This window comes from Sus scrofa, chromosome 14 (genome assembly GCF_054392235.1).
Source record: "Sus scrofa isolate SSC_HxYL_T2T_F1_AM1 chromosome 14, Sscrofa_HxYL_maternal_Yorkshire_Landrace_v2.0, whole genome shotgun sequence".
Taxonomy (NCBI): domain Eukaryota; kingdom Metazoa; phylum Chordata; class Mammalia; order Artiodactyla; family Suidae; genus Sus; species Sus scrofa.
Genome location: NC_139396.1, coordinates 69483141 through 69693684, shown reverse-complemented (window position 1 = coordinate 69693684; position 210544 = coordinate 69483141). Strand labels below are relative to the sequence as shown.

Below are 210544 nucleotides of genomic sequence, written 5' to 3'. Positions count from 1 at the left end.
GAGATGGAGTAGGGGAATGGCATGATCTGAAACACTGATTCCAAGTATAAAATGATCTCTTGGGATGCCAAGGGAGAAGCCGGGAGGGCCCTGGAGTTGCAGTCATTCGGGCCGGAAAAAGGGACTGGATCACGGCGGTAACAGTGGAATCAGACGCTGACCCTGAGCTCAGCAGGAGCAGAGTTAAAAGGTGTGTTTCCCTTTAACAGTCCAGGCCTCAGGGGCGGGGCAGAGGGCGGCACAAGCTAACAGAGGGAGGGAGGTCCCACGCAGGAAGAGCCGTCCTTAGGAGTGCGCGCCCGCGCGCGCGCGGTGCGAAGGCGGGACTTGGGCGAGCCCGCATGGCTGGCCCGGGCCCGGATGAGGAAGTGCGGGGGGACCATAGAGACGAAGAGGCGGCGGCGGCCGGAGCGCCTCCGGGCTCGCGGGGCTCCGCAGGCTCAGGTAGACTTGGAGGCGTCGGGGCTGCGGCTGCAGAGGCTGGGCTGGCGGGGCGAGCGCGGGCCGCGGAGCAGGCCTCAGGGTAAGAAGCTGGGGAAGCGAAGGCTTCGGGCATATCCGCCCCGCCCCACTCCAGCTTGAGTCGACCCTCCGCCGGGCGGTGCAGGCTGAAGGGAGCCCGGGCCCCCCGCCTTCTCAGGGCGCTGAAGGGAACGCAGGCTGTGCTGAGGACGCGGAGCGACCCGGGGAGAGGGAGGAGACCGGGCCCCGCGTTGCGAGAGGAAAACGGCTTCTCTGAGTCATGGCTCCGCGGGGAATGAGAGACTCCTGTTCGACCTCGATATGGCGAGGGACCCCCCAACTTCTCTCCTCCGGGAGGGCGACGCCCCTTGTCGTGGGCAAACGTGCTTCTCCTGCTCCAGTGCGCTTGTCAGCAAAGGGGGATCCGCTCCCGTGTGCGAGAGGGTGATTCCTAACTTATTTTAGGGGGGTGGGGTGGGGATCTCTCTTTTGGTCAGCGACTCCCAGGTGAGGAGACTCAACTTGCCTAAAAGTGACAGAAGGTTTTTTTTTTTACCCCCTGTAAGAGGGTGACCTACCTTTCCTCCTTATTTTTCGCCTTTACCCCGAGATACAGAGAAGACGACCCTGAATTTACTTTGTGGTGGTGGAAGTCAGCCTTTCTCCCCTCCCCCAGTCCCATCCACAGAGGGAGCCTCGCTTCTCTGCTCCCGAGTCTCTTGGTGTGTCTTGAGCTCTCTTCCCTTGCACAATGAAGAGCCCTGCGTTTGGAGTGTGATGGATGCCAGCCTGTGTCTCCCAGTTCCCATCTTTGTGACCTTGACTAATTGCTTCACCTTTTCTCAGTCACCCCATCTCTAATTTGGGTACTCTTTTCCGAGAATTGTCCTAATGGCTAAAGGAAATTTTGTGTGAGTGTGCTTAGTACGTTGTAACTTTTTGGCACATTGTTGCTATTACTGTTACTTATTTGTTTTTTAAAAAAGGTAACTAGTATCTTCCACAGAGAAACATTTTTCCATGCAGGCTCCTTCTATTCCCCTCCCCTCGCCCCCCGCCATCACTTTCTCTCAAGAGAGAAGGCTTTTCACCTGGGGCAGAGAAAGAGGCACTCCTTCTCTCTTACCTACCTTATTTCCCAAATTAACAAAGAAGGTCTCAATTAGAATAATGGCGGTGGCGGTGGGGAGAGGAGAATGTTTTTGGAAGCAGGTCTGTACTCCTAGAGGGAGATCTGTTACCAGAAGCCAGCCTTTCCTTTGTCCACAGAAACTACCATTCTTCGCTACTGGTCGGAGATGCCCTCTCTGTCTCCCTACTTGTTCTAGCAACAAAATAGCTTCCTTCTATCTCATCTGCACGGCCCCCTCTTCCAAAGACTCATCTTCCAACTACTTTCTCTTGCTTTCCCAGGAAAAATAAGACTCTATACCTTTGAGGGGAGGACTCTTTCCTGCTGTATATTTAGAGTGGCACAGATGGTTTCTTTTCTCCCCTTCTTTTGAAAAAGGAATGAAAATCTTTTATGCAGTCTTTGTCAGTAGAAGTCAGGAGCATTTTCACTGTTTCACTCCCCATGTGGAGACAGAGGGATCCTTTCCCTGCATGCTAATAAAGGGAAGAACAGGGAAGCAGTGCTTAGTGTTGTCGAGATTTCCTGTGGACTCCGTGTGGGAGAGCTGGGCCCTGTGTAGGATACCGATGTCCCTGCCCCACTTTCAGTTTGTCTAGAAATCTTGTTAAAAGAGTCTTCTTTCTCTGCTCAAGAAGAGGCCCCCTTCTCCGAATTCCCTCAGGGAGGGATTGGCTACAGTGTCCGAATCTTTGCAAAAGAAAGCCCCTTTCTCAAGGTGAAAGGAGTGTGAACTTCTGAAGGCCTGACCATTATTGTGAGTATTGTCCCTTGACACAAGTGGGGCAGTGCCTGGTGTTGTTATGCTGCCTTTCATTAAGAGCAGCCCCTTAGCTTTGGAATTAAAGGGAAGGGAGACCTCCACACTTGGGATTATTGAGGCATATGGTTTTTTGTTCTGCTGATTTCTTTGATTTTTTTTTCTTTTTTTGCTTACTGCTGTAAACTTTGTACTCTCAGAACTTGGGGGGTTCAGAGTCTTGGGGAGTGTTAAATTGACTAAAGTAGAAGTTGCCCCTTTGTCAGGTTTTTAGTATTAGAAAATGTATTATAATGAGGCTGAAAGCTGCAATGTTAATCTTTCACTGGTAGTTTCCCCCACCCTCCTCTTGGCTTTTGTTATTCACTGGGATAGGAATTAACACTTCCAAATTGCCCCAAGACACACTAAAGAATAGCTTTCTATCCTTTTCGTATTTAAAGTGTTCTTAAATTACCTCATTTGCCCCTGAGTACTTGCGGTGGGGATTAGTCTGAGCTCTGTGCTGCTGTTGGTGTTAGTAGGTGTGTTTTGCTGAAACAAAGTGAAGTAGGAAAGTTATTTAGACTCTGGGGATTTTTATGGGTAGCAGGATGCTTTGAGATTATTTTGTTTAATTTATCTGTTTTACATGTGAAAAACAAGCCCAAGAAAGTTCAATGACACTTGCAAGGCTGTGACGCTATTGAGAAGCAGGATAGGGACCCTGGTCTCCCAGCACGGATTCTGCACCTGAAATAGAAGATTGGGAGGTGATTGTTCTCAATTCAAAAGGAATTTTTCTTTTATTGGAATAATTGCACTGCATACTCTCTATAAATGTTAGCCTTCCCCCCCCCCAGGGACATATCCATCCCCTACACAATCTAGTTCATATTTGTGTCAATGGAAGAGATAACAAGCCAGTAACAGCTGGGAAGAGCTTGTGAATCTATGGGTTGTTTTTTGCTTATACCTCAAACTAGGTAATTATCTGGTATCCTCATCCAGTAGATCATTAGTAAGGATTAAGCCATAAATCCCTGTCTACATTTTATAAGCACGTGTTACTCACTTTTCCCTCTTACTTCATGTTTAACATTTTAATATAAAAACTTCAGTTTTTTAAATCATTTAAAATTGCTCTGTTATGTTCAGAAATTTAATTTTTCTTTTTGTTTTTTTAATGGCTGCACCTGCCACATATGGACGTTCCTGGGCAGGGATTAAATCTGAGTCACAGCTGCAGCAATGCCGTATCCTTTAACCCACTGCACTGGGCCAGGGATCAAACCCACACTTCCTCAGCAACCCAAGCCGCTGTAGTCAGCTTCTTAACCTTCTCTTCCGCGGTGGGGATGCCTCAGAAATTTAGTTTTAAAGAACTCGAATGGTAAAACTCTATCCTGTTTCTGAGGTCTTCTGGCATTACTTGTATCTCCATGGTGAAAATGGAGTGGAGAGTTTATGATTCGAGCTAGTGAGCTGAGAATAATTGCAAACTGCTACTCCAGGCCTGCATCTAAATATTACTTCATCTCTAAGGGTTCCAGCTGAGGCACTTGGCTGTTCTTGGTGACTCAACTGCACATACTGCTGAGAAAGTTAAGCACCCAGAATTGGGTTGGGAGGAAAAGGAGACAGTGTGCCCAGTTGTTTTCACATGTTGAAAAGTTGGAATTATGTCTCTGCCAAATAAAATTTTCAAGATATGGTGGCTTTCTGGTGATAGGCTTTTGTAAATTGGGAGTGTTATCTTTTGGTGGCCAAAGCTTTTGGTGACAATTCCATTTTGGTCAATGCCAATTTACAGCATAGATGGAGGCATAGGAAAGGTAGCAGCACTGTTTTCCCTGAGGAAAATTTTGAGCTGTTTTTTGTGATTATCAGTATTGCCTCTTTGGTTTTTTTTTTTTAATTTTTAAATTTTTTTTGTCTTTTTGCCTTTTCTAGGGCCGCTCCCACGGCATATTGAGGTTCCCAGGCTAGGGTTCTAATCGGAGCTGTAGCCGCCGGCCTATGCCAGAGCCACAGCAACTCGGGAATCGAGCCATGTCTGCAACCTACACCACAGCTCATGGCAACGCTGGATACTTAACCCACTGAGCCAAGGCCAGGGATCGAACCTGCAACCTCATCGTTCCTAGTCGGATTCATTAACCACTGCGCCACGACAGGAACTCCGGTATTGCCTCTTCGTGATAAAGATCTGTTTAGTAAGGGTGTCTTTGTGCATGATCCTACATTTCAAAAAAATCTTGAGTTAGGACCATGGAGATGGAAGGGAGTGAGGTTTGCTAGAGACATGGCTGGCATTGGGTCCATGGGTGTGTTAGTTGAGTGACTTGTGGACAGTCAGATACAGTTACCTTTGAGAATTCAAGCCTGAGCTCTGGGGTGATGGGGGTGCCATTTCTAAGAGGCAGTGGGGTGAAAAATAAGCATGTAAGTTTATTGAGTGCATCTTACTCATCCTTGTCTCTCATAGCTGTTTGTGTATAGCAGTAAATCACTTATTTGCTGGGTTGAATGGGTTCTATTTTAGGCACGTTAAGTTTGGAGGGGTGCCATCCTTGTGAGTGAAACATAGGTCACAACTGAAACAAGGTTGGGACTAGGGACTGGTTTCTTTCTTTTTTAAAATCAGCTTTATATTACAGTTCACCAACTTAAATTGTACAATTCAGCAGTGTTTGGCATAGTCACAGGGTTGCATAGCCATCACCGCATCAATTTTAGAACATTTTTATCGCCCCTAAAAGAAATTCTGTCAGCAGCCACTCCCTGTTTCTCTAACTCACCCAGCAGTAAGAGACCGCTAAGCCACTCACTGACTCTAGATTTGCCTACCTTGGACATTTCAGGTAAATGAGATTTTCTAATATGTGGTCTTCTGTGACTGGCCTCTTTTACTTATATAACGTTTTGGGGCTGCATCCGCATTGCATCATAAAGCTGCACCTTATTTCTTTTCATGGTTAAGTAATACTCCATTGTGTGGACAGACCACATTTGCGTGATTGATTCATCAGTTGATGGACATTTTGAGTTGTTTCCACATTTTGGCTCTTGTGGAAAGTGCTACACTGAACATCCGTGCACAGTTTTTTTGTGGTTTCTGCACATATTCCTCCAAGTGGAGTCACTGGGCCCTGTGGTTACTCTGTGCTTAAAGGGACAGTTTTGAGTCATCTTCAGAGCAGAGAGGCTGCATGATAAGATGAGGTCATCAAAAAAAGGTGAAGCTCACCCAGGCAGGAAGGTGTGAACTTGAGAACATGGAGGATCTGAGGGGCCAGGAGATCCAGAGAGCCCATCTCCATCCACATACCTGCTCTTACACACAGCCCTTCCCACACAAGGCCTTTCAGTCTGTATGCAGAGTGACAGCCAAAGCTGGATTGTGTCTGCCGATGGGAAAGGGAAACTGTACCAAATTAAATTGAGCACTTCCTGTCTTTTTGTTGTTGTTGTTATTATTGTCTTTTTAGGGCCGCACCCTTGGGATATGGAAGTTCCCAGGCTAAAGGTTGAATTTGAGCTGCAGCTGCTGGCCTACACCACAGCAGTGCGAATCTGAGCTGCGTCTGCCACCTACTACACAGCTTGTAGCAATTTCGGATCCTTAACCCACTGAGTGAAGCCAGGGATCAAACTCACATCCTCACAGATACTAGTCGGATTCTTTTTTTTTTTTGTCTTTTTTCCTCTTTTAGGGCCACACCCATGGCATATGGAGGTTCCCAGGCTAGGGGTCTCATTGGAGCTGTAGCCGCTGGCCTACACCAGCTGCATCTGCAACCTACACTATAGCTCACGGCAACGCCGGACCCTTAACCCGCTGAGCAAGGTCAGGGATCAAACCTGCAACCTCATGGTTCCTAGTCAGATTTGTTAACCACTGAGCCACTACGGGAACTCCACTAGTCACTCCACTAGTCGGATTCTTAACCCCCCCCCCCCCCCTGCAAGCCACAACAGGAATTCCTTCCTGCCCTTTTTTGGGGGGTGGGGAGGCATCAAATAACAATTCCATTTATGCCTTAACACCCCCCACCACACACACACCCTTAAAATCTAAAGTATCCCTGGAGGAATTCCCTGATGGCTCAGAAGGTTGTTTTTTTGTTTTTTAGATTATTTTATTTTTTCCATCGTGGCATGGGTTGGATCCCTGCCCTAGGAACTTCCATATGCCGCAGGTGTGGCCAAGATAAAATTTTTTTTTTTTTTCGTCTTTTTGCCATTTCTTGGGCCGCCTCCGCGGCATATGGAGGTTCCCAGGCTAGGGGTCGAATCAGAACTGTAGCTGCCAGCCTACGCCAGAGCCACAGCAATGCAGGATCCGAGCTGCGTCTGCAACCTACACCACAGCTCACGGCAACACCAGATCGTTAACCCACTGAGCAAGGGCAGGGACCGAACCTGCAACCTCATGGTTCCTAGTCAGATTCATTAACCACTGCGCCACAACGGGAACTCCAGATTATTATTATTATTATTATTATTTTTGTCTAAAATAATTTTTAAATACCACTAGAAATAATGGAGCTGGAGGGGAAAGGGGGAGACTAGCTCCAAAGAGAATGCTTCTGTCAGCACTGTTTCTGAGAGCCTCCTCAATTCTCACTGCACTCCTGTGCACACCAGTGTGTCTCTGCCTGCTTCTCTGGGATTCATGTTTCTCCACTAGCCTTCCTGTGTTACCTCAGACTTCTGGACTAGTCATCTGCTTTCCTGTAATTTCTAGTATTTACGTTAGTAGTGTTGCATTGTATCCTTGGACCTTTGAGTACTGTTCCTTGAATGATGCTGAGTGGATGAGGGCATTGGGACATAAGGGAACCATCACCACAGGTTGGAAAACCAGGAGGAAGCAGAGCAGTCCAAAATGAGAGGACCTGTCACTTGCCCTTCCTCAGCCCCCAGCTCCAGTCCAGGCTGCATGGGTCAGTGTAGGGGATCTTCTATCAAGGAGGAACGGTTGTCAACCGAAGGCGACTCAAGGAGCTGGCACCTTTGCATAAGTGGCCTCTGTGGGCTCCCCCAGATGGTCAGGGTATGAATAGAGACCAAGGGCGCTGAGCAGTAAGGAGTTCCAAGGAGTGTCGGTGAGTTCCTGATGCTCAAAACCTGATGTAGCTGGTGGAGAAGGTGATACAGCTCAGCAGACAGAATGGTTCACAGCTGGCACTGGGTTGTACTTAAATGTAATATATTTGTTTGGGGGAAAGATGGATGTGAGGAGGAGAAATTGGCTGGCTTTTGGAAACATCCTGTCCTATGTGCTTTTTGCCCAAAGGGATTTATTGTCAGTACCTCTGATAAATCCTTGTTATGAACTCTGAGCTGCCAAATACTCTCACTTTCCCCCTCCTCCTGTTTAGGGTTAGGGAAAACATCAAGAATGAAAGTGGGCAGTATTTCATTTGGTTAACCATTTCCACCACGATCAGTTCCAGTGGATTTTGTGGTGGAAACTGCATGCGTTCAGTAAACTAAAACAGAAAAGTTACTAGCCAGGAAACCCTGGTTTTGGGTGTATCATTCCCTATCTGTGTATGTGTGTGTGTGTGTGTGTGTTGATTAATAATGTAGTATCATGAACTACTTAGTTATACATATTGTAGCAAGTAACCCATGTTTCCATTACCCAGTGCAATAACCGAAACCTTTCCAATATTGTGGAAGCCCCCAGCAAGCCCCCTTGGTTAACCATGCAATTTTCAGGCAGGTCACCCTTCTATTCTTGAGGTGTGGTGTTAGAGCCTACAGCAGGAAGGTGATGGCTGCTCTGCCAACTTACAGGGCTGTTGTGAGAATCACCTGAGTAACATCTGTGAGGGTACTTGGGAAATCTCAAGATGCTGGGTAGAAGTCAGGATGGATTCTGCCCAAGAGTTGGTTTAGTCACGTCTGGTGCCAGCCTGTGTAGACATGGCTTGATTGTTCACTCAGCAGTAAAGGAGTGGAATTCTGTTTTCTCTCTTTTTCCAAAGAGAATTCTTAATGAAAAAATGTCAGTGAATCACATTCGTTATAGTCTCTCGGTATATATTAATTCAGTAAGTATTTTCTGAGCACCTACTATGTGTGAAGCAACTATTCCAGGCAGTGAGGATATAGCAGTGAACCAAATAGGCAAGATTCACAACCTGAAACAAATAGAAAACTATCTTTTTTGTTGTTTTAATGGCCTCACCCACGGCATCTGGAAATTCCCAGGCCAGGGATTGAATCTGAGCCACAGCTGCAGCAATGCCAGATCCTTTAACTGACTGAGCTGGGCCAGGTATCAAACCCATGCCTCCTCAGCAATCTGAGTCACTGCAGATTCTTAACCCATTGCACCACAGCGGGAACACCAGAAAATCATCTTTATCTTCTAGTTTCTGTCAGGTCTGTCCTTGAATGCTTAGACTTGTCCCATTCTCATCTACATTTGAATCCAGATTAAAAATAAGAATTGTTCATAAGGCAGCATTTGAATTGAGATTAGACAGATGTCTATTAAAGGTTTAAGGTAGTTCTTTTTCTTCAAATTCGCAGTCTGTTAAGGAGGGTTTTTTGGCGCCAGATAATGCTGGCATTTGAGGTGGAATTTTTTGCCTTTATTTTAGCTGGTTTGATCTGAGACAGTGTCCTTCTACCCTGCAAAGTTTTAAACTTTTATCCCTTCCTTTGATTTGTGTCAGGGTGAGCCGTTTGATGTAAAAGACTTGACTCCATAATCTGCATCTGCCCTAATGCTGTCATCCGGAGTAGAGACTCAGCCCATCCCGCTTGATTCCTCCATGTCTGCCGTGGTACAGGAATTATACTCTGAACTCCCAGTAAGTGTCTCCAAAGAGCTTCATGCTGACCCTGAGCCGAGTGTGATTCCAGATGTAAAACTCGGAGCCTGCAGCTCTCATGTAAGTCAGAGTAGGGCAGCGCCCTTGGAATTGCAGAGGACCCCCACGGAACATTGTTGTGAAGAACCCCCTGTGACCTTGGACCACAGGGGTGAGCCTGGGCGGTGTGGGCTGGTGGACTCCAGAGCAGAAGGTTCTGTGGCCTCTGGGATCTTGGATAGGGAAGAGAAAGCCAAGAGCCTGGAGCTAAAGGTCTTCAGAGATGGAGGGGACCAGGCGGAGATTGTCAGAGACCCCTGTGAGGGAGCAGAGGAAGACCCACATCAGTGTCCCACAGCTGCCGAAGAAAAGCCCAGCCCCAGCCAGGTAAGAGCCGAGATCTGGATGCAGATGAGTTGAGTGTGAACGGCAGCTTTCCAGCTGGAGAAACACTTCACAGGATGAAGTACAGATGCTGACAGGTAGCTTATGGTTCATTTTTGAAACATTTCCAAAATGTTGATTTTGACATTTACTTTCTTTTGGTGATCTTTAAAAACCAATTGTGTCACATCAGACACTTGAAGAGAGAAAGTGCTTATCTCTTAAAGTCTCAGTCCTCTGAAGCAGCCACTGCACATAGAATGTTGAATCTCTGTGATTGTCCTATGGAATTTCAGGTAGTTGTCGGATGTTAAGGAACGATGGGTTGTGGGTACCATTCCTTGAGTTTTGGTAGCATCAGGTTTAAGATGGAGTGAGGTGTCACAGAGATATCTTTGAGGGAGATTGTTCACCCACGTAGGCCTTCGTAAGATGGATACCCTTGAGGAGTCTCCACATTTCAGACGTAAGTCCTAAGTTTTGCAGGTCCAAAAACTGGACTTAAATTTTTTTGTACAGTAGAGGTGATGGTCTCCAAAGGACTGATCCAAGCTAACCAACTTCAGGAGAGGCTGAAGCATAAATCAGAAAGCTGGTTCTTTTGCTAATACACTACTGCTTGGTAGGGCATGGAAAATCAAATCTCTGTGAGTTTGAAATTAGAATAAGGGGGATTAGTTAAGTGAGACTAATGGTTAGTAGGCTAGGATAGCCTGATGGACCCCAATTCCTAAAGGAATTTTACCTGCCAAGTGGACTAGAAAACTTACTTTCAGAGGAGTTCTTGTTGTGGCTCAGTGTTAACAAACCCAACTAGTATCCATGAGGATGCAGGTTTGATCCCTGGTCCCGCTCAGTGGATTAAGGATCCGGCATTGCCATGAGCTGTGGTGTAGGTTGCACATGCTGCTTGGATCTGGCATTTACTGTGGCTGTGGCATAGACTGACAATTGCAGCTTCATTTCAACCCCTAGCCTGGGAACCTATGTGCCGTGGGTACAACCCTTAAAAAAGACAAGGGAAAAAAAAAAAGCTTACTTTCTCCCCCGGATGGTGCCTTAGACCAGGAGTTAGTAAGCTTTTTTGTGTAAAAGACCAAATAGTAAATATTTTAAGCTTTATACGCCACATGGCTTCTGTTGAAACTGCTCGGTTCTACCGTTGTTGCTTGCAAGCAGGCCTAGACGATACTTAGAAATATGAGTGGCTGATTACAGTAAGGTGTTGTACATAAAAGCACAGGCTGTAGTTTGCCAACCCCTGCTCTAAATCCACTAATAAATTCGTATTTTCTGGGCTTCCTGGGCTAGGCTTCATTCCCCACCTGATAAGTATATCATTTCTTTACACAGTTTATGGGGCAATTGATTGTCATTAGTAAGCTGCATATATTAACCATAATTAGGAATAGATAAAGCATTAAGTAACAGTTGAATATAGTATCAGTTTTTATGCTGTCATGACATATCCTTAAAAATATAGTTTAATGAGTAACAGATCTGAAACTTCCTTACTTGATATGGTGGGTTGCATCTAATAAGATGAAAAATTTCTTAATGTAATATTTGATATAAAAGGAAAGTATGTATATTTTAATGAACACCGTACTTCTATCTATACATGCACATACAGACATATTTACACACCACACAGCCTGAGAACTAGAAGATGGCTCTTTTTGTTCCTTTTTTATTTTTTGATCTTTTTTCAGGGCCATACCACAGCACATGGAGGTTCCCAGGCTTGGGGTCCAATCAGAGCTGTAGCTGCCAGCCTATACCACAGCCACAGCAACACAGGATCCAAGGCGCATCTGCAACCTACACCATGGCTCACGGCAACGCCGGATCCTTAACCCACTGAGCAAGGCCATAGATCGAACCGGCAACCTCATGGTTCCTAGTCGGATTCGTTGCCACGTCGGGAACTCCTTTTTGTTCCTTTTTTAAACCTCTCCTTTTTAACTCCACCAGTGGTAGATTCTGTTTTGAATTGTGTAAAGCAAAATGAAATTTAATAGGCATAAATGCAAGATTTTGTACTTGATTTCATAAAGAGAACTACACAAGGGTAAAATAGAAGACCTACGGGTTTTAACTGATTAGGTAGAGTTGACTTTGTAGTGTGCCTGCCAAGAAAAGCCAATTTGCTCTTAGTGTGTATTATCAGGGAAGTTCCTGCTGTGGCACAGTGGGTTAAGGATCCAGCACTGCTGCAGCTGTAGTGTAGGTCGCAGCTGTGACTTGGACTTGATCCCTGGCCTGGGAACTTCCATATGCTGTGGGTGTGGCCAATAATATGTACACATTATCAGAATATGACAGGTGGAGAGTGTTCTTGAGTGTTGGTTAGCCAGTAGCTAGAGTATCAGGCTCACAGTCCTCTCCCCACCTCCCCCTGCACTCAGATGAGCTAAGATACAGGGGGTGCATGAGGGAGCAGAGGAGAAGCAAGGAATGAGTCAATTTTGGGGTTTCTGGCCCAAGTAGGTCCTCCCCTTCTTTCCACACTGAACCTGGTGTCATGTGGGAGGAAGATATAAAACCAGGAATGTATTCATGGATAAGAATTCACACTGGTGACACAACCCGAAAATGCCCCATTGGAGGCCAAGTCACTAGGTCTTCCTCTAAAAGAGGAGAATTGGGAAATGAGAGAAGCCTTCAGGACTATGGAGGGTCCAGTGGAATGGTTTTGTTGGGCACAGTTAAGCTCAACGGAAGCTTTAGGGCAGTGGTAGCTCCTGACATTCTCAGGTCACAGCACCTTTAGAAATCTGGATGAATGCTGCAGGTCTTTGAAAAACAGACACACCATCCCAGAAGGTCTGCAGACCCCAGACATCCTGGACCCCAGGATTAGAATTCTTGCTAGATTGGCAGAACACCACAGACACAGTGAAAAGACGACTGACAAATTGGGAGGACATATTTACAACATATATCATGGATAATGGGCTTATATCTCTAATATGTAAAGAACTGTTAAGGGATGAAAAAGCCCATAGTGGCTCAGTGGTTAATGAATCCGACTAGGAACCATGAGGTTGCAGGTTCAATCCCTGGCCTTGTTCAGTGGGTTAGGGATCCGGCATTGCTGTGGGCTGTGGTGTAGGTTGCATATGCGACTCGGATCCCACATTGCTCTGTCTCTAGCATAGGCTGGTGGCTACAGCTCCGATTAGACCCCTAGCCTGGGAACCTCCATATGCCTCAGGTGCAGCCCTAGGAAAGACAAAAAAAAAAAAAAAAGAAAAAAGAAAAAGCCCAGTAGAAAAATAGAGGAAAGATTTCAGTAGGTAAGTCATTGTGTGTGTGTGTTGTGTTGTGCTTAAACACATAAAAATGGTCAACCTCACTCACAATTAGAGATGCAAATTTAAATAACCTGTGATAGCACTTTTTTTTTTTTTTCTTTCTTTTTAAGGGCCGTACCCAAGGCACATGGAGGCTAGGGGTTGAATCCAAGTTATAGCCGCTGGCCTATAGCACAGCCACAGCAATGCCAGATTTGAGCCATATCTTCAACCTACACCACAGCTCATGGCAATGCCAGACCCTTAACACATTAAGCGAGGCCAGGGGTGGAACCTGTGTCCTCATGGATACTAGTCAGATTTGTTTCCGCTGAGCCACGACGGGAATTCCTGTGATACCGTTTTTATGAAACCTACCAGATGGGCGAAAATGAAAAATTGTGACAACACACCTTGTGGGCAAGACCGTGAGGAAAAAGGTGTTCTCACACATGATTGGTGGGAGTGTATCCTAATACAACCTTGCAGAAGAGGAATTGGGCTGCACTTGCCAAATCTACTGTGCCCTGACATGTTGACCCAGTACATAGCATTTCTAGGTGTCTGCCTTGAAGATACACCTGTAGCACGTGTATCCGTATATAAAAATACGTATACACAAAGTTATTCTTTGAAGCATTATTTATTATTGCAAAATGTTTGAAGCAAACTAAATGTCCACAGATAGGAGAGGGGTTGAATAAACTATGGTATATAAACCTCCTTACTTGGAGCGCTGTGCAACTGTAATAAAGAATGAAGATCTCCATGTATAGATAGGGGGCGATTTCCAGATGCGTGGTCCCCAAGACCATTTCTAGGTTTGGTGATTCATTAGAACTCACAGGATACTGCACATGTCAGATCACGGCTACAGTTAATTACAGTGAGAAGATAGAAAGCAGTCAGCAGAGGGAAGAGGGCCATGGGGGCAAAGTCTAGAGGAAATGGCGAACAAGCTTCCAGGAGTCCTGTCTGAGTGTGTCACACACACCTAACTTCCTTTGGGAACAAACTGATAATATTTGTGAAATGTCTGTGGGGGCTTATTGGAGCCTGGGGTTTTTAATGTGAGCTGGTCACATGGACATGACTGGCGAGCACATATCAGAACCCCAGACTTCCCAGGAAGAGAGCAGGGAGGGTCATTATAACCACATCGTTGCACAGATGCCCTGAGCCACTCTTATCACTTAGGGAATGGAGGAAACTCCCAAAATCAGAAAGAGATCCAGGTGCTGGCTGAGGCCTCCCTTGTAAGCAGGCCTTTCTAAGAATAACAGGGAGTTCTCTTGTGGCTCAGCAGGTTAAGATTTGGGTCACTGCTGTGGCACAAGTTCTGTCCCTTTCCTGGGAACTTACCTGTGTCATGGGCATGGCCTAAATAAATAAATAAATAAATAAGAATAACAGGCCCGCTACTGTTAATTCCTTTGCAAACTAGGATATATTGTTAAGTTTTGGCTTTTTTTTTTTTTTTTTTTGTCTTCTCTAGGGCCACACTTTGGGCATATGGAGGTTCCCAGGCTAGGGGTCAAATCGGAGCTGTAGCCGCCAGCCTACACCAGAGCCACAGCAACGCCAGATCTGAGCCGCATCTGCGACCTACACCACAGCTCACAGCAATGACGTTTCCTTGGCCCGCTCCTTGGCCCGCGGATCGAGCCCAATCCTCATGGTTCCTAGTTGGATTGTCTCTGCTGCACTGCAACCGGGAACTCCTATTGTTATGAAAATAGCAAACTGGGAGTGAATATAGTAGCCTCCTTTTCATGCAAAAAAAAGGGGAAATCAGTATACAAATATCTGCTCATTTATATAAAACAACACTGTGTACACACGGGAGGGGTGAACCAGAATCTGATGAGTGTGGTTACCTATAGGGGCAGGTGGGAACGAGGGGGAAAGAAAATGTGAATGGCTTAACAGAAATGAATCTGACTAGTATCCATGAAGGTGCAGGTTTGATCCCTGGCCATGAATAGTGAAACCACACTAAGGTTGGGGCGGGGGAGAAAAGTAGCCCAAGTAACTTTGGGAAACAATATTTTGACTATGTAAGACTAAAATAAAATTTTTAAAAGTTTTTTATAAATTTGTTTTTCATGGGACTGTGGCTTAGTAATTCCTAAACTACTTTATATATATTCTAAGATTGAGCAAATAGATAAATATTGTGGATACAAGAGCCAGGTTTCTCACTGACGGAGAAAGAAATTACAAATGTGTGGGTGTTCTGGTTATGGCTCAGTGGTAATGGATCTGACTAGTATCCATGAGGATGCAGGTTCAGTCCTTGGCCTTGCTCAGTGGGTTAAGGATCCAGCATTGCTGTGAGCTGTGGCAGACATGGCTCGGATGCTGAGTTGCTGTGGCTGTGGTGTAGGCTGGCAGCTAGCTCAGATTCAGCCCCTAGCCTGGGAGTTTCCATAAGCCAGAGGCGCGGCCTTAGAAAGCAATAACGAACAAACAAAAAACCCAAATATATATGTATGGGTGTGAGATGGGCAGCTGGGACACCTCTACAGTGAGCACACCCAGCACCCAGGTCTTTTTCCAAATAACATTTTCCAGTGAAAGGAATCAAGGCTCTGGAGAAATGCTGTTCCAGGCCTGGGATAGGATAAAATAGAAGATGAGCCTGGAACTGTTTCTGGTGTATTGCTCAAAAAATTATGGGGTCATATCAAAAAGATACAGGAGCCAGTATAAGAGGACAAAGGAACTCTTCAGTGGTCAAGACTACAGTCATGATATGAGCTTCAGATAAATAATAATAATGAATTGTAACTCCTAGAATAAAATATCATGACCTTATGCTAATATACTAACTGAATGAATAACTAAATGAAAAAAGAAAGCTCTTAAAGAACTCCCAAGTAACAGATACAGAGTGGATGATGAAAATTTAAAAATCACCTTTTGGCAACCATCACAGTAATAATTATTTATCTCAAGCAAGAATCATAACAGATGTTAAAACTAGCAGCCAAGGGATTCCTGGCGTGGCTCAGAGGTTAATGAATCCGACTAGCATCCATGAGGACACAGGTTTGATCCCTGGCCTCTCTCAGTGGGCTAAGGATCCAGCATTGCCATGAGCTGTGGTATAGGTTACAGACACGGCTTGGATCCTGCTTTGCTGTGGCTGTGGTGTAGGCCAGCGGCTATAGTTCCAATTAGACTCCTAGCCTGGGAACCTCCCTATGCCACAGGTGCGGCCCTAAAAAAAAAAAAACAAAAACAAAAAACTAGCAGCCAAGGAGTTCCCATTGTGGCTCAGTGGGTTAAGATAGGAGAAGGGTGGTTCCCGGTGGCTGTGGGCAGGGGAAATGGAGAGTTTCTGTTTAATGGGGATAGAGTTTTGGTTTGGGAAAATAAAAAGTTCTGCTTTTTTTTTTTTTTTTTTTTTTTTTTAATTTTTTTAGGGCCGCACCTTCGACATATGGAAGTTCCCAGGGTAGGGGTTGAATCGGAGCTACAGCCACCAACCTAGACCACAGCCACAGCAACGTGGGATCCATGCTGTGTCTGCAACCTACACCATAGCTCAGAGCAACGCTGGGTCCTTAACCCACTGATTGAGGACAGGGATCAAACCTGCATCCTCAGGGATCCTAGTCAGATTTCATTACCCACCAAGCCACAAAGGGAACTCCAAAAAGTATTCTGGAGATGTATGGTAGGGATGGTTACAAAACAGTGTGAATGTATAATGCCACTGAAATGTATACTTATCAATGATAAAAATGGTAAATATTATGATTTGTGTATTTTATCAAATTTTAAAAAACTATTTAAAAATAAGTTACTTGGGAGTTCCCGTCATGGCTCAGTGGTTAACGACTCCAACTAGGAACCATAAAGTTGCGGGTTCGATCCCTGGCCTTGCTCAGTGGGTTAAGGATCTGGCGTTGCTGTGAGCTGTGGTGTAGGTCACAGATGCGGCTCGGATCCCAAGTTGCTGTGGCTGTGGTATAGGCCAGTGGCTACAGCTCTGATTCGACCTCTAGCCTGGGAACCTCCATATGCCATGGGAGCAGGTCAAGAAATGGCAAAAAGACAAAAAAAAAAAAAAAAGTTATTTGGAGTTCCCATTGTAGATCGAAGACACGGCTTGGACGTTGCATCGCTTTGGCTGTGGTGTAGGCCTGCTACTGCAGCTCTGATTCAGCCCCTAACCTGGGAACTTCCATATGCCGCAGATATGGCTGTAAAAAGAAAAAAGTGAAAAATACTAGTGGCTGGAACTTTGAGAAATAGAAATATTCACATAGTCTCAAAATATTTCTCCCCAAGATACTTAATAATTACAAAGAGGAAAAATATTATCTTCACAGTGGAGGAGCCTAGCAGATCTCACCTGAGCCAGATGATGGAAGTTGCCCTGCCCAGGAATGAGGAGCCCCAACACCAGGCACCTCCTGGGAGGATGCACAGAGAACCACATCACTTCTGTACCCCAAATGCACAACCAGAATCTAATGAGGAAACATCAGACAACCCAAACTGAGGGACTTTCTTTCCAAAAGTTATGAAAGAGGAATATTTACAGAGCTCCTCAGTTAAAAGGATACTGAGGAGGCACTTGGACTAAATGCATCCTAGGAGCTTAGATTGGATCCTGATCCCAAAAAAGGGTGTCACAGAGCCATTAACAAGACTTGTGTAAAGTCTATAGATTAGTTAGTATTTATTAGTATTAATAACTGTACTGATGGTTACATAAGATATTAACAGGGAAAGCTGGATGAAGACTATATAAGAAAAATCTTTGAACAATATTTGCAATTTTTCTTTTTGGTACATCTGAAAGATTATTTCTAAGTCAAATGTTTTGAGACATTTAAAGTTTTAAAATGTAATTTTTTTTTTTTTTTTGTCTTTTTGTCTTTCCTAGGGCTGCACTTGCGGCATATGGGGATTCCCAGGCTGGGGTCTAATTGGAGCTACAGCTGCCAGCCTACGCCAGAGCCACAGCAACGCGGGGTCTGAGCCACATACGCGACCTACACCGTAGCTCACGGCAACCCTGGATCCCTAACCCACTGAGCAAGGCCAGAGACCGAACCCGAAACCTCATGGTTCCTAGCTGGATTCGTTAACCACTGAGCCACGATGGGAACTCCATAAAATGTAATAATTTTTTAAAAGACGTCTTGCTAGAGGGAGACAGAATTAAAGTCCATGTGAGAGGTACTTTTCAACAGCTAGACCAGTCTAAAAATGAATGAGGTTACTCAGGGAAGTTGTGTTTATGAAGAGCCTCAGTGACTGTCAGGCATATAGCAAAGGGAATACCAGTTTGGACAAGCAGCCTCAGAGGTGTTCTTTTCCATACTGAGATTCAGTGACTCTGTTCTAATAGTTGATTTGCCTTTAGCAGCATTCCACAAAAGTTTTTTCCTTCAGCTCATCTCAGACTATTGAGAGGCCAGCAGTCACACACTGGCTCGGATTTGGGGACCAGTTCTCGGGTTCTGTCTTACCTACTCCTCTCTGTTCCCTCTGGACCAAAGTCAGTCAAGATGGAAAGGGAAGTGCCTTCAACAGAGCTTGGCTCCAAGAATAAGAACTTGCTGTGGTTGTGAAGGAAGGCCACCCACACTTTGCAGGCATGGATTACATGAACTTAATGAAGTTAAGTCTGCTTGGTCAATTTCCTAGTTCATAGAGAAGAACGACACCAATATTTAGAAGTTTACACTTTTTTATATTTTGGGCTCTGATGAAGCTTCAACTGGTTTTGTTAAATATTCATCTTATTTACTCATTTAAGCTCTCTTAAGGTCATTATAGAGGTTTTCTTTGGTGCTTATTAAAAGGAAAACAGGAGTTCCTGTCGTGGCTCAGTGGTTAACAAATCTGACTAGGAACCATGAGGTTGCGGGTTAAATCCCTGGCCTTGCTCAGTGGGTTAAGGATCCGGCGTTGCTGTGAGCTGTGGTGTAGGTCACAGATGCAGCTTGGATCCTGAGTTGCTGGGGCTCTGATGTAGGCCGGCAGCTACAGCTCCGATTCAACTCCTAGCCTGGGCACCTCCATATGCCGTGGGAGTGGCCCTAGAAAAGGCAAAAAGGCAAAAAATTAAAAAAAAAAATAATTAAAAAAAAGGAAAACAACAAAGTACATGTTATTTTACAAAGCAGCTTATTAAATGTTGGTCTTAATTTTTTTCCCCCCAGTCTAGGGGTCCAATTGGAGCTATAGCCACCAGCATATACCATAGCCACAGCAACTCGGGATCCAAACCAAGTCTGTGACCTGTATCGCAGCTCACAGCAATGCCAGATACTTAACCCACTGATCAAGGCCAAGGATCGAACCCACATCCTCATGGATACTCAGATTGATTTTTGCTGAGCCACGACGGGAACTGCCTTTTTTGCTTTTTTTACTGTGGTAAAATACACATAACATAGAATATACCATTTTTATCATTTGTGAGTATACACTTAGTGGCATTATACATTCACATTGTTTTGTAACCATCCTCACCATCCATCTCCAGAACCCTTTATTTTCCCAAACTGAAACTCTGTCCCCATTGAATAATAACTCCCCATTTTTCATGCCGTCTCTCTCCCTTCCCCATAACCACCATTGTCCTGTCTTTCTCTGCAAAAGTGACTACTCTAGGGACCTCATGTTAAGTATAGTCATAGAGTCTTTGTCCTTTTGCATCTGTACTTGACATTGTCTTTAAAGATCCACTTAAAAAGTGAAAATAAATATTCCAGTCATGAAGTATTTCAATCATGAAAAGGTAAGCCAACAAAAATTAATTCTTTCCTGCCTTATGATTGTGTCAAAAAGGTATAAAGACTTCTAGTTAATACTTTTGTGCTTTGATCAGAGATACCTTGTTATTGGGACAGGAAGGAATCTAGGAACAGGGGCATGGGAGGGACAGCTGTGGAGAGCCACACAGAGCAGTGAGAGAACTTGGAGAAGAAAGGGCCAGAACTATGGTGCAGGCAGAGGTTACAAGCAGGAGGAGGAAAAGATTGATCTCATTTAAGAATAAGATAGAAAGGTGGGTATCAGGCATCCCATGCAGATGATTTGACGTGGAAAATTTTCCCTCATAAGAACAACCAACCTTATCTTTTTTTAATTGAAGTGTGGTTGATTTACAACGTTATGTTAGTTTCAGTTGTATAACACAGTGATTCTGATAGTTTTATAGATTGTATTTATTTAAGGTTATTATAATATATTGGTTGTATCCTCTGTGCTGTACATTCTGTCCTCATATCTGTGAAACCTCTTTAAATTGTGCTTGGTTTTTGTTTTTCTTGGTGCTTAGATATAAGCTGTATGGTGTTTGCTCTCCACCCCCCTTAACACACCCCCACCCCACCTCTTAGTGGTAGATCCATCAGGGTTGAATGTCTTGTAAAAGATTTGGTTTCAAGATATGTGTTCATGTTCAACACACAGAAAAAACTCTGAGTTGTCTGTTAGCCGTAACACACAAAGGTTCAGTATACATCCTTTGACAGGTATTTGAAGGTGTATGGACAGGGGACTTCAGGTAAGAAAGCACGATGGTTATAATCACTTGAAGCCTTTTAAGCTGCTTGAGAGACTTGTTATTTAATGACATGTTCATAAAAGACCCAGTCTTGTGCACTTTGTATGACTTAAGTGAAAGGCTGCTGCACAAAATGCCCACTAAACTTCCTTCCTGGTCCCTGCAGAGTCTCTGATCCTAAGGGAAATTTCCAGTAGTGGAAAGGAGCTTGCTGTTTGCTTAAAAGGAAATCTTGTTGGAAATAATTTATTTTCAATGATTTAAAGGTGAAAAAATCTGAACTTCACACTTTCAGTGGTATAAGTGGTGGCGGTGAGCTGTTCTCTGCGTCTGCCAGGGCCCTGCGGTCCCCACAGTGATGGTTTCCTGTGGTTCTCAGCTCATGTTGTAGAAGGTGTGTGACAAAGAGGTGCCCAAAAAAAGCACCATTTGCTTATTGCTGACACTTGAGGTAGAGTTTGCTTCCACCTGTTTTAGCAGTTCTCTTAGATAAATCCTTGTTGGGGGGCTGTTATTAAATGCCTGACACAGCTAACTTGGTCAGTGCCTTATTTAAGGTTTCTCTGAATATAGATACATGGAGGAAATTTCCTTTTTAAGCTCTATAAAGTTGATTTAAAGTTACTGTCCTAAAAAAATAAAATAAAGTTACTGTCCTACAGCTGTTCCTTCCTAGATATGCAAGTGTGGGACATGGGAAGGGACCCAGACGCCTCATCTGTGTTCACTATTCTTCACTGCGAATGTGGTCATGGCTGTTCCCTCAAGTTGCAGAAAGTTGGAGGAATCTGCTTTGCTCCGTGCTGTGGCCCATTGTTGTGTGTTCTGTGTCCTGAGTATAGGCATTCCCAACTGAGATGGGGCCACCCTGCCTCCAGCTCAGAAAGCTCGGGCTTGGAGGCAGTCAGTGGGGTCTGGCTACAACTGGGGCCCAGGGCTCAGAGATACATCAGGCCATGAAGAATATATAACTGCCCTGCTCATAAAAGCTGAAGAGCCTGATGTACGTTCATTTTCCTGCTAAAGATATTCGTGGGGTTATTTTCCAAAAATAAACTAGCCTTACAGGAATGAATCAGTATTACATCTTTTCCAGATTACAGATGAAGGAGTTCCTGCTGTGATTCAGTAGGTTAAGGATCTGACGTTATTTCTGAAGCATTGCGGGTTCAATCCCTGGCCTGGCACATTGGGTTAAAGATCTGGTGTGCAGCAGCTGTGGTGTAGGTTACAGCCATAGCTCTGATTTGATCCTTGTCCTGAGAACTTCCATAAGCCACCAGTACAACTGGAAAAGGAAAAAAAAAGATTATAGATGAACAGTAAGAATGGTTTTCAAGACACTCCTAAAATCTTTCTAAACTTTAGAGAAGTATTGAAAGTTGATTTTGATTCCAAGCAGTGGGCAGGAGGATGACGTGTTGCATGTGCAAGGCAGAGAATTTTTTTGCTATCAGTTTGAAAAACAAGTTCCACTGTTATGTGGCATTTCTTATTTTTATTCTTTTCAATGCTACATAAGCAGATTATTTTTTTGCCTTTCCAAAAGGCATGTGGAAGTTCCTAGGTTATAGATCAAATCCACATCACAGTAGTGACCCAAACCGTTGCAGTAAGAATGCCAAATCCTTAACCCACTGAGCCACTCCAGTGGCGTTTCTTATTTTACATAGTTTAAATAATGTTATAGATTGTTGCAATGATTTCACTTGATTTTTTTTTTTTTTTTTTTTTTTTTTTTTTTTTACTTTCCAGGGCCACACCTGCAACATATGGAAGTTCCCAGGCTAGGAGATGAATCAGAGCTGCAGCTACCCGCCTACACCACAGCCACAGCAATGCCGGATCCTTAACCCACTGAGCGAGGCCAGGAATCAAACCCTTATCCTTGGAGTTCCCATCGTGGTGCAGTGGAAATGAATCTAACTAGTATCCATGAGAACTCGGGTTCGATACCTGGCCTTGCTCAGCGGGTTAAGGATCTGGCGTTGCCTTGAGCTGTGGTGTAGGTCGCAGACATGTCTCGGATCCCAAGTTGCTGTGGCTGTGATGTAGGCTGGCAGTTGTAGCTCCAATTGACCCCTAGCTTGGGAAATTCCATATGACCTGGGATGCGGCCCTAAAAAGTGCCCCCCGCCAAAAAAAAAGCCCTCATGGATACTAGCTGGGTTCATTTCCACTGAGCCACACATCACTTGATTTTGAAAGAGGAATCCACATGAACTTTTATCTTGAAGTCGATTCCTTCAAAACAGATTTTGCAAAGAATATTAGGATATTAATGATCAAGTGTTGAGATTTAGCAAAACCTTACTGGTAGAGAGAAACTCTATCTCTAGGAATCCTGAAAGTTAGAACATTTAGCTGATAAAATATTGTAGGAAGAGGATGTTGTAACTGATAAATTTCTGCAGGTGTTTTGGAGTTCCTTCTGTGGCACAAAGGGATCAGTGGCATCTTTGCAGCACCGAGGACGCTGGTTTGATCCCCAGCCCGGCACAGTGGGTTTAAGGATCTGGTGTTGCCACAGCTGCAGCACAGGTCATTACTGTGGCTTGGATCTGATCCCTGGCCTTGGAACTCTGTATGCCCCTGGCCAGCCAAAAAATAAATAAATAAATTCTGCAGATGTTTATTATAGCTGACCTTGAGGGGGTTATATGCAGGATAATTCTGCTACATGGCCATCACTAGAAAGTGGCCTGTTCTGTTCCTTCACCTGTACTTGGGACCAAGACTGAGGGAGCTCCCACCTGATCTGGAGATCTCCCAGCACTCTGGGGCGGGGGCGGGAGGGGAGAGTGGCTCACATCTGACCTCAGCCTCACGTGCTGTTTCTTTTTCAATCCTGACAATTCTGGATCATATCTGAGACTTAAACCTTTGTAGAGTCTTCAACCAGCTGTGAGAAAAACTTGTTTTTCTTTCTTTCTTTTTTTGATTTTTAGGGCCACACCCTTGGCATATAGACATTCCCAGGCTAGGGGTCGAATCAGAGCTGCAGCTGCCAGCCTACGCCACAGCCACAGCAATACTGGATCCTTAACCCAGTGAGCAAGGCCAGGGATTGAACCCGCAAGCTCATGGTTCCTAGTCAGATTCGATTCCTCTGAGCCACGATGGGAACTCCCAAAACTTGTTTTTCTTAACTGAGAACCTTTCAGGAGAAGACAGCAGGGCAGGAGAGAGAATAGTCTCTTTTGGTTTCTGCTCCCCTTCCCTGTTAGGAATCATGGTATCCAAGGGAAAGGGGAAAGGCAGGTGGCTGGGCACTCCACCAGGGTCTGCTCAGGCCCCCAGCTAAAGACACCCCTTTAGAGTAGCAGGTGGGGCAGAACTAAAATCCCAGCAGCCCCTCCAGGGCCCAGAACCATTAGGGTTTATTCTGTAAGCTCACCAGGGTCCTTTGGAATCTGAGAGCATCATACACAACTGGCGGGAGGTCAGCTCACTGCCTGCAGAGGCTCTTTAGGGCAGTCATTGCAGATGACACACTGGATCTGCTGGTGATGGTCCTATTGGTTTTTCTCACAGGAAGGGATGACAAGTGTCTGAGGCCTAATGGGTGGTGAGAGCTTCTGCTCCTGGAGCGCCCATCCTGAAAGGTATCTGTCCCTCACCCCCATTTGTTCTCACAACAACCTGTGAGTTGGTCTCAGCTGCTTGAAGTAAGCATGCAGGAGTCCTGCTGTCCCTGACACCTCACCCCCTTGGTTTTGCTCAGCACTCAGCCTTTTCCATAAAGTATTAGCCTGAAGAAATACTCTAAATAGCATCTAATCTCACTGCCTGAGAACTGGAGCGTGGAGGGTAGTACCATTTTGAAGAAAGGATCAAGGGTAGCGCCACAAATAAAGATGTTTTTCTTAACCTCTTATTTTGAAATAATTTGAGAGTTACAGAAAAGTTGCAGCAATAGTATGAAAAATTTCCATATACCCTTCATGCAGATTCCTTACTTGTTAAGATTTTACCACATTTGCTTTTATCCCCCCTCCCAGATGAGAGTATAGCTGCAAAAATGATGCCTAAGTATTTGTGTATTTCCCACAAAACAAGGACATTTTGTTAAGTGACCACACTGCATTAATCAAAATCAAGAAATTAACACTGATTGAGTACTTTTTTTTTTTTTTTTTTTTTTTGCTCTTTTTTGCTTTTTCTAGGGCCGCTTATGCGGCAAATGGAAGTTCCCAGGCTAGGGGTCTAATCAGAGCTGTCGCCGCCAGCCTACAGTGGAGCCACAGCAATGCAGGATCCCAGCCACATCTGCAACCTACCCCATAGCTCACAGCAACGCCAGATCCTTAACCCACTGAGCAAGGCCAGGGATCGAACCCGCATGCGCCACGACGGGAACTCCATGATTGAGTACTTTTATCTAAAGACCGTAGTCATATTTGGCCAGTCATCCCACTGATGTATTGGTAACAAACGAAAAATTTTATTTTCTAGGAAAAATCCAAGATCCCTTGTGTCATTCAGTGGTCATGTCTCTTTAGTCTCCTCTAATCTGTAACATCTCCTCAGCCCGTGACCTTGACCCTTTTGAGGAGGACTGGCTGCTCATTTTGTAGAATTTTCCTCAGTTTAGTTTTGTCTGATGTTTCCTCATGGTCAGGTCCTGGTTGTGAATTCTAGGGCTCGGGGGTCCCACAGAAGTGATGTGGTTCTCTCTGCATCCCCTTAGGAGTCACCTGGCATTGGGGCACCTGATTCCTGGGCAGGGGGGCTTCTGCTACCTGCTTCAGGTGGGGTCTGCAAGCCTCCTCCACTGTGAGGGTATCTTCTTCCCCTCCCTGATTAAAAGTATCTTGTGGGGAGATATTTTGAGACTGAGGGTTTCTGTTCCTTATTCATACTTTTAGCCACTGGTTTTAATATCCATTAATGATTTTTCTTAAGGTTGTGTTCCCCCCTCCTTGGTCTTTTTGTCTTTTTAGGGCTGCACCCATGGCATATGGAGGTTCCCAGGCTAGGGGCCCAGTCGGAGCTATAGCCGCTGACCTACACTACAACCACACCAACTCAGGATCCAAGCCGCGTCTGCGACCTACACCATAGCTCACAGCAACACTGGATCCTTAACCCACTGAGCAAGGCCAGGGATCGAACCTCATCGGTGCTGGTTGGGTGCTAGTTCAATCATGTCCTCATGGTGCTAGTTGGGTTTGCTAACCACTGAGCCATGACGGGAATTCCCTTCTTGAGGTAATTATCACTGTGATGGTTGCCAAGTGGTGGTTTTCTAATTCCATCATTCCTTCTGCAATAAGAGCTTTCTCTTCTCATTTACAAATAAATTTGATGCTAGAATTCATACTTTTTTGCCAAACATGGATACACATAAGTTATGTGGCAGGTAGTTGTTTTAAGTTCATGTTTTGCAAAAACGTCCCCACAAAAGTTTCAGTAGAAAATGAAGGGAGTTCCCATCGTGGCTCAGCAGAAACGAATCTGACTAGTATCCATGAGGATGTAGGTTTGATCCCTGACCTTGCTCACTGGGTTAAGGATCCGGCGTTGCTGTGAGCTGTGGTGTAGGTCACAGATGCAGCTCGGATCTAGTATTGCTGTGGAGTAGGCCAGCACCTACAGCTCCGATTCAACCCCTAGCCTGGGAACCTCCGTATGCCGCAAGTGTGGCCCTAAAATGACACACTCGCAAAGAAAATGAAGAACAGTTATGCCTTGTACATGACAGTCCATGCCAGGCCTCTTCCCTCCATTCCAGTGATGGTGCTTAATTTCCGACACATCCACCTTTACCTGCCATCTCATATCTCTTTCCAGCACAGAGCTTTGCTTGGAGATGAAATGGTTTTGCTTGCTTGTTGTTTTAAGTGCTGTAAAAATTATCAAAAGTTATAGCAATGATTTCAGCATCTGTGGATTTAGGTGAGTGCTATGTCAGAATCTTGAACTTATCAATTAAATCAATGTGTAAACAGAATAGTACTTGTAATCTTTGGGCAGAGAAAAAGAGATAACCCAGAGGGAAAGTTTGGTATGATTAGCCATTGTTGGCTGGCGAGTGTCTCCCAGCTTGTCAGCCTGGTCAGACCCTTTTGTCATGGGGCTCCACACTACACATGTGCTGCTGCCACCCGTTCCCACTTCTCTGAATTCCCTCTGTGGGAGGAAACGGTTGTCATAGATGGTGTCCGCCTTACCCCCTCCTCCAGTGAATGGGTAAGAAAAGGAAAAATAGCTCTTCTAGGAAATCTGAGAAGAAAATGAGAATTCAGGAGTTCCCTGGTGGCTCATTGGGTTAAGGATCTGGCATTGTCATTGCAGTGGCTCAGGTTCAGTCACTGACCAGGGAATTTCCACATGCCAAAGGCATGGCCAAAAAAAAAAAGAAGAAGAAGAAGAAAAAAGATCACATTGTATCATTGTTTCTTTTATTTTTATTTTTGTATCGTTTCTTGATCGAAAGATACAGCCAAATATCCTAAACCTCTGTTGTCCAGAGCTTGGGAAACTTGGCTTTTCAATCTCAAATTCTAGAGAAGTGAGGCTTTACTGATTTTTTTTTTTTTTTTTGTCTTTTGCCTTTTTGGTTGTTGTTGTTGTTATTGTTGCTATTTCTTGGGCCGCTCCCGCGGCATATGGAGGTTCCCAGGCTAGGGGTTGAATCGGAGCTGTAGCCACCGGCCTACGCCAGAGCCATAGCAACGCGGGATCCGAGCCGCGTCTGCAACCTACACCACAGCTCACGGCAACGCCGGATCGTTAACCCACTGAGCAAGGCCAGGGATCGAACCTGCAAACTCATGGTTCCTAGTCGGATTTGTTAACCACTGCACCATGACGGGAACTCCAACTCCATTATATTTTTTGAAGTTTCCTTCAGTTCCCAAACCCTGTAACCACAGGCACATTTCCAGGACTTGTAAAGACATCTCTCAGGATCATTGGCATTGGTGAGCTCAGGTGTTTCTGCATCCTCGCTGACTACTGGGTTTTCTTACCGCAGGAGGACCTCCTGATGCAGGCGAGCCAAGAACTTTTATGCACGGACCTCCCTGAAGGTTGTCTGAGGAGCAAAGGTATTTATTCCTCTCAGATCTTTTCCTTTTTCCACTTCCTACACACACCATCTTAGTCCACTCTGGGAGGGAGGATTGCACATCCTACCTCGCCAGATGGCCATCGCTGTAGAAAGTCTTGGTATTAGTGCACACGGACGTACTTGAAGTCCCCTTGTGATCCAGCAGGTGTCTCATTTGAACAAGAATATGCTTCTCACTTTTTCTGTGAGTCCTTGTTGACTGTGTTGAACCTTAATTTCTGGCATAAAGTCTTTCATTTGATTTTATCCAGCCCCACTACTGTCTGGAAGGGTCCACATGGACAGGGAGGGACCACCTAGGCACACAGTGCATCCCACTGTACCCTCTTAGGTGGTGGTTCTGGGAAGACGAGTTCACTCCCGGTCACCTTGAGGGTTTGCAAAGAAGTTTCATTTCCATTACCTCTTTTTGCTCCTTAAAATCATGATTGGAAATAGGCATCTGAGATGTTGCTTTAGTTTGATTGATTAAGGAAGGAGCTGAGGCCCAAAGAGAGCCAAGATTCTTCTTCCCCTGCTCCAGGCTGAAAAAACCTTAGGTAACTAAAGAGGACCATTTGTGTCTATTATACAGTGAAAATTAACAATGTAGAATAATCGGAACTGGAAAAAAAAAAAGTATGTTTAATTATATGAGCATTTTGTTACTGCAGTGCAACCTCGGATTTGATTCTGCTTCTTGGCAGCCTGGGCAGGAAAGGAAGCACAGACTGTCCCTCTGAGAAAGGACACTTGTCCCAGTTTATCCCCCTGCTTCCTGCTGCTAGAGATTATCTGTGGCTCACAGGCTTGGCCATCTAGTACAGAGAAAGGCTCTGAAGATGAGAAATGTCACTTCGTGTGTGGGTCTCATCTGAGCCTTATGGTGAAGCTGTCACCCATCCCTGCCAGGGGCTTTGCGGTGGCTCTGGTACTGGTATATTGAGTCTTCAGTGTGTTGGTGTATTTTCATCCATATCTTAACACAGAATTCACTGTGTATGTATTGAACTACACTATCATTTAACCACGGAATGGGCCTTTTTAAAAATTTCATTTTATTTTTGGACCACCCTGTGGCATTTGGAAGTTCCCGGGCCAGGGGTCAAACACAAGGCACAGCAATGACCCAGGCCACTGCAGTGACAATGCTGGATACTTAACCCACTGTGCTACAAGGGAACTCCTGAACAGACCTTTAAACTGGAGAAGCAGAGTTATTTTGTACAAGGAAATCTTCCTTCTCAGACTTAACCTGGTTACTCTCCACCTAAAAAGCCAGTCCCCACTGGAGGAGGTGAGTTTTTCTGAATGGTATCCTCAAATAAACTACTCAGTGGCAATATTCTTCCCTGTCCTAATACCATTCTTCTTTAATGACTTAAATTGGTAAAATGAAAATCCCCCCTAAGCTACAGGGAAGGTTCTCAGTTTGATGAAACAAACTGGAAATAGCAACTCTGCCTAAGTTTTAGCAGCAACAGCCTAGTGCCCGACTCTGACATATTCTTCTGTCCATCTCGAGAACCTTGCAAAGTATGCCATGTTACACATGAGGGACCCAGCTCAGCTGTCCATTGTCCTCACCAGGCATAGCCAGGCAGAAAATGAAGTTTCCAAGGAGGCAGGTCTCTGTAGGACTTGAGCCCTGGCAGTACAAGCAGGACTTGCAGCTGCTGCTACGGATTTGAGTTAAATAGATGCGTATGCTCTACTGTGGTGTGTCCAGTATTGCAGCTTGCTTTACTGAGGTCAAGGTCAAGCACCTACTCATTTATCATTTATTACAGAATTGAGGAGTAAATGATGTTTCTGGAAATCTGGTTGTACTGTCTCTCCAGGGACCCCAGCTGCCAAAACATTCACTCTGCCCCAAAGCATAGCTCCTAGCCCTGAGAGTATTAGATTTAAGTTTTCCTCACAGAAATCTAATGGATCCTTATAACCTTTGTTGTGAGTGTTTGCACTGTTGAGCACTATACAAATTACTATACTTAGTTTTGTTTTAGATATTCCTAATGGGTCCACCTCTAAAGTCAATGTTCTCTAATATTTTATAAGTTTGCTGAGAAGTGGATTTGAATCCCCTGAACTGAACTGTGTAATAAGTGACTCTAGACTGCTACATTCCTCTGTCTGTGTGGTTTTTCCTTGTCTGTGTAATTGTCCTATTCACAGCAGTTCCAAGTTAGTGTGGGATTCCAGGTTTTTGAGACTTTACATACAGTTGTTCCTTCTACTGTGGCTCAAGTAGGTAAAATAGAACACGATTGACTTCTTTTTTTTTTTTTTTTTTTTGGCTGCACCTGAGGCGTATATGCAGAAGTTCCAGGGCCAGGGACCGAACATCTGTCATAGGATTGGCAATGCTGGATCCTTAACCTGCTGAGCCACCAGGGAATTCTCCTTTTTTTGACGTGGAGGGGTAGGGGATTGACTTTTTAAGGGGACCTTTATGTTAACCAAAATAAGTCTTTAATTGGTAAGATGCTATTTTGCATATCATTCTCCATTTTTGGAGTATAGTTGATGTATGATGTTAATTTCTACTGTGTTAATTTCTTCTATACAGAAAAGTGATTGTTTCTTTTTCATATTATTTTCTTTTATGGTTTATCACAGGGTATTGAATATAGTTCGTTATGCTATATAGTAGGATCATTCTTTATATAATAGTTTGCATCTGCTAATCCCAAACTCCCAGTCCATCCCCCCTCCTTCCCCCTTGGCAACCACAAGTCTGTTCTTTATGTCTTTGGGTCTATTTCTGTTTCTCAGATAAGTTCATTTGTGTCGTATTTTAGATTTGACAAAATGTCTTTTTGACTGGCTTCTTTCACTTGACATAAAGATTTTATGGTTTATCCATGTTGTAGCATGTAAAGTATTTAATTCATTTTAATGGGATAATATTTCATATTATCCATTTATAAGTTGATGGACATTTGGGTTATTTTCTATTCCCTTGAGTAGGTACTGAGGAGTAGAATTGCTGGGTTATGTGGTAATTCTGTGTTTACCATTTCAAGGAACTTCCAGCTGTCTTCCAAAGCAGCTTCACCATTTTTCAGTTACACCAGCTACATATGAAGGTTCCAGTTTCTCCACTTCCTTTCTGTTATCTTTTGTTTCATTTTGTTCTGTTTTGAATTATAGCTATTTTAATGGAATTTTATTTTTAGGAGCAGTTTAGGATTTACAGAGAGACTGAGCAGATAGCACTGAGTTTCCATCCCACCCTTTGCCCTCTGACCCCACCCCAGTTTCCTCCATTGTTAACACATTAGTGCATATATATTTATTGTACATTTGTTACAGTTAATGAACCAATATTAATACATAGTTCAAGATCTCATCCAGGATCCTACGTTACATTTAGGTCCCTTAACTCCTTGGACTCCTCTTGACCATGACAGTTTCTCACACTTCCCTTATTTTTGGCACCCCTGCAGGTTTCGAAGAGTACTGGTCAGGTATATTGTAGTATGCCTATCCACTGGTGTTTGTCTGTTTTTCTCATGAGACAAGGGTTTTTTTTGGCTTTGAGGGAGGAATTCACACAGGCAGGTACCATAAGTGTCAGGTATCTCTGTAGCGTTATTCCCCTTCCCCTTGCCATACTGTGCCCTTTGGAAAGAAGTTTCTGTGTACACATGACACTTAGGAAATGGGGAGTTCTCGCTCTGTTTTTATTTTTTTATTTTTATTTAAAAAACATTTTTTTTATTACTCAAATGAATTTATCACATCTGTAGTTGTATAATGATCATAACAATCCAATTGTCTGTTTTTAAATTAGGCTTTTTGTCTTTTTTTGTTGTTTGTCTTTTTAGGGCTGTACCCACAGCATATAGAGGTTCCCAGGCTAGGGATCAAATTGGAGCTGCAGTTGCCAGCCTATACCACAGCCACAGCAATTCGAGATCCGAGCTGTGTCTGCAACCTCACCACAGCTCATGGCAATACCGGATCCTTAACCCACTGAGCGAGGCCAGGGATTGAATCCACATCCTCATGGATACTGGTTGGGTTCATTAGCCATTGAGCCACAATGGGAACTCCTTTTTTTTTTTTTTTTTTAAATGGCCATACCTGGAGCACATGGAAATTCTTGGGCCAGGGGTCGAATCGGAGCTGTAGCTGCCGGCCTCCACTACTGCCATGGCAGTACTAGATCCAAGTTGCATCTGTGACCTATGACATATCCTGCACAACTCTGGATGCTTTACCCACTGAGTGAGGCCAGGGATTGAACCCTCATCCTCACAGATACTAGTTGGGTTCTTAACCTGCTTTGCCATAATGGGAGCTCCAGTTTGTTTGTTTGTTTTTTCTAACTGATAAATTTAACTTTTAGAAAGTTCCGGTATAGTTGACTTACAATATTATTTTAGTTTCAGGTGTAAGAAGTTTTTCATTTTGAAGGAGTCAAATTTATCAGTCTTCCTTATTTTTTATCACTTGTGCTTTTGGTTTCCTAGCTAAGAAATCACCTAAGTTCATGAACATTTACTCTTATGTTTTCTTCTAAGAGTTTTATAGTTTCAGCTCTTAAGTTTCTCATCAACTTTGAGTCGATTATTTTGTGTGATATGAGTTAGGGTTCAGATTTATCCTTTTGCATGTGGATATCCACTTTTCCCAGGAACATTTGTTGGAAAGGTATTCTTCTTGGTCTTCCAGCAGGCAGGGGCCCTGAGCACGAACCTTGTCTTAAGTGCCTTGCACGTTAAATAGTTTCTGGGTGGATAAAGAATTTTAGGGTTTTCCTGAGCAGATGTAATGAGGGGTAGGACTAGTACAGTGCTAGAACAGAGGAGGAAGGCTCAGGATAGTAGACACAAATGGTTTCACAAATCAGCATCCAGCAAGACGCACAGTAAAACCATTTGGAGTGTTCATACTTAGACATTCATGAATAGGGTAGGGTTGTCGGCTGATATGGAAAGTGGGCCAGCTTCAAAAATGAGCTCTCTGTGGACATTAGAATTTCTAGCTTCCTTGTGTCTGATTAGTAACTTTGCACACTGTGTGTGTGTGTAGTCTTTGCACACTGGAGTGTGGTATACGTTTATCCATCTAGTATTGGCTGACACTAAATATTTTTAAATGCCGTGTCCTAGCCTAGTTAATTGTTATTTTTGTTGTTGTTATTTTATGGCCACACCCATTGCATATGGAAGTTCCTGGGCCAGGGATTGAATGTGAACCACAGCTGCAACCTACAGCTGTAGCTATGCTGGCTCCTTTAACCCATTGTGCTGGGCCAGGGATCAAACCAGTGCCTATGCAGTGACCCAAGCTGCTGCACCACAGCGGGAATTTCTTAGCCTAGTTATTAAGTTTATCATTTTAACTATTCTCAGATCCAGTAAAATAAGAATCAGAGAGAGCACAGCAAAGGAAAAACACTGTTTCTTTATATGACAGGCCCTGTACTGGGTGGTGTTTTATATGTATTATTTAATTTAATCTCAGAATAGCACTGAGGTAAGTATACTTTCTATCTTTTTGCAAAGGAGACTCAGGTAAGTGACGTCACAGAGCCTAGCTGGCTTACCTTTTGAGTCGCTGCCATTTCTCTCAAAATTACTGCTCTCAGTACCAATTGAGAAATGGCTAGGGAAGCCCTAGGATGATGTTATTAATAACATTTGTTGATTTTACCCAACTATATTCATTTATTAATATATCCATAATTTTTTTTTTTTTTTTTTTTTGTCTTTTTGCCATTTCTTGGGCTGCTCCCGCGGCGTATGGAGGTTCCCAGGCTAGGGGTCTAATGGGAGCTGTAGCTGCTAGCCTACACCAGAGCCACAGCAACGCGGGATCTGAGCCTTGTCTGCGACCTACACCACAGCTCGCAGCAATGCTGGTTCCTTAACCCGCTGAGCAAGGGCAAGGATTGAACCCGCAACCTCATAGTTCCTAGTCGGATTCATTAACCACTGCACCATGAGGGAACTCCTCCATGAATATTTTTTGAGTGCTGTTATATACCAAGTATAATGCTAGACTATAGGGAGAGGGAAAACCAAAACAAACATGATCCTTACCCTTAAGGAGTTTATGTTCTAGTGAGAATTGGATCTTTAGGTTGATTTGCATTTTGCTTTATATGTTTAGTGCAAATGTCCTGATATATGTACATATGCACATATTTACATTTACCTGCATACTTTGGGTGTGTTTTCTTTTTTCTTTTTTCTTTTTAGGGTCACAGGTGTCCAGTATGGAAGTTCCAGGGCTAGGGGTCTATTTGGAGCTACAGCTGCCAGTCTGCACCACAGCCACAGCCACACAGTATCCGAGCTGCATCTGTAACCTATACCACAGCTCACGGCAACACTGGATCCTTAGCCCACTGAGTGAGGCCAGGGATCAAACCCGCATCCTCATGGATCTTAGTCGGTTTCGTGAACCGCTGAGCCATGAAGGGAACTCCTGGGTGTGTTTTCAATAAAAGGAAAGGGATATTTTTTTGTAGATTAATAAGTTTGGGGAACTTCTCTCTAATGCCTAGAATTTCAGAGAAATTCTGTTCAGTAAAATTCCTTTATGAATTGTGTTTACATTCTGCTGAGAAAGGTTTTTGTTTGTTTGTTTTTTAATGGTTCATAATGGAAAATTTCACATTTATTCAGAAGTGGAAAGGAGAATATACTAAATCCCCGTGTACCTATCACTCACCTTCAGTAATTACCAACTCATGGCCAATCCTGTGGAGAGCCACCCAGGTAATTGGGTTCATGACTTATATTCAACTTACAGATTAATCTCTTTTACATAAGGGTTTTTTTTCTTTCTTTCTTTTTCTTTTTCTTTTCTTTTCTTTTTTTGCTTTTTAGGGCTGCGCCCAAGGCACATGAAAGTTCCCAGGCTAGGGGCGAATCAGAGCTACAGCCGCCAGCCTACACCATAGCCACAGCCACAGCAACTCAGGATCTGAGCTGTGTCTGCGACCTACACCACAGCTCATGGCAATGCCACATCCCCGACCCACTGGAACAAGGCCAGAATTGGAAACCAAATCTTCATGGATACTAGTCAGATTCATTTCCGCTCCGCCACAACAGGAACCCCATATAAGGTTTTTTTCTTTTCTTTTTGGCCACATCTGCAACATGAAAAATTCCCCGGGCCAGGGATCCAACCCAAGCTACAGCAGTGACAACGCCAAATCCTTAGCTGCTAGACCACCAGAGAACTACACAAAGTTTTATGTCTAACTGTTCTTTTTCAAAGAGATAATTTTATCCATTATTTATTCAGGTATTAGAAAGATAGTCATTTAATGACTTTTAATAGCTATTTTATTGTGAGACTTTTTGGTTAATGCCTTGAGATGGAAGCTTCCTAAGACTCTGAATTAGGCATATGTCTTCTCATTATATTCATTTATCCAGCTAAGTAAGTGCATTTAAGAAAGCTACATTTAGAGAGTCCCCTGGTGGTCTAGTAGTTAGGACTCAATGTTTCCCTGCTGCAGCCTAGGTTTGGTCCCTGGTCTGGGAACTAAGATCCCACATCAAGCCATTGCACACCTGGGCTAAAAAAACAAAAAAAAAAGGTGACATTTAAAGAAAAGCATTTGTTCAAAATAACCTGTTTCTTCCAGGTACTTTCTTGGCCCTCTGTCGTATTTTGCAGAAAAGAACAAGCCAATGGTCTTATACCACCAACATGGCAATTCCCTCCTTGAGTTGGTTTTCTTATTGTTTCTTGTTACTTCTGTTTGTTGCATGATTGAATTTATGAAGGTAGAGCAAAGGGTTTGTTTTAATGCTTACGTACTGATTTGGATTTATTTCTCTTGTGCAGAAGGAAATGTACAAATTTCAACTGGCACTCTGCTGAAATCCACGGAAGAAGTTCAAGGTATGAAGGTCAGTGGGCCTGAGATGAATAATAGTGAAGGACACAACAACAGCCATGTGAGTAAAGGTCTCTCGGATGGGTGCAGCAGCTGCCCTGAAGCAGACAAAATCATGACCAGTGCTGAGATTTCTTTAGAACCTTTAAACTTTGTGGACCCTGGATTAATGGAAGCAACTCCTACAGAAAAAGAATGTGAAGAATTAAAAACCTGTCCTTCTTGGTTGCCATTATTACCAGGAAATATTGCCATTTCCACAGTGGACCATGGGAAGGAAGAGTTGTGTAGATTAAATCTTGTCTGTGAAGCAGATGACAATCACCAACAGAATCTTGGCCACCATAACGAGAGATACAGTTCTGTCCATGGCAGTCCCAAAACCACGAAAAGTGTGGTTATTTTAGAACCCTTAGAAGAAAATCCCGAAGTTTCACATTTCACGTCAAGTTTGTCTGGTCCAGAATCCAGAACAGAATCTTCAGACAAGTGTGATTTAGAAGGCGACAGCTTGCCAAAGGGATCTGCTGAAAAGACAGACAAGTCCTGTTTTAATGGGGATGATCAAAGCAAGAATGTGGCTTCTAGAGAAGAAAATGAACAGCCTTTGAGCCCCAGGAGTGAAAGAGAGGAACTCTTTCTTGTTAATGCCAAGCAACTGGAAGAGGATGCTAGCAGTCACTGTTTAGGAAAAAAAGAGACTGTTAACTTCCCCAAAGGCAATATCCATGATAACTGCTGCCCTTTAGGCAGTGTCCATAAAGACTCCTCTAATTCTTTAATGCCTAATTCTTTCACTGAGGCCACAGAAGTAATGTCTAAAAAAAATGATCTTAAAATGACTTTAGACATTCACGGTAGCTTGGCAAACCAAGAGGACCAAGGAGGAACTTTTAGTAACATGAGCCATCCAGGCACAGGCCCTGAAGAGAGCCATTCTTCCTCTTTGATACAGATCGAAGAGCCAGAACACACAGCCACTGCAGAGCCCCATGTGTTAAGAGAAAAAATTTATAGTAAAGACTGTCACTCCATCAGCACCCAGAGAAACCTGGAAGGCAGCACCCAGTCAAACGAAGCATCCCATAATGGATTTCAGATTGAAAGAAAATCCCCTATGAGTCTAACACCAGAGGACCAGATGAGTTCTACAAATGAGGTGTCAAAACCTGAGAAAGACATTGCTCTATCACCGCCATCCCTAGAATGTGATAACAGATCTGAGTCAGAAATGGCTCTACGGAACTCCCAGGATGATAGTTCACAATTAGATAAACAGAGCACTGCCTGGGAGGTGAATGAACTTCTTTGTACCAAAATGGGAAGTGAATGTCTTTTAAATCAAGTGTTCCTTAATTCTCCAAACCACACGAAGTTGCCAACTGACAAAGAGATGCCTGTAGCAGTGAGCAAGGGCTGCCAACAGAGTCAGCGTGCTCCATTAGAGGATTGCGCAGATGTCACTGCTGGTACCCAGACCATTCCTGGGAAGACAAAAATGAAAGACATCTCTCCACCAGGTGACCAAACCTGTGGTACCTCTTCAAACAATTCCACCTTAAATGGCATACCAGGAAGCCTGGAAAGAAAAAGCAAAACAGCTGATTCCAGAGCTACAAATCTATCTTCCAGACTGCTCTCAAATGAGAATGAAGCAGTAGGCTTGCCTCAAGAGGGATCTGCTGTGGAATGTCAAAGTGCTCAATCTCAGGCTCTCTCTAGTTGCCTTTGTGTAAGAAAGCACGTCCCTGATGAGATGTGTTCTGCCTATGTCCTGGAGTCCAGCACAGCCCTGGTGGGAGTTGAGAACTTGCTAACAACCATGTATGAAAATGTATTTCAGTATAGTGACCACCACCCCCAAGGGAAAGAAGGCTCTGTACCCCATAAAGTGAGCTGTACCTTGTTGGAAGGTGAACCGGATGGGGGAGGAACCAAAGGCAGCCTTCCAGGAAGTAAGAACAGAAATGAAATGACTGCAGGCATGTTAAATAGCGAAGCTTCAAACAAAACCATCCCCACCATCCAGCCCAGTGAGAAAGGGCTAGAAGAAAAAGAACAGGATATACCCAAAGAGGCTATGTTTTGTAAACATAACATTTCTGACTGGGCCATACAAGAACCAAACCAACCTTCCAACATTCCAAGTCCTGAAAAATTGTTGGACCAGTTTCCTACTCTTAGGTTCTCCAATGTTAAAATCATGAACCCAACAGCTGACACTCTTGAGCAGAAGGCAGATGGAGCCCTCGACTGCCAGGGCAATCCACACAGACCAGATGAATGCAGAGGTGAGGACAGCCCAGCTAGGGAAACCCTAGGTCGTGACCAGAGAGAGACGGTCACAGAGCCTACCAGAGAGGGGAGCCACCCCCAGAAGGATCTTCCAGTCAGTCCCGGCAGTAATAGCTGCGTGTCTGGTGGAATCGCAAAGAAGGGGGCCTTAAAAAGGATTCCTGGTTGTGAGGCATCCACAGATGGTATGGTGGACGTGTTCCCCCCAGTCTGTAGTAACAAGCCCCCAGAAGGCATTCTGGATGCCACAGCTTCTAGCACACTTACTGGTGGCGCCAGGCGAGATGGACCGATGTCATGTGAGCCTTCAAGGAGCCCATTGCCCCAGACAGGAGAGCTGACCACCATGGTTATGGAAATGATCAACCAGGATTCAGATCACCAGGAGGCCACTTCCTCTACAGCAGAATCTTTCAATGCTGAAAAATCATGTGAAGAGAAAGTATGCAGATCATTAAAAGATTGTGATCTAGAAGTATGTCCAGACTCTTGTGACCATGAGGTGGAGTCTGTTGCGGATCATGAACCAAATGTAAGGATGTTGAGGGGAGTAAATGTGTCTTTAAATTATACTCTTGGTGAACAGCAAGTTAAAGAAGCATCTCTGACAGAAACACAAGGAATGATCGAAGGATCAAGACTAGAAATAAATGCTGAGTGTGGCAAGGAAAATACCACTGGACTTTGCTCAGAAGAGCTGTTACCTTCTCATTGTCCAGATGAGAACTCTGTTCCCCTGGGAAGCCTGAAATTCACCAAGATAATAATGCCTTTGCATCTGTCGTCATTTCAAGAAAAACAAACTTTTATGCATGGTGAAGAAACTGACTCGAAAAACCTTTTTAAACCAAAAGATGGTGAGATGCTTTGTGAAAAGGTCAAGGATTACACAGTCCTGCATGAGATGAAGGAAGGGGCACCTGGGGACAGGAGTAATCCGGGCAACCCAGCCATCAGTGTGAAAGGTCTGCCTTTGACAGTGGCAACAGAAGTGGAAGTGAAAGGAGAGGACACTGGACACCAGAGGGGACCATGGGGTCACTTACCTGTGGAGGAGGAGTCAGTTATCAGACAGAGTGGTCATGGGGAAGATGGGCGTGAGGTTTCTCAGCCCCACCTCACGTCCCTGGGAATGCCAGGGGATACCCAGGAACAGCAAAGCCAGGAGGCTCTGGACTACAGGGAAGAGGAGCAGATGCATCAGGAAAAAGCACACCCCACATTGGAATTGTGCACGGCAGCTAACGCATTGTCACATGAGGTGCCAAGGAAGAGCCAACCCGAGGGCTGTGGAGATGAGCCCTCCACCCTGAGAGAAGTAGCCCTGGCAGAGCCAGCCACAGGCAATACCACTGCCAGGCTTTGGAAGTCCAGAGACCTGATGGAGGAAAGCTTGTGTCACCCATTCAAAAAGGATGTGGAGTCGTGCACAGGTCCTTGCCTCCGTGGTGTCCCCCTGAAAGCACATGACCCCACCTCTGCTGGGTGCCAGGGACTGCAAGGTGCCTTTGGGGATACTTCACGTCGGAAGGGAGCACTGCTGGTGAAGAAGCAGCCCCACCGGACATGCAAGAAAATTTCCTATCGGGAGCAAGTCAGTGTGGGGAGGAAAATAAGTAAAATCAGAAGTTCTGCCTTTTTAAAGAGCTCCTCTGAAACGATCTCCACAAAAGCACACAGATCTCTCAGTTCCTGCACAACACCTGTGCCCACGCCACCCGGACCTGAAACAGCCCCAGCCAGGAGCCTCGTTAGCCCCATACCAAAGCCGATGGCCCTTCCGGACCAGTCCCCGGGGGCCCTGAATGTCAGGAAGCCAACCAAAGAATCAGCCTTACTCAGCAAGCTCTCTGTCCTTGCCTCCAGGCTGGCCCTGGCCACGGGGACCCAGAAGCCCAGGTCGCGGTGGTGTTCCTCGGACCTTCTCCCAGTGGCCAAAAGCTACAAGCGGCTCAGATATAAAAGGCTCCTGGATGGGTTTTCCCACAGCACCACACAGCTGAGTCCATGCTTGGCAGTTAGTGGTTGGGACAAGAGGCCTAACAGTACACCCTTGACACTTTACTCGCTGGAAGCCATCAAAATGAGCTTCACTGATTTGAGCGACAAGATGCCAACGCTGCTGTTTGGTTCCGAAATCTTCCCAGTGTCCTTTCACGTGAAGCCAGGCTCCCAGCATGGGACGGAGCCCCCAAGGGCTTTTCCTGAGCACTGTGCACCTGCCAGGCTCACCTTAGGAGAGGCCCCCAGGTGCCCACCTCAACCCCCCAAGTGGACCTTTTCTTTCTTCCTGGCCCACGGATGCCCCGGGGTGGCCACGTTCAAGGAAGATACCGGGCTGCACAGCCAGGCAGGCGCCCAGCCTCCAGCTCCTCTCCAAGACCACAGAGCCACTGCCATCGTCCAGACCAGAGCAGGCTGCTCTATCCTTGGCCTTCACACACTCCTAGCACTTTGTTCCCCTGGATGTTATCGGATCTGGACCAAAAAACGTAGCTGCTCCAGCCACATGCCCACCATGCAGAGGCTCTTCATGACCCAGTTTACCCAGGGCTTGAAGGGGCTGCGGTCTCCAGCCTCCATAGCAGACAAGGTCTTCTGTTCTCTGCCCTACTCGGTGGGCCGAGTGCTGTCCCTGTGGAGCCAGCATGGGCCTTCTGCCTACCCCTTGGAGGTCTCTGTGCTTCATCCCACTCACAGCAAGCTGCAGCCCTCTCTGGGCACCACAAGCAGGTAAAATCCGTCCCCTATTTTTTGCATCTTACCCCTGGGAAGTGGAGAAGGCACTTCTGAAAATGCATAGCTTGGAGACTCTGTGTCTGCATTTTCTGTTTATTGCCAAATCTCTGCTAAGAAAATGCAGCAGTAACTCTTAAGCCTAGAGTCATCTAATTTTCCTGTAGGATGGATCTGGATTTCCTGCAAGAACCCTTTGTTTTGTACCTTCCTTTATTCTGTCCATTTTATCCTGCTAACCATTAAATCTTGAATCTCTTTTCTCCTCCTGCCCTCTACCTTGCAAAGAACAAATCCCATTATAAGACTAAGTAGTGACAAATAATGACTCATAACTATAACTTGTTCACAAAGTATTATACAGCCTGCACCTAACTCAGCATTTGAGGTTTAAAGAATACAGGAGAATTTTTTTTTTTTTCTTTTATGGCTATGCCTGTGGCATATGGAAGTTCCCAGGTCAGGGGTTGAGCCCATGCCACAGCAGCAACCTGAACCTTGCTGCATTGACAATGCTGGATACTTAACTGGCTGTGCCACAAGGGAACTCCCAGAAATACCTTTTATTTTTAAATTTTTATGTATTTATTTTTTTTGCCTTTTCTAGGGCCACTCCTGCAGCATATGGAGGTTCCCAGGCTAGGGGTCTAATTGGAGCTGTAGCCGCCAGCCTTACACCACAGGCACAGCAACTCGGGATCTGAGCTGCGTCTGTGACCTACACCACAGCTCAGGGCCACGCCAGATCCTCAACCCACTGAGCTATCGAACCTGCGTCCTCATGGTTCCTAGTCGGATTCGTTAACCACTTCGCCATGACGGGAATTCCAGAAATACCTTTTAAATAAACAAATTATGTAGGCATCACCAAATCTAGTTTATAAACCTCTGTGTTTCTTTCTGTAGCAGAGAGGCTTCAAGGATTGGCATTTTATAGTTTGCCTTTACCATTGCTGTAGTTTAAAACTTCAACAACAAAAAAGCTTTAACAGCCTGGGCTTGGCCTTTTTGTTTGTGAGTCTGTTCTGTGGTGTCATTCTATGTCACTGAAAAGCTTCTGGGGTATATTGTGAAGTTAGCCAGCACCTTAGCAGAAAACTAATGAAAGTGCTTCAGAAAGACACCCCCAGAACCTGAATATGGCTCATGGCCAGTACTTGTCCTAGAGTTAAGCAAGAAAATGTTTGCTTCTTATCAGGCAGCTGTAAAAATACAAGAGGATGAATCTAGTTGTTTAAATGGTTTTATGCTGCCTCTACTGCCTGGAATGTTGGCCTCTCCAGTCTCATAACTGCTCTCTACCTGTGTCTGACACACAGATTTAAATTAGGCCAACTCCCGAGATTTGCTGTTGATTTCATCCTATGAGGATGAATGACCCTTTGGCCCTTTTTCCCCTTCCAGAACGCTTCCTCACCTGATATTTCTGTTTTCTGGTGGGGTAATATTTTCTTTATTCCTTAGTTCCTGTGTCTGGCATTTTATTATTATCTTTTAATTTAATTTCATGTATTATTCCATTTATTATATATCTCTTATATGTATAAAATAATTGAAGTGGAAATTAGGGGGTGTTTGGAGTTAGCTTCACGGCTCAGTGGTTAACGAATCTGACTAGGAACCATGAGGTTGCAGGTTCAATCTCTGGCCTCACTCAGTGGGTTAAGGATCCAGCATTACTGTGAGCTGTGGTGTAGGTCGCAGACGTGGCTCAGATCCCGCGTTGTTGTGGTTCTGGCGTAGGCCGGTGGCTACAGCTCCGATTTGACCCTAGCCTGGGAACCTCCATATGCCGCGGGAGCAGCCCTAGAAAAGGCAAAAAGACAAAAAAAAAAAAAAAAAAAAGGAAAGAAATTAGGGGGTGTTTGTGGGAATTTTTTTCTTCTCCTTGGCTCTGAAAGTGACTTAACATTGTACGTATACTTGGCTTAAGTTTAGAAGTTTGCTGTTTTTCTAGATGCACTTAGAAATGTTAAACATGATAAATTGAATAACCCCAGAAAGCAAGAATTAACAAAGATTAAATTAAGCTATGTTTTGGGAATTCCCTGATGGCCTAGTGATAAAGGGTCTGGCATTGTCATTGCTATGGCTCAAGTTCCATCTCTGGCCCAGGAACTTCCACATGCCATAGGCATAGCCAAAATAAATAAATATATAAAGGATAAGTTTTTAAAAAGTTGGGAGTTCCTATTGTGGTTCAGCAGGTTAAGAACCTGACTAGCATCCATGAGAAGTCGGATGTGATCCTTGGCCCCACTCAGTGGGTTAAAGTTCCGGTGTTGCTGAAAGCTTCAGTATAGGTCGCAGATGCGGCTCGGATCTGGAGTTGCTGTGATATAGGCTGGCAGCTGCAGCTCCAATTTGACCCCTAGCCCAGGAACTTCCATATGCCACAGGTGTAGCTGTAAAAAGAAAGGAATAAATAAAAAGTTAATCTTTGTTTCCATAGGATTTTCTCATTTGACCCCACTCTGTAATATAGGCTGAACAGTCTATATTTTTGCCTGTTTTTATAGATGAGAAGACTAAGGTTCATGGTCTTTTCTAGTTCAGGTCACTCAGCTTGTTAATGTGTTGGCTGAGCTAGACCCGGAAGGAGGTCTCCTGATTCATTTGGACAGCTCCTTTCCAGTGTTCTAAATTGTACTGGACTTTAGAACAGTCTGAATCATCTGTGTTTTAGCCATTGAACAAATTCTCTAACTTCCCAGAGGAGAGAGACTATATATATGGTCCTCATATACACATCTTATTAATTAAATGTACTGTGATGAAACTGATACAGGTTTTACTTTGAGGGGTATCAAAAGCTCTCCAACAGCACATATTCATATATCTGTGCATGATTAATACCACTGTTTCATCTATAAAAATAAAACCTTACTTATAAAGGAACCAGCCCTATGAACAATTTTCATCTACATGGCCATGTTTGACATGCAACTCAGCTTTAAAGAAAATAAGGTTTCTTAGCAATTTTTTGTAAGGTTATAGAAATTAGCAGGTTTTATTTTAAAGTACTTTTAAGTCTTTAACACATGTTCCACAACTTGGTGAGACAGTATAAGGCTTAAAATCATTCCTGTTCCCCTCCGTTACGTTTACCTCTCTCTTCTTTCCATTTAAGTCAGAATGTAATCTCCTGTCAGCCTGCTTCCCCTTCCAGTGGAGGGCACGTAAATGTGATTCTCCTGACTGGGAGAGAGGGAAGGCACTTCTCATCTTCCTCAGGCTCTGGTTGACCATCATGTGCCAAACTCACCCTGCTGTACCTCCCTGACCTGCTGCCCTTGTGCTTTTGCTCTACCTCAGCCACACCATGTTACCGTACGTGCCTCTTCCGGGCCTGGAAGCTGCTTACAGCACCGGCAGCAGTCACATGAGGTGAGCCTCCAATAGCACCTGGCACATGAGGGGGTGTGTGTGTGTGTGTGTGTGTTGGCGTATGGAAGGGAAGGAGGGAGGAGAGTGCACTAGCAGCTAGTGTGGGTCAGGTAAGGTGTGATTCTGACCTGTTGTTCTCCTAAACCTGATTTGCATCTCTCAGATGAACAATCTGAGCTCAACCTTAAGGCTGTGTAACTAAGTATGTGTAATCAATACCATTTATTGAAAAGAAAGAATCACTAGGCAACTCATACCACAAGTCTCCTCTCATGCTCTTTTTGGTTCTTTTTTTTTTTTTTGTCTTTTTTTTGTTGTTGTTGTTGTTGCTATTTCTTGGGCCGCTCCCGCGGCATATGGAGGTTCCCAGGCTAGGGGTTGAATCGGAGCTGTAGCCACTGGCCTACGCCAGAGCCACAGCAACTCGGGATCCGAGCCGCGTCTGCAACCTACACCACAGCTCACAGCAACGCCGGATCGTTGACCCACTGAGCAAGGGCAGGGACCGAACCCGCAACCTCATGGTTCCTAGTCAAATTCGTTAACCACTGCGCCACGACGGGAACGCCTCTTTTTGGTTCTTTAGCCAATTCCAGTGTCTGGATGGGATTGATCTCATCTGAGCACAGTTTACTAAATGTCCTCTCCCCCCAAAAGACCTGTTCCTTTTTGCTTCTTTCCTTATTCACTGTGTTTTCCTCACTTCATTGTTTCATACCAGGGGCTTGGATTGACCACATTCCTATAGTTTTTGACAGAAGCATGCCCAGAATTGACAAGAGGACAGGTTGACTGGGAGTGTCACTCAACCCTTGTCTGGGTATGAAGACAAAGGTGCCGACTTAGAGAGTGAACCTGTTCCATGTCTTTCTCCTCTGTTCTTCTCTCCATGGTGCTAGGCTAGAGCCTCCATTCCCTGCCTTGGTACCAAAGTCTTGCTTGGTAACAGACCCAGCTGTCAGCCAGCTCCTGCTTTCAGCCTCCGAGTTCCCCGTTCCCGGATTTGATGAGCTGGATGGTGTGACACCATCGTGCCCCCGACCCCAGAGCAGCCCTCCAGAACAGAAAGAGGTAAATGCAAAGTGCCAGGTGGGTCCAGGTGGCAGTTACCCCGCAGATCACATGACAGGGATAGATGGGCCCCTGAGTATCTTCACACCCACTAGCTTCAGGTGAATACTGGAGACGACCAAGATAGGACTTCTGTTTGGCCACTAAAGGATACTCTGCATCTCTTCATTGTGTTCCACACCCTTCTTTTGTGGTGACACGTTTAACAGTGTTTAGAGAATTGGACCACAGAGAGAGTGACGTCACACACTCAAAAATGAGTCAGTGATGAATGGTGTTCTTCAGTTTTGCAGTATCTGCTGTCTTCAACAGTGGCAGACTTTCATATTGATAATCTCACCTCTGAACTGTACGTACAACAGCATAAAGGGGGCAGTGGCTGAAAACAGTGAGTGGAGTAGGAGAGAGCTTTGTCATAAAATACTTATTGAAGTCATCTAGAAACTGAGGAAGCAGTGTCTTCAGTGTTAGGAAAAGGGACTTTGTATATTTAAATTGCCTTACAACATGACCATCTGTCTTCTTACTACTTAAAAATAGGCTGAGCCAGAGAAGAGGCCAAAGAAAGTCTCACAGATTCGCATCCGGAAAACTATACCCAAGCCAGACCCTAACCTTACCCCCATGGGCCTTCCTCGACCCAAAAGGTGAGTGCTTTCTCTAACACACATGGGTGCACTTTTTTGGAAATTGTCTGGCAAATACAGTGACCTTTTGAATGATCATATACTCTGAGCTTTTGTTACACTTGTAGGAATTTATCCAAAAGAGTTCGTTGGTACTGTGGCCAGAGATTTATGTGCAGTGATATTTGAATGCCTTCTTGATCACCGTTACTGAGCTCTCTGTGCCAGATGCTGCCCCTTCGTGTCCATAATCCCAGTGGTGCTTGCAGGTAGGCACTGTCGTCGTCTCCAAGGCTCCGGGGCTAAGAAACCTGTGTTTGTCCATAGCATCTGTCAAGGCACAGGTTTAACCCAATCCCACGGCCCAGGCTCACAATTCTGTGGACAAAACTGGGAAGGGACCCAAATGTCATGAGGGAAAGAAGTTTATTTTATATTTAAGAAAATGCTTTTTCCATGTTACAGTCTATCTATTATAGCCTTTAAAAATTTGGATTCCGAAGATTTTTTTCATGACAGAGCTGATTGCTAATTTTGTATTGGGCATGATTCCAAATTGTGGATTTGGCAGGATTCCAGCTTTGGAATGATATATATTACAGACACTATGGAAATGTAAAGACTTTTAAGAAGAGTTATGTTTTCTTGTGGCAAAAACAATTCATTTCTCAACAGCAAATGGAAGCCCTTGCCCCTTAGGTAACCCAAGGTAAGTTATTTAACCTTCCTGGGCTTCAAGGACTTACTGGTAAAATGCGAATAAGAATCCCTAACACTTCAGATTGCTGTATAGTCCAGTTGAGGAAAAAATGCACTGTATTTACTTTATTGCTTCACACAACACAAATGCAATCAGTAGTTAACTATGATTGATGTTCCATTTTCCCCATGTGGTTCTTATCTTAACATGTTGTATTTTTACTCTGTTTTTCTTTTATGGATCATCCTACCATGTCTTTTCAAGAGAAATTTTTTTTTTTTAATTTTTTTTTATTTTATTTATTTATTTTGTCTTTTGTCTTTTGTTGTTGTTGAGGTTGCTATTTCCTGGGCCGCTCCCGCGGCATATGGAGGTTCCCAGGCTAGGGGTCCAATCGGAGCTGTAGCCACTGGCCTACGCCAGAGCCACAGCAACGCGGGATCTGAGCCGCGTCTGCAACCTACACCACAGCTCACGGCAATGCCGGATCGTTGACCCACTGAGCAAGGGCAGGGACCGAACCCGCAACCTCATGGTTCCTAGTCAGATTCGTTAACCACTGCGCCACGACGGGAACTCCTCAAGAGAAATTTTAAAAGCATTTCAGGGAGTTCCCATCGTGGCTCAATGGCTAACAAATCTGACTAGGAACCATGAGGTTGCGGGTTCGGTCCCTGGCCTTGCTCAGTAGGTTAAGGATCCGGCATTGCCATGAGCTGTGGTATAGGCTGAAGACGTGGCTCGGATCCTGTATTGTGTGGCTCTGGTGAAGGCCAGTAGCTACAGCTCTGATTAGACCCTAGCCTGGGAACCTCCATATGCCTTGGGTGCGGCCCTAAAAAGACCAAAAAAAAAAAGCATTTCAGATAAACTGGGTTAAATAAGTGCTTATTACTAGAATGAAATAGGGTTCAGAATCAATGTATTCTATCTTGAATTTGTACATAGACATAAGTTCTAGAAAACCTTATTTATAAAGATAAGTAGGTGGAAGTGGAGAGAATTTTTGTGTAGCAATAACATTCAGTCCTTTCAACTTCTTTCAAGTCATGCCCCCCAAAAAATCACAGATTGATCTATTGTCAAGCTGCGTTTAATGGTTTTTTTTTTTTTTTTTTTTTTTGAAAGCAAAGAATTGAAAAGTGCTGACTCACTTGGGTTCTGTTGCCTGGGTATTATTGGAAGCAGGCAGTGTCTTAGTGTGGGAGGTGCACCAAGAGGATCTGATCAGCATCAGATACCTAACGAATTATGTGTTACTCTTTCACTTAGAGGCATTTTATTTAATCCTGTATGATGAAAGTGGCTGAAAAAGTAAGACATTCATTAAATCTTTGCCTAAGACATTTTGGTAAAATGCATTTTATTACTTAAATATACTTTTGTACAAAAACCTTGAAGGTGCTGATTTGTGCATCAAATGTATGGAAAATTTTTGACATACAGCTTAATTAGCAAAGGCAGTTTTTATTATTATTCAAGCCCATCAGCCAAATCATTCTTAACTTCCTGACTTTTCAGTTTCCCACTTAACATACAGTCATCTCAGTATCCTTGGGAAACTGGTTCCAGGAGGCCCTACAGAGGCTCAGATCTCTCTTTTTTTGTAAGATTTTTATTTTTCCTATTATAGTTGATTCACAGTGTTCTGCCCATTTCTGCTATAAAGTGACCCAGTCATCTATATATATTATCATTCTTTTTCTCACATTATCCTCCATCATGTTCTATCACAAGTGATTAGATACAGTTCCCTGTGTTGTGCAGCAGGTTCTCATTGGCTTATCCACTCCAGATGGAATAGTTTGCATCTACTAACCCCAAACTCCCAGTCAGTCCCTCTCCCTCCCCCTCAGCAAACATAAGTCTGTTCTCCAAAACAAGGAGTTTGTTTCTTTTCTATAGATAGGTTCATTTGTGCCATTTATTAGATTCCAAATATAATAAGTGACATCATATGGGTATTTGTTTTTTCCTTTCTGACTTACTTCACTTAGTATGAGAGTCTCTAGTTCCATTCATGTTGTTGCAAATGGCATTATTTTGTTCTTTTTTACGGCAGAGTAGTATTCCATTGTGTATAATATTACCACATCTTCTTGATCCATTCATCTGTCAAAGGACATTTAGGTTATTTCCATGTCTTAGCTATTGTGAATAGTGCTGCAATGAACATAGGCATGCATGTATCTTTTTCAACAAAGGTTTTGTCTGGATATTGGAGCAGGAGTGGGATTGCTAGGTCATATGGTAGTTCTCCATTTAGTTTTCTGAGGTACCTCCATACTGTTTTCCATAGTGGTTGTACCAGTTGACATTCCCACCACCAGTGAAGGAGGGTACTCTTTTCTCCACACCCTTTCCAGCATTTGTTATTTGTTGACTTATTAATGATGGCCATTCTGACTGGTGTGAGGTGGTACCTCATGGTAGTTTTGATTTGCATTCTCTAATAATCAGTGATGTTGAGCATTTTTACATGTGCTTGTTGGCCACCTGTATATCTTCTTTAGAGAAATGTTTACTCAGGTCTTTTGCCCATTTTTCCATTGGGTTGTTGGCTTTTTTGCTGTTGAGTTGTATAAGTTGTTTGTGTATTTTGGAGATTAAGCCCTTGTCACTTGCATCATTTGAAATTATTTTCTCCCATTCTGTATGTTGTCTTTTTATTTTTCAAGATTTCCTTTGCTGTGCAAAAGCTTGCCAGTTTGATTAGGTCTCATTGGTTTATTTTTGTTTTTATTTCTGTTGCCTTGGGAGACTGACCTAAGAACACATTTGTGTGGTTGATGTCAGAGAATGTTTTGCCTATGTTCTTTTCTAGGAGTTTTATGGTGTCTTGTCTTATGTTTAAGTCTTTAAGCTGTTTTCGAGTTTATTTTTGTGTGTGCTGTGAGGGTGTGTTCTAGTTTCATTGATTTACATACAGCTGTCCAGTTCTGCCAGCACCATTTGCTGAAGAGACTGTCTTTTTCCCATCTTATATTCTTGTCTCCTTTGTTGAAGATTAATTGACCTAGGTGTCTGGGTTTATTTCTGGGTTCTCTATTCTGTTCCATTGGTCTGTATGTCTGTTTTTGAACCAGTACCATACCGTCTTTTTTTTTTTTTGTCTTTTTGCTATTTCTTGGGCCGCTCCCGCGGCATATGGAGGTTCCCAGGCTAGGGGTCTAATCAGAGCTGTAGCCGCCAGCCTACGCTAGAGCCACAGCAACGGGGGATCCGGGCCGCATCTGCAACCTACACTACAGCTCACAGCAACGCCAGATCGTTAACCCACTGAGCAAGGGCAGGGACCGAACCTGCCCTTGCTCAGTGGTTCCTAGTCGGATTCGTTAACCACTGCGCCACGACAAGAACTCCCATACTGTCTTGATTACTGTAGGTAGCTTCGTAATATTGTCTGAAGTCTGGAAGAGTTATGCCTCCTGCTTGGTTTTGGTTCCTCAGAATTGCTTTGGCAATTCTGGGTCTTTTGTGGTTCCATATAAATTTTTGGATTATTTCTTCTAATTTTGTGAAAAATGTCATGGGAAATATGATAAGGATTGCATTGAATCTGTAGGTTGCTTTGGGTAGTATGGCCATTTTAACAATATTAATTCTTCCAATTCTGAAGCATGGAATATCTTTGAATTCTTTGAATCCTCTTTAATTTCCTGGATTAATGTTTTATAGTTCTCAGCATATAAATCTTTCAAGTCAGCTTTATTCCTAGGTATTTAATTTTGTGAGGTACAATCTTTAAAGTTACTGTTTTTCTGTTTGTTTGTTTTGTTCTTTGTCTTTTTGCCTTTTCTAGGGCTGCACCCACAGCATATGTAGGTTCCCAGGCTGGGGGTCTAATCAGAGTTGTAGCTCCCAACCTTCACCAGAGCCACAGCAAGGCGGGATCTGAGCCATGTCTGCAACCTACGCCACAGCTCACGGCAATGCCAGATCCTTGACCCACTGAGCAAGGCCAGGGATCGAATCCGCAACCTCATGATTCCTAGTCGGATTCGTTAGCCACTGAGCCAAGATGGGAACTCCTAAAAGGTACTGTATTTTTATATTCCTTTTCTATTATTTCATTGTTAGTGTACAGAAATGCAACCAATTTCTGAATGTTAATCTTATATCCTGCTACTTTGCTGAATTCGTTGATCAGTTTGAGTAGTTTTTGTTTGGAGTCCTTACAGTTTTCTGTATATTGTATCATGTCACCTGCATAGAGTGATAATTTTACCTCTTCTCTTCTGATTTGGATACCTTTTGTTTCTTTTGTTTGTCTGAGGACTTCCAATACTAGGTTGAATAAAAGTAGTGAGAGTGGGCATTCTGGTCTTGTTCCAGACATTAGCAGGAAGGCATTCAGCTTTTCTCCATTGAGTATTATATTGGCTATGGGTTTGCCATAAATGGCTTTTATTATGTTAAGGTATGTTCCCTCTATAGCCACTTTGTTAAGACTTTTTATCATGAATGGATGTTGGATTTTGTGAAATGCTTTTTCTGAATCTATTGAGATGATCATGTGGTTTTGACTTTTGTTAATGTGGTGTATGATATTGATTGATTTGTGTATTTTGAACCATCCTTGTGAACTTGGGGTGAATCCCACTTGGTTGTGGTGTATGATCTTTTTTACATGCTGCTGGATTTGGTTGGCTAAATTTTTGTTGAGAATTTTTACATCTATATTCATTGAAGATATTGACCTGTAATTTTCTTTTTTGGTAATATCATTGGTTTTGGTATTAGGGTGATGGTGGCTTCATAGAATGCCTTTAGAAGTGTTCCTTCTTCAACCATTTGGAAAAGTTTAAAAAGGATGGGTAGGAGTTCCCATTGTGGTGCAGCGGAAATGAATCCGACTAGGAACCATGTGGTTGCGGGTTTGATCCCTGGCCTCGCTCAGTGGGTTAAGGATCTGGTGTTGCCGTGAGCTTTGGTGTAGGTTGCAGATGCGGCTCAGATCCCATGTTGCTGTGGCTGTGGTGTAGACTGGCAGCTGTAGCTCCAAATAGACCCTTGCCTGGGAACCTCCATATGCCACAGGTGTGGCCCTGAAAAGACAAAAAAACAAAAACAAAAAAACCAAAAAACAAAAATCAAAGAAGGATGGGTATAAGAATTTGCCTGTGAAGGCATTTTGTCCTGGACTTTCGTTTGTAGGGAGTGTTTTTATGACACATTCAATTTCATTTTTAATGATCGGTCTGTTCAGTTGATCTATTTCTTCTTGATTCAGTTTTGGTGGACTATAAGTCTCTGAAAAGTTGTCCATTTCTTCTTGGTTGTCAATTTGTTAGCATACAATTGTTCATAGGATTCTATTATGGCTTTTCATATTTCTGCAGCATCTGTTGAGATTTCTCCTTTTTCCTTTATTTTATTTTATTTTATTTATTTTGCCATTTCTTGGGCCGCTCCTGCAGCATATGGAAGTTCCCAGGCTAGGGGTCGAATCGGAGCTGTAGCCACCAGCCTACGCCAGAGCCACAGCAACTCGGGATCTGAGCTGCGTCTGCAACCCACAGCTCACGGCAACACCAGATCCTTAACCCCCCCGAGCAAGGCCAGGGATCGAACCCTCAACCTCATGGTTCCTAGTTGGATTCGTTAACCACTGAGCCATGACGGGAACTCTCCTTTTTTCCTTATTTTGTTTGAGTTCTTTCTTTCCTCTTCTTGGTGAGTGTGGCCAGTGGTTTGTCAATTTTGTTTACCCTTTCAAAGAACCAGCTCTTGGTTTTATTGATTTTTGAATCTCTATTGTATTGATTTCCTCTCTGATCTTTATGATTTCCTTCCTTCTGCTGACTTTAGGTTTTGTTTGTTCTTCTTTTTCTAATTCCTTTAGGTGGTAGGTTGTCAATTGGAGATTTATCTTCTTTTTTGAGGAAGTCCTGTATCAGTGTGAACTTCCTCTAAGAATTGCTTTGCTTCATCCCATAGATATTGAATGGTTGTGTAATTTAATGTGTTTTATATGTTTAAGGAAATAAAAATGGATTGAAAAGTGTAAATAAAGGGTCAAAAGACTTGAAACTGACCAAGTAGACTTGAAGTATAACCAGATAGAATTCTAAAAGATGTAAAATAGGGTAATCAAAATAAAACCATAATAGATGAATTTAACAGCAGATTAAATAGAGCTAGGTAGAATAAATGGAAATGGAAAACACACCTGAACAAATTTTCATAATGAAGCACAGTAACAGATGCAAAATATGATAGAAAAGGGAGACGAGAGCTATGGATAGAATTTAGAAGATCTCAGGAGTTCCCCTCGTGGCGCAGTGGTTAACGAATCCGACTAGGAACCATGAGGTTGCGGGTTCGGTCCCTGCCCTTGCTCAGTGGGTTAACGATCCAGCGTTGCCGTGAGCTGTGGTGTAGGTTGCAGACGTGGCTCGGATCCCGCGTTGCTGTGGCTCTGGCATAGGCCAGTGGCTACAGCTCCAATTCCACCCTAGTCTGGGGAACCTCCATATGCCACGGGAGCAGCCCTAGAAAAGGCAAAAAGACAAAAAAAAAAAAAAAGAATTTAGCAGATCTCACAGACGTCTAATCTGAGTTCCAGAAAGAAGAACAAGAGAATAGGGAGAAAGGTGGTATTTGGAAAGATAAAGGCCGACAAAAGATACTAACCCCAAGCAGGATCAGTTAAAAGAATTTCATATCTAATTGCATCATAAGAAAACTGCAGAGTTCCAAGGACAAAGCGATAATCTTAAAAGAAAAAAAAAAAAAAAAAAGCCAGGGAACCTTTGGCGTCTATTTTGAAGAAAATATATTGGAGATATTTTGAAGAAAATAGACACCAAAATCTTCAAATTACTAGCGAAACTAATTAAACCAGCAATATATTAAACATCATTGTATATGTGACCAAGCGGGGTTTATCCCAAGAATGCAAGGTTGGTTGAACACAAGAGATTAAGGTGGATACCATACTAATAGAATAAAGGAGGAAGAATATGTGATTCTCATTAGATGCAGAAAAAGCATTTTATAGAATCAAATACCTTTTCATGATAAAAACATTTAAGAATAAGTAAGAACTTCTTAGAGTTCCTGTCATGGCTCAGTGGTTAACAAATCCTACTGGGAACCATGGATTTGCGGGTTTGATCCCTGGCCTTGCTCAATGGGTTAAGGATCCAGCGTGGTGTAGGTTGCAGACATGGCTTGGATCATGGTTGCTGTGGCTCTGGCGTAGACTGGCGATTACAGCTCTAATTAGACCCCTAGCCTGGGAACCTCCATATGCCGCGCGGGAGCAGCCCTAGATAAGTCAAAAAGACCAAAAAAAAAAAAAAAAAGAATAAGTAAGAACTTCTTAAGGGAGTTCCTTTTGTGGCACAGCAGAAATGAATCCAACTACTGTCTATGAGGATGTGGGTTTAATCTCCAACCTGGCTCAGTGGTTCAGGGATCTGGCGTTGCCATGAGCTGTGGTGTAGGTTGCAGACATGGCTTGGGTCCTGTGTTGCTGTGGCTGTGGTGTAGGCTGGCAGCTGTAACTGATTTGACCCCTAGTCTGGGAACCTCCATATGCCACTGGTGCGGCCCTAAAAAGTAAAACAAAACAAAACAAAAAAACTTCCTCAAATGAATAAAAGGCATCTACCAAAAAACCCAAAGCAGAAATCATACACGATAATAAAAGACTAAAAGTTTTCCCCTGAGATTGTGAACAAGGCAAGGGTGTTCACTCTAGTCGTTTCTGTTTAACATTCTACTAGAGGTTCTAGACAGGGCAGTTAAGTGAGAAAATGAAATAGCCCTCAGATTAGAAAAGAGGTAAAACTATTTCTTTAGTATCTTGTATATAGAAAACCCCAAGAATCCACTCTTAGAGCTAGTGAGTGAATTCAGCAAGTATGCAGGATATAAAATCAAGATATAAGAAAAAGGAAGTCAGTTGTATGTATACACTAGCAATGAGCTATTTGAAAATGAAATTAAAAAAACAACTTCCAGAGTTCCCGTTGTGGCATAGTGGAAATGAATCTGACTAGGAACCATGAGGTTGCGGTTCGATCCCTGGCCACCCTTAACTAGCTCTGGGATCCAGCATTGCTGTGGCTGTGGTGTAGGCTGGTAGCTGTAGCTCTGGTTCATCCCCTAGCCTGGGAATCTCCATATGCTGTGGGTGTGGCCCTCAAAAGACAAAAAAACAAAAACAACAACAACAAAAAAAGTATAAACAATTCCCTTTATAGTAGCATCAAAAAAACAGAAAAAAAACCTTGGGATAAATTTAGCAAAAGAAGCATAAGACTTGTTCAGTAAAACCTACAGATTATTGTTGAAAGACATTAAAGACCTGAATAAATAGAAAGACATCTGTTCATAGATTGGTCTACTTAATGCTGTTGAGAGGTCAGTACTACCCAAAGTAATCTTCAGGTTTACTGACATTCTGTTATAAAATGTCAACTACCTTCTTTGCAGAGAGTGACAAGCTGATGTTCAAAGTCATGAAAATTCAAGTGACCTTGAAAGAGGAACATAGTAGAAGATTCACTATACTACATGCATAGTTAAAAATGATTAAGATGCTAAATTTTATGTCTTGCATACTTTACTACAACGAAAAAAAAACATACGAACTTGGTACAAAGCTTTAGTAATCAAGACAGCGTGATAATGGGAGTTCCACTGATGGTACAGGGGCTTAAGGATCTGGCACTGTCACTGCTGTGGCTTGGGTTCGATACCTGGCCTGGGAACTTCCATATGCTGTGGGTGTGGCAAAAAAAAAGTGTGATAATGGCATAAAGAGTGATATATAAACCAACAAAATAGAACTGAGAGTTCAGAGATAAGCCCAGGCATATAAGGTGATTCTCACCAAATGTGCCAAGACCATTCATTCAGTGGGGTAGTCTTTCCAAAAAATGGTGCTGGGACAACTGGATATCAACATGCAGAACTGGATATCTGTGTACAAAAAAATAACTCAGTCAAAGACCAAAGCGTAAGGGCTAAAACTATAAAACACTTAGAAGAAAGCAGAAGTCTAAACCTGCATGACCTTAGATTAGGCAACACCTTCATGGAAATTATACCAAATGCATGAGCAACAAAAGGAAAGAAAAAAAATGTGTTTTTACTTCATCAAAGTGAAAACTTTTGTTCCGTCAGTGGATTATCAAGAAAATGAAGAGATACCCCATTAAGAGAATGTGAAGCCAGGCCACAGAGTGGTAGAAAATAGTTGCAATAGACATACTTGATTAAGGACTGTTATTCAAAATATACGAAGGGCTTTTGGGAGTTCCCATTGTGGCTCAGTGGTAACAAACCCAGCTAGGATTAATGAGGCTACAGGTTTGATCCCTGACCTTGCTCAGTGGGTTAAGGATCCAGCACTGCCCTGAGTTATGGTGCAGGTTGCAGACATGGCTCTGATCCCCCTTTGCTGTCGCCATGGCGTAGGCCAACAGCTGCAGCTCTGATTTGACCCCTAGCTTGGGAACTTCCATATGCCATGGGTGTGGCCCTAAAAAGACAAAAGGAAAAATGCTTTGCATCCAGTGTAATTAGGGAATTGCAAGCTAAAACAATGAGGTGCCACTGTTCACCTACTAGAATGGCCAGAATCCATAACACACTGCACCACATACCAGCGAGGCTATACAGCAATAAGAACTTTGATCCCCTGCTGGTAGGAAAGCAGAATGGTGTGGCCACTGTGGAAAAGACAGTTTTTTCTGTTACAAAGCTAAACATACTCTTACATACAATCCAGCAGTAATGCTCCTTAGTATTTATGCTAGTGATTTGAAAACTTAGACATTTCTCAGAGGAGACACGAATGGCTAAAAGATGATGCAACATCATTAGTCGTTAGGGAACTGCAAATCAAAACCACAGATGGCTCTCACCCACTAGGATGACTGTAATTTTTAAAAAATAAAAATAGCAATTGTTTGCATTGAGGATGATTGAGGATGGATAGACATTGGAACCTTCATACATTGCTTGTGGGAATGTAAAATGATGTAGCCACTGTGGGAAATAGTTTGGCAGTTCTTCAAAATGTTAGAGTTACTGCTCCCAGGTATATATCCAAGGGAAATTGAAAACATGTTCACATGGAATCTTACACAGGAATGTTCATAGCAGCAAAAAGTAGAAACAATCCAAATGTCCATCAGTTATTGAATAGATAGAGGAATGGTTGTATATCCATAGAATATTATATTATTCAGCCATTAAAAGGAGTGAATTCCTGACATGAATGAACCATGTAAACAGTGCACTCAGTGAAAGAAGATAGACTCAAAAGGGCTCATACTGCATGATTCCATGTGTGTTGAATGTCCAGACTTGGCAGAACCATAGAGGCAGAAGGTAGATAAGTAGTTGCCAGGTGCTGGAATTAGGGATGGTGGTGGGGTTTCCTTAAGAATATGCTAAAATCCTTTGAACTATACACTTTAAGAGGGTGAATTTTAGGCCCACTGTTGCCTGCATGCAAGAAGAGCCTGCAGGTGCTCCAGCACAGGACCAGGGGTGTTGTACCTACTGGCCACCAGGCCCTACCACATCTTCCAGGTGCCAGACCTGCCATGGCCAGGCAGATGCAGCAACTTGCTCTGGGGACCACAGGGGCATGGTCCTCACAGGAGACACTGGGGACTGGGGCTTAATCTCTGAGCAAGCCCCTTGGAGCTGCAGGGGTTTTTTCTTTTTTCTTTCTTTCTTTCTTTCTTTTTTTTTTTTTTTGCACCATATGGAAGTTCCTGGGATAGGGGTCGAATCAGAGCTACACCTGAGGCCTTTGCCACAGCCACAGCAACACAGGCTTCTTTACCCATTGAACGAGACCAGGGAATAAACCCATGTCCTCATGGAGACAACGTCAGGTCCTTAACCCACTGAGCCACAATGGGAACTCCAGAGTTGCAGTTTTGTTAGGACAAGAATAGCAGTCTTACTTCTGCATTGTCTCAAGATGCTTCTTACTCCCCCCCCACACACACACTTTTTTTAAGTTTTATTGAATTACAGTTGATTTGCAGTGTTGTTCACTTCATGGCTCAACAGTTAATGAGCCCGACTAGAATCCACAAGGATGGGGGTTCAATCCCTGTCCTCACTCAGTGAGTTAAGGATCTAGTGTTGCCGTGAGCTGTGGTGTAAATTGCAGACATGGCTCAAATCTGGCATTGATGTGGCAGTGGCGTAGGCTGGCAGCTATAGCTCTGATTTGACCCCTAGCTTGGGAATCTCCATATGCTGTGGATGTGGCCCTAAAAAGACCAAAAAAAAAAAAAAAAAAAAGCCCAATAAGCAAAGTAGCTGTCATTTATTGGAAATCACTGTGAAAAATCTTATCCTTGTTATTATTTATGTATGTGTCTATAAGCATCGTCTTTGCTAAATTGAACTAAACTAAATCTCAATTAAAATTTTCAAAAAGGGAGTTCCTGTCATGGTGCAGCAGAAGCAAATCCAGCTAGGAGCCATGAGGTTACGGGTTCAATCCCTACCCTGCTGAGCAGGTTAAGGATCCGGTGTTGTTGTGAGCTTTGGCGTAGGTCGCAGATGGAGCTCAGATCTGACGTTGCTGTGGCTGTGGTATAGGCTGGCAGCTGTAGCTCTGATTCGACCCCTACCTAGCCTGGGAGCCTCCATATGCTGTGGGTGTGGCCCTAAAAAGTTAAAAAAAAAAAATTTTTTTTTTTTTTCAGAAAGTCAAGAAGAAGAAACTAAAACAATACCAAAATGTTAATTGCTATGCTCTACAGTCTCTCCTTTTCTTATCTGAAACAGGTTTAAAGCACAGAAACTTTGCAGTGATTTTTTTTTATGATAAAGTTTTTATGCTCCCTGAAAATAAGTTTCTACTGAAATAAATGTGGTGACCTAAGGATTAAAGCTGTTATCTTTTGCATAGTACCAAAAATTGACAATGAAAAATGAATTGAGTACACGTAAAAACAAGTAATAAGGTGACTTTCATGATATGTGAACCAAGGCTCCTTGAAGACTGGTCTGGGACAGGAGATGTACAAAATGAATGTAGACTTTTTTTTTTTTTTTTTTTTTGGTCTTTTTGCCTTTTCTAGAGCCGCTCCCGCAGCATATGGAAGTTCCTAGGCTAGGGGTCTAATCTGAGCTGTAGCCGCCGGCCTACACCAGAGGCACAGCAAGGCAGGATCCGAGCCGCGTCTGCAACCTACACCACAGCTCACGGCAACACCGGATCCTTAACCCACTGAGCCAAGGCCAGGGACCAAACCCGCAACCTCATGGTTCCTAGTCGGATTCATTAACCACTGCGCCACAATGGGAACTCCCGAATGTAGACTGTCTTATATCAGAAAGTGATGAAGACCTCAAAGCTGGCTAGGGTCATGTCGAAGAGAGGCAGGAACCAATTTGAAGACACCCCTACTGGCCACAGATGAGGCAGTCTGAGCATCAAAGGAATAATAACTGCATAGATTAAAGCACGTCAAATATGTTTTGGTCCAATAGTTCACAATAATGCTTTTTTAAAAATACTACTCACTGGGAGTTCCTTCTGTGGTGCAATATGATCAGTGGCATCTTTGCAGCGCCAGGATGCAGGTTCAATCCCCAGCCCAGCACAGTGGGTTAAAAGATTCAGTATTGCTGCAAGTGCAGCTTAGATCTGATCCCTGACCCAGGAACTCCATACACCACAGGGGACCAAAAAAGAAAAAATAAACAACTCACTGGCTATGTTTAGACAATACTGGGGAAACGGTTCATTGCTTTGGAAACTGGTAAATAAAGGAAAAGAACCAAGCATACAATCTGTTTTTTCCAATGCTAACTGTATTTCAGGGTTACTAAGTCATGGACAAGCATGAAATTTCTTTAGGTAGAAGAATTCTATCAAAAGAATGGTAGATTGTCACCATTTACAGCCCTAAAGAACTAATATTTATATTCTATGTTTACCAGTGGCTCCTAGGACATAAAAAGGGTGACAGCCAAGTATCACCGTCTAGAAGTCTTTCTTTCAGAAAACACAATCAACTATACTTTAATAAGAAAAAATATGTGCACCAAAAAAAAAAAGTTTCTGTTGTAGCTCAATAGTAATGAACCTGACTAGCATCCATGAGGACATGGGTTCGATCCCTGGCCTTACTTGGTGGGTTAAGGATCCAACGTTGCCATGAGCTGTGGTGTAGGTCACAGACATGTCTCAGATCCCGAGTTGCTGTGGCTATGGTATAGGCTAGCAGCTACAGTTCTGATTTGACCCCTGGCCTGGGAACTTCCATATGCTGAAGGTGCAGCCCTAAAAAAGACGAGAAAAGAAAAAAGAAAACCTGGAACACCTAATCTGATTATATGTCTGTATCTAATAATCAGTCCATAGGAAGTACTATAGTAATTTCTCATGTTTGGATCAGAGGAACAAGTTAAATGATGCCATCGGGATGTAGTTAAGAAGGTCTAGACTAGGAGAACCATAGACCAAGTGGCCTGGTTTCTTAAGTTAAAAAATTACAAAATAAAAAGGCAAAATAGAACACTACTAACATATAAACTAGGATAGTATTTATCAGATCTAGAAGTTCCAGGGACCTTGTATTGTTTGGGAGAAGAGTAAAAATATCAATGCACTTGGGTGTCTAAGTTATATATGCTCACTAAAATTCTTTCCAATTGCTAAGAGAACAGAATAGCGTATACTTTTCAACCCATGAAAGGAGGCTAAATTAATGAGAAGAAAAGGAACATTGAAGAAATAGGACAAAAAGAAGCTGTAATTTAAGATAATAGGTACAAATCAAGTTTTATCACTCCCTGTAAATATAACTGGAGTAAATTTCACAAAGGTGAAGATTGGCAGCCTGTAAAGGAAAATCCAATCCTCTTGTTCTCCTGAGATAATCTAAAGTCACAGGAAGGTTGAAAATAAAAGAATGGAAAGGCTAGAGCTGGGAAAAGAATCTTTTGTCTTTCTTAACAGAGCATGAATTTTTTTTCTCTTTTTAGGTTAAAGAAAAAGGAGTTTAGTTTAGAAGAAATATATACCAACAAGAATTATAAATCTCCTCCTGCAAACAGGTAGGTACATAAGTAGGAGACAGGAGGTTGGGAGGGCAGAGGGCTTCTGAAATGATCGATGTAAATCTGTCTCTCTCTCTCTCTTTTTTTTTTTTTTTTGCTTTTTTATGGCTGCACCTGCAACATATGAAAGTCTCCAGGCTAGGGGTTGAATCAGAGCTGCAGCTACCAGTCTACTCCACAGCCACAGCAACACCAGATCTAAGCAGTGTCATTGACCTACACCACAGCTCACAGCAGCACTGGACCCTTAACCTCCTGAGCGAGGCCAGAGATCGAACCTGCATCCTCATGGATACTAGTCAGGTTCTTAACCCACTGTGCCACAACAGAAACTCCATGTCTTTTTGCTTCAGAAAGGGTTTTATGTTCAGTTCTTCCAATATCCGGTCTTGAAAATAACTGGAATTAGTATTTTTAGTTCCTGGCATTTGAACTGGTGGTAGAGTGGGAACAAAATGTGTCAGGTTATTTTGCGTTTTAGTTTGTACTTGGATTTTTAGCAAATAAGCCACAGTCCTCAGGACTGATCATCACTGATCTTCAAATATGACTCCAAACCAAAAGCATTTCACGTGGCTACCTTTTGGTCTCAATTCAGCTTCAGTCATCGAACGTTTATTAAATTCCTGTCTTGTCCAGGATGTAGACAGAGAGTTCTATCTCACAAGATGAACATTTGCTCTAAGACATTTGTACAAGACTGTTCATTGCAGCATTGCTAAATAATAGGAAAGGATTGGAAACAACTTAAAGTATCCATTAATAGGGTTCTGCTTAAGTTCTGATCCATCCTAATAATGGGATATACTGCATAGCCTTTTTTTTTTTTTTTTTTTTTTTGTCTTTTGTCTTTTTTTAGGGCCACACCCGAAGCATATGGAGATTCCCAGGCTAGGGATCTAATCCAAGCTGTTGCTGCCAGCCATAGCCACAGCCACACCAGCGGTGCCAGACCTGAGCCGCGTCTGCGACCTACACCACAGCTCATGGCAATGCCAGATCCTTAATGCACTGAGCGAGGCCAGGGATCGAACCCACAACCTCATGGTTCCTAGTCAGATTCACTTCTGCTGAGCCACCACGGGAACTCCTACATAGCCATTTAAAAGAATGAATCAGATGCCTGTGTACCCAGTTGGGGCAATCTTAAAGGTTATTGATTGGTCAGAGAAGCACAGTACAAAAGACAGTGCAGGTAGTTTGCTGCCATTTGAGTGAGGGAAAAACCAAAGTGTTGGGTAGATGCCATGGGTCAGCGAACTACAGACCAGATTCAGCCAGCAACCCATTTCCTTCTCTTTGTCCTTCCTTCCTCCCTCCTTTCCTTTCTTCCTTGCCTGTGAAGTAAGAATGGTTTCTATGCTTTTAAAGGATTGTTTAAAACACCAAAAAGAATATGTAGCAGGGACCTTTGTGGCTTGTTAATTTTAATATAATATGTTTACCATCTGGCCCTCTGCACAAAAGCGTGGCCTCTGATGCTCTGTGTGTACATATGGGCATCTGGACATTGAATGACTGGGAGGGCGCACCAAGCTTGATTACTGGTGTTGCGCATGGGGGTGGGAGGTCTCTTACTTTTGTTCTTTACCCCTCTGTCCAATTTTAATTTTTTCACTGTATGCTCTAATACATATTCCTATCTCTCGTGTGTGTATGTCAAAAAAATATGCAGGCAGAGGAAATAGCTGCGTCAGGAGCTGTTAAGCCTCAGCAGCCACTGACTGGAAGGACTGGTGGCCACATGTTGGTGATTATTCTGTGCTTCACCCTTAGGTGTTTAGAGACCATCTTTGAGGAACCTAAGGAACGGAATGGAACGCTTATCTCAATCAGCCAACAGAAGAGGAAGCGAGTTCTGGAATTCCAGGATTTCACAGTCCCACGGAAGAGGCGGGCTCGTGGTAAGGTCAAGGTGGCAGGCAGCTTTACCCGGGCCCAGAAGGCGGCGCTGCAGAGTCGAGAGCTGGATGCTCTTCTGCTGCAGAAACTAATGGAACTGGAGACCTTCTTTGCCAAGGAAGAGGAGCAGGAGCAATCGTCTGGTTGTTGAGAAGCTCTTCAGATTGGGGGTTTGATTTTAGACTTTCCAGGCCTCCTTGGAAGAGGTTGCCTAACTTTGCCCTACCGCCCAAACCACTCAAAATGCAGTCTGTGGGTTTTTACCTATTTCAAGGTGCAGCCTTTTTAGGAACTGGTGAAGGAAGGTCCTCTAACTTGTACTGCTGAGAATAGAACCTCAGGAATGCTCCCTTTCTCCTGGAAATGGTCCTGAATGATGTCGGCCTCTTCCCCCCACTCTGCCATCCACGGAGGAGGACACAACGTCCCTTCAGTAACACTAGGATTCCAAGGACTCACAACATTTGCACGTCCATGTGAAAGTTCCACGTTTACAGTGGTGCTAGACCAAGATTATTTAGAGACGTCGTGGCCTAGGGAGTGGACCTGGCAAGCTGTCCTGCGTGGTCTCACCAGCTCATTTCAGTGGTTGAGGAAAGATGAGCTGTTGTGTTTTCTAATCCTTTGAGTCTGTCCAGAAACAGGTGTGTGTGTGTGCGTGTGTGTGTGTGGCTTCTTCCCATCATTTCCTCCCCTCTGTGACTGGGTCACTAGTGCCAGAGGAGCCCGTCCAGGCCCCATTCAAAGTAAGTTGCACTTTTTAATGTTGTGGTGTTATTTTCATTTTTTAATTTCCTTTTTTTTTTTAATTGCTGCATGTTTGGAGCCTTTAAATGTGATTTTAAAACAATATTTTTAAGACATTAAGGAGAAAGACAATACATGTCTTCAGAACCCACAATAGGCATTTACCCCAGCATGTCTGTGTGTGCTGTGGGATGGCCAAGAGCCACTTTCCCAGTCCTGCCTTCAAGTGGCTCCCTCCCCACCTCTGACCCCTAGTGTGACTCATTAGATGGAGCCCTTTTCTCATCTGGGTTCTCTTCCTAGCCCACTAAGTAGGTGTATTTATTTTAATGATGGAAGTAAGAACAGGTTTCTCTCCCAGTCATTTAAAAAGTGCAAAGGTGGGGTGTGGTCTTAATGGGTTTTATCTGTAGTGGTGGCCCTTGACAGAGGTGGGCATGACAGCCCTGGTGGTGATGGAGGTGGACCCAGAGCGTTCGCAGCTGCCAGAGCAGCCTGTTCCAGTGTGGGGGTGGGGGGACGCTGGGCCAGGGTCCAGGGTTCTGGCCCAGCAATGTGTTCTTTTTTTTTTTTTTTTTGTCTTTTTGCCATTTTTCTTGGGCCGCTCCCGCGGCATATGGAGGTTCCCAGGCTAGGGGTTGAATCGGAGCTGTAGCCACCGGCCTACACCAGAGCCATAGCAACGCGGGATCCGAGCCGCGTCTGCAACCTACACCACAGCTCACGGCAACGCTGGATCGTTAACCCACTGAATAAGGGCAGGGACCAAACCCGCAACCTCATGGTTCCTAGTCGGATTCATTAACCACTGCACCATGACGGGAACTCCAGCAATGTGTTCTTGAGACTGGATCACAAAGTTCTTGGCCAGCCCTCTGAGGGCACCTCACTATACCCGGGCTCCTATGTCAGACCTGCTGGAAGTTGTGTAGAAGGCCAGACCATTCACTGAGTTTCCCCATTTGTGCCTGTGGGAGTCTGTGGGCAGAAAGATGGGAAGGATGCTGTGAGTTGGCATGCCTGGAGCTTTCATTCCTCCCCACTCTCAGCCTGTGTGCCCTCGCCCTGCCTGCCCTCTTCACCTTCCTGGTGTTTTATCTTGTGCGCTGTCCCCAAATAAGAGTGCAGAGACTTCACGTTCCTTGGCTGGTGAGTGGGATGCGAAGCCCAGCTTTGGGACACTGGTCACCTCTCCCATCCTCCTAGGAGCCACTGCAGCAGGCAGAGACATTTTTGAGTCAGTCTGTCAGAGGAGTGAGCAAGTGCCGTTCTAGAGTGTCCCCTGGGTTCCTTTTGTTCCCCTGTTTGTCAGAGGGTTGGGGGATGGGGTGGGGTGGGGGTCTCTATGTGCCTTTCCTTTGCAGGTTGACAGTCTGCCACACCGGGGCAGAAAAGCTGACAGTGCAAGAAAAAGTGCCATGTCTGTCTTGTAGGCCCACTGCCTCAGACACAGCATTTAGTAAGGGAAGTCCACACCTGGTCATCGTGGAGGCCTCTATGGCCACAGCCACGTAGCATTAGAGGAGAGCCACATTTCTACACCAGCTCTAAATGATGCTGCCATTGCATCCACGCTATTCAGACTGTATAGATTCGGCCTGTTTCACCTTGATACCACTCCCTTCCTGGGACAGGGTCCTTAGACATGAATGGCTGGCTTTTTGCTTATGGGAGTGGAATGAATTTGTGCCCTTTTACAAACATCTCTAGGGAGCTCCTGCCTGAAGCTTGCAGACTCCCAATGAATCAGCAGAGCCCTGTTTGCCAGCTCCATCGCCAGTGTAGATGTGGCATTAACGTGGAAAACCTTGTTATCCTGCAGAGTAAAGTTGAGGCGGGCGCAGCTGTGGTATCACCAACATTTTGGCAATGCAGTTCAGGTTTGCCCCATTGCAGGCATGGCAAAGGAGGGCCAGGAGTGGTGATTTGGAACATTGGCATCTGGAAAGGGAAGCTTGGAGGAAGCGGAGGCCTGGGTTTCTTCCTTGTCCTGGGGAGTGTAGGAGAAAGCTCCTCTGAGGCCAGCCTTCTCCCTGTAAGTCTTCATCTGCCTCTGGCTACAGCCCTTCCTCCAGAGTTAAGAAGGGGCCCCTGCTGCAAACTTGAAGTTGCTACATCAGGTTCTAGTCCTGCTCAACCACACCTGTCTTAAGTCCACTTATCACCGGCCTAGCTAGCTGTAGCGCCGTCTGTGGACCTGGAAACCGAGCTGCTGCCTACCTCGGGAGACAGCTGCTGGGCTGCCGCCTGCCTAGAGCTACAGCAAGTCTGCGTCTGGGGTGGGAGTTGGTATAATTTCCGAGTATGGGAGCTTCCCACCTCAAGTGGTAGGGAGTTGTGGTTAACTGTAACTTCTTCAGTGCTTACTCTCAACTCCAGAGATTAAGTGTTTTAACATGGGAAAGAGAGGAGAAATCTCAGGTCAATCAGGGTTCTGCCTGTCGGCTTTTCACTGAAACTTTGAACCATGGTTTTTTTCCATCTGTCAGTTTTTATATTTGCCTCCTCATCCATTCCCACCTTCCCCTTCCTCCTTGTGTCTTTTGGTTTCCATTTCCACTTCATTTCTCTCTTAGTTTAAATGTACCTCATCATTTGTTAAAGCAGATTATGTCCCCCTTTTCTTACTGACCTTACTCTAAGAGCTGCAGCTGGGGGGAGGTACAGTGGAGAGACGTGTAGCGTTTGCCTTACCTGGAGCCTGAAGAGCTCAGAAACTTATGCTGTGAATCCCAAAACGCAGCGCTCCTCCAAGAGCTGTGAAAATCATGATACTTTGTCACAATTTTGCCTGAGAAGGTCTTTTGCGCAGGCGCCAGAGCCAACCTGAGGTAAATTCCAGGTCCCACCCTCTGGGCTTCCCCCTGGGGCTCATTCCCAGCCCACTGGCCTAGAGTAACACAGTGCGTGCTGAGCTGGGCAGCTGGTCCCAGGCTGGTGTGGCCTAATGGGGCACAGAGCCGGTGCTCCACATCCAGGCTGGGATCTCATCTCACAATCAATACTGTGTACGTTAAGATCCGCGAAAGACCAACTTTTAGGCCAAGGTACTTTTCTCCCATTCCCTGGGGGGAGAGTGTGCAGTTGGTGCTTTCTTTAATTCCCTCGTTGTGTTTTGCTTCTGTTGGCTTCGCCCCCGGGATCATGGAAAGGGCCTCCGAAGCACCACACTGGGGCTGGCTATATCCCAGGTCAAAGGAACTGGCGGAGGTGTGGAGTGTCCTCTCCCAGATTCAAGCAAGGGGAGGGCTCCTGACCACAACTGAACTTACTATATAAAAAACTGGCTGGGGAGGAAGGCTTAATTCTACTAAAATCAAAGTTAATACCACCATCTTGCCACAAATTGAGCCGCAAGGGCTATATATTTTGACTATGAAGGGAGCACCCCCGAGTAGCCCATCTAGCACAGCGCACTCTCAGATCAGGTGCCTGTTCATTGTGTGTCTTCACGAGCCCCTCTCTGGTGCTGAATTGGATTTTACTTCTTGGTGAGAAGCCTCAGCACCTCCTTGGGCTGGTCTGGGCCAGTAAATAGCTGCCTGAAGTGTTTATATTTTATCATGGTCAATAGTTCAGTGAAATGTGTACATTTTTGGTAACATGGGCATACATAATGCCCCTGCAATTCCTTTTCTGTTTGGTAGTTTGTGACTCTAAAATTCCCACTGTTATGTGTGTTAATTTATGAAAATAAAAAAAAAAATTGGGGGGGACCTTTCAAATAACTCTCAAGGCTGTTATTTTATTCTCACGGCTTCGTAATAAGTTAACATTTTATCTGTAAGATCGCGAAGTTGTTTTTTTGTTTTTTGTTTTTTGGTTTTTTTTTTTTTTTTTTTTTTTTTGTCTTTTTGCTATTTCTTTGGGCCGCTCCCGCGGCATATGGAGGTTCCCAGGCTAGGGGTCTAATCAGAGCTGTAGCCACTGGCCTACGCCAGAGCCACAGCTCACAGCAACGCCAGATCGTTAACCCACTGAGCAAGGGCAGGGACCGAACCCGCAACCTCATGGTTCCTAGTCGGATTCGTTAACCACTGCGCCACGACGGGAACTCCAGCGAAGTTGTTTTTTTAATAGTCATTCCGAAGTTATCTATCACAAGCTTTATCCCTTTCATAGTGGTACCATTCCTGAGGACTGTCTTGAGCTCAGAACGTGTGTAGAATTCCACCTTTAGGGGCCCTTTTGAGCCTGTAGTGGAGCTTTTTAAATTTTCTTAGAGATGACAGATCATCTCTTGTGAGGGAATCTGGTATTTGGAAACAGCCAAGACTCATCCAGATTCAAGTCACAGCCAATTAAGTTGGGTAGTACTGCGAGCAAGTACTTTAGTGTGACTTAAAAAAAATTTTTTTTTCTAATTTTTATGGCCACACCTGCAGCATATGGAAATTCCTGTGCCAGGGGTTGAATCAAAACTGCAGCTTCTGGCCTACATCACCCCCCAGCAGCACTGGGTCCGAGCTGCATCTGTGACCTGTGCCCCCAGCTTGCAGCAGTGCCAGAGCCTTAGCCCACTGAGTGAGGCCAGGGATCAAACAGTCCTCATGGGTACTAGGTGGGTTTGTTACCACTGAGCCACAATGGGAACTCCCCTAGTGTGATTTTTTTTTTTTTTTTTTTTTTTTTTTTTTTTTTTGTCTTTTTGTCTTTTTGCTATTTCTTTGGGCCGCTCCCGCGGCATATGGAGGTTCCCAGGCTAGGGGTCCAATCGGAGCTGTAGCCACCGGCCTATGCCAGAGCCACAGCAACGCGGGATCCGAGCCACGTCTGCAACCTACACCACAGCTCACGGCAACACCGGATCGTTAACCCACTGAGCAAGGGCAGGGACCGAACCCGCAACCTCATGGTTCCTAGTTGGATTCGTTAACCACTGCGCCACGACGGGAACTCCTCCAAACCCGCATCTTCATGGATACTAGTCGGATTCGTTTCTGCTGTGCCACAACAGGAAATTCTATTTTTAGGTTCTTTGTATACATTTATTCAGCATCATGATCAGACTATTACATTTAGCAATCAATACCATGGATGCCCAAAAAGATTTATATTAAAACACTTCGTTGGAATGCTTTACACTTAAACACAGAACAGAAACTAAACTGTTATACAATTAGTCACAAATACAGTCCTCACATTTTTTTTACCCATTTACATAATATTGTCTAAAACATGTTTTCTTTGTAGCCACTGTCCCTGCCACCTCTGGCTGAGTTCACAGATCTGTTGCAACCTGTATCTTTCCTGTCACTCTTCTAGCTCTCCTCTCTTGGCAATAATTTAAAAAATTCTGGAGTTCCCTGTGGTGCAGTAGGTTGAGGATTTGGCATTGTCACTGCGGAAGCTCAGGTCATTCCTGTAGCGAAGGTTCAATCCCTAGCCCAGGCACTTCTACATGCCACAGGTTCAGCTAAGGTGAAAAGAAAAATGTGTCATTGGCATACTTACTGCTGGAACTGCCATAGCCACCCTGATGTCATGTTTTGGCAAAGTACTGGCTTCCAACACTGCAGGGGCCAGAACTTCTGTCTCCAAAGTTTCCTCTTTTCATGGGTCCAGAATTTGAAGGTTGATCATTATAACTGCCAAAATCATCCACACTTCTGCCATCTCCAAAACGGCCAGAACTTCTGTCTCCAAAGTTTCCTCTTTTCATGGGTCCAGAATTTGAAGGTTGATCATTATAACTGCCAAAATCATCCACACTTCTGCCATCTCCAAAACGGCTAAATCATTACCAAATCCCTCCCTACTGTCGTTGTATCCACCACCAGCGTCACCTCAACCACTGAAGTTTTCCTCAACACCAAAGTTGTCATTCCCACCAAAATCACCTCCACAAGCACCACCAAAGTTTCCAAAACCACTTTGCGCTCTGGCTGGCTGAAGCACTGGCCATTTCTTATAGGGCTTTCCTTTCTTCTCCCTGGTGGTCCTTCACAGTATAGTATTTCTAGTTTGTGGAGTCAGTCATAAAAGGTCACAAAGGCAAAGCCTTTTCTTATCAGTTATGATTTCAGTCACTTCGGTTCTCCCACACTGTCCAAAATAATCTCATGGGTGATGTTCCTCGATGTCATCTTTAATGCCACCACCAGAAATCTTTTTCACAGTGAAATGGGCACCCAGTCCTTGAAAGTCTCCTCTGGAGACAGCCTTCTTTGGTTCTACAACTCTTCCATCCATCTGATGTGGCCTTGCATTCCCGGCTGCACCTACTTTTTCCACGGTGACGTATGTGAGAAACCCAGAGCCCCGAGAGCATTTGGTGGCCAGATCTCTCACCACCACCTGGGCCATGAGTGTTCTGCATGGCTCAAAATCCATCCTCAGGCTTTTCCATGAAGAGCTTCTGCAGCTGCTCCAGCTCTTTGGGAGACTGACTTAGACATAGTAGCAGAAGGGGAGACTGAACAGTGCTTACTCTCCAGCACCCATGGGCAGAAAGGATTTGTGTGTGTGTATGTATGTGTATATATATATATATACACAAGTCCCATACTTAGCATGTACTCTTTAGCATTTTCGTTACTTCAGTCAACATTTTTTGAGATTTTCTCAAGTGGATGTACAGAGAAGTGGGTCTTGTCTTTTCATTGCTATAGAGTAGATCATCATAGAAAGATAGTTGGGAAATGTCTCCACCAGTAAGGACTTGGAGAGACATTTCAGTCCATTGGAAGAGACCTGGAATTGTCTGGAGACCTCTGTATCAGGAAAGCAAAGGTCAAATTGGGTTCTTTAGAAAAGGACTTTCCAATTAAGTATAATGAACATAAGCACATAATTACAGCAAAAATGTCAAAGTCTTGGTATCTCCTCTTGGCCTCAGAAGAAAAAGAATCTTAGAAGTAGGAGGCTAGGAGCTCCCGTTGTGGCGCAGTGGTTAACGAATCCGACTAGGAACCATGAGGTTGCGGGTTCGGTCCCTGCCCTTGCTCAGTGGGTTAACGATCCGGCGTTGCCGTGAGCTGTGGTGTAGGTCGCAGACGAGGCTCGGATCCCACGTTGCTGTGGCTCTGGCGTAGGCCGGTGGCTACAGCTCCAATTCAACCCCTAGCCTGGGAACCTCCATATGCCACGGGAGCGGCCCAAGAAATAGCAACAACAACAACAACAAAAGACAAAAAGACAAAAAAAAAAAAAAAAAAAAGAAGTAGGAGGCTTACATTATTCTCATTTGGCAAATTGCCTCATTTCCCTGTGATGTTCCAGGTGGGTATGATGAGATAAGTGATACATTTGTCAACTCCAAAACTCAGGAAACTTTTCTTTCTTTTTTTTTTTTTTTTTTTTGCTTTTAGAGCCGCACTTGTGGCATATGGAGGTTCCCAGCCTAGGGGTTGGATTGGAGCTACAGCTGCCAACCTATACCATAGCCACAGAAATGCCAGATCCTGTAACCCACTGAGCAAGTCCAAGGATCAAACCCACATCTTCATGGATACTAGTCGGGTTCATAACCGCTGAACCACAACGGGAACTACCGAGCAAGATTTTTTAAATTATACATTTTTAAGGAATTCCTGGAGTTCATGTTGTGACTCAGCCGGTTAAGAGCCCCACTAGTATCCATGAGGATACAGGTTCAATCCCTAGCTTCACTCAGTGGGCTAGGGATCCAGTGTTGGCACAAGCTGCAGCATAGGTCACAGATGTGACCTGAGTCCTGCGTTGCTGTGGCTGTGGCATAGGCATCAACTGCAGCTTCTATCTGACCCCTGGCCCAGGAACTTCTGTACTCAGTAGGTGTGTCCATAAAAAGAAAAAAGAAACTGTCTAGAATATATAAAGAAATCTTACAACTCAATAATAATGAGACAGATAACCCAATTCAAAAATAGGCAAAGTATCTAAATATTTCTCTAAGGAAGATGTGCAAATGACCAATGGGCACATGAAAAGTTTCTCAGCATCATTGGTCATCAGAGAAATGCAAATCAAAACCACCGTGAAATATCACTTCACACCCATTAGGTTGGGTATGATGATAGTAATTTTTTTTTTTTTTTTTTTTTTTTTTTTGCCACCCTACAGCATACGGAGTTCCCAGTCCAGGGATCAGATCAAAACTGTAGTTGCAATGCCAGATCCTTTAACCAACTGCTCTGGGCTGGAGATTGAACCTGCATCCTGGTGCTGTAGAGATGCCATCGATCCTGATGTGCCACATCAGGAACTCCTGATAGTAATTTTGAAAGGACAGAAAATAACAAGTGTTGGTGAGGATGTGGAGAAATTGAAAAATTCATACTCTGCTGATGGGAATGTAAAATGGTGCTGCCACTTTGGAAAACCATGTGTCAATTCCTCAAACAAACTGTACAACCCAGCTATTCCACTCCAAGGTATATACACAAGAGAAGTGAAACTGTTAAGTCCCTACAATGAACTGTATATGAATGTCTATAGCAACATTTTTCATAATTGCTAAAAGGTAGAAATGACCCATATGTCTACAGTTATGAATGGGTAAAGAAATGTGATATACCATACGCTGGAATACCATTCAGTCATAAAAAGGAAGAAGTACTGAGACATGTTACAAAAGCCAGTTACAAAAGTCTACATATTGGGAGTTCCTATTGTGGCTCAGTGGTAACGAACCTGACTTGGATGCATTAGGTTGCAGGTTTGATCCCTGACCTCAGTGGGTTAAGGACCTGGAGTTGCCTTGAGCTGTGGTGGCAGTCATGACTTGGATCAGGCCAGCAGGTGTAGCTCTGATTCAACCCCTAGTCTAGGAACTTCCATATGCTATTTTAATTAAAAAAATAAATTAAAAATTTTAAAAGTCTACATATTATATAAAATGCTGAATAGGGAAATCTATACAGGCAGAAAGTAGAATCATTGTTTAGGACTGAGGTGAAAATGGGTGATGACAGGATGGCTAAAGGGTATGGAGTTTCTTTTGAGGGTGATGAAAATATTCTATAATTCATTCTGGTGATGTTTGCAACAATATCTGTAAATATACTAAAAACCATTGTATTGTACACCTAAAGTGGGTCAGTTGTAGTAGTTCCCTGATGACTCAGTGGGCTAAGGGTCTGGCATTATCACTGCTATGGTGTGGGTTCAGTCCCTGGACCAGGAACTTCCACATGCCATGGGCATGGCCAAATAAATAAGATAAAATAAAATGGGTCAATTTATTGTATGTGAATTATATCTCAGTAAAGTTGTTTTTAAAAAGAACATTAAGGTAAATCACCACATTAACATAATTAAGGAGAGAGAAAACAACATATGCTCATCCTAATACATGCCGAAACATACTTTTGATACAACTCACTTATAAAAATTTTTGTAGTGTACAAATAAAAGGGAATTTTTTTTTTTTTTGTCTTTTTGCTATTCCTTTGGGCCGCTCCCGCGGCATATGGAGGTACCCAGGCTAGGGGTTGAATCGGAGCTGTGGCCACTGGCCAACGCCAGAGCCATAGCAAGCAGGATCTGAGCCGTGTCTGCAACCTACACCACAGCTCACAGCAACGCCGGATCATTAACCCACTGAGCAAGGGCAGGGACCAAACCCGCAACCTCATGGTTCCTAGTCGGATTCATTAACCACTGCGCCACGACGGGAACTCCAGGGAAATTTTTTAATCAGATAAAGGATATCTGCTATAAATACCTATAAATTTCTATCAGGCTCAGATAGAAATACTAAAAAAACTTAAAATGACAAATATAATTTTTTTTTTTTTTTTTTTTGCTTTTTTAGGGCCCACACTCACGGCACATGGAGGTTCCCACGCTAGGGGTTGAATCTGAGCTGTAGCCGCTGGCCTACACCACAGCCACAGCAACGCAGGATCTGAGCTGCATCTGTGACCTACACCACAGCTCATGGCAATGCCAGATCCTTAACCCATTGAGCAAGGCCAGGGACCGAACCTGTGTCCTTATGGATGCTAGTTAGATTCGTTAACCACTGAGCCATGACGGGAATTCCAACAAATATCAAATATTAAAAAAAAATTGGGGACCAGGGAACTCCAAAAAATGTATTTCTGAATTCCAGCAACAAATAGAATGAAAAAATTTTAACAGATTTATTGAGAAATAGTTCACATACCATACAGTTAATTTTAGAGCATTTTCATCATCCGCAAAAGAAATCCCATACCATTTAGTTATCATCCCCCTCATTCCCTCTTTCTCAGCCCTAGATAACTACTAATCTGCTTTCTGTCTCTGTAGATTTCTCTGTTCTGAATGTTTCATATGAATGGAGTTACACATACATAGTTTTTTGTGACTGGTTCCTTTCACTTAGTATGTTTTCAAAGTTAATCAATGCTGTATCAGGTATAGCTACATTTTACAGAACTTAATCATCATTCCAAAGAGAAACTCTGTACCCATCCCTCATTCCCTGTCCTCCCAGTCTCTGGTAACCTTTATTCTAATTTTTTTGTGTTTATGAACTTACCTGTTCTAGGCACTTCATATAAATGGAATTAAACAATATGTTTTTGTGTCTGGCTAATTTTTATGTACCATAATGTTTTCAAAGTTTATTCCTATTTTGGCATGTATCAGTACTTCACTCCTTTTTAGACCTGAATAATGTTGTATTATATGGACGTGTCACATTTTGTTTATTACTCATCTACTCAACCACACCTGCAGTATATGGAAATTCCTGGGCCAGGGATGGAATCTAAGCCACATCTGCCATAGCTATGGCAAAGCCAGATCCTTACTTAACCCACTGTGCAGGATTGGGGATCAAGCCAGCACCACCCCAGAGACAAGCTTCATCATTAACCCACTGTGCCACAGCCAGAACTCCTATTCTACCACTTTTTGGCTATTGTGAATAATGTTGCTATGAACAATGGAGTACAAGTTTCTCTCTGAGTCTCTGCTTTTAATTCTTTTAACTTATACCTCGAGGTGAAATTGTGGGATCATATGACAAGTCTATGCTTAACTTTTTGTGTAACCACCAAATTGTTTTGCACAGCAGCTGCACTATTTTACATTTGTACCATCAATGCACAAGGGTTCCTATTTTTCCAAATCCTTACCAACACTTATTCTTTTTTTTTTTTATTATAGCCATCCTAATGAGTGTGAAGTTGAATTGTCGTGATTTTGACATGTATTTCCCTGATGACTATTCATGCTGAGCATCTTTTAGTGGTTATTTGTATATATTCTTTGGAGAAATATCTCTTCAAGTCCTTTGTTTTGTTTTGTTTTGGTTTTGTTTTTTTTGGGTCTTTTTAGGGCCGAACCCGCTGCATATGGAAGTTCTCAGGCCAGGAGCTGAATTGGAGCTGCAGCTGCCGGCCTATGCCACATCAACACCAGATCCAAGCCATGTCTATAACCTACACCACAGCTCACTGCAACACTGGATCCTTAACCCAATGAGTGAGGCCAGGGATTGAACCTGTGTCCTTGTCGATATTAGTAGTGTTCTTAACCCACTGAGCCACAACAGGAACTCCCCTTTGCCTCTTTTTGAATTGGGTTATTTGTGTTTTTGTTGTTGAGTTTTAGGAATTCTTTATATATTCTGGATACTAGACTTATCAGATATTTGATTTTTAAATATCTTCTGTTCTGTGGATTGTCTTTTCAGTTTATTGACAGTGTCCTTTGATGCATAAAACTTTAAAAATTTTGATGAAATCCAATTTATCTTTTGTTATTGTTGCCTGTGCTTTTGGTGTAAAATCCAAGAAATCATTGCTGAATTCAATGTCATGAAAATTGCCCTTATTTTTTCTTTTATGAGTTTTTAGTTTTAGTCCTTAGTTTTAAGTCTTTGATCAATTTTGAGTTCATTTTTGTATATGATGTAAAGTTTCATTTCTTTTTTTGCATGTGAATATTGTTTTCCCAAGGGCACTTTTTTTTTTTTTTTTTTTTTTTTTTTTTTTTTTTGGTCTTTTCAGGGCCACACCCGCAGCACATGGAAATTCCCAGGCTAGGGGTCTAATCGGAGCTACAGCTTCCAGCCTACACCGGAGCCACAGCAACGCCAGATCTGAGCCACATCTGCAAACTACACTACAGCTCACGGCAACACCGGATCGTTAACCCACTGAGCGAGGCCAGGGATCGAACCTGCAACCTCATGGTTCCTAGTTGGATTCATTTCCACTGCATCACGACAGTAACTTCTTTTTTTTTTTTTTTTTTTGTCTTTTTGTTGTTGTTGTTGTTGCTATTTCTTGGGGCCGCTCCCGCGGCATATGGAGGTTCCCAGGCTAGGGGTCCAATCAGAGCTGTAGCCGCTGGCCTACGCCAGAGCCACAGCAACGCGGGATCCGAGCCGCGTCTGCAACCTACACCACAGCTCACGGCAATGCCGGATCGTTAACCCACTGAGCAAGGGCAGGGACCGAACCCTCAACCTCATGGTTCCTAGTCGGATTCGTTAACCACTGCACCACGACGGGAACTCCACGACAGTAACTTCTAACTTTTGAAAACCATAGATGGAAGTGTCTCCTCTCCAGTGGGAAACCTGATGTCTCTGTTAGGCTTCCTGTAGGGCTGGTTATGCCCCAGTTAAGCTTAAATAACCTCACAGAAAAAACTGCAGACACTAGGCAACATAGCCCTTCTCCCATGTCAAATGTCTGGTGAAAACAAGTGTTATTAGTAGCTCAGGGGAGGGGAAAATGGAGCTATGATTCCTTAAGTTTGGGGACTCATGTTCAGCCAGATTCCAGGCAAAGGGCTTGAAAGGAAAAATGGGAGTTCCCGTCGTGGCGCAGTGGTTAACGAATCCGACTAGGAACCATGAGGTTGAGGGTTCGGTCCCTGCCCTTGCTCAGTGGGTTAACGATCCGGTGTTGCCGTGAGCTGTGGTGTAGGTTGCAGACTCGTCTCTGATTCTGCGATGCTGTGGCTCTGGCGTAGGCTGGCAGCTACAGCTCCAATTCGACCCCTAGCCTGGGAACCTCCACATGCCGCAGGAGCGGCCCAAGAAATGGCAAAAAGACAAAATAAATAAAAGGAAAAATGTTTAGATCATGGGTTTTGGAGATGTATGCTCGGGAGTTCCCTGGTGGCTCAGCAGGTTAAGGACCTGGAGTTTTCACTGCTGTGGCACGGGTTTAATCCCTAGATTGGGAGCTTCTGCCTGCTGAAAGATGCAGCCATAAAGAGAAAAATGTGTTCAAATTTTAGCTTTTTTCCTTTATAGCTGTGTGCCCTTCAGCATTCTAATGATTAGCTTTCCTGAGCTCCAATTTCTCTGTCTTTAAAATAGGAAAAAATTCTCAGGGCTAGCTCCTGGTCTCTAGTCTCTGCCTATCAAAAAAAAAAAAAAAAAAAAAAAAAAGATGCTGCTGAAAACTATTCTCCCTTAAGCCTGAAGATCAGGAATCTTTGCTGGAGCTTGCGGCATCACACCAAACACCTTGTTTGACAACTAATTGCATTTCCAGGTGATGCAAGACCTCTGGTCTCTGGTCTGACTGATAGCACAGCTATGGGAGTTCAGAATGAGACACCATGCACGCAAAGTGATCAGCACAGTGCCTTGGCACTTAGGAAGCGCTCAGTCAATGGCAGCTGAGTTGTGCATGCTCTCAGTTTCTCCATCTGTAAAATGAGCGAATTAGCTCAACTGATCCATTCTCCGGCCTTGGGTGAGTCAGATTTTCCGGGCACATGCGGAAACGCACGTCAGAGGGATGGAGGAGGACTGACAACGCTGCGCCCAGATTCAGGTTTAGCACCATAGGAACAGAAACCGGCCCCACCAGTCCAATCCCCTCGGCAGGTGCCGGAAGCACCAGGCTGATTTACCAGGAGCAGCCGGGGGAGGGGCTTAACCCGCAACACCCGCGTTCTTCACTGGCCTGGTGAGTTTGAGGCTTTTGACGTCACACGCGTGCGCCTCGTGTGTAAAGGGGGGGCGTGTCCCTCAAAGAAGGAGACAAGATGGCGGCGTCCGTGAGGCTGGGTGCTTTGAGGTTGCTGCACGGTGTCACGCCTTGGCGGAGCAGGTACAGGTGCTTGGGGAAACTGCCTTAGGGCTCGGGGTGGCCCAGGCCGAACTGGGGTCTCTATCGCGGGCTCGCCCTGAGGATAGTTCGATTGGAGAGAGAGCCACTCACCTTCACCTCGAGCTCGGGAGCAGGTGCGACTGCCGCCGCCGCTTAGGGCGGACCAAGTTTAGAGGGTGGCCTAAGTGTTTTCTCTTTGCTCTTTCACAAGGGAAAAAAACAAAAATATAAACAAAAAGCTCCTCCCAAACAGGATGAAATGGGCTGTGTGCCTGCCACTAGAACCGAGGTAAGTCTGGACGCCTCTTAGGGATTCCTGTTGCTGGGAGCGAAGGCCTGATTTGGTAATAGCCCTGGACTGGGCGTCGGGCGGCTTTCATTCGGATTCTTCGTCTCTGAAGCGAAGGGGTTGGATTTGGTAACCTCAGAATAGTTCGTGAGGGAATTGGGGCCTTAGTTGCTCTGGTGACTTCCGACTCTTAGGTTTTTAGAGGGGTCATCTAAATCCAGTTCTTAATTTTTGGAGTTGGCGAAATCGAGGCACTGAGAGAGGGAGTTGCTCAGTTTCACCCAGCTAGTTAGTCAGGAGCTGAGCCGGGACCCCTGCACGGGTACCTCTCTTCCAACGCAAAGACCTTTCCCTCAGGCTGCCCCCTGTGAGCTCTTTAATTACTCGAAATAACTTGGGAACATTTAGACTTTCGGAAAATGAAAGCTATGGTAGCTATGATTCAGAGCTTGCTGCTTGATGTCATTTCAAAGAGCTAAGATACTTTTGTGTTTCAGGCAGGCTTCATTTTGTCAGCTTTGACCAAAGTTTGTGCTCTAATTTTGCGAAGTAAGGACACTGGATTTGGACTGAGAGGGAACAGAAACTGCCATTGCCCTAGCTATGAAACCTTCACTTCTTCATTATTAACTATTCAGAAATGGTGTAGCTCTCTTGCGGGGGCACTCTGCACTGTGATGGTAATGGTAACTGTTTAGGATGTGGACTGGAGGGTCTCAAGTTTCAATGTTAGTACCAGGTGTGGTGTTTATGAGTCAGCCATGAAATCATCTGAACTGTGTCATAAGTTGGAAAGACTAAATAATGACACTATTGGGAGTTTTCATGGTGGCGCAGCAGAAGTGAATCTGACTAGTATGGTTCAATCTCTGGCCTTGCTCTGTGGGTTAAGGATCCATGGTTGTCGTGAGCTGTGGTGTAGGTACTCGGCTTGGATCCCGAGTTGCTGTGGCTTAGGCCAGCAGCTGTAGCTCCAATTTGACCCCTGGCCTGGTAAGCCTGGGAACTTCCATATGCCTCGGGTGCAGCCCTTAAAAAAAAAAAAAAAGACACCCCTAAAAAATACATATGTTTAATGATGGTGAGGAGGATGTACTTCACTCACTGTCACTAAAAAAGGCAAGGAAAAAAAGTCATACTTTAGTACCAGTGTAGGTAGTTAAGACTGGATTTAGCTGCAGTGGGTGGAAGAGTTAAGGATTTGGTACAATTACAACTCTTAATTTTCAAAGGAATTATTTATCAAGATGTTATATTGAGATGCAGAAAACCCCAAAAGATAACATTTTCATGATTTTTTTAGTAAAGCCTGTCTGTGAGACATACATTTGAAAGCCTCATATTGCAGGGAAGTTTTTCGGTAACTAAGTGGTATATAACAGGTGATAGAACAAAAAGTAATTATGGGTGATAATTTAGGGCCATATTTTCCAGACTTGTTTGATTTTTAAAAAAAATGAGATGGGTGATTCCCATGTGGTTAAGGATCTGTCATTGCCCCAGCAATTACAACTGAGGCACAGTGTGGATCCCTGTCCTGGGAGTTTCCACATGCCATGGGTGTGGCCAAAAAAATACATACAAATTTAAAAATGAGGTGGATGTTTATTAGAAAAAGAGATTCCTGGATATACCTCACCCTGCTACCAAATTCAGATTCAGTAAGATGTAGATTGGGTCTCTGGCAACTGTATTGTTTACAGGTGCCTTGGATGGTTCTGAGGTTCAGGCAGGTGTGGAAATAGTACCCAGGGAGTGGTTGCCTGTGCAAGACTTTCCTTCGGGAATATTTATGACATCTCTACCATTCCCAGCTGCAATGCCAGAGGTTGGGGGGAAAAGAGAGGAATTAAAAGATATGTCAAGGGAGTTCCCTTCGTGGTGCAGCAGAAACGAATCTGACTAGAATTCATGAGGATGTGGGTTTGATCCCTGGCCACGCTCAGGTGGTCGAGGATCCAGCGTTGCCGTGAGCTGTATAGTGTGTGTAGGTTGCAGATGTGGCTTGGATCCCACTGTTGTGGCTGTGGTATAGGCCAGCAGCTGTAGCTCCAGTTCAACGCCTAGCCTGGGAACTTCCATATACTGTGGGGTATGTCCCTAAAAAAGCAAAAAAAAAAATATATATATATATATATATATATATTGAAACAGACATTGTATTTAAAGAACTTTACAGTTTAGTAGAAGAGAGAGGAAACACTACTAAATACTCTAATACAAGATAGAACGTGAAATAAGGCCTTCAAGAGGTCTGCCTGTTCATTTTCAGGGGAACCTTCACAGCTCTAGAAAGCAGGAGAGTGTGGCATAAATTAACACATTGTAAATCAGCTGTGCTTCTGTTAAAAAAAAAAAAAAGCAGAAGAGACATAAGGACTATAGCTAAAGTGTTACCATGAGGGGTGATTTTAAAAATACAGTTGTGACAGTATGGGCACAGACAGTTGATGTGGCCATCCCTGTGTGCCAGCTATCAACTGTTTTGCTCTTAATAATATTAATATGTAACTAGGTGCCTAGGCTTAAGGTTTTATGTGTTTGTCTCACTCAATTCTAGTGAGGTAGGTTCTGTTTTTACAGCTGGAGAAACTGGGGCTTAGAATTAGTTGAGATGCCTTAAGCTGATAGGTGTCAGGATGGAGATTTGAGCCATGCAGTCAGACTTGAGTACTTAATTGTGGGCTTTCATTGCCTCCCTGCAGGATGCCCACGTGAGTTCACTATGTAGAAGGGACCTGTGATTGAACCTAGCCATTTCTCTGGAGCTTAATCCCACTGTTGAAGACAGACAGACCCCTGCATTCATGGAGGAGTACAGACAGTAAATAAATAAGAGAATGTATAGAAGATCTGTTCATTTCAGGTGGTGAGAAGTGCTACGAAGGAAAATACAAGAAGGAGTTTCCCTCATGGCTTAGTGATTAACGAACCCAACTAGTATTCATGAGAACACAGGTTTGATCCCTGGCCTTGCTCAGTGGGTTAAGGATCCGGCATTGCCATGACCTGTGGTATGGGTTGTAGATGTGGCTCAGATGCTGAGTTGCTATGGCTGTGGCATAGGCCAGCAGCTGTAACTCCCATTCGACCCCTAGCCTGGGAATTTCCATATGCCACGGTGGGGCCCTAAAAAGCAGAAAAGAAAGAAAGAAAGAAAAATTTAGAAAGGTAATTCAGGGGTTAGACAGTGCTCCAGAGGGGCAGCTCTTGGGCTTAGAGTCAAGAGAAACCACCGAGGAGGAAGCATTTGAGCAGAGAATTACATGAGGAAGGAGTGAGCCACTTGCAGGGACATGCCCACTGGCAAACAGCATATGCAAAGGTGTGGATGGGGCAGAGGTGTGGGTGTGCAAGGAGTCAGGGAGGATAAATGAGGAGAGAGGAAGCAGCAGGATGTCTGAGAGCTCAGTGAGCACCGCTCATGTAGGGGCTGGCCTTATTTTCTGTTTTGAGAAGGTCACTTTGGCTGTTCTATGGTGAATAGGACATAGAGGCCAAGCAGGGAGAACAGGCCATTGCAGTCATGTGGTGAGAGATCCCGTGGCTTGGGCTAGAGTGAGAGTGGTGGTGGAGAAGAAAAATAGGCCATTAAGGGTAGATCTTGAAGGTAGAGCCTTCGTGCCTTATCAGTGGATCGAACGTGGATAATGAGAAAGAAAGTACTTAAAAAGAAGTCCTAGGGTTTTGACCTGTTCAGCTCGGTGAGTGGTGGTGCCTTTTTTTCTGAGATGGTGTTTTAATTCTAGCAATGCTGCTACAGTAACAGGTAAAGTCCACTATCTTAGGGACTTAACACAGTAAAAGTTTATATCTCGATCATGTGAAGTCCCAACAGGTACTCTGGATGGACAGTGCAGCAGAGATTTGAGGAACATCTGTCATCTCTAACATGGCTTCCCAAAGTCTGGATGTTTGGGGGAAAAGGGGACAGTGTGGGAAGCCTGAATGGTTCTTACATTGGTTAGAAATCAGTTTGATGGCCATACCCTACTGCAAGAGAGGCTGGGAAATGTAGTCTGTTGGGTAGAGGAAGTAGGTTTGGTAAACATCTGGCTAGTCTCTGCCACAGATAGACAACTCTGGGGTTGGAGCAGGTGGAAGGAGAGCGAGGGAGGGTCAGGAATTCAGTTTGGGACAAACTTAGTTTGAAATAATATTGGGTAGCCAGTTGGAAATGTGATCTGGAGGTCTCTGAAGGAGCATTGGGGAATCCTCAGTATCTAGCTATTTAAAGGACATCTCTAGAGAGAGAGTCATAAATATAAAAGAGGTCTGAACCCTGGGCATGGCAGCAGGTGGAAGTTAGGAAGAGACTAGAGAGGTAGGAAGAAAATCAGGGTCCTAGAAGCTAAATGTGTTGCAAGGAGAAAGTGTGAATGAAGGCAGTCAAAAGAGAAAAACTTCAGTTATAAAATATATAAGTCCCAGGGATGTAATATGGTGACTAGTTACTAATATTGTATTGCATATTTGACAGTTGCTAAAAGAGTAGGTCTTTCTCATCACAAGAAAAAAATTGTGTAACTATGTATGGTAAGGGATGTTAACTAGATTATTGTGATCCTTTCACAATATATATAGATAGGGAATAATGTACACCTGAAACTAATGTAATGTTACATGTTTTTAGACTTCAATGGAATAAAAGGAGGAGGAAGGGATCACTAGAAGCACATGCTGCTGAGAAGTCAAATAACATGAGGTCTAAGAAATGAGCTGTGGGATTGGCAGCATGGAAATGGTGACCTTGCAAGAGGTGACCTGGTAGAAACGGAAGCCTGGTTGAGTGGGATTAAGAGAGAGGAAGGCGAGGAAATGATGACAATGAATGTAGCCCTTTTTTTTTTTTTTCCTTTTTATGACCATACCTGTGGCATATGGAAGTTCCTGGGCCAGGGGTTGAATTGGAGCTGCAGCTGCCTGCCTACACCACAGCCACTGGGACACTGGATCTGAGCTGCGTCTGCATCCTATGTTGTAGCTCTTGGCAACACCAGATCCTTAACCCACTAAGTGAGGCTGGGGATTGAACCCACATCCTCACAGAGACCAAGTCTTGTCCCCAACCTGCAGAGCCACAAAGGGAACTCCAAACATAGTTCTGTTTAGGAACCTTCACTGGGTTGGACGGTATTTGTGTAAGATCAGAGGAAGTACAACATTTATACAAGGATAGAAGTGATTCAGGAATGAAAGACAAAATATGTAATGGGGCATTTGCCTGGCACTGTTGCAGGAGGTGGGGATACAGCAGTGGATGAGACACCTCTTGGGAAGATCCATATGCAGAACCAGCCACCTGGGAAGTTTTCTTTGTGGCTCAGTGGAAATGAATCTGACTAGCATCCATGAGGATGCAGGTTTGATCCCTGGCCTCGATCAGTGGGTTAAGGATACAGCGTTGCCGTGAGCTGTGGTGTAGGCTGCAAATGAGGCTCAGATCTGGTGTTGCTGTGGCTGTGGCGTAGGCCAGCAGCTATAGCTCCAGTTAGAACCCCTAGCCTGGGAATCTCTGTATGCGGCAGGTACGGCCCAAAAAAAGAACCAGCCACCTGAGTACTGTCCTTTGGGTTATGGTAAAAACGAGTTATTTCCCACCTGTACCTCCCCCAATCCATACCCCTTCCCCCAAAAAAGCCTTATTCAACAGACTGCAAACATTCTTTCAGCAGCAGTTCTGGAAGACACAATGCAGCAGTGTACACAACACAATATAGCCTTGAGTCCGATTTTATACCTCTTGTTCTCATTGCACTTGGAAAGCAGGGTTTTAGGCATTTAGCTTTTGTAGTGGGAGTATCCAGTATAAGAGATAAACATTGTTCCCTGCTGAAAGAACACTGACATGCCACAACACATCCTCCTTTGTGTTAACACTTGTCCATCCATCTGGCCTTAGAGGGGGTGGTGATTTTCAAGGTCCCAGGCTTATTCTCCATACAAACCTTGCTTGCCTGTAGGAGAATTAGAGTTGTCATGTTAGCACCATGCTATGAGAGTGTTTTTAAGTCAAGGAAATTTCATGAGAAAAAAATTAAGGTGTTTATTTATTTATTTATTTGTCTTTTTTTTTTTTTTTTTTTTGCCATTTCTAGGGCCGCTCCCACGGCATATGGAGGTTCTCAGGCTAGGGGTTGGATCGGAGTTGTAGCCACTGGCCTACGCCAGAGCCACAGCAACACGGGATCCGAGCCGAGTCTGCAACCACACAGCTCACGGCAACGCCGGGTCCTTAACCCACTGAGCAAGGCCAGGGATTGAACCCACAACCTCATGGTTCCTAGTCGGATTTGTTAACCACTAAGCCACGACGGGAACTCCAGGACTAACTTTTAAGTTTAAAATTTCAGCCACATTATTAGGTTCTTTTTTTTCTTTCTTTCTTTTTTTTTTTTTTGTCTTTTGTCTTTTTAGGGTCGCACCTACGGCATATGGAGGTTTCCAGGCTAGGGGGTCTAATCAGAGCTGTAGCCACCAGCCTACACCACAGCCACTGCAACATGGGATCCGAGCTGTGTCTGCAGCCTACACCACAGCTCATGGCTATGCCAGATCCTTAACCCACTGAAGGATGCCAAGGCTCGAACCTGTGTCCTCATGGGTACTGGTTGGGCTCATTAACCACTCACCCATGACGGACCCACCTCCTATTAGGTTCTTTAATAAGTAGGGATTAGAGGTTACGAGGTTGTGTACAGCTCTTCTTTTGTGGTGATGAAACATATGGCTTTGTGTAAATGCTGGCTTTACTGTTGATTATGATCTTATACTTAATTAAGAAAAAAGTAACTTTTTATTGTGAAATGGTTTTAGACTTGGAGAAAAGTTATAAAAATAGTACTGAGAGGGTTTCCCTGGTGGCCAAGTGGTTAATGATTTGGTGTTGTCACTGCTATGGGTCAGGTCACTACTATAGCTCAGGTTTGAGGCCTGGCATGAGAATGTCCACATTCCACAGGTGTGGCCAAAAATTAAAAAAAATTCCATATAATTCCCAAATATCCTGTACTCTAATTTTGCATATGTCAGCTATATTTGGTTTATCATCCTCTCTCCCTTCCTCTTCCTTCCTTCTCTCTTTGTGAGAGAGAGAGAGAGAGAATTTTTTTCTGAAGCTCTTATTTGTTTTTTTCTCCCCTTTTTTGGCTGCTCTGCAACATACGGAGTTTCCGGGCCAGGTATCAGATCCTGACCTAAGCTGTAGCTGCAGCAACACTAGATCCTTAACCCACTGTGCTGGGCTGGGGATTGAACCCACATCCCAGTGCTCCCAAAACACCACCAATCCCATTGTCCCAGAGTGGGAGCTCTTTCTGAATTTCTTGATGCCCCTTTACTTTTAAATATTTGAGCCCTTTTCCCATAAGGATATTTTCTTACATAACCCACAATTCAGTGGTCAAAACGAGGAAATTAACATAAATAAAATACTGTTATTGAACCTCTAGATTATATTCGTATTTTGGCAGTTGATCCACTAATTTCTTTTTATTAAAAAAAAAATGTTTATTTGGAGTTCCCATCGTGGCTCAGTGGTTAACAAATCCGACTAGGAACCATGAGGTTGCGGGTTCAATCCCTGGCCTTGCTCAGTGGGTTAACAATCTGGCGTTGCTGTGAGCTGTGGTGTAGGTTGCAGACATGGCTTAGATCCCGTGTTGCTGTGGCTCTGGCTTAGGCCAGTGGCTACAGCTCCAATTAGACCCGTAGCCTGTGAATCTCCATATGCTGTGGGTGCAGCCCTAGAAAAGACCAAAAAAAAAAAAAAAACCACGCAAAGTTTATTGGCCTATTTTTGCTTGATTATAGGCGTCCTCACTGTGAAGACATTGCCCTGAGCCATCTCCTACAGTCCTTAAGGAAGCTGCCTTTCAGAACCTTTTCTACAAGTAAGTAGCAGTTAGAGGCAATGCCAGCCTCTCTGTGCTTCAGTTTGCTTGTCTGTAAATTGGGGTAAACACAGCACCTATTTCCTAGGATTACTGTAGGAATTAGAAGAAATTGTACCTGTGAAGTGCTTTGAGTACCTGACATGTAGTTACCATTGAAACATTAGCTGCTATTGTCTCATTGTTTTTACTGGCTGCATAGTATTCCACTATAGGACTGTACTGTTTGGTGTTGGACATTTAAGTTGCTTCTAATCTTTCTATTACACCCAGTTCTATAGTAACATATCTTTGTATATCCTCAGGATGAATTTGTAGGTTCTAGGTAGAATTGCTGGATCAAAAGATTTGTTTATTTTTTTTTCATTTTATGGCTACTCCCTTGGCATATGTAAGTTCCTAGGCCAAGGGGTGAATCAGAGCTGTAGCTGCCTACCTATGCCATAACCACAGCAATGCTGGATCCTTAACCCACTGGGTGGGGCCAGGGATCAAACTTGCATCCTCACAGAGATCATGTTGGGTTCTTAACCTGCTGAGCCATAGCAGGAACTTCAGGTTTATGTATTTTTAAACAACAAGGTTCTACTGTATAGCACAGGGAACTATATCCAGTCTCCTGGGATAGACCGTGATGGAAAAGACTATTAAAAAAGAATGTACATATGTATATAACTGAGTTGCTTTATTGTATAACAGAAATTGGCACAACATTGTGAATCATCTATACTTTTATTATCTAATAATAAAAAGGGAGTTCCCATTGTCGCCCAGCAATAACATACCCGACTAGTATCCATGATGATATGGGTTCGATCCCTAGCCTTGCCCAATGGGTTAATGATCCAGCATTGCTGTGAGTTTTGGTGTAGGTTGAAAGTGTGGCTTGGATCCTGCCTTGCTATGGTGTAGGCCAGCAACCACAGCTCTGATTTGACCTGTAGCCTCGGAACTTCCATATGCCATGGATATGGCTATAAAAAGCAAAAAATGGTAATAAGAAAAATAAATAGGTTGTGTTTATTTTATAATTTGGTGTTTAGGTCAAATTGCTCTTCAGTGAGCATTGTCCCATTTTACACTAATTTGAGCAGGAAGTGTTCATGAGTATATCAGTTCCCCACACCTTTGACAACACTGGATTATGAACTTTTTGCAACTTGTAAGCAGCTATTCGAACCCATACAAAAATGTGTATTGTCTTGGAGTTCCCTGGTGGCACAGGAGGTTAAGGATATGGCCTTGTCACTGCTGTGGTGTGGGTTTGATCCCTGACCCAGAAGCTTCTGCATGCCCTGGGCACAGCCTAAAGAAATATAAAAAATTGTGTTTACTATCTAAATATTCTTTTTATTCTGTCATACCAAAAACTATGTGTAAGTACCCAGTAAGAGTACCTTGGGAATAAAATGAGATGGTTAATGAGAATTTTAAAAAAAAGGATTATTATGGTAGTTAATGCAGAACAGCTGCATATTACTTTTTTAATTAGGACTTGCATGCTGGAGTTCCCATTGCGGCTCAATGGTAACAAATCTGACTAGTATCCATGAAGATATGGGTTCAATCCCTGGCGTCACTCAGTGGGTTAAGGATCTGGTGTTGCCATGAGCTGTGGTGTAGATCACAGACACGGCTCAGATCCTGCATTGCTGTGGCTATGGTGTAGGACAGCAGCTGTAGCTCTGATTGGACCCCAGCCTGGGAACCTCCATATGCCATGCATGCGGCCCTAAAAAGACAAAAAAAAGGGGGGGGGGACTTGCATGCTGGAGCATGTTGGAATTACTTGAAGATTTGGAGGGGGCGCCTCCCTCACTTAAAGGATGGAAACTGAGCCATAATCTTGGACCTGAAGAAAAGCAGTGCTTTTATAAAGTGACACATCCAATGGAGAGCTGGTCAGGGCACTCTCTGCTGAATACTTCCTTTTGGAGGAGTAAAGTAAGCCTTTGGAAGGGAAGAGAAAGAGACCTATAATTGAAGAAAGGACCAGGGTAGCCGAAGCAATCAGTCTAGGATGCTGGCGAAGTGCGGGGAGGGACAGCAGCTCTCTTGGTAACAGCAGTCATCAAATTTTTCAGAAAGAGGAAAAAAATGTTTCTTGCTTTTTGACAAGTTTTTCTGGTCAGAGGTAGACTATTTAGTTATTAAGTAGTAAGGATTCATTAGGAATAATCAGAAGATTAAAGAGATTATTGATGTCCGTATGTGCTCATTAGAACAAAGAAACAGCAACAACCAAAGGGTGGTGGAGGAACAGTGACATAGGGACAGGATGATTTTCTCCCATTGGGAGCCTCAGGCAGTACAGAGAATGTGTGCTTTGGTTTTGCACAGGCTACTGAGAATTCTGCTCTTGAGATTTTGTTTTAATAACAATTTTATTGAGATATAATTCACATACCATAAAATTCACCCTTTTAAGTGTACAATTCAGTGTTCTTCCGTATAGTTGCAGGGTTGTGCATCCATCACCACCATCTAGTTTTATTTATTTATTCACATTTGTATTTCTTTTTGTCTTTTTTGGGCTGCACCCAAGGCATATGGAGGTTCCCACGCCAGGGGTCGAATCAGAGCTGTAGCTGCCGGCCTATGCCACAGCCACAGCAGCGCCATATCTGAGCCACATCTATGACCTACACCACAGTTCATGGCAATGCCAGATCCTTAACCCGTTGAGCGCGGCCAGGGATTGAACCCACATCCTCATAGATACTAGTTGGGTTCGTTAACTGCTGAGCCACGAAGAGAACTCCCAGTGTTTTCATCTTAAATTCTGTAACTGTGGTGGCAGTCAAGGTGTGTTGTAGTTTCTCAGCAAAGATGCTTGTCCTTCGCTGGGGAGAATTTTGAGGCAGAGGGGTCTTTGTAGTGACTCAAAGCTACACCTGTCTGTCAGATCCCTTCAGGGTCCAGTCAGCTTTGCTGAGAGCTTTTTCTGGCCCTCTTGTTGGTGCTGTGCTTGCATGACTCATCCCTGCCCCTTCTCAAAAATTTTCCTGTTTTTTGTTGCAGATGCCAGAAAAGTCCATACAGCCCCTGCCCGAACCTTGTCACTGCTGCGCCCTCTGCCTGTGCTGGTTGCGACGGGCGGCGGGTATGCAGGTTACCGGCAGTATGAGAAGTACCGGGAGCGGGAGTTGGAGAAGTTGGGATTGGAGATTCCACCCAAACTTGCTGGCCACTGGGAGGTAGGAGTAGGGTGGAACCACCTTGAGTTCTCTTGTACCACAGGTGTCTGTCACTTTGTGAACTGCCCCAAAGTTAAACTGTTTGAGAAAGTGAAATATGCCTTCTTGGAGCTCATGTCTCCAGTGGGTTTGGGCCGATGCAGAAAGTTATACCTTCAGTATTATGTCAAGTTTCTGTCTGTCTCCAGACCCACCCCTGGCCTCTTCAAGGGCTCTGAGTGGAAATTTTCTGCTGCTGAAATCCTGAATTCATGCCTTATCTTGGGGCTGGTGTCCTGGCCATTCATGCCTTCTCATCTGCGAATGAGCTGAAATGGTTGGGCTTTTCGTGATGTGGATAAGTTCTCACCAGGAACCAGACTGAAATCAAATTTGTTTATCATTATTGATCAGAATGTTCCCCCTGTGGTAGGGCTGCGCAGGAGGGGTGGGCCTCCATGTCATTGAGCCACTAGTGTTGCATCATGAACTGTCTTACTCATCTGTGCCACCCTGGCCCAGGACGACACCTGATTCTGAGCAGACCTTCAGTAAATACTGAAATTGAATATAAAGGTATAAATTTAAAAATTGCTTTCTCTCAGCCATAATTTAAGAAATGAAATATCTGAAGTATCAGTAGACCCTTACAGCCTGGGCAAAAGAGGAAGTGAAAGCAGAGATGTTATGTGTTCGGGATGATGTGTTTGGATTTCCTCATGAACTGCTCCCTATCAGTGATCTAGCTCAGCGGAATCCAACGTCCAGGCCCTGAAGGCAGGTTCCAGCCTTGCTCCTCAGTAGCTGTGTGGACTTGGACATGGCACTTTTGAAGTTTTCTGTTAGTATGTTACAGACCCTTTCAATGAAGGTAACTGTGCAGTATGTGAGTCAGGCTTTTGAAGTATGCTGAATGCTGTTTATTTCTAGTGACATCGCTGGTTTCCTCTGTAAATATATCCTTCTCCTTCAGACTAGTGATGGACTTGTAAGACTGTGATCCATGACTCACTCAAGTATTAGACCCAGACTGGCTTCCTGCTGACCCAGCCATCTGTCAGGCTGACCCGCCCTGTGACAAGCTCACATACTTTCAGGAATTTCCCACTCATTTCAAAGGAAATTTGCCAGTTCTACATTCATGAAAGACCAATGTCAGTGCTTTTTTTTTTTTTTTAGCATCTGCTGTTTGTATAATTTGGATTACTGCCATATCTGAATCAATACCTAAAAGACGGTTGTTTGTAAAGAGGACAGGGTTGATTAGTTCACAAGTTCTAGGCTCTGGAGAGTGACAGGACATGGCAGTGGAGTGGCCTAGTGCAGTGAGAAGTCTGAAGCCCCTGTTAGTAAAGAATTGGGCTTACATTAGATCCTGTTCTTTTGGTTGAGTAAGATGGTTCCTGGATTTGCGAGTTGGGCAACATTTCATTTTATGAAGGAGAAATGGTCTGGGCTCAGAGTAGATGCTCTAAGATTTTAGGAGAGGTAGCAGGTTGTGAAAAGGGGGCTTCTGAACTGGCAGTCAGGGGCTGGATCTTAGTTCCACCCCTGCCTCCACCTGGTCACTATCATATGAAAAATGAGAGAGTACAATCTAGCTGATCCTTAGAATTGTTCGGGGGGGCTTTAAAAATTTTGGATCCGTTGGGCTCACCCTTGGAGATGTAGAAAGTCTGGGCAAAGCTCAAGAACTTCGTTTTTTAAAAGCCCCACAGGTGATACTGGTGACAAGCCAGGTTTAGGAACCATGGACAGATTAGCTCTAAGGTTCCCTTCAGGGCTCCATTTTTATTGGGCAGATGAAAATTCCTGGTGGTGATTTTGCTGGAATATAACCCCTTCCTGTACCTTAGGTCAAGTCTGGGGTTTCCAGAGCTGAGAGAGAAGACAGCCTGGAAGTTATTGCTGAGATGAGCCTCTGGGGTCAGTGGCACAGTCGAGGTGACAGGATAATTTTGTTTTACCAAATAGCATTTTCTGGATTTCCAGGAGACAGATGTGGGCAGTGTAGCCATCCCCACACAGGGAGCATTCCTGTTAGCCCCTTTTGGTCAGAGTGCCAGCATGAAGCCTTTGTTCCCCCTTCCTATCTTGTAAATTAATACCTTATATTGAACACGTCAGTTTTTCTGCCCCCTTTTTAGTTACAACAGCTCCCTCAGATCAAAGGGCAGATGTTAGAGCTGTTTTACAAATGGAAAAACGAGTTGGTAGCAGAGTAGCTTTCCCACTGGAGGTCTGTTGATGCCAAATCCTATACTTCTGGAACAATACCATGTCAGTAGGAGGAGGTGCTCTTAGTACAGAAGCTTGACCCTGAGAGATGGACATGAGGATGTGCTGTGCCCTTGAGCCTACATTCTTTGGGGCTCTGACTGAAGTGTGACTGAATTTGAGTGTCCTGACTTGAAAAGTTGTCTGCGATGTTGTAGATGAGATTCACAATAGGCTGCCCACCCCGCCCCCAGCATAGTGCTCTTAAAGAATTCTTACCCACCCCTTCCTTTTATTTAAATAGAATTTCTTTCCTTCTTTCCTCTCTCCCTCCTTTCTTTCTTTCTTTCATTTTAGAAGAAACCATAATTCCAGAATCTGCCCCCCTCACAGGCTGCAGGCTGTCCTTTAGGATAGGATTGGACGCAGCTCTCACAGAGGGGCAGGGGCATTGGGGTGTGTTGGACAGGGTGTCAGCAGACTTGAGATCTGGGCACTGTCTGCTCTGTGACCTTGGGCGTGTTGTTTCAACTTTCTGAGTTCTGTTTTCACACATTTAAGAAAATGTTTCTAAGAAATTTGCCTGTGTAAGATTCATGATCTTTTTATGGTAGAAAAGGAAAAAGCTCCTGCAGTTGGCTGTGGAAGTTAATCGTATGTGTTTGCTGCTGTGTAATTAAGGGATTCTGTAACTAACAACAAAGTAACCTGTCAAGGGGTGTGTTTGAAGCCTCTGGAAACTTTCAGAAGCATCCAGATTGCAGCAGCTCAACTCTTTCTCTTTCTGGAATCACTTTTCCCAATGTGGAAATAGCTTTATCCTTTAATTATGAAGAAAAAAAAAAAAGATGTTGCAAATTATGAAGACGAAAGAGTTGATGACTGGAGTTCCCTGGTGGCCTAGTGGGTTAAGAGTCCAACATCGTGTGGCTCAGGTACCTGCTGTGGCTCGGGTTTGATCCCAGGTCTGGGAACTTTTGCATGCCACAGGTACAGCCAAGAAAAAATAAAGTCGATGACCTTTATAATCCTAATCCTACAGGCTGTAGGAAACCAGTTAACACTTTGGTGAACATAGCCTTTCTAGGCTATTGGCTATGTTTAGGAATATGTATTGCTTGTTTAATTTTTATTTAATTTATTTATTTTCTTCATAACTTTAATACTAAAATTTTCACACAAAAAGCTGAAAGAACTATATATTCTTTTATAAAAATATATATTAATTTTCATCATAGTCTAACCCAGGAGATTGGATATAGTTCCCTGTGCTATACAGTAGGACCTTATTGTCTATCCATATTAAATGTAATAGTTTTTATCCACTAACCCCAAACTCCCAGTCCATCCTACTCCCTCTTCCCTCCTCCCTTGGCAACCATAAGTATGTTCTCTATGTCTGTGAGTCTTTTTCCATTTTGTAGATAGGTTGGTTTGTGCTGTGTTTTAGATTCCACATATAAGTGATGTCATATGGTGTTTGTCTTTCTCTTTCTGACTCAATTCATTTAGTCCAATAATCTCTAGTTGCATCCATGTTGGTGCAAATGGCATTATTTCATTCTTTTTTATGGCTGAGTAGTATTCTACTGTATATATGTACATCTTCTTAATCTGTTCATTGACAGATGAACATTTAGCTTGTTTCCATGTCTTGGCTATTGTGAATAGTGCTGGGTCTTAGGAGTGCATGTATCTTTTTGAATTACATTTCAAAATTGAAATGGGATTGCTGGATCATAGGGTAGTTCTACATTTATTTTCTGAGGAATGTCTGTACTGTTTTCAACTGTAGTTGTACCAGTTTACATTCCCAGCAGCAGTGTATGAGGGTTTCCTTTTCTCTACACTTTCTCTGGCATTAGTTATTTGTAGACTTATTAATGATGGCCAGTGAGGTGGTACCTCATTGTAGTTTTGATTTGCATTTCCCTAATAATGGTGATGTTGAGCATCTTTTCATGTGCCTACGTATGTATGCTGTCTTTGGAGAAATGTCCAAGTCTTCTGCCCATTTTTCAATTGGGTTGGTTTTTTGTTGTTGAGTTGTTTACATATTTTGGAGATTAAGCCCTCATTGGTTGCATTGTTTGCAACTATTTTCTCCCATTCTGTAGATTGTTCCCCCCCCTTTTTTTTTGGCCACCCTGCAGCATATGAAGTTCCTGGGCCAGGGATCAAATCTGAGCTACAGTTGTGACTTATGCCACAGCTGTGGCAACACCAGATCCTTAACCCACTGTGCCAGGCCAGGAATGGAACCTGCATCCCAGTGCTGCAGAGACATTGTGGATCCTGTTGTGCCACAGTAGATATTCCTGTCTTTTCATTTTTATGGTTTCCTTTGTTATACAAAAGTACAAATTTAATGAGGTCCTATTTGTTTATTTTTGCTTTTATTTCTGTTGTCTTTGGAAACTGACCTAAGAAAACATTTGTGTGGTTGATGTCAGAGACTGTTTTGCCTGTGTTCTTTTCTAGGAGTTTTATGGTGTCATGTCTTATGTTTAAGTCTTTAAGCCATTTTGAGTTTATTTTTGTGTATGGTGTGAGCGTGTGTTCTAACTTCACTGATTTATATGCCAGCAGTCCAGTTTTCCCAGCATCACTTGTTGAGGAGACTTTTTCCCATTTTATGTTTTTGTCTTTTTTGTTGAAGTTTTTTTGTTTGGTTGATTTTGATTTTGTTTTTTGCTTTGCTTTTTAGGGCTGCACCTGAGATATATGGAGGTTCCCAGGCTAGGAGTCTAATCAGAGCTACAGCTGCTGGCCTACACCACAGCCACAGCAATGCCAGATCCAAGCCGTGTCTGCAACCTACACCACAGCTCATGGCAATACCAGATCCTTAACCCACTGAGCGAGGCCAGAGATTGAACCTGCAACCTCATGGTTCCTAGTCGGATTCGTTAACCACTGAGCCATGACAGGAACTCCACTTTCCATTTATTTGAATCCTCTTTAATTTCCTTGATTAATGTTTTATAAAAGTTCTCAGCACATAAGTCTTTCACCTCCTTGGTCAGGTTTATTCCTAGGTATTTTTTTTTTTTGGGGGGGGTGTGATTTTAAAAAGTATTATTTTTTTACATTCCTTTTCATTGTTAGCGTATAAAATATTTCATTGTTAGTATCCAAAAATGCAACCGATTTCTGAGTATTAATCTTATGTCTTGCTATTTTGCTGAATTTGTTTATCAGATGGAGTAATTTTTGTGTGGAGTCTTTAGGGTTTTCTATATCTTGTATCATGTTGTCTATATGTAGTGACAGTTCTATCTCTTCCCTTCCAATTTTGATACCTTTTATTTCTTTCTCTTGTCTGATTTCTGTGGCCAGGACTTGCAATACTTTGTTGAATGAAAGTGGTGAGAGTGGGCATCCTTGTCTTGTTCTAGATTTTAGCAGGAAGTCTTTCAGCTTTTCTCTGTTGAGTATTATATTGGCTGTGGGTTTATCATAAATGGCTTTGATTATGTTAAGGTATGTTCCGTCTGTACCCACTTTGATAAGAGTTTTGATCTTGAATCAAATGGATGTTGAATTTTGTCAGATGTTTTTTCTGCATCTAGTTAAGATGATAATGTGGTTTTTTACTTTTGTTAATGTGACATATTACATTGATTTTCATATATTGAACCATCCTCTATACTTGGGGTGAATCCCACTTGGTCATTGTGTATGATGTTTTTTATGTGTTGTTTAATTTGGTTTGTTAAAATTTTGTTGAGAATTTTTGTATCTCTATTCATCAGAGTTACTGGCCTGTGATTTTCTTTTTCAGTAGTATCTTTGTCTGGTTTTGCTTTAAGGGTGATGGTAGCTTCAAGGAATGCCTTTGGGAGTGTTCCTTCTTCATTTTTTCTTTTTTTTTTTTTTTTTGTCTTTTTTTTTGCCATTTCTTGGGTCGCTCCTGCGGCGGCATATGGAAGTTCCCAGGCTAGGGGTCGAATCAGAGCTGTAGCCACTGGCCTATGCCAGAGACACAGCAATGCGGGATCCAAACTGCATCTGCAACCTACACCACAGCTCATGGCAACGCCGGATCCTTAACCCACTGAGCAAGGCCAGGGATCGAACCCTCAACCTCATGGTTCCTAGTTGGATTTGTTAACCACTGAACCATGACGGGAACTCCAGTCCTTCTTCATTCTTTTGGAAGAGTTTAAGAGGGATGAGTGTAAAAGTTCTTTGTATGTTTGGTAGAATTCGCCTGTGAAGACGTCTGGTCCTGAACTTTCATTTCTAGGGATTTTTTTTTTTTTTAATGTATTCAGTTTCACTTCTAGTGATCTGTCTGTTCAGACGATCTATTTCTTCTTTTTTTTTTTTTTTTTTTGTCTTTTGTCTTTTTGTTGTTGTTGTTGTTTTTATTGTTGCTATTTCTTGGGCCGCTCCCGCGGCATATGGAGGTTCCCAGGCTAGGGGTCTAATCGGAGCTGTAGCCACCGGCCTACGCCAGAGCCACAGCAACGCGGGATCCGAGCCGTGTCTGCAACCTACACCACAGCTCACGGCAACGCCGGATTGTTAACCCACTGAGCAAGGGCAGGGATCGAACCCGCAACCTCATGGTTCCTAGTCGGATTCGTTAACCACTGCGCCACGACGGGAACTCCTATTTCTTCTTGATTCAGTGTTGGTAGGCTTTATATTTCTAGAAAGTTGTCCATTTCGCCTAGGTTTTCAAATTTGTTGGCATGGAATTGTTCATAGTATTTCTTACAGTGTTTTGTATTTCTGCAGTATTCATTGAGATTTCTCCTTTTGAATTTTTTATTTTATTTGGGTTATCTCTCTTTTCTTCTTGGTGAGCCTGACCAGAGGTTTGCCAACTTTGTTTTACCCTTTCAAAGAACCAGCTCTTGGTTTTATTGACTTTTTTCTATTGCTCTTCCCCCCCCCCCCCGCTTTTGGATGCCCTGAAGCACATGGAGTTCCCAGGCCAGGGCTCAGATCCAAGCCACAGTTGTGGCCTACTCTGCAGCTGCAGCAATGCCAGATCCTTTTAACCCACTCTGCCGGACTGGAGATCAAACCTGTGTACTGGCACTGCAGAGATGCTGCCAATCCTGTTGTGCCACAGTGAGAACTCCTTCTGTTGTTTTTTTAATCTCTATTTTATTTATTTCCCCTTTGATCTTTATTATTTCCTTCCTTCTGATGACTTAGGTTTTGTTTGTTCTTCCTTTTATTATTTTTTTAGGTTGTAGGTTAGTTTGTTGATTTGACCTTTTCCTTGTTTTTTAAGGAAGGCCTGTATTGCTATGAACTTCCCTCTAAGAACTGCTTTTGTGCCATCCCATAGATTTTGTTTGGTTGTGTTTTCATTGTTGTTTGTCTCAAGTTTTTGTTGTTGTTGTTGTTGTTGTTGTTACTGTTTAATTTTATGCCTGTACCTGTGGCATATGGAAATTCCCAGGCTAGGGATTGAATCTGAGCCATAGCTGCAACCTGTGTCACAGCTGCAGCAATGCCAGATCCTCTAACCCTCTGCACCGAGCCAGGGATTGAATCCATACCTCTATAGCAACCTGAGCCACTGCAGTCAGATTCTTTTTTGAGGGGGGGGCAGGGGCTACCCTGCAGGTTACCCTGTCCACCCTACAGCCTAAGGAGCTGCAGCTACAGCAATGTCAGATTTTTAAATCACTGTGATGGGCCAGGGATTGAACCTGTGTCCCAGTGCTCTTAAGACACTGCCGATCCCATTGTGCCACAGTGGGAACTCCTCAAGGTATATTTTAATTTCCTTTTTTTTTTTTTTTGTCTTTTTGTCTTTTCTGGAGCCACGCCCACCACACATGGAGGTTCCCAGGCTAGGGGTCTAATCACAGCCATAGCCGCCAGCCTACGCCAGAGCCACAGCAACACAGGATCTGAGCCGCATCTGCAACCTACACCACAGCTCACACCGGATCCTCAACCCAGTCAGCAAGGCCAAGGATTGACCTGCAACCTCATGGTTCCTAGTTGGATTAGTTAACCACTGAGCCACGACAGGAACTCCTTAATTTCCTTTTTGATTTCCTCATTGACCTATTGTTTTTTTAATAGCATGATGTTTAGTCTCCATGCAGTTCTTTTTTTTTTTTTTTTCTTTTTCTCTTTTCTCATTTTCAGTGTGGTCGATTTCTAGTTTCATGCCATCGTGCTCAGAGAAGATGCTTGAAATATATTTCTGTATTCTTGAATATGTTGAGGTTAGTTTTGTGCCCTAATATGTGGTCAGTCCTAGAGAATGTTCCATGTGCACTTAAAAAGAATGTATATTCTGGGTTTTTTGATGTGTCCTGAAAATATCAATTATGTCTAACTTTTCTATTATGTCATTTAAGATCTCTGTTGCTTTATTGATTTTTCATGTAGAAGATCTGTCCATTGAGAAGTTCCCAACGTGGCGAAGTGGTTAATGAATCCAACTAGGAACTATGAGGTTGAGGGTTTGATCCCTGGCCTTGCTCAGTGGGTTAAGGATCTGGCATTGCCATGAGCTGTGGTGTAGGTTGCAGACACGGCTCAAATCCTGCATTGCTGTGTCTCTGGCGTAGGCCAGTGGCTACAGCTCCAATTCGACCCCTAGCCTGGGAACCTCAATATGCCGTGGGGAGTGACCCTAGAAAAGGAAAAAAAAAAAGATCTGTCCATTGATGTGAGTGTGGTGTTAAATTCTCCTGCTTTTATTATATTCCCATTAACTTCTCCCTTCTCCTTTTAAGTCTGTTACTATTTTATGTTTTTGAGTGTTCCTATATTAGGTGCATATTATTGAAGTTTTGATTTTCATTTCCTCATGAATAATGATATTGAGCATCTTTTCATGTGCTCATTGGCTATTTATATCTTTTTTGGAGAAGGTCTGTTCAAGCCTTTTGCCCATTTTTTAATTGGGTGGCTTTTTTGTTTGTTTTGTCTTTTTTTTTTAGGGCTATGCCTGTGGCATATGGAGGTTCCCAGGCTAGGGGTCTAATCAGAGCTGTAGCTGCTGGCCTGCATCAGAGTCACAGCAACGCCAGATCCAAGCCGTGTCTGCAACCTATACCACAGCTCATGGCAATGCCAGATCCTTAATCCACTGAGTGGAGGCCAGGGATCAGACTCACAACTTCACGGTTCCTAGTCGGATTCATTTCTGCTGTGCCATGACGGGAACTCCAGGAGTTCTTTATTTTTCTGGATACTAGACACTTATCTGGTGTATGTATTTGCAAATATTTTTCTCCCATTCAGACAAGGAGTGATTGTATTTTCACTCTCTTGATCATGTCTTTTGATGAAGTCTAGTTCATCTATTTTTACTTAATTTTCCTGTGTTTTTGGTGTCATAGCCAAGAAATCATTTCTGAATCTAATGTTGTGAAGATTTTCTGTTTTCTTCTAAGAACTGTATAGTTATTATGTTTAGGCCTTTGATCCATTTTGAGTTATTTTTTGTATTATATAAGGTAGGGTCTGACTTCATTCATGTGGACATCAAGTTTTCCCAGCATCATTCATTGAAGAGGCTGTCCTTTTCTCGTTGAATGGTCTTAGCCCCCTTGTGCAAATCAGTCTCATTCTCTTGTAAAAGACAGAGGTGGCATAATGGTCAACGAATCCGACTAGGAACCATGAGGTTGCGGGTTCAATCCCTGGCCTTGCTCAGTGGGTTAAGGATCCGGCGTTGCCGTGAGCTTTGGTGTAGGTTGCAGACGCGGCTCGGTTCCTGTGTTGCTGTGGTTCTGGCGTAGGCTGGCGGCTACAGCTCCAATTGGACCCCTAGCCTGGGAACTTCCATATGCTGTGGGAAGCAGCCCTAGAAAAGGCAAAAAAAAAAGAGAAAAGACAGAGGTCATATAACACTTGGACAGAATGTTGAAAAAACTAGGAGGACAATCATAATTCCCACCCCTTCTCACCAGATGACTGGTTGCATAATAATGGGCTTTATTTATTTATGCGTTCATTTCCTGTCTGTCTCTGCTTTATTTTATTTTATTTTGTATTTTTAGGGCCATACCCACAGCATATAGAGGTTCCCAGGCTAGGGGTCCAATTGAAGCTGTAGCCACTGGCCTATACCACAGCCACAGCAACTCAGGATCTGCAACCTACACCAGAGCTCACGGCAATGCCAGATCCTTAACTCACTGAGTAAGGCCAGGGCTCGAACCCGAGTCCTCATGGATATTAGTTGGGTTCGTTAACCACTGAGCCACAGTGGGAACTCCAGTGTCTCTGTTTTAAAATGGATATACAGGAGTTCCCATCGTGGCACAGTGGAAACGATTCTGACGAGGAACTCTGAGGTTGCGGGTTCTATGTAGTATGTATTTATTGAAATAAAATTCCACCTATAAATGGACCTGCACGGTTCAAGGCTGTGTTATACAAGAGTCAGCTATTCCTGTTTTGTATCTTGCCTTTTTTAACCTTGTATGTATTGCTATCTATGATGATTCTATTAAGACTTCAGGAAAGTACACACTTTAAGTGGCTCTACTATAATAGGTGATTCTACAAGTGGTTTTTACTGTCATAAATGATGCTGTAGAGAACATCTTTGCACATGGACCGTATCCTCAGGCTGAATGCCTGGTTGCGGAATTGCTGTCTGAAAGGGTCTGGACATCTGTATAGTTTGTGCTTTGCCTTTGGCGTCTAAACCTATTGTACCAGTTTGTGGTTGGCATTATTTGGTACAGGAACCACATTGGGTATTCGCAAAACAGTTCTCATAGATGAACATGATTCCTCTCTATTTTATTTTATTTTATTTTATTTTATTTTGTCTTTTGTTGTTGTTGTTGTTGTTGTTGTTGTTGTTGTTGTTATTTCTTGGGCCGCTCCCACGGCATATGGAGGTTCCCAGGCTAGGGGTTGAATCGGAGCTGTAGCCACCGGCCTACGCCAGAGGCACAGCAACGCAGGATCCGAGCCGTGTCTGCAACCTACACCACAGCTCACGGCAACGCCGGATCGTTAACCCACTGAGCAAGGGCAGGGACCGAACCCGCAACCTCATGGTTCCTAGTCGGATTCGTTAACCACTGCGCCACGACGGGAACTCCTCTATTTTATTTTTAAGATTTTAATTTTTTTCTATTATAGTTGATTTACAGTTTTCTGTCCATTTCTGCTATACAGCGAAGTGACCCAGTCATTCATATGCGCGCGCACACACATACATTCTTTTTCTCACGTTATCCTCCATCTTGTTCTATCACAAGTGATTGAATATAGTTCCCTGGGCTATACAGCAGGACCTCATTTTTTTAAATTACTTAATGAATTTTATTACATTTGTAGGTGTACAACAATCATCACAACCAAATTTTTACAGCATCTCCCTCCCAAACCCTCAGTGCATCCCCCCACCCCCCAACCTGTCTCATTTGGAAACCTTAAGTTTTTCAAAGTCTGTGAGGGATCTCGTTGCTTATCTACTCCAAATCCAATAGTTTGCATCCACTAACCCCAGGCTCCCCGTCCATTCCACTCCCTCCGCCTCCCCCTTGGCAATCACAAGTGTGTTCTCCAAGCCATGAGTTTGTCTTTTCTGTAGATGGGTTCTTTTGTGATATCATATGGTATTTGGCTTTCTCTTTCTGACTTCACTTAGTATGAGAGTCTCTAGTTCCACCCATTTTGCTGTGATTCCTCTCTTCTTGAATTCATTCCTTCATTCAACAAACCTTTGAGCTCCTTCCATATGCCAGGCCATGCTGGGATGCTGGGGAATCCACTAGTGAATAGAACCAGAGTTCCTGTCCTCAGGGAGCTTCCCTTATTAGCGGGTGAGACACATAAGAAACAAACAGACACATGGGCATGTTGAGTGGTTAAAATGCCATGGCAAAAACTTACGTAAAGGGCAGAGTCATGGGCTGGGGCAGAGTCGGCTGGGACCGAGGCAGGGAGGGGAGGAAAGAAGGCCCTGCTCAGCACCATGTGGGCTGAGTGGCATCTGAGGGGAGAGGGAGTGGTCCAGGCAGAGGCTTGAGAGAGACAGAGAATGCTTGTCACTGTTGAGGGAGAACAGAGGGCCCCTGTGGCTGGAGGCTCAGAGGGCAGAAAGGTAGGAGGGCGGGAGGACCCCATGGCACCAGTTCAGCCTGTCCCCTGAATGAGGGGAGGGCTGAGTGCTGTGGGTTCTGATGGAATAGTCCTAGCTGCTCTGCACACACATTAGGAGGCTGCTGAGAGGCTCTGACAGGATCCCAGCAGGAGAAGGTGGTGGCTTGGATCAGGGTGGGAGTGGTGGAGGTGGGGAGGAGGGATTTGATTCTGGATGTGTGTGTTTTAATTAGAGTATAGTTGGTGTACAATACTATATGTTATGGGTGTACAATATAGAGATTCACAATTTTTAAAAGTTATACTCTGTTTATAAACGATTGGCTATATTTCCTGTGTTTTACAAAATAGTCTTTTTTTTTTTTTCATGACCACACCTGCGGCATATGGAAGTTCCCAGGCTAGGGGTCTAATTGGAGTTGCAGCTGCCAGCCTACACCACAGCCATGACATCACTGGATCCGAGCCACATCTGTGACCTACACCACAGCTTATGGCAACACCAAATCCTTAACCCATAATGGGATTGAGCCTGCATCCTCAGACAGTGTTGGGTCCTTCACCCACTGAGCCACAGTAGGAACTCCCAGTTTGTTGTATTTTTTTAGATTCCACATTCGATTCTGCGTGTTTGGAGGGGGAGAGAGGATGCACTGGTGGATTGGATGGGAAAGGGGAAGAGAACTGGAGAGGGACTGGTGATTTTTTGCCTTGAGCAGATGGAGGGTGGAGTAGCTCTTACTGAGAGCTATGGAGGAAATAGGAACATTGAGACTCATCCCTTAACACAGTTTGTCATTTGCTTCCTGTAAATGTGAATCCACTTCAGCATTTTTCGCATATTTATTCTCTGTTTATATTGACTCGGAGTGTTTGTAAATTTTACTTTTCCTCCAAATGGCATAGAGCAAGGAACCCACACTCCTCCAGCCCTCAAAGTGGGAGCCAGGGGGTGGGAGTAGAGGAGACACTTCTGCAAGTCTCTTCAGGAACTCATGATGGCCTTCCTGAAAAAGCTCTGGCCTCATGGTCAGAGCAGTTCACTGGGGCTGCCTGGGCCTGGCATTGCACCTTGGGGAGGGGGCAGTTGATGTAGGGCCTCCTGCGGAGTGCTGGCTTGGATGAACAGCTACCAGGTGTGCCCAGAGTCACACAGTCTGCACTCGTGTGGCAGCTATGACTTCAGATATGTCGTTCCTTCTGTCCCGTAAGTCAAAAAGGAGGAACAAACCTTCATAAGTGCTTATTAATGAGAGGGGTGGCAGGTGTGTGGTAACTGTAAGCCCAGGGTCGGCAGGTGACATCTGATGGCAGGTGTGGGGGTGCACAGGTGTGCTGACCTCGAGGTTTCCTGTTCCACGCAGAGTGGCATCTGGTGGCAGACTGCCTTCTCTCTCTGGCTTCTCCAAGGTGTCCTTTCTGCCTTGACTGGACCTGAAGAGAGAGGTACAGGTAGTGGGGAAGCTGGCCTGTGGAAGGGTCCCCTTGGGGAAGACATGGGCTGTGTCCTCCTTTTGCCAGCCTTGGAGCTGACTCTGAGGAGGTGGTGCCTAAGGCTGCAGAGGTATCATGAGTGGCGGCTGGCCTGTCCCATCAGGCCTAAGGGCTGCCAAGCAGACAGAAGTGAGGGGTTTGGTCCTGCGTTTCCCCTGTGAAGCAGCAGTAGGGGTTAGGGGCACCCCAAGAGTGGGCCTACCTGTCCTCCTCACTTCAGAGCAGGAGACACATGGTGGAGAATTCTCTCTTGGTTTTTTTCTCCCCAACAGTAGAATTTAGAGGTTTTTCTGTAACTTAAATCTTCCTTTTTTTTTTTTTTTTTTTTTTTTTTTTTTTTTTTTTTTTATTGTGAACACTTTTGAACAGAGAAGAAAAGTTGAGAGAAGAGTTACCTACACACAGCACCACTTGACTGACCAGGTGGTTACTCTTTTAGCATATCTGCTTTGTCTTCTGTATATATGTACTTTTTCTCTGAGCCGTTTGTAAGTACATTGCAGACATTATGAAACTTCACCCTGGAACACTTCATTCTGTACCTGACCTGACTGAGGAACACTTGTCTGGGCCCTGCCGTGGGCCTGGGCGAGGTCGGGTTTGAGAAGCAGCAGTGTGGACAGCAGGCCCCAGGCAGGAGCCCTACCTACTTTAGCACCGCTTCCTTGTTTCTGGCCTCAGTTTAGTATTTTTTTAAATGTATGGTGCAGCCTTCCAGCCATGGAAAGGAGTAAAACCATATCAGCCTGTTCCATCACTGTGTTATTGCCCATGTCGCCCATCCATGGGCCTGTACTCAGCATCCTTCTCTGCTCCATGGTCCACGACCCTGGACAGTGTTGAACACATTTACATGTTTTTAAACTTCCTGTAATTATTATAGCTTTATTGTTCCCCTCTGTAAACATGCTGCTGCCAAATCCCTCATGAAGTTGTGAAATGAGAATGATGTATGTGTAAATACTTAGTCCCATGTGGCAGGGGGTAGAGAGTCAATAAGTTCTATTTTACTTCTTACCCAACAGGTGTTGAGAAAACAATTACAGTTCTTAAAATCAGCAGTCAGTCAGTTGGCGGGCAGTAGACCCTCCCACCTGCCCAGCTCTGCCCTCAGAGAATCCTAGGCTCATTCTGGGGTAGGAGGACATCTCAGGGCCTTCCTTCAAGGTACCTGCCAGGAATGGTGGCAGCTACTCCAGCCTTTCCTCTCCCCGGGCTCTGCCAGCCCAGGGGCTGCTCTGTGTCTGGACCACTTGGGAGCACAGCGGAGGGCTCAGGGCCAGAGGCTTATTCCACCTCGAGCACTTTGTCTTCCTGTCTTGCTGCACCCTCCTCGCTGCCTGGGAAAAGTCCCGGGCAGCTCAGAAACATTGACAAATGCAAAGGGAGAATTTGGCAGGGCTATAAGAAGCCTTTGGATTAAAAAATCACCTGAGGGTGCTTCTTGCTCTTCTGGGCTCCTTACTCAGGCTTCTGTGAGGCTGATAACCTGGCTCTTCGTTCTAGCCATCACCTGTCTTCCTCAAGGGGCCTCAGCTGCCGCCCCCCAGGGAATGCAAACTAGTAGGGAGCACCTGCCACCCTGTCCCGCTGCTACCTTCCAACCCCTGGCACAGTGGGACATGGAGTTCACACTGCAGGGAGCGGCAGTGGGTTGCCCTGAGGGGAGAGGCCTGTCCACAGGTGCTGGGGGCCAGGTGACCTGGGGCCTGCAGAGCCTTGCAGTAGCGCTAGGGGGCACTCCCGCTTAGGGGAGTCCAAATCAAATGGGAGGACGGAGTGTGGCTGGCTGCCCAGAGAGTCTTTATTTGAGGTTTGAAATAAACCTGCCAAATGGTTTTTTGTTTTCCCCAGAAATCCTGTGAAGTATGGTCTGGAATCCAAAAAGCATTTCCCTACTGAGAAATATATGGTGGAGAACAGGTTAGAAGGTGGTGAGAGCTAGTCTCAGGGCATGCCCATGGGCTGATTTATGAGTTTGCTAAACACCAATCAGCCGGAGAGGCTTTAAGAGGTTACTGAGGAGTTCTGATAGGCATGGAATGGCCCGTTGGTCATTTTACAGTAGAGAGCATCAGCACTCCAGAGGCTGCTCAGCAAATGAGAATCCGAGCTTTAGATCCATAGACTCGTTTTTCCCCTGAGGTATAACATGGGCTGGGTCTGTTCTGGATGCACTGCAGCCTTAGGGGAAGTCAGAATGGTCTTCCCAGATTTCTGGTTGTTGCTAGGATTCTGTGTCAGCATCTTCCTGTGCTTTCAATCCCTTTATCCCCTCTCATGAGGTATTTGGTTGGAGCTCTGAGGTGAGAGGGGTCTGAAGTCTCACTGGGAGCTGAGAATGCTGCAGGCCAGGGCAAGGAGACTGAAGTGTAGGTAAGGTATTTGTCAGCCCTGTGCACCCTGCTGCCTCCGTGTTCCTACTGGCGCATTGTAGGTGTTGAATGTCATGGAAGTCCATGAGGTAGGACCCTACCCATCTTCTCCCCCTTTCCCCCCTGTGGTGTCCCAGGTTGAACAATTGGTTGGGCTGGATCTTGATGAGGCGTCGGGTATGTGGGGCTGTGTCTGCATGCCACTTTGTCCTCTCTTAGGCTTCCTTGGCTCAGCTGCCCATCTCGTCACAAGCCCTGTAGGCTCTCTTCCCTGTTCTAATGTTGCTCTAGAAACTAAATTCCCAGTGGTCAGAAGAAGCTGAGGTTGTACCTTTGTTCAACAAATCAGGGCCCTGGATTCCACATCCTTTTGGGGGTAGAGTAGTGGTGGTTTTCCTGGCCAGATCCTACTCCTCCCCTAAAAAGTGTTAAGTTGGTTCATTCCATTCGTGTTGACTGAGTGCTTCTGGTGGGTATGAGGGTAGGGTTCTTACCCCACAGGCTGGAGCCCTATCACCTAACGGGGTAGAAAGATAAGTCGAGAATCACCCCACAGGTTTTGATCCCAGAGAGGAAGCCTGCGTGCAGGGCGGGTCTGGACCTTGCCCACTGGGTCTTCTTTGCTGTTCTGCACTGGGGGATTTTTTGTGTCTGGTGTGACTTCCTGGAGCAGAGGAGGCGGAATAGGAAGCAGCCTCATGTTCTGTGTGGAGTGTGGAGAGGAGCGAGGGCTTAGACACCTGCTGTGCAGCTGGTGGGGGGGTAGAAAAGGTGGCTGGAGGTGGCTTTTTGCTGTCTCGAGCAGCTGGCCCTCGGTGTAGTCAGCAGCACGTGGAGGCCCTCGCGTGGGCTGGAGGGGCGCGTGGGAGTAGGGTCGGCTGCCCAGTCCCCAGCCCGTGGAGATGGCCCCGGGAAACCCTGTGACCCCGGCAGCCGGTTGCATGTTCCCGCCGTTCCCCTCGCCTCGCCCCTCCCCTTAAAGGGACCCCGTGCTGAGGGGCGGGGCGCGGCTGACGAGCTTGGTGGCAGGCCTCCTGCCCCCGCCCCCTAGCGGCCTGAGTGGCTGGAGCCCGAGCCCTCGCTCGCCGCCCGCAGCCCGGCTTCCGCGGAGCGGCACCTCCCTGCGAGTCGAGTCGGAAACCGAGTAGGCAGCAGGCGGCGCGGAAGCTGAGCCGAGCCGCGGACTACCTGCCGGTGAGTGAGCCTCCTTGCCCCGCGCAGCTGGTAGACCTGCTAAAGGATCCTGGAGGCCGTCCGGGTCCCGGGGTACGGGTCTCCTGTTACTTCTTAGGGACGGAGGAGCCCGCCCCACTGCCCCGGTCGAGCTGTGGCTTCCCGGGCCCCACACGGTGGGTCATGGGGCCGGCCCGATGAGCTCACTTCCTCCGCATCCTGTAGCATCTCCTCGCCCCACGCTCAGAAAAGGGAAATGCTGGCCTTGCCGGCAGCTCTGTGTCCTGCGCCCAGAGCTCCAGGCCCATTTCCTGTCCGAGGGGCCTGGGGTGGGCGCCGGAGGAGGGAGAGCAGCATAGTACCTCAGTGGGACCCATACGTGCTGTGATTGTCACCTGGTACCTCCCGAGGGGGGGGAGGGTGTGACAGAACCCCATTCCCACCAGTGCCAAGGATTGCCGCAGAGAAGGTTCCTTTCCTTGGGGGAATTTAAGAAGGACCCCTGCCAAGTTCTGTCCCCACCTCTACCACCCTTGAAAGAGGCACCTCTGGACCCTGGTCTTTGCTTCTTCTTCTCTCACCCAAGGTTTCCCCAAGATGGCTCACCCGTTTTGCCAGGGAGAATCCATTTTCCTGGTTCTCTATTTCTGACATTTTGTCTGCTTCTAGCCCTGAAACTTGGGGGAGGAATGATTCGTGGTCCCACCAGGACACAGATGCCTGGCAGCCCTGCCCTACAGAGTGGGAGTGTGCCCAGCAAGTAAGGCCTGGGCCTCTGGATTTGGGGACACTGGGGGTTTCAGTCGAGGCTTCAGGCCAGGTAGCTGGCACCCATTGAGCTTTCTACTCAGGGAGTGGGAGCACATTCTTGTGTTTTTGCAGGCTGCACATGTGCAGGGCTGCAAGGCCTTCGTCCTGGACAGTGAGGGGTGGGCGGGGATGTTGCAGTACTGCTCACATGTGAATCCCCAGAGCAGCCTGTCCCCCTAACACGGTCCTATTGTGCCATCGCTTCCTGTTCTGTTGCTGCTCCTTTGGTTTCGGCTCCTCTCAGAACTGCTGCCCCTGCCCTGTTCCTTCCATCTTCCCAGTGGTAGCAAACTTCTGCCCTCCCAGAGCATGGGTTTTGAGGGGGACAGAAGGTGTCGGGAACCATATCTGCACTAAGCTCTTGGGTGAGAGAGAGGCGTGAAGTTTCTGAGCAGAGTTGTGGGTGAGCAAGAGGAAGGACCCTTCGCATTTCCAGAAGACGAGGAAACTGAGACCCAGAGAGCACCTGTGACTTGCAAGACCTTTTCCAGCTCTCAGGCCGAGGGTTGGGGGAGGACGGCCAGGATCGAGTAACCAGATTGTTCTTGTCTCCCACCAAAGCCACTCTGAGTTCTCATGTTCCGCATGGCTGGCCCTTAGGCCAGGTAATGACTTTAAAGTCCTACTGGTCACAGCTCCAAACTTGCCTCCACAGAGTATCCTTGAGACTCTCGGGGGAGAGGGAATGTGTCTGTACCTTAGGGCACCCTCCTTGCAGGCTCCTCATACAAGCCTGAGCCCCACAAGTTGCATCCAGGGAACCAGAGAGGGAGAAAGCTCTGGGTTGGCCTCCAGAGGCCATCGCAGGTACAGAGGGCAAGTGGGGCTCTGAGATGGGGATGCTGGGAGCTCTGTTGGCTGAGGAAATGGCTCTGCCCTTGCGTATTGAGGAAGGGTGACCTCTTGGGACCCCCTTCCCACTGTCCTGCAAGTACTGGCCCATTTTCTGAGGGACGACTGAATTATCTGCTTCCTGGGAAACTTTTGGGACCCAAATCCAATGGTAATTTGGAAGAAGCTTAACATCGTGGTCTCAGTGTTCCGTTTTAGAAGAAGAGATAGAGTGGTGACCAAGACAGGACTCGGGTGTGAGGACTTCCTGCCTGGACCCTCATGGCAGTTGCTGGAGTCTCTCCAGAATAGTAGCTCCTTGAGTTGCTCCCTACCCACTGCTGTCTCCTCCACTGTGAAAGGGGGCGAGGGCCTGCTCTGCCCTGGTGGGCTGTCTGGCCTGGCCAGGCCCCTGCACTGGAGGCCCTGGGGTAGAATGAAATGCAGAGTGAAATGCAGAGGCACACGTGGGAACCTGAAATTTTGGGCCAGGCAAGGTTTGTCTGTGGGCTCCTGAACATGCCTTTCTTGACTGCATGCTGCAGTTGTCACCATCCCACCCATAGGACAGCGAGGAAAACTGGCAGGAGGAGACCTTACTAGCCCCAACTGTGAACCCTGGATGTGCATGTAGCCCAAGCTTTTTGGAGTTTCCAAAGTCTCATCTGGAGCTCAGCACCAGGCTTACCCTCCACTGCATATCACCCATCACCAGACTGGGCGGGGTTTCCCTGGAGAGTGGGCAGGGTTGTGCTCACAAGGTGGGCGGGGCTATGCTCAGGTGGGCGGTATGATGGGACCTAGCTAAACCTCAGCAGGGGCCTTGGGCCTAGCCCTGAAGCAGGAGGCCTGGGTGGGCCCCCTTCTGCCATTTACCTGCCACTCAGCGACGTAGGTGGCCTGGGGAGATGAGCTTGCCTTGGGGTCCTGATCTGAGGTGGGCTGGGCCTCAGCAGGGATGGAAATCCATGATAACATCCAAACCTTAGTTGGCCCCTCAGCCATGCACACCCAGGGCAGGTGCCAGGCTGGCCTCTCCTTGGCTGAAGTGGGTTTCCTGGGGCATTAGACTCAGCCTTTGCAGGTTGTGTCATGTCCGAATTGAGGCCTATTGCTCTTTCCCCGCTCGTAGGGACCTGCATTATCTTCATCTAAAGATGGCTTCAGGACACGGGATTGGGGCTGTGCCAGGTGGGGGATTTATCTGCGGGCACTGGGCCTTGTGGAGGCGCAAAGGAAGCCGAGTGGCTGTGGCCAAAGTGCTGTTTCACCCAGAGAGGTGGGAGGGCAGATGGCCAGTTTCCCTGAAGTCCCTGAAGTACTCCTGTCCTGAACAGGCAAGCTGCGAGGAGAGGGCTGAGCAGGCCGGACCCCAGGATCTTCCTGCCAAGTGTCTCCTGCCTTTCCTGGCTCTCATCCCTCAGATGCTGTTTTGCCACCTGAAAGGAAAATGGGTCAGGTCCTGGCAAGGGAGGGGCCGCCTGGTCGCAGACAGGCCGACGCTGGGCACCTGCCTGGAGCACAGGGCTCAGATTCCTGATTGTCCTCCAGGGGCCTGGAAGCACCCCATCCCCTTCCTGCCATGAGTACGAAAGGGCAGGCGGAGGATGGGGCTGCCTGAGCAGGTGTGTGACCAGCGCCTGTCTCTGCAACAGCCCTGATCTCTCACCTGAGCCCTTGGACCAACTGTGCCTGGGAGGCCAAGCAGAGGAGCGGTGACAGCAGGAGCTCCTCTGGGGGGAAGGGAGGAAGGAGGAGAGACAAAGGGAGTGAGCCTGGCGCCGCCTCCCTGCGCCGCCCACCATGTGTCAGTCTGAGGCGCGGCGAGGACCGGAGCTCCGCGCTGCGAAATGGTGAGATGCTGCCAGCCACGGCTCGGTCCTAACCCCACTGTGCCCCGCCTTGACCTCCGGAAGGTCAGGGTTCATGTCCAACGGCCCCGTGGTGGAGGTGGCAGCAGCAGCAGGGGGCCAGGGGACCAGCCCCCACGGCTGGAGGGGCCTGGCCTGGGGACCCTGAGCCGCAGAGCCCGCTTCAGGTACTGGGGGTGGAGGTGGGGGGCTTGCAGCCTAGTGTCTGTGCTGCCCCGCTGCCCCGCTCAGGGCTCAGCTTCTCTGAAACTGGTCCCCCTTCTTCTGCAGAGGGCAGGGCGAGTGGGGGGAGCCCTGGGGGAGAGTGATGATGTGTCGGGTTTCACTTGGGTCCTACCCGCTTACCCGATCTTTTTGAAACTCTGTGGTGGGGGTGGGGAGCAGCGGGAGAGAGAAGGGACGCAGGGACCTGATGAGCAGTGCAGACGCTGCACCTTCCCGTGCCACCATTGAGCTGCAGGGCCCCATGGCAGACTCCATTCTCCATTTTTTTTCTGCTTTTAATATCAGCTGAGATGCCTCTTTGTTCCTTGGTTTGTTGAGCAACTGGGGCCAGAGGACAGCTGCTCTGGGAGCACACAGGCACAGATGGGAGCCTTATTTTCCAGTTGAATATAGTGTTTTTGTGGATGAGGAAACTGAGGGCTGGGGACTTTCTTAGAGTGAGTGTCGGTGTGGCCTCCTGATGGTCACACTTGGGCCTCAGGAGCACTTTCTAGGTCCTAGGCATGTGGCAAGGCAGCTTGGGCTTCATTGTTATGCCTCAGGAGTCCATTGTTGAGTGGAAAGGCTCATTCCAGACTACAACTCCCTCTAGGCCAAGCCTGTGCTGAAGGCCTCGAATTTGGGCTGGTGGGGTCGGGGAAGGCCCATCTGCCTTTACTAAAAGGAGGGGCCTAGGTCAGGTGTGTGGTCCCAGCAAACCTGGGAGGTGGCCTGAGGGCTGGCGGGGAGCTTCCCCCCACCAACCTCTGACCTGATGTAAAAAGACCACGGGTCTGGTGGAGCAGCAGCTGGTGTGTGTGCGCGCGCATCTGTATGCACACACACTTGTGTACATTCATGTGTGTTTTCCTTTGTGAACATGTCAGGCCCGATCCCTTAATTTATCAGATGAGGAAGTAAGAGGCCTAGAGCCATAAAGAGATTTCCCCAGATCCTGTGCCACAAGGAGCTGGGGAAGATCAGAGCCCTTGTGGGCAGTGCTGGCCTCAGGCAGATGGGGGGCCGAGAAGCAGGCTGTGCACCGTCTTTCCAGTGAGCTTAGCCTCAAACGTCTGTGCTGGGGCCCCTGCCAGCTTCAGAAACTGCTCGGAGATGTGCCAGGAGCTAGGCCTGGCCTCACCTCCTGTGTCTCAGTGGACAGGCATGTAGAGAGACGGGGAAGTGAGTCTGCTGACCAGAGGCAGCCAAGCCCCCAACTCGAATGGGGTTGGGATGAAGGGCTGGCTGGTGCCACCTGACTCCATGGAGAGGCGAGATTGCTAAGGGTGGGGTGGGTGGATACAGTGGGGCTCCTGGTCCTCTGCTGACCCAGCCGTATGCGGACATGTGCCCTGCAGGTTGTACTTTCCCCAGCTGGCCCTGAGGCGGAGGCTGGGACAGCTGAGCTGCATGTCCAAACCCGCCCTGAAACTGCGCTCCTGGCCCCTGACAGTCCTCTACTACCTCCTGCCCTTTGGTGCCCTCAGGCCACTCAGCCGGGTGGGATGGAGGCCTGTGAGCAGGGTAAGTGTGGAGGTTGCTGGCCTTGGGCAGGCCTTAGGTTGGGGCCCAGGAGATGGAGATGAGAGGTGGTGCTGTGGCTCAGCCCTTGGGCAGGGTCTGGATGGAAGATGAGTTGGTTGAGGGTGGGCTTGTCAGTGGCTGTGTGGGCTGCAGAAAGGTGACTAAGCGGCCTGCTGTCCACTGCCTGCCCTCTGCCTGCATGTGTGCCATGGGGGCTCTGCTTCTGAAAGAACTCACATTGGGCATTCAGAAAATGATGTCTGGCTGATTTCCTGTATTTAGCCTAAAAGAGCTCATAGGTAACTTGAGAAGAATCCAAGTTCATATCTGATGCTAGAGGGCGGCTCAGGGAGGCTGGAGCCTGCCTGGCCCCTTGGGGTGAGGGTGCCTTTGAGGAACCCAGGAGCCCTAGGCCGGACTGGGCGAGGGAGCGGCCTGGCTGTGCCTGGCTCTTGGGCAGGCTGACCCCATGGAGAAAGCCCTATTCTCAGGCCCTTGGATAGCCCAGGTGGGTGTTGCAAGGGCTTGAAAGCTCAAGGGCACCTAAGCGGCACTGGTACCCTGGGCCACTCGTAGACAGGCATCAGCTAGGATCACCCAAACTGCTAACTCAGTACCTAGAGGTATTTAAAGTTGGATGGAATTGCTTTCACACCTTGGGGACTGGGTGTTTTGGTCGTGTTCAGCAAGCAGCAGCCACCAGTTAGAAGGCAGGTCCCACAATGGCAGTGGCACCTAAGGTTTAAGAGGCTGCTCTTCCAGGTTGTCTGGCCCCAGTGTGGCTGAAGAGGCCGACCCCTCCTCTGTTTCCTGGAGGAGCTCTTGCCTGTCGGGTACAGGCCCTCTGAGCACTGGGTGCTGGTGCCTTTCCCAGGAGTTGCTGGCCCCCCGGGGAGGGGGTATCGAATGCCCAGGGCCACTACCTTCTGTGTGGGTCTGGTTGTGCTGGTGTCAGATCCGTCCCCCAACCTTGAGTGGTCTCCCCCGAGGCCCGGGGCAGCTGCTGTGGGAACTGTGCAATGGCTGACACACCTGAGTTGTGAGTCACTGTGTCCCAGCCCCAGCTCATCCTATCTGAGAGAGATTTGGAGGCTTGGTCTGGTTCCTGATGAGAAAACAACCACATCACGAAGTCCTTGTGGGGTGGAAAATGGCGCCTGCGGTGGTGGAGGCGGGGGCGGGGGGGTGGTCAGCTGATAGGTGAGGGTGAGCCTGGTGTGACCCACTCACCTGCCTGTGGCCTGCAGGTGGCCCTGTACAAGTCGGTGCCCACGCGCTTGCTGTCGCGGGCCTGGGGCCGCCTCAACCAAGTGGAGCTGCCGCACTGGCTGCGCAGGCCCGTCTATAGCCTGTACATTTGGACCTTCGGGGTGAACATGAAGGAGGCCGCCGTGGAGGACCTGCACCACTACCGCAACCTCAGCGAGTTCTTCCGGCGCAAGCTCAAGCCGCAGGCCCGGCCTGTCTGCGGCCTGCACAGTGTGGTGAGGCCTGCACCCCCCGTGGTTCTCAACTGTGCCCTTGGGAACGGGTGCCCAGGTAGGCGGCCCTGCCCTCTGTCCTCTTCCCCTGTCCGTCCCAACAGTGAGCCTCTCCTGGCTGTTCCAGATCAGCCCATCCGATGGAAAGATCCTCAACTTTGGGCAGGTGAAGAACTGCGAGGTGGAGCAGGTGAAGGGGGTCACCTACTCGCTGGAATCATTCCTGGGCCCACGAAACTCCACAGACGACCTGGCCTTCCCACCAGGTGGGTCCTTGCCCCGTCACCCTGCACCGTGAAGCTGTGCCAGACATCAGAGGGTGGGGAGGGAGGCCCGTGGGCTAGGAGTCACTTTGCCCAGTTTCAGGCTTCCCTGGAGCTGGTGTCCAGGCTGCACACAGGCTGTGTGCTAAGTGGCATCAAGGACTTGTCTGAGAGCCTGTCCGTGTCTGCCCCCACAGCCACCTCCCATGGCTCCTTCAGGAGCCAGCTGGTCACACGAGAAGGGAACGAGCTCTACCACTGCGTCATCTACTTAGCACCTGGAGACTATCACTGCTTCCACTCCCCCACTGACTGGACTGTCTCCCACCGGCGCCACTTCCCAGGTAGGCAGGGCCAGCACGTGGGTGGGAGCTGCCCCCTGGGGCCTTGGACAGAGGTCCTCAGCTTCTTGGTGTCAGGACACGGGCTCCGAAGCTGGGAGTGACTGTGCTAGTCCTGCTGGGAGGCTGGGGCCCAGCACACTCTGCATTTGGAATGACAGAGGGTGACACTGGGTCTTGGGCCTTCCCAGAGTAGACAGTGGGCTCTGGAAAGCTTGTCTTCCTACTGGGCAGGGAGTGGCACATCCCCATCCCCACAGGCTCCCTGATGTCTGTGAACCCTGGTATGGCCCGCTGGATCAAAGAGCTCTTCTGCCACAACGAGCGGGTGGTTCTGACAGGGGATTGGAAACACGGCTTCTTCTCGCTTACGGCCGTGGGAGCCACCAACGTGGGCTCCATCCGGATCTACTTCGACCAGGTAAGCAGAGACCAGGTCCTGCTGAAGCCCTAGGACTGGGCCACTCAGGGTGCCCTCACATCTTCTGAGCAGCCAGCTCCATTGGGACTGTAGGTTCTAGGAGTACAGACCCCACCAGGCCTGGTATGCAGAGGAGCTGGGCCCTGAGCTCCTGCTCTCTGTACCCCCAGCCACTCATGTAGCAGTGGCAGGAAAGGAGGGCCTTAACCTTGCTGCCTGGCACTTAACTACTTCCAGGAACCCAAGGGAAGCTTGGGGTGGGCCATGCTGATGGAGGCCATGTTTGTGAGGGGCGCCAATGCCCACCCTGCCTGCGGGGCTTCTTTTCTTGGTGTCATTTTGCCCTTCAGTCCCCTGGGTGCTGGTTTTAATCACCATTCCTGCTGGTGAACAATTGGGTCTGATTCTTCCATGTCCCTCCGGCCCCAGTTCACAGCCGGTCAGGGGCTCTCTGGTTGGACCTGAGCTACTGTCCCTCCCTCCCTTTCCAAGCAGACTTGGGGACAGGGTTTGGGATGGCAGCGGAGGTATGTTTAAGGTCCACACACTCTGCCTCAACTTCCCCCAGGACCTGCACACCAACAGCCCACGCTACAGCAAGGGCTCCTACAACGACTTCAGCTTCGTGACACACACCAACAAGGAGGGCATCCCCATGCGCAAGGGCGAGCACCTGGGCGAGTTCAACCTGGGCTCCACCATCGTGCTCATCTTTGAGGCCCCCAAGGACTTCAACTTCAAGCTGAAAGCAGGACAGAAAATCCGATTTGGGGAGGCTCTGGGCTCCCTCTAGAGCCTCTTTTGTGGCCATTGCTGCTGAGGGATCTTTTCCAGAGAAATGTGAAGGTCTTTTCAAGGGGAACCTCTGAGGCTGTCTGGGGAGGGGACCATTGGGTCTGGCCAGGCAGGACCTGGGTGACTTCTGTCCCCACTGTTGGGACAAAGTGGTCAGCATCCCGTCACGCCCTTGCCCTACGTCGTCCCCTTTCCCACCTGAGATAAGGTGCACACAAGGATGATGGAGTCCCTCTTGGAGACTTTCTCATGTGCTGTATAAACTGGAGACCCTGGCCAAGCGTTCACTTGGTCTCAATTTCCATTTTAAGTGGTAGTAAAGTACCTTCTTGCTGCTCTCTTATCCCTGCTTTTTGGTCTCCCTTGCACAGGGTGAGGTGCCTACCAGCACTGACTGTGGGCCTGCACGGCCCGAGACCAGGGCCATTGAGCCTTTAATGCAACTGCTTTCTGTTTCCAGATTTGCCCCACCCTGCTTGTTGGGAAAAGCCGTCTTTCCTCTTTGCACACATGGCTGAACACCTCACCCGCAACCCTGCTAGCAGCTTCTGAGGGTGGCCATCCAATGGCTTGGTGCTTTGCATGCCCAGATGAGTGACCTTCCAGAGCGGACAAGTCCTCTTTCCAGTAGGCAGGGCCCATTACCAAACCTCCTTCAGTGGTGTCTAAAGCAAGTGGGGCAGGCAGCTGGGGCAAGGGGGAGCTTGTTGTCTCACCCCATATCCAGACCTACATAAAATAGGGAAACATTGCTGCTATTGATCAGGGGCTTGTGTTGGAGGCAGAGGAACCTTGGTGTATTTGGTGGGGGGGAGAGGGGGAGGGTGTCAGTGCCTAGAAAACCTGTTCCCAGGTAACAACAGGTACGTAGCCTTGGGGAGCCACTGAGGGGGACAGAGCCAGGTTTCATGTTTCCTGGGGACACTGTGAATTTCTCCTGCAGGAGAAGCCATTTGAACTTTTTCAACTGTATCAGTAGCACAGTATTTTTGTATGAAAAGTGGGAGACTTCTGAACAGTGATTCATTTAATTGCAACATTTTGGAATAAAAACTCATTGCAGCTTTGCGTTCTGTTCCTGGATGTGGGGCCGTGACTAGCACAGAGTCTGCCGCAGGGCCTGGACACGGGCGATGCAGGCACGAATGGGCTGGCGCTGGGCCTGCAGCTCAGAACTCAGCTGCTGGATCTGCATTTCCAGCTGGGAGGAAAGGAAGCGGCTGAGAGGAAGCACAGGCCAGGAGCGGTCCCAGGGCCCCCTGGGGCCTTACCTCCTGCAGCTCTTGCTGCACCTGCCGCTCTGCTTCCTGGTCCTCTGGCCTGGGCTCCTCCCGGCTCAGCTCTAGCCACCGACGCAGGCTGCTTGCTTGCCGCTGGCAGGACCTGTGGGAGTGACACACCTGCTGCCTGGGGACAAGCACACCCGCTGCTTCTGGTGTGGGTGGAGGGAGAAGGGCTCCCATTCCTCCACAGTCCTCTTCCTCGCACAGAGCTGGCCACCTGGGACCCGCCTGCTTCCCTCCCATCAAGGCTGCTGCGCAGAGTCAACCACTGGCTTCCATGCAGCAGTTAAGGTTTAAAATTTAGCTCAGCTTTTCTCACAGGTAAGGCCTTCCTGAGGGAGAAATGGAGTACCCCCTGCTCTACCCTTGAATGGGGCAGAAGGTGTGTTTCTGAGTCTTACCTAAGGTTCTGCTTCATGGTCTGGTAGTCCTGCAGTTGCTGCTGGATGCCCTCAAGCTCAGCCACCAGGGTGGTGTGGCCAGTGGCAGCAGAAAATTGAGCTTGGTCTTGACCTTCCTCCTGGCTGGGCCCAGGCTGAACCCAGGGGTCCCGGATGCCAGGAGTAGCCTGAACCCTCGAGGCACTAACTGACCCCAGGTACACACCCACAGTGTCAGGGCCAGGACCAGCCTGTGAAGTGCCCATGAAGTTCCCAGGAAGGAGCAGGTGGGGGTTGGGGGTGCTGTCCGGGGATGATGGGGCCTGGGGCCAAAGCCCAGAGGTTGTCGGCTGGGATGGCGCCTATAAAGGAAAGGTGAGCATGAGCAAGGAAGTTGGAGGCAAGTGGGGCCACAGCTAGGTCACCCAGAGTCTGGCCCTGCCCCTTCCTTCAGCACTTGACACCCATGGAAAGAGCCTGCAGCCACCCAAGCAGCTCTTTTCAACCTCACTGACCTTTTACCACCCCCCCTTACCCTCTCCAGCTATGACTTTGCAATAAGAAAAAAACTGTTGGGCCATCATTCTTGTCCAACCACAGCTGCAGCCCTCCTCCCTTCACTCCTGGTGGCAATGTTCTCTGGTAGGAATGGACCCTCTCCCATCCCCACCCTCTCAGGTCACAGCACTTTTTTTTTTCATCTTTTTAGGGCTGCACCTATAGCATATGGAGGTTCCCAGGCTAGGGGTCGAATTGCAGCTGCAGCCGCTGGCCTGCACCACAGCCGTGTGGGATCTGAGCCACGTCTGTGACCTACATCACAGCTCATGGCAACACTGAATCCTTGACCCACTGAGCAAGGCCTGGGATCAAACCTGTGTCCTCATGGATACTAGTCAGATTCATTTCCACTGAGCCATGATGGGAACTCCCGAAGCACTTCATGAACCAGCTGCTTGGGAAGCACCAGCCCCCTCTGTGACCGCACACCGTGTTCTCACCTCCCTCCTCCCTGTGACCCCTTCAACCTGTGCTGCAAATTCTTAGTTTTTTTTGTTTTTTTTTGTCTTTTTTCCATTTCTTGGGCCACTCCCGTGGCACATGGAGGTTCCCAGGCTAGGGGTCCAATCGGAGCTGTAGCCACCAGCCTACGCCAGAGCCACAGCAACACGGGATCCGAGCCGCGTCTGCAACCTACACCACAGCTCACGGCAACGCCGGATCGTTAACCCACTGAGCAAGGGCAGGGACCGAACCCGCAACCTCATGGTTCCTAGTCGGATTCGTTAACCACTGCGCCACGACAGGAACTCCGTTAGTTTTGTTTTGATCTCCAGCCCTGACCTTGTCTCTGAAGGCCAGGCTCAGTCTGCTGTTTGATTGCAAACCTGACAGGTTGAAGACATACTCTTCATGCTTCACCCAGTGGGTCCCCACCCCCAGTCTTCCCTCATGCAGTAAAAGAACTTATTATTCCCTGAGTTATTCAGGCCAGAAATCAGGAGCCATCCTGGATTCCTTCTTTCACTCTTATCAAATCCATTAGAGCGAGTCCTGCCTAGTCTGCCTCCCACAACACCCATAGCCACCAGCCCCTTCCTGCTGGACCAGAGCTCAGCAGCCAACCATCCTCCACAAATTCCTGTCCTTACAGTCCAGACTTCTCACTGTAGGGCCTGCATGACCATGATCTGCAGCCTCTTGATGCATGGTCTGCAGCATCTTGCATGAGGGGTTTTCTTTTTGTCTCTACCACTGTGTTGTAAGCAGGGCCCTTGGGCGGTTCCCTGCTGTGTCTCTAGGAAGTGGCCTCTGCACTTGGTTAATGAATGAGTGGCCTCCCTGTATCTTCCTGAGCTAGGAGTGTTCCAGAAACAATGAATACAGCTGTGGCTACAGCACCAAGCATGCAAAAATGATCTGGTGCTAAAACCAGACCGAAGAGCAGAACCCTAGGTGGCCAAGGGGACTTACCCTGGCCCCACATGGTGTGAAGGAGGAAGGGGGCAGCAGCTCTGGGCCTGGACCCACTGAGGGGGGTGGCTTCAGGCCAGGGGCACTTGGCAGAGGGCTGCTTGGATCCAGGGCTGCCCAGGCCTTTGCCTTTGCCAGAAAGGGTGTCACCAGGGCAGGGTCACGTCCCCACAGAGCCTCAGGCCTGAGTGGAGGGAAAGCAAGAGCCAGTCCGTCTACCGAGGCACAGGAAGGAAAGGGGGCCACCCACCCTAAGGCACCAGAACCACATCACCTACCCCTGCCCCCCCAGGGGTGTCTGGCTCGCCTCTGGCTCCAGCAGGAAGTCTGGGCATCGCGGCTGCTTCCGTGCCCAGCGGGCAGCATTGCTGGGAAGAGAAAGGCTGCCCAGGGGCTGCTTGGAGCCCAAGGACTGTAGGGTGGGTTATCCAGTCCAACCCCCTAATCTTACACTAAAGGTCCAGGAAGAACAGGCACCTGCCCCAGGCACCCTACTGAGCTTCTAGTAATTCCAGGGAAGTGAGCTTGATGCCCCACCCCTGCTGTCTCATTTGACCCAGGCAAGAGGCTGGGGCCCTTGTCAGCTATGTCAGCACAGCTGCAGGGATGGGGCAGGGGCCAGGTCACAAAAAAATGAGGTTTCCAAGAGGGTACCTGTTCTGGTAACAGGACAAGTGGGGAGAACCAACAGGTCTGGGGGGAGGAGGAGGCTGCCCAACAACCTATTCCTTTGCTAACAAGATGAATGTCTTTGCCTGCACCCTGAAGGGACAGAAGCTGTGGTCCCTTAGGTTAGGGCCCAACAGTATGGAAGGCACAGGACCCTGTACCATCCAAGCTCTGCCCCGGGAGGAGGAAGAGGAGACCATGGACTACTCACAGCTCCAGGAGTTGGGGTTCTCCAGCGGCCGACACCGGGCTGCCCAGAGCTCCCCAAAGCCCACGAGGAGCTGGTGGCCTCTTGGTCTCCAGGGAGGCATCGCCAGTCCCAGCAGCAACACTGCTGAGAGGGGGATCCTCGAACGTCACTCTCCTGCTGAGAACGGCAGATGTGGGAGGCTGAGGCCCCCTGCCTGGGCCCAGCGCCTTCTGTTTCCAGAGTGTGGCACAGCGACGGACAGTGCGCTGGAGACTGTGGGCTGCCTGCAAGGAGCCTCTGGTCAGGTTGTGCTGTGCCTGGCTGCTCCCATGGAAGTGGGGGGACCAGGGGCCTACCTGCACCTGCTGCTGTGCGTGTAGCCGCTGCCGGAAGGCCTTCGTGCCCGCTGCGAACCGCAGGAGACGCGTGACACCCTCCCGGAGGAGCTGCTGGTGGTAGGCCTGCACTGCCCGCTCCTGCCGTGCCTTCTTCCTCCTCCTCTCCAGCACGAAGCCCAGCCAAGCAGCCCACACCTCCAGGGAGCAGGGAAGTGAGGCCAGAGCCTTGGCCTAGGCCTCCCCGAGGCTGGGCCAGCAAGGTCCTCTCCTGGACAGGGAGCCCCGTTACCTTTGCCTGTAGCGAGAAGGCCCAGAACCACAGGGCACGTGCTGTTTCCTGCCGCTCCCGCCTCCTGTCCTCCAGCTGCGGGCCAGAGAGGAAATGTCCCCTTCAGGGAGGCCACCCAGGTCACTCTCAGACCCCTCTCGAGTCAGGCACTGCCTTCCTGGAGGGCTCAGGAAGGGCTCAGCCCGGCCTGCCCTGAGGTGGGGGTAGAGGTGGCTCCTCTGGAAACAACAAAGGAAGGAGCTCTGGGGTCTGGAGCCGTCGGGCGGCGCCAGGCTCCAGCGAGAAAAGCCGGAGCCACGCAGCAGGGCTGGGGGTGAGAGGAGCCAGAAGGTTCGTTAAGTAGGACACCAAGGGCATTTCATCGAAGCCTCAGCAGACCTAAAATGCATTTCCTACTATTTTATGGGTATCACCCCGATCTGTTTTTGTGACTGTAGAAACATGGCCCTGAAGTGGCGTGGCCTTAAACAGGTCACCAGGGGTCAAAGCTGGTAATGCTGGGAGTGACTGGGTGTGGGGGAGCCTGGGAAGGCGTGGTTTGAGGAATCGTGAACTGGGGGCAGGTTAGGAGGTGGTGGAAGGAGGGAGAGGGGAAGGGGCTTCTCCTCAGCACCCACCTGTCGTCTCCACTGGTGGAAGCAGGCCTGGCAGAGCGTCTGGGCCAGGAGCCGGGCGGCCTGCCTCTGCAGGAGCTGGGGAGAGAGCGCACAGGGGCTGTGGGCGAAGCAGGTGCCCAGGCCCGGGGCCTGAGCCATTTCCACCTGGTGGACGGGGTCCCAAGGTTGGCTTCCCCCAGCCTTGAGCCCGCAGTACCCCAACCACCCAGCCTCCGCACTGGCTGCTTCAGGAAAGACCTTCCCCTCGGGAACTTGGGGGGTTGCCACCTGCCTCACCCTCTTCCTGATGCAGCCCAGATGGTGTGCCTTCCACTGGGCCACGGCCTGTAGCAGCAGCCGCCGGCGGTAGTGCTGCGCCGCCCTCTCTAGCTGGACCCTCTGCCAAGCGGCCCTCTGGCTGTGGTCCCACCAGCGCCAAAACCAGGTCCTGAGGTGGCCTAAGGCAGATCTGAGTCAGCCTGCTCCTTTGCAGGATGCACAGGGATGACCATGCAATGGTGACAGGGTGGGGACAGGGCCTGGCATCAGCCTCCACACGATGGGACTACATGTGAACAGCAGCCACTCTGTGAGGACAGCTCTGGCCACCTGCAGCAACTACATGATCCTGACTGGAGCCAGTTGCGCTGTTTACCACCATGCCCTCCAAAGGCCCCAACCCAGAAGCCTGTCCTCTGTGATCACAGACATGTCAGGGACACTGCGGGGCTGCCTGCATGGTGCTCCTGGGCTTTCGAATGAGAAGCCTCTAGGCCCGAGGGGGTGGGATGTGGCAGCCCCGTTCTGCCAGGGAGGAAACTGAGGCTCAGAGGCCTGGGTAGCCCAAGCCAAGACAGGGACAGAGTGTCTGCTGGCCGTGACCTCTGATGGCCCGGGCTCTGCAGGGAGATGGGGACACATCCTGGGCTATGACCGCATCACCAGATTCTCTCTTGAGGGAGCAAGAAAAAAACTGATTCTTTTTTTTTTCACTTATAGTTGATTTACAACATTGTATCAATTTCTGCGGAATCTTCTGATTTTTTTCCTTCTGAATTTTTTCCTTTTCTTGAACCCTCAGAGAAGTTTCTCTTAGAGACAATGGAAGGGGGCTGACCCCAAGGCACTGAGACCAAGATGGGGTGTCCCCCAGGGGCAAGAAAGGCCACATTCACAGGCCTAGAGGCCAGGCACCAATACTAAGCTGACATTCCTGCTACTGCTCAAGTGCAGGTACACAGTCTCACCGACCTCAGGACCACCCCTAAGAGGCAGGTACCATGATCCCCATTTATGAATGGCGACATGGAGGCTGAGAGGAGGCCGTGCCAGAGGTTGCACAGCCAGCATGTGCCCCCCACCTCCACACCATACAGGCTGAGTGTCCATGACTCCTTGCCCTGCTCTGTCCTACTGCAGCACCAGCCCAGCCTGATGCCAAGCTGTGTCTGGGGTTCAGAGGCCTTAATTCAGCCAAAAAATGGTTCCACGGATCCAGACTGCACACCTGCTATGCGCTGAGAGCACATCATAACACAGTCTCCCGAGCCCTTTGTAGGAGCCCTGACAGACACTGCCAGCCCAGGGTGGCCACATGCCACCACCCCTTATGAGGAAAGCTGCCACCTGTGGGGCCACCGAGGGAAGCAGCTTTGGCTTCCTGTCGTCTCTAACTCCCCACCGTGGCCACCTGGCCCAAGTGGAAGGCCCTGCAGTGCCCAGTGTCCAAGCGGAGACCAGGGACAGACTGCACCCCTTGGCGACTCTGCTGGAATGACTAGAAACCCAGCACTGGCTTCTGGGCTGGGGCAGCCTGAGGGCACAGGGAAGCACCTGAGGGCGGGAGCATGTGCAGAGACAGGGTTCCTGTTCATCTGCTCAAGAACTAGGCAGCAACAGAGCAAAGCAGATTAGCTTTTGTCCTGGAGCAAACGCTATTCAGCCAATTTTAAAACTGGATGTTTTCTCTATAGTCCAGATTTAAACAATTTGTTTTCATTTGCAATTGCACTTTCATTTATTCTAAGAGCTGCCTCCTCAGAGTATCAGACCCCACGCTGCAGGGCCAAGGGCCTCTGTTTCCATGGGTCTCTCAAGCAGAGGCTCCTGACTGGACCGTCTCCCCAGGCTGTTCGTACAGCAGGTCATGGAACTACCTGAGGCCAAGTGGGCAAGTCCCTGCTCCATAAACATGCAAGGAAGCAGGACATGCAGCAGCCACTGGAAGGACTTTCCCATCAAACTGCCCACCCCAACCACCTCCAGCTACTCCATTCCAGTTGGGAACAGGACGCTAAGATGTACAAATTCACATCCATCCCAGAACCTCAGGACTGATACTATTTGTAAAGAGGGTTGGTAGGGCATAACTGACATCTGACTTGAGTAGCCTGGGCCCTTAACCCAGTATGACTGGGGTGCTTCTCAGAAGAGACACAGGTACTAGAAGAGACACGTGACAATGGGGCCAGGGCTGGGGTGGCCTGTGCATGAGCCGAGGAACAGCAGGGCTGCTGGGAGCTGCAGGAGGCGGGGAAAGTTCCTCCCCTGGGGCCTTCAGAGGGAGCATGGCCCTGCAGGCACCTTGATATTGGATGTGGCCTCCAGAACCCTGAATTTCTGTCTTAAAATCTGTGGTGCTTTGTCACCTCAGCAATAGAAAACCAATGCACGTGAGGAAACAGAGGCTGAGGGAAGCAGCTTGGGAGCACGAAAGGAGCCGTGTCTTCCAGAGGCTCTCAGCTTCAGGGACTCCGCTTACCCCGGCTCAGCACAACCTGCGCTTCCCTGACTGCGTCGTCTTCCTGCTGTCGATAGTACACCTGCACCGACGCGGCCTCCCGCCACTCCATCAAGACCTACGGGGTGGGCGAAGAACAGAGGGGTGGTCACGGCACGTCCCAACTTCCTCGGTCACGCTCACTCTGCGGGCGGCTCCTTGTGGACTGAGGCCCAGTGGAGGACAGTCGGTGCTCACAGACGCTTGGAAAGCACCTGCCATCCATGCAGACAACAGGCAACCATCCCCAGTCCCCTTGAAGGAAGCCCAGTATCTCAAGTGATGGGACCAGAGGAACTAGATTCATCCTGTGCCATAAAACAGCCCCGTCCTTGCGTGAGCTTTCATTCTTTAAGCAGAAGCTATACACTAGTTATATACATCTTCATATGCGAGACATACAGGAAGTCACGGTAACAGAACTCAGGGGACACCTGGTGCCTGCACCCCAGTCATGACCTCTACCGGGGGCCCTGAGCCCAAGCAGAATCCTGAGCATCCTTCTGGGGTAGGGGACACATGGGCTGGCCTCAAACTTTTCCTGAAAGCAGCTGGGCCCTGACCGGAGGGAATGGCCGCTCCTCTGCTGAAGCGGTGACATGGTCAGGACCAGCCACAGCCCGCCAGTTGAGGGCTCCAAGCAAACTGCTTTCTTCTACGACCCCAGAGTTCTGGGAATACCTCTGTCATGTCATTTTTATTTTTCTTTTTTTAGGGCCGCATCTGTGGCATATGGAAGTTCCCCGGCTAGGAGTCACATTGGAGCTGCAACTGTTGACCTACACCACAGCCACAGCAATGCCAGATCTGAGCTGCATCTTCGACCTACACCACAGCTCACAGCAACGCTGGGTCCTTAACCCACTGAGCAAGGCCAGGGATCGAACCTGCGTCCTCATGGATACTAGTTGGGTTCTTAATGGGCTGAGCTACAACGGGAACTCCTGTCATGGCATCTGTTTGAATCCCCGTCTTGTGACATGTCTTCTTCCTGCAGCCACATCCCTTCTCCAACTTGTGGGACCAGGCCCACCAAGTGGCATTTTCGGGGTTATTTCCCACCAACGATGGCCCATGACCTCACACTGCTGGATGGTCTCTGGAAAGCCCTCTCAGACACGAATCCTCACAGGCATCCAAGCATTCCATGCCAAAATGAGGAGGCAGTGTGGTGACTTACACGGTTTGTCCCCATGGAAAATTCCATGGGTATAGGAAACACTGGTTCTATTAAGAGCTGGTTCATATCACTACCTGCTGTGTTTTTGTTTTAATGGATATCAATTCATAATTCAGTAAAATAAACAAATAAACCCACCTGCTGGTATGGCTGTGTGAGCACTGCCAAAGGAGTTATCCTGTTTTCTAGGCTCCTCCTTGAGTTCAAACCCCTGGAACCACCCCCATGCTACCCCCTCGCAGGAAGAGGACCCAACCCCTGGGCGAGCAGCTGCCCTTGTCTCACCTTGAAGCACAGGGTCCTTCTGTAGTGATGTGCTGCCTGAGAGGTCTTCTTAGCTTTGTCTGCTTGGGCCACGGCATTCTCTCTCCACTGACGGAACGCAGCCCTACAGGCACATGGTGGGGACAGTGCGAGGCTCTTAAGCCCCATCCTGAGTCCCCACACTCAAGCGTATCTGTCGCGCTGACAGCCACATTTACGCTGACCACACACCCACAAGCAGTTCTGGGCAGGTGCCACATTCACAGGGCACACAGAGCTGTGCCCAGGCAAGACACAGGTGATTCATCTGTGATGAGAGCTGGAGCCAGAGAAGCTGGGGGAAGGGCAGGCGCAGCCTGGAAGGGCATGTGCTGAACACACAGAGGCAGGGAAAGAAAGAGTGGGAGGTGAAAGGCCATGCAGGATGGGCTCAGGAGGGAGGAGCTGAGGGACACGGGCGAGTCCACAAGCCTGAGAGGCACAGATGGTCCCAGAAGCTGGAAGGCCTGTGGTGGGGTGGGGGGATGAACAGGGCCATGAAAGGCACCCAGAGGAGTGAGACACGTGGGAGAGACGGCAGGTGCACCTTGGGGCCCCGCTCTGCATGAGACGTGGGCTCAAGACGTGAGGGTCCCCAGGGAAGGGCACTTACTATGGAAAAGTCCACGCCAGGCTCTGGGCAGCAAGGCAGTGGCCTGTCCGTCCAGCCCTGTCAGAGCTCCCCATCCCACTCCCCGTTCCTTGGGCAGAGCTGGGTGACTCACCGCAGCCGCTGCCTCCTGTGCCAGGCCTCCCTGGCTGCCACCTCCTGCAGGACACTCCGCACATGGCTCTGGTGGATCTGCAGATGACCCGATCTCAGGCAGCCTCAGGGGCGTGACCTCGGCCGGGCCTCACCCAGAGAGCTCACCAGAGAGGGTGGGGACAGGCCAGGTGCCCACCTGACGACAGGAGAGGACTTGCCCAGCCCTCACCTGCCAAGTCCATGACCAGACGCCTGGACAAGGAGCCCCTTGGATTGGGGGGCTGGCACCCGGGGAGGGATGGGAGAGCCTGCTCTGTAGTCTAAGAACCACTGGCCAGGCACTTGCTCTGTCTGGGGAGCAACAGGAGGAATAGGAAGGGACATGAAGCCTTGGGAAGCCCCTCCTCGCAAGGCAAGGAGGGCTAGGGGAAGTGGCATCTCCTACCCTCCAGGTCTGCAGCACCCTGTGCAGCAAGATGTGCTGGCGATGCAGGTCGGCTCGCATCAGCTGTTGCCGCTCGGCACTGCGCAGGGCCAGGCCCTGTGGACAGGACAGTGTCAGCCACCATGGGCCCAGGGGGCTCAGCCATGCCTCTGTCTACACTTGGGCTGGGGGAGCCAGTTACGGTGCTTGTTAACCCTGAGCCCCTCGTCCTCATCTATAAACAGCACCCCTCAGGGTTTGTGAGGACCAGACGGGTAAACATTAATCAGTATCAACTTAAACACGTTTCACTCTGAAGAGGATGCCTGTGGCCAGGCAGATCAGGAAACTTAGATTCAATGTGTTCAGGGAAGAACAGCCCAGCACCTAACAGAACACGAAACGTGAACCCGTCATTCAGGAAACCAGCCCAGTGCTCTCCCTGCCGCCCAGCCTCCATCTCACACTCAGAGGCAGGTGGCTTCTGAGGGACTGTGGAGGGGACCATATGTCCACCCAGAATCACCTGACACACGGCGCCACCTGCCCACAGCCCCACGCGTATGGAACCCGTGCCAAAGCCTCACCTCCCTCCACCTGGTCCAGGCCCAACGCAGGAGCCGGGTTGAGTGGAACCGTGCAGCCCATGATCTGCCCATTCTCCTGTCGGGAGAGAGTCAGCGCTCAGCTCGGACCTCGCCAAGGCCCTCTCGAGGGGCAGCCCCTGAACCGCGCCCAGTGGTTCTTAAACTTGGAAGGGAATCAAGACCCCTCCAGAAGAGCTGCCAAATGGATTTGGGTTGTCTGTCAGAAAAGAGCACATAGAATCAATTTTTTGCAGACAACCTCAAGGGGCTCTGTATTCAAGTGGTGACACGCATGTAATGGAGGCAGAGGTTAAACGTGGCCTGAGTCTGAGAGGTGAGAGATCTAGAAAGACAGCAAGGCAGGACGATGGCTGCAGGAACCGTGGGCATCTGCTGGAGCCCTAACCACGTGGTGGGGTGAACACTGCCACGACCTGCCCCTGGCCACGGCTGCTTCCAACAGGCCTAACCGGCAAGCAGGATACAGCGGGTGGACAGGACCTCAGGTCTGCAGGCACTTGTGACCGGCCCAGTTCCTGAGCACGGAGCCCCTCGCTACAGCCCCGGTTTTGCTTAGACTATTTCAGGTTGATTTTTCGGAACTTGTGACCAGAGTCTAGGCTAACACGAGCCCCATCCCCACCCCGCCACGACAGACGTGTGAACTGACAACACTACGACTACAGTCAAGGCCGACCCAAGGCAGAGGTGGCCACTCACTCTGTTCTGAGTCCTTGGGTGCGCTCCCTCCACACACAGAAGGCCTTCCTGAGCCGCTCCAGGCGGTGGTGGGCACGGGCCACTGCTTGCCACAGCTGCTCCAGACAACATGCCGCTGCCTGCTGGCACCACGTGGACCAGTGCCTCCGCAGAAGCTGCCGCTCTGCGTGGAGGATGGCCTGCAGCAGAGAGAGACTGGAACTGGTCAAGGAGAAGAGAAGCTGGGGAGTCTGCAGACCACGAACGCTGCCCAGGGCAGAAATGGATGATCGGGAGCTGCCCAGGCCCGGGAGCCATGTAGACTCCTCTGACTAAGGAAACGGGTGCCCCAGACCCTGCCCTGCCTCTTGGGGCCTGCTCACAGGTTGGATGCCCCTCAGGGCAGCGTCCTGAGGAGGGGAGGCCATGAGTGCAAAGGCTTGAGGCAGGTCCTGCTGGTCCTGGCACCTCCTCAGGGAGAACCACTTACCATTCTCTCTGCCAAGCGGTAATCTCGACGCTGAGACATCTTCTGACACCAAACTGCAAACACTTGCTTCTCTAACATCTCTCTAAAGGAACCCAAATGAGTAACGGTGAAGTACTTAAAATCAAACAAACAACTCGAAAAGAATGAGAAGTTCCAAAAAACTGGACTTGTTTCTCATGCTGTGCCATGAAGAGTCAAGTAAGCCCCGGTGGTGGGAAGGAAAGCAGACAATAGCCGACAAACCCACAAACGACCCAACACTGTCTACGTCACTTCTGGCCTCACCCAAGTGGTACAAAAAGGACTCAGACTCTGAGACTATCTTCAGCCACCCCTGGCAGAATTGCCAACGGTGCTCCACGACCCCAGTAAGAGCCTTTCCAGTTCATGCCAAGCAGCCAGGCTGCTGCCACACAAATCCTTGGGGGACGTGGTTAAAAACAGATGCCAGGGAGTTCCCGTCGTGGCGCAGTGGTTAGCGAATCCGACTAGGAACCATGAGGTTGTGGGTTCGATCCCTGCCCTTGCTCGGTGGGTCAAGGTTCCGGCGTTGCTGTGAGATATGGTGTAGGTTGCAGACGCGGCTTGGATCCCGCCTTGCTGTGGCTCTGGTGTAGGCCGGCAGCTACAGCTCGGATTAGACCTCTAGCCTGGGAACCTCCATATGCCGTGGGAGTGGCCCAAGAAATGGCAAAAAGACAAAAAAAAAAAAAAAAAAAGATGCCAGACCCCAAAGCGGAGCTGGGCCTCAGGAAGCGGCATTTTATTTCATTTTATATATATTTTTAATTACTCAAATGAATTTATCACATCTGTAGTTGTATAATGATCATAACACTCCAATTTCACAGGAGGAAGCAGCATTTTAAACAAGTGTTCCCGGTGAGGTGATGGAGACACAGGTCTGTCACCTCTGCACAGCCCTACCTGCTCCTGTAACGAGGACGAAATCTGCAAAGGCAGCACAGGGACAACCGGCCAAAAGCTATGCTGTGGCAAGGCCGTCAGGACCAATGCTGGGGGCAGAGGGAGATGCTCCCCTGGCATTTAACTCATCAGACACAGCATCCAAAACAAAGAGCTCTGGGATTTCCCACTTCGGCACACTGGGACTGGTGGTATTCCCAGAACGCAGGTTCAATCCCAGGCCTGGCACAGTGGGTTAAGGATCTGGCAGCTTAGGTTGCAACTGTGGCTCAGATCCGATCCCTGGCCCAGGAACTCCAATATGCAGGGGGGTAAGGGTGGGCCAGCCAAAAAGGAAAATAACAACAACAAACAGAAAACAAAGAGCTCTACTTGCAGCCTTGACATGGCCACTGGGCCTGGGTCTGCCCTCCAGCTGTGCATTACAAAATGGAACAAGACATGAAGCAAACTCTTCTAGGTACTGGACCACAGGTAATGCCGACGGGATCCTTGAGAGATAAGAAACAAGAGCCCCTTGACCATCCAGATTTCACGTGGGGGCACTTTCTAGACACTGGGGGCAGAGGAAGGGAGACCAAGCAGAGCACGAAGTCTCACCGAGTTGAGGCAGAGACTGGAGTTCAAGACCTCAGGGGAGGGACTGTGTGGATATGCGTGGCCCCACCCCACCCCCAGGCATGCTCATGGACAGCCTATACCCTCCACAGATGAGGGCAGGCTCCACAAGCCCAAGCAGAGGGGTGCTGCAGGGCTAAGTGCCGAATGGAGATACCAGAGGTTGGACAGAACTTGGGGATGGAGTTCTGGCCTAGTCTTAGTGAAGAGACCTTGCTGGGAACCTCAGTACTCCGAGAGGCTAAGCCTTGGCGGTAAGACTCATGCCCTCAGCCTGAAGACAAAAGCAAAATACATCCACACAAAGGACAAATAAAACCACACTGTACAGGATCAAAAGGAACTACTAGAACACCCAGGAACCATCACCTGCCACAATAAAACGCAATACTCTTTAAGAATCAGCAAACAGTTAAAAACAGCTACTATATGTAACTTTAATAAAAAATTAACAGGAGTTCCCGTCGTGGCGCAGTGGTTAACGAATCCGACTAGGAACCATGAGGTTGCGGGTTCAGTCCCTGCCCTTGCTCAGTGGGTGAACGATCTGGCGTTGCCATGAGCTGTGGTGTAGGTTGCAGACGCGGCTCGGATCCCGCGTTGCTGTGGCTCTGGCGTAGGCCGGTGGCTACAGCTCAGACTCGACCCCTAGCCTGGGAACCTCCATATGCCGCGGGAGCGGCCCAGGAAATAGCAGCAACAACAACAACAACAACAAAAAATTAACAAAATTAGTGATCAGACAGGGAACCTTGGCAGAGAAACAAACTACAAAAACAAACAAGGAGTTCCCACTGTGGCACCACAGGATCAGTAGCATCTCTTCAGGGCCAGGACAGAGGTTCAAACCTCAGCCCTGCACAATGGGCTGAAGGGTCTGGTGTTGTCACAGCCGTGGCATGGGTCACAACTGCAGCTCAGATCTGATCCCTAGCCCAGGAACTCCATATGCTTCAGGGTGGCCAAACATGAAAAAAACAAAACAAAACAAAAAACAACCAAATCCTAAATGGTTTGGCAGTTCCTCAAAACATTAACTAGAATTACCCTACTGATCCAGTAATTCTACTCCTAAGTAAAAAGTAAAAGCAGAGACTCAAATAGGTGTGTATAACCAACACTCATAACAGCATTATTTATAACAGCAAAAGGTAGAAACAACCCAAGTGTACATCAACATATGGGTGGATAAACAAACTGTGGTATATCCACACAGTGGAATACTGTTAAGCCATAAAAAGGAATGAAATTCCTATATATGTTACAATATGCATAAACTTTGAAAACATACTAAGTGAACTTGTGCTAAGCAAGGCACAAAGAATATATGATTCCACTTATGTAAGGTACCTAGAATAGGCAAATTCAGAGACAGAAGGTAGGTTATAGGTTACCAGGGGCTGAAAGTAGATGGGAATGAAAAGCTATTATTTAACAGGTAGAAAGATTCTGTTTGGGATGAGAAAAAAGTTTTGGAAGTGGATACTGGTGATGACTATATAGTATAGTGAATGTACTTAATGTCACTGAATTGTGTATGTGAAAAAGGCTGAAATGATAAGTTTTTAAAAAATTAATGATTCAGTTTACTTCAGTGGAACATTAAAGCTAAAATTATATGCATATGTATATATACCTGTTACAATTACCTTTAAAGAAAACTTGCCACTTTATACCAAAATACTTAAAAATCACATTCTTCATACCAAAATAAAACTAGTTTTTTTGCAATTTTTTTTTTTAGGGCCACACACACAGCATATGGAGGTTCCCAGGCCAGGGGTTGAATTGGAGTTATAGCTGCAGGCCTATGCAACAGCCACAGCAATGCGGGATCCGAGCCGCATCTACAATCTACATGACAGCTCAGGGCAATGCTGGATCCTTAACCCACTGAGCAAGACCAGGGATTGAACCCAAGTCCTCATGGATACTAGTCAGGTCCAACACCACTGAGCCATGATGGGAACTCTCTAATTTTATTTTTAAAATAAACAGTTATTGAAGTTCCCATCATGGCTCAGCAGAAACGAATCTGACTAGCATCCATGAGGGTGCAGTTCGATCCTGGCCTTGCTCAAGTAGGTTAAGGATCTGGCATTGCCGTGAGCTTTGTGGTATAGGTCACAGACACAACTTGGATCTGGTGTTGCTGTGGCATAGACCAGTAGCTACAGCTGTGATTTGACCCCTGGCCTGAGAACCTCCATATGTCACAGGTGTGCCAAAAAAAAAAAGACCAAAATAAACAGTTATAATTCCTCTTTGGTTGTTTCTTTTGCGATTGTAATAAGTACATAAAACACTGAACAACCTTTCCGTCTTGTAAAATATAAAACAGCAAGTTTACGTTACATATGTTTTACTATAATTAAAAAAAAAAGAATTAAATGAAATTCTAGAACTGATAAGTACCATATCTGAAGTGGAAGAGTCACTGGATGGGCTACAAATTAGAATCTGAAGAAGAAAGATTACTGAACTCGAAGACAGATCAAGAGAAAGCATCCAATCTGAAAACCAGAGAGAAAAGGGGTAGGGAAAAAAATGACCCTACGAGTGACCCTTGGGATAATATTAAGTGGTCTAACATAGTATCACTTGAGCTTCAGAAAGAGAGAAGATATAGGGTGGATAAAGTATTTGAAGAAATAAGGGTAAAAAGACTGTCCAAATTTCACTGGAGTCGGGGTGGAGAAGACAGCTCAGATCCAAGCAGCTCAATGGACCCGAAGCAGGATAAACACAAAAAAAACTACACCTAAATACTTTACACTCTAAATACTGAAAAACCAAAGACTGACAAGAACATCTTAAAAGAAAAAGAGAGACAACTTACATTCAGGAGAACAACACAAATGATGGATGACTTTTCATCAGAAATAATGGAGGCCAGAAGACAATGCAACAATGTCTTAAAAATGCTTGGGAGTGAAAGGATGGAGAAATCAACTCATTATTTCATATCCAGGGAAAGGTCCTTTAAAAAGGAGAGTGAGGTGAGAGAGTGAAATCTCCATAAAACAAAAGCTGAGATGGTTCATCCCCAACTGACCTCTATAAAAATGCCAAAGGACCTTCTTCAAACTGAAGGAAAATGATACAGATAAAAATCTCAAACAAAGAACACTGGATAGGGAAAATATGTGGTTAAAGATAAAAGATTATATTTTTTCTTAATTTTTAAAAAAGAATTCAGATTTCTTCAAGGAAAAACAATAACATTATTGGGGAAAACATATTGTAGATATAAAACATATAACAAATGTCATCCAGGATAGAAAGGAAAGAAATTTTATTATAATTTTTAAAAAATTTTACTATTTTTATATTCTTATATTTAACATCAAGTGGTACAACAGTAATTCTAAATAGAGCTGTAAGAAAATGATAAGCATACTATAATTCATATAACTACCATTTTAAAAATATGGAATGGGGAGGGATAAATTAGGAGTTTGAGATTGACATATACACATTACTATATATAAAATAACCAACAAGGACCTACTGTATAGCATAGGGAGCTATACCAATATTCTGTAATAACCCATAAAGGAAAAGAATCATAAAGAGTTCCCATCATGGCTCAGTGGTAACAAACCCAACTAGTATCCATGAGGATGCAGGTTCGATCCCCAGCCTTGCTCAGTGGGTTAAAGATCTGGCGTTGCCATGAGCTGTGGTGTAGGTCGCAGACACAGCTGGGATCCCACGTTGCTGTGGCTGTGGTGTAGGCCAACAGCTATAGCTCCAGTTCTACCCACAGACTGGGTACTTCCATATGCTGCTGGTGCAGCCCCAAAAAGACCAAAAAAAAAAAAAATCATAAAAAGAATATTATATATATAAAACTTTTTTTTTTCTTTTTAGGGCTGCACCTGCAGCATATGGAACTTCCCAGGCTTGGGGTCAAATCAAAGCTGCAGGTGCTGGCCTACACCACAGCTCATGACAATGCCAGATCCTTTAACCCACTGAGCAAGGCCAGGGATCAAACTCACATCCTCATGGATACTAGTTGGGTTTGTTACCACTGAGCCACATGGGAACTCATATATACATATCTGAATCACTATGTTGTATACCTGAAACTAATACAATATTGTAAATTAACTATACTTCAATTAAATAAATAGAAAAAATACAAAAGGTAGGCCCCAAATAGCCAATGCAAACCCGAGGAAAATGAACAAAGCTGGAGGTACCACACTCCCTGATTTCAAGTCATATTATAAAGCTTTATTAATCAAAACAGGATGGTATTGGCAGAGAAAAAAGACACACAGATCAATGGAATAGGACTGAGAGCCCAAATAAACCCACACATATATGGTTAATGATTTACAACAAAGGAGCAAAGATTTACAAGGGAGAAATGACAGTCTCCTCAAAAAGTAATTGTTGAGAAAACTGGACAGGCACAGGCAAAAGAATAAAACTGGACCACTATTTTACAGCATATACAAAAATTAACTCAAAATAGATTAAAGTCTTGAATGTAAGACCTAAAACCATAAAACTCCTAGAAGAAAACATAGGCAGTACGATCTTTGACACTGATCTTAGCAATACCTTTCCTGGTATGTCTCCTCAGGCAAAAGAAACAAAAGCAAAAATACACAAATGTGACTACCTCCAATTAAAAATCTAAAGTAGGTAGAAAGAACAAAATAAAGAGCTTAAGTCAATTAAAGAAAAATAAGAGAATTAGCAAAGTAAAAGTCAGCTTTTTTAAAAAACTGATAAAATCTTAGCAAGATTCTCCAAGAAGAAAAGAGAAAATGGAGTTCCTGCTATAGCACAGCAGGTTAAAGATCCAGAAATGCCACAGGTGTGGTATAGGTTGAAGCCAAAAAAGAAAAAAAAAAGATAGACAAAATACACAAATTACCAAAATTAGGAATGAAAGAGGTGGTATTATGATTCCAGATTCTGAAAAAATATAAGGCACTTTTTTCTTTTAAGGATCTGGCATTGTTGCAGCTGTGGCTCTGTCACTGCTGTGGTGCAATTTAGGTTCCCTGGTCTGGGAACTTCTGCAGGCTGAGGGTACAGCCAAAAAAAAAAAAAAAAAAAACCCCAAACCGAAAAACAAACAAACAAAAAAACAAACTGCTTTGGTTTTCCTGCTAAGATTTGGAAAAAGACAAGTATATAACCTCTCAGCACTTCCATTTAATACTTTATTGGAGATCTGAGCCAGTGCAATAAGGACCAAAAAAAATAGAAAAAGCATACAGCCTGGGAAGGATAAAGTAGGTGACATTTGTTTACATCAGACATGAGTATGCAGAAAATCTATGCAATTTTTTTAAAAAGAAAGAATGAACTAAATAGTAAGTGAATTTAAAATTCAGAAAGATAATGGAACACAAGGTATTGATTGTATAGTCAATATACTAGGATAAACAACTGGAAAATGAATTTAAAAAGTAATTCCAGTTATAACAGCATGAAAAAAAGAAGATATTTACGGATACATTTAACAACGTACATACATAACGTCAATGCAAAGTTACAAAACACTGTAGAGAAAAATTAAAGAAAACCTATATAAATGGGGAGATTTACCAAGCCCTTTTATGGGAAGTCTCTGCATGGTTAAGTGATCCAATCCTCCCCAAATTAATCTATACAGATTCAATGTGATCCCAAACAAAATCTTAGGAGGAATAAACTGACTTCAAAAGTTGCTATAAAGAGGAGTTCCCATCGTGGCGCAGTGGTTAACGAATCCGACTAGGAACCATGAGGTTGAGGGTTCGGTCCCTGCCCTTGCTCAGTGGGTTAACGATCCGGCGTTGCCGTGAGCTGTGGTGTAGGTTACGGACGCGGCTCGGATCCCGCGTTGCTGTGGCTCTGGCGTAGGCCAGTGGCTACAGCTCCGATTCAACTCCTAGCCTGGGAACCTCCATATGCCGCGGGCGTGGCCCAAGAAATAGCAACAACAACAACAACAACGAAAAGACAAAAGACAAAAAAAAAAAAAAAAAAAACCGTTAATTCATTTCAGTATATAACTGCCTGCTTTGCTCTGAATTAAAAAAAAAAACAGTTAGAAAATTAAAAAGCAAATCATATACGACAAGAAAATATTTTCAGGGAGTTCCCATTGTGGCTCAGTGGTTAACAAAGCTGACCAGGAACCATGAGATTGCAGGTTCGATCCCTGGCCTCCCTCAGTGGGTTAAGGATCCAGTGTTGCCGTGAGCTGCAGTGTAGGTCACAGACACGGCTTGGATCTGGCATTGCTGTGGCTCTGGTGTAGGCCGGCAGAAACAGCTCCGATTGGACCCCTAGCCTAGGAACCTCCATATGCTGTGGTTGAGGCCCTAGAAAAAGAAAAAAAAAAAAATTCAATACACATTTGAATAAAGGACTTGTATCCAGAATACATATTTTTTAGATTTTTTATTTTTTATGATTATTATTTCTATTTTTATTTACTTTTTAGTTTTTATTTTTTCTATTAGTTGTTCTATTAGTTGATTTACATGTTCTGTCAATTTCTTCTGTACAGCAAAGTGAACTAGTCATTCATATATATACACACACACACACACACACACACACACACACACACACACACACATTCTTTTTCTCACATTATCCTCTATCATGTTCCATCACAAGGGAAGAAAGAATATCTTCCCAGTGGGTTAAAAACTTTTACAAATGAATAGTAATTTTAAAAAGACATATAACCCAATTTTGTAAAAAGTTCAGAAAAACACTGTTGAACAGATATGTCACAAAAGATATAAAATGGTCAACAGGCACACAGTAAAGGCTGAAAGGGTCAAAACCTGTCTGGTATTCAAAGAATGAAAATCAGCTCAGACTCAAAAGAGTAAACAGCTCTACCTTTCATCAAATCTAGAGGACAGACAGATAAAGCCAACTGCAAGGAAAGAGTCTTTCCCAAGGTCATGCACACTTGTATATGTCACATGTAACCCCTCTTTGAGCATCACTGCTTCCTCATCGAGGCCCCAGACAAGCTTTGCCATTTCCATTCACTCCTGAGGTGCTATGACAGCACTCCCTAGGGAACCCCCACTTCTCATCCCTCCTCATCTTGCACTCAATCCAAAACCGACCCTTGCTTCTCTCAGAATCCTTCCATGGGAGCCCAAAGGTTACACATTCCCTTCACTTAGGTAGAGTAGCATGCCAGAGTTCCTCTGAATTCTGACCTGGCCAAACTATGCAGGCTCTTGTTCCTGGCTGGTTTGGCTTTAAAGAAATGCTGGACATCATTAGCTGTCAGGAAAATGAGACGGCACTCCACACTCACCAAAATGGCTAATTAAAAAGATGGTCAACTGTACACCTGAAACTAACACAACACTGTAAAAGACTGTCAAGGAGTTCTCGTCGTAGCACAGTGGTTAACAAATCCGACTAGGAACCATGAGGTTGAGGGTTCGATCCCTGGCCTCGCTCAGTGGGTTAAGGATCCCCTGTTGCCATGAGCTGTGGTGTAGACTGAAGACGCAGCTTGGATCCCGTGTTGCTGTGGCTCTGGCGTAGGCAAACATTGTCAAAAACACATGTTGGTGAGGATGTGGAGCAACTAGAATTCTCAGATTTGCTGGCGGGAGCATAAAATGATGCAACAGCCCGTAAGATTAAGCAGATGCCCACCCTCTGATGCGGAAGTCTACTTCCAGGTGTCTACCCAAGAGACACCACTATTCCACTAAAACAAATGTTCACAGTGGCTTTATGCATAAGGGCCTCCAACTGGAACCAACTCCTATTGTTAAAATGGATCAAAATACTGTCTTAGAGGGAGTCCTATTAGGGCTCAGCGGTAACAAACCTGACTAGTATCCATGAGAATGCCGGTCTGATCCCTGACCTTGTTCAGTGGGTTAAGGATCCAGCATTGCTTGAGCTGTGGTGTGAGTTGCAAGCACGGCTCAGATCCCGAGCTGTTGTGGCTGTGGTGTCGGCCGGCAGCTGCAGCTCTGATTTGACCCCAAGCCTGGGAACTTCCATATGCTGCAAGTGTGGCCCTAAAAAAAAAAAACAGTAATAATACTGTCTTAGATTCATACAATAGAATACAACCTAGCAAATAAAAAATAGCAACTGATACAAGTGACAACCTGGCTCAATCTCAAAAACACTATGCTGAACTTTAAAAGACTCACAGACACAACGGATCTTGTACAGCATGATCCCACTGAACCAAGTTCATAAACACGCAAAATTAACCAAGAATGGCAAAAATCAGAACAGAGGCTGTTTATGGGAGATAGGAACTTTTTAGGTGATGGAAATGTTCTCTGTCTTGACTGAGGTGTTGATTACCCAGGGATATAATTTGTAAAAACTCACCAAACTGTTTACTTAACATTTGTACCTTTCACTGTATGTAAATTTTACCTCAATTTTTTGTAAAGAAAAGGCAAATCAGTCTTGTCTCATTCTCAGTATAATATTTCATTGGTGGTTTAATAAACTGCCATTTTTAGTCATAATTTATGAGATTCCACCATAAATTCTATCCATACTCCTATTTTTTCTGACCATGCCCATGGCATATGGAAATTCCTAGGCCAGTGATCAAGCCTGAGTCACAGATTGACAATGCCAAACCTTTAACCCACTAGGCCACCAGGAAACACCTTGCTTTTTTTTGTTTTGCATACATATTTTTAATTTTAAAAAAACTTTTTTTTTTTTTTTTTTGGTCTTTTTAGGGCTGCACCCATGGCATATGGAGGTTCCCAGGCTAGGGGTCGAATCAGAGCTGTAGCCAGCTGGCCTACATCACAGCCACAGCAATACCAACACCAGATCCAAGCCACATCTGTGACCTACACCACAGCTCACAGCAATGTCATATCCTTAATCCACTGAGTGAGGCCAGGGATTGAACCTGAGTCCTCACGGATGCTAGCAGATTCATTTCCGCTGAGCCACCATGGGAACTCCCTGTATTCCTATTTTTTAAAAAGTCCCTAAGAATTAAGGAAAGATAGAGCATACGCATTTATTCAGAACTCTGATTTACTAAACCCCAAACTAAATCTATAGATATTAATTTACTCTAAGAGTCACAAATCAATTCTAGGGGTCCAGGGACAGTTAATATTTTGTGCTGGGCTTTTGTGCTCTGACTGTACTTTACATGGATTATCCCACTTAGTTTTCATGACAACCCTGGGAGATGCTATTGTCAAGTCATCTCCATTTTACACTTGAGGAAACTGAGGCTCAGAGAGACCTGGGTCAGAGCTGGCAGGTACAGAGCAAGGATCTGAACTCTGGGCCCATCTGCTTCTCAGCCAGGTTCTCAATCACTCTACCTTCTTGTGAACCAGGAAGGTGGGAACCTGAAAAACTAAGTTTTCTAAAAAGACCCAGCTACACACGAGCAGGGAAATATCCACAGTCCAGGACTTCGCTAGTCTTCACATCTTCATGCCCTGGTGCTACCACTCCCTGTTCTGAAACCACCCAAGCCTTCCCCCCGACAAAAGCCCCTTCGGGAGCTCCTCTTGGCTACTTTGAAGATATCCCCAATTTCTGGTCCCCACAACATGCCAAAACACAAAAAAGCAACAGAAACAGCATGACCTCATTTGTAATGAAGGAAGGTGTACATATGTGTTTTCAGTAGTGAAGCTGTTTTTCAATGAGTCTCACACTAGCCTTGGATATAGGAATGGAGGAAAGGGAGCCGCTCTCTGCAGGGGAAGGGGCAGAGGTAAGTGCTGGCCCCACGTCTGCCTCTTTTCCTCCTGGCTGCCCCCTAAAAACATCTTCTGGTCTCTGTGCTAAGGAACTGAGTTCCGATCCTCTCAAACAAGCATCCAGAGCCTTCCAAAGCCAGGATCACTGCAACTTCTTCTCCCAAAGCACATCCCTCTTCCATGTTTCTCTGTCCTACGTTACTATACATTGTCCTCAGGGAAATCTGCGAAACTATGTCACTTTACTAGTTCCAGACACCTACCGAGACACCTGTCTATTATCTTCTCTTAGGAGAGAGCAGCCCTGGGTCTGGCCCTCCTCATTCCACCCCCTCCCGTCATCCACACTTGGCCCCCTAGGTGCTTCCACCAGCTGTGAGCTCTAGAAGAACCTGTGCTGACACCACTGGGGACACAGGGGTCTATTTTCTTCAGTTGCTCCCTGTCTATCAGTACTTCTCACAAAGACATAAAGTTAATATCAAATCATCAAAAAGAGCTTCCTCTTAGTCCAGGAGCAAGCACCTGGACTCTGGAATCAGGGAGGCCCAAGTGAACCCTGGCTGTGACACGGGTGAGTCATTTATGCTTTTGAACCTGTTTTCTTAGGACTGCTGCAAGAAGGGAACTATTAGTGAAGATGATGTCACAGGTGAATGAGTGTCTAATAGTTCCTTTCTGCCATCATACCACACCCACCGCAGTGGCTGACAGAGAGTCAGTCATTAATAATCTCTTCATGATGTTCCACCAACAGGTAGCAAGGACCTGCTATGGGCAACTTTGCTCCTGTGGGAGCTAGAAGGATGGAGCTCTGCCCTCTACCTATCCTGACCTTGTTGACAATGATCATTACAAGACTTCAAAAAGCCAGGTCTGGCAGAATAGGAACCCGGCACTTCGGGGAAATCACACTCATGAAAGCCTGCCAAGGCGATACGAGGTCCAACCGCACTCTGATCCAGAAAGCTAATGGGCGGCTGTAACGCAGCTGACTGCGGTTTACCCTGGGGGAAGGGGCACAAAGCCCGGGTTCAGCTGAAAGCACTTGCTAGACAAATGGACAAACGGCTTCCCAGGGGAAAGGCTGGCTGTCTTTTCCCGCTAGGTGAGATCAATGAACCCACATTACCGAAAATCCAGGAAGAACCAGGGCCCAAGGGACTTGCAGGCTGAGAAACAAATGCAAATGGCTGCGTGGGCAGCAGAATTAGAAAAATTAGACCTGAGATGCTGGCCCAGCACAGAGAAGAGCCACCCAGCCTACCTGTGGAAGCACATGGCTCTTGCACTGAGGACTTGCTCCTGCTGGCGCCACTGCCAGAGTCTCCTCCATGCCTGGAAGGCTGCAGGCAGGGCTCTCTGCTGGAAGTGACTGTCAGCTCGGGCCTGCAACAGCTAAAGCAAAATAATGAATGACCTTTATTTGTATTTTATATTAAAAAAAAAAAAGACCTTTCATCAGGGTCATACCCTTGAAGGAGAGTTGCTTCCTACACAAAAATTTTTTTAAAAATAAAAATCATTATTTTAAATGTTTGCCAATATAAGTGAAAAATGAAATATGACAGGTGAAAAAATTTTCACTTTAGTTAAAATTGGAGTTGGAGGAGTTCCCTTTGTGGCTCAGCAGTAATGAACCTAATATCCATGAGGATGTGGGTTCAATTCCTGGCCTTGCTCAGTGGGTTAAGGATCTGGCATTGCCACACAAAGCTATGGTGTAGGTCTCAGATGTGGCTTGGATTCCACGTTGCTGTGGCTGTGGTGTAGGCCAGCAGCTGCGGCTCCGATTAAACTCCTAGCTTGGGTCTTTTCTTTTTTTTTTTTTTTTTTGTCTTTTTGCTATTTCTTGGGCCGCTCCCACGGCATTTGGAGGTTCCCAGGCTAGGGGTCGAATCGGAGCTGTAGCCACCGGCCTATGCCAGAGCCACAGCAACACAGAATCCGAGCTGCATCTGCAACCTACACCACAGCTCACAGCAACGCCGGATCGTTAACCCACTGAGCAAGGGCAGGGACCGAGCCCTCAACCTCATGGTTCCTAGTCGGATTCGTTAACCACTGCGCCATGACGGGAACTCCTGGGTCTTTTCTTTTTTATGTCTTTCAATTGAACCTCAAATTTATTCTTCATCATGTGTGTTATCAATATTTTTCCTATCGTGGAATATATCTTCTGATTTTGTTTTTAATGTTTACTTGTAATACAGAGTCTTTAACTTTTTATGCAATTATAAACGGCTACTATTATTTCACCGATACATCAGTAGAAAGACAGATAACTGATCAAAGAATATATATACCTCCATGATCTAAAACTTTCGGGGGAAGCAATAAAGATGTGTGGTTTTTTAAACAGGACTGCATATTTGTTGCTTCTGCTTCCCTTGAATCTGGGTGGGCAGTGACTACTCTGACTGTGAGAGTATGGTGAAAGCGACTCTAAGTGACTCCCAGGCTGGATCATGAAGGGCCATATGAGTCTGTCTTGTTTACTGAAACACTCGCTTTTGGAGCCTAGGGCTGCAACCCGTGTGGCCGGACGACATGGAGGCCGCCATAATGCAAGGAAGCCCATGCCTCCTGGAGAGGTCCTAAGGGGACCCGGTCAACAGTGGAGCCCAGTCTTTAAGCCACGCCAGCCCAGGAACCAGACATGTGATGAAGAAACCTCTAGAAGATGCCAATCCTCTGCCATCAGAATCTTCCCAGCAGAGGCCCCAGTAATCACAAAGCAGAGACCAGCCATCCTTGCTATGTCCTGTATCAGTCTGACCCATAGAATCCTTAAGCATAATAAAATTGTGGGGTTTTTTTTGGCCACACGCACAGCATGTGGAAGTTCCCAGGCCAGGGATAGAACCTGTCGCCACAGCAGCAACCTGAGTCACTGCAGTCACAATGCCAGATCCTTAACCTGTTAGAGGATCAGGGAACTCCAAATGGTGGTTGTTGTAATAAGTCACCAAGCTTGGGAGGATTTTCTATGGAGCAATAGAAAACTAAACAGCTTGCCTCTGTAGTGTGTGAGTGTGTGTGTGTGTGTGAGGTATATGGGTGCACACATTCCTACCCACACAGAGGGGAAAAATATACCAGGTTTACTCATCAAATGTCATCTTAAGAGGCAGAATTATGGGTGTTTTAACGTTTTTCTTTTTTATGTCTTCCTAGAGTTTTCAAATTTTCTATGATGTCTACATATTGCTTATGGGCATTTTCAAATCTAAACAAGAGGAGAAGTAGCAGCATAATCAATTCCCACAAACTTATCCAGCTTCAACAATTGGCAAACATTTTTGCCATTCTTTATATACTGCTTTTTAAAAAGAAAGAAACCCACAATAAATCATATTTTTATCTTTTCCTGAAATAGAAAGAATGCATGTGCTCCTTGGATATCTAAACAAAAGACATTCAGATTGTTAGCTAAAGATTAAAAAAAAAACCAGCAACTAAACAGGGCTCTTATTATTTTTTAGCCCCTCCACTGTGCTACAGCCTGAGAGATAAGGACTCTGACCTCTGACCTTCTACCAGTGCTGGGCCCCAGGGTCAAGGAGCACCCTTTTTACAGGGAGGACCAAAAAGATACCCTTTGCTTCTCTTCCACCTTGAATAAATACAACCTTTCAACTCAGGCGCTCACAAAACAGCTCTTTCTTTACATTCTGTTGAGCTTGCGTTAAATGAACTTGAGAGACCCAGTGGCAATGTCCTTTCTCAAACAGCCACATAATCAAAAGGTAGACACCAATTCTAAGCATTTTCTAGGTGTGGAAGGCAAAGGTGACACACACACAAAAAGGCATCCCCAGGTGAGTGCAGTCTAAACACCAAGACCTGAGGCGATCCTGAGGGAAACTCCAAAGCAATTCCCAGTAGCTCATGTTTGCTCATTCACTCGTCCAAACCTGAGTCAGCACCCACCCTCTGCCAACAGCTCAGGACTGGAGACAGGCGGGAGGCTGTGCCCTCAAGGAGCCCACAGCTGGCAGAGTGGAGACCAGCAAACAACATGAGATGGACAGGCTGAGAGGGCTGCATGCAGGGTAGGGCAGCCAGAAGGGGTAACACCTGAGCTGAAGGGCCACTGGGCACAGGAGCATGTCCAGGAAAGGCCTGGCTAGCATGCAGCACTGAAGGGGCAGAATGGGAACAGGAACGGGGAGAGGAGTAGACAGGACCAGCCCCCCCAAGGAGTTTGTATGCCTCCCCAAACTATGAGGAACCCAACAAACTCTTTAGGTTCCAGGTGTTAAGACTCCAGCAAGCGGCAGATAGAGGAGGGGTGCAGGGGCAGCACAAAACACGGGGCAGGAGCTGGGTTTGTTTCACCACAGGGATGGCCAGAGGCCATGCAGCACCACTGCCACTGCCAGCCAGCCCTTGCAGACAACATCAGCCATCATTCATTCCTGAGCCTGAACGGGGCCTGACATCCTGGGCTCAGGACTCTAGGCAAGTACCCCTCATCATCAGAGCCACCCTGGAGCTAAACTACATGCCCTGTGAGAGAAGGAATTTCATTTGCTTGCGTCACAGCTGTCTCCTCAGTGCTTAGCATGGGGTCTGAGGCAAAAGTGGCTAAGTTTCTCAAATGGAGTTGAATCCATCTTTCTCAACCTGCCCTCACTAATCTGCCAGCCTGACCCCACCTCCTCCTGCCACTGTGGGCACCCACGTCTCACACTGTTTAGCCCTGGGACACAGCACTAAAGCTCTGCACCTTCCCCAACATCTCCCGAAGGTCCCACTGGGTGACAGGCTGGCTGAGTGATATAAGCAATGATTTGGGCAAAGATGTGAATGGAATGGCTGATAGGCTCACCACCTGCAGAGAGAAGCCGCATTTTCAAAACAGATGAAGGAATAGGAGTTATGGAGACTGACATCACTGGAGGGGGCTGGGAGACATATCTGAGCTTTTCACAGCATCCTCTCTTCCAAATCAGAACACCAGACCCCTTGGCACAGGCCTTTTCCAAGCATCTTTCTTTTTTTTTTGTCTTTTTGCTATTTCTTGGGCCACTCCCGTAGCACATGGAGGTTCCCAGGCCAGGGGTCCAATCGGAGCTGTAGCCACCGGCCTACACCAGAGCCACAGCAACGCAGGATCCGAGCCGCGTCTGCAACCTACACCACAGCTCACGGCAACGCCGGATCCTTAACCCACTGAGCAAGGGCAGGGACCGAACCCGAAACCTCATGGTTCCTAGTCGAATTTGTTAACCACTGCACCACGACGGGAACTCCCCAAGCATCTTTCTAAAGCAGGTGGATCCAAGAGTGCAAGGCAGCAGAGCTCCCTCCTCTGAAGAACCCCATACCTGCTGGGACCGCCGCTTCCGGGTGTACTGTAACCATGACTTGAAACACTGGCGCAGCAATGTTACTCTGAAATGAAACATGCAACAAGGTAACTGCCTCTCACTTACAGGTTTCAGGTTTTTAAAATTTCATTTTGACTTTCAGGCAGGTCAATATGGGTGTAGGTACATCCTGAGTGTTAATGGTGCCCCCACGGGTTTCATTCTAGGAGAGAGGGAAATAAGAACCTCATGTCTAACATGAAATCTGCCAACCCTTGATTTTGGACTGTGGCTTGCCCCCTCGATCCAACACATGTGACAACTTTCTTGTAAACCTAAATAGACCACCAAATACGGTGTCTTTGGGACTCAGGTAGCATGTATGCAATCCCCCAAATATCCTGAAATTTCTGGTTTTATGGCCGAACTCTGGGGCCTGTTGAGGACCACCTGGGTCTGTGACAGACTTTCACACAGTGATACTGAGAATGAGAACCACAGCCAACTTTATAAATCAGGATTTAGAATAACGATGTACCCTGACAACTCCAAACTGAGTCAGTTAAATATTGGGATTCTCACTGATGCATTAAAAAGTGCTCCAAAATTGAACCTATAACTACACAAACTGAGTTAAATATGCTATTAGGGGAGGACACAGCGAACATTTCTTTTTTCTTTTCTTTCTTTTTTTTTTTTTTTGGTCTTTTTGCCTTTTCTAGGGCCGCACCCGTGGCACGTGGAGGTTCCCAGGCTAGGGGTCCAATCGGAGCTGTAGCTGCTGGCCTACACCAGAGCCACAGCAACACCAGATCCGAGCTGCATCTGCGACCTACACCACAGTTCACGGCAATGCCGGATCCTTAACCCACTGAGCAAGGCCAGGGATTGAACCCACAACCTCATGGTTCCTAGTCGGATTCGTTAACCACTGTGCCACAATGGGAACTCCCAACAGCGAACATTTCTTGTAGCAAGAAAGCAACAGTGGGTGGTTCTTTTGGAAACGTTAAGGACTAAAGGGTTGGAGGAAGGGGTCCAGGTAGCCTTTATTTTTCACTTTCTTCTTTCCTATATTTCTCAGGGACCTGTGGTGCTTTTATTTATCTATACTAACTGAATGATTAAAGAATTGAGGATACTCTCTATACCCTCCAAGACCAAGCCACAAACACCCACCTGCCTGGGCCATCTCTCTAACACCAATGATACATAAATTCCAAGATGGAATGTCACGGATGCCTGAAAACCGAGGTGGTGGTAGCCGAGCACCAGTACAAACATCCTCATTCTACCTCCCATCTCACAACCAAAAGGAAAACTCAGGCTCAGGGACCACTGCTTTATAGCAGGGCCTTTCTGAATCTGCATTATGGCATGGAAGGGTGAGTAAGGGCTTCTGGAGACCAACAGGTCTGTCACCACAGGCCCGTGCAGAGCCTGAGGAGGCCGCAGTCCCCACCTGTAGTGGTCCCAGGCAGCACACAGGGAGGGGAGGTGCTCTCTTTCCTCCCTCTGCTCGATCCGAGACTGCCAGACGTTCCAGAACCTGCGCAGTAGCTAAAGCAAAACAAGAAGGAAATGGAAGCTGATGAAAGCAAAAGGTAAAACGCTCTCTCCTGACCCATTAGTTTGGAAATCCTTAACTCCAAAGACAGTAAGCACCCCCCAAGCAGGAATTACCTCAACTTGGAGCACCCGACCTATGGCAGGCTTGCAAAATAATTACGGCTAAGCTATGTGGAACTAATCAGGGCCAACATAAGAGGCAAAAAACTGGACCTTCCACATCAATGGAAATCAGAGATAAGAAGCTATTCTTAATCTGAGCCTAATGGAAGACAATGCCATTTTAGAAATTAAAACTGACCTTCTTATACATTATTGCCTATGAAGTAGTCTTGCCAAAAAATGTTTAACTTCAATCTAATCAAACCCTTAGATCTAATTTCTAGTTTATAAGAGCTACAAAGGAAAAAGGAAAATCAAATGACATCAAAAGGAAAGAGGAGTTCCTGTTGTGGCTCAGTGGTAACGAACCCAACTAGGATCTATGAGGACTTGGGTTTGATCCTTGGCCTCACTTATTGGGTTAAGAATTCAGCTTTGGGAGTTCCCGTGGTGGCGCAGTGGTTAACGAATCCGACTAGGAACCATGAGGTTGCGGGTTCGGTCCCTGCCCTTGCTCAGTGGGTTAAGGATCCGGCGTTGCCGTGAGCTGTGGTGTAGGTTGCAGACGCAGCTTGGATCCCGCATTGCTGTGGCTCTGGCGTAGGCTGGCAGCTACAGCTCCGATTCAACCCCTAGCCTGGGAACCTCCATATACCGCGGGAGCGGCCCAAGAAATAGCAACAACAACAACAAAAAAAAAAAAAGACAAAAGACAAAAAAAAAAAAAAAAAAAAAAGAATTCAGCTTTGCTGCAAGTTGTGACAAAGGTCACAGAGGTGGCTTGGATCCTGCGTTGCTGTGGCTATGCCATAGGTCTGTAGCTGTAGCTCCGATTCAACCCCTAGCAGAGGAACTTCCATATGCTGCAGGTGTGGCCATGACTGGAAAAAAAAAAAAAAGTGTACATTATGCTAAGTGAAACAAGCCAGTCACAAAAGGGCAAACACTGTAAATCTGAGGTACCTAGAAGAGTAAAATTCACAGAGACAGAAAGGAGAATGGTGGCTGCTGGGGGCTGAAGGAGGAGGAAGATAATAGGAGTTACTGTTTAATGCACAGTGCTTCAGTTTTGCAAGATGAAAAAAAAGTTCTTTTTTTTTTTTTTGGCTTTTTTTTTTTTAGGGCTGCACTCACGGCATATGGAGGTTCCTAGGCTAGGGGTTGAATCGGAGCTGTAGCCGCTGGCCTACGCCACAGCCACAGCAAAACTCAGGATCAGAGTCATGTCTGCAACCTACAACACAGCTCATGGCAACGATGAGCGAGGCCAGGGATCGAACCCAAAACCTCATGATTACTAGTCAGGTTCGTTAACCACTGAGCCACGACGGGAACTCTGAAAAAATCTTCTTGAGCTAGATGGCAGTGATAGCTGCACAGTAATGTGAAATGCCATTAACTGTATACATAAAAATGGTTAAGATGATAAGTTTTGTTATGAGTATTTTACCACAATTAAAAAATAAGTATGTTAAACAAAAGAAGTGGGAGGGGGAAGGGAACTGTTATTAAGAGTCTTAAGAGACAAAACCAAATGTGGTGAGTAATAATTCTTAACTGGGTCCTGGTTTGAAAAAAGAAACAGCTATCAAGACATGTTGGGGGGCAACTGTGGAAATTTGCATATGGGCTGGATATTGGATAATATTAGAGAATTACTGTTCATTTTTTTAGATGATAAAGATACTGTGGTGATAGAGGGAGACGGTCTTCCTTTTGGGTAACGTATACTGCAAAGTTTAGGTGTACAGTGTCATAATGTAATTTACTTTGAAAAAAAAAGAAGCAAACATTAACAACTGTTGATTTAGATGGTAAGGTAGGTAGACATTTACTATACTATTTTGTACATTTTTCTGTATGTTTTCACAATTAGAACCTCATTCTCCTACACCCAGAAGCACGATCTATAAGTAGAGATAGGATGTTTGCTGTCCTCAGGTAAATTAACCACTGAAGACATCACACTCCCAGTGCAAACACAGCCAAGCCCTCCTGGAACACAAGACTTAAAAAGTATACTCCCGAGGTCAAGGATGGAATGCACGGTCCCTGAGCTCTGGTTCAACTATCAGTTTTCTTAGCAAACTGATAAAAAACTGGGATTAAACAAGAGAAAAACAAAAGTTTCTCTATCCTCTGACATGGATTACTAAAGAAAACGGAGACTAAGAGGAGTCTAAAGGTCTGAACAAGTGTCAAAGCACGCTTGTTAAAAAAGAAAGAGAGGGTGTTCCCATTGTGGCTTAGGGGGTTAAAAACCTGACCACTATCCATGAGGATGTGGGTTCAATCCCTGGCCTTGCTTAGCAGTTTCAGGGTCCGGCATTGCTGTGAGCTGTGGCATAGGTTGCAGATGCGGCTCAGTTCTGGTGTTGCTGTGGCTGTGGCTGCCAGTTCCCACTCAACCCCTAGCCTGGGAATTTCCATATGCTGAACTGTGGCCATAAAAAGCAAAAATAAATACGCAAATAGATAAGAAAAGGAATGGCCATCAGGAGAGGTGCCGTAGTACAGAAGAAGACCCTCACCATGACATGATGCTGCTGGTGAGCGAGATTCCTCCTCATTCGCTGGAGGTGGGCACGGGTCACGTTGTCTTTCAAGGCTCTAAAGCAAAAATGCTGTGAAAAGAAGAACAGACACAACCAGTTACCAATCAGCGGTATTTGTGAAAACAAGGACAGTGCCCGAGAAGCTGGCAAGAGGCTTAGCCGTGGCTGCTCACAGCTGCTCCATGTTCTTGGGAGCCTTTCTCTGCTTGGACAGTCAACTGGGAGCCTGATAGGAGTCGGCCCACACAGTAGGCACTTAATAAACAGCTGTGGGACCACTCCTGGTGTCCACAGATACTGCACGGGAACAAACATACCTCACCTCTGACCATGAGAGGTCTGTGACCCAGACGGGAACACTAAACCTTTGATGTTGAAGGTCAGAACATCAACTCTGCCTCTCAGAAAAAAGACAGACTTTTAGCCTACGGATTTTTTAACCATGTGAGATCAACATGTACATTACACAACTATAGATGCAGTTTTGCAAGAGCAGAACAGAAGAGAGGACTCTTTGGTGGGGTGGGGGGAGGATAAGTACGGGTGGGACATGCTGGTTCCAGGCACATCAGAAATGCCTCCCGTGTGCCTAAGCAAAGCCTGTTCCCCCACAGCTTGGGCTTGTTTTCTGAGACAGGAACAATAAGGGGCTTGCATATCGTACTCTGTGGGCCCCCGAAGATTCCTGAATGTGCCTGATGGCCACCTGGTGTGGTGAGGGTGGGGAGAGCAGGGATGACTCCCCAGACCTGGCTTCACCCACAGCTCCTCCTTGTTGGTGGACTCAAAGACTAGGCTTCCACCATTAACAAGGGGGTCTGCCATGCAGAAAATCCCGAGACTAGATTATCTCTAAGGATTCTCTGCCGCCCCAAACCCCTTGAACCTCACACCAGTACCATCTCTGATCCAAAATGAGAACAGAGACCCGACAATTAAGGAGGGCTTCATGGAGGAAGCTAACCACATAACCAGATGCAGTTGAAGAGCACGATGTGGGCTGGGCCCCCAGGAGCTCTTACCAGCAAGCAGCGCCTGCGGTGCTCCTCAGCCCCCTTCCTCCAGATGACAGCTTCTGCACACAGTAGCACATCTGCTGAGTTAAGGCCTCTCGTCTCAACAAGTGACCCACCCAAAGGGTCCCGGCTGCAGGAAGTAAGGGGCATGCCAGGCAGGCTGGTGTCCGCTCCCATCACCTCCTGATGACCCAGGGAAGTACAGCTGAAGGGGAACCATGTTATTCATCAAACAGCTGGCCTGCCTTTCTACCCTCTGAGGCCCATTTCAAGAGAGGCAAAAATGGGAGTTCCCGTCGTGGTGCAGTGGTTAACGAATCCGACCAGGAACCATGAGGTTGCGGGTTCGGTCCCTGCCCTTGCTCAGTGGGTTAACGATCTGGCGTTGCCGTGAGCTGAGGTGTAGGTTGCAGATGCGGCTCGGATCCTGTGTTGCTGTGGCTCTGGCGTAGGCCGGGGGCTACAGCTCCAATTCGACCCCTAGCCTGGGAACCTCCATATGCTGCAGGAGCAGCCCAAAGAAATAGCAAAAAGACAAAAAAAAAAAAAAAAAAAAAAAAGAGAGAGAGAGAGAGGCAAAAATGGGTGGGATGAATTGCCATCAATCTGAGTAAACATTTCAAAATCTAAGCAGAACCTGCTCCTCCTTCTGCTTTCTCTGTTTTGGCATCACAATCCAGTCAGATGTTTGAGTTAACAAACCCTTGGAGTTGCTTTTCCTCCTTTTTTGGCTTCCAAGTCCATCTGCTCCCCTCCTGGGTCACCCCTACTCTGTCCCACCCCACGTGGTCCCTCTGTGCCAGCTTTGCTCCCATCACTATGCTGTCTCCTTTCTAGGTACAGCTCTGCTGCATCACTTCTCTTCTGAAAAAACCTGCAGAGGCTCCGCAGTGCCAGTGGGACTAAGGGATTCCTGACCACCGCACCCAAGGGCCCTAAGAGCCAGTCCCCATCCTGAACCTACCCGCCCTTCTCTGCTGCCCTCCATGCCTCATAACTCACTGCAGACTCCCAGCGCCACCCCTGGATGCGCTCCCTCACCTACGCTGGTGTAAATGCCCCTCCTGACTTCCCTACCGGGAAAGTGCGTCCTCCCTAAAGTTTAAATTCAGCTTAAGCATCACCTCCCTGGTTACATCTCCACAATAGCTTCGGCAGAACGTGCTATAAACCTTTATGATCACACTTACCGCACCACATTACAAAGACTGATTTTCACATCTACTTTCCCCACTAGACCAGGAGCAACTCTTAGTATCTAAGTTTTCCTATATTCCAGGACTCAGGGAGGAGTTTTAAAAAGAGCAAGAATTCAATGAACATGAGCTCCCATTGTGGCTCAGTGGGTTAAGAACCCAACATAGTATCCATGAGGATGTAGGTTCAATCCTGGGGCCCGCTCAGTGGGATAAGGATCTGGCACTGTCATGAGCTGTGGCCGAGGTCACAGATGTGGTTCGGCTGCAGCATTGCAGTGGCTGTGGCCTAGGCTGGCAGCTGCAGCTCCACAGGACCCCTGGCCTGGGAACTTCCATATGCTGCAGGTGCGGCCCTTAAAAAGATAAAACATTAAAAAAAAATTTTTTTTTAGGTTTGATGAACAAATAAACATGTGGGTGAACAGCCAAGGTTATTCAAATCCTGCACCTGGGCACATACTGTGGTGGGGCAGGGATTAGGAAGATGCACGGGAGTCAAAGGCCTGGGATAAAAAATCCTGGCTCAGCCAATGAGGCTGAAAATCACTTAGCCTCCGGATCTGTTTTCTCACCTGTCATACAGAGATGGTGATACCCACTCCAAAGGGTTGCTCTGAGGGTTAAAGAGATAATGCATAGTGTCTGCACACAGTAACAGCTCAGTGGAACAGAAGCTAGGATACTCATGGGAGGGCCATTTCTAAAACAGAAATAAAATGAAACACATTCCCAAAGCAGAAATGGCCATGGCCATTTCCACCATCTAATGGGTAGAAAAAAGCAATAAAATGATAACAAAATCAGGATGGAGGGAATGACCCTGAGGGGGAGGAAAGGGACTGCTGTCAGGGAGGAGCAGACCGCAGTGTGAGCAATGTGCTATTTTCTGAGTTGTGTTCATTTTACTACTATTCTTTATAAATGTATGTTACGTGCACTTTTCTGCATGAATATTCCCAATGAAACAGAAAGCTTTAAAAAGGAGTCAACAAAAATCAGGGCTGTCTTAAGCTATTGGCTAACTCTTCCCCATGTATCTCCTGCCCCTTGTCGTACAGGCTGCTGGGTTCTTGCTGCTCTGGCTGAGGTGATGGACAGGGCTGGCTGGTGAAAAGGATACAGTGTTTCCAGTGCGTAAAGGCCCTGCGCAGCGCCATCCTCCTGGCCAGCCCCTTCACCCGAGCCTGGTGGGCGTACAAGCTCTGCCTCCGCTCCCAGGCCCACTGCCAATCACAGAAGTGCGCCTGGAGCACAGTGACGTAGTGAAATCGCTCAGCCATCGCTGCAACAGAGAAAATGGCTTAAGTGCTGCCCACTCTGGGCTGGGCAACAAGATGGAAGCATCTTTCGTACAGGCTGAAACCCACTACTGGCAGGCAGCAGGGATTTGAGGACACAAGAATGTTAGAAGAACAGATTTTTAAACACAGGAGGGTTATTAGGAATCCCTTAGCTATATCTCTTCTCTCCTAGGAAAGAGAAAAGGGTTCTATCAAAGGGCTGAGGCTCTGAGTCAAGTACTGATGAACAGGAATGGGGACTGCTATTGTTTTTTTTTTCCGTGTGTGTGTGTCTGTCTGTCTGTCTGTCTGTCTAAGGCCACACCTGTGGCATATGGAGATTCCCAGGCTGGGGGTCAAAGTGGAGCTGTAGCCATCAGCCTATGCCAGAGACACAGCAACGCAGGATCTGAGCCGCTTCTGTGACCTACACCACAGCTCATGGCAACGCTGAATCCTTAACCCACTGAGCAATGCCAGGGATCGAACCCACCACCTCATGGTTCCTAGTTGGATTTGTTAACCACTGTGCCACGACGGAAACTCCAGACTACTGTTTTTAAAGAAGACTCCATTGTACTTCTGCCTCTTCACCAATGTTTCCCGGATGGGACATGAGGGACCAACAACTAGGTTAACATGCTGGCAAAAGCCTGTTTGAGCTTTTAGCCAGGCTGTTACGGGCTGCCAGCTCCATCTCCTTTCCAGACTAATTAGCTGATGGCCTGATGAGCTTAAGTCTAGGAAGTGGAAGGGAACTGACCCTGGAATTAGATGCTACAATCAGAGGCATGTCAGTCTATAGCTCATCATGAAACAGCTTCTTGCTTCACCTTCCAGGCTGGGGCAACCAGACAGTTGGGCCCTTATACTATTCTTGAACAGACACATCCACTCTCCCACGAGACTGCTAGGCAGCCCAGGAGACCCTGCAGGGAGGCCTTGGGGACATCGGTGAGCCTAACCCCATGGCCAGTGCAGTGCTCAGCCCACTTCTGCGTAGGCTCAAGAAACACCAAAGTACAAAAAGTACCAATGACCATGACCTATTGAACCATTACTTATGAACTCTTGAGGGGAAACTAAACCATTAGAACAGTGTTCAGAAAACTTGACATCATAAATCACATGCATCTGCATAACTGGGGACAAACAGAAACAATCCAGATATCTATTATTAGAAGAATGGCTAAATAGATTAAAGTAAGCCACCCTATAAAATACAGTTATTAAAGAAAAAAATGGGAGTTCCCGTCGTGGCTCAGTGGTTAATGAATCCAACTAGGAACCATGAGGTTGAGGGTTCGATCCCTGGCCTTGATCAGTGGGTTAAGGATCCGGCGTTGCTGTGAGCTCTGGTATAGGTTACAGACGCGGCTCAGATCCTGTGTTGCTGTAGCTCTGGTGTAGGCTGGCAGCTACAGCTCCGATTGGACCCCTGGCCTGGAAACCTCCATTTGCCACTGGAGCAGCCCTAGAAAAGGCAAAAAGGCAAAAAAAAAAAAAAAAGTATGAAGAACACTTAAAGACACAGGAAAGTATCAATCAGTTGTGTGGGGAAAAAAGCAAGGTACAAAATTTTATGTGTATCACATTAATCACAGTAATCACATTAAATTAGCACCACTGGCGGCAGGAGAATGGGAATTGTGACTGACCCTCTGTCCCCAGAGCCCAGGACTTCCCACTCACTGTTCCGCTGTCTCTTCACTCTGCGCACATGCAGGTACTCAAGCCAGGCCTTCAGGAATCTCCACTTCTGCCGGCACTGGTGGTGTTGAACTGCAGAGACCACCTTCTGTCTCTCCCTCCAGACATGAAGGAGCTGTTCCCGCCACCGTGACCATGCCTGGAAAGCACAGCAAAGACAATGATTAAGAGCAGCAGGAAAGCAGAGGGGAAGTACAGGTGAGGGAGGAGAGAAATGGAGGCACACTGGAAAAGCTACAATTAGAAACAAGGAAGTGGTGAGCCCCAGGTGGCACCGTTAAGTGATGAGGATTGGGGTGAAAGGGTCTTGAAGAAAGGCATTCTGTTTCCAGAAATAATTTCTTTCCTGGATTAAGAAGGAGGTCTCTGGTGGCCTAGCAGTTAAGGATGCAGTGTTGTCACTGCTGTGGGTCAGGTTTGATCTCTGGCCCGGGAACTTCTGCATGTTGGAAGCACAGCTTCCCCATCCCCACCCCACCCCCAAAAAAAAGAAGAAAAAAGAGGAATAACAAATAAAATCAATGAGTAGACAAGATGCAGGGACAACCCAAGGGGTGCTAATCATTAATTCAGATTTGGGACAGGTGAGGGTTTGCTTTTTCTTCCAAAGTGGGAGGAAGCATATTGTCAAGAGGCCCTTTCTCAGGCATGCAAATTGCCAGGAAGTGCACCTACGGAAATTGAGGGTCTGCAAAAGGATTCCCTTAAGACAATCCACAAATACGCACCCTTGAGAAAGTCTTTGTACACGCCCAGTAATACGCATGGCTGTCACAGATGACTTCACACCTTCTTTTCTTACACCTATAATACCTCTTTCCTTCCTCTCTCTTCCTATTGCACCAAGAAAATAAGAGCATCTAAAGACAATTTTCCCCAGATCCATATTTATCCACCTGCCCACAGGCTCTGCCTTCTCTCCTACTGCTCTGGATAAACGGTCCATGCCCCCATCAAAGGTCACCCTTGCTATGGATACAGCCCATCTTCTCTCACCACCTCAAGTCTATCACTCTGGCAAGTCCCCCCACTCCTTTGTGCATCATCAGTTCTCACTCTCTGGTAGATTTTTTAAAAATCAGTATTCAAATGTGCTATTATTTCTCTTGCTCACTTTTTTCCTTTTTGAGTTTGGGTCTAATACTGTTTTTTTTGTTGTTGTTGTTTGTTTTACTCAATGAATTTTATTACATTTATAGTTGTACAACAATCATCACAACCCTATTTCTCTTATCCCCCCCCCCCAAATCCCTTTGGGGTGTGGCAACCAAAAGCAATGGGTGACGTCTGACTGGACCATAGACCTGTGACTAAAAGAGCAACAATACACAGCTGAAATATGAACTGTATTTCAGGCATTACTATATCAATATAAATTTCTTAGATATGACAGTGATATTATAGCTACATAGGAGAACATCCTTATTTTTAGGAGATATGAGCTAAAGTATTGAGGGTAAATTTTATGTCTGCAACTTTATTTTTTGGCCGTGCCCTTGTCATGCAGAAGTTTCCAGGCCAGGGATTGAATCGGAGCCACTGCAGTGACAATGCCAGAGCCTTAGCCCACTATACCAAAAGAGAACTCCAGTGTTTGCAACTTTAAAGCAACTCAGAAAATATAAGAAATACACTGATATACTTGAGAGAAAGCAAATGTAGCAAGCTGTTAACAATGAGTTAAACTAGTGAAAAGAACCCAGTATCCACATTTTCCATGATTTGGTACTTGCCAAAATTAAAAAGGTGGGGTTGGGGGGGGGAGTTCCCATCGTGGTGCAGCGGAAACAAATCCGATTAGGAATGATGAGACTGTGGGTTCCATTCCTGGCCTCGCTCAATGGGTTAAGGATCTGGCGTTGCCGTGAGCTGTGGTGTAGGTGGAAGACTCGGCTTGGATCCTGTGTTGCTATGGCTGTGGTGTAGGCCAGCAGCTGTAGCTCCAATTTGACCCCTAGCCTGGGAACCTCCATATGCTGGGGGTGCAGCCCTAAAAAGCAAAAAAAAAAAAAAAAAAAAAAAAAGTTGGGGGTAAAAGATCATTGTCACACAAATACTTCCTAAAGAGAATAAAATCAGCGATCCTCAAACCAACAACTCTAGACCACACTTTGACACCCAGCTAACATTCAAGTGCTTTCCTTTTCTTTCCAAACTCCTCCAAAGAGCTGCTTCCTAATTTTTCTTCTCCCAAGCAGGTTTTCTTAAACCCTCTCCCCACTGCACTCACTGAACGAGCTCTTATCGAGGGCATCTAGGACTTCCACGTTGCTCAATCCAAAGGTCAGATCTCAGTCCTCACCTTCCCAGGCCTGCCAGAAGCATCTGACGCAGCCCATCACGCCTGCCTTATCTTGCCCCCAGGACACCTGGCCCTCCCCTCTGTTCCTGTTGTGTTCCCATGTTTTCACCTGGCAGGCGCAGCTCCAGGCATCTTTAACACCTCCCTCTGATCCCCATATTTCCAATGAACTGATGGATTCATGTTAGGCTTGGTTGGAGTCATGTTCAAATTTGAGGCAAGAACACATTTCAAGTGCACCTCCTGTTACCTCACATAGTGCTTGGCTTGGCTGCCATAGTGGTAGTGACATCAAGCCTATTCAGTGGCTTCAGATAGCATCAGTCTGATCCCTCCCTTACATTTATTTCCCCATAGTCTTTCCAATGGGAAATTGCTGCCCTGGTCCATTTCTTCTGGGGTGGCAAAACAGTGATTTTCTAATTCTAAAACTCTTGCACTGGAATTCCCGTCGTGGCGCAGCAGAAACAAATCCAACTAGGAACCACGAGGTTGTGGGTTTGATCCCTGGCCTCGCTCAGTGGGTTAAGTATCTGGCGCTGCTGTGGCTGTGGTATAGGCCGGTGGCTACAGCTCTGATTCTACCCCTAGCCGGGGAACCTCCATATGCTGCGGGTACAGCCCTAAAAAGACAAAAAAAAAAAAATATAAAGTTATGTGAAGTAATTGCTTTCTCTGTGTGGTCACTGCTACGAACTTGATGTAAGTTTGTTATGGGGTACTTTAAAATTATAGGAATTTTTAAAATATAAGTTTTTCAATTATATAAGATATTTATATAGTTCCAAATTTAAAACTATGTAACAAACTAAATTCACAGAAGTACTTTGTATCCACACTGTCCCTTCCCTTCCCCCTATAGGTAACCAATTTTCATTAGTTTTTGGTTTTTCTTTCCTTTTTCTATTTAGGGCCACACTGGTGGCATATGGAAGTTCCCAGGCTAGGGGTCAAATCAGAGCTACAGCTGCTGGCCTACACCACAGCCATGTCAACGCTGGATTTAAGCTGCATTTGTGGCCCACACCACAGCTCATAGCAATGCTGGATTCTTAACCCACTGAGCGAGGCCGGGGATCAAACCCACATCCTCATGGAGACTATGTTGGGTTCTTGACACACTGAGCTACAACAGGAACTCCTGGTTTATTTTTCTACTGTTTCTTCTTGAAAATATAAGAACACACACACTCCTATCTCTCCATCCCTTTCTTCGGCAAAAGGCAGCACACAATGAACCAGAGGAATCCTGTCAGGAGGAAGGTGTGACTGACCACATCACCCTCCACTCAAAGCCAGGATCTTCCCCCTCCCCTGGAACAAGAGCCAAAGCCTTTACAGGCTACAACTGCCTGTTACTTCAGGGCCTACTCCTTCCTGCCCTCCCTTTCACATTCATCAGTATATCACGAGCTACATCAAGTCCATGGATGGGATGACTCAGTATCATAAACATGACAGTTTTCTCCAATCTAGTGTAAAAAGTGTTAGAAATATATTATAATAAAAACTCTAGTAGGCTTTGTTATAGAACTCGACAAGTTGATCCTAAAATTAATAAGAAGGAGTAAAGAAGAATAGCCAAGACAAAAAAAAGAAGAAAAAGATGTCTTTCCATAATGAAGACTTAAGAGCTATATAGTAAGATCAAGAGCAGTAATAAACGTCTACTGAGTATTTCCGTACTCCAAGCACTGCTCTAAGCATATTATATGTGTCATTGCTCAATCATCAACAATCCTATGAGGTAGGTACCACTTATCTTACAGATAAGACATCTAAGATACAGGGAGATTACATAACTTATTCAGAGGCACAAAGCTAGTAGGTGATGGTGCAGAACTTCCACTTGGGCAGCCTGACTAGAGAACCTTTGCTATTTCTTACCTCCTTCATCAAATCATAATTAAAACAGTATGGTTTTGGCTCAGAGACAGACAAGCAGACTAATGAAACAGAGAGCCCAGAATGGACCCATGAACAAATGGGATCTTGCTCTGTAACAGAGGTATACTAACACTCGATAGAAAAAAGATAGAGGTTTGACTAATCAGTAAACAGGGCTGCAGTAATTAATTAATCATAAGGAAAAGGACAAACTAAGACCCTGTTTCACACAATTTATAAAACTAAACCCAAGATGGATTAAAGACCAAACCATAAAATAAAAGATTAGGCTACACTGAAATTAACAGCATGCTATATTTTTTAAAGGTACCATAAACAAAGCAAAAAAACAAACAAAAAAACCTGTAGGCTGAAAGTACCTGCAACATACACTAACAATCAAAAAGTTAGTAAGCAGAATCTACAGCAATGTCCACAGAGCAGTAAGAAAAAGCCTAATAACCCAATAGAAAAAAGAGTGAGGGATGCAATAAACAAGCTCAAAAAACAGAAACCCCACAGGCAAACAAGCATCTGAAAAGAGGCTGGGCTTCACTAGGAATCAGTGAACAACGAATGACCTCAGCAACAATTACCACTTTACACCTTTCAAACTGGTGAAAAATGACCAAGTCTGGCAATGCAAAGCGCTGATGAGGCCAAAAGAAATACGAACTGAAATCTTAACATGTAATTTGGTACAGCACTGGAGAGCAAATGGGCTATGCTGTTAAGGATGAGATAAATACCCAAAGATCCAACAGCTTTACTTACAGAAACCAGACCAGAGAAACCCTTAAATTTTTGCACAAGGATGGGTGTTTAAGAATGCTTTCTGGAAATTCCCATTATGGCACAGTGGAAATGAATCCAACTAGTATCCATGAGGATGTGGGTTCGATCCCTGGCCTTGCTCAGTGGGCTGGGGATCCAGCATTGCCCTGAGCTGTGGTGCAGGTCACAGGTGCAGCTCGGCTCCCGAGTTGCTGTGGCTACTGTGGCCAGCAGCTACAGCTTTGATTTGATCCCTTGCCCGGGGAACTTTCATATGCTGTGAGTGTGCCCCTAAAAAACAAACAAACAAAAAATGCTTTCTGCAACATTGTTTCTAACTGCACAAAAGTAGCAAGAACAGTTCAGTAGCAGGAAGCAGATAAACTAATCCTTACTAATACACATTATACAGTTAATAGATCTCTATGTATCAACATGGATAAACCTCAAAAATACATTGTTGTATTTAAAAAAGAAAAAAGAAGAAGCTCTAAAGTAAATATGCAGTGTTGAGGTAGGAGGTAGAGAGAGACCTGGGCTACGAATAGCTGGGACTTGTTAGGCCAAGTAAACTGGGTCTAGATTCTCTGACACTTCAAGGAAAAGGTTAGTAGAAGGAAGTGAGCTCAGCTGGAGTAGAGAGATAAGATTGTAAGAATGGTGGGGAAGAAGGAGGAAGAGAATGGAGCAAGGAGATTGCAAGTGGAGTTTGTTGACCAACAGAGTAGTCGGTAGCTCTGTGCAGGTGAGACTTGGGTTCCCCCACCACAAGGAAGTGCTTGGTTTTTTTTTTAATAGAGACAGGGGTCATTTTGCTGAGCCATGTAGTCTGTGGCCTTGGGGCTACCTTTGTCTTTGGGAACTCATCCATGACGTGGGCTTGTTATGGATGAGCCCTGTGTCCTTTTAGGCCTTGTTTCATTTTCCACCTAAGAAAGATGACCATTCAATCACTCCTGGGGTCAAGGAGAGCTCCCCAATTACACATGCGAGTAAGATTCCTGGGGTCGGAAAGGGAGGGGGCACCAGGCCATAAGTCCTGATACCTTTGCGGCACCCTTTGCTTTGGAATCCATCTTTGTCAAAAGATGGGGCATGCATGTTGGGGAGGGTCCCATGTCCAGGCAGGTGTGAGAATTAAAACAAGGTAATTGGCTAAAGGTAAACAGAAACCTTGAAAAACTGTCCTATATAAGTGATTTAAATCACTCCCCTGACACCCACCTCATTTGAGTGGTAAGCCCGAACCTGCACTCCTCTTTAGGGTGTGTCTTACTTCTTTGCTTCTGACTTAAATAAACTACTACTCTGTGTGCTCTCCCACATGTTGTACTGGGACTCTAATACCTGTTTTTATAATCTTTGCCTCCTTGAAACATGCTTGCTTTCAACAGAGGGCAAAAATCAGGGCAATTCTACTTTTAGCCTCTAGCTTATCTAGTAGCTAGGACTCCTGGTTTTCATCCAGGCTGCCCAGGTTCAATTCCTGAGCAGAAAATTAAGCTCTCTCTCCAAGCCATCACTCACTGCTGTCTCTCCGAGATCAGCATGACACCCTAAATTTCCCAACAGACACAAAGCCAGAACATTGATTCTTTACGTGTATGTATCTGCACACATTTTTAAAGTGAAAATGAATACAAGAGAAGGATGCCTTCGGTATCAGGGCTGGGTTTATCTTTAAGGAGGAGAAGTGGTGGAAGGAAGGGGAGGGCTTGATCAGTGAATTACATTAAATTACATTACATTCTAGGGCAAGGATGGAAAATGCTAGTAGCACTTTTAAGTCTGCATGCTGAGAACTTGGATATCTGCTAGTATTTGTAATAAATGTTTCATATGTAATATTTGTTTTCAGTATTTACATTTAACTGTTTTTTCTTTTTCAGGCCCAAACCTGTGGCATATGCAAGTTCCCTGGGCTAGGGGTTAATTAGCTGCAGCTGTGGGCCTATACCATAGTTTGTGGCAATGCTGGATAGTTAACCCACTGAGTGAGGCCAGGGATCAAAACAGCATCCTCACACTATGTTGGGCTCTTTACCCACTGAGCCACAACGGGAAGTCCCATAAATTTATTTATTTATTTATTTTTGTCTTTTTAGGGCCGCACCTGCGGCACATGGAGGTTCCCAGGCTAGGGGTTGAGTTGGAGCTGTACCTGCCAGCTTATACCACAGCCACAGCAATGCAAGATCCGAGCTGCATCTGCAACCTATACCACAGCTCACGGCAACGCCAGATCCTTAACCCAGTGAGCAAGGCAGGGGTCAAAGCTGTGTTTTCATGGATGCTAGTCAGATTCGTTTCTACTGATCCATGAAGGTAACTCCTATAAATTTAACTTTAAAAAATTTCTCATATCTCATGATATCTGCCTTGCCTGGATTAAGAGAAATGACTTAAAATTTAAGTTCTTGTAGTTCCCACTGTGTCTCAGTAGTAATGAAACTGACCAATATTCATGTGGACTCGGTTCGATTCATGGTCTTGCTCAATGGGTTAAGGATCTGGCGTTGCTGTGGTGTAGGTCACAGTCATGTCTCAGATCCTGTGTGGCTGTGGCTGTGATGCAGGCCAGCAGCTACAGCTCTGATTCTACCCCTAGCCTGGGAACTCCCATATGCCATGAGTATGGCTCTATAAGACAAAAAAAAAAAAAAAACCCAAAAATTTAAGTTCTTAGTAAATTATATGGTACTTATCAGATACAAGGATTATTATTATTATTTTTTTTGCCATTGCATACAGTGGCTTGAGGTGGAATCCCAGTTCCCAGACCAGGGACTGAACCAGGCTGCAGCAGTGAAACTGTTGAATCCTAACCATTAGACCACCAGGGAACTCCCAACACGAGGATCTTATTTATAATCTTCACCTTACTTGAAATCTGCGAGTTTCAAAACATATAGCTTTTGGTCATGTCAATATCATACTGACTGCTCACATTTTTCATTGGATTGGATTCTGAACAACTTTTGGCTGTCTTCTAAGTTAAATCCAACCTCGAACCATGAAAACCTGCCATCACTAAAAATATTCAATCAAATCTGTTGTTAAAGGCTTCAAAGGCAACTGTTAGGAACTCTAAAAGTGTTCTGAGCAATGGCAGCATCAGTAGAAGGAGTTCATAGGCTCTCAAAGTGACTCTCTGAAAGAGAAGGGTGCTTACAAAGCTGGAGTCCATCAGTGACAGGAAACCAGCCTCATCATGTTTATATCCTTCAGGCATTTTCACACTCATCGGTTCCTTCCTCCTCCTGAGAGTAAAGTCTATTGAGGACAAGACAGCATGACAGTTAAAAGAATGGCTCTGCATGTTTCAGGCTGCTTGGGTTTAAATACTGGCTCCGCCCTTTGCTAGATGCATGACACTTGATTGAATTATTTCACCTATAACAATATGGGATTTAAAAAAAATGAAGAGGTCCTGCTGTGGCACAATGGGATTGGCAGCATCTCTGCAACATCAGGATGCAGGTTTGATCCCCAGCCTGGCACCATGGGTTAAAGGATTCAGTGTTGCCATAGCTGTGGAATAGGTCACAACTACAGCTCAGAGCTGATCCCTGGCCTGGGAACTCCATATGCCATGGGGCGGCCAAAAAAAAGAAAAAAAAAATCTGAAAATTTATTGAGATGACACATGTAAAGCACTTAGTGCAGCACCTAGGATGGTCAGTAAGACCACAGTAAGTACTACTGCTGCTCTTGCTGTTCCTGTTATTATCACTGACAAGAACTATGTCTACTTCCTGGCCATTGCTTCAGAAAACCTCATGAGTTCAGAGCTCAGTAAATTTTTTCTTAGATTGTCAGATAACTGTTTTAGGCTTTGCAGGCCATATGGTCTCTGTTGCAACTATTCAACTCTGCCGTTGTAACCTGACTGCAGCTTAGACAATATGTAAATGAATGGGTGTAATTGTGTCCTAATAAGATTTTATTTACAATAGGCAGCTGGCCAAATCTGACCTGTGGGCAAGTCTGCCGACTCTTGAGCTATACTGTTTGTATGTGACCTCTATGTATTGCATATAGTTCCATGGACGATGCAAAATATCACATTACTCCTACATATGGTAACAGGCACTTCTTTTTCTCTTCTTCGTTTTACCCTCTATAACTAACTTGGCAGCCCTATAAGTACCCAGGAGCCACTAAAAAGATATAGAAATCCAGAGTCTACCAAAGGCTATAAGAGAGCTTCACCGCAGCATACTTTTGGTACAGATATTAGGCCTTTATAACTGACTGAAAGCTATCAGCTTTCCCAAAAGGAACTCTTAAGAGATAAAATTAGAGTTTCCTGATGGCTCAGTAGGTTAACGATCTGGCATGGTCACTGCTGTGGCATGCACTTGATCCTTGGCCTGGAAACTTCCACATGCCACTGGTGTGGCCAAACAAACAATTAAAAAAGAGAGATAACCAAAACTGTATAAAAAAGCCAGACTTTCCTTTCAGTCTTAGTTTCTTTTCTACCCTCATTATCTTCTAAATTGCTGTAGGAAAGTATAATGAGGAAATAAAGAACGTACCACTATTTCTTTAAACCTACTTATAATTAATTCATAAATCCCTTTTGAGCTCCACATTTAGCAGAAGCTCTCTGAAAACCTCTGGCAATCAGAGCTAACATATTCCTACCAGTGGCCTCTGTCTGCTGAAGAGTCCAGTTTTCCATGTTGCTTCTGCCTCCCACCCCTCTTCAGCCCCTTGAGCTGGAGGGAGGGCCCAGCAGACAGGCTAGAGCAGATAGTCAGCCTTCTGCTTGGGAGTCCAGCTCCACCCTCTGTGGGTGTGGCACCCGAGGACAGAGGACACCAACACTTTAGTCTGCTGGACTCACCTGCAGTTGGAGGCTCTGAACTCTGTGCTTCACAGCCGAGGCCTGGAGTGCATGGCCCAGGCGAACCTGTCCCAGTTGCCGCCTCCACTCACTCCACCACACCCTGTCAAAGAGCAAATCCAACATGGAACCAGTCAGAACAAGGCCAACCAGAAGAGAAGACAATGAGGGCCAAACCTCAGACCCTCAGCTCCAGTCCTTCTCCCCATTGTGCCACCTGCAGAATGACATCAGTTAGATCCACTGCTGGAAAAGACAACCAAGAAACAGCCATAGAGCTGCCATTTAAGGGTTGGAAACTGATGGTTCCTTAGGTCAGACCCAGCCTCCAACACTATATACATGATTTCCTTGGCCTATGCAGGTTTTTGCTTTTTTCCTTTTTTTTTTCTTGGTCCACCCCATGGCATATATAGCTCCCAGACCAGGGATCAGATCTGTCAAAGTTACAACCTATGTGGCAGCTGCAGCAAGACCAGATCCTTAACCCACTGTGCCAGATCAGGGATTGGGAACCTGTGTCCCAGTGCTCCAAAGACGCCATGATCTTGTTGCGTCATAGTAGGAACTCCTTCTATTTTAATTTTTTAAAATAAAAAAAAATTGGGGAGTTCCCGTAGTGGCTCAGTCGTTAACAAATCCGACTAGGAACCATGAGGTTGCAGGTTCGATCCTCGGCCTTGCTCAGTGGGTTAAGGATCCAGCATTGCCACGAGCTGTGGTGTAGGCTGCAGACTTGGCTCGGATGCCAAGTTGCTGTGGCTCTGGCATAGGCCAGCAGCTACAGCTCCGATTTGACCCCTAGCCTGGGAACCTCCATATGCCACGGGGAGCGGCCCAAGAAATGGCAAAAAGACCAAAAAAAAAAAAAAAAATTGGCCACACCCATGACATGCAGAAATTCCCAGGCCAGGGGTTGAACCTGTGACCTATGCAGGTTTTGTGTTGTTGTTTTTTTTTTTTTTTAAAAAAAGGAGTTCCCGGAGTTCCTGTCATGGCGCAGTAGTTAACAAATCAGACTAGGAACTATGAGGTTGGAGGTTCGATCCCTGGTCTTGCTCAGTGGGTTAAGGATCCAGTGTTGCAGTGAGCTGTGGTGTAGGTTGCACACGCAGCTCGGATCTGATGTGGCTGTCACATAGGCTGGCAGCTGTAGCTTCAATTTGACCCCCAGCTTGGGAACCTCCATATGCCACAGGTTGGCCCTAAAAAAAAAGGGGGGGGGGTTCCCATTGTGGCTCAGTGGGTTAAGAACCTGACTAGTATTCATGACGATGCAGGGTTGATCCCTGGCCTTGCTCAGTGAGTTAAGGATCTGGCGTTGCTGGTATAGGCTGACTGCTGCAGCTCCAATTCAACCCTGAACCCAGGAATTTCCATATGCCGCAGGTATGGCCTTAAAAAGACCGGGGGTGGGGGGGAGGAATCATTGCCGACATTGAAAAAATCAGAAAATTTCACAGAATAAACTGCAAAAACAGTAGCTTTTAGATTTCCAGTCATGATGGGCCCCTTCCCTTCCTTCTGTCTTGGCCAGGTTTCATTCCAATCTTGGTTTCCTTCCTATTTTCTAATTTGCTGCAGGAAAGCAGTAATGTGGAAATAAGAGTTTGCTTTACAGAAAGATTCACTATCCCTGGTCATTTTAACTCACTAAAATTCCTCTTTTCTGGGAGTTCCCGTCGTGGCGCAGTGGTTAACGAATCCGACTAGGAACCATGAGGTTGAGGGTTCGGTCCCTGCCCTTGCTCAGTGGGTTAACGATCCGGCGTTGCCGTGAGCTGTGGTGTAGGTTGCAGACGCGGCTTGGACCCCGCGTTGCTGTGGCTCTGGTGTAGGCCGGTGGCTACAGCTCCGATTCGACCACTAGCCTGGGAACCTCCATATGCCGCGGGAGCGGCCCAAGAAATAGCAACAACAACAACAACAACAAAAAAAAAAAAAACAAGTAAAATTCCTCTTTTCTCCTAACTTAAGCCATACTGAGTTGTATCACTCCAAAATCTGTCTATCTGGCATTATTATCTTTTCAAGCACTTAGGGAATTGCAAGTTCCCTGAATGTACCCCAATATCCAAAATAGAACCTAAGAACACTTTAAGCCCTCAATAACTGTACAATGAATAAATAAAATTATGTAGAAATATCTACATAGTCTCCAATAGAACTGCATACTTACTAAGCATTTAAAAATATTTGCTCGATAAATTTTAAATAACTTAAAATGTTTTATTTTTTTTGGCTGCACCCCTGGCACATGGAAATTCCTGGGCCAGGGGTCAAACTCATGCTATGGCAGTAACCAGAGCAGCTGTAGTGACAACACTGGATCCTTAACCTACTGAGCCACCAGGGAATTCCAAAACCTTTTTTTTTTTTTTTTTTTTTTTTTTTTGTCTTTTTGCCATTTCTAGGACCACTCCCACGGCATATGGAGGTTTCCAGACTAGGGGTCGAATCGGAGCTGTAGCCACCGGCCTACACCAGAGCCACAGAAATGCGGGATCCAAGCCACATCTGTAACCTACCTACACCACAGCTCACAGTAATGCCGGATCCTTAACCCACTGAGCAAGGCCAGGGATCGAACCCACAACCTCATGGTTCCTTGTCAGATTCGTTAACCATTGCGCCACGACGGGAACTCCCTAAAACTTTTATTTTAAGTAACTTCTTTATGTCCACTGATGTTCTAGATTTAGACATTACCTTATTAATTTCCCATGACAACCCTGAAAAGATACTTAATGGTGTGCCTATTTCACAGATGAGGGAAAGGAGGTTTGGAGGTGAAATAACCCAATAATACTTTTTGGAACAGGTCAGTCCAGCTGCAAAGCCTTTGCTCTTACCCATGTTGTATACAAGGCCCAGCCCTTCCAGGCAGAAAATGATCTTTTAATATGCTGCCATTCACAACACCAGAGGACCACAGGGGACAGCGCACAGTGGAATCAGTCCTATCATAAAGCAGTTCACCATTACACGCATCTGGCTTTCAAAGTGAACTGACTCAAGTCCTGCCAATGTGTGGACAATGCTGCTGAGATGCATCACAGGACAGCAGTTAACAGCATGAGCTTTGGCAGCAGGAAGATGGGTAGGTGAGTCCTAGTTTTGCTAGTTACAACTTATACAGTAAGTCTCAGAAAGGTTGAGTAACTTGCCTGAGCTCATATATCTTAATCTGTACAATAATGGTACTTATTTTATAGTATATGGTAAGGATTAGGTGAGACACTTTACATTAAAAAATTAACACACATGGGAGTTCCCTAGTGGCACAGCAGGTTAAGGACCCAGCACTGTCCTTGCAGTAGTTCGGGTTTGACTCTGGCCTGGAAACTTCACATGCCTCAGGCACGGTCAAAAATAAATTAATTAATTAACACACAGAAACTTAACACAGGGTTTAAAACATAATAAGTACTCAGTTACTTATGATTTTGTGAAAACCAGATTTTAATGTTGAATGAGTTACCAATAAAGATTTACTGGGTATCAATTAAATTCAAAACATGGTTTTAAGGTGGATTTTTATGGTGGCTTTACAGCAGCATGAAGCAATGCTAAGGCAGAATGAATGCTGCTAATCTATAGGGCATGCACTCACCAGAGAACACGGTGCTGCCTAAATTCGAGGGCAGTGGTCTGCATCTGAAGTTTGGTCTTACGAAAAACCAAGTAGATCAACCAGGACTTCCAGGCCCGTCGCATCTTATGCTTTGCATCTGGATGCACCAAAGAGATTTTCAAAAAGGGGTTGGGGGAGGTGGAGTATTATAAAAGCTCAAAGGCTGTCAGCCTCAGCCCTCCTTTGAATATCTACATTCTTCTGGTCTTCAAGTGCCCTCTGTTGGAAAAGTTGTGAAGCTCTACAAAGCTAATGAGGCAAGATGTGAAGAACGGTTATGTAAGTGATGACATTTAAAAAAACATTTAAAAGAAAATCAATAGACTGCACTACTCAGAAATCCTTCATTTTAAAAAACACTTTTCTTATTTTGCAATATTTACACATGAATTAACACAGAAAGCAGAGAAATGAATGGGGATATGGATATAACTAGACTAGTGTGAGTCAGTTATTGCTGGAAGGTGGGTGATGGGTACAAGGAAGTTCATTATTCTTTCAATTTTGTAGATATTTTAAATTTCCATAACATAAAGAAGTCATGTTGTAGAAATTGCTGTTTGAAATAATTATAATAAAGTAGAATAGTGAGGCAAAAGGATACTATCTGTATCTGTTTCAGAAACAGAATAAAAAGGATGAGTAATGACTCCAGAGGAAAGAGAATTTTCTAGATATAGGAGGTGCAAAGGTCCACAGGTCTCCCTTTATGGTGAATTGATTTTCATTATGAAAGTCATCACTGACAAAGTACATTTCTTTTTTTTTTTTTTTAGAACACAAATGAGAAAATAAAATCATGTAAAATGTTATTAGGATATTCTCCAAAATGTGGTCAGGAGGACTAAACCCATACTTTGTATTTCGTAGTTACTGACAAGACAAAATATGAAAAAGAGGCGTTCCCACTGTGGTGCAACGGGATCATCAGAGTCTCAGCAGCACTAGAACACAGGTTCGATCCCCAGCCCAGCACAATGGGTTAAAGGATTCGATGTTGGCACCAGTGTGATTCGGATCTGATCCCTGGCCAGGAAACTCCATCTGCCATAGGGTGGCCAAAAACAGAAAAAAATATGAAAAAGAATTTACTATGTAGCTCCTTGGGCTCCCCCCAGATCTCAGAAATCAGTACATCTCAGGCAACAAGGACGAGTAGTATGGTGGCGTGGTTTAGAGTTGTCTCCTGAATAAGACAATATTGCCCCTGTCACTGAGCTGAGTAACCTCACACAAATTCCCCATCTACAAAGTGGTGCCTCCCTTAGAGGTCCATGTGCAAAGAGTAAATGAGATTATCTATGAAAAGGGGAAAATAAATGTAAGATGAAAGAAGAGGTACTTATAACACTCTGGGGAAAAGATGAGGCTTAATCTCAGGCAGTGGCAAAGAAAAGACAAATGCAAGCCATAATGCAGAGATCCATAAGATAAGATAGCTGAATGCCAGGAGGCATGATGTTATTCCAAGTAAGGCTTCTGGCTTTTCGCTTAGTGGGGAAAGTAGGAGGAGCAGGTCTAATTGATGGTAGCTGACAAGCTGTACTACTTGTGAGGTGCCTGCAGGGCATTCATGCGGAATGGCTGCGAGGCAGCCGCTATGTCAGACTGCCTTGTCATTTTGAAACTCAGTGCCTTTTTCCCTTAAGACTCCCACGGGGTTTCTGGGTTCAACTGGCAGAGAAACCAGACATGGGCCAGAACTAAAGGGAAACCTGGACAAAAAAGATTGGAAGTAAGCACTATGACCAGACACACGGAGACAGACGACAGCCCTTAGTGCTGGGAGAAACAGAGCCAGCACACTGCACCAGCAGGGCGGGAACAGCAGGTTCACATAAACCAGGTTTAAGTGAGATACAGGAGCCGAACCCTCACCACATGGAGAAAACCACAGGCGTGTGATCATATAGAAGTTCCTGCTCAGAGGGGACTTCCCATTGTGGTTCAGTGGTTAACGAATCTGACAAGGAACCATGAGGTTGTGGGTTCGATCCCTGGCCTTGCTCAGTGGGTTAAGGATCTGGCATTGCCGTGAGCTGTGGTGTAGGTCGCAGACGCAGCTCGGATCCCGCATTGCTGTGTCTCTGGCATAGGCCGGTGGCTATAGCTCTGATTAGACCCCTAGCCTGGGAACCTCCATATGCTGCAGGAGCGGCCCTAGAAATGGCAAAAAGACAAAAAAAAAAAAGTTCCTGCTCAGAGATCGCAAGTTCCAGGAATCAGAAAAGGGAATTGAACATCTTCCCTTTGACTTAGCATTACTTTCTCTCAAGAGACAATGTACTCATCCTTCACAAAAATTTCCACAAAGCTAAATGTGGGTTCTTAATAAACTAGAAGTGGGGATCTTCCTCAACTTGATAAAAAGAGTATCTACAAAAAGCCAGCATCATACTTAATGGTGAGAAACTCAAAGCTTTCCCACTGAAATCAAAGACAAGGCAAGGATGACCCCTCTCACCACTCCTTTTCAACATTATGTTAGAAATTCTAGCTAAGACAAGACAAAAGCAATAAAAGCTATACATGTTACAAGTTCCCGCTGTGGTGCAAAAGAATTGGTGGCATCTCTGCAGCACAAGTATGCAGGTTTGATCCCTGGTCCAGCATAGTGGATTAAGGATCTGGTGTTGCTGTGAGCTGTGGTGTAGGTCGCAGACGCAGCTCAGATCCAGTGTTGCTGTGGTTGTGGCGTGGGCCAGCAGCTATAGCTCCGAGTCAACCCCAAGCCTGAGAACTTCCAAATGCCACAGATGTGGCCCTAAAAAGCAAGCAAACAAACAAACAAACAAAACTCAAAACAGATCACACACCTAAATGTTAAACCCAAAACCATAAAACCCCTAGACGATAACATAAGAGAAAACCGAGACGACCATGGTGATAACCTTTTAGACAAAACACCAAAGGCAGCATTCATGAAATTAGAAAATTAATCAGCTAGACTATTAAAATTAAAAATGTTTGCATTAGGGGAGTTCCTGCCATGGCATGGCAAGAAACGAATCTGACTAGGAACCATGAGGTTGCAGGTTTGATCCCTGGCCTTGCTCAGTGCGTTAAGGATCTGGCACTGCCATGAGCTGTGGCATAGGTTGCAGATGCAGCTTGGATCTGGCATTGCTGTGGCTGTGGTGTAGGCTGGCAGCTGTAGCTCCAATTCAACCCCAGCCTGGGAACTTCCATATGCTGTGGGTGTGACCCTGAAAAGCAAAAAAAAAAAAAAAAAAAGTTTGTTCTAGGAGTTCCCATTATAGCTCAGCAGAAATAGACCTGACTAGTATCCATGAGGATGCGGGTCCGATCCCTGGCCTCACTCAGTGGGTTAAGGAACCAACGTTGCTGAAAGCTTCAGTGTAGGTCACAAATACAGCTCAGTTCTGGCTTTCTGTGACCATGGCGTAGGCTTGCAGCTACAGCTCCGATTTGACTCCTAGGCTGGGAACTTCCATATGCCACAGGTGTGGCCATGAAAAGGAAAACAAAAAGAAAAAAGACCCTAATGTCAACTATGGTTCTGCAGTGATGACCACGTGTCAATGTAGGTTCATCCGAGAGTTCCCGTTGTGGCTAGTGTGTTAAGGACCCAACATTTTATCTGTGAGGATATATATTCGATCCCTGGCCTCATTCATGGGTTAAAGATCCATCATTGCCGCAAGCTACAGTGTAGGCCTCAGCTGCAGCTCCAATTTCACCCCTGGCCTGGGCACTTCCATATGCTGCAGGTACAGCTGTAAAAAGAAAAAAAAAGTAGGTTCATCGGCTGTAACAAACACACCACTCTGATGGGGGATATTAACAGCAGAGAGGCTGTGTATGTAGGGGCTAGGTGGTACATGGGCAATTGCTGTGAGACTACAACTGCTCTAAAAAAATAAGGCCTCAATAAAGGAACAAAATAAATGGAAGCATTCTCTTTGGAGAAAACTTCCTTTTCTCACCATGATCCTCAGCTCTCATGTACTTGTTTCTCATCTCCTGCTGCTGATGCACATAGGCCTTCCAGGTCTGGAACGTCAAGTTGTAGAGGTAATATCTAAGGAGCCAAAAAGGAAAAAGCATTTCTTTAAAAGAAAACACCTAACTCGACAGACCCAGACCCTTTAGTACTCGGGAGACATTGACATGGATGCTTCTAACACAAATAAAGCCAACCTATATCCTACGCTAAAACCTTATTTACTACAATGACAGTGAAACCTATCCTCCCTGACAGAGAGTCACGCTCCACACCTTGTATTACCTCTAAGGAAAAAACAGTGTGAATTATCTAAGAATAAGTTCACCTTCAGCATCCACAAAGCTGTGACAAAGCAGATTTACAATCATATCTTAATCATCCACCCTCTGTAAAACAAGACTTCTGCTTTGCACTAAAACATGGTCAATGTTCTCCTTTGTCTTTTCCTTCTCAATACAGACCTTATACACATTAAAACTGTCAGTCCCTCCATATCTTCACTATCCCATTTCTGAAGACCTGATTTCATACTCTTCCAGCTTATTAGAACAATTCAATGTTGTCTACATTTTATCTGAAATACTCATGAATCAGAAATCCTGCCCCAAAGAACCTAAATAAAGATGTGATTATAATGAGAGTGAATACCATTTGAAAAAGACAATGTGAGAGCTCCTGTCATGGCTCAGCAGAAATGAATCTGACTAGTATCCATGAGGATGAAGGTTCGATCCCTGGCCTTGTTCAGTGGGTTAAGGATCTGGCATTTCTGTGAGCTGTGATGTAGGCCAGCGGCCACAGCTCCAATTTGACCCCTAGCCTGGGAACCTCCACATGCCGTGGGTGCGGCCCTAAAAAGAGAAAACAAAAGACAATATATAAGACATATTAAGTTTTACTTTTAAAGGTATAAAAATGTGTACTTGATATAATTTCCAATTTTTACTCCTTCCTCCATTTATCCCTGGGAATATAAATGTCAAAGATTAAGAATTTTTTCTATTTTCCTAGTGTTCTACATTGGACATATATTTTCTCTCATAATCAATATAAATTTAAACAACTTTATTATTTTAAAAAACAAAATGAGAAATTATATATAAGTGAGAGTCAACAAGGAGTTCCTGTCGTGCCGCAGTGGTTAATGAATCCAACTAGGAACCATGAGGTTGCGGGTTTGATCCCTGGCCTTGCTCAGTGGGTTAAGGGTCCAGTGTTGCCGAGAGCTGTGGTGTAGGTCGCAGACGCGGCTCGGATTCCGCATTGCTGTGGCTGTGGTGTAGGCCAGCAGCTACAGCTCCCATTAGACCCCTAGCCTGGGAACCTCCACATGCCGAGTGAACGGCCCTAGAAAAGGCAAAAAGACCAAAAAAAAAAAAAAAAAAAAAAAAAAAAAGTGAGAGTCAACAAGAAAAATCTATTCAAATCATGACCATGATCAATACATAACGGTTATCTGTGTAAGAGGGGTGTCTCTGTGTATAAGTGCTCATGTGCATATTGTGTGCCTGGCTGTAACTCAGGACTTTGATCTTGCTTACTCTAAGAATTTGAAGAAAAACAGAAAATGATTCAAAACTCTTCCTGCAAGGATGGTTCAATATTCACAAATTCAATCAATGTGATGCATCACATTAATGGAATGAAAGGAAATTATTGTATGACCATCAGTATTTCAGTATAATAAAGGCCATATATGATGAGCCCATAGCTAACATTATGAGCAATGAAGAAAGGCTGAAAGCTTTTCCTCTAAGGTCGGGGTGAGACAAGAGCACCCATTCTCACCACTCCTCTTCAACATAGTACTGGAAATTCTAGTCTCAGCAATTGGGCAAGAAAAAGAAATAAAAGGCATTAGAATCAGAAAAAGTAAAACTGTCTCTATTTGCAAATGCAATGATTTTACACAGAAAATCCTAAAGACTCAACCAAAAAACCATTAGATCTAATCAATGAATTCAGTAAAACTGTAGGATAGAAAATACAAAAAATGAGAAGCATGTCTATACACTAACAACAAATCATCTGGAAAAAAAAAAAAGAGAGCAATCCCATTCACAACAGCATCAAAAACAATAAAATACTTAGGAATAAATTCAACCAAGGATTGAAAGGTCTCTATTCTGAAAACTGCAAGACATTAATGAAAGAAATAAAAGAAGACACAAATAAATGGAAAGGTATTCCATGTTCATGGACTGGAAAAAATAATGTTGTTAAAATGTCAATATTATCAAAATTCATCTACAGGTTCAATGCAATCCCTATCAAGATTCCAATGGCATTTTTTACAGAAGTAGAAAAAACAATCCTATAATTTATGTGGAATCACAGAAGACCACAAATAGCCAAAGCAATCCTGATAAAAAAACAAGAGGCATCACACTTCCAGACTTTGAGCTATACTATAAAGCTACAGTAATAAAAATTGTATGGCATTGGTATAAAAACAGACTAACAGACCAATGGAACAGAATCAAGAGTCCCCAAAACAAATCCAAGTATATACAGTCAACAAATATTTGACAAGGGAGCCAAGAATATTCAGTGGAGAAAAGACAGTCTCTTCAATAAACAGTGCTGGGAAATTGGATACACACATGTAAAAGAATGAAACTAGACCCATATCTAATAACACTCACAAAAATTAACTAGAAATGGAGTTTCCATCATGGCTCAGTGGAAACAAATCTGATTAACATTCATGAGGATGCGGGTTTGATCCCTGGCCTCACTCAGTAGGTTAAGGATCTGGTGTTGCTATGAGCTGTGGTATAGGCTGCAGACATGGCTCAAATTTAACACTGTTCCAATTCGAATCCTAGCCTGGGAACCTCCATATGCTGTCGGTGCAGCCCTAAAAATGCAAAAAAAAAGTGCAGAGTTCCCACTGTGGTGCAGTGGTTTAAGGACCCAATGTTGTCTCTGAGGCAGCACAGGTTTGACCCCCATACTGGCACAGTGGGTTAAGGATCTGGTGTAGCTGCAGCTATGGTTTAGGTTGCAGCTGCAGTGCAGATTCAAACCCTGGCCCGGGAATTTCCATATGCTTCGGGTGCAGCCGAAAAAAAAAAAAGGACTGAAATGCAAGACCTGAAATTATGAAATTCCTAAAAGAAAATATAGGTAAAAAGCTCCTTCACAGAGGGGTTGGCAATAATTTTTTGGAGTATGACACCTAAAGCACAAGCAACAAAACAGAAAATAAGTGAGACTAAAAATCAAAAAGCTTCTGCAAAGCAAAAAATACAATCAATATTGTGAAAAAAGACAAACTAGAAATTGGGAAAAAATATTTGCAAACCATATATCTGATGGGGGGTTAATGTCTAAAATATATAAAGTACTCATACAACTCAACAACAAAACCCCAAATAACCCAATTTAAAAATGGGCAAAGGACCTAATTAGCCATTTTTCCAAAAAAGATGCACAAATAACCAACCGGTACATGAAAAGATGTTCAACATACTAGTCGTTAGGAAAATAAAAATCAAAATCACTATCACACCTGTTAGAATAGCCATCATCAAAAAGGCAAGACAGAATTATAAACTGTGCATTTGAAATTAATACCATGTTATATATCAGTTTTACTTCAATTTTTAAAAAAGGAGGAAATTAGGTTTCCAAAAAATGAGAGATAAAAAAGAAGAGGAGTTCCCAATGTGGCTCAGTGGGTTAAGAACCTAGCATAGTAGTGTCCGTGAGGAACTGGGTTTGATCCCTGGCCTTGCTTAGTGGGTTAAGGATACCATATTACCACAAGCTGTGATTTGTAGGTCATAAATGAGGGAGGCCTTGATCTGGCCTTGCTGTGTCTGTGGCATAGGCCATCAGCTGTGATTCTGATTTGACACCTCGCCTGGGAACTTCTATATACCACAGGTGCAGCCATAAAAAAAAAAAAGCCAAAAAAAAAAGCCAAAAAAAAAAAAAGAGAGAGAGACATAGACAACATATGCCTATGAGGATGTGGAGAAAAGCAAACCCTTAAGCGTTGTTGGTTAGATTGTAAACTGGCGCAAACACTAAGGAAAACAGTATGAAGGATCTTCCAAAAATTGAAAATAGAGAGTTCTCTGGTGGCCTAGCAGTTAAGGATCTGGCACTGTCACCGCTGTGGCTCAGGTTTGATCCCGGACCTGGAAACCTCCACATGCTGCAGGTAAGGCCAAAACAACAACAAAAAAAAAGATCAGACTTGAGGTTACCAGAGGCACGGGGTGGGGAGAGCAGTCAATAGATACAAATGTCCAGTAACAATATGAGTATTAAGGATATAATACACAATATGATGACTAAGTTACCACTGCTGTGTGGTATATATGAAAGTTGAGAGTAAATTCTAAAAGTTCTCATTACAAGGAGAAATTTTTTTCTTTTTCTTTCCCTCCATTTCGTTTTATTGGATCTATATGAGGTGACGAATGTCAACAAAACGTATTGTGGTAATCATTTCACAATATCTAAGTCAAACCTTTATTCTGGAGTTCCCATTGTAGCTCAGTAGTAACAAAACCGACAAGTATCCATGGATGCAGGTTCGATCCCTGACCTTGCTCAGTGGCTTAAGAATCCTGTGTTGCTGTGGCTGTGGCATAGGCTGGCAGCTGCAGCTCCAATTTGACCCCTAGCCTGGGAACTTCCATATGTTGAGGGTGCTGCCCTTAAAAACAACAACAGCAACAACAAAAACCTTTATTCTGTACACCTGAAACTCATATAATGTTATATGTCAAATATATCTCAATAAAACTGGGGGAAAAAACTTTTCTCCTTTTTTTTCTTTTGGCCTTGCTCAGGCATGTGGAAATTCCTAGGCCAGGGATGGATCCTTCACCATAGCAGCAACCTAAGCTGCTGCCGTGACAACAACAGATCCTTAACCCACTGCATCATAAGAGAACTCCCAAAACTTTTCTCCTTTTGACAAGAAACATGCCAACAAGTAATTATTTGATATTGTGTTATCAGTAAAATTAAAGTAACATAACATGGAGTTCCCGTCGTGGCGCAGTGGTTGACGAATCCGACTAGGAACCATGAGGTCGCGGGTTCGGTCCCTGCCCTTGCTCAGTGGGTTAAGGATCCGGTGTTGCCGTGAGCTGTGGTGTAGGTTGCAGACGTGGCTCGGATCCCGCGTTGCTGTGGCTCTGGCGTAGGCTGGCGGCTACAGCTCCGATTCGACCCCTAGCCTGGGAACCTCCATATGCCGCAGGAGCGGCCCAAGAAATAGCAAAAAAAAAAAAAAAAAAAAAAAAGCCATAAAGTAACATAACATGAAATCTGACCTGTAGTGACAGTCGGCTCGAACACAGAGTTTCCACTCTCGATGAGAAACCCACCACTCTTCTTTCCATTCTTCAAAGACCTTGCGTAGAATTCTCTGCTCATAGTAAAACCTAGGGCAATGACAAAATTCAGACACACAATGACATTAGAACTGCTATCTATTCCCAAAACAGTTTCATACGGGCGTTGTTTCCTCATAGAAAAGGGTGGCTCATTACTTGATAATATCAAAATAGATTAAAAATAGGCTAACTTGTTCAGATAAAAACTTCAGAACTATTTAAACTAGAAATGAGACGGAAAAAAAAATTATGCTCTAGAGCTTACCAAAGAGGTGACAGTAAAAAAATTCTGACGTTTCAAATACCGTGACTTGAAGATTAACATTCTCAGTTTTTTTTGTCACCAGATTGAAAAATATCTTACATTTCTTATTTACATACATAGCAGATTAAAGGTTACAAAATAAGCAAATGCCTAATGGTATTCCTAGGACTTAACAGAAATAGAGCATATTAGTTTAACCGAAACCTGGCCAGGGGAGTTATAACAACAGCAGAAGAAAAGTAAGAAAAGATAGGAAGGGAAAAAGAAAGCAGGAGAGGAGATCTCCCTGTGGTGTAATGGGATTGGCAGCATCTTGGGAGCACCGGAATGCAGATTCAATCCCTGGTCCGGCACAGAGGGTTAAGGATCTGGTGTTGCTGCATCTGAGGCTTGGATATGATCCCCAGCCCAGGGGATCCATGTGCATCAGGGTGGCCAAAAATGGAAGAAAAAAAAAAGACAGAAAACAGCAGGACAGTGATAGATTGTTGATGCTAACAAGGCAGAGTCAAGGTGACTGGTAACTCAGGAACTCTGGACCATCAGTCACTCTGATTTTTTTTTTTTTTTTTTTTTTTTTTTTGCCACAACATGCAGCAGCTTGATGTGGGATCTCAGTTTCCAGACCAGGTACTGAACCCGGGCCACAGCAGTGAACATGCCAAATCCTAAATGACTAGACCGCCAGGGAACTCCCTGAATTTCTTTTTATGGTTCTGCAGGTTACTAACACGTCCTCCTCCTCTCCCACTGACAGGTTTTAAAAGACTGGCAAGCAAAAATATACACAGGGAAATTCACCTCACTGTTGTGCATAATAATAAATAAAAAGAAAAAAATCACAAATATCCATCAAAGGGGGATAGGTTCAATGCCACCCAGTCATTTTTTTACAAGTGAAATAGAGCTGAAGATAACTGAAATGGAAGTGCTCCCAGATGAAAAGATGAAACTACTTCGTGGAATGTATATGATACGGTTTTTAAACTTTTTCTAGGAGTTAATTTTTTTATACTTCCAGTACCCATCTGTTGGAATTAATATACACCAAATATATATGTATAAAATGTACACACACATATCTGTATGCATGAATGTATGCGTACATATAAATTATTATAGTATATGTATTAAAAGCCTGAAAAGATCTCCAGAATACCAACTATTACCAGCGGTTCACTTTGAAGGCGGGATTATAGGAGGCTAGTGTCTCCTATAATACATATTTCTTCAGTTTGAGGACATTTTTTGTTTTTTGTTTTTTTGCTTTTTAAGGCCACAGTTGAGGCATATGGAGGTCCCCAGGCTAGGGGTTGAATTGGAGCTATAATTGCCAGCCTACGCCACAGCCACAGCAATGCCAGATCCGAGCCGTGTCTGCAACCCACACCACAGCTCACGGCATAACCAGATCCTTAACCCACTGAACAAGGCCAGAGATCGAACCTGTGGCCACATGGATGCTAGTCAGATTCACTAATTACTGAGCCACAATGGGAAATCCTGAGAAAATTTTTGAATAGCAGCTTTGTGTATAATGAAAAAAAATTATTTTTCTGGGAGTTCCCATCGTGGCTCAGTGGTTAATGAATCAGACTAGGAACCATGAGGTTGCGGGTTTGATCCCTGGCCTCGCTCAGTGGGTTAAGGATGTGGCGCTGCCATGAGCTGTGGTGTAGGTCAAAAACACGGCTTGGATCTGGCGTTGCTATGGCTCTGGCATAGGTCGGCAGCTACAGCTCCAATTAGACCCCTAGTCTGGGAACCTCCATATGCTGGGGTGCGGCCCTGAAAAGACAGAAAAAAAAAAATTTTTTTTGGCCATGCTTGCAGCATGCAAAAGTTCCTAGGCCAAGGATCGGATCTGAGCCAGAGCAGTGATAGTGCTGGCCACCAGGAACTCCTATAATTTTTAAAACTTTTAATGGAAAAGAATCACATCCACTTGCACATGTACTTCTACCATCCACTATCTACTTCCTTCCTTCCCCAAAACCTCACTAAAATAACAGCAAATTTTTTCAAAAGGTGTGAGTCCACAAGGAAGAGGATTAACAAAACGTTGTAAATCAACTATACTTCAATAAAATTTTTTAAAATGAAAAAAAAAAAAAAAAGAGGATGTTCCCGATGTGGCACAATGGGATTGGCGGCGTCTCTGCAGTGCCAGGACACAGGTTTGATCCCTAGCCGGGCACAATGAGTTAAAGGATCCAGGACTGTGGTCACAATTGTGGTTCGGATCTCACCCCTGGCCTGGTAACTCCATATGCTGAGGGGCAGCCACCAAAAAAAAAAAAAGGAAGAAGAAGAAGAAAGACAACAGTAGCAACAATGTCAGGCAAGAGATGCCAACACATTTTAGATGACAAAAAGCAGGCAGGTGAACAGTAGCTAAATCAACAGGTGGGAAAGCGGAGAACTAAGTGTCCTGTTGGGGGAGAGTCAAGAGGCAAGACCCCAGAAAAGGGGTGGGAACAAGAGGCAACAGGAAGAGGGGAGCCCTGGGTGGAGATGAAAACAGGACTGTCTGTAAGTCTGTGCAAAAGGTCCCATTATTCACTGGGGCAGGGAACCCAGGCTCATCTCTGGAGAGGCTGAACAGCACTTGATCCTCCAACCCCATGCAGAGCTCGGGAGATAGTCCTAAACAGAGAGCTTTGCAACTGAGCAGTGAGACCCTCATGTCCTCTCCACTGCTGGCCGCCAGGTTAATAATCACCACCACTGGCTTCCACCCATCCCAGGAAGAGTTTGGAGAATTCCTCTCCTCTGGAGAAAAGTGACCAACCTAAGAGGAAAGGCATTTAGATACTGACAGATGGAAGACCCCCATGAAGCTGCCTGGTCTCTGCCTCAAAAACCTACAGGGAAACTCTCAATTTACAAGTCCCTATCCATACATTTTATGTGTATATATAACTTCAAAATTAGCATTTTAGTGCCTAAGTCTTAAATATGAGCAGACAACAAAAAGATCTCTCAACAGGAGAGGCTCCAACATGAGACAGTGAACAAAAGCACACAGAAAATGTCTGGAAGAAATGAGAGCAGACAAAAATCTTAAAAACAAATCATTATGCTAACCTCAAAAACTTAAGAGACTCCAGGAAGGAGTTTTTTAAAAAAAGGAACAGTAATTCTCTGGTGGCCTAGCAGTTAAGGATCCAGCATTGTCACTGCTATGGCTTAGGTCACTGTTGCGGCAAGGGTGCAGTCTCTGGCCCAGGAACTTCTACAGGCAATGGGTGCAGCCAAAAAAAATTTTTTTTAATTAATTAACTTTTTAAAAAAGGAGTATCAGGAATTCCTATTGTGATTCAGCAGTTAACGAACCCAGCTAGCATCCATGAGGATGTGGGTTTGATCCCTGGCCTTGCTCAGTGGGTTAAGGATCCAGCGTTGCCGTGAGCTCTGGTGTAGGTCACAGATGTTGCTCAGATCCTGCACTGCTATGGCTCTGGCATAGGCCGGTGGCTACAACTCCGATCAGACCCCTAGCCTGGGAACCTCCATATACCACAGGTGCGGCCCTAAAAAGAAAAAAAAAAAAATTAAATTTACAAAAGGAGTATCAGGAGTTCCCATGCGGCACAGTGGTTAACAAACCTGACTAGCATCCATGAAGATGAGGGTTCGATTCCTGGCCTCACTCAATAGGTTAAGGATCTGGTGTTGAAGTGACTGTGGTGTAGGTCCTAGATGCAGCCTGGATCCCGAATTGCTGTGGCTGTGGTGTAGGTTGGCAGCTACAGCTCTGACTGGACCCCTAGCCTTGGGAATCTCCATATGCCATGGGCGCAGCTCTGAAAAGACCAAAAAAAAAAAAAAAAAAAAAAAAACAATTAAAATAAAAAAGGAATATTATTTTATTTTATATTTTGCCTTTTGTCTTTTTAGGGCCGCACTTGCAGCATATGGAGAGTCCCAGGCTAGGGGTTGAATAGGAGCTGTAGCTCCCAGCCTACGCCACAGCAACTCCAGATCGCAGGCTCGTCTGTGACCTACACCACAGCTCATGGCAACACCAGATCCTTAACCCACTGATTGAGGCCAGGGATCGAACTCACAACCTCATCGTTCCTAGTTAGATTCGTTTCCACCATGCCAGGACGGGAACTCCCAAAAAAGGAATATTAGAGAGAGTTCGTGTTGTGGCTCAGTGGAAACATATCTGACTAGTATCCATGAGGATGCAGGTTCAATCACTGACCTCACTCAGTGGGTTGGGGATCTGGCATTACCATGAACAGTGGTTGAAGTTGCAGACACGGCTCAGGATCCCACATTGCTCTGACTGTGGTGTAGGCCAGCACCTGCAGTTCCAATTCAACCCCTAGCCTGGGATCGTCCATATGCCACAAAAAGCAAAAAAAAAAAAAAAAAAAAAAAAGAACTTCAGAGAAAAAGAGCTCCTGCAAATCAAAAACATGACAGCAGAAATGAAAAGATCCATGGATAGATAAAAGAAAAAGTTGACTAGCTTTGAAGACCACAGTAAGGACTCTGGCTTTGTTTTTTTTCCCCCTTTTTTAATCTCTTTTTCCTCCTTTACCTTTTTTTTTCAAATGAGGTAAAATAGTATATAACATTATATAAATTTCAGGTGCATAGTTTTATAATTCTATCTTTTTCGTTTTGTTTTTTGTTTCTATCTTTTTCATTTTGTTTTTTGTTTCTATCTTTTTCGTTTTTTTGTTTTTTTTTGTCCACACCTGCCACATGTGGACATTCCTGCACCAGGTATCGAGCCCAAGCCGCTTCAGTGACAACCCCAGATCCTTAACCTGCTGAGCCACAAGGGAACTCCAGGACCCCGCCTTTTTCCCTCAGCAGGGTGGGAAGCTGCCTAAGGTCTGAGCAGAAGTGTGATGTGACTGGATTAAGCCTCCCTGTGTAAAGAGGCTGGCTGTGGACAGGGCTGGAAGCAGGATTCCAGGGAGGCAGTCCCTGGAGTCACACTGATGGCCTGGTTCAGGGTGGCAGCAATTGGGAAGGGAAGACTCAGCAGGGAGGTCTGCGGGAAGATCTAGATTTTGGTTTTGGACATAATGAGTTGTGACGTCTGCTAGGCCCAGAATGGCACTGTCACACATGTAGCAGTCCAGAGTTCAAGGGCAGGATGTGGGCTGGGTGTATACCTTTGCAAATCATCAGCGACTTGATGAGACTGCCACGGCTGGGAGGAAGATAGACAGTGCGAGGATTGAGTGTGGGGTACCAACAAAAGAGTTAGAAGGAGCAAAGAGGTGGAAGGGAGAAGACGGTAACCTGTTAGCAGAAGAAAGGGCTTCTTGAAGAAAGAATGATGGACTGTTTAGCAACATGGATGGACCTAGAAATTATCATGCCAAGTGAAGTCAGTCAGAAAATGAGACACCAAATCAAATGCTATCATTGACATGTGTGGAGTGTGAAAAAAGCACACAATGAACTTCTTTGCAGAACAGTTACTGACTCACAGACTTTGAAAAACTTAAGGTTTCCAAAGGAGACAGTTCGGGGGGTGGAGGGATGCACTGGGGTTGTGGGATGGAAAGCCTATAAAGTTGGACTGTAATGATCATTGTACACCTATAAATGTAACAAATTCATTGAGTAATAAAAAAAAAGATGGACTGTTTAATGTGTCTTGGTAAGTTAAGTTAGAGGAAATTAAGAATTCACCACTGCTTTTAGCAAATATAGTGATCTTAGAAAAAACAATTTTGGTGGAATCAAGAGCCTCACAGGAGTTCCCATCGTGGCGCAGTGGTTAACGAATCCGACTAGGAACCATGAGGTTGCGGGTTCGATCCCTGCCCTTGCTCAGTGGGTTAAGGATCCAGCGTTGCCGTGAGCTGTGGTGTAGGTTGCAGACGCGGCTCAGATCCCGCGTTGCTGTGGCTCTGGCGTAGGCCAGTGGCTACAGCTCCGATTCGACCCCTAGCCTGGGAACCTCCATATGCCGCGGGAGCGGCCCAAGAAATAGCAACAATAACAACAACAACAAAAAAGACAAAAGACAAAAAAAAAAAAAAAAAAGAGCTTCACAGGATGGATGTAAGACTACAAAAAGAGGTGTTGGAGATCCTGGGGATGGATAGGAGATTTGAAGTAAAGGGGAGCAAAGAGATGGAGAGCTAGCTGCAGGAGAAAGGAGGGTCAAAGAGATTTTTCTTTTCAGGAGAGATGATAATAGCAGCATTATATGCTGGCGTAAATAATACAGAGGGAAAAGTTGGCGTTCTCACTGTGGCTCAGCAGTAATGAACCTGACTAGTATCCATGAGGATGCAGGTTCGATCCCTGGCTTCACTCAGTGAGTTAAGGATCCAGCATTGCTGTGAGCTGTGGTATAGGTTGCAGATGTGGCTAGAATTCTGCACTGCTGTGGCTGTGGTGTAGTCTGATGGCTAGTTCTAATTCAAACCCTAGCCTGGGAACTTCCACATGCCATGGGCACAGCCCTAAAAAGAAAAAAAAAAAAAGGAAAAGTTGATGCAGAACAGAGATGGGGGGATAACTACTCTATTGTGCAATAGCCTGGAGTAGACACAAGGGGAATGTAGCACAGAGGCCAAGGACATTGCCACAGATGAGAACATGGACGGTTCCTCTGCACATGAGGAAAGCAGGTCATATAGTGCTAGATGCTGGAGGTGGAGAGAAGTAGTGAAGGACTCTTCTGCTATTCTTTTTTGCTTTTTAGGGTCACACCTGCGGCATATGGACTTCCCAGGCTAGAGATTAAATTGCAGCTGCCTGCTTATGCCACAGCCATCCATAGCCACACCAGATCCAAGCCACATCTGCAACCTACGCCACAGCTCATGGCAATGCCAGGTCCTTAACTCACTGAGCGAGGCCAGCGATCGAACCCACACCCTCATAGATACTAGTCAGGTTCTTAACACTGAGCCACAATGGTAACTCCCTCTTCTGACATTTCTATTTTCTCAAGAAAATGAGAAGCAAGGCCTTCACTAAGAATGAGGAAAAAACATTGATAAATGAAATACTCCAAATGGACCTGACATAGCTACTTCTCAAATGAGCCAAGTAATTTTGTTCAGGTCTTCTCTAGCTCATATTTAAGACTGCCTAACATATGGACACATACTGTATAATTTTTGCCCTATTAATGCAAGTCATTTTAGTTCAGTTTATTTTTTATTTATTTATTTATTTATTTTTGTCTTTTGTCTTTTTGTTGTTGTTGTTGTTGTTGTTGCTATTTCTTGGGCTGCTCCCGCGGCATATGGAGATTCCCAGGCTAGGGGTCGAATCGGAGCTGTAGCCACCAGCCTACTCCAGAGCCACAGCAACGCGGGATCCGAGCCGCGTCTGCAACCTACACCACAGCTCACGGCAACGCTGGATCCTTAACCCACTGAGCAAGGGCAGGGACCGAACCCGCAACCTCATGGTTCCTAGTCGGATTCGTTAACCACTGCGCCACGACGGGAACTCCTAGTTCAGTTTATTAATGACAAAACAACTCCAGTTTATAAAAGTTAAAACATTCTCCTATCACATAAAAGCATTATTCTGCAAAAATATTATGATATTATTCCTAACATTCCTTAAGTGAGAAACAAATAGTTCAATATGGAAAAAAGACAAAAGGGGGGGGGCAAGGATCACTATGCCCAACTTTCCCCAAACTAATACATAACCCACTGATTTAAAGAGAGACCACAAGTTGAAAACCATCACCCCATCACAAATTTCTAAGTCAATGGAAACATAGTATTAGAATTATAGTTCTGGTAGATGCTCAGAGAACAAATACTCTTACTCTCTCATTTTATAATTTGAGAAACTGAGGACCAGGGCCATAACTTATTCCCAGATCAAACCCTTAGCTAAGGTATGGGTTAGACCCAAAACTCAGGTCTTCTAAATCCCAGTCCAGTATTCTTTCCTCCAAACCCTGCCACCATGCAAGAGCAAAGAAAGGAAAAGAGTACAAGGTGAAAGAATTCTCTCCAGCAGGGAGGCAGACATCGGTCACAGACACCCTACACCCACTGCCAAGCCTCTGCTTCCTCACCAGCATCCACTGGGAAGGAAACCTTTCTAGTTTCTTCAGCAGCTAATCGTGGCCAGTGACATAGTCCTGGCCAAGGAGGCAGAAACAAGGTGCAACTGGGGGTTTCTAGGAAAGTTTTGCTTTCCTGATAAAGAGATAGATCTAGCTGACACCACCCTTCCCCCCACTTCCTGTGTAGCTAGAGAGTCATCTTATCACTGTACAGTGTCACCTTGAAGACAAAGGGCTGATATGCTAAGGATGGTGAACCAGAAAGGTTCTAAAAGCCAGAGTCTTTGGGAGTTCCCATTGTGACACAGCAGAAATGAAGCCAACTAGTACCCATGAGGATGCAGCTTCCATTTCTGGCCTCACTCAGTGGGTTGGGAACCGGTGTTGCTGTGAGCTGTGGTATAGGTCACAGATGTGGCTTGGATCTGGTGTGGCTATGGCTGTGGCAGGCAGCTGCAGCTTTGATTCAACCCCTAGCCTAGGAACTGCCATATGCTGCGGGTGTAGCCTTAAAAAGCAAAAATGAATGAATGAATGAATGAATGAATAAATGCCTGAGTCTTTGATGGCATCAATGAACAGCTGACCAAAACCAACCTCCAGACTGCTTGTGAGGAAAAGCAAATCTCACTTTGTTTAAGCCAATGTTAGATTTTCTTACTTGGAGTCATATACATTTCCAATACAATCAGTACTTCCCAGTACTTGGAATATAAATAAGTTTTATTGGAAAAGAGTTTTCCAGTTACATAATAGTCAAATACAGGTTTAATAAAATTAAGTAAGAAAAGGATTGGGGGGGTTCCCGTCGTGGCGCAGTGGTTAACGAGTCCGACTAGGAACCATGAGGTTTCGGGTTCGGTCCCTGGTTTTGCTCAGTGGGTTAAGGATCTGGCGTTGCCGTGAGCTGTGGTGTAGGTTGCAGAAGCACTCGGATCCTACGTTGCTGTGGCTCTGGCGTAGGCTGGTGGGTACAGCTCTGATTTGACCCCTAGCCTGGGAACCTCCATATGGCGCAGGAGCGGCCCAGGAAATGGCAAAAAGACAAAAAAAAAAAAAAGAAAAGTATTTGGGAAAGTTAGTGAAAGTGGCCACACAGTTTTTCAATCACTGAATCTCTATAAAACACACAGAAAAACCACGTAGCAAAACCTGAAATTCATGTATCAATTATAACAAAACTAGGTGACAAGGTAGCCCTATACATCAATTGAGTGAAAAAAAGAAAAATGAGATTTCTTTTTTTTTTTTTTTTTTTTTTTTTTTTTTTTGCCTTTTCTAGGGTCGCACCTGAAGCACATGGAGGTTCCCAGGCTAGGGGGCCAATAGGAGCTGCAGCCACCAGCCTACATCACAGCCACAGCAACACGGGATCCAAGACACATCTGTGACCTACAACACAGCCCATGGCAATGCTGGATCCCTAACCCACCCAGCGAGGCCAGGGATCGAACCCACAACCTCATGGTCCCTAGACAGATTCGTTAACCACTAAGCCACGACAGGAACTCCAAAAGGAGATTTCTAGTAACAGCAAACTAGGCAACTCAGCTCAGTTCTCCCACTAAAACAAGAAAAACAAGACATGAGTGCACACTGTGGCTCAGCAGGTTAAGAACCCAACTAGTATCCATGAGGATGCAGGTTCAATCCCTGCCCTCACTCAGTGGGTTAAGGATCTGGCACTGCCACAAGCCCCAGTGAAGGTCAAAGATGCAGATATGGCGTTGCTGTGGCAGTAGTGTAGGCCAGCAGCTGTCACTCCAATTCAACCCCTAGCTTGGGAACTTCCATATGCTCCAGGTGTGGCCCTAAAAAAGAAAGAAAAAAAAAAAAGAAAAGACAAAAAAAAATTTACTTGAGGAGTTTCATGGCGGCCTAGATGTTAAGGATCTGACATTGTCACTGCTCTGGCTTGGGTCTGAGCCCTGGACTAAGAACTTCCACATGCTGGGGGTGCAGCCAAAAAACAATTATTTGAAGGCAATAAAGAGCTATCAAGATGGAATTCCTTCCATGGCTCAGCAGGTTACGAACCTGACCAGTATCCATGAGGATGTTCGATCCCTGGCCTCACTCAGTGGGTTAAGGATCTGGTGTTGCTGTGGCTGTGGTGTAGGCCGGAAGCTGCAGGTCCAATTCGACCCCTAGCCTGGGACCTTCACATGCTGCAGATGTAGCTCTAAAAAGCGAAAAAAGAAAAAAGAAAAGAAAGAAAAGAGCTATCAAGACAGTTGAGGAGGGAGTTCCTGACATGGCGCAGTGGTTAATGAATCCAACTAGGAACCATGAGGTTGCGAGTTCGATCCCTGCCCTTGCTCAGTGGGTTGACGATCCGGCGTTGCCGTGAGCTGTGGTGTAGTGTAGGTTGCAGACACGGCTCGGATCCCGCGTTGCTGTGGCTCTGGCATAGGCTAGTGGCTACAGCTCCGATTGGACCCCTAGCCTGGGAACCTCCATATGCCACGGGAGCGGCCCAAGAAATGGCAAAAAAGACAAAAAAAAAAAAAAAGACAGTAGAGGAGGGCCAAGGTCCTGGGAAGGACAAGGAGAGGAGGACTATGCCCCATTCCTGCCATTGGTATGAGCTGTTGCCACAATGGGAGCTTCACTGCAAACAGAAAAGCCCCACACAGGGTACACAGAAAAGATTTCAGAGAACACATACTGGCCAAATTTGCTTGAGACCAATCAATAGATCTTGATATTCCACAACAGGCAAGGTGTACTCAGAAAAATGAAACAGGAAAGGTTATAGTCAGGGGAGGGGTGAAAACCCATCACATCTGTTTTTCTTTCTTTTCTTTTTTTTTTTTTTTTGTCTTTTTGCCTTTTCTTGGGCCACTCCACTCCCACGGCATATGGAGGTTCCCAGCCTAGGGGTCGAATCGAAGCTGTAGCCGCCAGCCTAAACCAGGGCCACAGCAACACAGGATCAGAGCCGTGTCTACGACCTATATCAGAGCTCACGGCAACGCCAAATCCTTAACCCATTGAGCAATCCCGAACCCGCAACCTCATGGTTCCTAGTCGGATTTGTTAACCACTGCGCCATGACGGGAACTCCAACATCTCAGTTTTTCAAAAACACATTCTTAATGGCTGTCAATTCTCTGAGACATTCCTACACGGGCCCCTCCTCTCCATCCCCATGGGCTCCAGCCTCCCTATCCCCAACGCTGGTGGCTCCCCCCTGTGGCCCACTCTGGGTGCTGCAGCCAAACCTATCAGCCAAACCTGCAGCTGGCAGCCTACGCAGTGAAGCTACCACAAAGAGACTTTCTCTTAACTAAATTTAACTCCCCATGCTAATGCCAACATTTTCCCCGGGTTCTGCCCTAGTTCAAGTCAATTCATCAGTCTTGCCAGTGACCTGAAAGAGCTCATTTACTTCTCCTGGGCAAATACTTTTTTCCTGGAGGGTCTTGGCAGTCCAACTAATATGTGTTAAGTTACCACTAGATTATATGCCTCCTGGAGGCTGGGGAGGAGCAGGGGAGAAATGTACAAGTGCCATGGTAAAGGTTACAAGTAGGCTTAGTACAAATAAAAACCTAAAGTTAATGGAGCAGAAGTCTTGTATTTTGAGCTACTACCTGGCTTTAGAGGGAAATACTCTTCCAAAAGTCATTCGAATCCACAAATACAAGAACTTTCTGGCCACGCATCTGAAAGAAGGAAAGAAAGGACAGATACATTTTAAAACTCCATTTGGTTTATATCATGAATTTTCTGGAAAGGAGACAGGAATTTGAAGGTCCCAGGAGGAGAGAAACTACTATGAGTCCAAAGGTGAACTGTAGTTAATCCTGCCTCAAACAAAGCACAGGATGGGGCAGATGTATAAAGCTAAAATCAAGCAGATTATTTTATTTAAAAACTTTCCTTAGAAAGTATTTTGTCAATGAAGACCAGAGTTGAGGAAAAGGAAGTACCTGATAGTGCTCTAATGTGTAGTATTTCTTCCGCCTAAGATGCCTGGTCAATGTCCACTTACCCATCAAGGCTCATCTTCAATACTCACTCCTATATGATGCCTTTCTGGACCTTTCCCAACCAAAGAGAGCCAGCAGCTTTGTACTCTCAGCCCCCACTCTAATACCTAGTGTAAGGTTATGACAGCAAATCCCAGGAACCAGCTCTTGGGGTAGCTGTTGTTCCCTCTGCACCGTGAGCCTGAGAGCAGGGACCATGGCTCATGGCATCCCCAGTGCTTAGCACAGTGCCTGCTGCACACACAAAAAGTTTGCTTGTCTCGCCCAGTTAGTTTCCAGGTTCAGCTTGGAACACTCTTCTTTCTCCTGTCCTTTATCTGGCTCATTCTTACACGATCCTTCAGGACTTGGTCTAAATGCTACTTCCTCCAGGAAGGCACTGCTAGCATGGCTATTCTTGTCTTGTGGGCTGGTGGCACCACATCCTCTCCCTCATAGCTCTTACCACACTTTGCTGTTGTGGCCTGTTTAACAGTCTACTAGGCTACCTGATTTAATGCTTTCATGAGGTCACGGACCAGGAATCTTATTCACCTTGGATGCTCAACATCTAGCACAATACCTGGCCAGTAGGCACCTGGTAAATACTTGTTGAATGAACAAAAGGATACCTTTCAGAGACCTAATCAAGGGTAGCAGAAAATGATCACTTTCCTGGACCATGTTTAGACTCTTTTGAACTTATGCACTGTAAGGCACAACTGGAGACCATGAATGAAAATACTCAGTGGCAGATTTTACATCTGCAGATCCCCAGATGTTCTGAACATTTTGCCATGAAGAACAGGCATCAAGGTCTCCAATTAACTGAGCTAACAGAAAGAGAACCATCCCCTCATTTTAACCAAGCAGGGAGAAGAGGGGGGTAAGAATCACTGAGGAAGGGGACCCCTCGCCAGCTCACCTGAGGCGCAGTTCCCTTAGCCGGCCCCTTCGGGGTCTGGCAAGTGAGGGAAGAAACTGTATTGGGCGATGGGCCTTGGGGATCTCACTCCGCATACCAGGGAAGGCAGAACACTTCTTGTTGGACAGTATCTTTGGAGAATAAGGTTTCTTAACTGCACCATCCCTAAAAGACCTTGAATTTGAGAAGTAAGGGGGAAAGGAGAGAATCAGATTATCTCTGATGTGTTGCAAATGCCTTTTAATGTACAGTGAAATTAAATGGATAAACTCATTGTGACAGACTGATAATAATTCTGCTTTAAGGACAATAAGCAGCCCAATCTCTGGCAGAAAACACCCATTCCTCTGGAGGTGGGTACTGCTGGGTCGGCACTAGGCAGAAACTAGAGTGCTAGAGGATACCTTGCAGTCACAAGTCCTACTATGCTCTTTTTTCATGTGTCATTTAAGGGGAAATCACAAACTGGAAACAGCTTCCTTTATATATATACAAAAAAAACTAGGAATGATTTTTCGGACTATGTGACGTTTCTATCAATATGGAACTACATACTTTTACTAAACCTTACATTTATGACTTTTGGGGGGGGGGGCTGCACCCACAGCATGCAGAAGTTCCCAGCCTAGGGATCAAGTCCATGCCACAGCAGTGACAATGCTGGATCCTTAACCACTAGGTCACCAGGGAACTCCAAATTTATCACTTTTAATCCTCATTCAGAAACATTAAGAGATTATCTTACTGGTATGAACACATGATTTTTAAAAAATATGTATGTCAGAGCTCCACCTATAGGAAATACCTGGAAGCGACAACAGCCCATTAGTAATGAGCAAACCTAGAGCTCAAAATACCACTCCCTAGTAAGAGGAAGCAGCAGTCCCTGGAAATACTGCTGAATTTCAGATCTGAGACAAAGAAAATACAAAATAAGCCTGGAATATCTTGCTGGATCAGAAAGTAAAGAATGATGGGGGCATGTCAAAAGGACACAAGAGGAGTCCCCTCATGACCTGGCAAGTTAAGGATCCAGCACTGTCACTGCTGTGGCTCAGGTTCAATCTCTGGCTCAGGAACTTGGAGCCAGCTTAAAAGGGCTCCCACTGGCCAAAACTAGGACAATTTTGGCAGTAACCCACAAAATAAAATATGAATCTGAAAAACCACACTGATATAAGTAAATGAGTGAATAAATAAATGGGCAAGAATGGAAAGCTCTACTTTGCAATGGAATGCCAATGGATAAACTGCTAAGAACCATAAGAGCAGTATTTGATTCAGACAAGAATATCAATGGATGTAAAAACAATTGAGTGCTAGTTTGATGAGAAACAGGCTACTGTAGTTTCAAAATGTTTCCCTACAAAATACTAGTTCATTTTCTTTTCTTTTTTTTTTTTTTTTTCTTTTTTGTCTTTTTTTGCCATTTCTTGGGCCGCTCCCATGGCATATGGAGGTTCCCAGGCTAGGGGTCCAATTGGAGCTGCAGCTGCCGGCCTACACCAGAGCCACAGCAACACAGGATCCGAGCCGCGTCTGCAACCTACACCACAGCTCATGGCATCACCGGATCCTTAACCCAATGAGCAAGGCCAGGGATTGAACCCGCAACCCTGTGGTCCCTAGTTGGATTCGTTAACCACTGAGCCACGACGGGAACTCCTAGTTCATTTTCTTATAGTGGAGAAACTTGGCAGACATCATCTTAACCCAAGAGTAAAAGTTAACATCAGTGGTAACTGGACAAAATCTGGTACTGATGCACTGAAAGCACAGCATCACTTCTGCGAAACTCCTGCTAAAAACCTTAATCTAACCATGAAGAAACACTGAACAAACACAAATTGAGAATAATGCATAAAAGGTAAGTGGTCTGAACTCTTTGAAAATGTTTGTCATGGAAGACTGAGAAATAGTTCCAAATAAAAAAGGACTAAGCAGATAAAATGAATAAAAAGCAAAGTTTTTACCAAAAAAAAAAAAAAAAAAAAAAAGGAGTTCCCGTCGTGGCGCAGTGGTTAACGAATCCGACTAGGAACCATGAGGTTGCGGGTTCGGTCCCTGCCCTTGCTCAGTGGGTTAACGATCCAGCATTGCCGTGAGCTGTGGTGTAGGTTGCAGACGCGGCTCGGATCCTGCATTGCTGTGGCTCTGGTGTAGGCCGGTGGCTACAGCTCCGATTGGACCCCTAGCCTGGGAACCTCCATATGCTGCAGGAGGAGCCCAAAGAAATAGCAAAAAGACCAAAAAAAAAAAAAAAAAAAAAAAAAAGCGAAGTTTTTTTTCTTTCTTTCTTTTTTTAGGGCTGCACCTGAGGCATATGGAGGTTCCCAGGCTAGGTGTCAAACTGGAGGTGTAGCTGTCAGCCTACACCACAGCCACAGCAACACTGGATCCCAGCTGCATCTGCAACCTAAACCACACTCATGGCAACATGAGCTACACGAGTAGCTCTCTGGCTATTAACTTTTTTGTTGTTGTGGTTGCTTTTAGGGCCGAACCTGTGACATATGGAAGCTCCCAGGCTGGGGGTGGAATTGGAGCTGCAGCTTCCAGCCTACACCACAGCCACAGCAATGCAGGATATGAGCTGCATCTGTGATCTACATCACAGCTCACAGCAACACTGGATCCTTAACCCACTGAGAAAGGCCAGGGATTAAACCCGCATCCTCATGGATACTAGTCCAGTTGGTTACGACTGACCCATGATGGGAACTCCTGGCTATTAACTTCTGAAAGCAGGACTCTGAAGGGCTAACCTTGCAAGCAGGACTTTCAACAATATCAGGCTGCTATGTTAATTCTTTTCTGCACAAATTGAAAACAAATATTAACAGAAAAGATCAGGAGTTCCCGTCGTGGCACAGTGGTTAATGAATCCGACTAGGAACCATGAGGTTTCGGATTCGATCCCTGGCCTCGCTCAGTGGGTTAAGGATCTGGCGTTGCCATGAGCTATGGTGTAGGTCGTAGATGCAGCTCGGATCTGGCATTGCTGTAGCTGTGGCGTACGTAGGCTGGTGTGGCGTACGTAGGCTGTGGCGTACGTACTACAGCTCTGAATAGCCGCCTAGCCTGGGAACCTCCATATACTGTTGATGTGGCCCTAAAAGGTCAAAAAGACAAAAAAAAAAAAAAAAGAAAAAGAAAAAGAAAATAGAAATAATTTGACACTGATAAATTTGAAAATGTTGATTAAATGGATAAACAGCTAGAAAAACAAAACTTATTAAAACTGACAAGAAGAAATATAAAAAAATGTGAAAAGACCGATAACCATTAACAAAACTTAATGGTCATAAAAACCTTCCCACAAAGAAAATTCCAGACCTAGAAGATCTTGCTATCAAATTGTACCAAAATTTAAGGAAAAATACATGCCAATCTCAAAGAATTAAAAATTTTAAAAAAGTAACATTACTAATCCCAAATCTACATAAACCCAAGTGGTTTTCTGAGACCAGCCATAACCTTAATATACAACCTAACTAGAATATTTTTAAGAAAGGATAATTATCCATCAATCTCATTAATAAATACATCTTCGAAAACATAAACAAAATACCAGCTAACCAAAGTCGGCAACATAGAAAAAGGATACAGTAACATGATAAAGGATTAATTCCAGAAAGAGAAGGATAATATTAGAAAAAGCAACCATTAAAACAATCACATGATTGGAGTTCCCGTCGTGGTGCAGTGGAAACGAATCTGACTAGGAACCATGAGGTTGTGGGTTTGATCCCTGCCCTTGCTCAGTGTAGGTCGCAGACATGGCTCGGATCTGGTATTGCTATGGCTGTGGTGTAGCCTGGCAGCTATAGCTCCAATTCAACCCCTAGCCTGGGAACATCCATGTGCCACAGGTGGGGACCTCAAACAAAAACATTAAAATTAAAATTTAGGAGTTCCTGTCACGGCACAGCGGAAACAACTCCAACTAGGAACCATGAGGTTGCAGGTTCAATCCCTGGCCTCGCTCAGTGGGTTAAGGATCCAGCATTGCTGTGAGCTGTGGTGTAGATCGCAGCCGTGGCTCGGATCCCACATTGCTGTGGCTCTGGTGTAGGCTGGCAGCGACAGCTCTGATTTGATCCCTAGCCTGGGAACCTACATATGCCACGGGTGCAGCCCTACAAAAAGAGACAAAAAAAATTTTTTTTAATTAAAAAAATTAAAAATATCCTTGGGGGTGGGAAGGGGAACTCTGCATCCAGTGGCAGGATCTGGGGAAGTGGCAGCAAGTGCCATGCTGAGCCTCAAAAGTGGCAAGAAGCCCCTGAAGCAGCCCAAGAAACTGGCCAAGGAGATGGACGAGGAAGATAAGGCATTCAAAAGAAACAGAAGGAAGAGCTAAAAGTGAAGGCTGTGGGGAAAGGCCCACAGTTGGAATTAAGAAATCTGGCAATTGGTACAACCACTATGGAGAACAGTATGGAGGTACCTCAGAAAACTAAATATAGAACTACCATATGACCCAGCAATCCCACTCTTGGGCATATATCTGGACAAAACTTTTCTTGAAAAAGACACCTGCACCCACATGTTCACTGCAGCATTATTCACAATAGCCAAGACATGCAGACAACCTAAATGTCCAGTAACAGATAAATGGAATAAAAGATGTGGTATACATACACAATGGACTACTATTTGGCCATAAAAAAGAACAAAATAATGCCATTTGCAGCAACATGGATGGAACTAGAGACTCTCACACAAAGTGAAGTAAGTCAGAAAGAGAAAGACAAATACCATATGATATCACTTATATCTGGAATCTAATATATGGCACAAATAACCTTTCCACAGAAAAGAAACATATGGACTTGGAGAACAGACTTGTGGTTGCCAAGGGGGAGGGAATGAGATAGACTAGGAATCTGGGGTTAATAGATTCAATCTATTGCCTTTGGAATGGATAAGCAATGAGATCCTGCTGTGTAGCAGTAGGAACTATATCTAGTCACTTAGGATGGAGCATGATAATGTGAGAAAAAGGAATGTATATATGTTATGTGTAACTGGGTCACTTTGCTGTACAGTAGAAAGTTGACAGAACACTGTAAACCAACTATAATGGAAAAAATAAAAATCATTAAAAAGAAAAAAAAAAAAGAAATCTGGCAAAAGTAAGCTGTTCCTTGTGCCTGAGGCAATGACAATCCTAATTCCATTCCTGTTTAAACATCTGGATTCCCTGCTATAAAATCTATAGCTGGAATGAAATGCTGTCTTGAAACCTATTGTACATTTAAGAAAAAACTTTTATTTAAAAAATATATAATATTCTTGGAGTTCCTGTTGTGGCTCAGCAGGTTAAGAACCCGACTAGTATCCATGAGGATGCAGATTCAATTCCTGGCCTTGCTCAGTGGGTTAAAGGATTGGGCGTAGCTGTAAGCTGCAGTGTAGGTCACAGACGAGGCTGGGATCTGATGTTGCTGTGGCTATGGTATAGAGCAGCTGCAGCTCTGATTCAACCGCTAGCCTGGGAACTTCATATGACACAGTTGCAGCCCTAAAAAGAAAGAATAAATAAATAAAGTAATATCCATTTATGAAAAAAAGTCTCAGCAAACTAGGAAGGGATAAGGCACATCTATGAAACAGTTCTGGCAGACACCACACTTAAGGTGAAACACTTCAATATTAGCTTTCCCTTTGAGATTAAGAGTAGGACAAGTAGAACCAGTAACACCTTTTTTTGAGGGGGGGGGGGTGGCTGTGCCAGTGGCATGTGGAAGTTCCTGGGCCAGGGATTGAATCCACAACACAACAGTGACCCAAGCCACAGCAAAGCAATGACAATGCCGAATCCTTAATCACTAGGCCAACAGAGAACTCCAAGACCAGAGTCACTATTATTCAACATTGTACTGAAGGTTGTGGCTAGCAGATTTAAGGTGAGGAAAAAGAAACCTTAGTATAAACATCAGAAAGGGGGGAATAAAGTATCATTCTACATATGGTATGATTGTACGTGTTGAAAACCCAAAAGAATCTATAGGTAAACTACTAAAATTTATAACAGAGTCTAGTAAGTAAGACTCCTCGATACAAAGTTAATATATAAATATATAAGAATTCCTATCATGGGTCAGCAGAAACAAACCTGGCTAGCATCCATGAGGACGCAGGTTCGCTCCCTGGCCTCGCTCAGTGGGTTAAGGACTCCATGTTGCTGTGGCTGTGGTATAGGCTGGCGGCTACAGCTCCGATTAGATCCCTAGCCTGGGAACCTCCATATGCCTCAGCAGCAGCCCTAAAAAAAAAAGAAGACAAAACAAATATACATATAGTTGATTGTTACTGACAGTAAATTACATCTATATAAGATTGCCCCAAACAGTCAATTACTGAATACTGAACCCATTGCTCCTAAGAGAAATACATATATATGTACCCATACCTACACAAACATACACACCTCTCTCCTTCTTTTTTTTTTTTGGTCTTTTTAGGGTCACACCCGTGGCATATGGAGGTTCCCAGGCTAGGGGTTGAATCAGAGCTGTAGCTGCCAGCCTACGCCAGAGCCGCAGCAATGCCAGATCCGAGCCAGTTCTGCGGGCTACACCACAGCTCAAGGCAACGCCGGATCCTTAACCCACTGAGCGAGCCCAGGGATCGAACCCACAACCTCATGGTTACTGGTCAGGTTCGTTAACCACTGCGCCATGACAGGAACTCCTCTCCTTCTCTTTATATATACATATACACATACATACATGTATCACATAGATTATAACATTAAATCCTTAAAACAACTCATCCTGTCAGATTCTATTTCCTTTATTTTACAAAAGAGAAAATGAGGTTCAGAAGGGTTAAGTGACTTGGAGTTCCTATTGTGGCTCAGCAGTAAGAAATCCACCTACTATCCATGAAGACATGGGTTTGACCCCTGGCCTTGCTCAGTGGGTTAAGGATCTGGCACTGCTGTGGCTGTGATGTAGGCTGGCAGCTGCAGCTTTGATTTGACCCCTAGCCTGCAAACTTCCATATCCCATGGGTGAGGCCCTAAAAAGACAAAAAAAAAAAAAAAAGAAAGAAAAAGAAGTGTTGGGTTCCTGTTGCAGTTCAGCAGTAATGAACCCAACTAGGATCCATGAGGAGTCAGGTTTGATCCCTGGCCTCGCTCAGTGGGTTAAGGATCCGGCATTGCCATGAGTTTTGTTTTAGGTTGCAGATATAGCTCAGATCCCACGTTGCTGTGGCTGTGGCCGACAGCTACAGCTCCGATTCGACCCCTAGCCTGGGAATTTCCATATGCCACAGGTGCAGCCCTAAAAAGCAAAAACAAAAACAAAAACAAAACAAAAAAACTGACTACACTACCCAAAGCAATCTACAGATTACGAATTCAATGCAATCACTCTGAAAATTCCAACGGCATTTTTTTTTCTTTTTGGCCAAGTCTGCAGCGAGTGGAAATTTCTGGGCCAGGGAATCAACCTGCACCACAGGAACAACCCCCTTCCCAGCAGTGACAATGTTAGAACCTTAACCCCCTGAGCCACAAGGAAACTCTTCCAATGGCATTTTTCACAGAAATAGAGTCAATCCTAAAATTCATGTGGAATCACAAAATACCCCAAATAGCCAAAGTGATCTTGAGAAAGAAGAACAAAGCTGGAGATATCATATGTCTTGCTTTCAAATTATATTACAAAGCCATAACGACAACATAACAGTATGGTATTGGCATAAAAACAAACCAAAATCAATGGAACAGAGAGGCATATATGGTCAATTTATGACAAAGGAGCCATTTATGACATGATAAAGGGAGTCTATTCAATAAATAGCATTGAGAAAACTGGACAATCATATGCAAAAAAATGAAACCAATGGACGAATATCTTATTCCATACCCCCAAATTAACTCAAAATATATTAAAAACTTGAAGGTAAGACCTGACACCATTAAACTCCTAGAAGAAAACTTAGGTGGTAAGCTCTCTGACATCAGTCTTGGCGATGACTTTTTAAGATTTAACACCAAAAGCAAAAATCAACACGTGGGACTATACCAAGCTAGAAAGGTTCTGCACAGCAAAAGAAACCATTAACAAAATGAAAAGGTAACCTACTGAGTGGGAGAAAATACATGCAAATCATATATCTGATAAGGGGTTAATATCCAAAATATATAAAGAATTCATATAATTCAATAGCAAAAAAAACAGAATTCAATTAAAAAATAGATAGATGGGAGTTCCTGTCATGGCTCAGTGGAAACAAATCTGACTAGCATCAATCCCTGGCCTCACTCAGTGGGTTAAGGATCCGGTGTTGCTGTGAGCTGTGGTGCAGGTCGCTGATGCAGCTTAGATCTGGTGTTGCTGTGGCTGTGGTATAGGCCAGCAGCTACAGCCCCAATTTGACCCCTAGCCTGGGAACCTCCATATACGGCAGGTGTGGCCCTAAAAACAAACAAAAAAAGACAGTGGGAGTTCCTATTGTGGCTCAGCAGGATAAGAACCTGACAGAGTGTCCATGAGGATGTGAGTTCAATCCCTAGCCTCGCTCAGTGGTTTAAAGCTGCAGATATGGCTTGGATCCCACATTGCTGTGGCCATGGTGTAGCTGGCAGCTGCAGCTCTGATTCAACCCCAATCCCGGGAACTTCCATATGCTGCAGGTGAAGCCCTAAAAAGAAAAAAAAAAATGGACAAAGGATCTTAATAGATATTTTTCCAGAGAAAATATACAAATGGCCAAAAACACTGCTCGATATCCCTAATCATCAGGGAAATCCAAATCAAAACCACAACATGTCACCTCACACCTGTCAGAATAGCTATCATCAAAAAGACAACAAATAACAAGTGCTGGCAAGGATATGGAGAAAAGGGAACTCTGGTGCACTCTTGGTGGGAATGTAAATTGATACGGCCACTATGGAAAAAAGTGTAGCTGTTTCTTAAAAAACTAAAAATAGAACTTCCATATGATCCAGCAATTCTACTTCTGGGTATTTGTCTGAAGAGAATGAAAAACACTAACTCTATGTTCATAGCAGCACTATTTATAAGAGCCAAGACATGGAAGCAAGCTAAGTGTCCATCAGCAGAAGAATGAATAAAGAAAATATGGTGTCTATATACAATGGAATATTATTTAGCAATAAAAATAATGAAACCTTGCCATTTGCAAAAACATGGATGAATCTTGAGGTCACTATGCGAAGTTAAATAAGTCAGACAGGAGTTCAAAGACGTAGCTCAGTGGTAACGAGCCCAACTAGCATTCATGAGGATGCAGGTTCAATTTCTGGCCACACTCAGTGGATTAAGGATCCAGCGTTGCTGTGAGCTGTGGTGTAGGTCACAGATGTGGCTCAGATCCCGAGTTCCTATGGCTGTGGTGTACTCTAGCAGCTACAGCTCTTATTCAACTCCTGGCCTGAGAACTTCCATATGCCGCATTTGCGGCCCTAAAAAGCAAAAAAGACAAACAAACAAACAAACAACTCCAAAAATTATATTGTTTTGTGGGGAAGTGAGAAAACTTGACAATTTGATTCTGAGGATTACATGGAATTGCAAAAGATCAAGAATAGTTTACATTCTTCAAAAAGTACTGGGTGAGACATCTTACTCAGTTCTCAGACTTATGATACAGCCATATAATCAAGACATCATGATTTGCCATGAAAGACAAAAGCAGAAAACCAGAGTCCCACATTACAACCTCAGTTTCCAATCTCAGCACAAGACACCACTTGGAGCTGAGGCCCTTTCCACATCACAAATTACACTGCTTCCTCATACATCAAGTGGAACATGCCTCACTGTCCTTTCCTCAGACCATCAGTCAGGAGGGCTCATCTTCATCCCTTACCAACTCCTCCAAGCTCCTTTTTTTTTCCTTTTGTAAAATGGTAGTATAACAATGATATGTCTCAAATGCTTCTGTCAATAAGCATTATTCAACTGTTGTGGGGGGAAGGTCTAAATCAGCAAATACATAAAATCCAAAAAAAAAAAAATTTCATGATTTTGTAGCAGGGACAAATTGACCATAGGAACAAAATATAAAGCCCAGAAAACAGACATGAACTTAAATGGACCCCTGATTAATGAAAAAGGTGGCACTGCAGTCGTTTCAATAAACTATGCTGGCATAACTGGATATCCACACTGGAAAAAAAACGAAACTCATATGATACGCATAAACCAATTTCAGGTTTATGCATTCTTTAGTCTAAAGAATAAAATGTGAACAGCAAAATAATAAAGCAATGAAGACAACAGAGAATATCTTCATGACCTCAAGATGAAAAAGATTCCTTAAAACATGACAGGAAAAGGATTATAAAAGAAAGATTATAATTAAAAACCTAATTACAGGAGTTCCCGTCGTGGTGCAGTGGTTAACAAATCCGACTAGGAACCATGAGGTCTCGGGTTCGGTCCCTGCCCTTGCTCAGTGGGTTAACGATCCGGCGTTGCCGTGAGCTGTGGTGTAGGTTGCAGACGCGGCTCGGATCCCGCGTTGCTGTGCCTCTGGCGTAGGCCGGTGGCTACAGCTCCGATTCAACCCCTAGCCTGGGAACCTCCATATGCCGCGGGATCGGCCCAAGAGATAGCAACAACAACAACAACAAAAGACAAAAAAAAGACAAAAAAAAAAAAAAAAAAAGACAAAAAAAAAAAAAAACCTAATTACAATTAAATCATAACTATGATTGTAATTATTTATTTGTCTTTTGAGGGCCGCACCCGTGGCATTTGGAGATTGCCAGGCTGATTATAATTAAAACAGTGGAATTCATCAAAAGATACCACAGTGAAAAGAGTGAGCCACAAAGAGAGAGAAGATATGTGCAAAACATGAAACATACAGAGTTCATATTCAGACATATAAAAAACTTACATTTGGTCCTGCTATATAACAGGGAACCATATCCAATTTCTTGGGATAGATCAGAATGGAAGATAATGTAAGAAAGGGAATGTATATACATGCATGACTGAGACACCTTGCTGTGCAGCAGAAATTGGCACAACATTATAAATCAACTATACTTTTTAAAAAAACATATTCATCAACTAGGGAAAAGACGATATACAACTTAACAGAAAGATAGGAATAAAATTGGAATACGTACCTCAAGAACAGAAATCCAGGGAGTTCTGGTCGTGGCGCAGTGGAAACAAACCCAACTAGGAATGATGAGGTTTCGGGTTTGATCCCTGGCCTTGCTCAGTGGGTTAAGGATCCGGCGTTGCTGTGAGCTGTGGTGTAGTTCACAGACGCGGCTCAGACTTGGCGTGGCTGTGGTGTAGGCTGGCAGCTACAACTCCGATTCGACCCCTAGCCTGGGAACCTCCATATGCCACAGATGTGGCCCTAAAAAAAGACAAAAAGACAAAATAAATAAATAGATAAAAGAATAGAAATACAGATGCTCAGAAAATATATTTAAAAGGCACTCAGCTGCAACAGACACCAGGAAATGAAAATAAAAAGCATAATGAGGAGTTCCTGTCATGGCTCAGTGGTTAATGAATCCCACTAGGAACCATGAGGTTGCAGGTTCGATCCCTGCCCTTGCTCAGTGGGTTAATGATCCGGCGTTGCCGTGAGCTGTGGTGTGGGTCGCAGATGTGGCTCAGATCCCACGTTGCTGTGGCTCTGGCATAGGCCGGTGGCTCTAGCTCCGATCAGACCCCTAGCCTGGGAATCTTCATATGCTGCGGAAGCGGCTCGAGAAAAGGCAAAAAGACAAAAAAAAAAAAAAAAAAAAAAAAAGCATAATGAGCTACTACCACACACCCACCAGAGCAGGATGATGCTGCTGAGATGTGGGGCAACAGGAACATTCACACACTGCCCTTGAGTTATAACCTGGTACAAACAATTTAGAAAACCGTTACCTAGGAGTTCCCACTACGGTGCAGTGGGTTAAGAATCTGAATGCAGTGGCTTGGGTCACTGCAGAGGTGCAGGTTCAATCCCCAGCCTGGCACAGTGGGTTAAAGGATCCGGTGTTGCCACAGCTGCAGTATAGCTCGGATTCAATCCCTTGGCCAAGAACTTCCATATGCCATGAGTGAGGCCATTAAAAAAGAAAAGAAGGAGTTCCTGTTGTGGCACAGTGAAAACAAATCTGACTATTATCCATGAGGATGCAGGTTCGATCCCTGGCCTCACTCATTGGGTTGGGCATCTAGCATTGCTGTGAGCTCTGGTGGAGGTTTCAGATGCAGTTCGGATCCTGCATTGCTGTGGCTGTGGCGTAGGCTGGCAGCTGTAGCTCCAATTGGACCCCTAGCCTGGGAACCTCCATATGCCAAGGGTGCAGCTCTAAAAATCAAAAAAAAAAAAAAAAAAAAAAAAAAGAAAAAAGAAAGAAAAAGAAGGGAGTTCCTGTCATGGCTCAGTGGTTAACAAATCAAACTAGGAACCACGAGGTTGCGGGTTTGATCCCTGGCCTCACTCAGAGGGTTAAGCATCTGGCGTTGCTGTGAGCTGTGGTGTAGGTCACAGAAGCAGCTCAGATCTGGTGTTGCTGTGGCTGTGGCATAGGCCAGCAGCTACAGCTCTGATTATACCCCTAGCCTGGGAACCTCCATATGCCTTGGGTGCAGCTTGAAAAAAGAAAAAAGACCAAAAAAAAAAAAAAAAGAAAAATTAATGCAGTATAGATCTGCAGCTACAGCTCCAATTTTTTTTTTTTTTTTTTTTTTTTAGGGCCTCACTCACCACATATGGAAGTTCCCAGACTAGGGGTGGAATCGGAACTGTAGCCACTGGCCTATACCATAGCTCACAGCAACACCAGATCCTTAAGCCACTGAGTGAGGCCAGGTTGGAACCCAAGTCTGCATGGATACTAGTTGGGTTCATTACTGATGAGGCACAGTGGGAACTCCTGCAGCTCTGATTTGGCCCCTAGGCCAGGAACTTCCATATGATGCAGATGCAACTAAAAAAAAAAAAAAGAGAAAAAAAAAATTTAGGGAGTTCCCGTCGTGGCGCAGTGGTTAACAAATCCGACTAGGAACCATGAGGTTGTGGGTTCGATCCCTGCCCTTGCTCAGTGGGTTAACGATCCGGCGTTGCCGTGAGCTGTGGTGTAGGTTGCAGACGCAGCTCGGATCCCGCGTTGCTGTGCCTCTGGCGTAGGCTGGTGGCTACAGCTCCGATTCAACCCCTAGCCTGGGAACCTCCATATGCCGCGGGAGCGGCCCAAGAAATAGCAACAATAACAACAACAACAACAAAAAAGACAAAAGACAAAAAAAAAAAATTTAGGAGTTCTGTTGTGGCTCAGAAGATTAAGGATCCAGCAGCAGCCCAGCAACTTCCATGTGCTGCAGGCACAGCCAAAAAAAAAAAAAAAAAAGAAAGAAAAAATCAAAAATTTGATGATTATCTCCACACACTCAAAGAAGTTTTTGGTTGTAATATAAGGTGTGAAATACGCATTATACTCTAGACAAGAAACCCAAAACATCAACAATAAAAACCCTTATCCAAAGTTCCTATCCCACCACTTATGATTTAGGAAAAAACTACTTTTTTATGGTATATTATTTTCACACACAAAATGTTGTTTTGGTTTTTTTATTTTTCCTTTTTTTTTAGGGCTGCACTCTCAGCATATGGAAGTTCCCAGACTAGGGGTTGAATTGGAGCTCCAGCTTCCAGCCTACACCACAGCCACAGCAATGTAGGATCCTTAATCTGCTGAGTGAGGCCAGGGATAGAACGCGCATCCTCATGGATCCTAGCTGGGTTCGTTAACTGCTGAGCCACGAAAGGAACTCCTACACACAAAATGTTTATAGGTTTTTGTATGAGCCAGTTAATTATACAAAATTATACAAAAGCCACAAAATGTTTACAGGCTTTTGTATAATTTCAGTCAAGTCCCATCACTCACCTGGAGTCAACCTTCCTCTCCATTCTCCACTTAATCCCTTTTTGATGGTATTTCAACCAGTAGCTTGATATACACTTCTTAGTGAGCAGATTCTTCATGAATCAAAATCTTTTATCTTCCCCTTCTAACTGTAAGAAAATGGGGAATAAAAGAGAGTAAATTACCTGACGCCTCTAAGAGCTACATTTCTGAACAACTATGTAACAGCTTCTGGTCTCCTGCACCTCCTTCTTAATTCAACAACAGATGAATGTTGGAAGTCTCTGATTTAAAAGCTAAATTTTGGGGAAATTTCCTGGTGGCCTAGTGGTTTTAACTCAGTGATTTCACTGCCGTGGCCTGGGTTCAACCTCTGGTCTGGAAACTAAGATCCCACATCAAGCTGCTGCACGCCAAAAAATCCGATTTTTTTTTCTTTCTTTTTAGGGCCACACCCACGGCATGTGGAGGTTCCCAGGCTAGGGGTTCAATCGCAGCTACAGCTGCCTGGCTACGCCATAGCCACACCAGATCCAAGCCACGTCTTAAGACCTACACCACAGCTCACAGCAATGCCAGATACCTAACCCAATGATTTAGGCGAGGGATCCAACCTGAAATCTCATGGTTCCTAGTCGGATTTGTTTCTGCTGCACCATGAAGGGAACTCCTAATAGCATTTTTTAAAAAGTTATTTTCTAAGAAACGAAACAGAGAAGTGAGCCATATTCAAAAGGTTATTACTGGCTCATTTTTCCTGTTCAGGTGATACTCCAAGACCTTCAACTTCCCTTCATTAGAACACCAGAAGAAGTCAAGATTTCCTATTTTTTAATATTCATGGATGTCAATGCTGAGCAGCTCGGATCCTGCATTGCTATGGCTGTGGCGTAGGCTGGCAGCTACAGCTCCAATAAGACCCCTAGCCTAGGAACCTCCATATGCTGTGGGTGCGGCCCTAAAGAGACCAAAAAAAAAAAAAAAAAAAAAATCATGATTGTCAATGCTACCTATAAGAATCTTCAGGCAATTTAGTCAATGGTAGATTACTGAGTACAGTTTGCATTTTTTCATTTTTATTTAGTGATAATTTCTAGCAATATTATGAACTAAATAACATAGATTTGATTTTTTAGCACAAAGAATAGCAATGCTGTGGGTTGAACGGTGTGTTGTCCCCCACCCCCCGCCAGACACAAGACATGCTGAAGTCCTAACCTCTAGTGACCATGAATGTGACCTTGTTTGGAAAGAGTCTTTGCAGATATAATTAAGATGTAAGGATAAGGAGTTCTCACTGTGGTGCAGTGGCTTAAGAATCTGACTGTAGCATTTCATCCCTGACCAGGTGCAGTGGGTTAAAGACCAGGCTTTTGCTGCAGTGCAGCCTAGGTCACAACTACCACTCAGATTCAATCTCTGGCCCATGAACGTCCATATGCTGCAGGTGTGCCCATTTAAAAAAAAAAAGGTGTAAGGATGAGGCCATACTGGAATAGGGTGGATCCTTATTCCAATGATTGTTGTCTTTAAAACAAACAAACAAAAAACAGAGGAACAGATACACAGAGAGGATGCTACGAAGACCAGACACACAAGGAGAACAGCATATGATGGTGAAAGCAGAGACTGGACTGATGGGTCCACAAGCCAAGGCAAGGACTACTGGCACACCAGAAGCTAAAAGAAAGTCATGGGAGTTCCCGTCGTGGCGCAGTGGTTAACGAATCCGACTAGGAACCATGAGGTTGCGGATTCGGTCCCTGCCCTTGCTCAGTGGGTTAACGATCCGGCGTTGCCGTGAGCTGTGGTGTAGGTTGCAGACACGGCTCGGATCCCGCGTTGCTGTGCCTCTGGCGTAGGCCGGTGGCTACAGCTCCGATTCAACCCCTAGCCTGGGAACCTCCATATGCCGAGGGAGCGGCCCAAGAAATAGCAACAAAAACAACAACAACAAAAAAAGACAAAAAAAAAAAAAAAAAAAAAAAAAGAAAGTCATGGAACAGGTCCTTCCCTAGAGCCTTCAGAAAAAAGACAACCCTGTCAACATCTTGATTTCAGACATCTAGCCTCCAGAAGTATAAGACAATAAATGTCTGTTCTTTCAAGCCATCCAGTTTGTGCTGTTTTGTTACAGCAGCCTTAGCAGAAAACTAACACACGTAGTAAGAGAAAGGAGGAAGATTTAAGTATATGGTGGAAGGAAGCTAGCAGAGTGCCCTATGTTGAATAATGAAATTATCCTTTATAATTAAGGTAACATATTTCAATGACAATCAGGCAAGGAATTATTAAAAAAAAAGTTTATTCATACAAAATGAGTAGTTACTGAGATCAAACCTATGCCCTAGTCTTTCCAGTACCACACTCCAAATAAAAAAGGTCACCATTAGTGACTGTTTCTGTAAATTAAACTGAAGGATGGGAGTTCCTGTCATGGCTCAGTGGTTAATGATCCCAACTAGCATCCATGAGAACTTGGGTTCAATCCCTGGCCTCGCTCAGTGGGTTAAGGATCTGGCATTGCCATGAGCTGTGGTGTAGCCCGCAGAACTGGCTCGGATCCTGAGTTGCTATGGTTGTGGTGTAGGCCAGCGGCTACAGCTCCAACTGGACCCCTAGCCTGGGAAGCTCCATGTGCCACCGGTGTGACACTAAAAAGACCAAAAACAAAAACAACCCCCCCCCAAAAAAAACCTGAAGGATGATTCAAACAGGGATTTTTTGTGAAATACTACTATAATATGTGGATCATTGTCTTAGGTTTATGTCTTATAATGATTGGATTATACACAATGTTATCTGTGGTCAAAGACTTATTTTTGTTAGACAAAATGTGCCTATGTATCTGCCTTCCCTAATAGAATATAAATTCCTGAAAACAGGAGCCATTATCTGACCTCCTCATTGTATCTCAGGCACCTGAAACAGTTTGGAACTTGACAGGTGAAATACATAAATATTGGAAATACCAGGCTATCAGTTTGATCTCAGTAAGTATACGTATGAATATGAACTTATGTCTGAATTGGAATATACATAATAATAACCAAATATAAGAGACAGCCCGGAGTTCCCGTTGTGGTGCAATGGTTAACGAATCCGACTAAGAATCATGAAGTTGTGGGTTCAATCCCTGGCCTTGCTCAGTGGGTTAAGGATCCCACGTTGCTGTGGCTCTGGCACAGGCTGGTGGCTACAGCTCTGATTAGTTCCCCAGCCTGGGAACCTCCATATGCCTCAGGTACAGCCCTAGAAAAGACAGAAACACAAAAAAAAAAAAAAGAGAGAGAGAGACAGCCCAAGGAGAAAAAAGATCATTAGGTGTGAACTCCAAGTTAAACCTATAGTTTGACCTCCTAAGACAACAAATTTTTGCAACAAGTAGGAAGAAAATTAACTGACCTGGGATGTACAAGAAAGGAAGAGTTGCAGTACTCAGTTCAGGGGTGAATATAAGTTATATAGTATATACAGTGACTATTAACAATAAATTACCAGAGTTCCTGTTGTGGCTCAGCAAGCTAAGAACACAACTAGTATCCTCCAAGAGAATGCAGGTTCGATTCCTGGCCTTGCTCAGTGGGTTAAGGATCCACAGTTGCAGCAAGCTTTGGTATATGCCCAGAATCCGGCTCAGATCTGGCATTGCCGTGGCTGTGGCATAGGCCAGCTCTGATTTGACCCCTAGCCTGGGAACTTATTCCATATGCTGCGGGTGCAGCCCTAAAAAGAAAAAAGAAAAAAATCACAATAAATTACCATACAACCACGAAGGTGAGATGGAGGAAGAAAAACTGTGAGCCAAGTACTTACCTCCCATGAATAACAGTCAACATTTCAGGTGTAAACTTAACAAATCTAAAAATATTACTTATAAAGTTATTTGATTCCAATTTACAAATATCATCAGGACAAACAGCCAAAGGAATGCAAACCACTTTTTCTTATAAGCTTTTAATTTTTTTCTTTTCTTTTTTTTTTTTTTTTTTTGTCTTTTTGCCTTTGCTAGGGCCGCTCCTGCGGCACATGGAGGTTCCCAGGCTAGGGGTCTAATTGGAGATATAGCCACCGGCCTACAGCAGAGCCACAGCAACAAGGGATCCGAGCCGCATCTGCAACCTACACCACAGCTCACTGCAACGCCGAATCCTTAACCCACTGAGCAAGGCCAGGGATCAAACCCGAAACCTCATCATTCCTAGTCGGATTCGTTAACCATTGAGCCACTACGGAAACTCCTTAATATAATTCTTTCTTTTTTTTTTTTTTTTTGTCTTTTGTCTTTTTGTTGTTGTTGTTGCTATTTCTTGGGCCGCTCCCGCGGCATATGGAGGTTCCCAGGCTAGGGGTTGAATCGGAGCTGTAGCCACCGGCCTACACCAGAGGCACAGCAACGCGGGATCCGAGCCGTGTCTGCAACCTACACCACAGCTCACGGCAACGCCGGATCGTTAACCCACTGAGCAAGGGCAGGGACCGAATCCGCAACCTCATGGTTCCTAGTCGGATTCGTTAACCACTGCGCCACGACGGGAAATCCTAATATAATTCTTAAATACATATGCTAACTTGAAAATCATAAATGTAAAAGTATTTTAAGTTCCTACAATATTCTTCAGCTTCTATCAATGAGAAATGAATAATCTTACTAAAGAAAAGCATGGAAATACCTAAATCTATATTCTATGTCCCAGAATAAATTTCAACTACTTCCCTCAGGAAGTCTTCCATGACACCTCCAAGCCTGATACCTCCATGGCCCTTAGGTGGATACCACAGCACCTAGAATGTACAGACTAGATTTAGAATAGCGTTCATGGGAGTTCCCGCCCTGGCCAGGGGAAACAAATCGGACGAAGAACCATGAGGTTGTGAGTTCCATTCCTGGCCTCAGTGGGTTAAGGACCCCGCGTTGCAGTGAGCTGTGGTGTAGGTCACAGACAGGCCAGTAGCTATAGCTCCGATTACACCCCTAGCCTGGGAACCTCCATATGCCAGAGGTTCAGCACTAAAAAAAAGACCAAAAAAAAAAAAAAAAAAAAAAGCATTCATGGAGTGGGTACTCTGTGCCAGGCAGAGTACTAACCACTTTTCATTTTACCTGCTTCAATACAACCACCCTACTTTTCATTCTATAATCATCTTCATTTTATAAACGAGGTGCCCAAAGTCATCAGCTAAGTGGTACAGCTGGGACTGGTACTCACTCCCTAACAGCATTCACTCAACAAAATTTACCATAACCCAGAGGTTTACAAAAAACCTGAATGGCCTCTCATCAAACAAACAAACAAACAAACAAAACCGAGCACTAATCTCCCACTGAATGTTTTTGCCCAATTGGCCCTCGAAGCTCAGGTATGGCCCCTGAGGTCTACATACCCTTGCCCCTCACTTGGTCACGCAGCAGAGATCAAGAAACCCTCAATTCGTATCCGCTCACGCAAATGAGCCTTGCACGGATGCGGCACGGGCTCCCAGCTCGTCGCGCACGAGCCCCGCGGAAGAACGCCACGCCCCGCGAGAAGCGAGGGCTCCTGGCGCCGCCCGGTGCTCTCTTTCCACCTCTTTTCCATCCCCAGACCTCAGCCCCGTGGGCTGGAAGCATCACCTGCACTTCTACAGGAGGAGGAAGCGGAGGCTCCCACAGGACTCACCTGGCCGGACTCGGAAGATCGCGCGCTCGCCGCTGGGCTCCGGCTGGAGGGTCCAAGCCACTGAGAGGCTGGGGACTATCGAACCCGGCCTCGCGCCTGGGGAAGCCTAGCCTCCCGCCTCGCGCCCCGAAGTTTTGGTAAACACGAAGCGGACCCGGCCCGCTGGCGCAGCCCAAACCAGCCTCTGAGGTTCCCGCGCCTCTGCACGCAGGTCCGCGCCGGCCCCGCCCCCGTCTCCACGGCGACGCGGCGTGCGTAAGGGACGCCCGGCCGGGTCCCGGGGAGTTCACGCAGCGTCAGTGCGGCAGGGTCACGCCCCCCTCTGGCAGCGAGGGAGAGTCCGCACTGTGAATTTCCCTTGAGGTGGGCCGACCGACGCTTTGTCTGGCTCGCCCCACGGAGGGCGCTCTACCTCCGAGGCCCACTCGCTTCACACAGAGCTCAGCCTCCTACTGCTACTCTCAGACGCCAGGAGTGGGAGCTGTTTCGAAGCCGATCCCCTAGTTAAGCTTCGTGAGGCAAGCACTAGGAACGAGGCTCCGGGCTGAAGTCCTCCAGCCCGCACCTCTAGGCTCCTGCCTATCTGGCTTTTGGTTCTCCATGGTTCCCAGGCAGCACGAGCCGGTCCCCGAGGCATAGGTTGCGCGCCTGCGTGGGCCACGAATGTTGTCAATCTGGACTAAGTGGGTGCGGGCGCGAGGTTTCGCAGTCCCTGAATTAAATTATCCCAGGCTGCTATCTTAACCTTCCTTTTAAAATGTAATTAACGAGCATTAATTGTTAGTAATAGTTATTTTTTTATAATTGGGCCCACTCTGATGTTTTAAAAATAGGGGTGGGAAACGGTAGGTAAGATAGTTTTATATCCTTTTTCTCCTGCGCTTTGGAAAGCACTTGAGATTTCTGGTGGAGAACGCAAAGGCTGGCATTATGTTTTTTTGCTTATTTGTCTTTTTGCCTTTTCTAGGGCCGCTACTGCGGCATATGGAGGTGCCCAGGCTAGGGGTCTAATCGGAGCTGTAGCCGCCAGCCTACTCCAGAGCCACAGCAACGCCAGATCCGAGCCGCGTCTGCAACCTACACCACAGCTCACGGCAACGCTGGATCCTTAACCCACTGAGCGCAGCCAGGAATTGAAGCCGCAACCTCATCTTTCCTGGTCAGATTCGTTAACCACTGAGCCACGATGGGAACTCCTGGCATTATGTGTTTAAATGCTTGAAAATTTTTACGTTATAAACGGGAGGAAAGGAGTTCCCTGGTGGTCTAGTGCTTGGGATTTGGCATGTGACTTGGTTTCCATCCCTGCCCCAGGAACTTCCGTGGGCCGCGGGTGCAGCCAGAAAGACCCCAAACCAAACCAAAACAAAACAGGAGGAAAAATAACCATTGTTGGGTTTCTCGGGACTGAAATTACAGGTAGTTTGCATTTTTGCTCTATTTTCTACCTATGGTAAATTTTGTAAAAACGTGTTTAATATAAGTTCCACTTAAGCAGGACACGGGAGCCAATCTTTTAGGCAGGACTATTTGCTGAAGTTATGTGACCAACTATTTTTAAAGTAATTTAGTGGTTTTCAAAGTCTTAATTAACACTGTAGGAGTTCCCGTCGTGGCACAGTGGTTAACGAATCCGACTAGGAACCATGAGGTTGCGGGTTCGGTCCCTGCCCTTGCTCAGTGGGTTAACGATCCGGCATTGCCGTGAGCTGTGGTGTAGGTTGCAGACGCGGCTCGGATCCTGCGTTGCTGTGGCTCTGGTGTAGGCCGGTGGCTACAGCTCCGATTCAACCCCTAGCCTGGGAACCTCCATATGCCGCGGGAGCGGCCCAAGAAATAGCAACAACAACAACAACAAAAGACAGAAAGACAAAAAAAGAAAAAAAAAAAAAAAAAAACACTGTAGCTAATACTCACTTACTGTAAAATTAGTCTTTATTGTAAGAGCTTTATATAAATTATATGTGTATATAAATTTATGACAAACCTAGGATGATAGATCGTGTTTTCTAGATGATTTGCTGATCCTTTCTGTCATTTGCATTTATCATCTCAGTTTTGACTAAAATAGGAAAGCAAGGTGTTTCCATTTGAGTTATAATGAAAATA

The 210544-nt window shown here is 45.5% G+C and overlaps 3 protein-coding genes, 1 long non-coding RNA gene and 1 pseudogene across 82 annotated transcripts; 2 read left to right on the top strand and 3 right to left on the bottom strand.

Annotated features, from left to right (window-relative positions):
• The first annotated feature begins 383 nt into the window (after positions 1-383).
• PRR14L (proline rich 14 like) lies at positions 384-66557 on the top strand. 21 transcript variants are annotated; one of them, XR_014825931.1, is made up of 11 exons: positions 384-523; positions 9029-9553; positions 27363-27435; positions 34082-34174; positions 35259-40338; positions 43657-43728; positions 44628-44799; positions 45340-45446; positions 45554-45694; positions 60109-60180; positions 61960-66557. XR_014825931.1 is itself a non-coding variant. In XM_084993717.1 (11 exons), the coding sequence occupies exons 5-11, from the start codon at positions 34147-34149 to the stop codon at positions 62234-62236; spliced, it is 5808 nt and encodes a 1935-aa protein (XP_084849843.1). In that variant the 5' UTR covers positions 384-444; positions 9029-9553; positions 23918-23988; positions 27363-27435; positions 34082-34146; the 3' UTR covers positions 62237-66557. The 21 variants fall into 21 exon arrangements, 14 of the variants coding, with proteins under 14 accessions (XP_084849843.1, XP_084849841.1, XP_084849842.1 ...); XM_084993717.1 differs by lacking the exon at positions 45554-45694 and adding an exon at positions 23918-23988 and having other exon boundaries at positions 384-444; XM_084993715.1 differs by lacking the exon at positions 45554-45694 and adding an exon at positions 23918-23988.
• LOC146396650 (uncharacterized) lies at positions 1223-18976 on the bottom strand. The gene is made up of 2 exons (XR_014825979.1): positions 17896-18976; positions 1223-6174 (listed from the first exon to the last, which is right to left on the bottom strand). It is a non-coding gene; the product is annotated as an uncharacterized LOC146396650 (long non-coding RNA).
• Positions 63911-71379, bottom strand: LOC110256845 (heterogeneous nuclear ribonucleoprotein A1-like; annotated as a pseudogene).
• A 5370-nt stretch (positions 71380-76749) lies between these two features.
• PISD (phosphatidylserine decarboxylase) lies at positions 76750-115098 on the top strand. Of its 10 annotated transcripts, none has more exons than XM_021071913.2 (10): positions 76750-76823; positions 84925-85004; positions 88026-88201; positions 108792-108989; positions 110570-110735; positions 111983-112219; positions 112344-112482; positions 112677-112823; positions 113081-113241; positions 113810-115098. In XM_021071913.2, the coding sequence occupies exons 4-10, from the start codon at positions 108940-108942 to the stop codon at positions 114032-114034; spliced, it is 1125 nt and encodes a 374-aa protein (XP_020927572.2). In that variant the 5' UTR covers positions 76750-76823; positions 84925-85004; positions 88026-88201; positions 108792-108939; the 3' UTR covers positions 114035-115098. The 10 variants fall into 10 exon arrangements, with proteins under 10 accessions (XP_020927572.2, XP_084848856.1, XP_084848854.1 ...); XM_084992730.1 differs by having other exon boundaries at positions 76750-76829; XM_084992728.1 differs by lacking the exon at positions 108792-108989.
• On the bottom strand, positions 115049-208650 carry SFI1 (SFI1 centrin binding protein). 50 transcript variants are annotated; one of them, XM_084993762.1, is made up of 34 exons: positions 208436-208650; positions 207449-207560; positions 202797-202924; positions 200016-200257; positions 188891-189064; positions 187588-187659; positions 175638-175748; positions 170321-170415; positions 166353-166470; positions 162740-162842; positions 152907-153063; positions 151055-151216; positions 148742-148812; positions 147696-147788; positions 144956-145053; positions 143512-143578; positions 139446-139576; positions 126924-127005; positions 126455-126633; positions 125735-125810; positions 125169-125264; positions 124743-124819; positions 124000-124102; positions 122517-122613; positions 120053-120213; positions 119777-119851; positions 119160-119234; positions 118889-119065; positions 118554-118816; positions 117952-118041; positions 117674-117857; positions 115721-116061; positions 115308-115419; positions 115049-115237 (listed from the first exon to the last, which is right to left on the bottom strand). In XM_084993762.1, exons 5-34 carry the CDS (start codon positions 188983-188985, stop codon positions 115133-115135), a joined length of 3666 nt encoding a protein of 1221 aa, XP_084849888.1. In that variant the 5' UTR covers positions 188986-189064; positions 200016-200257; positions 202797-202924; positions 207449-207560; positions 208436-208650; the 3' UTR covers positions 115049-115132. The 50 variants fall into 50 exon arrangements, 35 of the variants coding, with proteins under 35 accessions (XP_084849888.1, XP_084849881.1, XP_084849884.1 ...); XR_014825938.1 differs by lacking the exon at positions 200016-200257 and having other exon boundaries at positions 119160-119377; XR_014825941.1 differs by lacking the exon at positions 207449-207560 and having other exon boundaries at positions 119160-119377.
• Between the last annotated feature and the right edge of the window lie 1894 nt (positions 208651-210544).

What these genes read in the sequence shown, in the direction of transcription:
- PRR14L (XM_084993710.1), top strand. Translation starts at nt 9,080, where the DNA reads ATGCTGTCATCCGGAGTAGAGACTCAGCCCATCCCGCTTGATTCCTCC. An exon ending in ACCGGCAGCAGTCACATGAG is followed by an intron (nt 43,729 to 44,627) that starts GTGAGCCTCCAA and finishes CCATGGTGCTAG; the next exon opens with GCTAGAGCCTCCATTCCCTG. An exon ending in GCCCTCCAGAACAGAAAGAG is followed by an intron (nt 44,800 to 45,339) that starts GTAAATGCAAAG and finishes ACTTAAAAATAG; the next exon opens with GCTGAGCCAGAGAAGAGGCC.
- PISD (XM_084992727.1), top strand. Translation starts at nt 108,987, where the DNA reads ATGGTGAGATGCTGCCAGCCACGGCTCGGTCCTAACCCCACTGTGCCC. An exon ending in AGCCGCAGAGCCCGCTTCAG is followed by an intron (nt 109,175 to 110,569) that starts GTACTGGGGGTG and finishes TGTGCCCTGCAG; the next exon opens with GTTGTACTTTCCCCAGCTGG. An exon ending in TCTGCGGCCTGCACAGTGTG is followed by an intron (nt 112,220 to 112,343) that starts GTGAGGCCTGCA and finishes TGGCTGTTCCAG; the next exon opens with ATCAGCCCATCCGATGGAAA.
- SFI1 (XM_084993755.1), bottom strand. Translation starts at nt 202,894, where the DNA reads ATGAAGAATCTGCTCACTAAGAAGTGTATATCAAGCTACTGGTTGAAA. An exon ending in GGAAGCGGCGGTCCCAGCAG is followed by an intron (nt 139,577 to 143,511) that starts GTATGGGGTTCT and finishes ATTTTGCTTTAG; the next exon opens with CTGTTGCAGGCCCGAGCTGA. An exon ending in AGAGCCATGTGCTTCCACAG is followed by an intron (nt 127,006 to 139,445) that starts GTAGGCTGGGTG and finishes GGGTTCCTTTAG; the next exon opens with AGAGATGTTAGAGAAGCAAG.